This window comes from Ruditapes philippinarum, unplaced genomic scaffold, assembly GCF_026571515.1.
Source record: "Ruditapes philippinarum isolate M1 unplaced genomic scaffold, ASM2657151v2 ctg1481_1_1_1_1, whole genome shotgun sequence".
Lineage (NCBI taxonomy): Eukaryota > Metazoa > Mollusca > Bivalvia > Venerida > Veneridae > Ruditapes > Ruditapes philippinarum.
In genome coordinates, this window is record NW_026860578.1 from 1 (window position 1) to 252,964 (window position 252,964).

The 252,964-nt window shown below is 32.2% G+C and overlaps 3 protein-coding genes and 1 long non-coding RNA gene across 5 annotated transcripts; all 4 read left to right on the plus strand.

Annotated features, from left to right (window-relative positions):
* The first annotated feature begins 4,691 nt into the window (after nt 1-4,691).
* LOC132760666 (U-reduvitoxin-Pr11a-like) lies at nt 4,692-20,949 on the plus strand. The gene is made up of 3 exons (XM_060752696.1): nt 4,692-4,853; nt 20,146-20,277; nt 20,769-20,949. The coding sequence occupies exons 1-3, from the start codon at nt 4,808-4,810 to the stop codon at nt 20,909-20,911; spliced, it is 321 nt and encodes a 106-aa protein (XP_060608679.1). The 5' UTR covers nt 4,692-4,807; the 3' UTR covers nt 20,912-20,949.
* A 60,159-nt stretch (nt 20,950-81,108) lies between these two features.
* Nucleotides 81,109-88,871, plus strand: LOC132760665 (L-proline trans-4-hydroxylase-like). Its single transcript, XM_060752695.1, has 8 exons — nt 81,109-81,353; nt 83,696-83,777; nt 84,090-84,200; nt 84,848-84,939; nt 85,711-85,798; nt 86,449-86,578; nt 87,246-87,397; nt 88,134-88,871. The coding sequence occupies exons 1-8, from the start codon at nt 81,268-81,270 to the stop codon at nt 88,278-88,280; spliced, it is 888 nt and encodes a 295-aa protein (XP_060608678.1). The 5' UTR covers nt 81,109-81,267; the 3' UTR covers nt 88,281-88,871.
* A 13,984-nt stretch (nt 88,872-102,855) lies between these two features.
* LOC132760667 (potassium voltage-gated channel subfamily H member 2-like) lies at nt 102,856-225,569 on the plus strand. Of its 2 annotated transcripts, XM_060752697.1 has the most exons (7): nt 102,856-103,428; nt 156,420-156,650; nt 177,378-177,545; nt 197,317-197,673; nt 207,850-207,897; nt 211,697-211,914; nt 225,507-225,569. In XM_060752697.1, exons 1-7 carry the CDS (start codon nt 103,353-103,355, stop codon nt 225,552-225,554), a joined length of 1,146 nt encoding a protein of 381 aa, XP_060608680.1. In that variant the 5' UTR covers nt 102,856-103,352; the 3' UTR covers nt 225,555-225,569. The 2 variants fall into 2 exon arrangements, with proteins under 2 accessions (XP_060608680.1, XP_060608681.1); XM_060752698.1 differs by lacking the exon at nt 207,850-207,897 and having other exon boundaries at nt 102,860-103,428.
* A 19,210-nt stretch (nt 225,570-244,779) lies between these two features.
* LOC132760668 (uncharacterized) lies at nt 244,780-249,302 on the plus strand. Its single transcript, XR_009629868.1, has 4 exons — nt 244,780-245,549; nt 247,593-247,686; nt 248,373-248,560; nt 249,168-249,302. It is a non-coding gene; the product is annotated as an uncharacterized LOC132760668 (long non-coding RNA).
* The last annotated feature ends 3,662 nt before the right edge of the window (nt 249,303-252,964 follow it).

The window sequence follows — 252,964 nt, forward strand, 5'->3', positions numbered from 1 at the left end:
TTAATTCCAAAAATGCCTTTTAAAATAATCATAAGAGAGAAGCAATGAATTATATTCATATGATAAAATGAATACACTGGTACAAAATTATCTTTGAAAATTGTCAAAAAAGCTACCATTGGCTATTTTAAGGAAGCTTATAAAAATCTGACAATATTGCATCTGTAAAATAGATTTCGATCTTTTATTCAAAACAAACAAATATCCTCTATATCATCTAATAAAATATAATGTAATAAAATGGAAAATATGTGTCCAGAACATCCCTCAAGAATAAGATGTGTGGTACATATTAAGAATATGACAATCCTCTCGTAGAACCGTGATCTTGTGATGTAGAATAGGTTATTTGGTGCTAAGCGACTGCTAAATCGGCTTAAAATATTTAGTTGGCTCATTAGCTTTTTATCTTCTTATTTCGCCCATTTCATCATAAGCAGACGAATGAATCGGTCTTTTTTTCATAATTATTGTAACACTTCTGGTGCAATAATGCTTCACACTGCGTAAGAATAGAATTTTAATTTCTTCACATTTCGTTATAAACACTGCAGAGTAGAATCGTGTAAATAAAATTCCTTCTAGGGAAACAGTAAATTTTTAAATCATATGGTTATAAACAGGTGTACAAGTAAATGACCAGGAAGAAAATTTATCTTTGAAAATATTCATTGAAAATAAGTGTTCTCAGAAACAAATTCGTGAGCGTAAATATTGCTGATGTCAAATCATCATTCATTTCTAATATTTTATTATAGAGGTATATTTAAGACATATAGGTTTATTTACATGATGCCGACTTGCAAGGAATTGATTGCCGTTCCTATAAATGAATAGTGTGGCATGTGTACTGAAGACAATGAAGAACCGATGGTGCTCCTTAATGCTCTATAAATTGAAACAAGAGGGGCAAGATGGCCCTAGATCGCTCACCTTAGCCATCAACTCAGTTAATAAGACAAGCAACCTGACCAAGTTTGGTGACAATTGAGTAAAAAATGTTACCACTATAGTGTAAACAAGGTTTTCAATGTTTTGAGCAGTGTGATCTAGTTTTTGGCACCAGGTGACTCATAATTAAACTTGACCTAGAAATCATCTTAACAAACTTTAAGACCAATATCCAGGATATTTGGATCAATACAGTAGCCACCAGCGTGTTAACAAGATTTTTCTATTTTCAGCTTTTGTGACCTACTTTTTCATCCGAGATGACCCATGTTCAATCTCATCCTAATTTTACAATAGAAAATGGAGGGAAGCATTCACTGGCCTCAAATAAGAAATGTTTGTATATATATATATGTTCAATGCCTTTAAATCTTTCCGACGATTGTTTAAATTAAAATCGCACTATAACCTACTTATTTAGAAATAATACATTAACATCTCAACATAGGTACGCATCATTTATCGTTTAACAGAGTCATTTGTGTCGGAAATCAAGCTATAAATTTTTTTTCAGGTTTATTCAACATTAGCCAACAAGGTCAACTTACCTATAAAAACATTACAAACATATTAATGGCAATTTATAGCCATATCTTCATGTGACAAGCTCTGAGAGCTAAAACAATAACCACTGAACAAAGTAGTCACCGCGGGAAATAAGGCCATAGCAATATTGTTACATAAAAGGAAAGAATTTGAAAGTTTAACCTTGATTAGTTAATTTGTGGAAATTGTATTAATTGACTACTACATATATTTATAAATAGAAATAGCATTTTATAGCTATACTAATAGAAGTGGTTAATGACATCAATTGCATTTCAATCACGTTTTTTATTTGGTTGGAAACTTATTCTATAGCAAGGTATGCTATCGTACAATAATTGTAGCTTTTGCATTACAATATATCAATCATTTTTTTATAAATTACAAAGAACATTTTATCTTTGAGATACAATGTATTTTGTTTGTGAATAATAAAATCTGTCCCTGAATAGGATATTTTCACTCTTTTGATCACTATCAAGAGTAGGTCAGTCAAAATCACACATACTTTGTTTCACATTACTTTTGCTTTTCATTTTTTTTTGTCATTATGCAAAGTTTTAATCAATTTTATTGAAAATACATCTTGCTATGATTCAGTGGGAAAGCATATTGATTTTTCTTCAACAAAGGACATAACTTGAAGAATTTTCTATCCTTTGACATAAGCAAATAGAGAAATAAATTTGTCGCAGAGACCTTCAGGAAATTGCACAATCACAAAATTATTCAAACAAACACAAATTTGAAATCGAAGGAGGTAATGCTTGCTACAGTTTGAGTTACCTACTAGTGAAAATGACATAGGAGAGCGAAAAATTCCAGCGACAAATAGCTAAATAGTAGGGCAAAGTGACCCCAAGTGTTTTTCATCATTAAAATTTATTTCATTATGATTCTGTTTAATAAATGCAAAAATCCGGAAGAAGTTGTTGATCTCTCGGAAAGAATTGATCACAACAAAATTACATGAAAATTACAGACTCGGCTTGATTGAGTCTGTACTATGGAAAACGAATAAGTTGCAACGACCCTACACCCCCTCCCTACGGCTTAAGCGGTATTCAATTTTCAACACAAAGTTAAGGGCATTTTTTCGCTATCTTTGCCTTGAAAAAATTAATGCACTTTCGCCCTGAAAAAAGTCTTTATATTTATACTTAAACCGTTGAATGTGATGTAATCATGATCCGACGTATTGTTAACAGCATTAGAACATAATAACAATAACAGAACGCAATGCATATTATATCGTTATTTGGTTTATACTGGTATTCTATGTGCCGATTAAAACGATAAACATTTCTTCTCCCCGTTCCGCTCAATTTCGAATTATCTTAGCAGTTCATTTTCCTTGATAGTTGTCATCAAGTTTGTTTATATATACACGTGTCCCTGTAGACTAAAGTCCCTGTTAGAGCAATTTGTTATTTATAGCGCAATTCTGATTACTCTATATCTGACATATGTTTGCTGGGATGATGCCGTTGTTTTCTGGGTCTAGATTTGCTGAATTACTTCTGTCTGAATGATGGATCTTGAAATGTAGTTAAATCATATTGTTCATAGGCTGTATAGTATAAATAATTTTGTAGGTTTCATGTTTTAGATTTAATGTTTAATGTAAAACCGATTATTCAGTAATTGTCGATTGCACTCTGCTCTCTTTTGCTGTATCCATACTTTAGCTGCATTGCCTCCAGCTGAGCAAGAATATTTCAAGAAAATCAAACTGAACTTCCATACGAAATATCTTTTAAATCATTATAATTGTACTAATATTTTAAGGAAAGAAAAAAAATCAAGATTCAACGTAATAGTTTTCATGTTGTATGCAATTAATGACTTTTGACATAAGCAACTATACTAAGGGCTTGATTTATTTTTTTGGTGATTTGCGTGGACTGTAAATGCCGTTTTCAATGTGTAAACAAAATATTTGTTCACTGCTGATGTTATTTACTTTTAAATACATTACCGAAATTTTCATGAAAATTAAACATAAATTTCAAGGCATGTTTTATAAGTCATCCCTACTTCAGAATGAATTTGTAAGAATGGGGATTTGTCCAGCATTTTTAACTGTTCATTGTTAAGATAAGGGTTTTTGATGCAAAATAAATGCTAATTTAAATGCCCATTATGCTTTAAAATGATTTATTATTATTTTTTCTCAAAAGTATTTTTATATTCTGTTGTACTTCTTTAATTTCCAAAAAGTTACTTATTTGCCAATTATTTATACACTCCTTGTCCTCTGTTTACTTATTTGGCGATAAGTACTTATAGTATTTAATTGTATGGAAGTCAAACTACTATTTTACATTTTCTATTGACAAAATATTTCACAATTTAGCGCTACTGTTTTAGTAAAAAACCATCCTGAGATGCTATATATCATTATCTAAATGTCATTAATACTCATGTTTGCCCTTCTAAAGAAGTTAACAATAAAATAATAAAATATGCGTTTCTTAGAGGCCATAATGTGCCTGTAAACAGCCGACGGCAAATTTCCTCAGAAAGCATGGAATGTGTACATAAACAATATTTGTAGGTGAAGTAAAGTGCTTTTACTTAATGACTTATTTTGGCACTTTGTAAATGCTTATTTCATTTTGTTTCCCAAAATAAATGTAACTGTAAGAATAATGACCACTTTAGCAGAAGTACAATAATTGTAATGATTCATTTAATTTATCTTAAAAGTACGAAAACATTATAAATATTAGACAATAATTCAATCAGTGAAAGAGATGTTTGTGATCTTAGTAGTGGTGATGTTGTTGTTTTTGTTTAATGGGGCTATTTCGTGCTTAAACAATGGCGTCAAGTGAAACAACGCAGAAAAATCTTGTACCAACAGTTTTGTCTGAGTTGTCTTCCTTGCAGGATATAACAAGATACCAGATTGGTCTCGTGCGCGCTCGTTTTAATGGTGTAATTTGTTACTATCTTATATATTGTAATTATATTCATTAAACGTTGTAATCAGTTTATTTAAATAAAAAGCGGTACGATTTATTAATTTCCAACTGTGCGTTTCATTTTGTCACGCAAAAATATTTAAACAAAATAGTGAACATTATTTTGCAATCATTTTTTTGCCTCATTTGAATAAAAGAATCATTGCTGAGTTTCGTTTATAGTTTATATATAGCCTAAAAAAGTCACTGTTACCGACAGTTTGTAAGTGTACGTGTTAAACTTTAAAGAGATAAGAAAATAGAACATAAGGGGAAATAGATATCTACGTCAGAAATTAAACATTTATACTATACATATATAAAGAAGCGAGTTTTAAACAAATATGTTGAAACTATTGTCTCTTGTCTGTGTTTTGTATTCAGTAAGTGGTAAGTAAGTTTAGCTTATCTTCATACATTTGCAACAAAATTCTGTAAAAATCGATGTGATTTTAAAAAAACTTAACAATGTTACAATTGCAAAAATCTTTTCAACGTATTTATCCCCTAATTAGTGATTGAAAGCTAAGTAAGATGTGCTTTCGTATCATAAAGAAGTCAATTCTCCGCGTTCCTTTATAAGGCACGTTGACCGACTTTACGTAACTATGCGGTTCTATGAAGTACTATGAAAAATAGAAAAATGAACGGAATTCGATACAGTATCGACTTTTGTTCTTCTATGAAAATTAACACACACAATTTTTAAGAAATGCAGCGTTTTCATTGGATGACAAATAAAGCTGGACACTAAATGATAATAATGATTTTCGTGTCCTTTTTTAAGGTGTTACAAATAAATATTTCGGTGATGCCTTTTCATCATCTGTAAACATTTCTTTATTGCCTTACAGTGCCTATAAATTGATACGATTGTATGTCAATATATAAGGGAGACAATTCACACTTTCTTTGTTTTTGATTCCTGACTTATTTATTCCCCTTTGTTTAGAATATACGGGTAATGCAATCAGCATCACGTACATTTTTGGTAAAGCACAATAAAAACAAAATTATTTATCAATTTTATTTCTTTCTTTTTTTCAGACAGGAATTAAACATTATCTTGTTTGTGTTCATGTTATTGTCTATTATTTTTTATTTATTTATGTATATTTTCTTTTCAAACTATATTGTATGCACGGGAATATCCGCCAAAAGTATATGTATCTTGATAACATGTTTATATCTAAATATTAGTAACCAATGTATGTAGATTGCATTTTTCTTCATACATTCTATGTATATTGATTACATGCACAGGAATACATAATTTCAAATGTATGTATGGCATTGTAAGGACTAGTAATAAAGAATGTTAATGCAGAAAATGTATCATTGCTTTTGATTTAAGTCGTGTGCAAAATTTTCTTTGTGATGATTAAATTCCAATGCTTACTAAAACAACGGATCCCAAAGGAATACTCTTCTAAAAATATAAGGTGGAGGAATCGGAAACGTATAAGATGAATGGGAAAAGTAATAAAATATGATTGTGTTTCTTGTCGTTATAAAAGGCAAAAACACAACAATATATTAAGAGCTATATATTATCAAAGTTAACATAAAAGGCGGAAATCACAATACCTAACACGGATCTAAACGAAAAAATCAAATAAGCTGAAGTTATGTTCATTATGTGTATTTAATAATAATTATGTTTTTTTACTTTTATTTTTAGAAAAGATTTTAAGATATACTTAACATAATTGATAAACCTTTTGGCATGTATGACAGGTTGCCATTTTCCGGGGATTCTGTATGTTTAACAATCATGGCTTTATTAATATTTTTTTACTTTTAAGTCTATCGTTAAAATTTCTCGTGTCCGAAAATAAAAAAAATACACTTAACGTAAAAACACATATGCAATGCGTACAATTCAAATTAATTTTATTTAAGCTAGCTGTTCCGTTAAATATTTAACTATGTTCTGTATATGTTTCTGTATATGTATGTGGTTTTCCGTTTAATTTGATAGTTTGTATGTAGCTGTGTTCGTTTACTGTTTAACTATGTACTGTATCTGTTATGCCTGGCTGTTGATATATTTGCTGTTCTATTGTCTTTTCCGTTTTTTGTTGTTCTGAAATGTTGGTGCGTATTCCGTTAGTTCTTTTGTTATTGGTCATTGTTTTCTGTTCTATTTTTCTATTGTGTGTATTGATCCATATCTTTTGTATGTTCCGGAACGTGTCTTGTTTCATGATGTTTCAACTATCAAGTATTTACTTGTTCAAGTTTCTTGGTGTCTGCGAACAGATTCAGTTTTAAGTTTGTGTAATGTCCCGTTAGGTCTCTTGCTGGTACTCTTTTATCCGTCATAAGGACTCCCGAGCACTTGAACAGACAAGTAGTATTTTCCTGTCCTTTCTGTTATGTGTGTTGTTGTCACTTAGGTATTTGTTGTTGTCTGTTCTGTTATCGGTCCTCGTTTCCTGTTCAGTTTTTTTTCTATTGGCTGTTCAGTTAATTTAGTCTTCTCAATCGATGTGTCTTAATTCATTAATTCTCTTTTGTATATTCCGGTTCGTGTTTTGTTTCCTGATTAAGTTTGCGGAATCATCAGTCATTCTTATATTTTTGTGTTCTTTCTTTTTATGTGTCTGTTGTCACATTTTGTATGTTCCGTTAGGCTCTTGCCGTTATATCTCTTTTATCAGTCATTCTTATATTTTTGTGTTCTTTCTTTTTATGTGTCTGTTGTCACATTTTGTATGTTCCGTTAGGCTCTTGCCGTTATATCTCTTTTATCAGTCATTCTTGTTCTTTTTTTATGTGTCTGTTGTCACATTTTGTATGTTCCGTTAGGCTCTTGCCGTTATATCTCCTTTATAAGTCATTCTTATATTTTTTGTGTCCTTTCTTTTTATGTGTCTGTTGTCACATTTTGCATGTTCCGTTAAGGTTTTGTCAGTCATTCTTATATTTTTGTGTTCTTTCTTTTTATGTGTCTGTTGTCACATTTTGTATGTTCCGTTAGGCTCTTGGCGTTATATCTCTTTTATCAGTCATTCTTGTTCTTTTTTTATGTGTCTGTTGTCACATTTTGTATGTTCCGTTAGGCTCTTGCCGTTATATCTCCTTTATAAGTCATTCTTATATTTTTGTGTCCTTTCTTTTTATGTGTCTGTTGTCACATTTTGTATGTTCCGTTAAGGTTTTGTCAGTCATTCTTATACTTTTGTGTTCTTTCTTTTTATGTGTCTGTTGTCACATTTTGTATGTTCCGTTAGGCTCTTGCTGTTTTATCTCTGTCAGTCATTCTTATATTTTGTGTCCTTTCTTTTTATGTGTCTGTTGTCACATTTTGTTTGTTCCGTTAGACTCTTGCTGTTATATCTCTTTTGTCAGTCATTCTTATATTTTGTGTCCTTTCTTTTATGCGTCTGTTGTCACTAAGGTTGTTGTTGCTATTTCGTATGCCGTTAGTTCTTCTTTAATCGGTTCTCATTTCGTTTCCTATTTCGTTTCAGTCTTCTCTTGCCTGTACATCGTTGCAGTCCTTGTGTTTTAATCCATTAAGTGGTCGTTGTTTGTTCCGTTTCGTGTCTTGTCGTCTGTACCATTCATTGTCTTGCAGAATGCTCCGTTGTTGTTATCTGTCGGGTGACGTCCCTTTTTGTATGGCTTCTGCTGTCTGTTCCATTGTGTCTCTTTTTCTCTTTTCCGATAGGTCTTTTTAATTTATCCTGATCCGTTTAGTCTGTATCTGTATGTTTTTAACCTATTAGTCTCTGTTTGTAGGTTAAGTCTCATTAGTTCTATGTTCTTGTTTTGTCAGTCCCGTAGTCATTTCGTTTTTAGTGGAGTAGCGGGGGATCGAACTCACGACCCCTTGATTGGTAGGCAGACAGTGTTACCACTGCACCATAGCGCCCGCTCTGAATGAGATCTGTTTTGAAAGTCCTATATACATTATTACTACAATAGCTAACAAAAAAGGTATTGCAATTAAATTTTAACACCTTTATTTAGGCGGCCAACACATGTGACGTATCGTCAAATAGAATATTACTCGATTTAAGTAACATTTTTATGGATAACTTTGCCGTTACTATAAGATACCCAAGAAATTTAGTGAAGGGTACCCAAAATTCTAAGGTATATCAGATGGTGTGATAATTTTCGTGTAGCGATTTCCTAACACCGAGACTCAATTCGGAAATTTTCAAGAGTTGCTATGGTATCGCAGGCACGCTTACCAATCCCCCTGTTTAAGACATTTAAACAAATAAACTGGTTATTTAGCAAAATGGAATGTTTTTAGTTCCATTAGAAACTTATCATAAAATAAAAAAAAATTTAACACTTCAACATAGATCAAAGCGCTGAAAGCACTGAATACGACGGGTTGGCAAATTTACATTTCTAAACAGTCTTTCGGATGAAACAATAAATCTAGGTCCCATGCATTATTTGTATTATATTGTTGTATCATATGGGTTAAAGGAAACACAAACTACATAAATAATGTTTGTAAATTACAAAAATGAATGGCTACAATCATTTTACAGCAACCACAAAGATCTTCGTTATGGAGCAATTTGAATCTTTTAACTGGTTATCATTCCTTCATAGATGTAAGCACCATACGGTGGAACTTTTTTTAAACATTTAATAGCATGGCACAAAGTTTTATAACATAATTGATGACTCTATCAGACAACAAAATATACAATTTAAAATCTAGCTCATGAAAAGTTATTGTATTATGGGCAAGACCTGAAACTAAAATATATTTAATAATTGCATAAATATTTGAAACAGTTTACCTTTAAATATTCGCTAAAAAACAAGGAGAAGCTCCTGAAATTATGGGTACCTATTTGTATATGTATCTCCAAAATCTTAAATGACTAATATTCTTCTAAAGGGCTCGCCAATATTGGTAACTGGTAGCAAGTATTAATAAATAAATTCAAATACACACACACAGTCAAACACTGTAAATAATAATGATTATTCCTTTTTTACTCTTATATACATGTATAACATAACACATCTGTAACAATACTAGACATGAGCTAGATGTAATCGATAATTTATCAATAACACCTATACCAGGTTGTCAATTCACTAATTACTATGTATCTAAAGGGATCACGGATACCGGCTTTTTTCCGAATAGCATGTGATAACGTTTTACCTGTGACACCGTTTCAAGGGAGACGTCATTCACGTCATAGCGCCACCTGGTATCAAAATATGACTGACTGTATTCGTTTTCGTCCCATTTGTATAAGTAACATTGTGTCTGAAATGCTACTCTCAATAACAATTGGTTGCGGTATAAAAAAAAAAATCCTAATTTTGCGAAAATTTGTTGGGTTTTTTTTTTTATTGTTTTCAAGATAAGAAGTAGGAAAATATCAGTAGGAAGTTGCCATACCAATAGATTCATTACGTAGCTATATATAGTAATTTACACAAAGTCTGTTAAGTGAGAGGCAATGTGCATTTTAGTAATAGCAGACATGCAGTTGAAATAATGATTTTGTTGAAATTATGGAAATGTGCAATGAAGCAATGTCATCTATTCGCACTTGCAACGTTTTGATTCTGTTAAATAAAAAGCAATGTTCAAAGAAGCAGAGTAAACACACAGTTTGAAATATTCACATCAATGAATAAGAATGTTATCAACATACATGGGTTTGCAACATTCAGATTTAAACATTACATCAAGATACATATAATTATGGCGGACATTACCCTCCATAGTTTTGAATGTCACGATTTTCAAGCCGTGTTACAAGACAGGTGAAATAAATGACAGAAAAATAACAATTAATTTTTGTTTATATCATAATATATGCTATAAGCCTAACTGAATCAAAAACAAATTTTATGTTCTATATTAACTGTATATTTAATCTGGCGAAAAGTGGAGTTTATTCTATCATTTTATCAGTTTGAACCGCTAATGCTCTGCCTATGACCCCTATTGCATCTGTGAAGGTTTATAAATTGTTATCTATTCTATGTAGAACAAAGTCACCTATAATTTATTGCATGTAACTGAAAGAAAAATAACTAACCTTTACCATGGTAGACATCTTAAAAAGATTTGTTTATCTTTGTACCTTGACATAACCATTATATGTTTTTAGGGAAAATTTCAAAATCACCAACTGGCTGAATAACATAACAGTGCAGAGAAAGATCGGTCGACACAGATATGCCGTCTAATAATAGTCTGCTTTGGCCGCATGGATAAAATTAGTTGCTTAATAATAGTCTGCTTTGGTCGCATTGATAGAATTAGTTGCCTAACGATAGTCTGCTTTGGTCGCATTGATAGAATTAGTTGCCTAATGATAGTCTGCTTTGGTCGCATTGATAGAATTAGTTGCCTAATGATAGTCTGCTTCGGTCGCATGGATAAAATTAGTTGCCTAATAATAGTCTGCTTTGGTCGCATGGATAGAATTAGTTGCCGCTAGCAGGCTAAGACTTATATTGATGAACAATATAGCATGTATGAGCAGTATAGGGGCCGGTTTGGCCCCAAGACTGCGCATGCGCGGCGACTATTTTGTTTTCTATAATTAGTAACTCATTTGCATAGAAGAAATGACCTTACTACACATGCACGGCGGCCATTTTGTTTTCTATAATTAGTAACTCATTTGCATAGAAGAAATGACCTCACTACACATGCGTGGCGGCCGTGTTGAATAACAGACGCGGCGGCGGCCATTTTGGATTCTTTTTTAAGAATTACATCATTACGTTATAAATAGAAATAATATCTCCCGGAAGTATACGGAGCTGACTCGTATACACGATCTTAGGGCTTGAATCGCGGACATTGAAGGTCAGGTCCTCGGCCCTAGACGGAGAGATAATCACCATTTTATAACTACAGATAATCTTTGTATGAATACGTGCTTAACTACACATATTAATTAATAAAATCATTGTTCGAATCAAGTAGAATTTCTTTAAAAAATGCAAACGGCTTGATTACATTTTTAATTAGTAATAAAAACTGACTAAATATTAATATATTATTTTTAATGTGTTTTTCTATAAACATTCCAAATAAAAGAAAATACATTAGTAATAAGATATAATTGAAAACCGACTGACTACTTGACTCTCTATAATACTATAAATAAGACAATTAATTTATTACTTTAAATTTGTTTCTTTATAAAAATTTTAACATATAACAAAATATATGGAATTTATTTTCAATTTAATTCGATATTATGACTCTGTCAAATAATGTTTCTATATAAAATAATAATAAGGACATTTTATTGTACGCATGCGCAATAGTAATGGACGTTCAAAATTTTGTAACAAAGAAAAATTCGAAAAATTGAGGATATATAAGTGATAAATTTACATAAACTGTGTGAAAATATGCGGATTAAGAGGTTTTATATATGCTTAAAGTATATGAGTGATATGAGGTTTGACTTTTAGAGCTAAATGGGAAGAAAGAGAAAGAAAAGTAAAAGTTCACCACAGAACAATAACAAAGACAAAAGGTTAGCTATGGCGCATAATGTTCCCCCAATCGCACAAAGCCAGCAGATATTGCAACAAAACGGACAATATCAGTCAAATATAAATGGATATAATGGGTATAGTGGATTACAACAGGCAAGTCCAAACTTGTTAATCAAAACCAACAAACAGGGCAACCTATGTTTCAGTATTCACCTGTTAATTTGGGTCACAAACTGGGACGCAGTACATTCCACAGCCACAAACACCGACCTCCTCGGGAACAAGTGTGAGCAGTGATCAATTTTCTTTGCTTATCCAACGTCTTGACCGTATAGAATTAAAACTTGCCCAATTAGACTCTATACAATCTACCGTTAACGGTATTAATGTTCGTCTAAACTGTCTGGATCAAAAAGTTAACGTCTAGAGACAAAAATGTCGGACATTGAGATAAGCCGTAACCATGATGCGAGCTGCATTAATGATATAAGTAAAAAACAAAAAGAGCTCGATTCTTTAATGTCAAAATTCAAAAAGTTAGAAAATGAACAGTGTAAAAAGGGAGCAGGATATGAAGGCAGAATTATTGACCTGAAGGGGAGGAGCATGCCGCGATAATTTGCTCTTTTTTAGCATTGAGAAGAGAAAGGTTGAGAAGGACTCTGATTGTGTGCAGAAGGTTTTGATATTTTATCGAGGAAAAGTTAGGTCATGAAAATGCAACTACAGACGTCAAACTCCACCGTGCACACAGAATAGGAAAGTATAAGCCGACGGGCACTAGGCCTATTGTAGCAAAGTTTGCATATTTCCCTGATAGAGAAAAGGTGCGATTGGACGCTAGAAAATTAAGTAGGCCTTTTTGGCATCAGTCAGCAATTTCCGGTAGAAGTCATGGAACGCCGACGAAAACTAGTTCCGGTCATGCTCGACGCACGGAAGGGCCGGGAAGGAAGCGTATCTCGCAGCAGACAAGCTGTACATTGACGGACATTTTGTACAGGGAAGGGGCGACTTCCGGTTCCGGCTAGGATCGTCACAGAGCAGAGATACGGTGTGTTAGCGTGGAATATTGAAGGACTTTCTCAATTAAAGAAAAATAACACTGACTTTACAAACTTTATTGGTAATTATGACATCATATTTTAAGTGAAACCTGGACTAATAAAACATCGAAAATAGAACTAAATGGGTATAAACTTTTTCACTCTTATAGAAAATTTTCAGAATAAACGAGCCAGACGGAGCAGTGGGGGCATTTTAGCGTATGTAAAAAGGTCGATCATAAAAGGTGTTAAACTAGTCAGAAATGACATTGATTGTATTATGTGGTTGAAACTGGATAAATATTTTTTCCAGGTACAGAAGATATCTATCTATGTTCCATATATGTTGCCCCAGGAAAGTTCACCTGTTCATAATCTATATGATACTGATATATTTAGAAAATTAGAGAATGATATAAATTGCTACGGAAAATAAAGGAATGGTATTATGTGTGCGGAGATACAAACTCGAGAATTGGTTCAAAAATCTGACTGTATAAATTATGATATATTGTTATATGATCATGATTATTTGGCTATGGATACATTTATTCCGCGGACGACGACTGATCGTGGTACAAACCGGTTTGGGGAGCAATTACTTGATCTTTGTAAATCTACCGATATACGCATTGTAACGGACGGTTGGATAGCGACGCGAATCTCGGGAAACCTGCTTTTTATACGTTATAACGGGAATAGTGTAGTGGATTATTTTTGTTAACAAAAGCATGCAATTTTTGAAAATATTTCAGAGTTTCGTGTTCATGATTTGACCGCCCACCTCAAATCACGCCCCGATATTCATTTCGGTGAAAGTAAGGAACCGTGCCAGTCGTAACGAATCCGCGTAAACGCACGATTTATAAATGGAATCCAGAATATAGGACGGAATTTGTAAACGATATTTCGCGAGACATAGAAATGCTTTGCCAAAACTTAAATGAATCCAAGCAAAATAACCAGAATCCAGATGAAATGGTTAATATTTTTTACAACATATTTATCTGAAAGAGGTAATGCGTATTTTGAAACTTGTTGTAAGGCAACTGTTAACGCATGTTTCAACGATATAAAACGAATAAATGGTTCGATGAAAGCTGTAAACAAAAGTATACTGTATATAAAAATGCTGTATTAGAATTTAATGCTAACAAATCTGTAGAAAATAAGAATTATTATATTTTAAAAAAGAAGGATTATAAATATCATTGTAGAAAAGTAAAACGGAACTTTGACAGAAAACAAGCTGCAAAAAGAATGAATTGAGAGACAAAAAGCCAAAAGAATTTTGGAGGAATGTTTTTCGTCAAAGTAAATTCAACCGTGTCTGATGAAAACATAGATTTGGATGATTTTTTATAATCATTTTAAGAACTTAGCATCTGAATTTTCTGTTGCGGAAGATGACGAAATTGAAAATTTTTTACATATTTTTGATGAAAATGCAAATTTTAACTCTACTTTTGAGGAGCTTGATGTACCTTTTACGACTGATGAAATAAGAAAAGCTATCAAAAAAACTAGGAACAAATAAAGCTAGCTCTTTTGACCACATTATGTACGAGTATTTTAAAGAAGGTATAGATATTTTTAGACAAACCTTTAGAAATATTGTTCAATTATATTTTAGATACGGGTTGTTTTCCCAAATCATGGTCACAGGGAGTTGTTATACCTGTTTTTAAAAAAGGTGATTCTAGTGAACCTACTAATTATAGAGGTATAACATTAATCAGCTGTTTTGCAAAATTATTTACTGTTGTTATTAATGAGCGTTTAAAAAAGTGGCTGATATTAATGATATACTCACTGATGCACAATTTGGTTTTAAAATGTAACTATAGCACAGTAGACGCTATATTTCTCCTTCATGCTTTTTATAGAACGACAATTAAAACAAAAAAAAGAAATAATATTGCTGTTTTGTTGATCTTATGAAATGCTTTGATTCTATTTACAGAAATGCCTTATGGGTAAAAATTGATTTAAAATATGGTGTAAACGGACGCTTATTTTGTGTAATCAGGTCTCTGTATGAAGATGTTAAATTATGTGTACGTCATATGGATTCCTTGTCTGATTTTTTCAAATGTGATGTTGGATTATTGCAAGGGAGATAATTTCTCCGATACTTTTCTCATTTTTCGTAAATGATATTGAGTTGTTTTTACAAAAAGATGATAGTTCTTGTTTGACATTAGAGCAACTTTCTATATATATCTACTACTTTTTGCCGACGATGCAGTCATTTTCTCAGAGACGGCGCATGGGCTTCAAACTTCATTACATAATTTAAAAGACTATTGTAGTAAATGGCAATTAAAAGTAAATGTAATAAACGAAGCAGGTTCTTGTATTTAAAAAGGTGGAATGGCCAATTGTAAATGAACATATTTATTACGACGGGGAAGAATTGGAATTTGTTTCAAGTTTTAATTACTTAGGTATTGTGTTATCTAGTGGTGGATCTTTTAAGACAGCAACAAAAACATTAGCTGATAAAGCTCTTAAAGCTATGGGCTCATTATTTAGTATTACAAAATGCATTGAAGTTCCTGTAAAATATTATGTTAAATTTATTCGATCATATTTTGCATCTATATTGAATTATTCTTGTGAAGTATGGGGGTTTTGAAAAAAGCGGAAAATATTGAACGAATACATAGAAAATCATGAAATGATACTCAATGTTAAAATGTCTACTGCTAATTCTGCCATTATATGGTGAATTGGGTAGATATCCATTATATGTAGTTAGACAAGTTAGAATTGTTAAATATTTCCTAAAGTTGTATGTTGAAAAGGATTATAACTGTATTTTATCAAGCAAATGAACACTTTAAGATATGAAGCTGAAAATTGTAACTTTGTGAACTGGGCATCTAAAGTCCGAGATTTACTACAAAACACTGGTTTTCACGAAGTATGGATGTATCCTTCTTTCGGTAAATATTAATATGTTTGTTCCTTTTTTTCGTACTAGAATTATTGACATGTATATAAATAATTGGAGACAAGATATTTGTTCAAAGTCATCTTTTTTTTATTTAAAGAAATTAAAGCCAGATTTTGAAAGGTCCGAATATATAAATAAAATGAAATGTCGTAGTTTTAAGAAATATTTTAGCTAAAATACGTTTATCTTCACATGACCTACATATTGAAACTGGTAGACATAGAAATAAGATAGAAACGATAGAAAATGTACACTGTGCCAATGTAATGATATAGAAGACGAATACCATTTTTATTTTTAATATGTCCAATGCTATGCTTTACTTAGAAATCAGTATATTTCCTAGGTATTATCATAGACACCCGAGTATGCTCAAACTCACACAATTGTTTGAATTCTACAAATGTAAAGGTCTTAAACAAATTGGCTCTGTTTGCAGAAATGCTTTTAAATTAAGAACAAATGAATTAAATTCTTTGTTATGATCTGATGAAATATGTAAGTTGTTTTGCATGTTACTAAATATGATATTTACATTATTACTATGTGCATGTAAAATTTGTTGTATGTAACGATGAACTGTAAATGTTCAAGTTAGATTCAAATAAAATTTCTGTTCTGTTCTGTTCTGTTCTGTTCTGTAAAATAATTTAATAGATATCTGCGTAAAATACATACATACTATGTTGACTCCTCGGCGGTCCGAATCCAAATGACTCAAATCATCAGTGTATTATTTCTAAATGCTCTGATCACGAGTGTAAAGTCGCCACAATGTATGGCGTGTGTTTATTTTAGGGACGGAAACACTAACAATGGCCTATTGAAATGTTTAAAGTTAATCCTTTAAAGTAGCCACTTGGTCTGGCATATGTTTATTTAGGGACGGATATGCGGACAATGCTCCATTCAACTTGTCAAAGTTTATCCGTCTAAAGTAAAAGCGGGTAATTAATTATTTATTGAAGTGTCAGTTTACCACTGGGGCATAATTTTAAACTCATTTTGGAAAAGAAACGTTTTAAAACTGATCATCACGAATGTGCAAAATTATATATAAAAAAACAAACTATTATAACCGAACAAAAATACAACAGAAAAAGCGTTTTTCGTCTTTTGTGCAATCTCATTAAAATCAGATCATCGTTTTTGCTCCGTTACTACGAGCGTAGGGTAGTGAAGCGACAGTTAGGATATGATTTTAATGAGATTGTCTTTTGTGCAACATTTTACGATAAACATTTTGATTTGTTTCGCATCAAATGATAGACCTGACAAAATGCTCCAAAATAAACCCTAAGTTCTCGATTCGATTTTTAGCCGTTCTCGAGTTATGGCCAATTAGCGATTTTTAAACCATTTTTTTAAAGTTAATAAAACCCTTAAATTTATATGCCGTTTGAAAAATCTCTGCCAGTAGATACAGAAAATGTATTATTATATGGATCTATCTTTTACTATTTTTGAGATAGGAGATAGGCGGCGGCGGCGGCGGTGGTGGCGGTTGAGGAGCAAGAGATAAATAGAAGCAGATCCTGTTTCCAGTCATAAATGTTTATGAAATATATGCAGAAAAACATATTCTTTTTTATACATACGTATTAAAACCTGATTGGCTGCTACTTTTGGCAAGCCGTTTTCCATCTATTTATGTTATTAATAGTCACGTGACCAAAATCATTTGTCAAATAATCCTTCTGTCTGATTGGTTACATTCAGTCCGTAAGAAAAGAGAAACTGCTTTTAGATTGGACAATGTCATTTCTAAATTTAGATCAGCGCATGCGTATTATGTATCGCAGTGGTGACTTCAGTCATTTGGTGATTGGACGTTTTGGAGTTAACATCATTAACGCAGTAAGTTGAGTTTATATTTCAAGTACAGTATTTTCAATGAAGAGTGTTTAATAGAAATAGAGCGTTTATGCACTAGTGATTTTTAGTCAGTATTCATAAAGAGCGCCTTAAAACATTTCGTACAATACCAAACATGACCGGGTTATTTTGACTAATAAAGGTGTAAATCCACATTTTACGCTGGAGTGATTTTACTTCATTTCTCGGTTCCTATCCGAGTCAGCAATACAAAAGTATACATTTTCTGAATCTAGTGAGTAATACCTTTCGTTGGATACAGGTATTGATAAGATCGGTCTGTTGGTTGAGGAGAAAAAATGGATTTCACGCATGAGTGACTTGACATCCGATTTGATCGCGTGACTAAAATGTACTCGTCAAGACCTTCAATTTGATACCAAACACGACAATGTTTCGTTCATAAACGAAAAAGTTATACGCGTTTTTCCGCATGAGTGATTTTGTCTGCCATATTCAAACTCTCCTATCTCAGAAATAGTAAAAGATAGATCCATATAATAATACATTTTCTGTATCTACTGGCAGAGATTTTTCAAACGGCATATAAATTTAAGGGTTTTATTAATTTTAAAAAAAATGGTTTAAAAATCGCTAATTGGCCATAACTCGAAAACGGCTAAAAATCGAATCGAGAACTTAGGGTTTATTTTGAAGCATTTTGTCAGGTCTATCATTTGATGCGAAACAAATCAAAATGTTTATCGTAAAATGTTGCACAAAAGACGAAAAACGCTTTTTCTGTTGTATTTTTGTTCGGTTATAATAGTTTGTTTTTTTATATATAATTTGGCACATTCGTGATGATCAGTTTTAAAACGTTTCTTTTCCAAAATGAGTTTAAAATTATGCCCCAGTGGTAAACTGACACTTCAATAAATAATTAATTACCCGCTTTTACTTTAGACGGATAAACTTTGACAGTTGAATGGAGCATTGTCCGCATATCCGTCCCTAAATAAACATATGCCAGACCAAGTGGCTACTTTAAAGGGATTAACTTTAACATTTCAATAGGCCATTGTTAGTGTTTCCGTCCCTAAATAAACACACGCCATACATTGTGGCGACTTTACACTCGTGATCAGAGCATTTAGAAATAATACACTGATGATTTGAGTCATTTGGATTCGGACCGCCGAGGAGTCAACATAGTATGTATGTATTTTACGCAGATATTTATTAAATTATTTTACAGTAAATGTCCTTATTATTATTTTATATGGAAACATTATTTGACAGAGTCATAATATCTAATTAAATTGAAAATAAATTCCATATATTTTGTTATATGTTAAAATTTTTATAAAGAAACAAATTTAAAGTAATAAATTAATTGTCTTATTTATAGTATTATAGAGAGTCAAGTAGTCAGTCGGTTTTCAATTATATCTTATTACTAATGTATTTTCTTTTATTTGGAATGTTTATAGAAAAACACATTAAAAATAATATATTAATATTTAGTCAGTTTTTACGCAGATATTTATTAAATTATTTTACAGTAAATGTCCTTATTATTATTTAATATAGAAACATTATTTGACAGAGTCATAATATCGAATTAAATTGAAAATAAATTTCATATATTTTGTTATATGTTAAGAATTTTATAAAGAAACAAATTTAAAGTAATAAATTAATTGTCTTATTTATAGTATCATAGAGAGTCAATTAGTCAGTCGGTTTTCAATTATATCTTATTACTAATGTATTTTCTTTTATTTGGAATGTTTATAGAAGAACACATTAAAAATAATATATTAATATTTAGTCAGTTTTTATTACTAATTAAAAATGTAATCAAGCCGTTTGCATTTTTTAAAGAAATTCTACTTGATTCGAACAATGATTTTATTAATTAATATGTGTAGTTAAGCACGTATTCATACAAAGATTATCTGTAGTTATAAAATGGTGATTATCTCTCCGTCTAGGGCCGAGGACCTGACCTTCAATGTCCGCGATTCAAGCCCTAAGATCGTGTATACGAGTCAGCTCCGTATACTTCCGGGAGATATTATTTCTATTTATAACGTAATGATGTAATTCTTAAAAAAGAATCCAAAATGGCCGCCGCCGCGTCTGTTATTTAACCCGCGTCTGTTATTCAACACGGCCGCCACGCATGTGTAGTGAGGTCATTTCTTCTATGCAAATGAGTTACTAATTATAGAAAACAAAATGGCCGCCGTGCATGTGTAGTAAGGTCATTTCTTCTATGCAAATGAGTTACTAATTATAGAAAACAAAATAGTCGCCGCGCATGCGCAGTCTTGGGGCCAAACCGGCCCCTATACTACTTGTATGGATGAAAAAAAAATCTATCTCTTTGCAGCTCTACTGGACTGCGATTATGATGGGATAATTCGCAAAAGTGGTGATCATTTTCCCTCCAGTGATGGATGTAACAACTGTTTCTGCACTAACGGGGCCGTAGCATGTACACTAAGATTTTGTCTACCAAAAGGTAATTTCATAATCCGTAGCATTTACACTAAGATTTTGCCTACCATAAGGTATTTCATAATCCGTAGCATGTACGTACACTTAGATTTTGCAAATCATAATCCGTAGCATGTACACTAAGACTTTTTCTACCAAAAGGTAAATCATAATCCGTAGCATTTACACTAAGATTTTGTCTTCCAAAAGGTAAATCATAATCCGTAGCATGTACACTAAGATTTTGCCTACCTGTTAATCATAATCCATAAAACAGTATGTCATAAACTGTGCCATTTACACTAAGATTTAGCCTACAAAAGGTACATAAAAGTTTGTTCCACGACGACGACGGCAATACCGCAACGATCATAATAACTCGACGTTTTCTTCGAAACAGACGAGTTAAAATGATATTCTTTTTGTTAGAATCTGTTTATGGAAAGAAAATGTCATATTTTTTGTCTGTTGTCAAATATTAGTATGAATATAATATTGTTTTGCTTGTTGTTTAAGTAACGTGTACATACGGAAACGCCACATACAATGAAAATGATTCGTTCAAGGCACTGGATGGGTGTAACACGTGCTCCTGTCGAAGAGGTATGGTCGTTTGTACCGAGATGTTTTGTCTACCTTCTACAGATGTCCCTCTGTAAAATAAATAAACCAAAAATAAAGATAACATGAAAGCGTTCACTTTCTTTGGTCTTATTTTCACATCCATGGATGCAATATGGCAAACTATTTCTGATTTTTAGCCATTAAATCAGAGCAATGACTCACTAAATATGAAAGGACATTTCAGCGGACATGTTATAGATTATTTAAATACAGCCCCAATATTTCTAGATCGTACATAATTTTAAGATTCATAAAGCTTCAGAAATGCTATCATATATTTGTTCTCAAAAACATTTTATTTTTTGGTATTCAAAAGGATACTCATTGGCCATATACATGAACTATCTTAAAATTAGTCCTTTTTGACAATTTGAATAATTACTTTGTTTAAATTTTGCTACCTTAACGAGATATTATTGCATGTTCAATGATACTTTCTTCTATTGTTTAAGCTCTAAATCTATTATAAAAGTATCATTAAACATATATTTGACCTTTGTAAAGAATTAAAAAAATATTGATTTCTGAGATACGAAATGCTTTAAGGGTTCATTATCCTAAGAAATCTTTAAAACAGATATTTTCTTTTCTTTTTTATCAGCTTATTGGCAATAATTTCAGGTAATCTTTCTGTAATGCTTCCCGCCAAAAAATTCCAATATCGTGATAAATCGGTCATTTCCGGAACGTTATTATTCACAATCTTCGGTATTGGTTCATAACCTAAATTTAGTACAAAGCGATAAAGGATGATTGATTGTAAATAATCTAATGCCCAAGATTTTGAAAAATTAAAGTTCCGGAAGTAACCGATTTGCTACGATTTTTGCCGATGTTATAATGTTTTAGCGGGAAGCATTACAGCAAGAATACCTTTAGAATTATAAACCCTTATTTAAATTCTTCATTAAGATCAAATTGGTTTGCTTCTGATTTTTACCTTATAACTATAATGGAAGCCTGTGGTCAAAACAGTCCATTTTTAAAAAATACAAATTGTTTGATTTTTTGTTGTTTTTCTATGTATCCATGACTTTTGTACTGCATATCATAAAAAAGTGGAAGAACAATAACTTTAATATATTACATGTAAGAGTGTAATCAGTATTTACGTACCACAGACGTAAAAAACTATACATCAGAACAAAAAGACCTCGTCATAGACAAGTTGGGTGTTAATGTTTTTACAGCGTTTCGTTAGAAATTCTCATTTATCTTCTGCCGCAAATCCGGAACATATAATCTATCACCGAATCGCCTTTGCCATTAACTCGTGTCAAAGTGTCAAATAACTACTACGTGACCGTATTTTAACTTTTATATGACTTTGTTTTGAGATATCCACAAAGTAAAAACAGTGATAAGGCGATTGATGTTGAGAGTGATAAACGATAGCCTGAGAAATGTGTTATATATAGCAATTAAAGGTATCTTACTAAAATTTGGAAACATTTATTTGTATTTTGCTACTTTTAATCAGAAGAAATTTATTTAAAACAAGAGATATCAATGGACCCTATTCAGTAAATTACATTGCAAGTGATGAAGAGATTGTTTTATGTTATTATTTTAAGTCTAGGTTCAAGTGTGCCTACATACGGAATAATTCTGTGCTGATAAAAGATAATAGCAACGTGCATGTACATAGCTTATTAATAATTGAAGCATAAAAGTCAGTTATACAACATGGTGATGAATCCAAAAAATCCAAAATCTCTAAGAAAAAAACTCATTTAGATGTTTCTCATGATGATCTAAGGCAGCTTATTTTATATTGTTTAACACTGTTGTCAAGCTAATAATAGTTCTTGATTTTCTATCACGACAAAAATATAAAACATTGAAATATCTATAATTAAGCGAATTTTTCTTCGCCGAAAGTGAGTAAAATATTGCTTTTCACACCGAATAGTGATCGTTTACTAAAATATACTTTTCCCATTACCAAACTATGATGTTTGTCTTGGTTCTCAGTAAATCTGGGGCTTTTTTAATTAGTAGGAAAAGAAAGGAATACAGTAAAGCTGTACGGAATATGATTTATATCAAAATTAAAATGCATTTATTGTATAAGATTTTAGTACACGTAGGCCTGGTATCGGAAGCGCCCAGTGTGATCGTGAGAAATACTGATCTATTACTAAATAAGTATGTGATTACACTTCATCTTTGTTTAAATGCACAGTAATGAAATTAGTTAATATTGCAGTTAAAAAAAACAGGCTACACTCTTTAAAGACAGCGTGTGTTTCTTTTGGGTGGTATCAATGTAACGCGAGTAGAAAGTGTCACAAGACTATAAACAGTTTATATATGAAATAACAACACAACCAGCAATAACAGCAATGCATGGTTTTGTTTTGTTTTTGTCTAAAGTGTTCGTGGTTTTTTTATTCTTGGATAAAAACTGCGCATGCAGGTTTACACTGACGAAGGACGAAACAAGCATTCTTGTGGCTGTTGTTGCACAATTTGTAATATCCGAGACACAGGGCGCAATGTAAAATAGCTTAATGCAATGACGGCCCTGGTTGTTTTATTATCAAAACGTAAATGACGTAGCTTTAAAGCTGCCTTGCACGTTTTGTAATATGCAGGGCGCAATTTTAAAACAGCTTAATGGAATGACGGCACTAGCAATTTTATAATCAAAACATGACTGATATACATGTACCTTAAAGCAAGAGTACTACTCATGCCGTGCTTCTTTAGATAATAATGCGCAGAAAAAATGCATGAAACCTCTTTTATTCAATTCAATTATGGCTTAAAGTACATATTCTCTATAATTCATTCAAATATTCAGGAAGCAGTTTCATAAATAAAGAGTAGAAATATCCGAAGCAACAATAAATTATTAAGATAAGTCCACAATTAAGTTTCTTCACCGGAAGTATACATCAGTAATTCCTTTCATTAAAAGTAAACATGTCGACTTCTTTGAAGTGCCTTTTTAGCACAGCCAATGCTATTGATATATTCAATGCATAGCCATGGTTCAATGTACTTTGGAAATGTAAATATTCGCATAATTGATAGCAGTTCATTCAAAAATGTTTCCGATATTTTAAAAATATTTTCATTCAGTCCACGAAGAGCACTAGCTGAACCGCAGTCGATCGTTACAAATGATAATAAAAACAATTTATTTCGTTATAAGCCCTTTTTCACGATAAGATAATGGAAAGTAAATAATGAACGTTTGATAATTACTATTTAATAGTTTGCAATGACATATAATTCATAATAATTGTATTCTCTTATTATTAATATTACCGTTATCATTACGTCAACGGACGGCATTTTCCTGGCTGATCTAGGTGTGCACATGATCGGACGGCCTATTCCTGGCTGATCTTGGTGTGCATATAATCGGACGACCTTGTGTCTGCTGATCTAGCTGTGCATATAATCGGACGGCCTTGCCCGGCTGATCTAGGTGTGCATATAATCGGACAGCATTGTCCTGGCTGATCTAGGTGTGTATATAATCGGACGACCTTGTGTCGGCTGATCTAGCTGTGCATATAATCGGACGGCCTTGCCCGGCTGATCTAGGTGTGCATATTATCGGACAGCATTGTCCTGGCTGATCTAGGTGTGCATATAATCGGACGACCTTGTGTCGGCTGATCTAGCTATGCATATAATCGGACGGCCTTGCCCGGCTGATCTAGGTGTGCATATTATCGGACAGCATTGTTCTGGCTGATCTAGGTGTGCATATAATCGGACGACCTTGTGTCGGCTGATCCAGCTGTGCATATAATCGGACGGCCTTGCCCGGCTGATCTAGGTGTGCATATTATCGGACAGCATTGTCCTGGCTGATCTAGGTGTGTATATAATCAGATGTCACGGCTGATCTAGGTGTGCACATGATCGGACGGTCTTGTCTCGACTGATCTATGTTTGCATATAATCGGACAGTCTTGTCCCGGCTGATCTAAGTTTGCATATAATCGGACGGCCTTGTCCCGGCTGATCTAGGTGTGCATATTATCCGACAGCATTGTCCCGGCTGAGTTAGGTGTGTATATTATCGGACAGTCTTGTTCCGGCTCATCTAGGTGTGCATATAATTGGACGGCCTTGTCTCGGCTGATTTAGGTGTGCATATGATCGGACGGCCTTGTCTCGGCTGAGCTAGGTGTGCACATGATCGGACGGCTTTGTCCCGGCTGATCTGGATGCGGACTTATCGCATAGGTAGAATCAGTTACTGTCTCAAACCAAGACATTAGTTTCGTTGCATAAACAATTACATACAGAACATACGATTGTTAAAGTTACATAACATTCTTAGGAAAACTTAGGTTACCAGTAATACCCATACTAACAGAAGGTCTTATAAAATCAATATTTATTTAAAAAACAACATCGTGTTGAACAAATATTTCCTTAAACCAAGGATAGACAAAAGTTCTCTTTTCTGGAAAGTAATATTATGATTATTTTTCTGATATGTATATGAACATAAAAACATTGTGCTAAGAAATGGAAGTTTCAATTTAGAGACGATAACAAAACGCGCAATGTAATGGGCGTCTTAAAGTCATTCATGAACAATTTTTCATGCATTCCTGTGTAAGATTATTTCGATCATGCCAGTCGCAAAAAAATGCCAATTAAGTCAGTCCAATAAAACAATACATTCAATTGGTGAATTGAATTTAATCAGTCATAGATCAACTGATGTGTTAAGAAAATGTCATACAAGGAGTTGAAATAGAACCAACTTCCCACAATACTCAATAGTAAGATACTACGTCATTGCACACCTGCAAAATTCTCCCGGGTACGCGATGAAGTAGAAAAATGTGTCAGGTTAGATTGAATAAGCATCTTCATTAATTCGATGTTTTATTGCAATTGATAATCGATTAAAAAACGGCAATTTGAAAATAAATAGGCTCCTTATGAAAACAGTTGTATTTACAAAACTTTTAATGATAATATTAAATTTTGTATGATGATCTGTTTTGTAAAAGTCTGAATTTTAGGATTATGTCTTGTCGAATAAAATTGTTTTAATATCGTTTAGTTCAAGTTAACCCCGGTGATAACATGAACTACTAATGTAAAGTTTTGAAAAATACTGTGATAACCACTAGCACTTCCGTAAATCTAAAACTGACTACGATGATAACCCTCTAAAAGGCCGATAACCGTAGGTTGTGTAAGTTGTGTTACCTTTACTGTATTCCCCGAGGCTATCACTGTGGCTTTAATTGCAAAAGAAACCCTTTTAAAGGCCTGTCACCGTAGTTTTGTGTAAGCGTTACTTATTCTGAGAAGCTATGCGTTTTATTATTATAAGAAACCTCTTAAAGGCCTATCACCGTAGGTTGTACGAGCTTTACTGTATTACCTTAGGCTATCAACGTGGGTTTCATGTGTGATCTTTATTGCATTCCTTAAGGCCATCATCGTGGATTCTATTGCGATAAGGACCCCAAAAAGGCCTATCACCGTTGGTTCTGTGAGCTTTACTGCATTATTTGAGGCCATCACCGTGGGTTTTATTGCGATAAAAGAAACCCAAAAAGGCCTATCACCGCGGGTTGCGTAAGCTTTACTGCATTTTTAGGCCATCATCTTGGGTTCTATTGTGACAGCGCCTATGACCGTGGGTTATGTGAGATTTACTGCATTCCTTGAGACTATCAGCGTGGGTTTACTTGCAATAAAAACCTTACTCAAAGCACTTCACAGGGGGTTGTGTGATCTTTACTGCATTCCAACAGGCTGTCATCGGGGCTTATTTGCGATCAGAACTCTCTAAAATGCATATCACCGTTTGTTGTTTGAGCTTTATTGCATTCCTTGAGGCAAACACCTTCTCAATCTCAATGAGTTGTGTGAGCTTTACTTCATTCCTTGAGGCCTTTAACGGGGGTTCTATTGGGATAAGAACCCCTAAAAACAATAACCTTGAGTTGTGTGAACTTTTCTACATTCCTTAAGGCCATCAACGTGGGTTGTATTGAGATAGGAACCCAGAAAAAGCTCTATCAGCGTGAGTTGTGTGACCTTGACTGTATTCCATGGGGCCATCACCATGGCTTTAATGCGATAAGAACCGCAAGAAAACCGTATCACCGTGAGTTGTGTGAGCTTAACTGCATTTTTTGAGGCCATCAACTGAGACCATCACCGTGTGTGTTTTTGTGATAAGAACCTTCAAAAAGTTCCATCACAATGTGTTGTGCGAGCTTTACTTCATTTCTTGAGACCTTCACTTGGGGTTTTATTGCGATAAGACCCCTCTAAAATGGCCTTTAATCATGAGTTGTGTAAGATTTACTGCATTCTTTGAGGCCATCACCGGGAGTTCTATTGCGATAAGAACCCCCAAAATGCACTATCATCGTGGTTCATGTGAACTTTACTACAGTCCTTGATGCCATCACCGTGGGTTATATTGCGATAAGAACCCCCAAAAAGGTCTATCACCATGGGTTGTGAAAGCTTACTGCATTATTCGAGTCCATCATCGTGGATTAGTTTGGGGGGTCTCCCTTACATAGAATAAGGACCAAAGCCAAGCCAAGGAAATACAAGTACAAATGTTGCTGCAATGCAACAATTGAGAAGCTCCGCGCAAAAAAATGTGCTCATTACAGATACCTTACCAAATTATTCCTACGCACAGGTCATGTTATATTCAGATTAAGTACTATTGTAGATTTTTTCCGAATGATTTGTAAACCATTTTTTGCATAATTATACTTAATTAATTTTTAGGGAGATCAATATAATTATATATTTTTGTTGAATTGCTTTAAAACCATTCATAAAAAACATTACACTTCATGTTCAAACTGCAGATCAAAGTTTCTGTTGTTGTCATGATATCTATCTATAGCCTATGCTTTAGGTGATTCCGATTTGCCAGCCATGTTTGTTTTAACTAAAGTCTGTCCCAAGTGACAGTAGGCCAAAATTCATATAACAACAAAGCTCTTATTGTAAAATGATGAACCATTTGAAAATACACTTCCAGGTTTATATTTTAAGGACAATTATAAACAAAAATAAAAATGATAACAATAAGAATATTTACCTTGAATGTGCTACATTTCTGAAGACCAAAAACATTCTGTTGCAAAGTGCTATGCACATTACATGAATGGCAAAATCCTTTTAAAAGTTTGTTTTAGTGCCAACAAAAGCTATTTTTTTGCAGCAAATACAAAAATCTTTCAAAACTTAACTCCAAATAAATCAGTATCTCATGTCCTTCTAAGCACATGGCCTCCATTATTTTTTTGTAAAAAAGTAGTGCAAGAAAACAATCATCATTTATAGCCTTATGAACTACAATTAAAATGAAAACACAATCAAACTTTAAAATCTAACCTTTTTATGTGTAACAGTGAAGTGTGTCTGTTTGTCATGTACACAAGAAATAGGTAAATGATGTTTATTTTCATGGTACTACTTTTTTACACATGTCATGGAGGCCATGTTTTTTCAAGGTCAGATAAACTACTTTCCTAAGATTTATGGTTTTTTTTAAGTTTTTTGTATTTTCTGCAAAAAATAGCATTTGTTTGCACTAAAATAGATTTTAAACTGGATTTTGCCATTCATGAAATGTGCATAAAGATTTGCAACAGAATGTTTTTGGTCTTCAGAAATATAGCCCATTCAAGGTAAATTTCTTATTGTTATCATTTTTATTTTTGTGTAAAATAGTCTTTAAAACATAGAATTGGAAGTGTACTTGCAAATGGCTCATCATATAACAATGTGAGCTTTGTTGTTATATGAATTTTGGCCTACTTTCAATTTGCACAGACTTTGTGAAAACAAACTTGGCTGACAAAGCGGAATCACCTTAATGAGGGTCCATCCGCTCGTAATGCTACAAAAGGCAGCTTTCGCTGTCGAGTACGGACCCCCAAACATGTATACCATTATCACAAAGTGGTATGCTGTACCAATGACGCTAATGAAATGTAACTTTATATACAAAAGTTTAATTATTTCAAAACAACCAATATATCAACATGTTATTATTAAACATTTAATTTCATAAATATAAATTAAAAATGATTATCAAAAGCAAAATTGTTAAAATCTTTTGCCTTAAATCTTCTTTATATTGACAAATTCAATCACTAATAGTATACTTGATATGCTGTGTGTAAATGTATTTCAAAATGTAACAAATTATAATTTCATGTACTATTAAAAAGGGAAATAACAAATTTATAACCTAAGTGTCAAAAATCAAAACATGTAAAGCTATTTATAGCTTTCGAATTTATGTAACAGCAGAACTGTTTTCCGGTTCTCATTCATTAATATGACATGCTGCGAATCAACGACGGGGAAACCAATATAGAAATCGAAAGGAGTTCTTGAATGCGGATTTACTTTTAGCTGTTAATCGAAAGGATTTATTGCTCAAATCCGGGCCCATGGACAAAAAAAATAGTAAACACAAATAGCTCCGCGCCTGTGGGCGCGGAGCAATAAGCAGGATATTTCCGCATGGCGTGGTCCTTTTATGAACCAGCGATTTTTTTTCTCTTTATAACCGAAAATTGAAAATTTCGAAAGCAACAGAATCGAGACAAAACATGTCTGAAATTGAGATTTAGATTGCTCCCGACACTGTTGTCTTACAAATTCATAAAAAAATTAATTAATTGTTGTGTGGAAAAAACACGTTCAATGGCAATTGACGTTATCAACATTAAACCATTGCAAAATGAACGCTACGTACTAAATTTAAAAAAATGGTCTAGTTGATTGTTTTAGTCTACAGGATCTTTTTTCACAGAAGGCTCAGAGCTCTAACGGAAGGAAAATAATAGGAAAATTTCCGCGTGAAATGGTCGGTTTTGGACAAGCCATTAGTTCTTTGTATATAGTTAAGAGTACTTAAGAATCAATGGATTTGATACTTTACATAAAAGACATTATACTCCCTACTGTAAATATTCACAAATAAAACAAAAATGGTGATATTATTTAATATTATAGTTTTACAGGTTTTACAATCGATATTAATTCTTTACCTTTGTTAAATTGAAACAACAGTTACTAGACAACCTTTTGATAATGAGAGAATGTTTGATAAGATTATACGCAATTCACATAATAAAAGAGCGAAATTCACACTTAAAGCTTAAACTAAATAAATAGAATTTGACATACGAGTGTAATTGTCTCGTTTTGTTCGGTGAACACTTTTTTGTAAATCTGACGCTTTACTTTGTAAGAACAGTTAAATGAAGGTTTAATTTAAAAGAATCAGATTTTAAATTGATATCGCCGTTTATCAAAAGTCATGCATTATACTTATTCTTACTTATTCATATCTCAATAGTTTTTCTTTTATTTTGTTTTGTTTTGTACCTAGTTACAAGGCTCTGACTCAAACGTGGGAAACAGCATTAGAAAATTCTTAAATTGATAACAAACATTCTTCTAGCACGAATTAAACAACGGGAGAAGTTTTACCGTAATGTTTCCCTCAAGTTAATTAATTGAAAACATCCTAAAATGTTTCTTATTTCTTATTGACACATTTTTCTTCCGTGTTCATTGTTCTATATTGACATAAACTTTGAAAATTAATAATTTTACATGTAAGTGAATTAGATAACATAATAACCGTTGTCATGTCATGGTAGACACTTGTAACAAGGCCTGAACAACATTTCACAAGGTTAAAAGTCCTCTCTTGTTGTTAACAATTGTATTCCCTTAACACTAATTTAAAACAGTTAATCACATTTTATGTAATTAAGATTTAAATACAGAACAACCAAGGGAATTGCTTTACTTTTACATGAGGTAACCAGTTCATTGTAAACGCAAGGCAAGACTGAATGATCATACGACAGTTGTCAGTTCTTCCAAATTAGAAAACGTTATAGAAATTTTACAAGCACCGAAAAATGTAACATATAAAAAAATAAGTAACTAGAATTTTAATTTCAATTTTCTATGTTTTAAAACTTGAATTCTTCGTTTTATGTGAATTGATCATATTTTTTTTATAGTTTTTATTCATGTTTTTTTAAACACTTTTCCATTTATTCTAAATATCCGTCCTTTTTAAAACAAATTGATACCTCGTATATATGAAATATTGTAAACGAATTAAAAGTCATGTCTTTATCATTAGAAAAAAAAAATGAAAAAAAAAAAATTTCTTTCTAAATTGCAAATTTCAAATTCATGAAACTGATTTTGTAAAGTTCGTAACCGGAATCGGAGTGATAAGAAAAAGAATGTATTCTAATTTGTCTGAATAGGGCTGCGTATTTTATCATATAAATTTATAAAGTTCAAGTAACGAAGCGTTATCATACACTACAAAGAGCGTAGCAAAGTAAGAATACCTTCTTTGTGCCCAAATGCATCATTTTTTACAAAACGAATGTAAATAAGTGCATAAATTGTATAATGCACTTAACGCTTAAAGAATTCTCTTAATAACAATTCTATTTTTTGAGATTATGTATTACTAACCTTATAGGTTTGTAATTGTTTTCATAAAAGAAGTAAATTATGGACCATGACATTTATATACGATATGCAGATGAAATCTGGCTGTAATGTCATGCATTTAGATGGGTCTATATTACTGTTAGAACATTTAATGGAACTTCACACGAAACATGTCGATTTGTTGATCGTTACCCTTGAATAGGAGGATGTACGGAAATGGTAGCTTTGATGAGAACAATTAATCTTCTATTCTTGTGGAAGTCTTGTTTCCAAAAACAATGCCAATTGCCTTGTCAACTCTTTCAAGTAAGAAAACATTGCCCCTGGTTTGTTTAATTCATAGATGTTTTGTATCCACATTATTTACAGTTAGTATCTACATTTAGGTCTCATATGATAACAATTGTTTACAATTATAGTGAAGTTAAATTTAAAATTATAAGAATTTTAAAATAAAAGGAAGCATAAATAAGCAATGTACGCCAAAACAAAAACAACAAGAAAAACAATATAAGCATTACAATGACAGACTGCTCAAGCATGTTTATTGCAATAGTTTCCAAATAAAACAGTTGCAAAATATGCAGACAAATTTCTGTAAAAAGAAAACGCATAATAACAGATAAACACATCAATATCTCAAAGCTTGAAACCTTGATATGAAACAAGAAAGACGATTAATGTTTTATATTCTTTAAGATCAGAATTGCGTAATATCACCATTAAAATTTGCAATACGGTTGTTACATAATCCTTATAACAATCACATTAAGAATAAAAGCTGCATTAGTAGTTTATTCCAATCATCACTTCTTCTTATATAATTACAGCCTATTAGGAATTTAGTATTGTGTTTCCGTTTTTATCATGCCATAACTTCATGTTACGAATGAACAAAAAGTGATGGATCATACTGCAGTAATAAGATCAAATCGTTATACAATATTTAAGTTTTGCAAAACATTGAATTTTGCATTAATCGGCAAGGGCGGAAACAATATAAATTCACTATTAGGATTTCAAAGTAAGGAACATATCATTAATTTATTAAATAAATATAGAGATGCTATTTTCTTTTAAAGAATTTTAGATATAGAAATTACAAATAAACCAGCATCTAGATGCTTGAATTGTAATCAATTGATAAAAATTGTCTTCTGAAATACATTTTGAGTTATAATTGGCAATAAACTAAAACTTTTATTTGGACATCAGCTCATTGATACAGTATTAAACCATTATTTATTTGTTAAAGATTTTAACAGACTGGACGTCTTTTTCCCAAACATTATACATGTAGATATTACTATTGTATTTCATTTGCTGTCATAAAAGATACATTAAACTCTCATATACATATGATAACTGCAAAAACAGAAAAATTTAATTACTATGCATTAGATAATAAAACCACACGCACACACACGCGCGCTAGCGCGCGCACGCAAACACATACACACAGCAACAACAACAAAAAAAGACATCATTTATTAAAACAGCATGATTTGAAGGTTTCTATCTTTTCTCACAGTAAAACAGTACTTGTAGTGCATGACAAAAAGCTTATTTTAAATACATGATTCTTTCTAAAACCCTGCTCTTATCTATTTCAAGCTTTAATTATCTTAAACAATGAATAGTTGTTTTATTAATGATAGCACAGACACACCTTTCACCACAGGGACTATAAATTAAAGTAACATGTCAAAATTAGAAGATTTTTAATTTACCTGTAATAGAATATAGCAGTAAATAAATAGTAACTTCTAGGATAACAACTTGCCAGTAAGAATTTAAAATCGAGATGTTAATACGGGAATTATAGCTATAAAAACTTTTTCCATGAGTGTAAAATAACCTGACATTGCAACCCATAACAAATAAAGGTAGTTTCTATTTTTATAAATGTGTTTGTACTTTATCATATTTGCCTAATGATACAGATGGAAATACATTGCACATGCATATTTCATTCTTATATAATAGTGTCTCTATTTCCTTATTCTGTTGCATATGATTTATATCTGATATCAATTATCATATGTACTTGTATTTCAATATCAAATCTTTTTATATATTTTGGTGTGCGATTTTTTATATATTGTAAAACCGTTTTTAAATACCTTTTATTATTGAATTCATTTATCAACTTCATACTTCCGTGGTTAAAAATTAATAAAGTAAAATGCAAAAATACAAGTTTCGCTTGATTATTCGAAGTCTTTGACAAAGTAGAAACTAATAAAAGTCAAGACAAAGTAGAAATTAATAAAAGTCAAGACAAGAATAACCATGTGACTATTAGTCAAGTACTGCAATTATGACAAATGACGTTAATAGGTATTAACAGAAGGCTCATTGGCATGTATTTACATCTTTTATAATTACTGTAAGACAATTCCATGTGATGATACACGAACCATTTCCATTTATTTAATGTGAACATTTATTTTTATGATGTACGGAAATGATAAAAGCACAGCATATTTTATATTTGAAGAACTTTAGTAATGAAGCACGACGAAACATGCTACAAAAATAACGTATTTACCACAGTTTCTCCCTCCCTTTATACAAAGAGGAGAAATCTAATGGCACGAAAAATCATATTCACTGGGATCAATCAGTAGTAAGTATTCTGTCTGAAAAACATTTAAATAGCCTGCAATCAGAGTATTTTAGACAATACACTGTAATAAAAGTAATAGTCTGTTAAAGGTAGCTTTTAATTTGCCTAGGAAATCATAATCAGGTTGAACACGAACAAATTCAATGAGCTAACTATGGACGTTACAACAGAATGATGGGGTGCATTTATGATTATTATTATACCGTCTTTCATGATATTTGCCGTCTGTTTTGTATGTATTATTACCAATACAGTTAATAATTATTCATTTACACGGATTTATGGTATCTCAGCAAAATATCTATGCACAGTTAGTGTACCAGAGCTAAGGACGATCATGATTTGATCGTTTACAAGATACATGCATATTATAAAATATATAAGTAAATTGTAAGGGCAGATTCCATTGAATGTTGTAATGTTGTAATTTTATCTCTTTATCTTTCATTCGATATAATCATTTGTTTTACTTCACAATTTTATCCAATTATTCTGGACAGGCAACATAATTATACTGTTTTCAGAAAGAAAGAACAACATACTTCTCTTTGACAATCATCAAACAAGTTGGTATACATTGTACTCCTTAACGGACATCATTTTGAGAAATGAGCATTTTTAACATTTTATTATTTTCTTCTGATATTCAAAATCTGTCTTTAGGTAAATGTTTGTTACCATAAACAAAATCTATCCGTTGTTTTCTATACGTGCACACAATAGAATACAGCTGCATGGAGATTTTCAGTCATTGTCTGCTAAACTGACGGCACCATCTACTCGTAAATCAAGTTGATATATCCTAGAATAATTCAGGTTAACTGTAAACAGTTGGAAGCATTTTAAGAAAATTCATCTAAACAATGTACTATTGTCAAATCATATCGTATGGTAATAACAAATTTATTCTTGTTCTATATATATATTATTATCAATCACCCGTTGCTTTAATGTAGATCATTTCAAATGCTGGCTTTACAAATGAATGAATCTCTCTCTAATGGGTGATTAACTTATTTCGGAAGGTTCAGAATTGCTGACATTTGCAAAATTTCGATACTGATATGCCTGTTTCAAAATAAGTTTAAAAAAATGATATATTAATACGAAAATGAACTCTTTGTTTTATTTTGTTTCATTTCCTTTCTCTATAAATTACAACATATAAAAGAATATTATCCCTTCCCTTTTATATCCAGTCCAATTTGAAACAATGATTTTTACAAATTATAGACCGTTTTCTCACCTTTACTTTCTATCAAAAGTCATTGAAAAAATGCAGTTTTACTTGTCTTAAAACTTATGTTGATTTTCCAGTCTCTAACTGGAAAAAATTTTGAAACAAACATTTTAATACTTTCTGAGTCCGCTTTGTTTAGATTCGAAGACACGAATTGGAAATATTTCTACAAACATCTTGAAGAAGAGTTGTTTTAAACTTTCATTTTTGGTCATTGTTGTGACATTCAAATTTATTCTCAATTGTGTTTTGTTGGTCTGTTCCATTTATCAGCCATATAGTTTTTAAAAAATAACAAGAATGTCGAACGACACATATACCCCCCTTTCTAGCCATTGACTCACATAATTGGTAATTTTATTACAGAAACTTGCCAAAAATGGGTACATGGAAGTGTTCAATTATGGAAAAATCAACAGAAACCATTATGACATTTAAGGCCCATGTGACCAAATGACCCCTAAATCAATAGAGGTCATCTACTACTAATGACCAATAACTAGGTGAAATATGAAGACTTTGTGATGAATACTTTTCAAGATAATCAGCAGAAACACTTTTGACATTAAAGGCCCCTGTGACCTTGACCTTTGACCTACTGACCCCAAAATCAATAGGGGTCATCTACTAGTGATGACCATTTTGATATTTTAAGGTCCCTGTGACCTTGACCTTTGACCTAGTGACCCCAAAATCAATAGGGGTCATCTACTAGTGATGACCAATCACTATTTGAAGTATGAAGACTTTGTGATACATACTTTTCAAGATAATCAGCGGAAACCATTTTGACATTTAAGGCCCCTGTGACCTTGACCTTTGACCTAGTGATCCTAAAATCAATAGGGGTCATCTACTAGTAATGACAAATCACTGTGAGAAATATGTAGACTTTGTGATGAACACTTTTCAAGATAATCAGCAGAAACACTTTTGACATTAAAGGCCCCTGTGACCTTGACCTTTGACCTAGTGACCCCAAAATCAATAGGGGTCATCTACTAGTGATGACCATTTTGATATTTTAAGGTCCCTGTGACCTTGACCTTTGACCTAGTGACCCCAAAATCAATAGGGGTCATCTACTAGTGATGACCAATCACTATTTGAAGTATGAAGACTTTGTGATACATACTTTTCAAGATAATCAGCGGAAACCATTTTGAAATTTAAGGCCCCTGTGACCTTGACCTTTGACCTAGTGATCCTAAAATCAATAGGGGTCATCTACTAGTAATGACCAATCACTGTGTGAAATATGTAGACTTTGTGATACATACTTTTTAAGATAATCAGCGGAAACCATTTTGACATTAAAGGTCCCTGTGACCTTGACCTTTGACCTAGTGACCCCAAAATCAATAGGGGTCATCTACTAGTTATGACCAATCACTATGTGAAATATGAAGACTTTGTGATAAATACTTTTCAAGATAATCAGCGGAAACCATGTGGTCTACCGACGGACAGACCGACAGACCGACGGACCGACAGACAGACCGACAGACAGACCGACATTAGCAAAACAATATACCCCCTCTTCTTCGAAGGGGGGCATAAAAAGTAATAATTCGCAGTCCTCTATATTATAATGTTAATAATTAAGTGTTTTCATAATGGCCTTGTTTTTGGACTGAAGACTGTCATATTAGCCTGAGGCCGAAGGCAATTTTATTAATTTACTACACACAAACTCAAAATGTTAATAACTAAGTGAACAAAAATTAACTAATGTGAAATTCCGTTGTTGTGAGTTATTGCAAATAAGATTCATATTCTAAAATGTCTTGGAAACCTACCTTGCAGCAATTCAAAATGGCGATTTTTTCAATGAAAAAAGCAGATTCATAATGGCCGAGCAGGGGAGCCAATCAAAATTCATAATAGCCGAGTTTTCTCATTAAGGCCATACTTTTTGCATAATGGCCTTGTTTTATGTTCAAAATGCCGCGCTGAACTTCATATTAGCCTTACAATTGAAGTAAAACGTGCCCAATATTGAAAAGTTAATAAATGAAAGAACTTAATGAAAGCTTGTATCAAGAGTAAAAAGTATTCAATGCATTTCTCCAACATATATATGTTTTCTTTACCAGGTTTCCGGTTTAGTCTTAACCTCCCTTGTTGATACTACCTTTTATATTTTACATCATTCGACATTTAAAGAGACTTATAATCATACATTTCTTGAAATGTCACAGGTGACAGACATACAACTATAATTTAATACTAATAACTAATGATCTCATTAATTGAATCAATTTCAAGTTTCCTCTGAGTCTAGATATATTATTTTGGCAACGATAAGAAAGTGTATGTTACATGCGAAGTATGTGAATAATGTTTTTGATGTTAGTTTAGCGTTGAGGTGTTTGGTAACAAAATCTTAAGGCCTCAACAGACGGTAGGATTTTGAAGTACAACACCAATTAAAACTAAGATGTACAGACAAATCTTAATGTGTGAAGGCTACTATTTCTTGATTTCGGAAACCTTATGTCTAGATGTAAGGGATAGGACATGTTCTATTTTGAAAATCTTGTCGTACTGATTTTTATAGACCTCCCACAATGACAAGTAACAGATAACCAAATTATCTCCTGATAATGGGTGTAATGAATGAAATTCCAGTACAATTAGGGCTAAAAGGTAAACATAGTAGTAAGATGGGATAAAAATGATGTTGAAAAACTCTTCATGAGACCCAAAGTTGTGTTAAAATATGTTCGAATCCCAAATTATTCCGAAAATGATTATGTCACGGTATTGAATTGTTCTCTAATTAGGGGAGGGGAGGTAGTTTGTAGGCGGCCAGATAGCTTAGTCAGTTGAGTCGTAGTACGGTAATTCGAGGGTCCCAGGTTTGAGTCTCGGTCATGCCTCACATTAAAAAAATGTATATATATTTTTTTAATGGAGGTGTTTCAATCATTACTCATGGCGAAAAAAAGTATTTAGTGAGTAAAGTATGTAAAGGATCAATGTAAAGGGATCCTTTATAGGGAAAGCCTCAGATGATTCTTACAGTGTAGAATTACCGTCTGAATGCAAGTGTTGTATAGCTTTGAAAATTGTACATCTTATCTCTAATTAGTGCTGTACAGCTAAATCCTACCGTCTGTTGAGGCCTTTATGGTGTACTAGTTAAATATATATTTACAAAGAGTTTTGAATAAAGCGAACGGTAAATAATTTAATAAAGATTACGCTTAAAAATCCGGCTTCAGAGAAATATTTTTTCATTTGTCCTATGCTTCTTTACATTATGTTTGTAATATATTCGTAGGTGGCCCCTTTGACATTATTTCATGTACGCATCCGAACGACAAACAGTGATGTTATCAAGCAATAAAATCATCGATTTGGATATATTATTTCGATTCTAACACGACATCAACAAATAAATGCTGCCGTACATGATAATTAGCTAAATTGCGTCTGATTTGTTTCCGTACTTATTGTCAGCGCGTCACATTTTTAGTGGTTACGTCACGTGTATAATGATTACGTCACATGTCTAAATATAGAACGTCAAACAGTGATTTTATTGCATAATAACACACACTTTCGGTTCTTCTATGTTCAATAGGGAAAAATTCGGGTCGTGTTAGAATAATGATTTACTACATTATTTAGAAAATGAATAAAGTATTAATAACCCAGAAATGAAAATCATCTGTGGAAACACTTAGTGGTATAGGTTAAATCAATTGCCTGAGATGAAAACAGCAACTTATTCTCAATTTCTAGAATACAAATAGCTAGCCGTCTTTTTTTTGTTAGCAACATAAATGAATATCTACGACCAACTCAACATCTTTTCACATTGAGTAAATCATATTATTAGTCTGCTCTTTGACGTATGCATTTTATGTGATGAATATCTTTTGAATATTTAATTTCCAATCATGGAAGTGTGCCGTTTAATTGAGTTTGTCTATATTACAAATATAAAGTTTCATTACTCACAGCCATATCTATTTTGTCAAGAAAATATGTCTGAAATGTGTGATCTTTCTGTAATAGTAAGTGGTATCAATGCCAAATTACAACAAAACTTTAGAACGTTGTATCGTTTATTACAAGTATTTTGATTGGTAAAATGATTCGAGTTCATGTTATGATAAAGATAAACCTGACAAGGTTGTGTGATAAAATCCATAATAAATAAATTGGTAAATTCTATTACAGGAGTCTCAACTATTTATTCAAACCGTAGTGTATTTATCATTATTCGGATTAAAAATTTGCTAGCAAATACAGATTGTCTAGTTTTTGTGAATGTAACCATTAAATTATATTGGTTTGTATGGGTAATCGTACAGAAGACAAATATTGAGTTAATAATTATTTTCAATATTGCATGAGCATAGATTTTGGAATGTTTTTTTCTACTATCATCGAGTTTAATGGTTGTGTTGACATTTCGATATAAACAGGAGCCGCGTCAAGGACAAATTTAGCTTTCAAATTCTAGATGCTTTTATATCTGCTTAGGACTTATTTTTCAAACCCTTTTTCAATTGAAAATACTTGAATTGACCAGTGCAATATATGAAGCATTTTGAAAGAAACGCTGAATAAATGCATCTGCTAATCCTATGAATCTGGTGTTAAGAACTGTAGCATCAAAACTACTAGATTAAAACAGGAGGAAACTTTTAAAAAATTAATGCCCAATGCATATCAAATTATCGTAGAATAGGCATCATGAAGCCATTTTGTCACTAATTATTTTTAATTAAACGTCTAAAAGCCTGAAAACACAATCAGCGTTATTTAAAATATTCTCCATTTCTTAACTAATTCAATAGAAAATAGTGATGTTGGTTCTTGGGCTTGTGAATGGAATTTTCTTTTTTCTTTTTCTTATTTGTATTTTTAAAAGCAGTAATCTTTAATTGTATACACTGATTTCTGTATGTATAGTTATGAGTTTGAAATTTATTTATTTGATTTTCTTGACGATTTAAAAATTTCTGGATGGTAAACATACAGCTACTCCCTTTTTATTGCAATAGGAAATAACATGCATGGATATGCTAATTACACAAAAAGTGTTACTTAATAAAATCATTTTGATTCAAACATAAATAAAATTAACCCTTTCATATAATTAAAATTTTATGTATCTTGACAATTAGAATCAGTTATTGCACCTACACGTTCGTATCGTTGCATAAACAGTTATATACAGAAAATGCATTTACGTAATGGAACATATGAAAACTTTAGTTATCTGTATTACCCAGATAAACAAAAAAATATCTTTAATCGTTGCATGTAAACAAAAATTAAGTATCAAATAATATATTCCAAATTATGCTACGCTATTGTTACAAATATACATATTAGTATATATATGCAAACATATTCGTTCTAAGAAATATTACTGTCAGATCAAAATACAATATCAAAATACAATGTGAAGAACAATTTTAAATCACTGATAACCAATTTTTCACTTACTCATTTGTCTGATTATTTTAATAATGTCAATCGCAAAATATTACTTAAATGTGCACTACAAAAACAACACGTTCAATTGGTGAATTGAATTTAATCAGTCATAGATTATATGATGCGTTAAGAAAACGCCATCCGAAGAATTGAAATAAGACTAACTTCACAAAACACTGCACAAATGAATGTTTTTTTAGGTCAATTTGAATAACTATCTTCAATAATTCGATGTTTTATTGATTATCGATTTAAAGAAAATTTTGAGATGAAAATAGGACATCTTCGTCTTCGCTTGAAAACCTTTGTATGAAATCGTGTTTAGTGTCCTTTTGTCTATAGCTCTTGGACAACGGTGTGACAAACTTTCAAAGAAGCCGAAAAGCTTATTATATTGACAGTTCCATTCTCTTGTCTTTTATTTGATGCACGGACTATCTAGTAATATCTCATATTTTGATCAGTCGCAGACTAAAGCATACATTTAAAGTTGAAACCGATGTAAAGATAATGTTAATGTAAACATAAAAACAGAAAAGCTATACACCAATTTTCGTACAACATTTTTTGGTATGCACTTATATGCAATAAAGTTTAAGATAAACAAATCAAAATCGGTTCCTATATTTTTCTACACTAAAAACTATAAACTATACATAAGAAGAGAATTCAATTTTGGTGCTAGATGTCTAGACAACTTTCCGGTTAACTACAGCTGTCATTCACAAGAATTTCTTAACTGAACAATTTTACGAATCTGTGTTTACTTGTATGGTTCCTCGGTGTTATGTAGTTTTACAGGAATTCTGTCAATGAATTGTATCGGTTTCCATTCTGCAAATGTTGTTTTCTTTAAGTGAAGGCTAACTTTATACAGACAGAATCTCGAAAAAGCGCGAGCCTTGCCTTTATATTCCATCAAGATGTTTGCATTAACTGGCACCAGGAAAATATGTTTTATTCTTAAATGATGCTTTAAAGTAATAATTGCAAAACATTCCATCCGGCAAAATTGTAGCCTATCCATTCTAAAAAAAAGTATAACTACTTAAAGGTAATAGTCAATATTTCTATACTTTTATTTCTTATGGATATTTAAATCATTTAAATAATGCTAATATAAAAGAGTTGACTAAATTAAATTGTTAAATTTATTTGGTGGCGATGGCGATCGCACGAAACCAATTAAAAGTCTTACAATGAATGATTAAAAGTCTTACAAGTTTTGATCTTGATCACAAGTCAAACAAGAAGCCGTGATTTCATCTGATATGATTATACGACTTTTTCTATCGGTTTTAATTTTCTTACTGTATTTATTGACACAAAGGTCAGATGTAATATAAATGGAAATCTCGGAAGCAAAAATTAAAGATTTACTTGCATAAGCAACTCTTGACAAAGATCAATATAGACGTCTACAATTTGTGTATGTCTTACTGATGAAAAAGTGAAGTTGGATAACACATATATGTTTCTAGTGTGTTTTTTTATATGTTTCTAGTGTGATTTTTAAATGATTGTTATCAAATATGTCTCCTTGTCAAAGAATATTGACACAACTATGGATAACCAGGCAAAATATTACAATCATAGCTTCTTGTGCAACTGCAAAAGCAGGATATTTCCGCATGGCGTGGTCCTTTTATGAACCAGCGATTTTTTTTCTCTTTATAACCGAAGATTGAAAATTTCGAAAGCAACAGAATCGAGACAAAACATGTCTGAAATTGAGATTTAGATTGCTCCCGACACTGTTGTCTTACAAATTTATAAAAAAAAATTAATTAATTGTTGTGTGGAAAAAACACGTTCAATGGCAATTGACGTTATCAACATTAAACCATTGCAAAATGAACGCTACGTACTAAATTAAAAAAATGGTCCAGTTGATTGTTTTAGTCTACAGGATCTTTTTTCACAGAAGGCTCAGAGCTCTAACGGAAGGAAAATAATAGGAAAATTTCCGCGTGAAATGGTCGGTTTTGGACAAGCCATTAGTTCTTTGTATATAGTTAAGAGTACTTAAGAATCAATGGATTTGATACTTTACATACAGACATTATTCTCCCTACTGTAAATATTCACAAATAAAACAAAAATGGTGATATTATTTAATATTATAGTTTTACAGGTTTAACAATCGATATTAATTCTTTACCTTTGTTAAATTGAAACAACAGTTACTAGACAACCTTTTGATAATGAGAGACTGTTTGATAAGATTATACACAATTCACATAATAAAAGAGCGGAATTCACACTTAAAGCTTAAACTAAATAAATAGAATTTGACATACGAGTGTAATTGTCTCGTTTTGTTCGGTGAACACTTTTTTGTAAATCTGACGCTTTACTTTGTAAGAACAGTTAAAAGAATCAGAATTTAAATTGATATCGCCGTTTATCAAAAGTCATGCATTATACTTATTCTTACTTATTCATATCTCAATAGTTTTTTCTTTTATTTTGTTTTGTTTTGTACCTATTTACAAGGCTCTGACTCAAACGTGGGAAAACAGCATTAGAAAATTCTTAAATTGATAACAAACATTCTTCTAGCACGAACTAAACAACGGGAGAAGTTTTACCGTAGTGTTTCCCTCAAGTTAATTAATTGAAAACATCCTAAAATGTTTCTTATTTCTTATTGACACATTTTCTTCCGTGTTCATTTTTCTATATTGACATAAACTTTTTAAATTAATAATTTTACATGTAAGTGAATTAGATAACATAATAACCGTTGTCATGTCATGGTAGACACTTGTAACAAGGCCTGAACAACATTTCAACAAGGTTAAAAGTCCTCTCTTGTTGTTAACAATTGTATTCCCTTAACACTAATTTAAAACAGTTAATCACATTTTTATGTAATTAAGATTTAAATACAGAAACAACCAAGGGAATTGCTTTACTTTTACATGAGGTAACCAGTTCATTGTAAACGCAAGGCAAGACTGAAATGATCATACGACAGTTGTCAGTTCTTCCAAATTAGAGAAAACGTTATAGAAATTTTACAAGCACCGAAAAATGTAACATATAAAAGAATAAGTAACTAGAATTTTAATTTCAATTTTCTATGTTTTAAAACTTGAATTCTTCGTTTTATGTGAATTGATCATAATTTTTTATAGTTTTTATTCATGTTTTTTTAAACACTTTTCCATTTATTCTAAATATCCGTCCTTTTTAAAACAAATTGATACCTCGTATATATGAAATATTGTAAACGAATTAAAAGTCATGTCTTTATCATTAGGGAAAAAAAAAGAAAGAAAAAGATTTCTTCCTAAATTGCAAATTTCAAATTCATCAAACTGATTTTGTAAAGTTCGTAACCGGAATCGGAGTGATAAGAAAAAGAATGTATTCTAATTTGTCTGAATAGGGCTGCGTATTTTATCATATAAATTTATAAAGTTCAAGTAACGAAGCGTTATCATACACTACAAAGAGCGTAGCAAAGTAAGAATACCTTCTTTGTGCCCAAATGCATCATTTTTTACAAAACGAATGTAAATGAGTGCATGAATTGTATAATGCACTTAACGCTTAAAGAATTATCTTAATAACAATTCTATTATTTGAGATTATGTATTACTAACCTTATAGGTTTGTAATTGTTTTCATAAAAGAAGTAAATTATGGACCATGACATTTATATACGATATGCAGATGAAATCTGGCTGTAATGTCATGCATTTAGATGGGTCTATATTACTGTTAGAACATTTAATGGAACTTCACACGAAAACATGTCGATTTGTTGATCGTTACCCTTGAATAGGAGGATGTACGGAAATGGTAGCTTTGATGAGAACAATTAATCTTCTATTCTTGTGGAAGTCTTGTTTCCAAAAACAATGCCAATTGCCTTGTCAACTCTTTCAAGTAAGAAAACATTGCCCCTGGTTTGTTTAATTCATAGATGTTTTGTATCCACATTATTTACAGTTAGTATCTACATTTAGGTCTCATATGATAACAATTGTTTACAATTATAGTGAAGTTAAATTTAAAATTATAAGAATTTTAAAATAAAAGGAAGCATAAATAAGCAATGTACGCCAAAACAAAAACAACAAGAAAAACAATATAAGCATTACAATGACAGACTGCTCAAGCATGTTTATTGCAATAGTTTCCAAATAAAAACAGTTGCAAAATATGCAGACAAATTTATGTAAAAAGAAAACGCATAATAACAGATAAACACATCAATATCTCAAAGCTTGAAACCTTGATATGAAACAAGAAAGACGATTAATGTTTTATATTCTTTAAGATCAGAATTGCGTAATATCACCATTAAAATTTGCAATACGGTTGTTACATAATCCTTATAACAATCACATTAAGAATAAAAGCTGCATTAGTAGTTTATTCCAATCATCACTTCTTCTTATATAATTACAGCCTATTAGGAATTTAGTATTGTGTTTCCGTTTTTATCATGCCATAACTTCATGTTACGAATGAACAAAAAGTGATGGATCATACTGCAGTAATAAGTTCAAATCGTTATACAATATTTAAGTTTTGCAAAACATTGAATTTTTGCATTAATCGGCAAGGGCGGAAACAATATAAATTCACTATTAGGATTTCAAAGTAAGGAACATATCATTAATTTATTAAATAAATATAGAGATGCTATTTTCTTTTAAAAGAATTTTAGATATAGAAATTACAATATAAACCAGCATCTAGATGCTTGAATTGTAATCAATTGGTAAAAATTGTCTTCTGAAATACATTTTGAGTTATAATTGGCAATTAACTAAAACTTTTATTTGGACATCAGCTCATTGATACAGTATTAAACCATTATTTATTTGTTAAAGATTTTAACAGACTGGACGTCTTTTTCCCAAACATTATAGATATTACTATTGTATTTTATTTGCTGTCATAAAAGATACATTAAACTCTCATATACATATGATAACTGCAAAAACAGAAAAATTTAATTACTATGCATTAGATAATAAAACCACACGCACACACACGCGCGCTAGCGCGCGCACGCAAACACATACACACAGCAACAACAACAAAAAAAGACATCATTTATTAAAACAGCATGATTTGAAGGTTTCTATCTTTTCTCACAGTAAAAACAGTACTTGTAGTGCATGACAAAAGCTTATTTTAAATACATGATTCTTTCTAAAACCCTGCTCTTATCTATTTCAAGCTTTAATTATCTTAAACAATGAATAGTTGTTTTATTAATGATAGCACAGACACACCTTTCACCACAGGGACTATAAATTAAAGTAACATGTCAAAATTAGAAGATTTTTAATTTACCTGTAATAGAATATAGCAGTAAATAAATAGTAACTTCTAGGATAACAACTTGCCAGTAAGAATTTAAAATCGAGATGTTAATACGGGAATTATAGCTATAAAAACTTTTTCCATGAGTGTAAAATAACCTGACATTGCAACCCATAACAAATAAAGGTAGTTTCTATTTTTATAAATGTGTTTGTACTTTATCATATTTGCCTAATGATACAGATGGAAATACATTGCACATGCATATTTCATTCTTATATAATAGTGTCTCTATTTCCTTATTCTGTTGCATATGATTTATATCTGATATCTATTATCATATGTACTTGTATTTCAAAATCAAATCTTTTTATATATTTTGGTGTGCGATTTTTTATATAGTGTAAAACCGTTTTTAAATACCTTTTATTATTGAATTCATTTATCAACTTCATACTTCCGTGGTTAAAAATTAATAAAGTAAAATGCAAAAATACAAGTTTCGCTTGATTATCCGAAGTCTATGACAAAGTAGAAACTAATAAAAGTCAAGACAAAGTAGAAATTAATAAAAGTCAAGACAAGAATAACCATGTGACTTTTAGTCAAGTACTGCAATTATGACAAATGACGTTAATAGGTATTAACAGAAGGCTCATTGGCATGTATTTACATCTTTTATAATTTCTGTAAGACAATTCCATGTGATGATACACGAACCATTTCCATTTATTTAATGTGAACATTTATTTTTATGATGTACGGAAATGATAAAAGCACAGCATATTTTATGTTTGAAGAACTTTAGTAATGAAGCACGACGAAACATGCTACAAAAATAACGTATTTACCACAGTTTCTCCCTCCCTTTATACAAAGAGGAGAAATCTAATGGCACGAAAAATCATATTCACTGGGATCAATCAGTAGTAAGTATTCTGTCTGAAAAACATTTAAATAGCCTGCAATCAGAGTATTTTAGACAATACACTGTAATAAAAGTAATAGTCTGTTAAAGGTAGCTTTTAATTTGCCTAGGAAATCATAATCAGGTTGAACACGAACAAATTCAATGAGCTAACTATGGACGTTACAGCAGAATGATGGGGTGCATTTATGATTATTATTATACCTTCTTTCGTGATATTTGCCGTCTGTTTTGTATGTATTATTACCAATTTCGATCGTTCACTGTTTATAGAACAAAACAACATTGACTGACTTGTTACAGTAATAAAGTATTGAAGTACTGTATGGAAATACAGTTAATAATTATTCATTTACATGGATTTATGGTATCTCAGCAAAATATCTATGCACAGTTAGGTGTGCCAGAGCTAAGCAAGATCATGATTTGATCGTTTACAAGATACATGCATATTATAAAATATACAAGTAAATAGTTAGGGCAGTTTCCATTAAATGTTGTAATTTTATCTCTTTATCTTTCATTCGATATAATCATTTGTTTTACTTCACAATTTTATACAATTATTCTGGACAGGCAACATAATTATACTGTTTTCAGAAAGAACAACACACTTCTCTTTGACAATCATCAAACAAGTTGGTAAACATTGTACTCCTTAACGGACATCATTTTGAGAAATGAGCATTTTTAACATTTTATTATTTTCTTCTGATATTCAAAATCTGTCTTTAGGTAAATGTTTGTTACCATAAACAAAATCTATCCGTTGTTTTCTATACGTGCACACAATAGAATACAGCTGCATGGAGATTTTCAGTCATTGTCTGCTAAACTGACGGCACCATCTACTCGTAAATCAAGTTGATATATCCTAGAATAATTCAAGTTAACTGTAAACAGTTGGAAGCATTTTAAGAAAATTCATCTAAACAATGTACTATTGTCAAATCATATCGTATGGTAATAACAAATTTATTCTTGTTCTTTATATATATATAATCAATCACCCGTTGCTTTAATGTAGATCATTTCAAATGCTGGCTTTACAAATGAATGAATCTCTCTCTAATGGGTGATTAACTTATTTCGGAAGGTTCAGAATTGCTGACATTTGCAAAATTTCGATACTGATATGCCTGTTTCAAAATAAGTTTAAAAAAATGATATATTAATACGAAAATGAACTCTTTGTTTTATTTTGTTTCATTTCCTTTCTCTATAAATTACAACATATAAAAGAATATTATCCCTTCCCTTTTATATCCACTCCAATTTGAAACAATGATTTTTACAAATTATAGACCGTTTTCTCACCTTTACTTTCTATCAAAAGTCATTGAAAAATCAGTATTACTTGTCATAAAACTTATGTTGATTTTCCAGTCTCTAACTGGAAGAAATTTTGAAACAAACATTTTAATACTTTCTGAGTCCGCTTTGTTTAGATTCGAAGACACGAATTGGAAATATTTCTACAAACATCTTGAAGAAGAGTTGTTTTAAGCTTTCATTTTTGGTCATTGTTGTGACATTCAAATTTATTCTCAATTGTGTTTTGTTGGTCTGTTCCATTTATCAGCCATATAGTTTTTAAAAAATAAAAAGTAATAATTCGCAGTCCTCTATATTATAATGTTAATAATTAAGTGTTTTCATAATGGCCTTGTTTTTGGACTTAAGACTGTCATATTAGCCTGAGGCAAAACGAAGGCAATTTTATTAATTCACTACACACAAACTAAAAAAGTAAATAACTAAGTGAACAAAAATTAACTAATGTGAAATTCCGTTGTTGTGAGTTATTGCAAATAAGATTCATATTTTAAAATGTCTTGGAAACCTACCTTGCAGCAATTCAAAATGGCGACTTTTTCAATGAAAAAAGCAGATTCATAATGGCCGAGCAGGGGAGCCAATCAAAATTCATAAAAGCCGAGTTTTCTCATTAAGGCCATACTTTTTGCATAATGGCCTTGTTTTATGTTTAAAATGCCGCGCTGAACTTCATATTAGCCTTACAATTGAAGTAAAATGTGCCCAATATTGAAAAGTTAATAAATGAAAGAACTTAATGAAAGCTTGTATCAAGAGTATTAAGTATTCAATGCATTTCTCCAACATATATATGTTTTCTTTACCAGGTTTCCGGTTTAGTCTTAACCTCCCTTGTTGATACTGTTGTAGTTTTAGCATGGCACCTGGTTAAGGTTTGATTTAATGATTGAGTTTGTATGAGAATTGAGACCTCATTTGTTGTCATTATTTATTACTATAAATCTGTTGGGGCTAGACTGTGCATCAGTCTGTGAGATTTTAGTGTGGTAACTCTGTCAACAGGTACCTGCATAAATTATGGACAAGAGGCCTGCAATTGTTGTGTTTAGGGAACTCAATCATTGGTTATCATCATAAATATTCCAGGAATCAGTCTGTTTGTTTCTGGTACAGTTACTTGATCAACACTTGTCGTCATAAATATAGAAGGCTTAGATTTGTCAATTAACACTAAGGTAACCTCCAAATATGGAGAGACTAGGTATTTCATATAAATACTGGGACACGATTTTCTAGGGGCATTCTAGATTGAAGGTTGAAGAATAAGATTCAAAATGCAAGAGTGAGATTGTAAGAGCTAGAGTCGGGATAGGGATTTTTGAGAGTTAATTATCAGTGACTTATCAACCATGTGTGAGGAAGAAAAACTCTGTAACTTTAAATATTAATTGTAGATTAGAAATTTAGGACACTTTCAAATAAATAAATGGTGAAATGAAACGGAAAACAGTTATTGTTTATTTTATGCAAATATGTGAAATTATGGAAGTAGTAGAAATTATAAATTACAAGAGAGAAGAATTTATAACAATACTACCTTTTATATTTTACATCATTCGACATTTAAAGAGACTTATAATCATACATTTGTTGAAATGTCACAGGTGACAGACATACAACTATAATTTAATTACTAATAACTAATCAGAGAGTGATCTCATTAATTGAATCAATTTCAAGGTTCCTCTGAGTCTAGATATATTATTTTGGCAACGATAAGAAAGTGTATGTTACATGCGAAGTATGTGAATAATGTTTTTGATGTTAGTTAAGCGTTGAGGTGTTTGGTAACAAAATCTTATGGTGTACTAGTTAAATATATATTTACAAAGAGTTTTGAATAAAGCGAACGGTAAATAATTTAATAAAGATTACGCTTAAAAATCCGGCTTCAGAGAAATATTTTTTCATTTGTCCTATGCTTCTTTACATTATGTTTGTAATATATTCGTAGGTGGCCCCTTTGAACATTATTTCATGTACTTTAATAATGATTTACTACATTATTTAGAAAATGAATAAAGTATTAATAACCCAGAAATAAAAATCATTTGTGGAAACACTTAGTGGTATAGGTTAAATCAATTGCCTGAGATGAAAACAGCAACTTATTCTCAATTTCTAGAATACGAATAGCTAGCCGGTTTTTTTTGTTAGCAACATAAATGAATATCTACCACCAACTCAACATCTTTTCACATTGAGTAAATCATATTATTAGTCTGCTCTTTGACGTATGCATTTTATGTGATGAATATCTTTTGAATATTTAATTTCCAATTATGGAATTGTGCCGTTTAATTGAGTTTGTCTATATTACAAATATAAAGTTTCATTACTCACAGCCATATCTATTTTGTGAAGAAAATATGTCTGAAATGTGTGATCTTTCAGTAATAGTAAGTGGTATCGAGGACAAATTACAACAAAACTTTAGAATTTTAGAAAGTTGAATCATTTATTACAAGTTTTTTGATTGGTAAAATGATTCGAGTTCATGTTATGATAAAGATAAACCTGACAAGGTTGTGTGATAAAATCCATTATAAATAAATTGGTAAATTCTATTACAGGAGTCTCAACTATTTATTCAAACCGTAGTGTATTTATCATTATTCGGATTAAAAATTTGCTAGCAAATACAGATTGTCTAGTTATTGTGAATGTAACCATTAAATTATATTGGTTTGCATGGGTAATCGTACAGAAGACAAATATTGAGTTAATAATTATTTTCAATATTGCATGAGCATAGATTTTGGAATGTTTTTTTCTACTATCATCGAGTTTAATGGTTGCGTTGACGTTTTGATATAAACAGTAGCCGCGTCAAGGACAAATTTAGCTTTCAAATTCTAGATGCTTTTATATCTGCTTAGGACTTATTTTTCAAACCCTTTTTAAATTGAAAATACTTGAATTGACCAGTGCAATATATGAAGCATTTTGAAAGAAACGCTGAATAAATGCATCTGCTAATCCTATGAATCTGGTGTTAAGAACTGTAGCATCAAAACTACTAGATTAAAACAGGAGGAAACTTTTAAAAAATTTGCCCAATGCAAATCAAATTATCGTAGAATAGGCATCATGAAGCCATTTTGTCACTAATTATTTTTAATTAAACGTCTAAAAGCCTGAAAACACAATCAGCGTTATTTAAAATATTCTCCATTTCTTAACTAATTCAATAGAAAATAGTGATGTTGGTTCTTTGGCTTGTGAATGGAAGTTTCTTTTTTCTTTTTCTTATTTGTATTTTTAAAAGCAGTAATCTTTAATTGTATACACTGATTTCTGTATGTATAGTTATGAGTTTGAAATTCATTTATTTGATTTTCTTGACGATTTAAAAATTTCTGGATGGTAAACATACAGCTGCTCTCTTTTTATTGCAATAGGAAATAACATGCATGGATATGCTAATTACACAAAAAGTGTTACTTAATAAAATCATTTTGATTCAAACATAAATAAAATTTACCCTTTCATATAATTAAAATTTTATGTATCTTGACAATTAGAATCAGTTATTGCACCTACACGTTCGTATCGTTGCATAAACAGTTATATACAGAAAATGCATTTAATTAACGGAACATAGGAAAACTTTAGTTATCTGTATTACCCAGATAAACAAAAAATATCTTTAATCGTTGCATGTAAACAAAAATTAAGTATCAAATAATATATTCCAAATTATGCTACGCTATTGTTACAAATATACATATTAGTATATATATGCAAACATATTCGTTCTAAGAAATATTACTGTCAGATTAAAATATAATATCAAAATACAATGTGAAGAACAATTTTAAAATACTGATAACCAATTTTTCACTTACTCATTTGTCTGATTATTTTAATAATGTCAATCGCAAAATATTACTTAAATGTGCACTACAAAAACAACACGTTCAATTGGTGAATTGAATTTAATCAGTCATAGATTATATGATGCGTTAAGAAAACGCCATCCGAAGAATTGAAATAAGACTAACTTCACAAAACACTGCACAAATGAATGTTTTTAGGTCAATTTGAATAACTATCTTCAATAATTCGATGTTTTATTGATTATCGATTTAAAGAAAATTTTGAGATGAAAATAGGACATCTTCGTCTTCGCTTAAAAAACCTTTGTATGAAATCGTGTTTAGTGTCCTTTTGTCTATAGCTCTTGGACAACGGTGTGACAAACTTTCAAAGAAGCCGAAAAGCTTATTATATTGACAGTTCCATTCTCTTGTCTTTTATTTGATGCACGGACTATCTAGTAATATCTCATCTTTGATCAGTCGCAGACTAAAGCATACATTTAAAGTTGAAACCGATGTAAAGATAATGTTAATGTAAACATAAAAACAGAAAAGCTATACACCAATTTTCGTACAACATTTTTGGTATGCACTTATATGCAATAAAGTTTAAGATAAACAAATCAAAATCGGTTCCTATATTTTTCTACACTAAAAACTATAAACTATACATAAGACGAGAATTCAATTTTGGTGCTAGATGTCTAGACAACTTTCCGGTTAACTACAGCTGTCATTCACAAGAATTTCTTAACTGAACAATTTTACGAATCTGTGTTTACTTGTATGGTTCCTCGGTGTTATGTAGTTTTACAGGAATTATGTCAATGAATTGTATCGGCTTCCATTCTGCAAATGTTGTTTTCTTTAAGTGAAGGCTAACTTTATACAGACAGAATCTCGAAAAAGCGCGAGCCTTGCCTTTATATTCCATCAAGATGTTTGCATTAACTGGCACCAGGAAAATATGTTTTATTCTTAAATGATGCTTTAAAGTAGTAATTGCAAAACATTCCATCCGGCAAAATTGTAACCTATCCATTCTAAAAAAAATGTATAACTACTTAAAGGTAATAGTCAATATTTCTATACTATTATTTCTTATGGATATTTAAATCATTTAAATAATGCTAATATAAAGGAGTTGACTAAATTAAATTGTTAAATTTATTTTGTGGCGATGGCGATCGCACGAAACCAATTAAAAGTCTTACAATGAATGATTAAAAGTCTTACAAGTTTTGATCTTGATCACAAGTCAAACAAGAAGCCGTGATTTCATCTGATATGATTATACGACTTTTTCTATCGGTTTTAATTTTCTTACTGTATTTATTGACACAAAGGTCAGATGTAATATAAATGGAAATCTCGGAAGCAAAAATTAAAGATTTACTTGCATAAGCAACTCTTGACAAAGATCAATAAAGACGTCTACAATTTGTGTATGTCTTACTGATGAAAAAGTGAAGTTGGATAACACATATATGTTTCTAGTGTGGTTTTTTATATGTTTCTAGTGTGATTTTTAAATGATTGTTATCAAACATGTCTCTTTGTCAAAGAATATTGACACAACCATGGATAACCAGGCAAAATACTACAAGCTTAGCTTCTTGTGCAACTGCACAGCCTTTGGAACAAAATCCTTCAGTTTCAAAAGTACAAAAAGGCTACGAATGTCTAAATATTTCACAAGGTTCTGTTACATGAGAACTATTAATTTTAAGTAGAACCATCAGGCATAATCAGAATAATGAAAAACATTTTAAACACAGTACGGTTTGAATAATCACCTAAGACTCATACAAATTGCAATATCTGTTACAAGATCTTTAGTAGACTTTTCACTCAACCTTGTGAGGTTTATCTTTTATCATGCCATGGACACGAACCATTTTACCTATCAGAATATTTGTAGTAAACGATTCCAACGTTTTGTTGTAATTTTCCCTCGATATCAGTTTCTTGTACTTAAAGACCACACATTTCAGACGGGTTTACTTGACAAAAAAGATATCGCTGTAAGTAATGAAATTCTATATTTGTAACACAGACAAATTGAGTTAAACATCCGCTATTGGAAATTAAATATTTAAAAGATTTTCATCACAATAAATTCATACGTCAAAGAGCAGACATACAATATGATTTACTCAATGTGAAAAGATGTTGAGTTGGTCGTAAATATTCATTTATGTTGCTAACAAAAATAAATTAAGACTAGCTATTTGTATTCTTGAAATTGAGAATAAGTTGCCATTTTCATCTCAGGCAATTGATTTTACCTATACCATTCAGTGTTTTATACACAGGATCTTAAATTGTTTACTTTATTCATTTTCTAATCAACGTAGTATAGCATTATAAATGTACATGAAATAATTTTCACCTACGAATATATTACGAACATAATGAAAAGAAGTACAGGACAGACTAGTAAATATTTCTCTAAAGCAGACGTTTTAAGCATAAAATTTCAATGGAAAAAAGATTTACAAGAATCGAAATCCTCCTGATATCAGTAATTTAAAGCTTGTGAATTGATCATACCTTCTGTTTGTGTTTGATATTTATATAATCAGTATCTTTACAAATGACCTTTTAACTGATGAAACAAATTACGAAAAATATGTTACATAACTGTGTAGTATTATTTGTTTGTTTGTTTGTTTGATAAAGAACTCTAAAGAGCACTGCAATATAATTTATCCCGCTAGCACAAAAGAAATTTATTTGTATTTTATTTTATCTTAAATTTAATTCAAATGTTAAATGTGTACGAGAAAGAATGGAAACAAAAAGATTCATCTGTTACTCATACAATCTATTTATTTAACGCTTCTTTGCATCGAATTTGCAAATGTCAGATTTTGATCTCGAATAACATGATTTATTATGTTAAAAAAAAGAATTGATCTATACATAAAGCAACAGTGATTTGAATATATATGGAACAAGATAATTTTAAATCCATTCCAGATGATACATATACTTTGTATAGATGAATTACTCAATATCTCATTAAGTAACCTGCATATTCAGATTAATAATTGAATACGAGTAATTTTAAATGATATTGTCTGTAATTTGTATGGTAATTGTGAAAGGGAGGAATATTGTTTTTTCTTTCTGAAAACAATATAATTATGTTGCTTATCCAAAATAATTGGATAAAATTGTGAATTAAAAAGAAAGATTATATCGTATGAAAGAGATAAAATTACAACATTCAATGGAATCTGTCCTAACAATTTACTTGCATATTTTATAATGAGAATGTATATAATTTAACGATTAAATCATGATCTTGTTCTAGTTCTGGTACACCAACTGTGCATAGATATTTTGCTGAAATAACATATAAATTCAGGTTAATGAATGGTAATTAACTATTTTCATACAGTACTACAATACTTTATTACTGTTACAAGTCAGTCTGTGTTGTTTTGAACGATCGAAATTCGTAATAATACATACAAAACAGACAGTAAATATCATGAAAAACGATAATGATAATAATCATAAATGCACCCTATCATTCTGTTATAAGTCTATAGTTTGCTCATTGGATTTGTTCGTGTTCAACCTGATTACGATTTCCTAGGCAAATTAAAAGTTGCCTGAAACAGACTATTGCTTTTATTACAGCGTATTGTCTTCTATTTAAATGTTTTCAGACAGAATACTTACTACTAATTGATAAAAAATAATAGCTTGAACAAAACATAGCAGGAAGTAGCGCCGAGATATCTTTAATTACTAAATTTCTTTAAATATAAAAATGCTCTATTTTCATCTTTTCCGAACATCATGTAATTTAAGGTTCACATTAAATAAATGGAAATGGTTCGTGTACCTTCACATGGTATAGTCTTATATTAGTTATATAAAAATTAAAATACACGCCAATACGTCGTCTGTAAATACACACTTTCGTCATTTATAATAAATGCAGTACTGGTGAGCAAAAATCATATTGTTATTGTTTTCTCGACCTTAATTAGTTTCAACTTTCAAATTGTCAATGACGTTTGATGATCAAACGATACATGTATTTCTATATTTTACTATTAATTAGAAACCACGGAAATATGAGGTTGTAATAAATCGGCTCGCCTCCAGATTTCTGTTAATTTTCATGATTTTATTTTTTGTAATAACTTTATCTAAAATGCTTATATAAGAAAATATATAAAATAATATCTTTGACTGCATTGATCAAATTACATAAATGATAAATTTCTAACTTTGAAATCCTAATATTGAATTAATATTGTTTCCGCCCTAATCGATTATTGTAAAATACAATGTATTGCAAAACTTTGATATGATTAAGCATTTGTTACATGACATTCGGACATAGTAAATATCTATTAACATTAAAGAGAGTATTTGCATTTTTCGGGAATTTTGTCTTTATCATTTCCATATAAAATTAAATGAACATATTTCTACAGTATGTAACTTGACTTTTTATTCATTCGTAAAATGAAGTTATAGCATGATAAAATTGAAAGACAATACTTTATTCCTTAAGTTGTGCATCAAGTAAAAATAGGCTGTAATTATATAAAAAGAAGTGTTGATAGGGAAACGAAACAACTTCTTTACCTATAGTGATTGTTATATGGATAATGTAACACCCATATTGCAAACTTTAATAGCGATATAACGCAGTTCTGATCATAATGAATATTAAACATTAATCATTTTTCTTATTTTCCATATCATGCTTTCAAGCTTTGAGACATTAGTGTGTTTATCTTTCATTTTATGCATTTTCCTTGTACAGACAACTGTTTGCATATTTTGTAATTGTTCTTTTTGAAAACTACGGCAATGAACATGCTTGAGCAGTCTGTAATTGCAATGTTGATGTTGTCTTTTTTTTCTTTTTTTTCATGTTGTCATCTTATGTTAACTTTTTAACAAATTTCAAATAAACACAAGTAGAGATTTTGATGCTAAAGCATCAAGTCGCCGGATAGAAATATGATTGTATTATCATAAATAAAAGAAAATATCAGTTTAATGGTTCGAGTATAAAGAAAAGAGGAACAATAAGTTGAGTAATGTTTATTCATAAACACGTTTTCATTTACTTGCCACAATTATATCTTTCTTGCTGAGAGTTTTATGCAATAAATTTATGTTATGTTATAATAAAACATCATATTTGAAGCAAACTTGCTTAGCAATTTTGTCAAGAAACTGTTATCATTATTAAATAAGCAAGTATTGTTTGGCAATATTTACCCGAGACTCAATAATTTTCGGGAGCTGTTTCGTTTGCTTACATAACTTATTATGATTAATGTTAACGATTTTATTGTAAGTATAATTACATGTATAATTATATCAATTAATACTGCTCGATGGCCTAGTGGTAAGTATGACGAAGTTGTAACCTGCAAGTTCGAATCTCGGACAAATCCTGTGTGTAGTTTTCGTAAATTGATTTTTATTATATCTTTTAACTTTATGAAACATAAATTGATAAATCGAATGTTTCATTCTAGCACTTTTTTATTTCATAATTTTGATAAACGGTCAAGTTTTGCAAAATACAAAAAGTATTATAAAAGAAAACAATAAAAAATCACTTTATCGAACCTACAGTCTTCAATTTGAAACTAACTTAAAATCTAACACCTTGTCATCGAGGCTTGTAAAGCAAGTGATATGATTATAATTCTACTTGTAATACCGTTGTACCATACACTTGAACTCCTTATGGTTTTCTTCAGCATCCGATAATTACCGACATATTATTACCGATCATCGAATATTTGCAAAGTGACTATGAAAATATATATGCTTAATTATTGCATAAAACTATGCAATTCTACTGTAAAAGTGGTGTCTGCATAAAATATTATTCCTGTTGTTACATACGATATAGTTAACGTTTAATTGCCTTTCAGTGCGATAAACTATCAACACAAAGATACTTTATTAGTTTTCTCTTTGTATCCAATACGATTCCGGCCCGAGATTTTTCATACAAAATTACTTTGATTTGCACTTTATCAGCTGCCAACCATTCACAAGTTACCTGCAGCCATTTGTTACTATTAATAGATTTTATAACAATAACATACAACGTGTAGTCACGTGATTCTGGGAGAAACTGTTTATAATAAATAAGATAAAAAAAATAATAGAATAGGTCTCATAAGATACAAACAACCAGATAATTTAAAAGTGTCATTTCAAATATCATGCATGATTTATTTATCATAAAATAGCAACGCTTGACACTTTAAAAAAAAGTAAAGCATCCCAATTCAATGACTGGTCCATAGGGATACGTCATTAATTCATTTTATAAAAAGTGTAATGTTGCTTTTTACGATGTCAATATTTGAATATTTCATTTCATTGAGCAACATTAATATTATTGTATGTTTGAATTTTTGAGATTACTGAAAACAATTGTAGTCTTTAATTGTTCAGTAATTGATACGCTTTTATTTACAGACATTAATGCCTTCTCCTACCATAGGTATAATATTAAACTGTCCATACTGGTTAAAGTTCATCGATTAAATTCTGCTCTAATTGTTTATTATTCAGTTGGGTGTAACAATTATATCAGATTCTATTGCTTTAAGATAATATCAATTTGTGTAAAACAATGTACAAAGCATTAATATTTGCTAACTAGGCAAATTTCTTAGGGAATAAAAATAAAATGGAAAATCAGAAATAAAAAGAAATGTCATCAATAAAATGCCGATAAACACTTGAAACATTGAATAACTTTAAATACTTAAAACATCTAATATCACTGAAATGTTATTTATGTTTGTCTGTATTGTACACATATATTTGGTTGAATCTCGGCGGTATGTCTAACTAGCCGGCATTGCTGGATAACTAACCATTAATTACCAATTCCGCTTTCTGCAACAAACTGATCATAAGAGTCCCACATAATTTCTGAATTTGCGGAGAGCCAATCTAAATTTTAATGTTTCTGACCAAATGAGACGGATAAATTTCGTACCCAAGTGTATGTGACTTGACTAGTGTACATTTGTTCGTGAATAAAACTTTTATACGTAAATTGACCGTATGTCAAAAAAAACATTTATAAAAAAGTGCTATACAGTGAGTTTTTCTTTTGCTTTTCCATAAAAAAATGAAAAATATTAACCATTCTATAGGTGGAAATCGTTCTACTCATTTGGGACCTACATATAGACACTAATTGTAAATAACTTGGAAACAAAACATCTATGAATTAACCAAACAAGGCGCAATAATCTTTTACTTTAAAGAGTTGACGGAGCAATTGACATTGTTTGTGGAAACAAGACTTCCGCAAGAATAGAAGATTTAATGTTCTCATCCAAGTAACCATTTCCGTACATCCTCCTATTCAAGGGTAACGATCAACAAATCGACATGTTTCGTGTGCAGTTCCATAAAATGTTCTAACAGTACTGTTGAACCATCTAAATGCATGCCATTACAGCCAGACTTCATCTGCATATCGTATATAATTGTCATGGTCCATAAGTATACTTCTTTTATGAAATTAATTACAAGCATATAAGGTTTTATAATCCCACAGTAAATAGAATGATTATTAAGAGAATTCTATAAGCGTTAGCTACAGTACTAAATTTATGCAAATATTTTCATTCGTTCTCTAAAAATGAAACATTTGGGCGCAAAGAAGTTTTTCTAACTTTGCTTCACAGATTTTGCTATGCTCTTTGTTATGAGTGTATGGTGTCGATTCGTTTCTTAAATGAACTTTATTTATTCATTATGATCCTTGTGATAATACACAACACTTTTCAGACAAAATAGAATTAATTTGTTATTCCGGTATCGAATTATACAAAATCAGTTTCATTAATATAAGATTTTAACTTTAGGAAGAATTCCCTTTTCAGTTTTATCACTAATAATAAAGACATGCCTGTTAATTCATTTAGAATATTTAAAAAATACGAGTAATGAACAGGATGGAAATTAAGAATAACGTTATGATTAATGATGGCAATGCAAAAGTGCTTAAAAATACGAAAAAACTAATACACAAAATGAAGAATGCAAGTTTTAAAATTTTGAAAGTTATAATTAATATTCATGTGTCTACTTTTTTAATGTTATTTTTTTCTGTGCATGTCAAGTTTCTATAAAGTTTTCTAATTTGAAAGAATTGACAACTGTCGTATGATCATTTGGTCTTGTCTTGCGTCTATAATGAATTGATGACCTTATATATAAGTAAAGCAATTCCATTGGTTGTTCTGTATCTAGATTTCAATTACATAAAATGTGATTTACTGTTTTAAATAAGTGTTAAGAGAATACTGTTGTTAACAACAGGAGTGGGTTTTTTTTTATTTTTTACCTTGTGAAATGTTTTTCAGACCATGCGACAAGTGTCTTCCATAACATGAGTACGGTTATTATGTAATTCATTTACATGTAAAATTATTAATTTACAAGGTTTATGTCAATATAGAACAATGAATACGGAAGAAAAATGTCTCACGAAGATATATAAAGTTGCGAAAAAAGAACAATATTATGCTGTTTTCAATTAATTCAACTAAATTGAGGGACACATTAGGTTAAAAATCTCCTGTGGTTTCATTCCTGCAAGAAAGTTGTATGTTACAAATTGAAGTATTTTTTCTAATGACGTTTCCAATGCTGTAATGTGAACCTTGTACAAGGTACACAATTAAAAAGAAATACTATACTTATGTCTCTTTAATACATTAATTTGAAATACGAATGATTGAACGGATTACCGTCCTTATAATTATTGAGTTTGAAAGTTGTTTTATTGTCCTTATAGTTATTGAGTTTAAAATTTATTTATTTAATTTTCTTGACGATTTAAAAATGTCTGGATAGTAAACATAAGACTGCTCCCTTTAATTATATGTAAATATATTACATGCATGGATATGCTTAAAACATAAGACTTCTCTTTTCAAAATTTATCTCTTTTAGATTATTAAAATTTAATGTATTATGACAATTACAATCGGTTATTACCATAAGGTTTAAATCACACTACCACGTTCTCATCGTTGCATGGATAGTTATATACAGAAAATGTATTTTATTAACCTAGTATCATGAAAACATGAAAGGAAAACTTAAGTTACCTGTATTACCCAGATAAACAACAATCTTTCAATCATTGCATGTAAACAAAACTTAATTATCAAATAATATATTCCAAATTCTGTTATGCTATTGATATTAATTAACATATGCAAACACCTTCATTCTAAACAATATGATTTTCAGATAAAAAATAATAACAAAATACAATATGAAGGACGATTTAAAATCATTTATTCGCTCGTGTCATTTTACAGATTATTTCAATGATATTAATTAAATGTTTAAAATAAAAACAATACATGAAATTGGCGAATTTAATCAGTCATAGATTAAGTTATGCGTTATTTTTTCAGGTCAATTTAAATAAACATCTTCACTTGTTCGATATGTTTATTGTATCATTTTATAAAAGAAAAGTTCAGATGAAAAAGGCTACAATCTCCGCTTGAAAACCTTTGTATAAATTCGTGTTTAATATCATTTTGTCTATAGCTCTTGGCCAACAGTGTGACAAACATTAAAAGAAGCGATAAAACTGCCGATGGTATTTTCATCAACAAATGGTGTTCTTCTTTTATCTTTATATTGGCAGGTCCATTGACTTGTCTTTTATTTTATGCACGGACTTTTCTATAAGTCTCAGTTTATTCAGGAGCATTTTATATTCATAAATAAGTATGTGTAACTTAATAATTTTGTTAACTTTGTTGATTGTTTTACTTCTTTTGAAATCATTTGGAATCTTTAAGTTAGTCGCATCTTTGTCTTAAACTGATATCTCATTATTTTCATCAGTGACAGACTAAAGCAAAAACAGTTGAAAGGGTTGTCACATAATGTTGGTGAAAACATGAAAACAGAAAAGGTACACGCCCATTTGCGTACAACATTTTTCGATATGCAATCATATGCAACCATGTCGTTTATTTTAATTTTCGAAAAAGAATGAAGAAAACAAATCAAAATCGGTTCCAATATATTTCAACACTAAAATTCTACTTGCCAAAAATAAACAATAAGTTTTATCCATACGAAGAAAATTCAATTTGACAGCTTTCCAGTCAGCTATAACTGTCATTCATAAGAATTTTTTAACTGAACAAATTTACGAATCTGTGTTTATTTGTATGGCTCCTCGGTGTTATGTAGTTTAACAAGAATTCTGTCAAAGAATCGGTTACCATTCTGCAAATGTTGTTTGTTTTGTTTGGTTTTTTGTGGGTTTTTTATCCTCCTTAATGAAGGCTTACTATATACAAACATAATATAGGTAAAGCTTGAGCTGTGTCTTTATTTTCCACCATGTTGTAAGTACATAGAGGAAAATATGTTGTTTTTTTCTCGAATGATGCTTTAGATTATAATTGTGAAAAATTATAATCTATCAATTCCAACAAAAATTGTATAACTACTTAAAGGTGACAGTCATTTACATTATATTACTTCTTATAGCTATCTTACATATTTCTGTCATTCAAATAATGATAAAATAAAGTTATTGATAAAATTAAATTTTTAGATTTATTTTGAGGCGATCACACGAAACCTGATTCAAAAACTTTAAGTAATGGGGCTATCTTGATCACAAGACAAACAAGAAGCCAGGATTTCATCTGATATAATTATATGACATTTTCCATCGGTTTTAATTTACCTACTATAATTCTTGACATTGAGGTCAGATGTAATATAAATGGAAATCTCGGAAGCAAAAATTAAAGATTTACTTGCATAATCAACTCGTGACAAAGATCAATATAAACGTCTACGATCTTAAATATGTGTGTATGTATTAGTGATGAAATAGTGAAGTTGGATAACAAAAGTATATATATATATATTCATATAATGTTTCAAGTGTGATTTGTTTAAATGATTGTTATCAAACGTGGAAGAAGAATTGAACTCTTTGTCAAAGAATATTATCACAACCACGGATGACAAGGCAAACAAATACCAGCTTAGCTTAAAGTAAAGCTGATTTTGGAACAAAATCCTTCAGTTTCAGAAGTACAAAAAGAGTATGAATATACAAAATTTAACAACGTACTGCCCAATTAAATCAATCAATTTCAAAAAAGAATCAGCAGCTTTGCACTAACAAAATGGTCTAAAGAACAAGCATACTACCATCTTAAACAAGTAGAAACGAATATAGAAAAAAGTCTAAAATGTTTGCTCATGCAATACTAGTATTGAAAATGACTTTTGGTTCAACCAAGTTTGCTGTATTATTACCAAAGTCATTTAATTTTTATGGTCACAAAAAATAATTCTTAATTAACAAGCAAATCTTTAATATGAATCATGATAATTTTCATACGGTACGGTTTGAATAAACACCTGAGAATCATTTAATAGATAATGATTGTAACAAGATTTAGTTTATCTTTTTGTTATGGATTTCATAACTCAACCATGTGAGGTTTATCTTTTATCATGACATGGATACGAATCATTTTACTTATCAAAATACTTGTAATAAACGACAGAACTTTCATTCTAAAGTTTTGTTGTAATTTGGCCTCGATATAATTTTCTATTGCAGAAAGACCACATTATAGATTTTATCACTCAACCTTGTGAGGTTTATCTTTATCAGGACATGGACATGAATCATTTTACAAATCAAAATGCTTGTAATAAACAAAACAACTTTCAGTTTGAAGTTGTGTTGTAATTTGTCCTCTATACCAGTTTCTATTATAGAAAGACCACATATTTCAGACAATATAGATACGGCTGTGAGTAATGAAAATTTATATTTGTAGTAAAGACAAATTGAATTAAAACCTCACAATACTATTATTGGAAATTAAATATTTAAAAGATTTCCATCACACAAAATCCATACATCAAACCGCAGACAAATAATATGATTGAATCAATGTGAACAGATGTTGAGTTGGTCTTAAATATTCATTTATGTTGCAAAACAAATACGGCTAGCTAATTATATTCTAGAAATTGAGAGTAAGTTGCTATTTTTATCTCAGGCAAATGACTCTACCTATACCACTAAGTGTTTCCAAATATGATTTTTATTTAAGGAACTTGAAGCCTTGGCTATTTATACTTTATTCATTTGCTAATTAACGTAATATATCATTATGAATGTACATGAATATATCACAAACATAATGTAAAGATATACAGAACAAACTATTAGATATTTCTCTAAACTGAATTTTTAAGCATGAACTTCAAATTATTTACTAATTATTAAACTCGTACACAATAAGATTCTGTTGTTGAAAACTAATCTCGACGCTAACCTTCCTTCAAGATCATTATTAACATACTTTGCTTCTGACATGTACCTTCTTATCGTAACCAAGTTCGAGAATCAGAGAGAATCTTGATTGATTCAATTAATGAGTCAATGAGATCACTCTCTGATTTGTTATGAGTTATTCAATTATATTTATCTGTCTGTCACTTGTGGCAATTCAAGACATTTATGATTTTAAGTCTCTAAATGTATGAAAGGTAATATCAACAATGGAGGATGAAGTCCACTAAACGCGGTCCTAAACAACACCCAGCTAGACAGGAGAACTAGTAAAGAAAAACAGTATACATGTTGGGCAATGCAATGTATACATATTGCTCTAAATACAAGCTTTAATTAATTCCTTATCAACAGTGACTGCGAATTGTTACGTTTGATTTACCTGACCGAAATGAAAATTTGAAACAACTCTCCTTCAGGTTGCTTGTGTCCAATCAAAACTAGAAATAATTCCAATTTGTTGTCTACCGGACTCAGAAGTCCTTGTGTCAATATTTATTTTCAGTTAAAGATTTTAACGTCAATACAAGTTTTGAGACAGAATTGAACTGCATTTCAATGACTTTTTGTAGAAAGTAAGGGTGACTGAACGATCTATCATTTCCAAAATTCAGTTCAAGTTCTACCTTCTTTCAAAGAGTATATTGGAAACGAATGTAGAGAAAAGACAAATTAAGAAGAAAAAAACGTTCCATGACTGTATTATTTGTTTGACTGTTTCATTAAAGATGAGAGGTAAAAAATTGAATATCTTAATTTCGCTGCCAAAGCTAAGGGTTATTTGTATGTTTAATTTTTTTATTATTATTTCGAATAAAATTGGATATTTGAGTATTTTATATACAACGGAATAGAAGCAAAACACCCAAAGAATTCATTTTCCATATTTATTTATCATGTTTAACTTATTTCAAACAGGCATATCTTAAGTATCGAAATTTTGCAAATGTCAGCAATTTTGGATCTCCCGAAATAAGTCTAGTATCCATTAGAGAGTTATTTATGCATTTGTAAAGACAGCAATATGAATTTATCTACATTAAACAACAGGTGGTTGACAATTATATATAGAACAAGAATAAATTTCTAATTACCAAACGATATGATTTGACAATAATACTTTGTCTAGAATGAAATACTTACAATGGTTCCCATTGTTTACAGTTAACTTGAATTATTCTTTGATTTATCAACTTGATTTACGAGTAGATGTTTCAGTCAGATTCGCAGACAATGAATGAAAAAAACTTCATGCAACTGTTGTGTGCACGTGAAGAAAACAAAAGTATTGACTTGTATGATAATTGTCAAAGGAAAGTAAATTGTTGTTTTTCTGAAAACAGTAAAATTTTGTACAATTATGTTGCTTGTCCAAATAATTTGATACGATTGTGAATTAAAAAAAAAGAGTATATCGTATGAAAGATAAAGAGATTAAATTACAACATTCAATGGAACCTGCCCTCACAATTTACTTGCATATTTTATAATGTGAATGTATATTGTTTAACGATCAAATCTTGATATTGTTCTAGTTCTGGTACACCAACTGTGCAAAGATATTTTGCTGAAATAACATATAAATTCAGGTTAATGAATGGTGATTAACTATTTTCATACAGTACTACAATACTTTATTACTGTTACAAGTCAGTCTGTGTTGTTTTGAACGATCGAAATTCGTAATAATACATACAAAACAGACAGTAAATATCATGAAAAACGATAATGATAATAATCATTAATGCACCCTATCATTCTGTTATAAGTCCATAGTTTGCTCATTGGATTTGTTCGTGTTCAACCTGATTACGATTTCCTAGGCAAATTAAAGCTACCTTTAACAGACTATTGCTTTTATTACAGCGTATTGTCTTCTGTTTTAATGTTTTCAGACAGAATACTTACTACTAATTGATAAAAGATAATAGCTTTAACATAACATAGCAGGGCGGACAACTAGAAGTAGCGCCGCGATATCTTTAATAACTAAATTTCTTTAAATATAAAAATGCTCTGTTTTCATCTTTTCCGAACATCATGTAATTTAAGGTTCACACTAAATAAATGGAAATGGTACCGTAACATGGAATAGTCTTATATTAGTTATAAAAAGATTTAAATACATGCCAGTACGTCGTCTGTAAATACATATCATTTATCATAAATGCAGTACTGGAATGCAAAACTCATATGGTTATTGTTTTCTCGACCTAAATTAGTTTCTACTTTCAAATTGTCAATGATGTTTACATGTATTTTTGTATTTTATTATTAATAAGTAACCACAGAAATATGAAGTTGTAATAAATCGGTTTAAAGCAACACGCCTCCAGATTTCTTTTAATTTTCATGGACATTTTGAAAATGTACTAAAAAGAAAACTAAAGTGAAGTGAACAAAGAAAATACTTTATATATAGCAAACGGAACTAATGACTCATGCAAATTACCAAAAATAAGTAAAAATATGCAAAAATAGTTCTTACTGCGGTAGTAACGCAGTAGAAATATGGTGATAAATACTGTCAAATCAGTCATTAATTGTACATAGCATAAAAGTTTTTACTTAATTCTTGAATTATTTTATATTTCTTTAAATTATATTTCATTTTTCTCAAGTTTGATTTTCTTGAAATATTTTGGTTCATCTGGAGGCATGCAGCTTAATTTTTTTTGTGTTTTATACTATAAGTTATTTAAAAACGGTAATTTAAAACATATAAAAACGCACATAAAAATATATAAAATGGTTTGAAATTAAAATTCTAGAATATATGATGTTAAATATATTTCCTATATATTCAATACAATACGGAAATAGAGAAATATATAAGAATGAAATATGCATGTATTTCTTTCCATATAAAATGCACAATAACCTCGATAAATATAATAAAGTACAAACACATTTCAAAATAGTAACTACATTTATTTTTTATGGATTGCAGTGGTGTCAGATTGTAAAACAAGGGAAATGTTTATATGACTATAAAATGCCCGTATTAACATCTCGATTTTAAATTCAAACTTAATAAGTTGTTATCTGATAACTTACTATTATTATATGCTATAACAGGTAAATTAGAACTCTTTAGATTTTTGCCGTGTTACTGGTAAAGGTGTGTCTGTGCTATCATTAATAACACACACAGTCATTGTTTCAGATAATTTAAGCTACAGATTGTACAAAGTTAATACATAGCGTACATTAAAATAGATAAGAACAGGTATTTTAGAAAGAATCATGTATTTAAAATAAGCTATTGCTAATACAAGACAATACTGTCTTATGTGATAAAAGTATGAGGAAACCTTCAAAATTTGTTGTTTTAATAATTGTTGTCTTTTTGTTGTTTTGTTACAATAGAAAATAAGAGACCTTCAAATTATGTTGTTTTAATGTATGTTTTTGTTTAGTTTTTCTTTTGTAATTTTGTTACAGAAAGTCATAGTTTGAAAATCAACAATGACTATGGTTTTATGCTCAAAATTCATTGTAATTAAGTATTTCTGTCTCTTTTTTGCAGTTATAATTTCTGTTTTTAAGAGTTTAAGGTACTTTTATAAAAAAAATAAATGTCATACAGGGAAATCAATTTTTTTTCTAAAAAAATGTCCTTTATTTCTATAGTTATGTTTTGTTTTCTTTTTTTATGTTTTGATGTACGTTTTTATTTATATGTATTTCATTTCGTATTTGAAAGCCAACTTAATAAAGATGAGCGACCGTTTTTTTTTAATCATTTAAATAGCTTTTTATTTTTTTCGAATTCTTGACTTTGAAATCCTCATATTTTAATTATTTTGTTGCCATTATATTCGATAAATGCAAAATATAGTGGTTTTTTTTATAAACTTAAGGTATTGCATAATGTTTGTAACATGACATTGGGACATAGTTAAAATTTATATACATTAAAGAGGGTATTTGAGTGTTTCAAGAAGTTTTGGCATTTATGGTATGATTTGAACAAAAATACAAGACCTGATTCTCTAAGCTTTGCTTCGAGTGAATACGCTGTAATTATATAAAATGATGTTGGGAATAAAATACTACAGCAGTTTTCTTACTTAATGTGATTGTTATAAGGATTATGAAACACCCCTATCGTAAACTTTAATAGCGATATTACTCAATTCTGATCTTTAAGAATATAAAACATAAATCATTTTTCTTATTTTATATCAAGGTTGCAAGCTTTCAGGCGTTGATGTGTTTATCTTTCATTTTTATGCGTTTTCCTTTTACAGAAAACTGTCTACATATTTTGGAACTGTTTTATTCATAACTATTGCAATAAACATGCTTGAGCAGTCTGTGATTGCAATGCTTTTATTGTTTTTTTATCATGTTGTCCTCTTATGTTAAAAATTGTTTCATTTTCAAATTAACTTATAAAACACTCTTATTATAACTAAATTCGCATAATTATCTAAAAAGACAAATTTATCATGTGAATGTCCTGTACATGACAGTTGCGCCATAAAAAAATAGTACATGCCATACTTGTATAAGTTCATCGATTAAATTCTGCTCAAATTGTTTATTATTCAGCTGGGCATAACAATGATATCTATTGTTTTTAGAAAAGAAAATCAATTTGTGTAGATCAATATACAAAGCATAATTATTGGCTAACGAGGCAATACTTTTAGGGAATAAAAATAAAATGAAAAATCATAAATAAAAAGAAATGCTATCGACAAACCGCCGATAAATAATTGAAATATTGAATGATTTAACATGCTGAATACGATGTAAATTAAAAATCTTATATCACTTAAATGTTATTTGTTTGTCAGTTTTGTACCAATATTTTTGGTTGAATCCCGACGTTCAGTATAACTAACCGGCCTTGCTGGATAACTAAGCAGTAATTACCAATTCCTCTGTCTGCAAGAACCTGATCATACCAGGCCCACATGGTTTCTGAATTTGCGAAGAGACAAATGAAATTCTAATGTCTGTGACCAAATGAGACGGATAAATTTCGTACCCGGTTTGATGTGACTAGTGTACATTTGTTCGTGAGTAAAACTTTTATACATTAATTGACCGTATTCCAAAAAACAATTATAAAGATAAGTGCTATACAGTGAGTTTTTCTTTTGCTTTTCCATAAAAAAATGAAAATATTACCCATTCTATAGGTGGCAATCGTTCCACTCATTTGAGACCTACATATAGACACTAATTGTAAATAACTTGGAAACAAAACATCTATGAATTAAAAAAAACCCAGGGGCAATGTTTTCTTACTTTCAAGAGAGATGACGGAGCAGTTGGCATTGTTTATGGAAACAAGACTTCCTCAAGAATAGAAGATTTAATGTTCTCATCAAAGTAACCATTTCCGTACATCCTCCTATTCAAGGGTAACGATCAACAAATCGACATTTTTCGTGTGCAGTTCCATTAAATGTTCTAACATTTTTGTTGAACAATCTAAATGCATGCCATTACATTCAGACTTCATCTGTATATCGTATTTAAATGTGATGGTCAATAAGAATACTTCTTTTATGAAATAAATTACAAGCGTATTATGTTTTATAATTTCAAAATAAATAGAATAATTATTAAAAGAAAATTAATGCAAATATTTTCATTCGTTCTCTAAAAATGAAACATTTGGGCGCAAAGAAGTTTTTCTAACTTTGCTTCACAGATTTTGCTACGCTTTTTGTAATGAGTGTATGATGTCCATTCGTTTCTTCAATGAACTTTATTTATTCTTTATGATCCTTATGATAATACACAGCACTTTTCAGACAAAATAGAATTAATTTGTTCTTATCACTGTGATTCCGGTATCGAATTATACAAAATCAATTTCATTAATTTAAGACTTCAACTTTACGAACACTTCCCTTTTCAGTTTTATCACTAATAATAAAGACATGCCTGTTAATTCATTTAGAATATTTCAAAAAAAAGGTTTAATTTGAAATAAACAGGACGGATATTTAGAATAATGATATGCATGATGACATTGCAAAAGTGCTTAAAAATATGGAAAAAAACTAATACACAAAATGAAGAATGAAGTTTTAAAATTTAGAAAATTATAATTAATATTCATGTGTCTACTTTGAATCTGTTATTTTTTCTGTGCATGTCAAATTTCTATAACGTTTCCTAATTTGGAAGAACTGTCGTATGATCAATCAGTCTTGCCTTGGGTTTATAATGAACTGATGACCTTATATATAAGTAAAGCAATTCCCTTGGTTGTTCTGTATTTAGACATTAATTGCATGAAATGGTATTAACTGTTTTAAATTAGTGTTAAGAGAATACTGTTGTAAACAACAGGAGTGGTGTTTGGTTTTTACCTTGTGAATGTTGTTCAGATCTTGTTACAAGTGTCTTCCATAACATGACCATGGTTATTATTTTACTCATTTACATGTAAAATTATTTATGTCAGTATAGAACATTGAATACGAAAGAAAAATGTCTCGAAAAGATATCTAATGTTAAGAAATAAGAAACATTTTTATGCTGTTTTCAATAATTCAACTAAAATGAGAGACACATTAGGTTAAAACTTCTCCCGTGGTTTTCATTCGTGCTAGAATGATGTTTGTAATCAATTTCCAATGACGTTTTCCACGTTAGAATGAGAGCCTTGTAGCTAGGTACAAAATAAATAAAATATACTACTGGTTTTAGTTATGCTTCTAAAACATTAATATTTAATACAAATGATCATCCGAATAATTTTACATTTTGAGAAGCATATTTACAGGATTATTTACCTATTATTGCTATGTCAACTTTCTTTTCCCAAACACATGGATATGTTAAATACATACATATTTATTTCCTTCGAGTCATTTCTTTATAAATCCAATAAGTGAGGATTTTTTCAGTACTATTTCCGTCAACTGAAGCATCCATCTTATATATATATATAACCTTCAAGATTATTGAATAAAACATACAAGCTTATAGCCTTATATTTCTGTGAAAAAGATCCTGTAGACTAAAACAATCAACAGCATCATTTTTATTAATTTTTTTTAAGAACATAGCGTTAATTTTGCAATGTTGATAAGGTCAATTGCCCTTGAGCGTGTTTTTTATAATTTTCCAACAACACTTAATTACATTTTTATAAATTTGTAAGACAACAGCTTCGTGATCGATTGAAATTACTATGTTAATCTCAATTTTAGAAAAGATTTGTCTCCTGGACATATTTCTTCAGGCCTTATTTCATGTAAGGAAGACCTTTCAAACTTGTACAAAATCGAACCTGCTGGTGTTGTTTAAACGATTGGCTCGAGAATATGGTACTTTTTCGAAAATTTATACACTTTAGATTCAGAAAAAACAAATCGTCGGTCATGAAAACGATCATGCAATGCGGAAATCTCCTGGACATATTTCTTGGGTTAGGGATTTGGGCCTTATATTATGTCAGAAAGACCCTCCACACTTGTATAGTATTATATCTGGAAATGAATCAAACAAATGGTCTTTAACGGTTCGCACTAGAATATTAGATTTTTTTACTTACATTTCTTAGCCCTATACATGTACTTAACATGATTGTGGGAAACTAACATAAGCAAAATGGATTACTCAGCAGCTTGTGATTTAGCAGTATAACACATTTAAGGGATTAGGAAAAAGACATGCATTTTGATATCTTATGGAATACATCACAGAATAGGCTTAGAATTATATATTAGCCGGTATATAAGACAAGCAAAAAAACTAATGTTCTATAAATATTTTAATAAACGTGATTCAAAATAAAATTCTTTCTTCAGTCCCTGTCATTGATAACGTTCGTGGAATCAAACCGCTTGTTTGAACATCAATGCATTGACTGACTATGAAAAAACATTATGTAAATACTTATACTTGCATCAATATAAGGAGCTACCTGTACTTTAAAAAAAAATTAGATACTGATCACTTCCTCTGTTTCAATTTTAACTACCTTGGCATCGTATCATTTAAAAGTGTGCTATTTTGCCATTTTGTGTGTGTGTAGCAATAATGATACTGGTTGATCTTGGTGTATAATAAGTGGTTAAAAGTTAAGTTAATAATATAGCTTAAATTGTGTTTGTTTCTATGAGCGTCATTTCCGAATTTATCTAACGTTATTATCGGTGGATGATCTCCAGTGCCTGGAAAGAGGCCTTGACCTTTCATACGATAGATCTGGATTGCTTCATCTTAAAGGAGGACTCGACAGACAGCAATTACAATAATAAGATAATAACTTTTATATCTTATAATATAAACAATAACTAAAAATAAATCGTTTATTATGATTTCTTTACTAAACAACATATTTCCCAAGAACCAGTCGTCTTCATACTTTTGTATATCAGTATCAAAGAAATAACGTATGTTCAGTGTTTATAAATACTTGAAGCACATTTTGGTGATATCACCGTTTACACATTATATCGGGAATGTAACCGGAAAAACACAATATAATATGTTTACATCATTTCGTTGATATGATGTTATTTACGTTATTATTTAAACCATAATGGTACATGTGAGATTTGGACATAGACGACAATATAAAAAAAACATTGTGCAATGATCTCTTTTCATTCCGAATATGATATACAACTTTCATAACCGAACGAAAGATAGGAGTATAAGAGTGACAACATGTCAAAACACAAAAACAGATACCGAACCAACGAAAACAACTGAAAGAAAGGAAATTTACTTGACGAAGACAACCGTCGGAATATTCAAGTTGCTTACCAGTCAAGACAAAAAGTATCAATATGTCAGAGGGACTTAAAGTTGTTTTCATGTTAGTAACAAAACACGTCCAAGAGCAAAGTATTATTCTAGAAAGGACCTCATAATAAGAGTTAGAAGTAACATGTAGTAGTGTACATACATAACAAACCTGAGTTCGTCAGAGCCATGTCTTAAAAGCCAACAGTTGATACTGGGAAAGGATTATGATAAAATATAAATCTACCTAAAATTTAAAAAGACTGCCCCCTCTCTTTTTATAAATTAAACGTTACGGGTAAATTCAGATGGATATTTACAGAAATTTAATCGGGCAACATATTAAGTTATTTATCCTTCCTGGGGAGTAATTTATCAAATTTAAAGGAACTATGACAAAATCTAGGCTTATTTTGACATTTAATTGTTAACTCACTATATATCTTTAGATGGGCATAGTGACACTTTAAATAATAAAACTAAATGGAATTACATATAAAAGTTTACAAGAAAAAACTTACTATATACACGACCACATATGCTTTGCGATACAAATAAACTGTTTGATGTATTATCAACAAAAAAACAAATCCTAACACAAATATAAGGGACCACTTGAGATTTAGATACTAATTTAATTTCTAATAACTTTCATATTATATATTAAAGAATACTATTTTTCCAAATTTTTATAAATGTACATGTGTGACGACTGGTTCCGAGGAAATACGTTGTTCAAAAAATCATAATAAAAGGAGGGAATATTAAAATTGGTTGATCTTGGTTTTAATAAAAAGTAAAATTATGAGTTAACACAATTAATTTTTAAATTGTTTTTGTTGCTTTAATAAAACCCATCTAACGACGATATCGATGAATGAACTTTAGTACTTGCATAGAGGCCTTGTCCGTTCAAAGTACTTGGATTGCTGGATTCTACTGTACGCAGCAATTATAATTAAGTAATAATTACTGGTACATTGTATAATATAAAAAAAATTCTGAAAAACATATTATTGAATTTTATCATTTTAGCATATAGCAAATTTCCATCGGCACCAACTATCTTCATACGTGTCTATGTTACATCGTGATCTAAGCCTAGGATTATAAGTTTATGCTTTTAAGTGTCTTGTTTATAAATACTTGAAGCAATGCTTGATAATATCACCATTTATATATTAAATGGATTATGTAACAAGGAAGAAAATTTGCAATTTTTCTCAATTTTGTCGGTTTGATGTTATATGGGTTAAAACAAGAGCTGTCCGTAAGACAGCGCGCTCGACTTTTTTATTGCTTGCCAATAAAAAAAGTTTTTGCAGTAAAAGGCAATACAAGAATCTCTGTATTTTTAAAGTGAACTAGTTGTTTGATACCCTTGAATATTACAGCAATGTTTATATGACATAATTTATGGTAAAGTGAACAAGTGGATAGGAATGAATTTTTTTAGATTTTTTAAGTTTTTTAGTGCTTGCCTATAATACAAAACATTGACAGTTAAGGGCCATAATTCAAATAAAATCTTTGACAGAATTACCTTCTCCTGGACATGTTTGGGAATCATGATTGTAAACAAGTATTCCAACTTTCAAATTAATATCTCAAACAGTTCAGTCAAAAAGTGGACTGGTACTAAAAACTTAACCAAGATTCTAAGTCGATAAAAGGCCTTAATTTTTAAAACAAATCCTTGACAGAGTTACCTTCTCTTGCGTACAGATGGGGGTAATGATGTGAAATAGCATTAAAAGTTTCAAAGCAATATCTCAAAGGGTTAAGGCAATAAGTGGATTTTACCCATATTCAATGTATTTTCTAAGTCAAAAAGGGGCATAATTCTGTCAAAAACCTTGACAGAGTTATGTCCTCTTGTCTGTTGATGAAGGTCGTGATGGTAAACAAGTATGGTCAGTTTCAAAGCAATACCTCCAATGGTTTTGAAATAAAGTGAGGTGGTACAAAAAACTTAACCAAGCTCAATACACTTTCTAAGTCAAAAAAGGGCCATAATTCTGTCAAAAACCTTGACAGAGTTATGTACTCTTGTCTGTAGATGGAGGTTATGATGGTGAACAAGTATGGTAAGTTTCAAAGCCATACTTGTAATACTTCTGAAATAAAGTGGGGTGGTACGAAAAACTTAACCAAGGTGTGACGCCAACGCCGACGCCGACGCCGACGCCGACGCCGGGGCGAGTAGGATAGCTCCCCTTTTCATAGAAAAGTCGAGCTAAAAATGTAATTAATTTAATACTGGTGTATATCATGAAATATTACTAATGTAACACAGAAACAATTTCATGGAACACCTTGCACATTAATTCATGGTTAAATAAATTCATTCACTTCATTACAATTATTTTTTTATTAAAACTTTTAAACCATATGCAAAATATCTGTTAAGAACTATTTGATCAAGCTATATGATGAATGCAATTTAATGAAATTTAACATAGCTTATAGCAAATAATGCATAAACAATCTTAGTAAGATAGTCTACTCAAAGTACATCTTTGAACAATTCCAATGCTCCATATCGTATAACCTTTATGTTGACCATGCCTTTATTGTTTCCTTTTTCAGAGTTTGTAACTTGGCCAAAATCTTAATCATTTTTGTATCCAATGTAACCTTGATCTTTTTAAACACACTGAAGTTTCCTTATCCAGTCAATTTCTATTCTCTTCTTTTTGAACCTTTCTATGTACTCCATTAAGCTGACCTTTCGACTACCTTTCCCCAGTTCTATTGACGGAAATGTACTGTTACATCTATCAATATTGTTAATGAATAACATATTTGTGTGACTTGTAATACCAATAAGTTATAAATCATAAACACGTCAGGAGTAGGTTACCTTTAGCTATATAAGACTTGCATGCTTTTAAGAAACATATTAATGAAAGCATTATTTCATTCATTGTATCTATAATAAGATCTTCACATGAACATTTTTATATGTTATTATCTCTAAGTATTACGTACATTTGCTAAAAATATCATAATAAGTAATAAGATTAAAAAAAACGACATTATTTATAGAATTAAAGATGATATTTCTAATAAAATACAAGAACCAATATAATAGGAGACTTAAACCCAGGTTTTGAACTGCTAAGTTGCCAAACATACGGACGAAGCTGTCATGAGGCCGAGTATCGACTATTAAGCTCCGAACTTACGCTACTGGTATTTTCGGAGGGAGAATTCCAAGAAACTGGTTGCCAAGCAGACGAGAAATTATAATATATTAGAAGGCCAGATTCTAGGCTTCTGGAATGCCAAAACCATAATGGTCAAAAGACAACCATATATCCGTGTGCCAATTAGTATTAACATTGCCATAACAATGTATTCAATAATGATACAGTTAATGTAGAAACGGGAAAATTTGCACGTGATTATGATTTGATGAGACTGATTTTATACTCCAAATAAAATATTATCGAACCAAACGAAAATATTGGAAAACGAGCTTCAGACACATGGATACACCCACTGAGGTTCATGTCAAGATATTCAACACACGCACTGACCTCCATGTCAAGGAATTCAATACACCCACTGACCTTCATTTCAAGACATTTAATACACCCAATGACCTTCATTTCAATATATTCAATACACCCACTGACCTTCATTTCAAGATATTTAATGCACCCACTAACCCTTATGTCAAGACATTTTATACATCCACTAACTTAATTTCAAATATTTATTTCAGCAGCTGACCTTCAACCAATGACCTTCATTTCAAGAATTTAATACACACGCTGACCTTCATATCAAGGAAGTTTGATACACTCACTGACCTATATTCTACGTCAATGAATTCAATATATACATGTATACATATATCAGTTTAATAGTACAGACGATGATAACATTATGTAATATGAATGAAATATTTCAGTTACAAAACCTACTAAATCATACATTTGATAACTCTCGTTTAAAACACACGTGTATTGTTTAGTTTTGATGCCGAGCTTAATCTTTGAAACAAGATAAAAAATATGAATTCAGTACAAATAGGTCTTTATTTGTTAAATGAAGCCACGAGGAGCAATAGGATTCATATTGAACTATGTTAATGGCTCAACAGGGGTTTATATTCAGTTCAAATTAAATAAAAGTGGTATTAAATTATTTATAATTTACGAAATAAAGTTTATCGTACATTTTAAAGTAGTCTATCAGATATATACTAAGAAAATATTATTCCCAAAAAGTTATGATTATAGATTTTATCATATGAACAGCAAATTGTCTTGAAAACAAACTGTGTCAGACAAAAAACATAGTTCACGCACTCACGTGTAATATTAAACCAAACGGCACAGTTTTTCGCAAAACTTATGGGCTCCTTGCCGCTGGTTCATGTTGCTGGGTCGTGTGGGGTTGCGTTCATTGAACGCCGCCTTTCCTTGTTAATCTTGTTTATCATTTTTTAATAATGATTTTATTTTATTTAAAAATTGTAAATCAAATTTCTTGGTGCCGGTGCTAAGGGACGTGAGGGATGCTGCAGTATTTCATTATCCCTCATGTACAGACCCAATCAAACCGAGTCTGCAATTTTCATATAATTTTGCTGATTTTAATAATTCCTAGCTATAACTTTTTTCCGGATATTTATTTTTTGTGACGTTTAACTAGTGATCAACTAATTTCAAGTAATCGAAAAGTGTAACGCTATAAGTACACACTTTAATTTGCTTACAAGATCATCAGTTGCTGTCAAAAGTTGCGGTTGAATATATTAGTTATACAAGCAAGGAATTTACCCAAAATGTTGTTTAAATGTTAATAATACCCCAGAAATGTACTTTTTTTCTCAAAAGCTTTAAAATTCTGATGTCCTGTTACATTTCTAAAAAAGTTAGTTATTGTCCATTAACTCAATTCATCCTTTGTGTAGCTTACCCTTTGGCAATTAGTACAGTTATAGTGATGAAATATTTTGTATGGAAGTCAAAATACGACTTAATTTACATTCTACTACTTTCATGGCAATCAAATACACATTCATCACTACTTTCTACATGTTGTAAGCATCCAACATTCTCTTAAACAATTATTCAAATGTCATAAAATTCATGTTTGCCCTTTCTAAAGAAGGATAAAATTATTCATTTCTGAGGCATAATGTTGTCCTTAATTTCTATAAGAACGACAACCGAATGATCATGTGTTATTAGTACCCCTTGTCATCTAAAACTTCCTAAGCACAGATAATAATCATTTTATTTCCATGAAAGACCAGCCCAAATATCACTCTGGTTTTCAATTTAAAAAAATGTTTGACAAATATGGATTGATATTCCTTTAATTTGGAAAATATTTGACAAATATGAATGAGACATTCCTATATTTGACAAATATGATATCTCAAATCGTGATAGACCTGAAGTTTGAGTTCTTTCTTGTCAATTTGATCTGTATTACTAAAATAGGCTAAACTTTGAGATATTCATATGTTAATTATATTAGAAAATTGATTTGAAAAAGGGAAATTTCAAAAGTCTTACTTTAAAGGTGTATGCCTCAGGATGAGCGAAAATATTTCAAGAATATAAAACTTGATAATAAAATGTACTAATATTTTAAGAATGTAAAGATATCCACAATTCAAGAAAATATATATATGTCGTATGCAAATAATGACTGGTTTTTGCAGTACATATGTATATATCACCATATTTCTACAGTAAGTGCTAGCTTTGCAAATTCTTACCTATTTTTTTTTTTTTTTTTTTTTTTTTTTTTTTGGTAATTTTCGCATAGATCTAATTTAAGTACCGTTTTCAATGTGTAAATTACTTTTTTGCTCAATCGACAATGAATTTACTTGTTAAAACATTTTTTTTAATGCAAGATAGTAAGCATGAATCTGGAGGCATGCTGCTTTAAAAAAAATTTCCTAAATATGGTGGCAGACACTACATATACTCATAGAAATGTGTCCTACACAATCACATCTCATTCATATACATATAGAAATGTGTCCTACGCAATCATATATCTCATTCATACTAGGAAGTATTTCATTAAAGTATGCTATAAGCAAAAAAGAACTAAAAATGTAAAAATATTTCAATAGTTTAAAATTTTAAAATTAAAATTTCTTGCTTCGGCACTTTTAATTAATGAATTCATACATATATATAACATATAATATAACAAGAAATTTTAATTTTAATAAATGGTGAAAACCATGATATTGCTAATTTGCCTTGATATATAAACCGGTCGTAAATATATTAAAATATGTATAAGAATTATATAAGGAAGTTGTTGGCAAGTGTAATTTACATGATCCGATATTACAGATATTCATATAGCAGATAATAAAGTGTGTCTAGAACAAATAAGTATTATTCGTCAGGTAAAGGGCCATTCCATTCTTAATAGCTTACTTACTTTATTATCTTCTTTTTCAAGCAGCATCTTATGAGAATATCCAAATGATACATTTCTATTGTTGTTTTTTTTTTTTTTTGGGGGGGGGGGGGGGTGTTTTTTTTTTTTATCAATATTTGAAATACTAATGTAAAATGTGCCCCTTGTACATAGACCTATCCACTTAAATGTCAGTTATTTGAAGAAAAAAACTAAATATAAATAACTAACAACGTATTTGTTTAAAAAATTTATTTTTATTTATTTATCCCCCTTGTTTTAGTATGTCACATTGACATATCCAGCATGTTTTGTGGCTACCAGTAAAAGTTAAGATAGAAGCGGACAACTCACACAGTATGGCTTACCGACACGCAGCTGTCAAAATGAATTGCTGTCTTGAAAAAATAAATGAGGGCTAATACAAGTCGAGATTGTTAAATTACCCAATGTCAAGCTGTACTCCTTATAAAAAGATAAATTACATTATCTAAGATTGCTACAATGTTTTTCGGATTATTCTTTGGAATAAATCCAAACTCGAAGGATAATCGTTTGTTCAGACATATTAACTGGAACATATGTTCCAATTTTCTACCATTAACATTTCACGATCTCTTAAAAATCCAATTTTCTTATCAAGCACCAGTCTCTAATCTTAATCTGATATTTATAAGACTTCAGATAATTTCTTACTTCGTGAGGAGAAATGAGAAAAATGGGAAAACTCGAGAAAAATGTATTTACTTTTGTCTTCTGACAATTTTTAAAGGTTAGGCGGTGCAGTAGGGGCGCGCCATGGTCGGTTTCCGGCGGTATATATTCCGTACGTACTACATTATCTAATAATATATATTCCGTACATACTACATTATCTATTATTTGATTATTTACAGTACAGTGGGTAACCGACGATGGGGGGCAAGGGCAGGCAAATGCTTCGTAATATTTTAAAGAATTTGAACATTATGAATATGAATTCTGATTGAGTTATTATTCGGAAATCATTGTTGATACCCAATCTATTTCAATATATCAGTGTTTTACTGCCCCTAAATATATATAGTTCGTCTTGCCATCATCACATAAACGCGCCAAACGAAACAACATGTTTCAAATAAGTAATTATGGAGAAAATACTCCATGACGTTAAATATTTCCATTTTGAACCTTGAAGGCACGAAAACTGACGGATATTAAAGTTTGTAAAGTTTATGAGGTGGGTAAATAAAAAATTTGGTTTTTGGTGGTTTTTTTTTTTTTTTTGGTATAGTTGTTTGGGGATTTTTTTTGTACGGTGAAAAAGGGACAGGGGTGGTTGCAACTAATTTGAAAAGGTTTTGCCTTTTTTTTTTTTTTCAGTTTTTCGGTTTTTCTTTTTTTTGGGCGGACGTATCATTCAGTGACGCTACATAAACGGAGTAGAAACATACATAACTGAATGTAGCTGCACCTCCGCAGCTGTATGTCTTGGTGAAAATCGACTTTCCATTAAGTTAATGATAACATTATGCCCATGTTAATTTTATCTCATATTTGTGTGAATTTCGTATCATGACAAGACCCGTATGTGATAAACTTTTAAAATTATACAATGTCATTGTTATATGTTATCGTATGTAAACATTGTGTGTGTTAGAGCAGGTAAACACTCAAATCTTTGAAGTTTCAAGCGTTTAAAATGGAGGTTGTTTATGATGAGGAGGATTATGATGTGACAACGGAAATGAAAAATGCATTCTTAAAGCAAGGATATATCATTGTAAGGTAACTCAAAACTGTTTGTTAAGCCCGATGATGTTATTTCACGTAACAGATAATGTCATTTGAAAATGCAGATTTGTCAATAAATGAAATGAATTAATGTGCATTACAAACCTAGTGATTTATCTTAACCAGGAAGATAATAACACACACTTACTTTTAACATTTTAAGTAGGTTACAAACATTATGTGATTATCTAAAGTTTAAAAAAAAACGTCGCCGCAATTTATATGCTTCATACTATCTGAACGTCTGAAGGTTATTTAAGACGGATAAATTTAAAAACTGATTTTTCATTTACTTTTACAGTTATTGTGAACGCTATTAGTTTAATATATAGTGAACGCTATTAGTTTAAGTTAATTATAGTCAACGTTATTAGTTGACCGTTATAAGTTGTTATTAAATTATAATGAACGTGATTAATAAGTTATAGTGAACGCTATTAGTTTAAGTTATAGTGAATGTTATTAGTTGAACGTTATTAGTTTAAGTTATAGTGAACGATATTAGTTTAAGTTATGATAAAAGTTAAAAGCTTAAGTTAAAGTGAACGTTATAAGTTGCACGCTATTAGTTTAAGTTATAGTGAACGCTATTAGTTTAAGTTATAGTGAACGATATTAGTTTAAGTTAACGTGAACATTATTAGTTTAAGTTATGCTGAACATTATAAGTTTAAGTTAAAGTTAACATTTTTAGTTTTATTTATAGTGAACGCTATAAGTTTAAGTTATAGTGAACGCTATTAGCTTAAGTTGTAGTGAACGCTAATAGTTTAATTTATACTGAACGTTATTGGTTTAAGTTATAGTAAACGCTATTAGTTTAAGATATAGTAAACGTTATTAGTTTAAGTTATAGTGAACGCTATTAGTTAAGTTATAGTAAACGCTTTTACTTGTGGTTTAAGTTATAGTGAACGTTTTAAGTTTAAGTTATAGTGAACATTATTAGTTTAAACATATTTTATTCAGCAAATTTACAAGCATGTATTATTTTACATCACAATATATACGCATTGAAACACGTATTATAGATAAATCCTTTCCATGGTGAACGTGATTCAGTTAGGAATAGTACTAACATTCTTTTAGTGAAAGGGTCACTAGCAGCTAATTAATGCCTTAAGCCTCGGTCTCACTTACTCACGGCAGAGCCCAGGACCATCAGGGACGATCCGGGATGAAATTATTGTTGCGGTCACACTTACCCCGGCAGCACTACGGTAGTTCCCTACTAACCACCCAGGATGCGCTCCGGATCATCCAGGCAGAGCCCAGGTGAAGCTACGGTTCATGCCGGTGCTTCCCCGGCCGTTCCCGGATGACGCCGGAAGAGCCCCGGTTGACCCAGGCAGAGTCCCGGTCGATCCAGGCAGAGCCCCGGCAGAGCCCAAGACGATCCAGGCAGAGCCCCGGTAGAACACCGGTGGATTGAAAACGCCCGAAAATGATAACATTGATACATAATTTTTATTTAATATGATATCTATTGTTTCAGAATAGTAATTTATGATGATTTTCTGAAAAATCCTTATGCCATACTGGATAGAAGGGAAATGGGAAGGCTTTTAATACAAACAAGTGCAATCATCGCAAATTGTCGTTATTCTTTTGAAATGATCCGGGCTTTGCCGGGGCTCTACCGGGATCAACCGTAGCTCTACCTTTATCCTCCGGGGCTCTCCGGGGTCGAATGATCATCCAGGACGTTGCCGGCAGAGTTACGGATGTACCCCGGTTGTTCCCGGTCGTACCCCGGTCGTTCCCGGATCACCCCGGACGTCTACCGGGGCTCTGCCGGGGCTCTGCCGGGATGTAAGTGAGACTGTAGCTTAAGTATTCAGAAACCATGGAATCATCATTAATAGAGACAATTCGAAAATTCGAAATGATTATTGTTTACGGGCAGTTATAATGACAAAAAATTAAATGCATATATGTATGTACAAAAGTATGTGGAAAAAGTTTTCGGCATCGTGTAATAAAACCTATTGTTCAAGGTGTAGCAGCATTTTATTCACATGTTTTGAATTTTGTTAAGGGACACGAGTATTTCATGATATTTTTACAAGTTACATGTACAAGAAAATTCTTTGTTTTTTTTTCTACGAAAAACATCTCATATAGGCTTGTTTATCTGTCAATCTGGACAAAACCGGTCATTTTCAGTGGAAAATTCGAAGTTAATATAGACTGAATAACAAACAGTGTAGAGGGTTAGGGTAAGCTACCATTAGACGGCACCTACCGGCATGTCCGTCTGATCGTGTCTAGACTGGTTACAACACTAATACATGTATCACTTGCCGACATCCTACTAAAGCTTATCTTTTTTCCAGAAAATTATTTCGATCAGAAGAGATACAACAGATGATCAGAAACTATGAAGAAGGAAAGGCTTATCACCAATATGAATTCTTTGTAAGTACAACCTGCCTCATACAAATTGAATGTTGAATCGAACTTTTAACAGATAACATTGATTGCTTGGAGATAATATAGAAAGCTGTTCAAATGTTTTGATTTAACCGGCGTCGCCAATAATTTAATTTCAATGTTTACAAAATGGGTATTTTCATAGCTACAAGAAATAATCAGTATGTCATTGTTATGCAAGTATTGCTAACATTTCTTTTTTTGTACTGAAAACTTAGAAATAACATAATTTTGAATGTTAATCAATTTTGCTTCGGCCGAGTATCTTTTTTAAAGATTTTCTTGTTTACAATAAAGGTGAAAGATTGTGATGACAAATCAACCATTCAGACCACGTGGAACTATCCAGGAAATGACGTTTTTGGTATGGCGGCAAAAACGCAGAAAATGGTGGAAACCTGTTCACAGGTGCAAAATATATGCAATAAATAGACAGTATTTTTTTAAAGCCTTTAAATTAAAAACAGTAAAAAAGAGTAATTAATATTTTTCAAGGATATTTTCCTTTCGAATAACTTTAACTAGAATAACTTTTAAAAATTATTTTCAACTTCAACGCCACTGCAATAAAATATAATGAATCTTGTTTTGGGTATCATTTTTGTTTTTGAAACATTTTGATGTTATAATTATTTGTTTATTGTAATCTTGTCAAGAAGGACTGTTAAGGACTTAAAGGGAGTGATAATCATATGAAATGTTGTTCTTTCATATATGTGTTTTCCGTTTAGTTTTAATTTTTTTTAAAAAATGCTCTTTTACTTTGTTTTGTTGGAGTCCACGTAACACCGTCACTATAAGAATGACACGTGGCGATGTTCCAGACTTACTTTTTGAAGAAGACCAAAGGTGGCTTTCCGATGCATTACTTCGGACACTGTATGTCGTCTGACCGTAAGCTTGCTGGATAGCTTTGTTACACAATGTACATAGCGGTGTTCGATCCAAAAGGTGTGAGGAGCAAGTGGTTTTAAGCCAACGAATTTAATAGATAGCCTATGGCTACAAACTAAATGAAAATTAAGATGGTCCAAGAATGACTTTGTATATTCTAGCTTCTGGGCGGCGAAGTGTACCACTATCATTCAAAGATTGTTATTAAACCTCCAAAAACAGGCGGACAGAGATGTTGGCACCAAGATTATGGGTACGAAAATATGCTTATTTGAAGAAACGTTTGCATATAGAAATATGGGCACTGAAATGTACAATCAAGTGAAAGACAATTCTTAGCTATGACAGTTGATCAAAGTACATTTAAATTTTGTTTGAATATTTCTCTCTCATATTAAAAATAGATATTTTAAGGATTGTAATTGAATGTACAAACAAATAAATTTAAGTTTCATCCAATTTTTGAGGGTGTAAATAATTAAACGCTTTTTGGAAAGCTAATGTCAGAAGTTCAGAAGTTCAGAATCAGTATGTATGTAATGTTAGGATTCAGCATGCAGGTGTTAGAAAAATGGGCGTTAATGAAGATAGATATGCATACCATATACGTAGAATTTTGTGTAACATTTCTTATACGTACAAATCAATGCTATTAATTTCATTTAAGAAGAATGTAGAATGTTATAATCAACGCTTCGGCTAATCTTATAAAACAACGGTACGTAAAACATAACAAGTAATCGAATTTCACTTTCTATTAACTAGTTTCACAATGCATATATACAATACATATTAGGATATTGAATGAGCGCAGCTTCAATATTGAATTTATTGAACAAATTAAATAAATTCATTTATGAAGTCACGTCAAATGTATGGTCGTGCCATATTGTTTTCACCGAGTCGGTATGTTATAAAAATGATAAGTATATGCTACTTTGTGAATGAAAGATGCAGTACTTTTAATAAATCTCATTCCGTGATTTGCATAATAAGATAATAATTTTGGCAATGTGGTTTTCAGAAGCTGGTACAACTTTGTCCCTTTTCCTGAATTGATTACAGCCTTCATTGCAATTGATCCAGTCAATAAAGAAAATGGATGTCTGCAGGTAGTGTTTGAAATTTTGTGATTTATTTTAGATACGTAATATATAATATAGATTAATTATACATGAAATTGCTTATTATCAAGTGACTGAACATATTCTAGAAGATATACTAATAGTATGTAAAAATAATAATAATGGTAATAATGATAATAATAATAATAATCATAATGGTAATAATAATAATAATAATAATAATGGTAATAATAATAAATAATACATGTAATAATAATGAACGGTATTGTCCAGCATAGAAACGGCGTTAACAAAAAGATGAATTAAGTTATATGTTTAAGAACAAGTTAACAACAGGGCATTTCTAATTCACTTCTTTATAGAAACAGAAACACAATCATATCTAAATCACTCTTCTTATAAGTTACATCTTCAATTCATTGACACAGCTGTAGATATTCTAAGAAACAAAAAAGTCTCTATGTCGATTTTCAAAAAAGAAAAAATGCTACCTACATATTCCAACTACATGTAACAAAAAAGGTGTATGTAGGTTTTCAAAATTATTATGCTTTTATTCAATTTTGGTAACCGACGGACTTTCATTCTACAGTATCATCAGGTGAAAATAATTGTTAATTTCATAAAGCTTATTGGTAAAGATTGTATTGTTTGAACTAGTGTACATACTATTTTAGGTTTTAGAAGGTTCACAAACTGCTGGAAAAATTGAACATACACTTACCGGAGGTGAAATTGGGGCTGATATAAATCTAGTGCAAGAATTACACAATTTTTGCCCGCTTAAATACATAGAACAAGAACCCGGTAAGAAAATTTAATAAAAAAGTTAAGTAAAAGTTCGAGTATGAAGACAGTTAAAATTACCCTGAACTGTTTACCTAAACAGCTATTTTGAAGGATAATGCATCACAGTCTAGATTCCAGTTGGCCCAACAATTTGTACGCCAGGGCTTTTTATTCCGTATATATGACGGTCGCTAAAGACGGACAATTGTGTTATATCAGTTTATAAAATCAGTCGGTCTTCCATCGAAATGTTGGGACTAGATTCGAGAAGGACTTCAAAACAGTCTCCCTAGACAAGCGCATTCACTAGAAGACCACCCCGTCTCTTATTGATTGATATCTTCAGTTTTCATCTTGTACACAATTAAATCAAATTGAATTTTATTACGCTTCTTTGTCAGAACATAAGTTTTAGGAAAAGCTTTATTATTTTGGACAAAATGGTTTCCAGCACTTTTAAGTGTTGAAAATGGAGTACCGCTCAAGCCGGTGTCAGGGGACGTGAAGAATTACTCACTTTTTCATTATCCCTTAAGTAAAGACTCAATCAAACCGAGTCTGCAATTTTAAAGTAATTTTCTTGTTCTTATGCTTCCGAGGGACCACCCTTTTTCCAAATTTTCATATGTCATATAATACTACTATTTGTAAATTTTATAATTGCTTTGTTTACATGTTATTACAGGTGATGTTATTTTCTTACATTGTAATACTCTATATAAAAGTGACGTCAATACCAGTGACGAAAGAAGAATGGCATTCCTTCCTGTTTATAACCGGAAGAGCAACAGTCCTGTCAAAGAAGGGATACATCCGGGTTACTCACCATTGGATGTTGTAAGTATATATCTATCAGTGCAGGATCTTTCAAAGACGCTGATCTGTGCAGATCACAACTGACTTATTTTGTAGTAATATATTACATCATATATTGCCAACAAACACTTCAAATAATTATGTAAATAAACCAAACTATACAGAGACTATAAGGAACTGCAATTTATGGGGAAAAAACGTTATTAGTCTTAAGTTATTTCTTGCATGTAATGTGTAGCATTTATTATGAGCTGATTTTAATCAGACTGCGTTGTCACCTAGAGGTAGAATGACGTCATAATTGACAATGGGGAAGACAGACACAACATGCTGATATGTTTGTTTTCTCAACAACAACAAAAACCTGAAACAATGTCTTTTTTCAGAATTTATTCCTTTCTCGTTTTTTACATTGATTTTTACACAATTTAGAACATTTCTCGGCGGTCGAACCACCTAACCTTCTATTCTGGATAACTAACCAGTTGTTACCAATTTCTTCGCAAATAACCGGCTACTTATTCAACATGATTTCTGAATCAACTGTGAAAAATGGCCATAAGCTTCAATGTCCGTTATCATTTGTCACGAAGGAATTTCGCCCCGCCCGTGGATCGAACCAGCGATCCGACCCCCTTCCAATTAAGCTTAGCTGGCAGATTCCTCAGAATCTAAAAGGCGTGGCTTATCAATGAGCTTATTCGAATGCATTCTTACTTGTATCTAAACAATAATCATTATTGTTTACTAATTCCAGGTATATAATGACGCCGTCTTAGATTGTGAAAACTTCACCGACCTCGATGGTAAAGGATTTATTGACACAAGTGATCCGGAATGTCTGAAAACTATTGTAAATCTGGACTCCTCAGACGCTCTGAAGGACACTGTTTACAATACCTGATGTCATAAGAATTTGGATGAAGATTTCTCATCGAAAACTAAATAAGTTGTGTTCTGTTTTAAGAATGATATAAGTGCAGATTTTAAATGAATTGGTACCTTCATTTAATCTTGTTACTTCATTTAATCTTGTTCAGTGTCAGCTTCAACCCAATTTTATGAAAAAAAATGCTCAAGTCCGGTTATTCTTTGTTATTCATCTGACGTTTTATACATTTTATCGTCCATCTGCATTTGAAGTAATTATAAATTATCAAATAATTACAAATAAGCCGTATGTTATAATAATGTATGTACACTCAAACCTGTGATTAAAGTCCATTTATAGGAGGGACAAAGAATGGTCTATTTACAAAAGTGGTCTTTATTAAGAGGTCACTCTGTTCTACTAAATCAGTAAAGGTTTGTCATAGTGTGGTCTTTATTCACATGGTGATCTTTATTCGGAGGTGGTCTTAAACACATGTTTTACTGTATAGCTTTTGTAAGCAGAGAGGACCACCATGAGCTATTGCAGCTCTCGCTCCTTATTGCTTTAATATATTCATTATGTGCGAGTTTGTCTTAAATAAAAATATATACCAAATTCCTACAGGTGTTTAAAAATTTGCTTTTTCACTCCATCAGAGACAACAAGATGGCTTTTACAGTAAATAGGTTCTATCTGATCTTTTGAAAATTCAACCCAAATATATATTAGTATCATTAGTGTTCAGTAAGTTGTTAATTGCTTCAAATTTGTTTGAGGATTCAGCAATGGAAATATCAGTTATGTTACTATCATTCAAGTGGCATTTTGCATCATACAGAATGGTATTGATTTGTTAAATGTTATTAAAGTTACAAAAAATATATATATATTTTTGGCAATTGGTACTAAAAAAACATTTTAACAATTTGTAGAATAAGAAATGATTATAAAGTTCTAAATATATAAGTGTAAATTTCATACATATATATAACATTAAGTAGGGTTTATTGTCTTAAAAGTCACAGATGAAAAATTACTCCATAAAAAAGAATAACTTTTGAATACCACTTTTTAATCTCTTCAATATTGTCAGTCCGGTTTTCATTTAAGAAACCTATTTAGACCGAGGAAGCTTAAACTGGTGAAAATAAACGATGTTGCATAAACTGTATGCACATATGCAAAACACGCATTATCTTCTATACTCTGCACAAATATGCTTGTGAAAAGCATACACACATTATTTGAATTCGGTTTAATTAACTGAACCGATTGCAAAATACTCCTATGTAATACTTATATCTCTTAGTGTAACTCATTAACATACAAATAATTTTCCTTGCAGGAAGACAATTATTTACTAAACAAACACCTGTGGAAAAAAATAAAAAGTAATACCGTTCACCTTTGCTATTAAATATATGAGATATTTAACAGAGTTAAGCTCTTCAGATGCTTTTGCGAAATAGTCTGTACATTTATAGATGTAAGCCGTACAATATTTACATTGTAGAAGATGAGTGAAACTCACACGCAATAAAGATTAAGCATTTCAAAATATATGTATATCATTTCAACATAGAAATCAGTTTCAAGTATTTTGAAATTTATTCATTTTTCAATATCTGAGAAGACGGATATCTGTTTCACCAGAAAATACTATAATCATTTGTATGTAATTGTGCTTCCATAGTAACACGAGCTATCCATGAAAGACTTTTTACGTCTTAATACAGTTGAGTGATACTTACAATATCTTGGATTTGTTTTCTTTATATTCTTAATTTCTAACTTGTAAACATTTTACATGGTACAAAAATATGTTATGGCCATTGCAGTCCATTCATTTTATTTTTCATTTCCGCAAAATTAGGTGATAAAGTATGAAGTTGTTAACCTATCAAAATTTTAATTCCTCCATTATGAACCAAGTTCTGAAAATCTATAGAAACATATTTTAAGAAAGCTTTCTGAATTACAACGGTTCATTTATGGAAACATGAGTACCGAAGAAGTAAGTACAGATCTAACCTTCTTTAAGTAGATTGTATAGAGGCCAATAAACGCCATGTCGTATGATCGCAGTTTGCTTATTTTATTATTCCTTCACTTTTTCCGTCTCAAAATGCAGAAATGTACTAGTGAAAACACAAAGGTATGGCAAAATTTGACTTTGTCATATAAAGATATGACCAATTTTGACTTTGTCGTATCTTCATGTTTTCACATTTTCGTGGCGAAAAAGCAAATATACGACATGGCAAAAACAACCACCATAAGACTGAGAGACACATGCATTTCTCGACCCTCTCCGTCAAACTTTTGCTAAGGAGTAAAATAGTTATAACATGCCATAAGGAAAAGCCGAATCCTTTTAGATACATACTTAATTCGTGAATTGACAACCTGTCCTAGGTTTCATTGATAAACTATCGATTACATCTAGCTCATGTCTAGTATTGTCACATATGGTTATGTTATACATGTATATAAGAGTGAAAAGGGGGAAATAATTACAATTTTAGTCTTGTACAGTATACTACAATGTGTGTCTGTGTGTGCATTTGAATTTATACTTGCTACCGGTTGTCCATATTGGCGAGTCCTTCAAAATAATATTTATTAGTCATTTAAGATTTTGGAGAATAGTGCAAGATATGGATACAGAAACTTTTATTTATAGAAGGTAACACATTAAGAAAATACAACAGCTATCATATATATCTTATTTCCAATAAGGCCTTCTGAAATAGAAAAACAACAACAATAGAAACAAAGTCCTCGGAAAATTGGTTCTAGACGACAAACGTTTTTTTTAGTATATCTAATTACTTAGTATATTGTCTGAAAAATGATAACAATTAAACACATTTACATGAACTTAAAATAACAAAAACTCTGTTTAGGTATAGATCCTTGATAACATAATCATTTCCACTCTTGAAGTTTGTTAATCTATAGCTTTAGACATATTTCAATCGTTTTTGTTTAACTCAATATACCGGTCATTATATAGGCATAATCTAAAGAATCTATCGGTTTTTTTCCTTTAAGTAGGACAAGTATCAACTCAAATAAAGTTTCATCCGTGTCCCTATACATGTAATGTTCCGGACCGAATTCTGGGTAACCCCCCCCCCCACACACACACACACACGCACACACACACTTTCATCTCCTTTTAGAAGAGCATTATTTTCAGATTCGTTGTTATTCATTACAAGACTAGAGTTATCGTTCTTCAATTAGATAAATCGTCCCGGCTCGTAAATATGACATCTTAAATTTGATTTGTCATTAAATGCATTGAATAAATTATAATTAATAGAACACACTAGTCATTATCCAACGTATACACGTATTGTATGTACATGTCTTGGATTTTAATCATCACACATAACATATTATATTAACGAAATATACAAGCAGTTTTCACTTTGCTTACAGTATGTCATAAAGACATAAACGACAAATAATTTGACATTTTATCATGCAACTGCTATGGTAACTGCCCGATAACACTTGCCTGATAATTATTTTTGATATCACGTCAGTAACCTGATATCAAAAATTAGCCCCGCCCATTTTAACGGACTTTTTTCAATTGCTTATATTCGAGCATTTTCATCAGCATGTGAATTCTACAATGTAATCTCATACCCTTACAAGTCTTGAATCTATACGAAATTTATTTATTTATTATTTCGATTTCAATTACGAATAAATTAGATAGCGAATAGTTTTAGCATCAACTAAATGAAGTGACGTCATAATTTATATTGCAAATGACATCATCGATGTTCACGTCATACTATACATGTAATCATAACAAACAGGCTGACGATTTTCTTTGAGAACTTGTAAATGTTTACTTTATTTCGCCGGATTATTATTTAATAAGTGAACAAATTGTTTCGTTTAAAAAATAAGACGCATGTTTGTGTAGCTTGTGTTTGATTGCCGATTTGACTTTTCTTTGATTGAAATTATCGTGAACTTTTGAATTTGACAATTCAAGACAAAAATTGCAGTAAAGTTTAGTTTATGTGATTCTAAGCGGATTTTTGGATCGATGTTTAAATTAAAGGTAAGAATGTTATCGTATTAGGCCTACATTCTGTTGTATCTTTTATCCGAGTCGAAAGAAAAAATGGCCGCCAATTACAAATTCTAAGTGTCAGGGGCGGAGGAATTTGTTTTCAAGAATTATTTCTTTGAACAAAAATTCCCCTTTTTTAACGAAATTCGCTATTTAAAAGTAGACTATTTTGTTATTTTGACAGTTATTATGTGTTACATGATAAATAGAAAAACATGCTACTGTCTTTTGATATCAATTTTATCAGGCTCGGCTGATATGGGCAGAAAGGGCTCGGCAAGCCTCGCCCTTTCTAGCCCATATCAGCCTCGCCTGATAAAATTGATATCAAAAGACAGTAGCATGTTATTCTCTATATATTACATTATTGCACAGATGTACAAGACACTAATTAAATATAATGGCATGTCGCTTTCTTTTACTTTTAATTTGTGTTTTGACAGCCTCTAAGTTTAGCAGTGCTTTCAGCGCTTTGATCTATATTTCATATTATTTTCTTTTATCATCAAATCGAATTCAATGACAAGTTTCTCATGGAACTTAGAACGTTTCATGAAGGAAATAGGCCGTTTATTTACTTTAAATGTCTGAAATCGGGAGAATGGTGTGCTTGCGATACCATAGCAGGTCTTTAGGAAAATTCTACAAGAAGATAATCGCACCTTCTGGTATATCTAAGAATTCCGGGTACCATTCACTAAATTCCAGGATATCTTAAAGTAACAGCAAATTTATCTTAAACTATCTATATATTATTTAAATCGAGCAATATTCTATTTGACTATATATAAAAACTCGCGTGGGTTAGCGAGCTAAATAGAGGTGTTAAAATTTAATTACAATACATTTTTGTTAGCCATTTAAGTAATAATGTATATAGGACTTTCAAAAACAGTTATTATTCAGAGCGGGCGCTATGGTGCAGTGGTAACACTGTCTGTTTACCAATCAAGGGGTCGTGAGTTCGATCCCCCGCTACTCCACTGAAAAAATGAAATGACTACAAGACTGACAAAACCACAACGTAGAACGAATAGAACATACAAACAGAGACTATACGGCTTATTATACAGATATAGACTCAACTGACCATAATTCAATTCAAAAGACGCAACGGAAAAAGAGGAAAAGATACAGAACAGACAGCAAAAGACATACAACGTCACCCGGCAGATAATAACAATAGTTAACGGAGCACTGCAGGCACGTACAGGAGCAGACCGAAACGGAATAGATAACGCGGAGATGAAATAACGGCATACGCATCAACAGAATACAAACAACAAATACAGACAGCAAAAGACATAACGGAACATACAAGACACCAAGTCTTCACAAATACAGACACGAGAAGACCAAAAATGACTAAAAGACTAACAGCATATGTAAACAATTACGTCAGCAAAAGACTAAGCGGAATGTACAATACCACCTCCGTAACACAGCGAGGGAACATACATCACTCCAAACAGTCCACAAAAACACGCTACAAAACGCGTAACAGAAAACATAAAACAGTATCAGAGATGAAGCTAAAACAGAAAAAGCAGAATAAATAACAACAATTAGAGAAATAAAAACACATAACGGTCAGTAACAAACCTAACAGGAACCCAGTTACACTGCATGAAACACAGAACGACAACAAGAAAAACAGAGAACAGTGGAACATACAAGAAGACATACAATAGAACAAGACAGGACTTCACAGAAAAACAGAATAATATTAGCTCAAGGTCGGTACACAGGACAGAAATACCCAGGACAGACACAACAAAGGAAAAAGTAACAAAAGGTTAACAGAAAAAAAGTTTAAAAGGTAATGCTAAAACTGAATAAGCGACAAAGGAAAACAATCTAAATATAGACACATAACTGAAAAGAATTCGATGAAATTGCAAGAAAAGTAAAAGGGCCCAGTAACACTGAAGAGTCTACAAAATAGCAACCAAATGTATCTTCAGAATAACAGATAACAAACAAGAGACTGTAACATCAGTAAACAAAATACGGCAAGGGAACAAAACGACAAGAAAAAAAGAACAAGACACAGAAAATAGAACTTGGAATTAACAGGACATACGACAAAGGAAAATACAACAAGAAGTTAACAAAACAGCACATACAGGCAACAAAATAACTGACAGCTAAATCATTCTCGTCTTGGTAATTTGATAAATAAAGAGAAACAAAATCTGGCGCAAACCGTAGAAATAATAATTATCCAAGTGCATAAACAGCTCCGAAAAAAAGAATGATCGAACTGAAGAGAAATATAACATATAAATAACAGACAAAAGCACAAGATTATAATATAAATTCGAGGACAAAATTATACATAAAAACGATACTCGTAACGAATTACGAAAAAACCGAATATCGACCCCCTGACACAACCATTACATTCTTCAAAATTATGAAGATTACCATGGATATCAGGCAGTCATTATGCATTATGCAAATTTAAACGATATCAACATCATGCTTTAAAAACAATTAGATCTATTTGAAGACATTAAAAGTCTTAATAAAAATATATTGGAGTGTATCGGTATACTTTGCTTGTTTATTGCAAAATAACTGTTAAATAAATGTTGTTTTTTTTAAAAAGATCTATCCTAATTTGAGGACAATAAAAGAAGAAAATTGTTTAGGTATTGTTTTAGAAATCAGGTGAAAAGAGTATTTTGCGGAAATGAAACAACATTACACTGAAAAGTTCAAGGAAAAGCAATCTGTGATTTCAAACTATAAAAGATTTATACATGTATAGTTCAAAAACAAGTATAACAAGATTAACATCAACATTTTATAGTTTATAGTCGAAAGGATTGGCTGTCCTTGTTTCGAAATAAATTGTCTATTAATAAGTTTTAAAACATATATTAATCTTAAAGCAGCACGCCTCCAGATTCATGTTAATTTTCATGAAAATTTCAGAAATGTTTTTTGAAAGTAAAATATTGTGAAGTGAACAAAAATAGTAATTAAAATATTGCAATCGGCACTAACAATACAAACAAATTCAAAAACGTGGTCAACACAATAGATATATGGTAATAAAATACTGCAAAAACAGTCTTAAACCGCACATAACATGTAAAATATAACTTGAATCTTAAATGTTTTTACCTTTATTAAAATTTTAGTACATTTTTCTCAATATTGATTATCTTGAGCTATTTTGGCTCATTTGGAGGTGTGCAGCTTTAAAGAAAATAACAATTACGATAAGGTAATTAAACTTAAGGAAAATAACAATTTTGTATAGTTATGATCAAAATGTTAAGTTAAAAATATCTGAATATTTGAAGATGAAAAAATAACAAGAAGCAAATGTAAGATATTTAGCAATCTGAAAGTAAATCTATTTAAGGGAGGAACTTAATCCATATTACTATATTTTGAAAATAAAATAAGTGAACTCGACATTGAAAAAAAAAGTCATTTGACGACTATTCTACCATTCTAGTTTTTAGTAATAGATGAAAATTTAAACAAAAGTCCCTTCCAACGATCATCATATGAAAGAAATAAACGATCCTTGGTAGATTTGAACACAAAAGGGGGACAGAAAATAATGCAATCTACGACATTGACCAATCAGCTTCAAAGGCACACACAGTGCATGTATTGGGGAAATTGTCCAAGTAATGTCTGGACTGGTAATTCTCGTGAAATGATTTGTAACCGTTCATATAAGTGCAATTAAGCGAAAAAGTCACATATTTTATAAAAAAAATCAGTAACACAATCGCTTTTAGAGCTAAACAGTATTCATGTATTTCTGCAGAGAAAATTGGATGCATTTCAACTTCATCGAACACATTCGAAGTCTATACAGGTAAATTTATAATGAATGCAAGTCTAAGTATTACAAGCATATGTTTTATGTCATCGGATTGCAGAGCTGACAAAACGAAAGTGTAATTTAACTGAAGATAAATATCTTATTGTATTTATATCTTTCTCTTTGTGCTTTATGATAAGTTAGAACTATGCCTTCAATCTTATATTTGATAAGCTATTTTCCGTTATTAATGCCCATGTTAATGCAGGAAAAGGAATATGTTGCCTTACTGAATGATCGTTGTGATTAAATTAATTTACGATCATGCAATAATAAAGTAGTGGAAATTTGAGCGGACATATTTTGTTTTGAATTTTTAAAAGTATTTTCCTTCACAACCATACACCAACATTCTCCAAAATAGTTTTGTCTACCAATTCTAAGTTAAATTGACCGGAGCCTGAAAATGCCCTTAGATATAAGACTGGTATGAAAATCGAACCGAGAAATCGTCTTGGTGTTTGCAGCTTTAATGATTATTCCAAGTGTAAATATCAGAAGAAGTAGTCTAAGTTTCTGAACTGGTGACATGTAAACAATCTTTCATTTTCTCCTTATATTCCTTATACATGTATACTGAAGCTATAGAATGGAACTATATATTCTATATTAAGCTTTGTGCGTGTTCATTAAAATAGATTATTGACTGAATTGATTACAGCCTTCATTGCAATTGATCCAGTCAATGAAGAAAATGGATGTCTGCAGGTAGTGTTTGAAATTTTGTGATTTATTTTAGATACGTAATATATAATTTAGATTAATTATACATGAAATTGCATTATTATCAAGTGACTGAACTTATTCTAAAAGATATATTATATAAAAATAATAAAAATAGTAATAATGAACGGTTTTGTCTGTCCAGCGTTAACAAAAAGAAGAATTAAGTTATATGTTTAAGAACAAGTTGACAACAGGGCATTTCTAATTCACTTCTTTATAGATACAGATATAGATCTTTACACAATCATTTCTAAATCACTCTTCCTTTAAGATACTTCTTCAATTAATTGACACATCTGTAGATATTCTAAGTAACAAAAAGGTCTCTATGTCGATTTTCAAAAAGAAAAAATTGCTACATATTCCAACTAACAAAAAAGTTTGTATGTAGGTTCTCAAAATTGTTATGCTTTTATTCAATTTTGGTAACCGACGGACTTTCATTCTACAGTATCATCAGGTGAAAATTATTTTCAATTTCATAAAGCTTATTGGTAAATATTGAATAGTTTGAACTAGTGTAATATAATTTAAGGTTTTAGAAGGTTCACACACTGCTGAAAGAATTGAACACTCACTTACCGGAGATGAAATTGGGGCTGATATAAATCGAGTGCAAGAATCACAGAATGTATGCCCGCTTAAATACATAACAAGAACCCGGTAAGATTTTTTTAAAGTTAAGTAAAATTTCGAGTATGAAGAAAGCTAAAATTACCCTGAACTCTTTACATAAACAACTGTTTTGAAGAATAATGCATCACAGTCAAGATTCCAGTGGGACTTCAAACAAGTATCTCTAGAACAATCAGAACAATCACATCCTCTAGAAGAACACCCGTCTCATATTGATTGATATCTTCAGTTTTCGTCTGTTACAAAATTAAATCAAATTGAATTTTAGTACGCTTCTTTGTCAGGAAAAGTTTTATTATTGGGACAAAATTGTTTCCAGCACTTTTAAGTGTTGAAAATGGAGTATCGCTCAAGCCGGTGCTAGGGGGCGTGAAGAATGACGCACTTTTTCATTATCCCTCATGTACCGACTCAAATAAACCGAGTCTGCAATTTTCATGTTATTTTGTTGTGCTTCCGAGGAATGACCCTTTTGTGACAGATAACACTACTCTATTTGTTAAATTTTATAAGTGTTTGTTTACAGGTGATGTTTTATTCTTACATTGTAATACTCTATATAAAAGTGACGTCAATACCAGTGACGAAAGAACAATAGCTTTCCTTCCTGTTTATAACCGAAGGAGCAACAGTCCTGTCAAAGAAGGGATGCATCCGGGTTATTCGCCATTGGATGTTGTAAGTATATATCTATCAGCGCAAATAATGTCATTTACATATGGACAAAATTCTGATCATAATGACTTATTCCGTAGTAATATTAAGAGGATTTTTTTGTTACAGTGAAATATGGAATATATTTTCACGAAACATGATAAAATGCCACATATTTTCACGAACTTCTTTACCAATTTCGTCGCAAGTAATCGGATACTAATCCCACATAATTTCTGAATCAGCGGTCAGAGACAAATGGCCATAAGCTTCAATGTCCGATATAAATTGTCACGAAGGAATTTTGCCCCGCCCGTGGATCAAACCAGCGACCGTTGAATTACGAAACCCTATTGAGCTAAGCGGGAAGATTTCTCAAATTTTAACAGGCGTGGCTTATTAATAGGTTTATTCGGATGCATTCTTACTTGTATCTAAATAATAAACATCATTATTACTTAATATTTCAGGTATATAATGACGCCGTCTTAGATTGTGAAAACTACACCGACCTCGATGGTAAAGGATTTATTGACACAAGTGATCCGGAATGTCTGAAAACTATTCTAAATCTAGACTCACCAGACGCTCAAAAGAACACTCGTAACGATACCTGACGTCATAAGATTTTGTATTAAGATTTCTCATATCACAAACTACCTAAGCTTTGTTCTGTTTTAAGAATGATATAAGTAAAGATTTCAATGAATTGGTACCTTCATTTAATCTTGTAACTTCAATGCTCAGTGTCAGCTTCAACCCAATATTATAAAAAAATATGCTCAAGTCCGGTTACTCTTTGTTATTCATCTGACGTTTTATACATTTTATCGTCCATCTGCATTTGTAGTAATCATAAATTAACAAATTATTACAAATAAGCCGTATGTTATAATTATGTGTGTTTACTCAATTGCAAACCTGTGAACAAAGTTCATCCATAGGAGGGACAGAAATGGTCTGAATATATATTTGGTCTTCGTGAAGAGGTTAATCTGTTCTATGTAATTAATAAAGGTTTATCAAAGTGTGGTCTTTATTCACATGATGATCTTCATACGGAGGTGGTCTTAAACACATGTTTAACTGTAAAGCTTTCATTAAGAGACAGAACTACCATGAGCTATTGCAGCTCTTGCTCCTTATTGCTTTAATATATTTATTATGTACGAGTATATCTTTAATAAGGATGCACCAATAAAAAGATACGTTATATTTCTATCAATCAAGCGGTATTGTGCATCATACATGTTCGCATTGATTTGTTAAATGTCATTAAAATTATAGAGATTTTATTTTTGGCAATTGGTGGTCTTAACATAAGATGTTGCATTTACTGTCTGCGCGTGTGCAAACACACATATCTTCTATACTTGTAGGGAAAAAAAATAACATTTTTTTTTGAAATCGGTATAATTAATTGAACCGATTGCAAAATACAACTATGTAATACTCATATCTCTTAGTGTGACTCATTACCATACAAATAAGTTTCCCTGCAGGCGGACAATCATTTTCTAAACAAACACCTGTGAAAGAAGTAATACCATTCACCTTTGTTATTATATATATATGTGTGTGATACTTAACAGAGTTAAGCTCTTCAGATGCTATTGCTAAATATTCTGTACTTTTATAGATGTAAGCCGTACAATATTTACATTGTAGAAGATGAGTGAAACTCACACGCAATAAAAATTCAGCATTTCAAAATATATCATTTCAACATACACAAACATGCACTTTTACAACATCCCTAATGTACAGACTCAAACAGTGTCTGCAATTTTCATGTAATTGTTTCAAGGGGATCACTTTTTTCCAGATATTTATACAGTTCAGTGATAGTTACAAAATCTTAAATTTGTTATCTTTATATAGTTTTACTTAATTTCTGACCTGTAAACGTTATACATTATACAAAAATATGTAATGACCATTGCATTCACTTTATTTTTCATTTCCGCAAAATTGAGTAATAAAAAATGAAGTTAACAAAATTTGTCAAAAATTATTAATTCCTTCATTATGAATCAAGTTCTAGAAAGTGCATAATATAGTCCAAATTCCAGAAATTTCTCCCGGTTTTTTTGCGTTCTTACTGTAATAATAATATAATAATAATAATACGAGGACAAAATGATACATAAAAACGATATTCGTAACAATAACGAAAAACGAATATCGACCGCATGACACAACCATGTACATTGTTTAAAATTATAAAGATTACCATGGATATCGGGCAGTCATTATGCATAATGCAAATTTAAACGATATCAACATCATGCTTAAAAACAATTAGATCTATTTAAAGACATTAAAAATCAAATTAAAATTTATTGGAGTGTCTCGGTATACTTTGCTTGTTTATAGCAAAATGATGTTTATAGCAAAATAACATTGATGTTTATAGCAAAATAACATTGATTTTACTTCATATTTTTGATGTTGTTCAGGTATTGTTTTAGAAATCAGGTGAAAAGAGTATTTAGCGGAAGTGAAACAACATTACACTGAAATGTCCAAGGAAAAGCAATCTGTGATTTCAAACAATATCAACAATTTTTAGTTCACATATTCGCTAACGCTCTCTTGCACTTACTTTGTATGTATCTACTATATGAACCATTTACCTTTTTGCAACTTGTCACAGCTTGTATAACAAGATTAACATCAACATTTTATAGTTTATAGCCGAAAGGATTGGCTGTCCTTGTTTCGAAATAAATTGTCTATTGACAAAGTTTTAAACATACACAAATCTTAAAGAAAATAACAATTATGTATAGATAATTAAACTCAAGGAAAATAAAAAATTTGTATAGGTATGTTCAAAATGTTAAGTTAAAAATATCTGAACATTTGAAGATGAAAAAAACAAGAAGCAAATGAAAGATATTTAGCAATCTGAAAGTAAATATATTTAAGGGAGGAACTTTATCCATATTACTATATTTTGAAAAATAAGTGAACTCGACATTGAAAAAGAAACTCATTTGACGACAATTCTACCATTCTAGCTTTAAGTAATAGGTGAAGATTTAAACAATAGTCCTTTCCAACGATCATCATATGAAAGAAATAAACGATCCTTGGTAGATTTGAACACAAAAGGGGGACAGAAAATAATACAATCTACGACCTTAAGCTTGACCAATCAGCTTCAAAGGCACACATTGAACGTACTTGGCGAACTGTCCAATAATGTCTGGACTAGTAATTCTCGCGAAATGACTTGTTACCGTTCATATACGCGTAAGTGCAATTAAGCGAAAAAATAATATATTTTATACAAATTCAGTATCACAATCGCTTTAAGAGATAAACAGTATTCATGTATTTCTGCAGAGAAAATTGGATGCATTTCAACTTCATCGAACACATTCGAAGTCTATACAGGTATATTTATCATGAATGCAAGTCTAAGTATTACAAACATATGTTTTATGTCATCTGATTGCAGAGCTGACAAAACGAAAGTGCAATTTAACTGATAAAACTACGAGAGAGATAAATATCTTATTGCATTTATATCTTTCTCTTTGTGCTTTATGATAAGTTAGAACTGTGCCTTCAATCTAATTTTCGATAAGCTATTTCCAGTAATTAATGCCCATGTTAATGCAAGAAATGGAATATGTTGCCTTACTGAATGATCGCTGTGAATAAATTAATTTACGATCATTCAATAATAAAGTAGTGGAAATTTGAGCGGACGGGTTTATAATACATATTTTGTTTTGAATTTTTAAAAGTATTTTCCTTCACAACCATACGCCGACAACATTCTCTAAAACAATTTTGTCTACCAACGCTAAGTTAAATTGACCGAGCCTGAAAATGCCCTAAGACATAAAACTGGTATGAAAATCGAACCTGGAAATCGTCTTGGTGTTTGCAGTTTTAATGATTATTCCAAATATAAACATCAGAAGAAGTAGTCTAAGTTTCTGAAATGGTGACATGTAAACAATCTTTCATTTACTCCTTATATTCCTTATACCTGTATACTGAAGCTATAGAATGGAACTATATATTCTATATTAAGCTTTGTGTGGGTTCATTAAAATAGATTATTGACTTTTGAAGCAAATTCAGGAATATTGTTCATATAAAGTAGAGAGAAAAACATCAGCTAGGAGTTGCAATATATTACCTGAATACATTAACAAAACATTATTTGAAAATAATCTTCAAAAAATCTAAATGCTTTGTATTCATGCTGCCGAAGAAGTTGATAAAATGCATGCGACTAAATCAAGATAAATTAATTCGCCCATTAATATTCTTAATCTAATTGGAACAACGCAAGTGTTACGTTTAGAAATTATTACAGTATTATTATTGGATTCACCTAAAATAATAAATGTTATAAATATTGATATTCTCAATTGGGAACCTACAGCTCTGGTTGAATAAATTTCCAGTTTGTTACTAGATTTTCTATTTCCAATAACTTCTTATTTGTTTAAATAGATTATTAGTAGATCTACCAGTAAACTCGTTAATTAAAAATTAAAGAGTATTCGTTGTAATCAACTTGACACTTTCAAAAAAATAAATTGAAATACAGAATACAGAGCATCTTTCTACGGGTGATATTTCAAAATATAAGTTTTTGTCCAACAGGTCGTGTAAATGCGTTCAATAAAGATGTCGAAATAACTTAAGATGACGGCTGTCATGTCATAACTGATTGCCATCTAATTGCAGACTAGACAATTATTACAAAAATGATTAGAAATCTTGTGTATTTAGCGAAGAACCAATTATTGGGAACTGGTGTTGACCAATCAAGCACGCCAGTATCTGTTATTGGCGGGAAACTGTGGCATACTGTATCAGCAGCCGAAGGTATTGATTTTCCGCGAAGAGCCTTAGCACTACATGTTGTGCCTGTGTGTAACATTAAATCCAATAGTATTCTATAAGTCAACATCGTGGATAGAAAATACGTTTCCTGTGTGTGTACACATTGGATTTTACAAAATACAACGATTTCATAATGCATTGTGTTAATATTTGTTCTCCACTGTTAATTGAAAGAAAGCAGGTGCTTGGAATACAGAATTTGTGATCGTTCGTGCAATAATATTTTTTTCTTTGAGGAATACTTTTACAATTTTAATCTACGATGCCAGTAAGAAGGGGTCACGTTGCGCCACCAAATATCTTTATTGATACAATAATTCGGAAATTTGATGGTCAAAGTAAGTATTTTGAATTAAATCGTCTACCATGCAAGATACTCAAAGGAGTGAGATATTTTCAATATATTTTTGTTTGATTTCTACTATCAGAGACACGCCAGTAGACAGTGGTATAGTCTCAATTGTTTTTTTCCCTGATTAATAGGTCAGTACATTGATTGGGGGATAGATAAGTTAGGAATTATTCTCATGTTTACAGCGATAATTTGCAGAAATCACATTATTCTTATCTTTCCTGGAAACCTAATATAAGCAGAGATATAAAAACAATGCCTACAGAGAAAAGAAAAAATCAAAGCTACACATCATACCGTTGATGCAAGTACATATTTATAAATATGATAAGCTCAGAGATAATATTAAGTGTTATTTTATAGGGAAGTAAAACCAAAAGTTTAAGTAAACAAAGAGATAGTAAAAAAGATCATACTGTTCATTTCAGAAGAGACTACAAAACATTACTTTGAAATTTGAATATGTATACAATGTCATGCACATTAACATTTAGTAAAGTCAGCATCATTTTAATGTTGAACAAACAAAATGCACAAAAAAAAAACACAATTTTAAAACTTCATTCTACTGGTTTATAAAAACAACAAGAGGCTGGTCAACATCTGTTGGGCTGTTTAAGGGCATTGATTGTCATCACTATAATTCAGCTTAAGGACATGGTTTTATAGATAAATGCACTGATTACATAGAGGTTGAACATTGACATCTGTTTGTTTTGTCACCTTTCCTAAACTGAGTGTGTAATTATATTGTTCCAGTATAAAATATAGTTTCTTGTTATATAAATAATACTTATTATTTAATTAGTATCGATCTGATATGATTTGACACAGAATTGTTATACTTTTAATTATATGATAACATTAAAGATAAGAAATAAATATTTTGAAGTAATTTAACTTGTATAGGGTACAAGTATATCTTTCAAACATGGGTTTATTTAAAAGAAATTGAGTCTTCCTGTACAAGAAATTGACAAGAATGATCAGGGCCAAAACACCATTTTTGGGGAAGGGGCCTCAGCCTTTTTCTTGGGGGAAAATATGCGTGATTTTGGCATACTTCCAGAAAAAGGGTCTCAAATTAAACACAAACTTTTAACAAGTTCTTCAAAAGAGAAAAGCAAAAAGCACTGGGAAATACTAATAAGGCAGTAAAAGACCTTAATTCAACACCATCATTTAATTTTGTTCTTAATTCTATGGGAAATGTCAAAAGACTGGGGAATTTTGAGGACCAAACTGGGGGAAAAAAGAGGCTAGTTTGGTTGGGGAAGCAGCCTATATTCGGCCTCTACAAAGAAGGGTTTTTTGGCCCTGATGATGCATTTATGATTATTATAATTATATACAGGACATAGTCTATTTTATAAAAATTAGTCTTATAGTAATAGTCAATTACATATATTAAAATATATAGTCTATTTGCTATGATAAATATGCTGCCTTCATATGTTTATAGTCAGTTCTTCAATAAGTGGTTGCATGAAACATGTATGTTTGACATTGGTTTAAACTTATTTATTCAGTATAACATTTAACAATTGTGAACAATATTTAAAAAATACATTTTTGGATTGGGCAGAAAGCTATAGAGCTTAATATGAGTGTCCTCAGCCTGTTTGACATTGAAAGACATTGAAATTTGAAGAGATTCATTTGATCTTGCTTTGTAGAATACATTTTCCATATTAAATGATTGTTGTAAATTAAATGAAATTTGAAGTGAAAGCTTTTAAATAATCATCAAAATTGTATGTACTTTACTTCACATTTCTGTGTTTAAGTGTATTAATTACCAGCAATTTGGAATGATATACCATCATGCTGATATAACTTGACAACTAATTCAGTAGTTTGACTTGGTTATGCTTGAAAAAATATATGTTAATAATTACAATTGGCTACAGAAATGGTCATGACATTTTTGTGAGTTGAATATCTGTATGAAATCTTAGCAAGTTGTAAACATTGAACTTTTAAAAGGGTCAGTGTACAACAGGGTAGTATAGATTAGTATAAAGACTTTGAACTGTATAGTAAATTTCTCTTTAAACTTTTTAAGTACTATTTTACTGTCCTGAATTAGTATAAATGAATGCTAACAAGATTATATTACTTAAAAGTAACATTTAAAGGAAGGAACTCCAATGAGGTCCAAAAGCCTGAAAACATAAAATATTAATTTCTTATAAAGATCAACTGGTGCTGCGATTAATGAAAGAAAGTTATGCAAAAGATTATTAAGAACTAAACTGAGATATAAATTGAAAATCGTATATTTGTGCTATTGTTAGTGCGATTGTGTGATGTTAGCCCGATTTGTGTGAAAGTCAGTGCAACACTTCTTAATTTTAGTAATTTTTTCAAAAATAGAACTTAGGAGAGTAAGTTATATTTTTGAAAAAGGGAGCTAGCAAATGATTTTAAATTTTGCATGCAAGTTGGTGGTCTAGACCTACGTCAAGTAGAAAAGTTCTATTCTAGCCCCGTCATGTCAAAAAAACGCAGTGGAGTCCCTTTAAGGTGATAGTTCAAAACATGTATATGATCTGTATGCCTAACCATAAGACAATTGCATGCTTTAGGTGTAGACATGTTGTCAAAACTGCCCCTATAAAAACGCAATAGATAATGAATTGGTAATTTTAGTTTTACAGTAACCTTTATTGTATATACACATATCTTACAATCTTCTCAATTGTTTCTTTGATGTTTTAGCAATTAGTATTATACATGCAGCCATAAACATTTGAAACTCCGCATAAACTAAAATATAATCGTTTTTTGATGAGCCTATAATGTATACTGATAATGTATATATATGATAATGTAGTGGTAATTGCAGAATTTTCAGTCACATCATTCATCACAATTTGAGCCGTGTCACGACAAAACCAACATAGTGGGTTTGCGACCAGCATGGATCCAGACCAGCCTGCGCATCCACGCAGTCTGATATCAGGATCCATGCTGTTCGCTATCAGTTTCTCTACTTGTCATAGAGTTTGTAAGCAAACAGCATGGATCCTGATCAGACTGCGCAGATGCGCAGGCTGGTCTGGATCCATGCTGGTCGCAAAACCACTATGTTGGTTTTGTCGTGACGTGGCTCATTTTATACCCACCATTAGATCAGAGTAGAGCAGGCAGCTGTTGCTGCTGTATGACATAATCTCTCTGTTTACAGTGTTAAATATATACAACACATAACACCTTGTGGGTGTTTGTAATACAGAATGAGAATTTAAGCTTTTTATGTATGGTTTTTGTTAACATATTTATGTATTTCAACATTTATAACACAGAGTTTGTAAATTTTACAGGACATCTTGCTGTGAATTCACCCAAATAAATGAGATTTTTTAATGGAAGTCATATAAACTTGAAATTAGGTTCAGGATTCATTAATATCATTTGGATTGTTTTCACACCATTTTAGACATATAGGCAAACTTAATTAAAAATTTATTTAGTTAATATAGCACATTGTATATCACAAAGCACTTGAAATATTAATCCTTTATGCTTATTATATGGCATATGCAATGAATTTGAAAACATGTTGGAGTAACTTATGTATAAACAGCAGAAGTCATGACTTCTTGCTATATTATGAATTCAACATCAAATACTTAATGATTTGTAATGATTTTATAACATTAAACATAACTTTACATCAAATACTAACTGCTTTGTATTTACAATATGAATACAATATGAAATCTTATATTAATAAATCATTAAATGTATATTATTGACATGACAGTAAGTGTAACAATATAATTTTAAGAAAATATGTGTACATGTAATTGCACAGGTGCTAAAAATTTTGATTGCAATTTTTTTGAAGCTAAAATTTAAGTTTAATACTCTGATTTGGATTAGTTAAAAATCATGCTAAAACAATTTACATGTAAACATGGATTATTAAATTGTTTATTTGAAACGCAATTAAAATCAATTTTTCTCAGACCTGTACTAAACTTAGGTTCACTCAATTTTATGAAATGTCTGATTATAACAGTGTTGTAATTTTTCACATATGTCTGTTTACCATTCACTAATTAAAGTATTTTTTGTGCAAATTTAAGAGTTCAATAATGCTGTATTGTAACTGAGAATAATCTATTAATATTGCTAAATGTTTTTGTTGTACAGAATGCAATATTTATTTAAAGTATAGATTATTGCATTCCTCTTTATATTAATGACATTGCAAGATAAAAGACATTAAAAGTAGGGTGTACAAAACTTCCTCCCCAGTAGAGAGTAGGAAAAAGTATTATTGCTGATTTGGGGAAAATATATACCAATATTGGTAACTTCAAAGATAGTGCACTTGAGTGTAAATGCTGTTTGTTTGTTTGTTCAAATATAAATGCTTTTTTGGAGCAATAGTTCTGTCATACCAAAGACAAGTTTACGGGGACTCTTAACTTTTTCAACTTGTCCTGAATGACTTCCAATAAATAGCTCAACTTCCCCACAAATCACTGACCATTAATAAATCTTTTTCAACAAAGTAATTATTTAAAAGCCCCAGTAATTCACAAGGTGTATTCCATGCTCAGAGCTTGGGCTATGCTAAATATCAAAAGGTAAAGTTGAAAGATTTCATGATCAATCACAAATTGGCCTGCACTGTTGAATCAATTTGCCCAATTCACAGTCCAACACTACCTTACGGTGTTCCGTTTGGACACGTTTGGACAATCGTGACATTTTATTTATTCTGTACCCGCGATGCACGATGGTACGATGGTGAAACCGCGATGGCACGATGGTACGATGGTGAAAACACGATGGTACGATGGTGAAATCGCGATGGTACGATGGTGAAAACACGATAGCACGATGGTGCGATGGTACGATGGTGAAAACGCGATGTAACATCGCGTTTTCACCATCGTACCATCGCACCATCGTGATTTCACCATCGTACCATCGTGATTTCACCATCGTACCATCGCGTTTTCACCATCGTACCATCGCGTTTTCACCATCGTACCATCGTGCATCGCATCGCGTTTTCACCATCGTACCATCGTGCATCGCGGGTACAGAATAAATTAAATGTCACGATTGTCCAAACGGAACACCGTACTACCTTAATTGAGCTAAATGAACATTTTGTAATACCTGCTACTGCCCATGCCCTATATACATGTATCTCTATACCACCAACTAAACAAAGAAGTTTTGGATGGTATATATGATAACTTTTGAAACAATATGCAGATGTGTTCATACGGCGGAACACATGGAATATTCCATGTAACACTGTTGAATCATTTTATGAAAACCCAGTATGGTTCCAAGGGAAAAAAGGAGTGTGAAAATAATGGGAGGAATGTTGGAAATAAACTTAAGAGGTTATGAATTCAAGTCAAATTTGTTCATAATTTTTGTTTTGCTTACATCTTAGGTAAACTAACACTGTTAGGTAAAAATATATATTGCAATTTTCCAGCTTTTTTTGCTGGTGTCCCTCTGTGCATTATTTCAGGCACAAGCAGGCACCTGGATAGAACCAGTAACCATTCCTAAGCTATCTGGATAGCTTTTTTATATGGAGAATCCAAAATCACTGCTGAAATTTAAACTCACAAAGTTGGAGGGCCAGTGGTTGAAGTAAGTGACCTTAACTACTCAGCCACAGAGGAAACATTTGTTTATAAGTTGGATAAGCACACAAGATAGTTAACCTCAATTTTTTCAGCTTTTCAAAGTCAGGAAAATTTGTTCAAATCAATAAAAATGAAAAAGCATATCAAATGAAAGTAAGATACTAAGATAAATAGACTTAAGGTACAATATGCCATTAAGTTACTGGTCAAAAAACAATGCTGTCACAAATAATAAGGTCACCAGAAATTTAACATCTTAATATTGCAATTGCACCAAAGTACAGTTTATCAAGTTTAATAGAATTAAATGTTTTAAAATATCTTGTTGATCTATGAAATCATAAAATGAAAGAATCAAGCTCTCATTCCCTGTGGGACTGATTGTTTTGCCTGAAATTATAAGCTTTTGTCAATTAAATAAAGATTTTTTTTTTCAAATTAAATCTGAAATCATTTTTGAACTTTTAACAAATTGTTAGCTAAATTTACCCCGAAGACCAAATAAAGCTTTTGTTGTAAAGAAGTGATAACTGTTCCTCATTATTGGAATCAATACAGATGCTTCCACACTCTTCAATGTTACAGCATATTGTAAATTAATTGTTGAGTTACATATTCCCTGTAGGCACAGAGTCTATCATAGATTGATGATTATACTGTCACTCCTTCCAGTTCCTCCTCTGACAGTTCTAAAGTAGGCAAACTTTGTAGGAACTCTAATTTGGAAATTTTTGAAAACAAGCATACATACAATGCATTATTACACCATTTAATTAAACTTCAGCTATCAGGATTGTCTCTTTTTGTCCCCCGCCTTTTCGAAGAAAAAAGGGGGATATAGAAATAGGCTCCGTCCGTCTGTTCGTCCGTCTGTCCGTCCGTCCGTCTGTCCGTCCGTCCGTCACACTTTCGTGTCCGGTCCATAACTTTGTCATTTATAAAAGGAATTTGAAATAACTTGGCACAAATGTTTATTATAATAAGACGATGTGTCATGCGCAACAACCAGACCCCTACCTCCAGGGTCAAGGTCGCACTTGCTCATTCAAGGTCAACATTGTCTATTTGAGGGTATATGTCGTGTCCGGTCCATAACTTTCTTATCTATGAAGGAATTTTGTAAATACTTGCCATAATTGTTCACAATAATCAGACGATGTGTCATGCGCAAAAACCGGTCACCTACCTCCAAGGTCAAGGTCACACTTGGAGGTCAAATACTTACATAGTCTGTTACAGGGTATATTTTGTGTCCGGTCCATAACTTTTTCATTTATCAAAGGAATTTGAAATAACTTGGCACAAATGTTTGTTATAATAAGAGGATGTGTCATGCGCAACAACCAGATCCGTACCTTCAGGGTCAAGGTCGTACTTGCTCATTCAAGGTTAACATTGTCTATTTGAGGGTATATGTCGTGTCCGGTCCATAACTTTCTTATCTATGAAGGAATTTTGTAAATACTTGCCATAATTGTTCACAATAATCAGACGATGTGTCATGCGCAAAAACCGGTCACCTACCTCCAAGGTCAAGGTCACACTTGGAGGTCAAATACTTACATAGTCTGTTACAGGGTATATTTTGTGTCCGGTCCATAACTTTTTCATAGATCAAAGGATTTTGAAAATACTATGCACAAAAAGTCACTATAATAAGAGGATGTGTCATGCGCAACACCTGCATCCCTACCTCCAAGGTCAAGGTCACACTTAGAGGTCAAAAATTAACATAGTCTGTTATAGGGTATATTTTGTGTCAAATCTAGAACTTTTTCATAGTTCAAGGAATTTTAAAATAACTTGGCACAAATAGTCACCATAATAAGACAATATGTAAGGTACAACACCTGCACCCCTACATCCAAGGTCAAGGTCACACTTAGAGGTCAAAGGTTAACAGAGTCTGTTATTTGGTATATTTTTTGTCCCGTCCATTACTTCTTCATAGATTAAGGGATTTTGAAAATACTTGGGACAAATAGTCACAATGATTAGATGATATGTCATGCGTAACATCTGTGTCCCTACCTCCAAGGTCAAGGTCACACTTAGAGATCAAAGATTTACATAGTCTGTTATTATAAGGGTATATTTTGTGTCCAATCTATAACTTCTTCATAGTTCAAGGGATTTTGAAAATACTTGGCACAAATAATAAGACGTTATGTCATGCACAACACCTGCTCCCCTACCTCCAAGGTCAAGGTCACACTAAGAGGTCAAATCTTAACATGATAGATTTTTAAATTCCGTGTTTCATTTTAATTTTTTAACAAATTTATTGTTACATTTGCAGATCTAGCATTGATCATAATTTTGGAGTAAATGTCCTGAGATCCATTATAACCTCAATCTTTTGAAATAGCACAATTTTATGCTTCATTTAAAATTTCCTGAGGCGGGGGACGTTGGTAACTCTGTTACAAATTCTTGTGTTTGATACCAAAACACTTGCCTCTCACTGCTGGTACTTTGCATGGATTCTTTCATGGGTCGAAGCTATACAGCTAGATTTAAATGCCGAACATCATTGATTCTACTCAGGTGCCTGTTTGTGCCTGAAATAATTCATGAAGGGGCTCCACACGTAAAGCTGGAAAATCGCCATATATGACCTTTACAGTGTTGTTGCCATGTAAAACCACATAAAAATATTCAGGACATGTATGATTTGCATGTTATTGAAATATTGCTTGAATTGGGACACAAAGCATCATAGTTACAGTAGTGGTGTGACTTAAAATGCAATCAAAAAGTCTGATTATATGAATATATTACTTTATTAAATGCATTCAGTTATGATTCCTTTATAATGAATGTTTGTTATGAATTTTGTAATATTCATTCAAGTCTAAAAGCATGACATTTAAAGAAAAAAATATTATATACTTTATGCAAGGAAATAAATGGTTCTTTATTTAACAAGAAAAGATTGACCAGCTGAAATTAATGTGATTTTTACATTTAAAGAAAAAAATATTATATACTTTATGCAAGGAAATAAATGGTTCTTTATTTAACAAGAAAAGATTGACCAGCTGAAATTAATGTGATTTTTACATGAGAAAAGCCAGATATTGTTTTGATACCTTACACATTATCACAGTATTTAGTCTCTTCCAGCCACCTGAAGTGCCTTTATAACAAAGTAGTTAGCAGAGAGGAAAAAATACCAAACACTTGTTATACTATTGCTGCCAATTATCATTTTATCATGGAGTTAATTAATCTTGTATAAATAAATACTGCCCTATAGGTGGAACACTTGCTAGCAGTAATAGGCTTAATGTCAGATATCAATGATTGATGAGTTTGTAGTGATCTTGAACCGGACTGAACCACCTCATCAGATCACTCACTGCTACTTAATCCAAGGCCAATAATCAGTTTTTCAACTTTCCCTGAAGAATTAATAAATCTCAGGGTTCATTATAAATTCAAAATGAATTGTTAATATGGCTTTTGAGATGTGTTAAAAGATGAGTCTGTTTGTTGTTTAGTCATAGTGCCTCCAGTCTAGTGTTTGCTTAATCATTGGGCCACAAGTTTGCTGTTTGACTAGTCAGTTTAAAGCGTTAAATCTGCTGGTTTCATGGTCTTTGGGCCTCCAAAACAAATCTCTAGGGTAGAATCTAAAGATTGATCAGAATTTCCATCTCTGTAAAAATTTTGTAAAATAATGTGCATCTGTTACTGTTCTGTTGAGTCATAAATGTAAAGAAGTTGTCAAATATTTGTGGAGAAGCCTTATAATTGATAAAATAACACAGTGAAAGGAGGATCTATATATATGATAGACAGGTACTGCCTACATTATACGTATTTGTGAGACAATTGGGCTTCTTGCTGGTTGTGTTGCTTGATTTTTTTTTTTTAAATTTTTTTTTGAGGGGGGGGGGTTGGGTGGGGGGATTGCGTTCATTGAATTCAACCCTTTGTTGTTGATCTTTGTTTTTCATATAATTTATATTATAATATATTTCCAAAATTTCTTACTTTGAGATGACATTTTGTTTTTCTTTATATGCTCATATGTGTTTGCTCATTTATGTCCTCACTGCCATTGGCCTATATTCTAGTATCTGATGATACATTTCCTTTATGTGCAACCAAGTATAAAAATAATCAAGCTTTCGAGAACATCCTATTATTTTGAGTAATTTTGTCAGCATCTAAAGCTGTTACAAGGTTTACAATCTTATTTGCTTTAGATAAGTTTCACAAGTTCTCTGTACAAAATGGTATAGATTTACAGAACATATAATGTTTGAGTAAAAGTAATACTTTTAATTGTCGACTAATCAATATTGTGTTCAAACAAACAAAACTTCTCATTAAATATTGATCATTAAATTTGTGAAATTCATGAAATGATAACTCTATCTTAACTCATTCTCCATTGAATTAGTTTAATGGAAGTAGCTGCTTTGAGTTTGGAACTGTCAATTTTAAATTTCAGGCATTTCTAAATTACATTAAAGTGCTTGTTATACCCCCAAAAACGAAGTTTGGGGGGTATATAGGAGTCACCCGGTGGTCGGTCGGTTGGTCGGTCGGTCCAGACGTCCGTTGCATTTTCCTTGTCCGGAGTATAACTTGAAGACTAATGGTTTGAATTCAATATAACTACATACAATGGTCAAGCACATTGAGAGGAAGTGCAGTGCACAAGAACCAGAACTCTATCTTGACTAATTACAGAGTTATTGCCCTTTGTTACTTTTCCTTGTCCGGGGCATAACTTGAAAACAACTGGTTGGAATTCAAAACAACTTCATACAATTGTCAAACACAATAAGGGGAAGTGCAGTGCACAAGAACCATAACTCTATCTAAAGTAATTACAGAGTTATTGCCCTTTGTTGCTTTTCCATTGCTTTATTTTTGTCCGGACCATAACTTGAAGACTAATTGTTTGAATTCAATATAACTACATACAATGGTCAAGCACATTGAGAGGAAGTGCAGTGCATAAGAACCATAACTCTATCTTGACTAATTACAGAGTTATTGCCCTTTGTTACTTTTCCTTGTCCAGGGCATAACTTGAAGACTAATGGTTGGAATTCAATATAACTTCATACAATGGTCAAGCACATTGATAGGAAGTGCAGTGCACAAGAACCATAACTCCATCTTGACTAATTTCAGAGTTATTGTCCTTTGTTACTTTTCCTTGTCCAGAGCATAACTTGAAAACTACTGTTTGGAATTAAATACAACTTCATACAGTTGTCAAGGACATTAAACGGAAGTGCAGTGCACAAGAGCCATAACTCCATTTTGACAAAATACAGAGTTACTGCCCTTTGATACTTTTCCTTGTCAGGAGCATAACTTAAAACGTACTGGTTGGAATTCAAAACAACTTCATACAATGGTCAAGCACAATAAGAGGAAGTGCAGTGCACAAGAACTATAACTCTATCTTCAGTATTTATAGAGTTATTACCCTGTGTTCCTTTTCTTTGTCTTTCTGGACTTATTACAGAGTAATTCAATTTAACTCCATCAATGGCCAACCACATTGAAAGGAAATGCAACATTGAAAGGAAATGCAACATATAAGAACCACAACTATCTTTAATTGCCCACAACCATAACTCTATATTTCAATTCTTTTACAAGGTATTCTGTTACTAGTAACATCCTCATTTCCGAAGCAGTCTTGTGGGGGTATTAATCACATTTAGTGATAGTTTCTAGTTATTTATGCCTAAGTGGTCCAGGTTACTTACTGATTCATGCTCTTCAAATCTTTCCAAAAAAGTTGAATTCTTTCATGTATGGAATTTGTAGTGAAGATCAACAATTCAACTTGTGTGTCAATGGTTGTCACCTCCCTTGTACAAATACACATAGATCCCTACATGACCCTGATCTGTGTCATTCAAACTATCAGATTAGTGGTTAACAGAAAAATACATCACAAGGTATTTGTTAATGTACCTTTTCCAGTAGTTTAGTGGATTGGTTCGAGATGATATGATGTTGTGACTGCCGGATACATATCCAGGTGACATTATTTATTAAAACTTTGCATTTTTATAGACAAATTGTAATATACTCTATTAATCTGATTTTTGTGTGTGTGTAAATGTTAAAATCCGATCCAAATCTGAACTATCAATTACTTGTTTTTAATGTTTTATCAATAGAGTTGGCCTTATTTACAAGGGTAACATCTGCCATGGTTCAATATCTAATTTCTGCTATTTGAATTTGCATAATAACAATTTTGATATATAATTTTGTCCTGTATCTTGACAGTCTCACAAAATTGTAAACAGGATGTTTTGTTGTTTCCAAGGTGACCTATCTTCAATGATAAACATTATCTTAATCTTTTATGACTTTGTTAAATGAACTGGTCCTGATTCCATTTTTGGTAGTGGAGGGAATCCTCAAAAATATGTGTGAATCCCCCCATCCCCCTTCCTAGGATAGACACTGAATGCAGCATAGTTAAATGTGTTTCTATGTTATATAATTTGAATATCAAGATTTAATAGTGTTAGAATGAAGCAAAAACATCCCTCTATATCGGGAACAGCCCATAGCCCACTATGACAAGAGCTGACTTGGACAGAAGACTGTTTCTAAATTTGACAGGAAGGACAATTGACCACTGCTTTACCAAAAACAGTTCAAAAACTAAATTTGAACACTTTCATGAGAATGTGCCTTGGCTGTCCTCTTGTAGCGAAATTAAGATCTACAAAAGTCTTTGTTTGTAACAGTTGAGCTTAGCAAAAAGCATCTTTCCTCCGTGTCAGGGCCATATGACCAAAAGGTTGGTGCACTGTTAACCAACAAAACAAACACAAATCTGAAAAACATTTGCAGGATGTCATTTGATACTGATTGCTCCTGTTTTTCTTTGTTCTGTTTGAGCAAGGTCATGTTGAGAAACGAAATAGGAGAACAAAGAGGACAAATATTATGCTGGAAAGGTTTTTGAATCAATTTTGTTCAAAGAAATATGATTGACAGGCTATGAAAGGAAATTGGTATCAAAGATGTACTTTAGAAATTATTTAAAAAATACAGGGACTTGGTACATTGTGAAAAATAAAGAAGTTATGATCATAAGTAAAATAGTAATGACTCCCCTTTTGTTTGTAAAATAATTAAAATAGTTTATCATGTTTTGCGGCTTTGAAAAACAATATGTCATGGGCATATATATATTTTGAAAATACATCTTATGCATTAAGAAGTCATGCTAAATGTGTAACAGTGACAGGGCATCAATAAAAACATGAGTCTTTTCTTTTAATATATATTTCCATATGTGTTAATAATTAGTAATATTTGTATAGCTGTATATTGAACCCTAAAATTGGAATAATTTCACACTTTGCCATTGGTCTTCCATTAGGAGGAAATCTTGCAATATGGAAAGAGAGAATAGGCATGCTTTATTAATTAGTGGAAAACACTTGATGGGTTTATAATAGACCAAAAAAATGTAGTTATAATTACTACCAGAGAAAAAAACACTGAGGAAACCTTTTATCAAGGAACAATGTGTGCCAGGTGTCTGAGGTTTAGATATGTGAGGTTATGACCTTTTTAACATCTTGATTGACAAGATAAATAGAAGATACCTTTAAAACTTTCTGACTGTTCTGACACTGTTCTGACAGTAGGGTAAAAAACAAGTTCAATTGAAGGATAATGGCTATGGGTTACATTAAACATCATTTCTGAAATTTCTCAGCAAATAATCTGGTCATAATACACTTGACAGTTTATTGCCATGGCAATTATTGCCGTAGCAGGTATAAATATGCCACTTGTCAAAACAAAAACACAATCAAAATGGAAATGCAATTTTGAAATAATAATCATAATGATAATTGCTATGAATAAATTAAGTGCAAAATGTAATAACTTATGTATGCAGCACTAATGGAAGCAGGAAAGCTGGGAATTGTGTTTTAATGCATCTGACATATAATAATACAGTCTAACTTGCCCATGCGACCACGTGTATTAAGCGACTTTTGTCTTAAACGACCACTTTAAATTCCCCCCGATTATTTTCTCTCTATATCTTTAATGCATTAAGCGACTTTTGCTCAACGCGACCAGCGACCGCTAATAAGTCATCTTATTGACATCAATCTTTTCATTAAACGACCACTTTTACCTGTCAAGTAATTGTGTTTATAGAGAACGCCACCTCGTTATGTCACAAGTGTCAACAATCAAAACACAACAATAAACGTGTGAAAAACTCTATTTCCCATACCGTTTTAGCGTTTGCAAATGAAGTTTAGTATACGCGTGACGTGTATTATCCAATAATATCGGATAAACAATGCAACGCTCCGCCCATACTGAGATGGTGTATACGCTTCGCTTGTTGACATTTAGACTGCATTGAATTGACCTTGAACTTGATCAGCCATTAAATTAATCGTAACAAATAGATGTAGTTTGTTTATTTCAAATGAAAAAATGCACAACAGAAAACATCTTCACTAATAGGGTTTTCGTGTTGGAGACAAGGAAAAACAACGGAGATGTTAAAAAATTCTGGAAAAAATGTCAAACATGTACGTAATGGATCTTGAAACTGTTTTGTCAATAAATATCAGAAAGTTATTTTTTACATTTGCATCCATTGAGATTATCGGAGCGTACTTTTTTTCAACAAAGATATAAAAATTAAGTTGAAAAACAATCCCACCGAATAAAAAAGATGTCATTTTTTAATTTTTGACTTTTATATCATGCTGACTGTCTTAAGAGACCGTTTCATTAAGCGACCGTTTTGGGTGTTTCCCTTGCCCGGTCGCTTAATACACGTTTGACTGTACATGTATATTATGTTTCTGAGCTCATACACAGAAAAATCTGGAACCTTTTGTTTTAGTTTTTAGCTTGACTATTCGCAGAATAATCAAGCTTATGCAGTCACCCATTTGTCGGGGTCGACGTCCCTGTGGTTAAGTTTTTGCGTGAAAAAAGCTAGTATCTTCATAACTATTGAAGGGATTGGATTGAAACTTCACAAACTTGTTCTCTATGATTATCTAACATGATTGGCACAAGTCCCATAACTCTGATTTGCTTTTTTGCATAATTATGCCCCTTTTTTGACTTACAAATTCTTTGTTATTAGTTTTGCTTGTATGCTGGTATCTCCATAACTACTGAAGGGTTTGTGCCTTTTTTTGTGACAATTTTATGCATTCATAATAATCAAGCAGTGATTTACTTTAACATTAGCTTTGCACCTTTTCCGACAATTTTATGTATTCTTATAGGTAGCATTATGGTACTCAATGAAACACTCTTGTGACAACTTTTTCAATTTATCGAGCGTGGCTGTCCTCCGACATTTCTTGTTTGATAATCTTCTTCCTGAATGACCTCCCAAAACTTTCTGTGTTAACTTCTCAATAAGCAACATTTTGATAAAATGTTTTCAACACGCGTACAGGCAAGTTTGTGTTTGTTTTAAATTTTATATTTATGTTATGTACAATTGCTTAGCCTTCATAGTGTAATGAATTTTCACATAAATGTTAAGCCTTATTAACTTTATTATGGAACTGTAAAGAATTTCATGAGGCCAGACTGCACATCAAATGGTGTCTGACCTGGCACTGTTGGTTTATAGTTACTCTTGATATCTCCAAAACAGTGCCAATAATTTAAGCTCTAGAGTACAGTAAAAGAGGTAAATCTCTTACTAATACAAGTTATATTGATTGGAGAAAAGATTTCAGATTGTAATGTACCCAGTGTTAAAAAAACAACATAATCTAATTGTAACACCTGTTACCTACTGTTTCATGTTCAAAATCACTGCTCTATTTCACTTCATTAACTTTTATTGTTTCTATCAAATTTATTGTTGTGTATGGTGTTTTCTCAAAGAGATTTCTACAATATTTTCCACATTAAACAAGGATTATCTTCCTGTTTGAAAATGTGCTTTGGTGATTTTGTTGTTGTTTTGTTTGATGGTTATCAAACTTAGGTTCTAATAGCTTAGGTGTTTGAGGATAGGGCTATTAAAGATGTAGATTATGTGTGGGAGGTTTTATTTCTTCCTGGTGACATCTGGTGCTAATTTTATTGTAACTAGTGCAAATAGTGATGATTGAATTTGTTGCTTTGAACAAAATTTTTATTTGATTTTCTTGCATAAAACTATGCACTCAGGTAAACAACAAACAGATTCTATGTATTATACAAAATACAAATAACGAAAAATTGAAATAACAGATTTGGTCATATATACATGTACTTTTATACAAGAATAGCTTTAAAGCACTTTTTTGCGTATTATTAACTTCTGCAGAAGCACTCAGACTTATTAAATCCCTCCCCCAGCTATCTTGGACTTCTGCAGATGTAAGTGCACGGAATAAGACACATTAACTCTCTATTTTTATACACAATATTTTGTAACCAATCAAATGATCTTTGAAGAATTTTATACCTTGTGTTTTAAATATTAGTGATTTTTGAAGAATGTTCAGAACAACCTGTGGCTTTCTGAAGGGAAAATTTTTGTGATTTATACTCAATATATGTATATCAAAAAGGGAAAAAGTTTGAAATAAAAACACCAACATCAATCAACTGATAATGGAAATTAGCCATAGATTTAATCAGTTTTCAATTAAGCTGCAATTTTAGCATGATTTGACATTTGTAAATAGATGTTTAAGTATGTATATTGTTCTACTTTTCCTCATCTAGCAATATCATTGTACCTTTATGTGTATCTGCTTTGAAAAAGATTTGTCAAAATTTAACTCTATGATAGCCACAACAGTTAAACTACAATTTCTGGAAAACGTTAACCTTTAAGTTAATAGAACTGTACATCCATATTCAAATTAGAACTTAAACATTACACAAAAAATGTTTAAATATTCTGTCAGAAACAAAACTCATAATTAGGCCACAGAAAATTAATTTTTAGACTCTCATCCTCGCCCGCCCGTATCAAAATCTTTCCGCCCCAAAATGATTTATTTTCATAAAAAAAATTGTTCATTTCCAGGGTTCCCTCTGGGTCAAAATTAGTTTCATCTTCACATGTTCCCGAAGTGTCACACAATTGATGACATAATTGATTAAACGGTACCCGATTATACAGTTTGATAAACAAACTAATAGTGCGTGACCTTTCACATTTGGGCTGCTTATGTAATTGACGCGGCCGCTTATGACATTTAAGTGTACTAGTTGTCGGATGCTTTTATCTTACGTTGGCGCCAGTTAAATTCGCAAATTAAAGATTTTATGCGTCAGAATTAATATTTTGTCGCATTTGGCGCCATTGGCGAGCGACAGCGGGAACCCTGCATTTCGCAGACGTCTGCGGACGAAAATTCGTCCGAAAATCGTGGTTGAATAATCGCGGGACGAACACATAAAAATCAGACTGAGGTTTACAGCGTCTAGTGATCAAGATTTTAAATACGTTCGTTTTCGATCAGTAAAATTGTCAAAATGTTCGTCATATGTGAAATATATGATGCAGTAAACAAGAAAACTGTTTGTGATTGGTTTGGGTTTAGTTTTGATCAAAATCTGGGTGGAAATGATGCGACGTTCATCAATATATTCATACATTTCTGTTTTTTCAGGTCTTAAAAGTGATGGATAAAATAAATTATAAATTATAAATTCCACCCACCCGCCCCAATTATTTCTTGAAACCTGGATGAGAGTCTAAAGATTAATTTTCTATGGCCTTATGCAGGGCAATTTCATCACCTGAAATAAGTACTCCCATTCCCAATCCACAATAGTCTCTGTTTTTACAAATTAAAAAAAAAATCTGCATACACTGTAAGTAAACAGTTCACAACTGGACATACTCCCCTGCCATATTGAAATTCGTACTCAAACTTCTAGGGGTTTTAGATCAGTGTGAATTAAACTCTGAGCTATCATGCAGTTATGGTTCCCTTTTGGGGGCCAAATGTCACAGGATGAGAAAAATATGCAGCCTGACTGGGACTCGAACCCATGGAATACCATCCTGCAACTCTGCCTACTGAGCTATCTGGCTGCTTACACACTATCTCCCCTTATTAGTGGAACAGTTCAATTCTGTGACATATGCCAGGGGCCTTTTACCAAAACGACTGGAAGAGGCCCTTTTGTGGGAAGCATATGAATTAACACTGATTATTATATTCTCACGAAAATTTCTGAGTCTCAAAAACATTGTTTTTTAAACATCTAGAGAAGTTAATTGTAGAACGTAGCAGACATTTGTTTACATTTCTATGTCTGAACCGCCGAACAGAATTTTTTTTGTTTCTGGATTTCATCCAAGGAATAATATGTTTGTAACTAAGTTATCTCGGATGATGTAATTTATCTTTTAATATGAAAAGATTACACTTTATTACTCCCCCATTAATAAACAATAAATCTAAACAGCCTCTGATGAAACAATTTATCCAGACAAGACAGCAGGTCCCCAGGGGAACATGAATAGAACTACTTTATAGTAATTGTTTACATCATTATACATTTTTAATGTAGTCAGTTAACTATAGTTCGTTCAACTGCAACAGGAGTCTGTAATAATCTTTTGTAAATGACTGAGACTAAAATAAAAGCATTATGATATTCTGTTAATACTGCTTACCCAGTTCTTTTTCCGTCCTGATCTAAATTATTTATAATAGTGATCAGATAGTGATCTCTATTCTGGTATGTGTGCAGTTAAAAAAATTTTTGTAACTGTCTACTATTTTTACTGTGAAGAAAAAGTCAAGGTAGTATGATCATTGTCATAGTGAAAATACTTCAATGTTGCCAATTATTCAAACATTTTAAAAGTCATCCACATGAAACTTGGAAAACTTGCTTACCTTGACAAGGTGCAGTTGTTAGACAAAGGGGGGCATACTTCTGTAAGCTATATTTTTGGAGTTATGCCCCCTTAAAACATATATCCTCGATTGATGTATATTCGCGGTATTAGGCACATTTGTGAGAAATAATGTGGAAAAAAGATAAATAATAAATTATACACCTAATGTTTGCTAACTATTGCCTTTTTCAATTTCAAGTCTAATTTCAAGTCTGTTCAAGTTTCACCAACTTACACTCGTATTTGTCAGTGGTAACTTTAAATAATAAGCGTCTGTCATGACGGCCGCCATATTGGAACTGTATGTAAATTCGCGGACGACTTCAAATACGTCATTGTAGGTCAAATCAGTTCGTATGACAAAAATTCCAGCCACTTTAAAACTGAGAAAATATCAATTTTTCAGAACAATGTTTGATTTTGTATATCTATTTCTTATTTGCAGTTTTTATTTTGTAAACATGTAAGTAGTAAAAAAAACAAAAACAGCCGATAAATTCGATTTTCACCTCCCCATATGACCCTCATTTCCGGCAAAAGATTTAAGTAGGTCAAGTGCTTGCACATTGTAATCTAAACCTGTGATTACATCTTAAAGTTTGATGATGACATAAAAGTTATTCTGTCAATTTTATTTTGGTCAAATAGGCTTAAAGTTAGACCTAATTAATTTTTAAATGAAGGAAATGACACTTTTTGCGTTAGCTGATATGGGTATCCAAAATCGGTCAGTAAATTTATTCATAGCCTCGGTTTGGGAAAAAAAGCATGGCCGACTGACCTTCACATCTTGAAGAAATTTCCGGAACTGGGAATTGTTCGACAAACTTTGTTAAGTAAATAAAAATGGATTACTTATAAGGTAGATATTTGGGCATAAGTAAAATCATGTTTTTTTATACTTATTAGAAAATAAACAATAAACTGCCCATTTTTGTGTGATTTGTGATGGTTTGATACACGAAACATATGTAGACACATTTTGCGAGAAATATTACGTCATTGTCGGGCAGGTGCGACGAGATTTTACGAGATTATCCAAGTGTAAACAAAATCCGCGAATTTATATACACCGCGATTTTACATACATCGACGATAGCATTTTTGTCAAAAGTGGTTATTTTAAGAGATGAGTGTTAACACTGTATGCAATGCTCATGTTCAGCCAAAATATTAATATCATGAAAGCAACAGTTATTATATATTATAATGCCAGGGCATTTTTTGTCAAAATTGTGAATGGGCCTGAACCTGTTCATTTTGTGAAAAAAAAGCATGATTTGTTATAAAATTGTGAAAAATTTTACATAGTATTTGGCATTTAGCGACATTATGAAACCAGAAAATCTGCTTCATGTCGATATTTTAACCTGCTTAACATGTGCTAAAACCGTTAAACTTGATTTAAACTATAACCGTGTTCTTGAGATTAGCGTAAATCATGTTTTACTGGAAGAGGTAATCAATGTATTTCAAAGACAAATGCCCAATATTTTGTGAAATTTCTTTTGAAATTGTGAATTTTTTTCCGCCATTTTGTGAAAAAAAAGTGCAATTTTGAATTGTGAAGGGGCCTTATATCGGCCCCTGTTATAGAAGGAAAAAAAGCCCTGAATGCTTAAGATTATAAATGAATGCCATTGAAGTAAACCAGGAAAAAAAACTTAAAAAAGTATACACAAAGAAATTTTTGAAAAACATTGTTTTTGCTATTATACAAGACAATTCCCCATTTATATTCATTTTATTTATTTTAAATGTGTGTAAATCATTTTCTAATCGGAGAATAAATATTTGCAGTAGTAACTCACCCTGATAATTAAGTAGCAAAATTTACTTCCTCTGATAAATAATACTTCCCCTGATCAATAGGTAGCATTTATATAAGTTACTTCCCCTGATCAATATGAAGCATAAGTTACTTCCCCTGATCAAAAAGTAGCATTAGTTACTTCCCCTGATCAACAAGTAACACTGATCAATAAATAGCATAATGTGACTTAGTTACTATTGTGGGGAGGATGCAGAACAGAGAATACAGAATTTTTTTTGTAATTTCTTCACTCTAGACTTTTTTTCCGGCCTCAGGAGTGAGACCTTAAATGTTTTTATAAGTTATAATTAAAACTTCTTAGAAACTTTCCATTGATCAGTACTTTAAGTCCTTTGATTCTGATAGGTGTTTTGGTGTTTTCTAGCAAAGAAGGATGAATACAACTTGTGAATGAAATTTGTAGTTGTGACCTTTACATTAAATATCCAGATTAATATAACAGTTGCAGTATTTTATGGATAGTCAAGTGTTTCTTTATGATGCAGTTACAACTTTATTAAAGATGAAGCAATTTGTTCTAAGAATATAAAACCAACAGTAGCAGTAAATTGAGTAATGAAAATTTATTTGGCTCCAATACATGTTCAACAGGTGAGCATTGTTAGGTAAATCCTTCAACAATGAATCAAACAGAGCTAGTTGTAGTTGGCACTAGAATATCAGATGCTTTTAAATGCTGGTAATAATAACTATGATCATTACTTTAATGACAGTTGACAAGGCATGACTTTAAAGACACATAAAGCCTCAGAATAAATAAATCTTCCCTTCTGAAGAAAGGGCAATATTATAATAAATGATTAAAAACATGTAAAATGCCTCTCACATGGAGAAAAATAGTGCTGAATAATTTGTGGTAGAGGTTTTTAAAAATGTAAACAAAGTGGGTTTTGACTTCCATAATAAATATTAAATCCATAAAACTGTACTTAAATTTCCAGAACAAGATGACTCTGCTTTATTAGTCCCCTACCGGTTTAACCGGAGGGGACTTTAGGTTTACCCTCCGTCCGTCTGTCCGTCCGTGTGTCTGTCAGTCCGTCAGTCTGTCCGTCCACAAAACTGGATCCCGCGATAACGCAAAAAGTACTGAAAATATTTTTATGAAACTTGATATATGGATAGATGGCAGTATGGGGATTATGCACGTCTTTTTTTTTTATTCCTATGTTGAAAATTCTGGTCTTTTTTTTTATTCCTATGTTGAAAATTCTGGTTGCTATGGCAACAAATAGTCTGAAAATATGGCAAATTTAACACATAAACTGGATCCAGTGATAACTCAAAAAGTACTGAAAATATTTTTATGAAACTTTAAATATGGGTAGATGGCAGTCTGGAGATTATGCACATCTTTTTCTTTTTCTTTTCTTCCTATGTTGAAAATTCTGGTTGCTATGGCAACAAATAGCCTGAATTTCAAGATTTCTGATTTAAATTTTTCAGCTTTTTCACTATAAGTTCTTTATTTCTTAAGGTGTTTACTTCAAACTTTAAATACATGTTTCTGGTCATCAACCACATCATATGTGACAAGGTTTACAACTCTAGCACAAAAATTATCAGTATTACCTCCCTTGAACTTAAAAAATTTTTATGAAAAAAAAAATGTTGTCTTTCTTAAATGACTTCTTTATTTCCTAATGTATTTACTTCAAACTTCATATATGATGTTTCTTATTATCACTCAACATTTTTGAGAAGGTTAAATACTCTAGCAAGACTAGAACTTAGATTTTTTTTCAAGAAATTGGTATTTTTCACTCCAACTTCTTCATTCCTTATAGGATTTACTTTAAAATCCCACATAGTAATAATATGACAAGGTTGTATAAACATAATTTCCTTACTAGGCATGGATAAAACACATTACTGTGATATAGACAAACTTAGAACTCAAAAGATTTAAGTTCATTCATGTCATTCATTCACTGGTAAAATTGAATGGCCAATGGCCCATCAGAATGTTGCTGGGGTTCTAACCGGTAGGGGACTAATGGATTGCTTGCAATACTATGATAATTGCTTGTGCTTTCAAAAATTTTAATAGAATTGTTATGTTCTTGCTACAAAAGTTTTTTTTCAGATTTCTATTTGACCAGGACATAAATCATCTCCTGACACCTCCATGACATGTGCTTTGTTTTCACGGGAGGGCTTTTGTCTACTTTGTTATTTTCATGGGAGGGCTTTTGTCTGCCCTGCCATTTTCACTGAAGGACTTTTGTCCACCTTGTCATTTTTGGATGGGAGGGCTTTTGTCCGGAAGGGCTTTTGTCCGTTTCCCCTTCGTGATAGTCACCTGATATCTGGGACAGTCCCGGATGTCCAGGATGTTATGGCATGTAATGACCGTCATTTCACTAACATTTTATGTGTCAGTTAAAATGAAATTATACAAAGTAAAAGCTGCATTTGCAATAATTATTCTTTATACTGGACTTTTTTTACATGTATATTCAATGTAATTATGAGTAACTGGATTAGACATTTATTTTAGTTGAGTGGCATAATTTTAAATGTGTGAAATAAATATTGCTTTTTGCTTAAAATTAAGCTTTAGATATTAATTCCCTTTTAAATTGTTGCACATTTGTCCATAAATATTTAATGAGGTTTTTGATATGGAAATGTAATCAAGTTTTTCATTTGTCTTCCTGACATGATGGAAATAAAAAATATGTGAAGGGCAAAATCCAAAGGAATATAGGGTTATCACTATATATAAAATAGATGAATCAGAGATCTTTAAAACAATTGGCTTTATTGCGATAAAAAAAGGAAATAATTAGTACATTAAATATTTTTAATGCATTATTCTTCCTCTCATAGTAGTCTATGTTATTATCTGCATTGCTTCCACAAATTTATCTTGAATTAAAGGGTCACTACTAAGTTTTTGGAAAAGACAGAACCGAAAATTCTTTTGAGGTTTTTTAAACCATTAAATTTATTTCTATACCAATAACTGTTTCTCTGGTTCTCCAGAATAATATTTTTATTGTGCAAAAAAGAACTATAAATGCCCAGAACTCTGCTAAGAATCAAACTAAATGTCAATTTCCAATTTGATATTTTGAGTATACTTTTCCATATTTTTTCTGTATTAAGTGCCCTACTGAGTTAATCTTTGTAAGATTTTTAAATTTTCAGATTTAGGCTGTTGGATCTCATTGTGATTTTAGGCCGTAATGGAGCTCAGTGATTGTAGACTTTTGAACCTCAGATGATTTTAGGCATTGGACGTCACATTATTTTATGCTTTTAGACCTCAGTTGATTTTAGGCTTTTGGACCTCAGATGATTTTATGCCTTGGAATCTCAGATGATTTTAGGCTTTTGAGCCTCAGATGTTTTTAGAGCTTTTGGACCTGTATTATGAATTTACTATAAAGACTTTTGACAGGTTTTATTCACATGAATGAAATGAATTTTTGCTATATTACACTTCCTAGGGTAAATAAGCTTACAAACAGTTATACCATGCCAAAATTTGTCAAAAATCTTTCAAGTATTAATGCACTTAAAAAGAAAAAACCCCAGCTAAACTGCAGGTAAGTTAGAGCATCATATGAACAGCTTGATATTCATGTTACCTTGTTCTTATATTAAGACACACCTGCAGGTATTTTTATGGAAAGCAATTAGGACTGTGGTGTTTAAAAGTGAGCTGCACTTACATACTATACTGAGGATTTGATCCACAATCATACATCATGGGCTTGAGCAGCTGTACTTATTGAACCTTTACATCTTCCTCTTTTCTCATGAATAAAGGAATATGGCAAGTATAGCTTGCCATTAATAAGAGTAACATTTTTTAAATAAATAATGTTTTACCATACAATTTTGTGCATTTTGGAAGTCTTTTAAATAGAAATAGACTGTATTGTACTTTTACTATTATTTTTTTTTATTAAGTCCTCATTAGGGTAAAAAAGTGCATTACAGAGGTGCTATTTAAATTAGACGATCCCAACTGTCTATTGAATGTAAACAATGGCTATATGTATTGATGTTCTTGGAGTATTAGACATTTATGGAGGTTTATTATGTGAATATCACATGATGAAAACACCTTTTTCACTATAAATGATTGATTATGAGGGCTGCCTCCAAGATTTACAATAAATACAAAAATATTGATAGTTTATGGGCGTAAAGATTTATATATCTTTATAAAGACAAACTGTATGGATTTATGAAGTTCTTGTAGTTGGGAAGAACTCCAGTGAAATCATCTGATCTTTAATATAAAACATTATGTTGCTAAGCTGTGTTTAGATGATAAAAAGCTTGATGATGATTGTGACTTGATGTGAGAAGAAAATAGTCATATAAAGTCACAGGTATAACAATGAATGGCCCATGCCATCAATAGGCTAGCCAAGCCTGAGCAAGCTGGGCTTCCAAACAGAATAATTTAATGCCAAACTTGTTGACAATTTTTATAGACATAAAAGGGAAGCATTTTATTAGAAATCCAGGGTAAAATATAAAACATGTTGTTACCACAGTTGCTGACTTAAAAAATTCAATTTTGATTTGTGATTTGATCTCTTGCAGAGAAATTTGTAATTCTGGTAAGTTATCCAGGAAAGCAGGTTGGGTGGAACGACCTCCAAGATATGACGAAAAATTTTCTGAGGGGGTTTATCTATTGAGGGGCTTTTTGTATTGGGTTGACCGTTGTGCATATATAAAATGTCCATATTTTAACACGATTGTCGCCAAATATTAGAAAATATATAAATTTATAAATTTTTAGTTCTCCTACCAGTACAAGTTTTCCCCTGGCACAGTCACTTCATCAATGTGGCACTGCATTGGTCATTCACCTAAAGTCATTCATAAATTGTTCAGTAATATCATTATTTATCCATTTACATTTATATTGAGACACACGGCTTCAATGACAGTTAATTGAGTTTAGATCGCTATTGTATTGACCTGTTTTCTCTTACCAGTAATTAATAACAATTGATCATATTTTTTGTAATTAAAGCCCATGTACAGACCAACCAGGGGAAATCATTTAAGTGCTTTCCCTTTTCATTAACAGAGTCAATAAAACAAAGTCCAGATAGAGTTGGTGAATGGCAACATGACAGAAGGCACATTTAACTTGGCAATAGCAACAATCCATTAATATTTATCAATTGAGCAATGGAAATTAAAGTTTTGGAATTTTTGTCTGGTTATGAATGTATGTCACCACGAAATGTAATAGTAATCAAGTAATATTATACCTAAATGTTTTATACTATGAGAACTCAATATATCAAGCATTAAGACAGAATTCAGAAACTGCATGCTGCACAGAATATGATAAAGGTCATGGGGCACCTTTCTTTGCATTATTTTAGGACAAAAGTTGGTACCTTTATCGAACACTGACCTTCTGTAAGCTTGCTGACAAACTTATTTACTGCTTTTGCAGCCTCAGCCTCTAAATATCCTGTCTTTTGTCTATAGCCTTTGTATATCATAATTTGTGACAGACAGTTCTAATTGAGATGTAGCTTTCTATAAGAGCATCATTAAATAGATACAGCCTGTGTGTTTTATGGTTGTTTAATTGATGTAATTAAGATGCTTAATTTCCCTGAAAGTCATTAATTACACTGGAATTCTACTTGGGAGAATTCTGCCAAAATTCAATCTCAGAAAAACATTGAACATTGAGTTTTAAACAATCTGGTACTAGTTGAATAAAACTTTGATTTCTTGTAACTGATTTTCTTGTCTGATAATTTTTACAAGTTTCTGGACTTCATTGGGACAAGTTTTCCAGCATTTGCTTCCAGTCCAGGTTGTTTTTACACCTCTGAAAGCCAATTATTTCAATTAAAATAATTCTTACTTTAGAGTTTTCATGTTTTCTGACATTTTGATCATGCACCGACATGAAATGAGACTTCAACAGTTAAACATGTATGTAATTGTCTGTTTATGACAATTTTTTAGCTCAACTATTCGAAGAAAAGGTAGAACTAAAGAACTAATCACAATGTTGGTGTCTGTTTTGGTGTTGGCCCTAAGTTATTGCTAAAACTACTGAAGGGAATGGGTTGAAACCTCACACACTTGTTCTCTGTGATTATTTGACATGATGGGCACAGGTCCCATAACTCTTAGCTACCTTAACAGAGTTATTCTCCTTTTCTTACTGTCAAATTCTGAGAATAGTCGGACAGACTGTCTTACGGGCAGCTTGTTCTTATTTCTAATACAACAGTACTACCATCACATACTAATTCTAAAGTAAAAATAGTGCTAAGAATTTAATTTAAAAAACCCAAAAGGATTTTAGTAACAGAGTAATTGTTAACTTATTTCTATTGCTGAATGTCATATTTTGCCCTCAATGCAAGAGGAAAAAAAGGAGATCCATCAAAAAGCAATGACAACAACAAAAATACATGAAAATTGCAGACTTGCTTTGATTGAGTCTCTATAGGAAAGCATTGTTTAAATTGAAACATCTCTTTCACCCTTTAATACTAGCTTATGCAGTATTCAATCATAATAATTCTTCAACATTCAGTGTGCTGGCATCATTGATCTGGAAGGACCAAGAAAAAAATATTGAAAACAAAACAACAAAGACTGAAATGAACATATTTTACATTTCTCACAGCAAGCCTTCTCAAACTATCTCCCCAGATATATTAAGGGAGAGAATTGGCTTTGTAAATCCAAGGGTTGGCTTTGTATATCCAAGGGGTCGAGTCGCTGGTTGGATCCTTGGGCTAGGCCCAACTTTTGTGTGACAATTGGTCTCTTGCATTGAGTCTATTGATCATTTGTCTGTGAAAGCACACTGATTGAGAAATCATGTTGGATTAGTAGTCAGTCACTTGCAGAAATATTAAAAATTATTGATGAAGTAATAATTCATGAAAACCACCAAGATATGACTAAAAAAGTGTTAAAATTGGCATAAAAACCAAACAAACAACTTCAATTGTCTAGCAGAATGTATAAAAGCATTGTCTGACAGCCATGTTCTTTGAATGGCACTAATATAATGCCAGTCCACTGCTTCTAGTCTCCTGCAGTCAGTCAATACTCTTTACCAGAGTACAGTGCCAATATGCCAGCCTACAATCTTATTAGTGTCCTGCCATCAGTATTATAAGAGCCAAGACAGTTGTGTGACCATGTAATGTTATATCATCTGTCCAGTTTTTGCATTTTCATTTCAAATCCCATGCATAAATAATAAAAGTTTTAATTCAAGCAAAAATGAATGCATCAAACAAATACAGTACCGATGTTAATATTAAGGGTTAAAATACTTTCCATACAGAATTTCTCTCGTTTCTTTTATCTAAAAGCCTTTGTGATGCAAATCTTAATTCATCTTAATGTATTATTGTCATATAAGAGTGACAGTATGTTGTTCTAATCTAACAACCATCTAGCACTGTATTGTTCAATCTTCTAATATCATAAAAGCAATTTACATAAATTATTCATTTTTCTGTGCCTGTCAGTGCTCAGAATGTGCGAGGGTTTCAGGTTTATTAAACCATCGAGCTTATTTGCATGCTTATCACATAATCAAAAGACGATGTCGTGAATATAATGAATAATCAAATATTAGAATGTATACATACAGATATAGCTGGCAGGAATAGTTACATTTTTGTTTCATTGTAGAATTTTACACAATCATTGATTCACAGACTGCCATCTACATGAATCATCTGTTGAATAAATTATATTTCATTGTGTGTGTGTTTAGAAATTGTTTTGTGGCCTGAGAGGGTATGATGCTTTCATCAAATCACTTGCCTCTGTCTGCTGTGAGTTTGAATCTCATCAAGGACTTTGGATTCTTTTATGTTAGGAAACTTTTCAGCTAGCTTATAGAAGGCTGGTGGTTCTACTAGGATGTCCATTTGTGCCTGAAATAATGCATGCATGGAAGGGACACCACACTAAGGCTTGAAATTCCGAGACCATAATATGACCTGTAACTGTGTTGGTGAACTACTTAAAATCAAAACAAGATGAACAAAACATGACTCAGTGTATGGTTAGCATGTATTATGGTTGTAAAGATGTTGAACCTAATTATTCTTGTAGTGATGGTTTCCTTTTAATTGTCTCTAGGAGTGTTCATATGTTGAAATTTCTTGTTAGGATTAATTGTTACAATAATTGATGAGATATTATGATATAAATTTCATGCATTACTGTTATGTGTTAAGTTGTTGCAATTTTTGCATTGCTTTCTTTGCAGTTATAAAAATTAGATGATTTCAAAGAGTTGATATGATGTTATTTTTTTTTGCAGTGGCCCCCTGTTGTGTTAATTTCGTGTTATTTCTGTTATATACATTATAAGTATGCATTGCTTTCTTGTTTCATGTTGTATTCAAGTCAGTCTCATCTAGACTTTCATCAGAATGTTTGATTGCATCAATGATATACTTACGTATGCTTCTGATTCCAAACATAGAATGTATCTATTAAAGGTAGAGGGAATGACCTGAGTGTTGTGTAGATCTCAATTATTGTGAAATTAAATGGAGCTAGAGACAAATTTATTATCAATACAAAGAAAGCATGATTCCTCGGGATTATTCAATCAATAGTCTGCTGATACAGATGCTTGTATTAGGGGTTCAATCCATCACTGTTGATAAACTCAGTGAACTTGTAGAATATAAGTTAAAACAATGTCACATTTAAGGATGATATAATATATAGTCAACCAAATTTCACCTTTAAAGTCTGTTTAATATACTTCTTTATAAGATGCATGAACACATGCTTGATACAGTTGGAATTTAAATAAATTTTTGTCCTCAATCTCTTGGTTTAAACATATTTATTTCTAAGCTCCATTGCAAAAGTTCTTGCAACTTATATATATCAATTTCGAGTCTGCTTTCTGGATCCAACCAGTACTGGTGTCATATGAAGATACATGGTTGTGACACGATTAGAGCTCGAACCCATGATCCCCTAAGGTTGCAAGGCAGACAACTTAACCACTAGGCCACCGCTCCCTGCAATTACTTAGCTTATAGATTTGCTCTTTTCTGTCCATTCCAATGGTATCCATTCTAACTGACTTCATTACATTAGAAGCATGTTATAAAATTGACTGTCAAAGTGGTTTAGGATGTCTCTCAACCCAGCAATAGTAGAATGGTGTGTGTCACAACCAAGTTTTCCGGGCGGTATCTAGAATTAACAAGTAATAAGAGATTTACATGTTTCACAAATGAGCCTACATACATATAATATGTTGGAGCAGTGAATTGCATGAAGAGGCACATCAGGTCTTCGGCCAACAGTAAAAGTTGGAATGTAGCCATTTGAATAGCCGTTTGAATGACGTAAAACAATAATAACAAGAAAAAAAATGTCCCAAATAAGGCGGAACTGATTAACCATTGATATTTTATATAGGACAAGCACATATGTGATAAACAGATGTGAATATTCCTGTATCTTTTCAATTGAGGTCTTTTTAAAATAGTGGCAATATTAAACCAGATGAAATCTGGGGCAGCAAGCTAGCAATTTAGGCTTGTCTAAATCAGGTTATTCACCATATAATCTAATATAAAAAAGAAATTTGTGTAATTATGTTTATATTTGTTCAAGGAGCTTTCAGTGTCTATTTGATGTGAAATGATAATTGAAGAACCCTCTAATGTTTGAACAAATTAGGCTTGTTATTGACAAAGTTATCCTTAATTGAGCTAATTCAATAAATTTGATTTTTTTCAAGATGTCCTTAGTTTTCGTTTTGGAGAGTTTTTTTTGTTTGCATTGGGTGAACACATGATTACATTTTTGATTAATGAACATACAAAAATTTGAAAAAAGAAGATCATTCTGTTAGTGGGTTTTGTGTTTGAAATGTCAACAGAGAGTAAAGCTTTTGTCTGATTGGAAACTGAGGTAAAACATGATTACTGGCTCTTGGCACAAACTATAAAAATTATGTTTTTAGTTTCCAAATGTTTGTTGTCCTTTTGCCCATTTGTTCCCTCTTTTTTCAGTGTATGTTACTGCATGCAATGTATGCAAAAGAACAACTTCCAAACCATAAGACCACTAGAAATCATTTTGTTTCATAGTGATATGATGATTGAAATTAAAGTATCATAAAGTTATTCAAATGAATGCTTTTGAATTATTTGCATTAATTTTGATTAACTATGGTTTACCCAGTCTGTGCTTTAAGCTCAAAAGGGGGAACATTAGAGTTTTAATCTAGGGACTGATGTGTTTGATCCTTAAGTCAGACGAAATTCTCTCTGAAGATTGGTCTGGAACATTGAGTCCAATGGTCATTTGTCTTGTAATACAGATTCAGAAATGTCTGATAAGAAGTTGACCACTTGCAGAGAAATTTGGTATTTACCTGTTAGTTATCAAGGAAAGGCAAGATAAGACTAAAGTGTGTAAACATTGGCATAAAAATCAGAATTTGATGAACAACTTTGCTGCTTATTCATAAGGACTTGACCTGCTTTGAATTTGCAGTTTTCCATTAGTTAACCATATGGGAATTTTAGAATTTATTTGGCATTTTATTAATTGTTATTATTTGTTTTTGTAAGAAGAATAGAATCTGGTTATAAAAGGACTACACAGATATGAGGCAGGTCAATGACTCTCTTGTGATAGAAAAATTGTCTTTGAATATATCTGCTTGTAATTCTCTGATGTAAATTCAATTCAGACAGAGATGCCTGTATTCAGTTGTAGATTTTTTTCTTTGATTAATAATTAAACAAAAAATTTAATAATGATGGAGACTCTTTGTTATAGAACACAGAATGTCTTAATGGAAAAAAATGACTACAAAATCACAAATTTTAGACTCACACATGAATACCAAACAATTATCCATGAGTTACATCTTAACAATTGACCAATTATTCCTGGAAATTTTCAGATACACCATTATGGTCGAAATTCTCTTAGTTTACATATGGTGGCTATTTTATGCCATCATAAAGAATAATGTACCCTGCAAACTGTTTTGCCCTGACCAGCTGCTGTTAACCTGAACTTTGTAATATATATTTTAACTGTAGATATAAACAGTTAGCTTGTGGAAGTATATTGATTGGCAGGAATGTTTCAGTTGGACACTCTTCTGTTGGTTTGGTTCTCTAAAAGATACTTAAGAAATAACATCGGCCTGTGAGGTGTATATCGGCTATTTAACACCGGTTTGAAGTTTTCATGCGTAGGAATTGAACACGAAGGCCGTAGGCCTAAGTGGTTAATTTTCTCACATCAAAACAAATATTTAAACCGGTGTTAAATAGCCGATATACACCTCTCAGGCCGATGTTATTTCGATTCTTACACGATAAAATAAGGAAGATCACTAATGTTATTTTTTCGTATAACGCTGTTTGATTTTGCACCCTACTGTTGCAAAGATATAGAAATTATTAAACAAAAGAAATAATAAGAAAAAACATTATTTTATCAAGTTTTCATAAAAAAAAAACTTGCGTCGTATTGTGTTTACATCAGTGCCCCATTTATCATTCTTGTATGTATGAAATAACGTCAGCTTGTTTATGAATTAGTTGTTTACTTAGGATGACGTCATTACACTGCTTACAGATTGGCACCGTTTTGTCAAAATATTTATTAACTGATATGAATCAAATAATTATGTGGCGTTAGTGTATGTGAGATATTATTTCGGTATTGTATGAAAAGAAAACATTGTAAGAACTGAAAATATAAATAAAAATGCTTTTTATTGTTGCATTAAAAGGCCTTGTAAACTATATAATCGAGGGTGAAAACATAACAGCCGCATGTACAAGTAGTCCGCAACCAGTGTTTATTGGCAGTTTAACACTGGTTTTTTAACTTCTTTGTCTTTAGTGACAAATCACGTGGAGTGTTAGAATAGTCATTTTATGTAAAGAGGCTATTCATCTACACTTATATACTGTAAACTGTAAAATTACTACCGGCCTCTCTGTTTCAATGTTTATTATAGTTACTTTTTAGCACCTGTCACAAAGTGACAGGGTGAGCTTTTGTGATCGCTTTTCGTCCGGCGTCCGTCCATCCTTCCGTAAACTTTTACTTTAAATGACATCTCCTCATAAACCACTAAGCCAATTTCATCCAAACTTCACAGGAATTTTCCTTTGGTGGTCACCTTTAAAAATTGTTCAAAGAATTTAATTCCATGCAGAACTCTGGTTGCCATGGCAACCGAAAGAAAAAACTTTAAATATCTTCTTTTAAAAAACCCAATGAGCTAGAGCTAAGATATTTAGCATGAAACATCTTCTAGTGAGTGTCTACCAAGTTTGTTCAAATAAAAGCCCTGGGGTCAAAATTGGCCCCGCCCCAGGGGATCATTGATTTTCCCTATATGCATATAGTAAAAACTTATAAAATCTTCTTTTAAAGAACCCAAAAGCAGGGTTCCCACGCTGTCCGGGAAAACGGGAAATGTCCGTGAATTTGAAAACAGGAGCTCCCGGCCTTGAAAAGTCCGGGAATTAGTGTTGATACATAAAAAAGTCCGGGAAGGTACAGGAATTAGTCTGGAAAAGGGGATGTAAATCAAACAACCAAAATGACGGTCTTAGCACAGTATCTTGAATGTTGATGATTTTTCAATTTACAAGTGTTTTGGGAGGCCAAGTTTGACATTTATGAGATTTAACATTTATTTTCTGGTTACTATGGCGGTTTTGTTTGGAAAATCTAATAAGACAGTCACAAATCGACCACAAGTTGGCTTGATTGGCCCGTGCTAAGAAACATGAAAGCTCACAGGTCTGGTTGTTTCCTTGGGCAAATTTTTTTATCCTAATTGCTCACAACCATGATTAATGCCAAAAGTAAATCAATATTAAATAAACAATAGTATTACATACATGAACTATTGTCAAGACAGAGCACAGCCAATTGGCCACACCATAATTTGGTAGCAAGAAATACCCAAAATTTATATAGCCAAAATACACTAAAAATAAATGTGTTATACTAAAAAAAGTGCTGTTTTAATAATGAATTCAATATACACTTTCACTAAGATGTAATCAAACACCAAATATACATTTTTGAACCAAAATATACCCAAATACAGTAAACTCCATTAAAGCTATCAAATAAAAAAAATAATACGAACAAACTTGTATGAAATTTCAACAAAATTATACCCTACCAATTTAAATGTAGACAATAAATATCATATCTTGCAAGTACATTTGTCTCTTCATTAATGAACCTAACAGTTAGAAAAGCAAATGTCACATTTTTTTTTCTTACAACATCTGAACTGCCAATTTCAATGGAATGAATGAAAGTAATAGTTGGCTAAGTCATATTATTTTAAAAATATCATTTTCTCATAAAAATCTATATTGTATACAAACCAAAATGAATATTGCTATAATTGAGTGTGTTTGGGTATTTCGTCCTGCAGCCATATTTTGTAGAACCCGTAGCACTGGCTTAAGCAGAATACAACATTTAAACATGAAAGTTGTGAAATTTTGAATGTAGAAACACCTGCAGGCAGTTTTCATATACCCTTCAGTGTGACATGCTTTTGCCATTCTATGCACCTTAGTGGACTGAGGTCAAATGTGAGGTTAAAATATTAAAGTACTATGAATATCTTGTAAAAAAAAAGTGATCCATTAAAAACAGCAAAATTACATGAAAATTGCAGACAATTAACCTGCAAAAACAGTTGTTGTTGCAAGTACATTTCATTATTTATAGACACTGAATGTATTTCTTAGATAGATAGAGTTAGATTTATGTCATGAACTACATACATGTATTATATTGGTGTTATTAGATGTTGTTTTAAACATTACCATGTAAATATTCATAGGACAAAAAAATCGAATAGCTTGAAATTTAATCTTCTAAAAAGTCCTTAAAAAATCAAAAAAGGTCCTTGATAAGTCCTGGAAAAGTCCTTAAATTTTCAAAATATCTAAGAGTGGGAACCCTGCAAAAGGCAAGAGCTAAGATATTTAGCATGAAACATCTTCTTATGAGTGTCTACCAAGTTTGTTCAAATAAAAGCCCTGGGGTCAAAATTGGCCCTGCCCCAGGGGGTTATTGATTTTCCCTATATGCATATAGTAAAAACTAAAAAAAATCTTCTTTTAAAGAACCCAAAGAGCTAGAGCTAAGATATTAAGCATGAAACATCTTCTAGTGGGTGTCTACAAAGTTTGATCAGATAAAAGCCCTGGGGTCAAAATTGGCCCCGCCCCGGGGGTCATTGATTTTCCTTAAATGTGTATAGCAAAAACTTAAAAATCTTCTTTGAAAAAACCCAAATAGCTAGAGTTTAGATATTAAGCATGAAACATCTTGTAGTAAGTGTCTACAAAGTTTGTTCAAATAAAAGCCCTGGGGTCAAAACTGGTCCCGCCCCAGAGGTGTCATTGTTTTTAACTATATGTGTACAGTAAAAACTTAAAAAATCTTCTTTTAAAAAACCCAATGAGCTAGACCTTAGATGTTTAGCATGAAACATTATACTTCTTTTGAGTGTCTACCAAGTTTGTTCAAATAAAAGCCCTTGGGTTAAAATTTGGGGGGGTGGAATCATTGTTTTTCATTATATGTGTGTAGTAAAAACTTAACATTATGAAACATCTTCTAATGGGTGTCTTCCAAGTTTGTTAAAATAAAAGCCGTGGGGTTTAAACTGGCCCCGCTCCAAGTGGGCCTATATACAGGTGAGCGACCTCAGGGCCATCATGGCCCTCTTGTTAAAACAGAAGCTACACTGGAACAATTACTCATGTATTTTGTGCATTTTGAAATCTCTTTCCCCATTGTGACATGGCAGGAATTATCCACCATACCTTTGTGCCAAATTGTGACACGGCAGAAATCTTCCATCATACAATGCAAAACATGTCCTCAGACATTGTGATGTGGCAGTAATCAGCCCCTAAGCAGTGCTAGACATGTTGCAATTTTTCTTCAGACATTGCAACATGGCAGGAATCATCCACCATCCTGTTCAACATGATTTTGATTTTTTGCTCCCAGACATTGTAACATGGCAGGAATCATCCACCATACTGTAAAAACCTAAATGTTAGGTTTTTTTCCAACCCAGACATCAAGACATGGCAAAAATCATCCACCATACTAATCTCCGCCATTTTGAAGAGTCACAAGGGAAAATGATTGGAGTTGATTTGATCAGTGAGAATTCTCTCTGATTTGTTACAAAGTTATCAAATTATCAGTCCCTGTCTGCTTGTACTGACGTTTCCTAGAACTGAACATAACGAGAAATTGAATCCGAACATTTTATTTGATAAAGTAAAGAATTGATTCATCAATTTTATTTAAAAAGAGAACTATAAAAAAAAAGACATATGAAAAAAAAGACATTGAATGAAAATATACATTAATTTTCAACGACTGAAGTTTTTATATTGATGATAATTCCTTGAAATTGCTTTATATATGATATCTTTAAAGTATACAGGTTATATATAGGAAATCTCTAAAGTAACTGAATAGAATCAGAGTGAATGAATATAGAATCAATCAAACCACCTGTTACAGCAGAATTAAGCCATTCAATTGCCAAAATCTCTGCACTTTTTGGTTGATCAAATTGAATATTTTGATTAGCGTACCTAATTTATAATACGCCATTAACAATTCAAAGAAAAAGACAATTTATTGTATTTTATAAGGGTGAAACAAGTTTTATTTGTTGACAGAATGCCCAATTAATATCAGCTGTGGGCTACGCTTTCTTTAACTTGGGGACCATATATGCCACTTTTCATGGAATGAACAAAATTGTCACATTGAAGGTTTTATGATAACCACCTTATCAACACATATGCGGATGTTTCTATATTCAAAATTTCACTATTTTCATGTTTAAATGTTGAGTTCTGCAGAAGCCGGTGGTAGGGAGCGTGGACTGTAACTTGCAATTTCCAGTACCATCTATGAGTATGAAGAGGCTTAATCAAACCGAGCCCTTAATGTTGTTGTTTTGAGCGTTCTTTAGGGATCCCGTTTTCTCTATTTTAATCATGCAGTAATATTGACTAAACTGTCTAATTGAAGAGACATTTCAGCTTTCACACCATAAACAAGACCTTAAAATAGCTTATGTTCTATGCAGTATTAATCCTGAAATATATTTAAAATTAGTAACAGACTCTGAAATTTCCAATTCTAAATAGGGGCAAGTCCATTAGCAAACTTAGCAAAGGTTTAAGGTTTAAAATCAAACTGACATGTTACATGTTGAGTCTTAAAATGCCAAGGTGATCCAAAACAGTCTTGTAAACAAAGTAGTTTAATTCTGTCTGAACAACAAGAGTGGAAATTGAATAACCCAGCTTTCCAATAGGTGTATGAATGAATTAAAGACTGGAAGCCACTTTCATCTACATTCCAGACAGATTTGATAATGAAACATGTGTTGGTGCTACGATTATGAGACAGTATGTGTCAGTCTCAATTTAGAGCTCCCTCCGTGAAATAGATGAAAACTTTGCTTAGGAAAAACCAGACTCCCAAACATGCTAAGAAACTGCTTTTTTTGTCTGTGCATTCTGAAATTAGATTGAAACACTGTTAATTTTAAAACATGAGAACATTTATTTGAGATAGAATTGACTCTTTAAACCACTTGCCCCTCTTTGCTCTTGGTTCGGATCCTAACAGGGACTAAAGGATTCTTTGATGTGAGGAAGCTATCTAACTAGCAAAACAATTAAAAGCTGGTTTGAATAAGGATTTTCAGATAATTTGATTTAATGTAACAAGATAAAATTTATATGTGATATAATTGAGATCTTTATTGAATATAGTATAATGAAGGTGTTAATATATACTTTCAGATCGTCTTTCCCATTTTTCAATTTGATGCTTTCTACACTTTATATATCATGATATCTGGTGATGAAATTATGTAAAATACAAAATCACAAAATGGAAAAAAGGATGCAGTGTCTTATATGTGTCTCTGTATGCAGCTTAGTAAGCCCGAAATAAGAAATAAGATCTGGAATGTGAGCAGATCACCATAAATACATCAGACAGGGAACAGCAATACTCGTAGTAAATATCTCCGACTGCAGACGGCACTGTAGAGATAGTGCTAGGGGAAAGACAAGAAAACAAGGACTTGAAATCCCAATCACTTTGCGTCTCTTTCAGATTAAGTGTCTGTAGGTCGGTTGGAATCAACAATAGAATCCAATTATGAGAAACAGAATTGAATGAACTGTTATCAATACCCCATGTCTGGACTCATAAGCCAGTTTTTGTTTTTTTTTCTGCCTCTAAAACTAATAAAATAATAAGCAATCTGACATTACAATATTTATAGACGAACAATAAAATGTTTATGCTTTACATGTAAATGTTCATACCGGCTTCTCGAGTCTCTTCTTTGTAATGTTGGATTCAATATCACCATGGACTTTGAAATCTTTTATCAAATGTTGACTGTTCTACTTAGGTGCATGTTTGCGCCAGAGGCTCACCTGAGGTCTTTTTAGGAATGTCAACATTTAGCTATTACTTCTATCAATATGACATAAAAAACTCAACCCAAAAATAAAAACTGACCATCAAGTAGTGGATAATAATTAAAACAATAATTCCTGATATTTGATTTGAAAGAAGCACTAGCTTGATAAAACTATGCTCGGTCTCAGAGCTACCTGAGGTCCAGTTCTCCATCAAATAGAAGCTTGATAGTCACCAAAGTCCTTCTTTGTCAAAGTGGCATTGTATCCAATGAAAAACATATGTACAATACATTTATTTAAATTTAACATTTAATAAAAGACCTTTAATATTGAAAACAGATAAAAGTCTCTTACAATGTGGTTGTCATATGGAACAGTCCATAATCTAAAGTGTAAGGAATTTCAATATTAAAATGAAAAAAACAAAATGAACAACCGTCAATGGTCTCACAAGTCTTGTAATTTTTGGTTTGTCTTCTGACTTACCACAAGTATGTATTATTCATCCCCAGATTGCACATCCAGGCAGCCTACCAAGTCCATTAAGTACTGTGTCCCAGCTTCTCAATGCCAGGCAGTTTGTATCAAATCTGTTGTAAAAATGACTTAAAATTTTAGAATTCAAAGCAGGGGAAGTCTGTTAAAAAAACCTAAATGATAAAATTTAATTTACTCAAGCTAATCTGTCTTAAGCTGAAACAAAAACAGTGAAAGAAAAAACTTCTTCCAAAATTTTATAATACATTAAGTTGCAATGAAAAATGACAAACATTTCTTGCAAATTATTTCCTTAATTTAAACAATTATTAGTAATGATAGCATTTCAGAGTTTCCCCTCGCACTTTACGAAAAAGGCATATTTCAAAATGAAAAATGGAATATTTCTTTGAACAATTTGTTTATATAACACTTGGAGTAATAATCACAGTACTGAGTATTGCCTCCTCAATTTATTTTCTATCTAAAATAGCATGCTTGAAGATTGAAATCTGGCTGATTAATTCTTTCCATGAATATATCAGTAGAAAATACAGCGGGCTGCCTATAATTCAGAAGATTCTTCTAATGTTTTCAGTAATCTAAAATCGTTGAGGTCTGATTGAATTGATTGTGGACAGATAGTTAAATCGCAACATGGAAATATTCCGCACTCTCAATTTCTGTCTAAAATTTGTATTATTTTTTGGGACTTTTTAATAGACAGATTAATTTTAGTCCCGTTCTGTGTGATCTTGCTGCTTGATGTAAATTGAAATCAAAATTTCATACCTATTCAGACAAGAATTTAGGAGAATTATGGATAAGCTGTATTGATATTGTTCCAGTGCATTTTGTTTGACATTGACATTGAAAGTGACTGGCATTATACTTGTATTTTTGTGATCCATAAAAGAGAGCCTACAACAACCACCTTGTCTTTCCTTTTGTCTGTCCATGTATTTTTGTGCTCCACAAAAGGGAGCCTACAATTGCCTTATCTTTCTTTCTGTCCGTCCATGTATTTTTGTGCTCCACAAAAGGGAGCCTACAATTGCCTTATCTTTCTTTCTGTCCGTCCATGTATTTTTGTGCTCCACAAAATAGAGCCTACAATTGCCTTATCTTTCTTTCTGTCCATCCATGTATTTTTATGCTCCACAAAAGGGAGCCTACAATTGCCTTATCTTTCTTTCTGTCTGTCCATGTATTTTTATGCTCCACAAAAGGGAGCCTACAATTGCCTTATCTTTCTTTCTGTTCATCCATGTATTTTTGTGCTCCACAAAATAGAGCCTACAATTGCCTTATCTTTCTTTCTGTCCGTCCATGTATTTTTGTGCTCCACAAAAGGGAGCCTACAATTGCCTTATCTTTCTTTCTGTCCGTCCATGTATTTTTGTGCTCAACAAAAGGGAGCCTACAATTGCCTTTTCTTTCTTTCTGTCCGTCCCCGTATTTTTGTGCTCAACAAAAGAGAGCTTAGACAATCACCTTATCTGTCTTTTTGTCTGTCCATGTTTTTTGTGCTCCACAAAAGGAAAGGGAACCTTGTCTTTCTTTCCGTCTGTTCATCACACTAAATGTCTTGAGCACAACCTCTGTAGAACAACAACCTTTGGGGGACAAAGATTTTGGTTGCTACTGAGAGGTGTTACTGTAGAGAGGTTGAATTAATTTTGAAGTCTTACTTAGGGAAGAATTTAAACTGTTGTTGTAAAGAGGTAATTGCTGTATAAAGGGGCCACTCTGTGGAAGTGCAGTAAGAACCATAACTCTACCTTGCATAGTGTATTTACTTAGCTCCCTTAAGTTAATCATGCTTGTCAGAAGTCAATGATATCTCATTGAAACTTGACAGAGTTAAAGAGATGAGTTAAAGAAAATGCAGTGATAAAGAGCTATAACTCTACATTGTTTATTTTTTTAAATTATCTCCCTTTATAATACTTTATAAGGCTTGTCTGGAGAATAACATGTTAGCGTGGAAAATGTGGGACTGTTATAAGGTAAACTCTGATTAAAGCTAATTTCTCCGGTATGCCTGGATTTCCCCTGGGTGGCAGATCCAAGGTTGCAATTGGCAGTGCATCAATCTTATGCAACAACCTATTTCATCCAGACCAATTTGTAGCGAGATATGTCATTTACAGATGTAAACATATTCTGTAATGATGTATATAATGACATCATAACAAAGTTTCCCTGTCACTTGCAGTCCACCAATATCTTTGTGTTTCTAACAGTACCCACCTGGTGTTGACATTTAGTCCCTTTCTGAAAACACGTAAGAGATGCCTGACATTGTCATATAATTTGTAGGTGTATTTTGTATTAATATACAGTCAACTATCGTTATCTCGACATCGCTTTTCTCGATATTTCGTTATCTCGATGAAATTTTGAAAGTCCCGATTTTCTTCCTTCTTTATCTATATTGGAAATATTTGTTTATCTCGATATTTCTATTTCGATATTTTCAGTATCTCGATGTAAAATTTCAGCCCCAACAGTTATTTTCACACTATTATCCTTTGTTTATCTCGACTTATAGTTTTCTTTCATCTGTTCCCTTCAGACGTGTGAAAAACACAATCTAGACGATAATTGCTCAATTAATAGCGCGTGTCATAATGACAATTATGTTTGTAACAAGTTTAGCTGTTTTAATAAAAGTTAATCTATTTAGCGTGTTGATTGACTTATGTCCAAAATGACTGAATTTTACATTCTTTTTAAATATTCGAACACTGTATCAATTCATTATGACTTTAAATGTAAATGAAATAGTGAAAGTATAGAAACGCTATCGTTGCAATATTGTTTCACAACATCACCACCAAATCAATCAGCGGTCGAACAATCTCGAGAAAGACCCGATAAATAATCCGGGAGGATATCCGAATCAACCATATCCGATATCCGATTCACTATATTGGTGTATTACTGAGTAAACCTCACTATGTGTTTTTATCACAGACACCCGTATTTCCGCTGGTAAACATCCGCTAATGTTACTTTGTCAAATATTGACTAGGCCTACGAAAACAAGACATAGGGATATTATAGTTTATTTGACATAAAGTATGCACATGTCTTTTGTAAAAATCAGTTTCGCTTTGTTCTAACCTTAATATGTTTATCTCGACATTTCGTTATCTCGATATTTTTTGGACGGTCCCAATGACTTCGAGATAACGAGAGTCGACTGTACTTATAAATGAATTGAGAATATTGATGAAATAAAATGCATATTTTCATTTTCCATATTTTCCATATTTTCACTTTAATTTTTAGCGCGACTTTTTTTTTTTTTTTTAAAAAAAAAAAAAAGTAGAGGTATTGTTATAGTCGCGGCGGCGGCGTCGCCGATGTCGTAGCCGTTGCCGTCCGCAAACTTGTACCTGGATCATAACTTTTTTATTTCTTGGTGTATTGTCTTCATACTTGGCCACAACAACCCTTGGGACAAGACCTTTCAGTACACCACACTAACCTTGACCTTCATCCATAAATGACCTTGAACTTCAAGGTTAAAAGTCCAAATTTTGCTTGTTCATGCTGTTATTGGCTGTAACTTTGTTATTTTTGAATGGATTGTCTTCAAACTTGAACATAATAATCTTCAAGGATAACCCTTAAAAATAACCCGACAGACCTTGACCTTCACTCATGAATGACCTTGACTTTGTTTTGGCTGTAACTGGCTGTTACTTTGCTATTATTGAAGGGATCAACTTCATATTATAACAGAACATACTTAAAGACAAGACCTTGTTGTTTATCGTGACTTCACCACGTGACTCCACCACGTGACTCCACCATGTGACTTCACAACATGACTCCACCACGTGACTACACGAAGTGACTTCACTATCTGACACCACCACGTGACTCCACCACGTGACACCACCACGTGACTCCACCACGTGACTCCACATGTGACACCACCACGTGAAACCACCACGTGACACCACCACGTGACTACCACATGACTTCCACGTGACACCACCATGTGACACCACCACGAGACTTCACCACGCGACACCACCATGTGACTTCGAATTGGGTGACTCTATTTACATATATATAAATTATAAAATTTATATATATATAAAATATATAGACAAAACGAGTGTGACAATACAGAATGATTAATTTTATAAAAAAAGAAACGTTAATATTTTGTTCAAACATTTCTTTGTTTGCTTTTAGAGAAAGTAAAAAGTCGAGCGTTGCCCCCGCCCGGCGGTGGCTCTTGTTTTTATCACTGATGTGAAACATATTTACCATATTTGCACTGGTGTCTTGCTGTACTACTTTCTTCTTAATTTAGTCAATACACAAACGTAAAGGAGAAGTCTTATAAATTGTTGGGTAAAAAAAAAAGAAAAAATATATATAATAAACAGAAACTTCAAGTTTTTTTTTTATTTTCATCTTGTTGTTTTTCCTAACAAAAGAAACAGAATGAATGATCAACAAATTTTAAGGTCTTTGTTATTTCCAACTTTCTCTTAAAAAGTTAGGATTATAGATGAAATGTCAATGGGACAAAAAAAGTAATAGTGGGTCTTTAAGAAAAAAAAAATCGGTTACATATTATTAGGTATGTCTGCACACACAGAATTGCAGACAGTGCTTGATGAAAAACTGACTGTTGTTTATTCCAAAGTAAACATTTCAACAATTACATTGATCTGTTGAAAGAATTGCCTTGAAAACATACAGAATTCATATGGTGTTACTCAAGATATATTCATATGATACATGTATAACTTAAAAAGATGTGAAGATGGTAGTTTCATTCTTATGAGGTTTATAATAGCTTTATTTGATTATATACTCTGATTTTCTGTTGGACTTTCTGCTGGAAATTAGCAATCAGTAAAAGCCAAAGTAAAAAGTTGGAAGATTTCTGTTGACATGTATGTACATGATTGTACAGTTGACTCTCAATATGTCAAAATCGCCTTACTCAAAATTCGGCGTTAGCCGAAGAATTTCTAAAGTTCCCTCAAATTTCCTTCTTTATCAAAATTGTACTTAAACTCCGCTAAGGTCAAATTTTGACTTATTTAGACTCCTGTTTATAGTAAAAAGGAATGTTTGTCCTGTCAAATAACCTCCACAATTAGTGGAAGTGCGAATAAAGGTCATTTCAACCGTTCAATATTGCAGTAAACCACTAAGTACTACTTTGGGCATTCAATCAGGCACATGTATGTACATGTACGAATGTAAATGTAATGGCGGCAGATCTACTGTACTTGAATTTCGTTTCTCTCGTAAGTGAAATGCCCAGTCCCTTAAAATTCGAGTTACCGAGAGTCGACTATATATTGTGGTACCGGCCCCCAATTATGAATATGTATTGATACAAATATATGAAATAGATAAAATTAATGGAGAGCATAATAAACAACCAAAATTGAGTGTCATTGTTCATAAAATTAATGGCTGATGAAAATGTAATTAGTATTGTGTAATACCTTAATAACACTGCGCTTCTGTTACAAAAATCGATATGTTAACTAGTCTTACATTGGTCGAAAAAGTTCGAGACTTTCATTGGTGGAAAAATTTATACATTACATTCACTGAATATATTCTACAATGGTGATTAGTACTGTTCATTTTAAGATGATTATTAATGCCAAATACACCTTTATATTTTCAGTTTTATAAAACAGAAGCCAAGCATTTACCGGTATATGTTTTAGTGAACAATGCAGATCAAGATCAGACAGCATGGATTTGCCAGCTGATTTTGATCTGCACTAGTCTTAATTGTTATACCCCGGTCACATATTCACGGAAACCGCTCACGGAAGAGCCACGGATTAATTCCGGCATCGTCCGTAGTTACCCGTACTGGTCAGTAGCTCTCCGTATTGTAACCGTGATCAATCGCAGTAGTCCTTGTATATCCGTAGCGATCCTTGACAATTTTTGAACATGCACAAAAATTTGCTACGGAAAAATCAACCGTAGCGTATCCCTATTAGTCCGTATTAAACCGTACTGATACGTACTGGTCCGTATGAAAATCGTACTAGTCCGTACTGATTCGTAGGCCCCAACTTGTCCACGATTTGGTACGGAGAACTACGTATTTGTACGGTAACCCTACGTATTAGCTACGGTTTTAATACGGATTAATACGGCATTATCACGGAAAGCCACGATCGTAATACGCTGTACTACGGAGAGGCAGGGATTAGCACGGTATTTTACGGTTTATTGCGTGGCATCACGAAACGGTACGGAATGGTACGGTCCACCACTGTTTAGTACGGATAAATTAAGTATCATGTACTTTTTCAAGGGTATAAATACCAACTGCTAGTTAAAAGATATTTGTGTGAACATTCAATAAATGATAATTGCCATTTACTAGCTGCAAATGTATATTGATATGGCTCAGAATGCGGAGGCAGTGGTCGAGCTGTTTGATGACATGCATAGAGGTAAAAAAAAATTGTTAATATCGTACAACAATGCATAAGTAATATAATAACATTTTAATGTTACATATTTTACAAAACATTGAATTGGGAAATTGGAGTAAATATGTACATAAAACGAAGTGTCTCATAAGCCTCGAACGCTGGCCCTTGAGTGATACTGATTAAGAGTAATTAACACAAGCATTTTACATATTCTTAAAACATAAACATTCACGATAATTAATGTAATTGTAAAATGAACAGCACATTTTAAATTCAAAAGAGAAGCAGTATTGATCAACATTTTGCATTAATGATAACTAGTCCATATCTTACCCGGTAAGAGAAGACAGAGGTGATGGTTGACTAGAGATGGGCTTTTACGAAGACCCCTTCCTGTTTAGTACATGTATGAGGCTCTCATGGTCGAACTTGTTGAGGATCCGGCGTCCTTCAAGAAATTCACACTAATCGGACCTGGTATGTCTCGGGGGTCGGACGCGATGAGGCCGAATCATTTCCGCCAAAATCATTGAACTCTGCAATTCGTTCTAGGTGTTCTTTTCTTGTGAGACATTGAGCATGCAAGAGGTTGTGGACGGATATAATAGGTCCATATAGATCCGTGGCAATTCGTTCTTCTCCGTATTAATTCGTTCTTCTCCGTATCAGACCGTACTTATTCGTACTAACCCGTGCTTATACCGTAGCAGACCGTAGTGTATCCGTAGTACGTCCGTCCTGATTCGTGTCGCTCCGTATCAAACCGTGTCGATCCGTAACAATCCGTGTCTCTCCCGGGGCTTTTGGAGGTAAATCCGTCAAACTCCGTACTCATACCGTTGTGTGTCCGTACTGGAACCGTAGGGGACTACGGAATTTCACATTTCCGTAGTAATCCGTGAACAATTAGACCGTAGCTCTTCCGTGGCATTATCCGTGAATATGTGACCGGGGCTTTACATGGGAAGATTCAGCTTACTACAGAAGTTTTACTATTTGTTCTTAGTCTTGTGCAAAATTCACATTGCAATGCAAATGTACTGAAGTTCAAAATATGGAATACTCAGGTACCATGTATATTATAATTGTGTTAAGTCTATTTACAGAGTATGCTGGTGCTTGCTCTGTCTTTATATCAACTCTCTGTAGCATTTCAATTTGCATTTATTACAGTGAAAATTTATATCAATTTCAAATATATATTATTTGTATTTCCCTTACCTGCTTGCGCACTTTCAACTTAAAAAATATTTGGCCTTTACTTGTGGCATAATAAATAAAATTTATTTGAGGGCTTGTCTCCAGTAGGAATTAAGCAGGTTTAAATTCTATAGATATTTAGTAGTTTCTATAGAAACATATCGTCACCTTAGTGCAGTTATGGTTTAACTCCGACTAAATTTAATAGGAGTTAATCAGTGTTACTGAACTAAGGTGAAGATATATATGTATATCTACAAAGGGCACGGTCTTTTCTTTGTTTCAGTATATATTGATTACATTGCACTAAACTGTTCATTTATCGCCAGATATAGAAGTGATGAGTGGAATTCTCGCATTAGAACAGGTCCCCATAGTTCTCGCACTAATCTATGATAGCACCTATGGGAAAACTTAAAAGAAAACAGATCTTACATAAACGTCTTAACTAGTTAAGGTTTGATGTGAGCAATTTGGCCAAATTTATGTTATTTCGCCTTTTAAGTGTTAACCATTTAGGTTAAACATATTGATATATTTGTCTTATATATATAGCATGATAGAAATGGTCTGTTTTCCATTAAACTGAAGAAAAAGTCAACCAGAAATTATGGTCATGGCTGCAGTATGAGACTGAATTTTTCTGCAATAAAAGTTAGACCATGCAGTGATTAATATTTTATGATAATGATGATTTTTGTAGGAATTTTAGAAAGATATTATTATTAAATTAAACTAATATGTGACAAGGCCATCAAGATTATCTTTGAAAATTTCCAGTATTTTTACCCCTATTTTAATGACTTACAGAACCCTATATATTATACACTTTCATATATCCATATATTTTTCGAAGTGATTGCGGGTTTGAAGATTTCAGTCCTAAAACAGTAGGTGAATTTCTGATGAATTTAGTAGCGTTAAAGTCGACTTTATGCCAAATTTGGTAATTACATTAACGAGATAATGTGGAATTGTTCGCATGTTACTAAAACATTATCAGCTGAAAATAGCCCATCATCATTATTACAGGTCACTTGAAATTTATTAATGGGCTCTAAATTTTAGACATGAAAAAAAGGAGGACAAAGACCAACAATTCAGAATGTTGATGTAGTAATGCCTAATGGTTGACAACTGAATTTCAGGGGTTATTTTTACTAGGAACATTAACAGAACAATCATTGTCAAACAAAAGATTTTAGGATTCTGATTATAGTTATGTTGCATATGATTATTTTTTGTCATAATTATAAGATACACCAAACATCTGTTATATGATAAATATTTTTTTTGTCACACATACAAAACATCTGCCAAAATTTCATGAAGAGTCTAAGTATGATTTATTGTCTGTTACAAAGGAAGCATGGATTTTCTGACAGGCTGCCCTGATTGAATGCAATCAGGTTGCATGGATTTTCAGGCTAATTGACAATCTCCATGAATTTCAGGCTTGCACACAAAAGTAATTTTCATAATTACATGAAATGGTACATAAATGTACCCTTATGTATTTAGCAAGACAAGTCAATAGATTTCTTTTAATTTAATAGCAAGATAGTTTTTGCTGAATCTGACACACTTCCAGGGTTCAAAGCACTCTAATTATTGATAGGATATTCAGACAATATAAATTTACATGATTTCAGTTGTCTGTCCCCTAAAGATAGGCACAACCTAATACTGACATCCTAGCCAAGGTAGAAATGTAATTAAGTATAAACAAATCAAACACATTTGGGAATATATATACAAATACATATATTTTTTGTTATATAACTAGTGCTACTAAAATATTACACAGAATGATTTATTTGACAGTAAATACCAATATTGACTTATTCAAGTGTTGGACAGTGGGGAAGTTATCAATTATTGATGTACTTATTGCCTCCCACTCAGAAATATGTAAGACGAAGGAGCCCCTCTATCTCTGCTGTCAGAACTGATATATTTGTAGCAGACAGTGTAATTGACAAGTTTCACAACCAGTTCAGTCACAAGATCTTATTAGTCTGACAAGTTTTTGTTAAAAAAAATGAAGAGCATGTAATTTGTGCACATAATATCTGTATAAAGGTGCTCTGGTAATAAGATGGTTTGTTAGGACACAAGAGAAACATAAGGTGGTTTGCATAGGTCAAATATTTGATGGTTTGTTGATGGTTTGCACAAGTCTTATTTGGTGGTTTGTATAGGTATATTTGATGCCTTGTGTAGTCTTATTTGATTTGATGGAATGTACAGGTCTTATTTGATGGTTTGTATAGGTCTTAATTTATGGAATGTACAGGTCTTATTTGATGGTTTGTATAGGTCTTACTTTATGGAATGTACAGGTCTTATTTGATGGTTTGTATAGGTCTTACTTTATGGAATGTACAGGTCTTATTTGATGGTTTGTATAGGTCTTACTTTATGGAATGTACAGGTCTTATTTGATGGTTTGTATAGGTCTTAATTGATGGTTTTATAGGTCTTGTTTGATGGTTTATTTGATAGTTTGTATAGGTCTAATTTGATGGTTTGTCATAATAGATCTTACCTGGTGGTTCGTACAGGTCAAGCTTGATGGTTTGTATCAGTCTTCTTACATGGTTTGTATAGGTATGAGACTTTAAAGAACACTTGAAAACTTTCGAGGCTCAGTTTGATTTAAAGACTGTTCATGAACGTAAGTGGTAAAAGCAAGATACCAATGTTTTTACGAATCTTTTTAATAATCATTGCAATGCCAACCTAAATATATAATAATCATTGCAACCTAAATATGACAAATATGTAACCGGTATTTAGACGAAAAATATGTTGTAAGTTATATGGACTAAATTATACAAATGGCATGTCTATGTCTCTTGTCTTGCGGTAGTCATAGGTACATATTTTAAGAGCCTTTGATTATAGCTGGCTCCAACTTTAGGGTAAAACAAAGTTTGCATGTCCCCCAGATTTTTTTTATGATGAAGTATCCCAGCTGAGCATCATTATTATCCAAATCTAAATTTGGCATTTAAAGGAAATTTTTGAGACAAATAGCTTTGTTACACATGTCAAAGGAACAGCAAACAAGAGATTTTTAACAAGCATGTCTAGACAAGAAATTCAATTTAAAAGTCAAGTAAAATAGTTTATTGAATTCTTAGACAATATTGCATTACGGAAGACAGACTGAGGCATTGTGGGAGTTGAATAATTTCATTGAATGTAAAAATTGTACATAAATTTGAAAGATCATATTTAATAAACCAACAGTGTATTAGATTATCTTTTAAGAAGAATAAAGCATAGGGATGTAAAGTGTTTTAAATTTGTAAGAAATGATGGATGTATGTTTCTTTGTCATCAGTCACTCTAATATTTAAGTCTTACCCTTACCATACTATATGAGCCGCGCCATGACAAAACCAACGTAGTGTGTTTGCGACCAGCATGGATCCAGACCAGCCTGCGCTTCCGCGCAGTCTGATCAGGATCCATGCTGTTCGCTATCAGTTTCTCTACTTGTAATAGGGTTGGTAAGCGAACAGCATATGGATCCTGATCTGTCTGCGCGGATGCGCAGGCTGGTCTGGATCCATGCTGGTCGCAAACCCATTATGTTGGTTTTGTCATGGCATGGCTCATCTTAAATGGACTTGTCTGTCTTAAAATCTTGACAAGACCATTTCATCATTTTAGGGACAATTTTAAAGGGACACCACAAAGGGTTTTTGACATGAAGGGACTGGAAATAATTTTTCAAGATTAATATTTGATTTGATTTAGATCTAGACCAATAACTATAGTGTGCAAAATTTCAGACTCAGTTTTTCTAGAATAATTAATTCTTATTGTGAAAAATGACCTGAATTTTAAAACCATTCCAACCCTTTTCACACAAATCAGGCTATTAAAGAAGAGTACAAATATACATTTTTTTTATTTATTTCTGAGTTTATTTCTTAATTACTGTTTGTATTATCTTTGTCTTATTAGTGTTCAAGTTAATCCATGTAAGCAATAAAAATTTTATGTTTCTAGGCTTTTGGACCTCAGTTGAGTTTCTTTAAAATACACACTGACTGAATAGGGAATAGTGCAGACTGCATGCGTAGAACCAGTTTCCATTAGCAGGCTAAATTGTTAAAAGCTATTAAATTTCTTTATTATATTCCCTTGTATTGTATACATATTTGTGCTGTATTTTGAAGCAGATTCTCACAACTTATAAGTAATCCATTTTGTGGGCATTGGCGACACATGAAGAAATCGAATTCATGAGTGATGACTCTTGTTTTGATCAAACCAAAGACTGGCTGATAGAAAGGCTGCAACTGACATAATAGCAAAACCACTGCTTGCCTTTATGCCCCATATATTTTGTTTTCTAAACAATGCTACTCTCTTTATTAACGTACATGACAAAAACATAATATTCATTTAAGGTTAGAATTAATTATCTGATTTACCTTACTGCATTCCAGTTTTAACCATGGATCTTGTTTGTTGCGAAATATAGAAGCTGACCTTTTTATTAAAGTTGGTTGGAACAATTTTAATTATAAAAGAATTGTAATTAGTCATTCAATACAAGTTCTGGAATTACAGACACTTTGTATTTTATTTATGTGCATGCATGTTATTATTTCAAGATGAAAATGAGCCATAAAACCATTTTTAGACTAAAACAAGATTAGGTCTGTAGGTCTTAGCTTCCTAATCAATCTTGTAAAAATGTGATATAAAGTATAGAACGGATGTTTTGCTGCTGAAGACATTGTTTGTATATGAGAGCTGATAGATTGATATTTATCGGCAGATTAATTCGCCACTATAAACTGTCATGTTTCTTGCTGAAGCACCCTTCACTGACCACTAAACATTGCCTATATTGATGTTATATAGAAGTGCAAGAAGTTGGTATCTTATCAGCTTGTAACAATGCGATATATAGAGGATATTGAATGAGTGTAGGTTATATTCTGAATTTATTGAACAAGTTGAATAAAATCATATTTTGTGAGCCTCTGGCGAGCATAACATTGTTTTATTCAATGAGTTCAATAAATTTAGTATTAAATCTACACGAAAACAATATTCTTTTTATCATATAACTATTTAAAGAAGGGTTTACAGGTAAAAAAAGTCATTTTTCATTGGCTCGCCTATAGTGTGATGCTAACTTAAGCCGCTTTAATGCTATGTTTGTATATAATGCAAAAGACGTCACATCAAAGTACAGTTGACTCTCGGTAACTCGAAATCCAAGGGACTGGGCATTTTACTTCGAGAGAAACGGAATTCGAGTAAGGTGGATCTGCCGCCATTTCGTTGACATTCGTACATGTATATACATGTGCCTGATTGAATGTACAAAGAAGTAGGTTTATTATTGTTGATAGCGGCAATGCTACAATATTTAACCGTTGAAATGACGGTAAATCACTTTCAACTACAAATTATGAACAAAAATGTATAATTTAATACATGTATATTAATAGTGAAACATAAACACAAACATTCGTAGAAATGACATAAATGCAAGTTTGTCTGTATTCATCAGTAAAGCACACGTTAATAATAAACACTCATGACATATCATTACAATAAAAGCACAATAACTCTTTTATTTCAACACCAATTTATCTAATATTTGAAGTGAATTGATCATCGGACGAAAAACGAAAGTAGCAACTATCGTGAACCGGAAGTACATATTAATGTATGCAATATGACGGAACATTAATTATACAAATGTCATTTACGTTGATAACACACATCAATACCTAGGCTGTCTTTTTACTTACACCTGTCAGACTGGCACGAGTCTTAATTTTGTTATCTAACTGTCAAAACCAATTAAGTCTTGAAACCAATTAAAGCCACTTTTACGACGTGTTAATAATACATGATGACCGACAATTAAAATTTCTATGGAACGTGTGAATCACAAGAGACAACATCTCACCTTGATGTTGCCGACCTTTTATCAGTCTGCTGTTTTCACAATTCGACTAATTGAATTGAAATTATGTTGGACTTTAATTGACGGGACCAAATTTTCTTTTCGACTAAACAGGAGTCTCGGTAAGTCAAAATTTGACCTAAGCGGAGTTAAAATACAAAGATAAAGAAGGAATTTTGACGGGACTTTAGAAATACTTCGACTTACGCGGAATTTTGAGTAAAGCGATTTTGACTTATTGAGAGTCAACTGTACTATATTACACTAGTGCAATATTGTTTTTATTAAATGGCTTTATTACACTCTTGTACTGTAGTTTATAATTATGATAAATTTAGTTATTTCATCGATAAGGATAAGATTATGATTCTGGTCTTGCTATGGATTTAGAAGTCTTTTGTAAAGAGAAAGGCGAGACCAATTTGTTTCTTCTCAGACAAATTTTAGAAAATTTGCATATTGTTCTTTTTGCTGTCTTCCCCGCCATTCTTTTCAGACCTGTACAGGGAGACATTTGATGTGTCAGTTGAGTTATTTGTTAGTCCCTAAACCACTCTGATATGTTATCGGAGTTTAAATAGTGGTAGTTTTCTTTGAATTATTTTGCTTTGCATCACCCTTGTTTTCACCGTCAAGCACTGCCAACCTATTAAATGCATTAAATTGAATTTTTATCCTCGGCATTGTTAATTCTTCAAGAAAGGTATGGGTCATAGCAATTCAGCGGGTTTATGCACAAAGTTGTCTTTGAGTAATGTAGCGCTGTCAAGATCACAAGTGTAAAGTGCATATATTAATATAGTTTGTTTTTATAGGTAACCAGTAAGTTTTAATTTTTTATTGCTCTTTGATATTATATGATCTTTATTATGTAAACTTGGAAATATTTTATTTGGAGGAGGGGGGGGGGAATGTTTATAGTCACTGGTTACTGACCTGGCTTATTAATGCCCAGTACATCTGCGATCAAGTTTTGGGATATTTAATGTGTTGATGTAAGTTAACACAAAAAAGTATATATTATGATAAAATATTTTTATTTATTTATATTTTCAGATAGGAAATTTGTGATAGCCAATGCTCAAATCGAGACAAATCCAGTAATATTTTGTAATGATGGATTTTGTGAACTCAGTGGTTATTCGCGTGCCGAGGTCATGCAAAAAACATGTGTTTGTGACTTTATGCATGGACCTCTCACAAGCTCAACAGCAATGCTTCAAATTAAAGATGCGTTATTGGGCTCAGAAGAAAAACAGGTGGAAATATTATATTACAAGAAAGATGGTAAGTTGTTTCTACTTATAACAAATCCATAGAAAATAAAAAGGTGTATAAATTCAGGTCTACCAGTCCCCTAAATAGTGAACAGTTCTGAACAGTGACATGATGAAAGATAGATATTGTTCTTGGAGGTAAAGGTGGTGTGAAGACATGTCATATAATCAAACCAAGGTACAAGCCTCATGAAAAAATAATAATGTCTGCAGATAAATAAGACCAGACTGAACCATTTATATCATGATTACAACTAAGTAACCATTGTGTAGTCTTGCTTAAATTGCATATAGAACAACATTCTTTAGGTAGGGGAGTCTCACTTAAGATTAAGTTTGATAGAAATTGTCCATTTCTTTTTTAGCTCACCTGTCCGTCGTCCGTCCGTAAACTTTTACTTTAAATGACATCTCCTCATAAACCACTAAGCCAATTTCATCCAAACTTCACAGGAATGTTCCTTTGGTGATCACCTTTAAAAATTGTTCAAAGAATTTAATTCCATGCAGAACTCTGGTTGCCATGGCAACCGAAAGAAAAAACTTTAAATATCTTCTTTTAAAAAACCATAAGAGCTAGAGCTTAGATATTTGGCATGAAACATCTTCTAGTGAGTGTCTACCAAGTTTGTACAAATAAAAGCCCTGGGGTCAAAATTGGCCCCGCCCCAGGGGGTCATTGATTTTCCCTATATGCATATAGTAAAAATTTAAAAAATCTTCTTTTAAAGAACCCAAAGAGCTAGAGCTAAGATATTTAGCATGAAACATGTTCTAATGGGTGTCTACCAAGTTTGTTCAAATAAAAGCCCTGGGGTCAAAATTGGCCCCGCCCCGGGGGGTCATTGATTTTCCCTATATGCATATAGTAAAAACTTAAAAAATCTTCTTTTAAAGAACTCAAAGAGCTATGGCTAAGATATTTAGCATCAAACATGTTCTAATAGGTGTCTACCAAGTTTGTTCAAATAAAAGCCCTGGGGTCAAAATTGGCACCGCCCCGGGGGTCATTGATTTTCCTTATGTGTGTATAGCAAAAACTTAAAAAATCTTCTTTGAAAAAACCCAAATAGCTAGAGTTAAGATATTAAGCATGAAAGATCTTTTAATGAGTGTCTACAAAGTTTGTTCAAATAAAAGACCTGGGGTCAAAATTGGCCCCGCCTCGGGGGTCATTGATTTTCTTTATATGTGTATAGCAAAAACTTAAAATCTTCTTTGAAAAAACCCAAATAGCTAGAGTTTAGATATTAAGCAGTAAGTGTCTACAAAATTTGTTCAAATAAAAGCCCTGGCGTCAAAACTGGCCCGGCCCCAGGGGTGTCATTGTTTTTAACTATATGTGTATAGTAAAAACTTTAAAAAAAATCTTCTTTTAAAAGCCCAATGAGCTAGAGCTTATATGTTTAGCATGAAACATCTTCTGATGGGTGTCTACCAAGTTTGTGCAAATAAAAGCCTTGGGTTAAATTGGCCCTGCAACGTTGGGGGGGGGGGGGCCTATATACAGGTGAGCGACCTCAGGGCCATCATGGCCCTCTTGTTTACTTTTTGCACTGTATCATACAGAGCTTTATTGTATTAACCATACCATACAGTGCCATAGGATGTGTACAATACCACACAGTGCCATATGATGTGTTCCATACTGTACAGTGCTGTATGATGTTCCATACCGTACGGTGCTATATGATGTGTTCCATTCCGTATGGTGCCGTATGATGTGTACCATAACATACTGTGCCGTATTATGTGTTCCATACTGTATAGTGCCATATTATGTGTTCCATACCCTACAGTGCCGTATGATGTGTACCATTCCGTACGGTGCCGTATGATGTGTACCATAACATACTGTGCCTTATGATGTATTCCATACTGTATATTGCCGTATGATGTGTTCCATACAGTACAGTGCCCTATGATGTGTTCCATACCCTACAGTGCCGTATGATGTGTACCATACAGTAAAGTGCTGTATGATGTGTTCCATACCTTACAGTGCCGTATGACTTGTTCCATACCATACAGTGTAGTCTATGGCCCTATACACTTGCAATATGATTAATCATTTAACAACAATAATTCTGCTATTCATAGACTAGCTTGATTGTGTCAAGGAAGTTTTCATGTTCTCTGCTATATTAATGCAACTCTAAAGCAATCTAGCCTTAAGGATGATTAACCTCATCTTAACTCAGATTTTTATTTTATTTTAAAGAAAAAAAAATTACAAAAAGTTCCAGAAACATGCTGAGAAATCGTTTTTTTCACTTTCACGCAAATTTAATTTAATTTGATAACTCGGAAAGAGGTGGAGAGAAAGTAGAAATATTTTTAGAGGGATTCTTTGCATGGAATTGTGCAATTGCTTTGAGAAAAGTATGAAAAATCTCACGATTTCTAATCGATTTTAAATTTCTTTGTGAAGAGGAAGTAAAGGGTTTGTTGAGTTGTGTTGTATGACAGATAAATTTCTTACTGATTGCTACAACTGAAATTAGATTATTCTGTCAAATGTGGATTGAAATTGGCTTTGCAAGGCAACATTACAACACATTTACTGTCAATCAAGTCTAACTCAACTAAAACTTTTGATGCGTAAATGCCTGTTTTCATCAGCTGATCATATTTCATTTCTGGAAGGAACTAAATCTCAATTTTACTTTAGTAGTTCCAATCCATTAAGTTCAATATTTTAAAATGTTTCTAACATGGTTTAATAGATGTCAAAAATTTATATCTAGACAAGTATTTTAATTGCAATTTAAATGATTATTAGGGGTGTCTGTGGCTGAGTGGTTAAGGTTGTTTGCTTCGAACCACTTTTCACTTGTCGCTGTAGGCTCATATTTTACCAGGGAGTTTTGTTTCATTCATGTGCAGATGCTATCCAGCTAGGTAATGGTTTAAACTCAAGTGCCCGCTGAAATAATGCACAGAGGGGTACATGAGGTCTTCCTCCACTGATAAAGCTGGAAAGTTGCCATATGACCTGACCGCCTCCGTGGTTGAGGGGACCTCTTTGGAATGGGCTAGATCCCCGGGAGATGATTTGGTAGTTTAAGGTGGAGGAAGGTAGTCTAGTACTGGTGTAACTCTCCAGGAATGATGGTTAGGAAATTACCTGCCTATATGACTGAAATACTGTTGGGAAAAGGCGTAAAATGAAACAAATAAACAAACAATCAAAACAAAGCCATATGACCTTCACAGTGTTGGAATCTCATTCAATTAAACTTATATAAATGTATATAAACATGTAACACCTTATTGACACCAGTTGTAACAGGTTCACGCTAGAAAAAGGTATCTGAGAGACCAAGTCTGGAGAAATGCTGTAATATATTCTCTCTAACTTTATATTTGTCATAATTGAATCAGTGTAACACAGAATGTTTGATGTTCTGAATTGTACTGTCAGGAATAAGTTCTGCAGAAAGAAGCAGTTTTAATATGAATTACTTGGCAGGAAAAATCTCTGTGTCTGTCAAGGAAACACTATATGGAGAGTAAGAAGATTTGAGATGTTTTATATTGAATGGTCATGCATTTTAGATTTGTGCATTTTGTTGTTAATTTTTCAACCCAGAAAATATAGTTATGTCTTCTTTATATTGATTTAGTATTGTAGAATGTTCCATTCCTGATTTATTTGTGTTATGTGAGATGTTTAAACAGTATTTCTGCCAAATTCTACATCCACAAAAAGGACTCAATTTACAGGTTTTTATTTGCAGAGGATTGTTTTACTGGTCTGAACCTACTGAGCGAACTGTGTTTTCCTAACAAATTCCAGATTCCTTATAACTTCATAAATAAATCATTGCAATAAGTATTAAACATGTAATTGTTTTAAACAGATGGTAACGTAACATAATAATTTGTAAATTCTGTAATTAATGCCAACAAAGTGGAAGCAACCATTTGGATAGCTAAATAGGTAGACTGTTTGACTGTTATCCTGATGACCTTGCTTGGATTCCTGGATGGTGTGGATCACTTTCCTAGTGATTGATCATGAATTCCTTTCTACTGTCATTTGCAATGTACCTTTGCTTGTGCATTATAATGCAGAAGTTATCAATTCCTTCAGAAAGTGAAGACAACTTGTTCTGGTAAACTGCTTTACAGCCTGCCAAGGAACGATGCAGTGGCTGAACTGTGCTCTGGTGAATTCAAAGTGGCTTTCTTTTGTGACCTGTAGGGTAAATTACCATCAACACAATCACCACCAATGCCAGCATAGTTAAGTTAATGTTACATCAGTTAATTTTGGAATCAGGTTACCATTGATTACTCAGAATTGTCAACAGAGGAGTAAAGGAATTGCAATAATAAGAAGTAAATAAAGTAATATCAATAAAGAAGAGTTTAGCTATATTATTTCAAGTAATTTTAGAAAGTGTCAAAGAAACTGTAGTATTGTCAATATAGTTTACTTCAACAAAATCAATAAAGATATCTTAATTAACTGTTACCCAGTGCTGGAACTGAAAATTATTCAGCCTTTGCTACCAGTATTCAGTCGAGCTTTGCAATACTGTTTGGTAGTTCAAGTTTTTGTATTTTCATACTGAAATCCCTAAAACTTAAAATGGACTGATCCAAATTCTAAGCAGGACTAATTCTTTTCAAATATTCAGGTTAAGTAAGATCAATAAAATGAAATATAGTAATGCGAGTAATCTCTTTACAATATGATATATTAATCAGAAAGATTAAAAAATATCTCTGCACTGGAACAATCTCACAATAAAAAGGTTTTTCCTTTAGTTATTGACATGATTCTGTATTAAAGTGGGGAAAAAATGTTGAATAGAAAAGGGTTTTTTTGGAAGTTGGATTGACACCATCAATTTCAAGATGCATGATGGAGCTTTCAATGAAACTGCCTGATTTGTTCCAGGGTGACAGTCATCTCTGGACAGGTTTTTAATTCGGAGATGTTTTCAAGCGCAATTTCACTCACAAAATAAATGACATCATGCAGGAATTAAACAAAAAACCATCCACTGCTAGAAAGTCAAATCCCATTTGAATTCATGATACACTCATAGGGTCATCATTGCCAAAATTGTAAATTAATATATATTATGATATTAAATAATGAGCATAATTTTAAAAGATAATACATTAATGTTGGTATCCGAAAATGCAATGTATATATTTAATCTTACATCGCTTATACATCTTAAGTTAACTCTCATCCAATTTTCAATCCCTCATCTTTAGGGAAAGTTAAGTTACCTTTGGATTTAGGCTTGGGCTTTAAATAAATCTTAAGCCTTTTTTTTGTCATCATAGTTTGTTTCGGACTTGAGTAAAATTACATTTACCAAGGATGATACTTTGCAGTATATATATTTTTCAAACATATTTATAATTAGGGGTGTCATCGATTCAATCGATATCGGTGTATCAACGATCTTTGTTATCCGATTCGATATCGATTCCATTTTTTAAATATCGGATATCGAATGCACATATATTTCTAGCTAAAGAGACTTCAGCGAACAGGTTTTATAGAACTGATAGACCTGTTTACTGTCGCAAAACGTCAAAATAAAAGCGACATATAATGTTATGGAAGCCAGAAACATTTTTTTTCTAAAATGAAAACGGAAATCAATGCCAAAGTTACCTCCCAGTGTCTCTAACGAATGCTGCCTAATTTCGTTGTAATCTCGCATGTCTGCTAAGTGGATGTCAATTCAGATTTTAACAAGAAAAGCATTGATGCAAAGCATCAAAGGGCGTCCAAACAAGAAATGCAGCAGGTGCAGATGAACTAGTAGATATATGATGACAAGATATTCTTATAAACTGTTCAATGGTTCATTGGTTTTTACCAGAATTGTATATCACTTATGAATGAACGAACGAAAGACATTGTTCATTATTTATAACTTTGATTGGCATGCTAGAAATTAGAATATTACTTGTTATTTCTTAATGATCATGGTTATTAATAGCAATGGATATACATGTATACAATCATTTATAATCCATATGAGTAACGCATATTCAACACCACACTTGTGTAATTGTCCCTTATTATGTTATCGCTATTAGTGAAGACCCCCTTTTAATCTGTTCACACTTAGTAACAATATGACACTAGTTATATTACCATGTTGATCATGTTGAGCATAAATGTTTATTATACACTAATTGTAATATATTTTTTTATAAAAAAATACAGATTTTATGAATATTGTTTTCTTTTCTTTTTTGTGTTTTACGCACTATTTTAATACTGAGTTTTTACGTTTACTATTATTTTAAGAATTCAATTGTCATAATGACCGACGATTATAAGTCAAAACTTAACTGGAAAAAGTCAGTAAATTATGATTAATCTTTCAATATATAATATTGTTAATTCTTAAACCATATACATGTACATTTGTATTTTTCTTTATCATTTTTTAAATTATCAATCAATTGAATAATTCATAAAATCTGATTTGTAACTTTGAATAATTCCTCGGCATCTTTACTAAACACGAATAACAAATTAAATAAATTGTTTCAAAGTTGATAGTGTCATATTAATGCCATAAAAATGTACATTTTTCTCAATTATTGTACACATTATTGTTTTTATCTCATATAGATAAAATAAAACATGCGATTTGTGTTGTTGGTTTTATTTTTCGAATTGTATGTTTATGCATAATAATAATAATCAATAAATTTGAGAGTTGATCAGTGTTTATTAATCATTGTAACCAAACTAAGTGACAAACATTCATTTTGAAAAAAGCTTATCTATCTGTAATATATTAATAATTTTTTCTGTTCTGTAACGATATCAAACATCTACTCCATAACCGGGAGAGACCGGACAATAAACATGTGGTACTAATCGCCGGTCGACAAAATAGACCAGGAGAGACCGGGAATTACCGACAGGAGTACATCCCTCTATAAATAGATTTTCGGAATATTTAGGTCATCAACTCATCATTCTATTTATAGCTTTCGGAATTACATACCATAATTACCCACTGTGTACTACAAAATGATAAATAAAAATACTCTGAATAGCGCGATTTATTGACGGAAAAGGTTATTATTTAATTTGAAAATGTTTGCATTGCGAAATTCTCCAGTTCGCTATTCATTATACATATCGCGACTAATTAATAATCAAGCACTTTCATACCGATCGGAATGATCGGCTTTTATTATGAACAACTATAAAAGACTCGAGAAGTTGCTGTCGCCCTTTCACAAAATCTGATTTCATTACATAAAAGGCGCCGCGTTTCGGCGCGGACGCCAAAAAGGGAAAATGCCAAGAAAAATTTGTCAGTGTTTCTTTGTAAAAATTATGATTACAAAATGTTAAACTTTAATAAATATTCAGGTTCTAAACACTATAATTTGCCAATTAAACTCGGCTTAATTGGAACGGCAAGGACGGGATTTAGCATGATCAGTAACTACGTAATAGCAACAACAACAACAAAAGTAAAATGGAAAAGGCTTTAAACTTTATAGTTACTAGTCATTAGTTTTCATTTATAGCTATATGATAAAAAAAGAAACAAATTATTCGGTTTTCATAGTTTATCTTTTTTGCATTTGTCTTAATATAACTGCTTTGTCAGTGTCCTTAGGAAACATTAATTTAAAAAGACTTGAAAGCTAAAATTTAGCCTGGCAATCGATATATCGCTGTATCGCCGATAATTCATTACCGATATATCGATACAAAAATCCTTATCGATGACACCTCTATTTATAATCATTATATCATTTAAGAATAATACACAGTGAAAGCACAATTAAGATAACATGTCTTTCAACAGTCTTCATGTCTTTTTAGGGTTTTTTTTGCAGTATTTTTGTTGTTTTTTTACAGACTTGTGACATCATCCTTTATCAGCCAATCAGAACGGCCCTTATATAAATGGTTTACAATAATATTGTAACTTAATGCAAAAGTAGCACATTTTATCCTCTGTATTATAGCAGTGAGACATAAACACTTAATGCAAAGTTCATTCCTGATGTAAATGACCAGAATATTTGTTTACAGGCAATAATAGGTGATTGAGAGGTGCAGTTTATATATAATAGATGAATTAAGGCTGTTATCACAGTAATCAATGTTGAATTGTTGGCTCATCCTCAATTATAACAATATTATCAGCTCTTTATATAGAAGGTGTTTACCCTTGTCATGACAGGTCACATTCTGATAGAAATGCTAATAGTCTTTTTAAAAGGAAACAATATAATTATGGTTACATGCGTACTCACAATATATAAACAAGTCAACTTCCTGTTGTTGAAAGAAAGGTTCAAGTTAAAGGCTCCTATTAGTAAGGTACAGTGATCAGAAATAGTATGTGGTTGTAGCTGCAAGACATGGTACAAATCAAATTGCATTGGCTCACAAGACAGGGTACATTGATTTCGTTTATCTACTGTGATAATGAATGATATACAAGAGTAATCTGATCCTTTCATGGGAATCCAGCATGTTGAGTAGTCTACTAAATATGGTGCATAATTTAGAATCTAGGCATCCAAAGAAAAAAAGTGGCAATTAGATTAGGGTATGGTGGCAGGCAGCTTGGCTGCGTAGGGTTGGGAAGACAAAACCAGTACCAACTACATTTCTCAAGGGATTTTAACCAACCTTTCACAGCACTATTTTCACCATGTTATAATCCTGGTGTTGAGTTCTGTGATTTGATCATTTTTGGCAGAATTATTGTCCTTGTTGATTTTATTCACATAATGTATATAACATTGGCAGAATACCAGGTTTTGTGACAATAACCTGTCACTGTGGCAATGTTAATTATGATAGACATAATTATATGTATATAAATGGTGTTGTTTCATAAGAAGCCATACAATATCATATGCCTTAAAAGTTGAGCTTTAGTCGGAGAAAATCTCTACAATTTTGTGGAATTTTCTATATTAATTCACTAGGAATTGTTTACAGTTTTGTCAATTATAAAAAAGCCTATAATTTTGGCCTAATATTTTAAGGGCAAATGTTTACGAGCACTATCTGATCATTAGTTAGATCTGTTTCTTAATAACGTATGACATATAAATGTGCAGCCAGGTCTTTGATTAATTCTTGATGTTATTGATTGAGAAATCTCGTTTGTGTCGTCTTCACCGCTATAAGCAGCTTAATGAATCAACTTGAGGACGCTAAAAGGAGTTATATTTTCTTCCTGGATATATATATTAGTACAGTTGCTGGCATACGGTTGTCCTTAATTGGCATGATTGAAGCAGACTTTATTGTAATGATGGAACAGTGGCTCTTGAATTGCCATTAACAAAAAGAAGCTTACATGTAAAATTTTGTTTTTATCATGTCCTCACTTTGGCAGATTTTAAGAAGCCGAAAAGAATTCTAGGATATTTTTAATACTACATCAAATTGTAAAAACTGAAACATAATTGTTCATTTCACTTAATGGACTTTTGCAAAACTATTTACAAAATATAGAAAAACATTTTAAATGGTAATGATAAAAATATAATTTATACATAAGTAAAATATAGTTTTAAAGCATTTCTAGAAAATTAAAAATATCCTTTGTTAATGTAGACCACTAAATTATAAAGTTATTGCTAAGAGCACATACACAAGCGTTTGTATAGAGTCAAAGGTCCACTAAATTATTCTAGTATTGGTCTTAACTACCTTATAACTACCTATAAATGGTCTTCTAACTACTCTATGATTTGCCTTATAAGACTTATTCTATATATGGAGTTCTAACAATTTTCTAAATGGTCTTATTACAAACTGAACTAGTAGTCTTATAAATATTGTGTATGATGGTCTTATGACTAGCATACCTGTAGATCATAACAAATATTTTATAAGAGGTCTTATAACTACATGAACTATTCCATAATTGTCTCATAAGCTATTCTATAAATGGTGTTCTTAGACTAACAATTTTCTAAATGGTCTTATAACAAACTAAATTAGTAGTCTTATAAATACTGTGTATGATGGTCTTATAACTAATATAACTGTAGACCATAATAACCATAGTAGGTTTTAATTAGTCTTCTAACTATTCTATAATTCGTCTTTGTAAGATACTCTAAAAATGGTCAATAAATTTAGTATTAAACCTACACTTATTCAATATCCTCTTTGTTTGGTGGTCTTTCATTACTTTTCAACTGTCTTGTAGCTTTTCTTTAAGTGGTCTTTTAAGTATTTTATCAATGATATCATAATAGTTTTATTAATAGCGGTATAGCGTCATATTTCCTCAACTGATTTTTGTGCACTTTTATCTGCACATTAAAGGGATATTCAGGCAAAATAATGACAAAAATATTAAAATGATCTGATGTACTCAAATCAGGCTAAAATGACTTTTCTTAAAGTTTCAGCATGAATTTCTGTTTAAATTCTATATATTTTGGGTTTGAAGCGTAAATATATCTATATATGTTGAACAAAATTTAGAGGCCGATGGAATCACCAAATAGTTTTATAACAAGTCAGGTGACTTGAACAAACCCTTTAAGTTACAACAACAGATATTGTGGATATTGTATGATTGAAACAAGATTTAAAGTCATTCATTTGACATGTTTTTTAACGTTTCCAGAGTTCACCTTGACAACTATTATGAAATGCTAGCGCTCTAACCTGACCCACGCGGGTCAAGTTAGGAAACTACCATTTTATTCTTCATATGGAGAAAAGTTTTGTTCCTTTGATTGTCAAATATATTCATTTTGAGGGCATTTACAGAATAATGAATGAAAAATTCAAAACTAAGAAATGAAAATTTTGCCTGTGTCTCCCTTTAATATGTTTTGATATCATTCATTTTTCTGTTGAATTTGCTGAATCAAGCATTGCAGATTTATGCATTATTCTGCTTTTGGTAAATGTGATGTGCCTGTATGGATGGAAGTATATTTACAGGATATTGTAGGAGTTATTGTTAATGTATTGGCAATTTGTCCTAACCCTAATGTATTGCTTGGCAGCATCCCTTTGTTTTCTTTCGTTTGTTGTTCAGTTTTTCCAGCAGAAGTTTACTAGAAATAGTAGCATGTTTCAAACATATGTTCTATAAAATGGTTTTATATAACTTTGACCGATATCCTAGGATAACTTATGATAACCTTGATTGTTTTGCACATATTATTGAATATTCTGATCAACCATTTCTTAGATAAGACAGAATCAAATGAGGGTATTGAATTTTGAATAAACAACAACATATGCTATGTGTCTGCAATTTTATATGTACCATCGCTTTCTGTGTCATCAATGCTTTGCCTATTTTTTGTACACCCTGAAGGGAGAGGATGTAGTTGCTGCCTTGTCGTCCTTCAGTCCGTCATATTTTTCTGGAGAGAAACTTGAAAGTATTGACAGAATTTGATAAAAACAAAAAGACATAAATAAAGGCTAGTATAAGGCAATGCATTCCCTAAGTCCTCAGACTGGCCAATATTATAATGATACGACTGTTAGATTAGGAGCGTTTATTACAGGTTTTACGGTATATGCTTCCCCTGATGCCAGACTGGCCAATATTGTGATCAAACAACTGTTGATGTTAGATAAGCAGTGTTTACTACAGGTTTTATGGTAACTGTTTCCCCTGATTCCAGGCTGGCCAATATTGTAACAATACAACTGTTAGATTAGCAGCGTTTGTAACGGGTTTTAGGGTATATGCTTCCCCTGATGCCAGGGTGGCAATATTGTAATCATACAAGTGCTAGATTAGCAGCATTTATTACAAGTTTTATGGTTAATGCTTCCCCTGATGCCAAGGTGGCCAATATTGTAATCATACAAGTGCTAGATTAGGAGCGTTTATTACAGGTTTTATGGTAAATGCTTTCCCTGATGCCTGAGTGGCCAATATTGTAACAATACAACTATTAGATTAGCAGCATTTATTACAAGTTTTACGGTAAATGCTTCCACTGATGCCAGACTGGCCCAATATTGCAATCATACAACTGTTACATTATCAGCGTTTATTACAGGTTTTACAGTACATGCTTCCCCTGATGCCAGGCTGGCTAATATTGTAATCATACAAGTGCTAGATTAGCAGCGTTTATTACAGGTTTTACGGTACATGCTTCCCCTGATGCCAGGCTGGCCAATATTGTAATCATACAAGTGCTAGATAAGCAGCGTTTATTACAGGTTTTATGGTATATGCTTCCCCTGATGCCAGGCTGGCCAATATTGTAATCATACAACTTCTCCTTCAGCTCCTTCAATCAATGAGGACTGTGAAAAACCTAATTATATTTCTGTCAGTTTATTAGAGCTGCTCCACTGTAAGACATCATAAGAGAATATTTTTGTTATTTTAAGAGAGAGAACATACTATATCACTGGAGCCTCCGGCCAAGTGAAATAAAGCATGCTTTCATTTCATCATATTTTCAATCTAAATCAAGTAGTTTTCAAAGAATATTAGACACACATTGATGGTGTTTGATAATAGTTTATAAACTGCTGTAGTGTAATTTATTGTTGTTTATAAGCTTTTTACCCACCAGAATGGTTTGTGTTTATTAACGCCAAATTGATACTTTTGGTCATCATGTGTCATGTCTGTGTGAAGTCTGTTGGTTTATGTCATCATTTGTCATATGTATGTGAAGTCTCCAACTTTATGTCATCATGTGTCATGTCTGTGTGAAGTCTGTTGATTTATGTCATTATTTGTCATATGTTTGTGAAGTCTATAACTTTATGTCATCATGTGTCATGTCTGTGTGAAGTCTGTTGGTTTTACAGTTCTGGTTTCATGTCATTATTCGTCATATGTGAAATATCCTAACTTTCTGTCATCATGTGTCATATATGATCTCTGACTTTTTTTTCATCATGTGTCATGTCTGTGTGAAGTCTGTTGGTTTTACAGTTCTGGTTTCATGTCATCATTCGTCATATGTGAAATATTCTAACATTCTGTCATCATGTGTCATATGTGATATTCTCTGACTTTGTTTCCATCATGTGCCACGTCTGTGTGAAGTATTTAACCTATGTTATCATGTATCATGATTGTGTAAAGTCACTAGATTTATGTCATGTCTGTGTGAAGTCTCTTACTTTATGTCATCTCGTGTCATATATGAAGTCTTGACTTTTTTTCATCATGTGTCATGATTATGACTTGTGAAGTCTCTAACTTTATGTCATCCTGTATTAAGTGTGTGAAGTATCCTAACTTTATGTCACAATGTGTCATATATATATGAAGTCTTTGACTTTTTCCATCGTGTGTCATGTAAATGTATATTGTTTTGTTTTCATATAATGTCATGTCTATGGAAACTGTTGAACACCCTGTCATCCTATGTCATTTCTTTGTGATGCTAATTTCCATGTCTGTTAAGAGAATGTTTCTTTTAATAACCTGTGTGATGTTTTAATTAAGATTTTAATATCATGTCTTAAACTTCATTACATGATGTGTTTTAAAAAGATAATGCAATCTTTAATATGATGCAGTCACTGTTGTATCCCTGTGCAGTTTTCAGTCACCTCAATTGATGCCTCGGGTATCTGGATAACTTATATAACACGGGTGCACAGCATGAATTTTATAAACGGGCCAAGTTGGATAGATAGATTCTGAATTTCACTTAGATTCTGAATTTCACTTGAAATCTAAGACATAAACTATAACAGCTCATCGATCATTCCAGTTGCCAGGGTTTTATTTTAAAACTTTATTGAAAACAAATTGTTCAATGGAAAAGTATGGAAGCTGTAAATTACTGGTTTGAGAAATAATATCTCAAAATATCTGTCTATAGATTTGCACAATTTTTACATTCATCAGTTTAGTAGGGCATAATTTTGCAGTCTACTTTTGAGTATTTATGACTTGTGTGTCCTGGACCTATCAATAATCTATGCGATTTTACACTTTCTCTCAAATATTATGAGCCATCATTCAGAGGGAATGATTGAATCAGCGGGTTCTTTTACATGCTCGGAATATTAAATTCTTCTCTTCCAGGCAGTCAATGTAAACACTTATATCGAATGTAAATACTTTTTGTTACTTTTGTTACAGGAATTTTTTTTGTCCGAATCAGTGTGAGATATTTTTTTCCGTTATTATATTTTATGGCAGTAGTGGGTGTGATCAGCATGCTTTATTCAGTCCATAGTTTTTCTGGTTCGTGAAATGCTTTTTCTCTTGTATCATTTGTCAGGTTTGTTATTTATAAGGTGTCTTGTCATTATGGATATTCACGATCCTTAAGGTGAGGTATCCCTGATAAGGGCTGTTGTTGCAAGCAAAGGATGCCACCTTTCAAGCCGTCTCAAGGTACAAGGGAATCATGCACCCTATTCCCTTCCTTCTTGTTCCTACCCACTTTGTGGAGCCATTCTCCTTGGCTTCTGTCAGGACATCAGCAATTAATTATGTCTCCCCCACCTCGGGGGGAGACATATTGTTTTTGCCCTGTCCGTCCGTCCGTCAGTTCGTCCATCCGTCCGTCCATTCTTCGTTTCCGGACGATAACTAGAGTTCCTTTTGACCTACAGCTCTCAAACTTCATAGGATGAATGGTCTTATTGAGCAGATGATCCCTATTGTTTTTGGGGTCAGTAGTTCAAAGGTCAAGGTCACAGTGACCGTTGGTCAATTTCTCGTTTCCGGATGATAACTAGAGTTCCTTTTGACCTACAGCCCTCAAACTTCATAGGATGATTGGTCTTATAGAGCTGATGATCCCTATTGTTTTTGGGGTCAGTAGGTCAAAGGTCAAGGTCACACTGACCGTTGGTCAATTTCTCGTTTCCGGATGATAACTAGAGTTTCCTTTAGACCTACAGACCTCAAACTTCATAGGATGATTGGTCTTATTGAGCAGATGATCCCTATTGTTTTTGGGGTCAGTAGTTCAAAGGTCAAGGTCACAGTGACCGTTGGTCAATTTCTCGTTTCCGGATGATAACTAGAGTTCCTTTTGACCTACAGCCCTCAAACTTCATAGGATGATTGGTCTTATAGAGCAGATGATCCCTATTGTTTTTGGGGTCAGTAGGTCAAAGGTCAAGGTCACAGTGACCGTTGGTCAATTTCTCATTTCCGGATGATAACTAGAGTTCCTTTTGACCTACAGCCCTCAAACTTCATAGGATGATTGGTCTTATTAATCAAATGATCCCTATTGTTTTAATGGCCAGTAGGTCAAAGGTCAAGGTCACAGCGACCGTTGGTTAATTTCTCCTTTCAGGATGATAACTAGAGTTCCTTTAGACCTACAACCCTCAAACTTCATAGGATGATTGGTCTTATTGAGCAGATGATCCCTCTTGTTTATGGGGTCAGTAGGTCAAAGGTTAAGGTCACAGTGACCATTGGTCATTTTCTCATTTCCGGATGATAACTAGAGTTATTTAATTTCATTTGTGAAACTATATATGATATGACCATCAAGTGCAATTTCGTTTGACGCCCGCCTGCCATACGCTGATTGAATAACCAGGATTTTCAAAATTGAATACCTGGTTAAAAACAAACAGTTTAGGAAGCATCTTCTCATACAACCTTAACAATAGAAACCATCCATAGACAGCCTTCATTGAAGTGACTACCGGGTATTTACATTATCTTATCTCCATTTCCATTCCTGTTTCCATTCACAGTTATTCTCAGCAGTGGGGGAGACATGCGCTTTTTTACAAAAGCATCCTCTAGTTTCAATTAATATAAGTTGTGCTGCCTGAAACCTAAATCCCGAGTCGCCAAACTGAATGCAAACTTAGAGTGTCATACATGTAGCAATGGATCTTTAGCAACATGCACATACTGTGGGGATGAGAGTTCTTGTGATTTGTAGACTAAATTCTCTTTAACCAGTTCTACCTTGGTAATTTGATCAACTTTGCTTCTGTTTGCACATAAAACTCCCCCACCAATATCTTTGAATTCTAATATATTACCAGTACAGGTTGAAATATATATGGGAGAATGTACAGAACATATAGGCTAAGTGTCATAACTCCGCATTGCATATTGATGAAGTTATGCCACTTTTGAGAATGTCAATCCTTAGATTGTCAATTGAGCTTAGCATAATTGACTAACTTAGTATCAGACAGCATTTACTTAGTATAAATAAGACTGCATATTGTACGACAGTAATACCCTGAAGGAATGTAAGATATGACAATCTTGTGAAAAATTGTAACTTTTGAGGGCATAATTCGTTCACCCAGGCTGGATCCACATGAGAATCTGGGAAGGTTGGTTTGAACCAGTTTGAGCCATTTCCCTGAACGTTAGTTATTAGACAGGACATACTGTATTTTGAAAAATAATCTACAATATATTGCAAAGGATGGTATTCAAGAACAACACAATAAATTTGCAAGTCATCTAATTGTCATAGTCTGTATATCATCATCATTTAAAGTAATTACCTACCTGCTTTACAGTAACTGTCATGTTAAATGCCAAGTTAATTAGTACAAATTCATAGCTATGTATTTACAGTTAACTCAGCTAATAACAATATTCAGGGCACACTGCCAAATTTATACTGTTATTTTAGGATTTTGTTGTATCTTAGAGAAACACAAAAGTCGGGACTGCAGCAGCAGCATCGTTATTAGCAGTATATTTTTGTTATAAGCTATATTGTTATAAGCAAAGTTTACTACACAAGTATTTACCGTCTCCTACATGGTATCAAAATATATTTTAAATGAACCCATTTAGACAATTAACAACAGAAAAAAGGGCTGTCAGACACTGACAAAGAATGTAGAAGCAAGATTTTCATCATTATGGCAGCTTCTGTGTCCAGCACATGGTTAGTGTTGGAGATTTGAAATCTCCATAGTTGTTTTGAATCCCTCCAGAGATGCTCTTAACACATCATCATAACTTATATTGGGCATCCATGGCTGAGTAGTTAAGGTCATTGATTGCCCTTTACTGCTGTGGGTTCAAATCCCAATAGGTACTTTGGATTCTTTCTTGTGAGAAAGCTATCCAGGTGGCCTCCTTTAATGTGGATGGTTTCAACTCTGGTGCTCATTAAATGTGCCTGAAACAACTTGGTACAAAAAAGGGTGCAGAGTACCAGTATCTCAATATCTAGACAGGTACCATATTTCTTAACAGTCATCCTGAATTTTATTGTGATTTTTAAGAAAATCAAACAAATTGTTAATGAATTCAATAAAAAAAGAACTATATTTCTATTGAACAATTACAATTATTTGTACAAAACGAGCTTTTTATTAAAATCTTAGATTAAATAACATGGAATTTTGTCAATTTATGTTTTATTATGCTGTAGCAATTTTAACATCTTTGGCTTTGATTTAATGATTGGCCTATTGGAAAGATGCTGACATATTGGATGCTATAACATGACAAGCAATGTACAAAATTATCCCTCTGTTGAAAAGTGTCCTGAAATAATGAAATATCCTGCCATTTATACAGAGTTTTGCCAATAAAATCAAATTTTCATCAACATCAGATTCAGACCTCTGAGCAATGCTTCGAATTATGAGGAAAATATAGTTTTTTTCCTAAATACGCTAAGAGGGAAAAAAAATTTTCATCTTCATTGAGCTTATGGTTTTGTTGAGAAACAGGTGTGATGGCGCGTTTGGCAGCCCATGTTTGTAGCTTGTAGCATAAGTATTACTTCTGTTCAAAAAGCTAATAATTGAAAAAAAGATTGACCAAATTTCTATAGTGTTTTAAGTACTCCCTGACACTGCAACAGCTAGTGTCTCGTCTTGCATTTCTCTCATGATACGGACATCCTCTCAAAATTTAGAACTGGCACATCAAATTTGAATTAACAAATGAGATAAAAAAAAAGAGAAAAAATTACGTGACTATAGTATTTTACAATGGCAAGATAACTCACAAACTAGCAAGAACTTAAATAATTTTTCAGTCAGAATCTTTTGGACTCTCACATTTTTCTGTAAATATTCCGAGTATATTTGTCTTGTTTAGAGAATATATTGTATATCGTGTAAGACATTTTATATTTGTTAATTAATAAGTTAACATATTGGTCTGTCATATTTGCATCTTATACTGACTATCTCACAAGATGGAGGATAGAAAACAGGCGTATATTGGTAGTAGAAGTCAATCTGTGATGTACGCTGATCTTATTTATTGGACATTTCTGACAGCTATTAAATCCCTTCGTCTCAGTTACCATTTCATGGTCATTCCTTACACATACGGCAGACATGACGTGACTGCCTAATGCTAGCAAAACAGTATTGTCATCTAAACTCGGAACAAGACTGTGTCATGTGCGGCTGGAAAATTTCCCTCCTACTACATTGTATAATGATATGGTAGTCTTAATTTTAAAGTTCAAAATGAATACTTTGTCGGATAGAAACTGAATTAATAAAGGCTCCATAGGTCTCTGATTTGCATTAAAGTGAGTTAAACATTATAACAGGGTGTGGTAAAATGGGTTGGCAATAACCATGGCTTAGTGTTCCTGCTTGCTCCATATGGATGTCTGGAAAGCATATATTATTAATATACCCATGCCTTTAACAGATATCTAATGTTGTGCAATATCTTCCTCTATATTGCTTGGATATAGAGTACAGTTCAGCATAAATATCCTATACCATAGAGTACAGAGTTGTTTTAGTTCTCGCTGCAATCCTGGTACAGTTCTAAGACACCATTCATAATAATGGAAATAAAGCAGTGTTTCTAGGAGAGTATGATGATTATCCATGATAAAACAATGAAAAATAAAAGAATTTTGTTGTCTAAGTTCACCCTGCAATTCTGTTAGCTAGTGCATATTACATGCTATCCTTCATTTAAAGACACATTATGCCTCAGAAAATCCATATTTTTTTAATTCTTTAGAAATCTCTAACATGTGTTTATTAACATTTCAATAATGAATTTAGAGTATGTTAGAAGTTTAACAACTGAAAAAAGTAGGCTGAACATGCAGTAATGTGTTATTAAGTTAGCAATTTATTTATTTATTTATTTTATTTTAGCAACAACATAGATCACAGTTACATAATAAGATATATATATATAAATAAATATATATAAAATAACAGTTTATCCAAATTAAAATATCATTTCATATTAATAATAAATAAAACAAATTTAGTTAATGACTGAGATCAGATGAGGCATTGGATAAATGTATTTAAAAAAAGAAGCAAATACATAAATTAATAAAATCACATTTCAGGTTAAGACTACAACAGTCAGAATTATAATTATCACAGAATATTGTTTAAAGTTACTGATAAACATGATATAAAAGAAATAAAAGAATTTCAATAAAATTTCAATACAAAGGTTTTGTTAAATAGTGATCTATGGTTACAAGCAAAATGTAAACTAAATAGTATTTTGACTTCCATACAAAATACTAATTCACTATAGTTATACCAATTGCAAACAGAACAAAAGAAACAAAAGTGAGTTCATCTATGTGGCAAATGAGATTTATACTTTTGTTTTGAAACTGTAAAACAAATTACCACAACTTAAAAGATTTTAAGAAACAAAAATGAAAGCTTCTGTGGCATGATGGGCCTTTAAGATTATTGCTGAATGTCTATTGCCATATAGAGTCTGGTTCATATGGCAGACTTTTAATTTTATATTACAGAAAGAAGAATTGTTATTACTTAAAAGATGTTGTCATGTTTTTATTGGTTCAGTGCCATGAATAATTTGATGAAACATTGGGGGTAAAAACAGATCTTCTCGTCAAGTCTTTATTGAGATGTTTGCAAGTGGTTTTTTTTTTACGTTCAGCCATTTCAAACACCAAAGACATGACAAATTTTAGGAATAGCTAACTGCCTTAATTGGTGTGATGTATAAAAAGTGTTTGCCAGCAAATTAAACAAATTTCTCTGATTTTGGGTAATGGGTTTTTGACATGGCTTCCCACCAACATGGCAGGCCATCCATTGCGTATTCCAGTGATTACTCAATTCAAGTAGTTAAAATCGTTGAAAGTCCAAGGACAGTAATTACTATGACAAGTTTCTAGATCAGATCACTGGGAAAGTAAAAAAAAAATAGTAAAAAAAATCATTCCATTTTAAAAGTAAACTTGTTGATTATTTGTAACAAGGTGAGAAAAATACGTAGCTAAACAGACTCATTGTTGGACCCTTTGAATACTTAACTTATTTGACGTTTTTTTTATATGTCAATCAATGAAAATTATTTATGGTAAATAATGTGGTTTCTAAATGTAAATAATGTAAGAAAAATGGAAAGTTTGTTTTGGATAATACTAAGCTCTCCTCAGCCCTACGAGTGAGCCACAAAACTACTTAAATTATAATAATCAGAGCTATTCCACAACAAATTAATTCTTGCAGACAAATATTGACATTATTTTCCAGAATATGAGGCAATTTGTTTCTGTAACACTAACTGTTTTGTCTTCTTCAAATTTTAAACATCCCTTAATTTAGTTCATATTAGCAGATAATTGATTTCAAGATATAGGAATGTGATACTAAGTCCCAGAAGGTGAATAAATCGTTTCATGGTAACAAAATCTTTCCTAGAAAGTAGATCAGTGTTTACGATATTGACATTTTTCACACTGTTGAGTTTAATTTCTGTAAGGCAATGCTATTGGCAGCTGTAATTGTCAGGGCTTTTACTGACATTAGGTATTAATCACAAAATATTTGTTTTCTCATTTTCAGGAGAAAAATTTCTATGCAGCGTCCTGATAGCTCCGGTAAAGAACGAGCACGGGGAGATAATTCTGTTCATCATAAACTACGAAGATATTACAGACGCTCCAAACAAAGTCCCAGTTCTACCTGAAATACGCAACTTAAGAAATAGCAAGTTGGATAACTTCAGAAATAGTAAGCTTTATATGTATAATTTTACACATCTCTCAGTAACAAATAAGGTTTGCGTTTGCTCCAATCATCTTTCATGTTTCGGTGCCATATAACCTAAACTGTGTAGATGCGCCATAAAACCAAACAAAACAAACAAAATTAATTCATTTGTTGAAATGAATAGGGCTGTTGACTTGAATGTTGTGAACAAAGGTTTCGACTTGTCAGCCTTGAATTATTCTAAGCTTTTTAGACATCTTTACATTATCTGATGTTATTTATAAACACAAGACATCCTTTTCCTTATCTGACATTAGTTTAAACATTTTGCAAAAGAATTAGAGCAATTTGATTATTGCAGTTAAGAAAATGACAAATTGATGGAATATGCACCAGAAGCTAAAGCTAAAGGTCAAGGTAAAATTTTGAAAGTCAAAAGGTCAAATATCTAGTCAATTTTGTGTCTGCTCTATAAATCCAATGAAGTATTTGCTTCAAACTTGGCTTAATTGTTCATCTTAACAAGGGCAATGTGCAGGTCACCATGCCACAGCTGAACCTGCTCAAGGTGAAAATTTTCTTTGAAGGTCAAGGTCAAATATCTGACAATGCCATGTCTGCTCTATAAATCTTATACCTCTTGCCAATAGCATCACAGTGCTGACTCAAGGTCAAGGTCACCTTTATAGGGTACTAGTATCAGATGAATTTGTGCATAGATTAATTGATACATAATCAAATATCAATAAGCTTTGGAATTTTAATGATCCTATAACTGGTAAAATGTTTTATGTTGGCACCAGCCAACTGTAAGTTGTACATTGACAGTTCCTTCACAGGAACATGATAAGGGAGAGACAAAACATGGTCTTTAAAGACAGGTGGTTTTTATTTGAAGGTTTCTATATTCAAATTTATCAATAATGGGTTATCAAAAGTGTGACCTTTATTTACTGGGTTATTTTCATTCAGCCGTGGTCTTTTACACATGTTTGACTGTATATATATAATTGTTTCTTTTAATTAATGATATACTGCATGATTTTGGCAGGAAACTGTAAATGAATTTTGTAAGATTTGTCTCTTCAGTATGGAATGACCTCCACCCTAAGTCTTGTAATTATTGCATGCAAGAACCTATAATTGACAGGTTAGTCTCCAGTGTAATTATTAAATGTCAAGTTAGTTAATTGGAAAATGTAGTATTTATTTGTTAAAGAATTAGAATGTCTTTAATTATTCAAGAGGTTTTATGTTATTTATGTTGACATTTGTATTTCAAATTGATTAAAAGCGCAGAGATCAATGGATAGTATGGTATAACAATGATTAGAAAGCAGGCAGACAAATAAAGATATCACTTTCCAATTCAATATTTATACAAAAATGTGTATGAATATTTATAAGGAAAAGTAGACCTTAAAATTTCTCTGGATGCAAGGTTTATTTTAGATCTTATGTCGGACTGTTAAAGTATTTATATTTATAACAGGACGTAACATGTGTAAGTCTGTATTGAGATAGGCCACCTGGTAGATCTATTCCATTTAATAACCAGCTTAAAAAGCAGGCCACACAAGGTACAAAGTAGCATAATTATGTATCTTCAAAAATATGATGGACAGAAAATAGGAAAGTAACTACTGGGGAGGGGAATGATGGGAAATAAATTTGCTGGCCCTTCCTATGGAGGTAAAAAATATTCAGGAAAACTAGTTGCTGATCAACAATCGTAAAAGGAAGTTACTCCAAAAGACATCCTTTTCCTAAAATGGGACACTTAAGTTCAGTATAAAATGATGTAATGAAATCGGGTCTGTAAATCACATTAAAGCAGCATTGCGGCCAGATGAGCCAAAATGCAACTTGAGAAAAATGTTACAGCTTTCAATACAATCAAACTAAAATAAATTTGTATAAACTAAACTTTTCATGTAAATTAGCATGAATCCAGAGACGTGCTGCTTTAATTTTTAGTCTTAAAAGTCTGCATTTTTAATGAACTTGCAAAATGAAAAATTACTCTGAACTTTAGAAATTAAATTTAAGGGTTTCAAATTTTAGCTAGCATTGTTCATGGACTTGCTTGCAACACATGCAAAAATAAATGCATAACCATAAATGACAGCTAGTGTGAGTTTATATTACAAAAAATTACAATTTTGCCAGTCATCTGTACTGCTATTAATACACAAGTAATTTGATCAATACCAAATGTTGAATGATACAGATCCCTATCTTTATAACTATTTCTTCACTCCAAAATTACTGTATTTTCATCAGAAAACATATAGATATGTAATATAAGCCTTGATCTATTATCACTGTAAGGCTTCTCAGTGTTAGATTATTAGAATTCCACCAAAGAATGTATAGCCCTAGAAGAAGTTTCAGGCAAAAATCACTAGGGACTGAGTTAATTGAGAGATGATGCTCCATTCATATAAATCACTCTATATTCGACTATTCCATAATCACAGTGTTGCTATCTTATTGTATTTCTATTATCAACTCCTGCTACAGTCGTGTCTTACTTCTGGAGAAAAATAATGATTAAAAAATAGAAATTGCCCCAGGGGATTTTTTATTGTTTCATTTGCCTTGATACTGATTGTTTATATTTTTGGGGTTGCACTATGAAATAGACTTACCGTGGAATTAAAAATATTTGGGTTTTTCCCAGGTTATCCATCCTTAGGTACATTTAACAAACATTTACAGTTACAGCTTCAAAATAAGTGCAACAGGTTGACTAATCTATTGTGATGGGAAGTGCATCATGAAGATTTAATAGTAAAAGTTTGTTTGAACCTTTAGTGATGGATTAGCTGGGAAAGACCCGCTTTTGCCGAGTTCCGGATAACATCTATTGTATCAAACTGACAATATATAAGATTCCCACCAGCAAGGCAAAGCAATGGGCATTGGCAATAAAATTGAACATTGGCTTTGTATGGCTTAGGTTTGACTATCAGGAATATATTATTCCAAACATTGCTTTTTTCCAAATCACAGATGACTTTGAAAAGATTTGAAAAAAAATAGACAAAATACCCATTCTTATATTTTGAAGGAGATATCTCATTCATATGCCGTTGTTTCAAATTGCATTGGCCCTAAATCAACCATATCCATTGCATAAGCATAATAATATAGTTTGATACTTAAAGTAAGTAAAATCAGAACAAAAATCTTAAGAAATAAAATTTTTAATATACAATAAATTTATTGAATGTTGCTTCATAGAAATATTAAAGATAAGAGAATTTTATGAGAACTTACTGCAACATAGGTTGCAGTTGTTTTAAGCAGGTACAATTCCTTTGTCTTCTGTTCACAGCAGTCACCTCCCCTATTCAGCACAAAAGTGTATAATGGCAAAGGTTAGTTGAATCAAGACACTTTATTGAAGAATTTCATTCTGACCCCCTAAAAATAGTTGCTCAACACTATATCATTTGCCTTTTGTCAATATTTTTAAGTACTTTGATTTAGGGGAAGTTGTAGTTTTTCTTGTAACAGATGTCAAGTAAAACAGACACCAGTATTTGAAAGAGTCTAACTTCCTTAAATCAATGCACAAATTTTGACCACTTCCTCTTTAAAGGTATTCTTTTGATGAAACTAGTCACATGGTCACTTTGGCAGGTTAGACTGTATTTCAATGTCTCAACACTATACAGTCAGATGGAAGTATATGCATCAAAGTTTATTACATTCAGTATTCTAAAGTTGGAGGAAAGATTTAAGATGAACAGATCTATCAAATTAAATTGACATATTTGTTTAGGCAAATCCCATTTTCTGAGCTTATTTGTATATTAGCAATCCGTGGAAAATACTCTCTGGAAAATTAGGATATTTCTACTGTAACAGTAAAGCTGCCCCCAGCATTTGTCATGGCAAATGCTATATAGATGACAGGTCTGTGAGTAGTGGAAAAGCATTTTGTTCTCAGAATTATTTTACTGTACTTGAACTTGGTAAAAACACAATTTGTTATGAAGAAATAAATTTTTTTTTATCAAATCTGCATGAAAGTTCAGCTGTCCACTTTTATCAGGGCCTTGCCATGAAAAAAATTATAGATTGCAATAAAAACATAACAATGTCCCCAAGAACATGTCATAGGATAAGTTTTAGAATGTTTTGTGAATTTTAAAAAAAAATTGCCATGGCAAATGTAGAGAAAATCTTGCCATGACAAATACCAAAATGCCATGGCAAAACCTGTTTGCCATGGCAAATGTAAACTTAAAATGCATTTTTACAAAAAAATTAGTAAAGATAGAAAAACAAAATATATTAACTTTAAAACCTTTAGTAAATACAACAATTTAAGATTTTCATTTTTATAAAGCGCTTAAAAAACTTAAAGAGGTTGAATTTGCAAAAAAAACTGCAAAAAATATACCTCTAGACCCTCAGCGAATTTGGTTGTTTTAGTGTACACATCTGTGAGTGTGACCTCAGATAAAAAATAAAATAACCTGCAATTATGTTGATATTTTCCCAAACTATAATGAATGTTTTAATTATAAATTATATTCATTTAAAAGAAAACACAAGAAATTTTAAGAATAGTATTTATAATAATGATGAACGGATGGATGGTTTTCCCAGAAGAAAAGATGAGCAAATCTTAAGTGGGATAATGGATAAAGATAATGAAGCTGAAGTGTATCAAGGTTATCTATTAATATGACTGTGTTGATGCCTCATTTGTGTATTGAACACAGTTTTCCATGTTTCTTAAGCTTTAATAAGGCATCGAATTTCAGGATTACATTCCATGAAACAAATTTTTTAAAGATCAGAAATTGTTGTCTTAGTTTCATACAAAATTCTGTCATATATCTTTCATTTCCTGTTATATTGACCAATGGCTGAAGGCAATTACATCACAACAAGTATCCGGTTTCCAATAATGATTGTTATTAAAGAAGGCTGAGCGTATAAGGTGCATGATTAAATAAACAATACTGAAAGGACAGTGCCACCAGGTCAACCAGTCCAAGTTTAGCAATAGGATAACCTGTCAGTCAGTTTGCATGTAATGGAAAACACTGGAATGACCATTCCCATCCAATGTAGTTTTACATCTAAGAAGTCTTGACAGAAAACTTTTATATCTTGTTATCTTTGTTTCAAAGGCTAGAAACAATTTGCAGCAGTTACTTCCCCTAACAATTGGGGCAGCATTATAAGTGTGACATAGTGGAATTAGGAAGACCTTCATCTCACCTTGGTGAAATTAATTGTTTTCTTAAACTTTTTTCTTAACATAAACTTTGTTCCTGACATGTTAAAATTTTGCATTACTGGTATGGTATTGATTGTCCACGTCAATACTTTGTTCCATATTTATTGAATGCACAGGGGGTGGGGGGGGGGGGGATTTTTGGGTTTGAAAAACAAAAGGAGTGGGATTGTTTGACTTGTTACAATAAGGGAAGGGAAATTGTTTGGGTTACCAAAAGTAAATGGGAGTGCCATTGGCTGGGAATTCAACACATGATATATCCCTACTGAAAAATTGACTGTGGAATTTCAATTGGGATCCCAGTGGGACCCACTTGGAAAATTGGTTGGGATCCACTAGGATCCCACCCTTATTCCAGTGGGATCCAGACCAAATTTCCCAGTGGGATCCAACCCTCATCTCAGTGGGATCCCAGCACTATCCCAGTGGGATCTCAACCAAATTTCCCAGTGGCATCCAACACTGTCCCAGTGGGATCTGGACCAAATTTCCCAGTGGGATCCTAACCAAATTTCCCAGTGGGATCCCACCCTCAACACAGTGGGATTCCAACACTATCCCAGTGGGATACATGTCCAAGTAGAGCACAGATACACAGACTAAATTCTGTTTAAAGACTAAAGTGAAACACTGATTTGGGGATCAACATCTCTTTCTACCTATTTATGTAAGATTGTTGAGAAAGCTTTTGTCAGCTAACATTAATTTTCTCTTGATGATTGCATCCTGGGGTCCTGTCATATATATTATTTAACAGTTTAAGTGATCGTCGAAGCCCAGCCAAATTTCAAAGCTGACTGCTCGAATCTGGAAGAAAAAGATTGGCCACCTAGTTGATTTGGATGAAGAAGTTCCATGTGTCTTACTTTGCCTATCTATTCAAGTGAAAGCAATGTTTTTTGAATTTGTTTTCAAACAAATTATGCTGTATTTATATAAGTGTGACTTCAGGCTTCTGAATGTTCTCTAGAGGTATAACAATGTTCTTTCGGTCAACCGGAATGACATGTCCTTATGAAGTGGATCATTTTAAAAGCAAATTTGAATAGAAAATAACTCAGTATCCAATGTTGCCAAATCTGAAATAATATTAATTTTGTTACTTTACCAAAATCTGATGATTTCCTGTATCTAAAGAGAGATTTATTTACAATGCTCTTGCCAATAATTAAACATGTGTACTCTGTTGTAAAAAAGGTATAAGATTTTTAGATTATCTGTACATGTTTAGCTTACATGCAATAAGAAACCCCCAAGATAGATTTTTGATACTCTTGAATTTAATAAATTTAATGAATACTTGTTTCGAAATTGATCTTAAAGTATAATTATTGACGAGTACATATTGGCATGAAAGAATATCAAGATCCCCCTCATGCTTACATAACCCATATTGCATGTTTTACATCCATTATAATGCAAAGACAATGTTTAAACCAGAAATTAAAAGAAAATAATATTTGATATTGGTTACTGCAAGACATCAAATATCGGCCATATATTACTTTAATCTTACTAGTTCTTATCCTTGCCATATATCAGACAATGATAGCATTTTTTCAACTTGAATATTGTTAAGGCTATTTTTATGCCCCCACCATGTAATGGTCGGGGCATATAGTGTTACCCTGTTCCGTCATTCCGTCCTTCCGTCCTTCCATCCTTCCGTCCTTCCGTCCTTCCGTCATTCTGTCATTCCGTCATCATCAGTTTCCGTTCATTATCTTAAGAACGGTTTGACATATTCAACTCAAATTTGACATATGGATATGTCATGAGAAAATACAGGTCAAGTTCGAATTTGGTCATGGTTCGATGATTTTTGGCAGAGTTATGCCCCTTTTACTTTGAAAATAATATGAAATTTCAGTTTCCGTTCATTATCTTAAGAACAGTTGGACACATTCAATTCAAACTTGACATATGGATATGTCATGAGAAAATACAGGTCAAGTTCGAATTTGGTTATGGTTCGATAATTTTTGGCAGAGTTATGCCCCTTTTACTTTGAAAAAAATATGAAATTTTCAGTTTCCGTTCATTATCTCCCCAATGGTACAACACAATCAACTCAAACTTGACATATCGATATGTCATGAAAAAATACAGGTCAAGTTCGAATTTGGTCATGGTTCGATGATTTTTGGGAGAGTTATGCCCCTTTTACTTTGAAAATAATATGAAATTTTCAGTTTCCGTTCATTATCTCCCTCAAGGTACAACACATTCAACTCAAATTTGACATATGGATATGTTTTTGGAATGCCCAGGTCAAGTTCAAATTTGGTCATGGTTCAATGATTTTTGGTAGAGTAATGCCCCTTTCACTTTGAAAATAATATGAAATTTACAGTTTCTGTTCCTTATCTACCCAACAGTGTCACATATTGAACTTTAATTTGACATATGGATATGTCAAAGGAATGGGCAGGTCAAGTTGGAATTTGGTCATGGTTTGATGATTTTTTGGCAGAGTTATGTCTCTTTCACTTTGAAAATAATATAGATACATCTTAGGAATAAGCAGTTTAAGTTTGAATTTGGTTGTGGTTCAATGACTTTAGACAAACTTATCTTTCCTGAATGTTGGAAAAATTTTGAACTTTCAGTTTCACCACTCATTCTTTTAGCCATTATTTTGGCTACAAATATGCAATATGCTATTTCTAAAAGGTTAAGACTGAATAATTTCAGTGCTTTGAACATTGTATGGAAATGGTTTGCGTTAACATTGAAAAGTTTTAAGGGCTTTGAACTTAAAATGAAAAAAATAATTAATGCACCATCTGAAATTTTGGCTGCATGCGGGGGCATCCGTGGCATGATGACACATTTCTAGTTTTGTTTATTTGTAGATTAAATTTTGCACTTTAAATCTGATACTAAAAAATTGCTTAATTTTTATATTGGGCACGTCCTATTTTGAATTTCTAATCTGTCCATAAGGGTTTAAAAGGCCTGGGAACAAGTATAAAAGGCAGACAAGCAGAAAAATGGCCACTGCTGTTGAACTCTGTATGCTGTCTGCTAGCATAATCAGAGAGAGATAGAAAAATGAAATTTCAAAATTTAGAGAGACATACCTCATATTATTTGCTATAAATTGGCACATCACTTCTTTATCATGTAAGCAACATTCCTTGAAAGTTACAGATCTCTGTGATACTTAGAAGTACTACTTTAAAAAAATCTTTTTTTGAAAACAGTTAAAAATTCAAATTTCCCTGTATATTTGATTGACAGTTGTACAGAGGTTATGACCTTTCTCTCAGCCAACTACATCTCTCTAGGTATAAACATTCTCACAGTAGAGTTTGACAGATGGCGGGGAAATAAATACTAGGGCAATAAATACTACTATGCAAGCAATGAACTTGAATTTTTATTTATTGATTGTGTTATATTCCATCCCTACAATCATGAATTTATTTACTTGAAATGCCATCACTATAAGTTAATTGTTGATATATTGATTGTTCTGTAAAAGAAACATTCAAATTTATGTATCACCCAAATGTGCATCACTGTCTATTCCCACAAGTGGCCCATGTATGGTTCACCAACTGGATTCGGGAACCACTCCCTCACAATGTTTAAAACACATTTTGGTATAATATCACGCCTGTGCCACACATATTTTCTAAATCGCCTGTCCCCTTGTAGAGCAGCAGTTTTTGCTTTACTTTTCATAACCATAATTTAGTTCACCAGAATTCATAAAAAAATAAGTTTTGTTTCCCAAAAAAATAAAAGAGTCAAGTGGACAAACAGATAATGTAAGTTACATTTTTTTCTATATACAAGGCATTTCTAAACAATTAGTATTTACTGTTTGTATATACTGACTATCACCGATTTCATAAATTATACTCTTCATTGTAAAAATATGTAATTGCAATATACATCCTGACAGCACTGCTATTACCTTTTCATCAAATTGCAAAATCATTACCCCCCAATAAATACACAACTTCTTTATCTCTCCTGAATGCTGAACTCTCCTATACTATTGCAGACCACATGTTTATATTTACAAGCATGCTGACCTCAGGTCATGATAATAAAACCCCGCCTCTTGTACCTAATATGCTTAATGGCCATCCGTATGGATATCTGAGTTCACATTCCCCGGCCTTTAACAAGTTGAAAACTTATGGAGCCAACATGGTGGCAATCAAGTTACTCTGGAATTAAATTTTTTTTTTTCCCCAGTTAATCTGGGGTTACGAACAAATTTTTACAGTAGTCACTTTGAAAATAAGTGCAACAGGTTGATTAATCTATTGCAACCAGTACTGAACTCTGAAGCTATAACAGTACAAGTTTGTACTGGGGGATAAGCTTGAAAAAACCCATATTTTCCGAGGTTGCATTTTTCCTAGGTAATACAGGGGTACAAACAAACTTACAGTTACAGCTTTGACAATAAGCACAACAGGTTGACTAATCTATTGTGACTGGAAGTGCACTGTTTAACAATAAAAGTTTGATTAGCGTAGAAAAACTCACATTCTGGATAAGATCTATTTGGTCTTTTAATATCATAGGGACTATAGCTTTTTTAAGGATGAAATTTCAACAATTTTAGCACACAATCATTACTTTGTTTTTTTGTTAAAATCCATTACTTGTTCAGAGATTTTCCCATTTGAGAATTTATAGCATACTTTTGGTAATGATAAAAACTTCTTTCCTTCTTGTTCCTTGGGGGATAATGCATAAATTTTTTAAGATTACTATATTATGTTAAATTTCTTATGTCCTTCAAAAAACTGAAATTTACATTACTTGTTCTTCGTAAAAGATTTGATGTTTAAGAATCCGTTCCAATTTTTTGGTTGAAATTTAAGAATAAATGTTTAAATAAGATGCTGATTTCCAAACAGGTGTTTTATTTACCTACATATTCTGCAGACAGGTGTTCATTTATCTAAATTACATACAGATGAAATTTTATTGGCCGATTAGCATAGGTAAAGCAAAGCTCAAAGCACAACATTTATCATGTTGTAAAATAAGGTGAATTCATCTACTTCAAGTGCTTCTAAGTTTAATGTGAGTGCCTTTGCACCTTTTATGGACCACCAAGCTAAAGATATTGAAAACATTAGAACAACACTTTGATCTTATCAACCTTCTGATTTTTCAACATCAAACATAGCTTGCTTTTATATTTGAATGAAGATTGGAAAAAAGTCATTGCAAAATGCCTTTTCAGTATTATGCAGTTAAAAGTTTTCTTGGTGATAATTTGCAGGACCATTGTAAGTTGGATGTACAGAAAGTAACAAAAAACTCTGTTGGCTTTAAAAGCTGTGAATGAGAACTTGAATCTTTACTTGTTTGGTGAGTTTTGACTGGAGACAATACTCAAAGAAAGATTTTGCTTTAATACTGTTATAAAAGGACCTGAGTTATTATGGTCCCTGCTTTTGAATTTAAATGATTTGTTTACCAATATAGAAGCTGGCCAATCTGCTTATCGGCACAGTTTGATCCACAGCTATATAGTGTGTCAAAGATAATTTTTGCATTTGGACATCAAACCTTGAATAACAATGGAGAGTTTTTATGTTTTTGCTAAGGCTATTATACTGATTCATACATTACGTGATCGTATTGCAGGGCCCTCGATCAACCAAATCTGCGGCCGATGTCCAAGATAATCGGCCGCAGTCCCCCACCAAAATAGTATGTTTTTTTCCCCCTTACAGATGTAAAAATTCCCCCTCAAAACATTTGAAGTGTTTAAGAAAAACAAATGAGAACTCGTGTTTTTTTTAAAAGAAAATCCATCTATTTGACGGCTATTTTATAAGCGGAATATTGTATACAGTACATGTCCGCACGTTTCCGTTTGTTTTTTCCCCAAAAATCTACCGTCACATATTGGCCTTTAATCCTGTAAAAATGCTAAAATTTCAACAGAAATATGCAGAAAAATCACAATTTTTCATCAACAATTTGATTTTAAATTGTTTATTCATGAAATCATTTTTTTTGTCTTCAAAATGTTACACAAACCACGGTAAATTTTGCCGTAAATTACAAACTTGTAAGTTTTGTTTTCATGATACTTGATGAAATAACTGATGGAAAACAATCTTATAATAAACAATAAATCTAATTTTATATAATTGACATCAGCAACAACTAGAATTGTGGATGTGTAAACAGAAAACAGACAAATTTTCATTTGTCACATATTTTCGCGATGCCGATTTTTATGATAGTTTTACAAAGTCAAGAAAAGGAAGCTTTGTTTTATTAAAAGGTGTGTTATAACACTAGAAATGACATTATTATACCCCCACAAACGAAGTTTAGGGGGGGTATATAGGAGTCAGCTTGTCGGTCGGTCGGTCCGTCGGTCGGTCCACATCATGGTTTCCAGACGATAACTAGAGTTTGGAGTGAGGTATTGTAATCAAACTTGGTATATAGCAGCCTTATGTGGAAACCCCGGTTGGTATTGCATCTGGACCCCCTGGGGCCAAGGTCAAGGTCACTGTTACTAAAAATAGAAAAATGGTTTCCGGACAATAACTAAAGTTAGGAATGAGATATTGTAATCAAATTTGGTATATAGCAAGCTTATATGAAGACCCCTGTTGGTATTGCATCTGGACCCCCTGGGGCCAAGGTCAAGGTCACCGTTACTAAAAATAGAAAAATGGTTTCCGGACTATAACTAAAGTTAGGAATGAGATATTGTAATCAAACTTGGTATATAGCAAGCTTATATGAAGACCCCGGTTGGTATTGCATCTGGACCCCCTAGGGCCAAGGTCAAGGTCACCGTTACTAAAAATAGAAAAATGGTTTCCGGACAATAACTAAAGTTAGGAATCATATATTGTAATCAAACTTGGTGTTTAGAAAGCTTACATGAAGACCGCACTTGGTATTGCATTTGGACTCCCTGGGTTCAAGGTCACAGTTACTAAAAGTAGAAAAATGGTTTCCAGACAATTACTAGGGTTAGGAATGAGATATTGTTATCAAACTTGGTGTTTAGCAAGCTTATATCAAGATCAAGATAGTTGGGATTTGCAATAAATTGAAATAATTCTTTGTACACAGTGCTGATGGTACTTTATTTACTGTAGGTTTATTTCAAATTTTTCTTCAGACAACTAAGTCTTATTGTTCAAGAGTCAAAGTTGCTGGTGGGGGTATTAATCACCTTCAGTGATAGGTCTAGTTTTTAGAATTTACTTTAGGTCCATGTATTGTTCATATTAGTGGAAATGGAGATATTTGTCTGAATGTGTTTCTCAATGCTTATTTTAGGGGGGGGGGGGGGGGGGGAATGGGTGAATCATAAAGAAAGCTAAGCAGCATAAAGGTCTGATGGTGTAAGGTGTTAAAAACTTTTCTTCAAATCTTATCAATCACTTCTGAACAGTTTAATTAGTGTTACCTATTTGGGATTTTTTTTAAAAATAATATGCATGTAAATAAAAAACAGCTAATATTTAAGTAAGTTAATTTGATATTTGATCATAAAAGAAAAGAGGAAAATTCCCCACATACACTAAAATTCCCCCTGCTGAGGGTAGCGACCCGCTTCCCCCAAATTGGATTGAGGGCCCTGGTATTGTTTTATTTTTATGCCCCCCTTCGAAGAAGAGGGGGTATATTGTTTTGCTAATGTCGGTCTGTCGTTCTGTCGGTCTGTCCGTCGGTAGACCACGTGGTTTCCGCTGATTATCTTGAAAAGTATTAATCACAAAGTCTTCATATTTCACATGTTGATTGGTCATAACTAGTAGATGACCCCTATTGATTTTGGGGTCACTAGGTCAAAGGTCAAGGTCACAGGGGCCTAAAATGTCAAAATGGTTTCCGCTGTTTATCTTGAAAAGTATGTATCACAAAGTCTTCATATTTCACACAGTGATTGGTCATAACTAGTAGATGACCCCTATTGATTTTGGGGTTACTAGGTCAAAGGTCTAGGTCACAGGGGCCTTAAATGTCAAAATGGTTTCCGCTGTTTATCTTGAAAGTATGTATCACAAAGTCTTCATATTTCACACAGTGATTGGTCATAACTAGTAGATGACCCCTATTGATTTTGGGGTCGTTAGGTCAAAGGTCTAGGTCACAGGGACTTTAAATGTCAAAAGGGTTTCCGCTGATTATCTTGAAAAGTATGTATCACAAAGTCTTCATATTTCACACAGTGATTGGTCATAACTAGTAGATGACCCCTATTGATTTTGGGGTCGTTAGGTCAAAGGTCTAGGTCACAGGGACCTTAAATGTCAAAATGGTTTCCGCTGATTATCTTGAAAAGTATGTATCACAAAGTCTTCATATTTCACACAGTGATTGGTCATAACTAGTAGATGACCCCTATTGATTTTGGGGTTACTAGGTCAAAGGTCTAGGTCACAGGGGCCTTAAATGTCAAAATGGTTTCCGCTGTTTATCTTGAAAGTATGTATCACAAAGTCTTCATATTTCACACAGTGATTGGTCATAACTAGTAGATGACCCCTATTGATTTTGGGGTCGTTAGGTCAAAGGTCTAGGTCACAGGGACTTTAAATGTCAAAAGGGTTTCCGCTGATTATCTTGAAAAGTATGTATCACAAAGTCTTCATATTTCACACAGTGATTGGTCATAACTAGTAGATGACCCCTATTGATTTTGGGGTCGTTAGGTCAAAGGTCTAGGTCACAGGGACCTTAAATGTCAAAATGGTTTCCGCTGATTATCTTGAAAAGTATGTATCACAAAGTCTTCATATTTCACACAGTGATTGGTCATAACTAGTAGATGACCCCTATTGATTTTGGGGTCACTAGGTCAAAGGTCAAGGTCACAGGGGCTTTAAATGTCAAAATGGTTTCCGCTGATTATCTTGAAAAGTATGTATCACAAAGTCTTCATATTTTACATAGTGATTGGTCATCACTAGTAGATGACCCCTATTGATTTTTGGGTCAAAGGTCAAGGTCACAGGGGCCTTAAATGTCAAAAGGGTTTCCGCTGATTATCTTGAAAAGTATTCATCACATAAAGTCTTCATATTTCACATAGTTATTGGTCATAAGTAGTAGATGACCTCTATTGATTTAGGGGTCATTAGGTCAAAGGTCAATGTCACATGGGCCTTAAATGTTAAAATGGGTTTCGTTGATTTTTCCATGATTGAACACTTCCATGTACCCTTTTTTGGCAATTTTTTGTAATAAAATTACCAATTATGTGAGTCAATGGCTAGAAAGGGGGGTATATGTGTCGTTCGACATTCTTGTTTATTTTTATGCTACCCGAAAAATTTCGGGTGAGCATATAGTCGTCAGTTCATCATTCCGTACGAACCCAGAGGTACTTGTGTGACTTGGAGTACAATGGGTAACAGTAATTTCTCTTTGATCCTATTCATTCTGTTTTTACTTGTGTGTCTTATTTTAAGCCTTGTGTGACTAAAAATGGCCAAAAAAGATCAAAGGAAAAGTCACATAAGTACCTTATTTAAGTATTTTGTGAGTACATCCGTCAGTCCGTCTGTACGTACGTCCCGAATTCGTGTCCGGCCCATAACTTTGTTATTTGAAGTTGGATTTTAAAACTATTTCTCAGAAATGATCACCATATTGAGATGACGTGTCGCGCGTAACATTTGGGTCACTACCTTGAAGGTCAAGGTCACAGCATAACCTTGTGGCAAAATCGTGTCCGGTCCATAACTTCATTTTTAAAACTATTTCACAGAAATGATCAGCATATTGAGACGATGTGTCCCGCACAACATTTGGGTTGCTACCTTGAAGGCCAAGGTCACAGCATGACCTTGCAGCAAAATCATGTCCGGCCCATAACTTTGTTATAATATTTGAAGTCGTATTTTAAATCTATTTTAAAGACATGATCACCATATTGAGATGACGTGTCACGCGCAACATTTGGGTCGCTACTTTGAAGGTCAAGGTCACAACATGACCTTGCAGCAAAATCGTGTCCAGCCTTTATCTTTGTTATTTGAAGTTGGATTTTAAAACTATTTCACAGAAATGATCACTATATTAAGACGACATGTGGCGAGCAACATTTGGGTGTGAATTAAAAGGTGTGAAAGTCGTTTAAATCAGACAAAACATTGCATTGGGACCAAACATTTAGGGTCGCTTGTCACATATGACAGGGAGTCGTTTAATTCAGACCATTTGTATAGGAAAATACGTTGGGAGTACTGAAACAAGGTCGGATAAGACAGGGAGTCGTTGAAATCAGGGGGCCGCTAAGGCAGTCTCGACTGTACACAGAAATGATCACCATATTGAGACAACGTGTCACACGCAAATTGGGTCGCTACCTTGAAGGTCAAGGTCACAGCATGACCTTGCAGCAAAATCTTGTCTGGCCCATAACTTTGTTACTTGAAGTCGGATATAACAACTATTTCACAGAGATGATCACCATATTGAATCGACGTGTCACATGCAACATTTGTGGTGCTTCCTTGAAGGTCAAGGTCACAGCATGACCTTGCAGCAAAATTGTGTCTGGCCCATAAATTCGTTATTTGAAGTAGGATTTTACAACTTTTTCACAGAAATGATCACCATATTGAGACAATGTGTCATGCACAGCATTTGGGTTGTTTTTACACTTTGAACTTTGTCAGTGACATAACTCTGACACTACAAGAGATATACCTTCCTGTAAGCAAAACCTAGGGGAGCATCACCCGCTTCAACCGGCTCTTGTTGCATTTGGACAGTTGCAATGGACAGTTTTCATGCTTTATGAAGCACCACTTATACAAAAATTTAGCACAGTATAAGGATTAAAAGAAAAAATGATAAATTATGGCTAATGTGTCATATGGGAAAATCTGTTACATCAGTAATGGACACAGAAACAGATACTATTAATGGGGATATAGGAGAAACCAGGACAGTGTCTTTATTACACAGTATATGACATCAAATACTTGCAGATATTTGATCTAGTCTTGCAGACTGACCCGTTAGTGTAATTAGAGAATAGTAATTGGCTTTTTAGACATGTAATGACACTTGATATATTGTAACACAGTGTTGTCTGTAGCTGATAGGGTTGCATGATATTGAACAATACATCAAACAATTTACTGATTGCCTGCCAATGGTTTTGATGTAATGTAGGAACCCTGTAGGTATTGCTGTATACATATATTATACAAACACTTAAATTAGGTTCTTGCATACTCTGCATTTGGGAGATCAGTCTACTGAAAAACAATGAAACAATGGATTTTTATTTTACTAAAGAGAAATAAATTAACAAGAACACATCATAGGTCTTTGAGGTGAAGAGTTTCTCGATGAAATTATGTTAAAAGTAAGGACAGAAATTGATGCACATAAAAGCATGTAGGAGTTTTTTTATGGGTGTCTGCTTTTCTGACATTTATGTTGACTGGGAAATCACGCAAGGCGTATGCTTTAACATTAGATCAGAATTCCTGATAACTTCTTTATGAGCTCTTTCAGTTATATAAGGCAGGGTTAAGAACTTATTTTAGTAGAACTAAAGCATTGCATAAGCATTTTAAGGACAGGGAACAATAGCAAAATACTAAGCAGCCTAGGGCTCAAATTAAATCCTAGCAAACTCACAAAATGCAAGAAAAAAATGCAAGTTGCTTTTCCTTTAATTAAACTAACTGGTCTAGTGAAGTAAACAGGAATTCAAAAAATAATAATGTCCTAAGCAATTGTATTTTACCTTTTCAAAAAGCAATTTGGTATTGCCAATTTGTTGGGCTGTAGCCATTTGAAGCCAATCAGAGTAGGGCTTTTACAGGACTGGTGCACAAATCGTTAAACCATCAGTATTAATTTCATGGGTCTTTTGAGATATGTGCTTTGTCGATAAAACTTTCTTTTGGCCAATTTCACTATTGTAGGTAGGACATAGGCCAATAGAAAAAATGCATTTTGTCAATTGTTTTAGGTCATTTACTTGCATTATGCATACATTTGTCCTTTCAGTGTAAACCAAAAATTTCAAAAGTTCATTTTGGTTTTGTGAGTGGAAATTTCTCTTACTTTTGCAGATATGTAAATGCAGTACATGATAGTCCTGGTACTAGCTTTATAATCTTAGTCAGATTACATAAATGGCCAAACTTTAATATTCTAAAAAATAAGACTGCGTGATGACCATGGCAGATATTGAAGGGTAAAGAATGTTTTATGGAAGGGTAAGGCACGCTTTATTGATAATAAAAGGCATCAGAAATTGTGTAGTTGAGGAAATTTGTATTTTACTTTGGCCGTTATGTAATCTTTAATCATAATGCTATCTTTCTAGTGAAGAACTTAATATAATTTCCAGTCGGTATGATATTTATCATAAAATTCAATACTTCATGAGCTGTTTTTGGCATGCAAGAAAACAGATTTGTTTTTACCATAGAATAACACACATGCTATATTCTAATGATTAAATTATACAAGACAAGTATACAAATCAGTCCAATATTTAAGCCGGGCTCCAAATGGATTTCAGACAGAATTGTGAAGCAAAATTTCAGTTTTGTGTAAATATATTAAATGGATATCAAGGAAGCATTGTAACTCCTATGAATGAATACAGGTTGCCTCTACATTGTTAAAAGTGCAGAAAGAATAGATTGTAATCTGGTTGCTGCCCATTTATTGCTGCCCACTAAATACCATGGTTTATACAGAATTTATTTAAGTTTGTGTAGGAAGCTATAAGCTTATAGACACACTTTTGAATCCGTTCCTGGAATTAACCAGTACTGAGCAATGTGTGTAAAGTTTCTTGCTCAAGAAAACAACAACTTGCCCTTGACAGGGTTTGAACCCATGCGTCTAGCCATCACTAGATCACTAGTCCGACGCTTTAACACTCGGCCATGTTGCCACTTAAATATCTTAAATGGACTTTCTTTCAATCCAGATAAGATTTTAGTAACCTTGGGTCAAAACTTAATCACAATGTCAAATACATAAAAAAAAACAATGCAAACCTTCTAGAAGTCTCTGTTTTATTTGGATTTTATCAATTTTTGTTAGAATGATTTTTTTTTTGAATTTATAAACTTGATAAGTTAGACTCAGGTGAGAGAATAAAAGTCATCATGGCCCTCTTATTATAATTACCATATTAGTTTTTTAATGCCATCTTATAAAGATTTCTATTCTTTTTGTTGATAATTGTAAAATATCATACAAAAGTTTTTCTACCATAAATTTCAATTGCAGGTGTAAGCATAGCCTTGTTTATTCTGAGAAGTCTGTTACTGTATTAAATGTAGGCATCAAATATGAACCTTTTCACAACTCCTTGACACCAAGTAACTACTTCCATTGCCCAATTTTAATCATTAAAGAATTGCACTGGTTGCTGTAAGCTACATCAGCCACTTCCCTCGTTCAATTCTGGTTTGTTCTTCTATGTTAGGCATTCTCAGTATTTTGCAAGAAATTTATTCTCTTATTTTACATGTTGGTTTTTATCACATTTACTGTTACTTCCGAGCATACTGTATTTTATTGCATTGATTTTGTAGGAAGATTTAAATTCTACATGTTCTGTAGTTATAACATAGCATCTATTTTATAGAGAAAATTCTACTTGTTTTTCTGTATCTAAATTACTTTAAAATATCAGCAATTTTCTTTTATTACTTGTATTTAGATTGGATTAAATTGGTTTAAATACTATAAGGAGATCCACTTTATGTAAAGTAATAAAATTCAGCACTACTTTTGCACAATTTCTACATTAATTATTTCACATTCCTTTGTAATGGCATATATAGTGATATTAAGGGCCACCAGAGCTAAATTTAGATCTTTCTTCAAGTGACTTTTTTTCATTTGTTAACAGATGGATGGTAACAAAACTTAGTATAAAGACCCTACTTAACAATATTCATTGAAATTTGCTTTTGGCTCTTGGGGACCATGAGCCCATTTTATGCTCAACTTTTCAGAATGGGGCAAGCTTTTGAGCTCTCATCGTTGTTCGGGCATCACACTTTGGTTAAGTTTTTGCATGCAAAACTACCGAAGGGAATGGGTTGAAACTTCACACACTTGTTTGAAAGCATAGTTGGAGGTCAGTGTCCAAGGTCCATTACTCTATTATGGATTTTGACAGAATTATATTCCTTTTTGAAAATTTACATTATCAGAGACTTGTTGAGCATAGTGTCCTACCAACAGATCTTGTATAAATCTACATTTTTTCCTGGTGACTGGTGGGCGGTTAGTGGTTAGTCCGTCAATTGTTTATATCCAGCATCTTATGTTGAAATTGGCCATTGTGATATACTGCTGGGGGCAAGTTGAAATTAACTCACATTGTTCTAAGGTAATTTAATCTTGTACAACTGGCAGTTAAACAACTTTCTGACATGCGGAATTGCTCTCTTTCTCTCTCTCCTGACATGGCATTTAATTTGTATTCATTTACCTGTCCAGGGGGCAAATTAACTGTCAATGCTGATTCTGGAGATTGATAGAAATTTTTTTTCTGTATATCTTCTACAGATCGTCACAGAAGTTTCAAGCTCAAGTTACCGTCTCTACGGAAAGAACTGAAGTATAAAACGAAAAATGTTGACCAATCACCGGATCCAGAGAACCCGCCCATTCCGGAAGAAGCGGTTCCCCTCAACCAGATCTGCGGCTCAAATGATACAATCCCTCAGTCTAACTCTATTCATGCATCAACGAACATGATAACTCACATGGATCAGTCAGAGACTCGAACCTGTGATATTTCCGTTCAGAATGAGAACAGTTTGCTGGCACCAAATGTGCCGTCATCATTACGACGGGCATCTTCGTTAGAGGGCTTTGACATGCCAAAATCTCAAGATCGATATGATAAGCTTGGGGAATCAGGTCAGTATCGAATGAAAAATTATGACTTTATATTTTTTTGTTTGTTCTGTTGTTAGCAAGTATAGACCCAGATATAGACATATTTTTGGTTTAAACAAATATTCTTTGTGCTTTGATTTGAATAGTTTCAAGAAGTGTTTTGCTTCCCTTTTTACAGTCAACTTTTTCTTTCAGTTTGTATAAATAGATAAATTAGATTTGCTTAAAGAGTCACAGATCTTTATAACCCCTTATATAGGTAACAAAATTAAATCTTTCTCTAAAAACATTTTTTTACGCAAATTAATAAATTTCTCACTTTTCTGTAAAATAAGGTGAATTTACCATAATAATGATTTTCCAGATTCCATATAAAATGTGATCAAAATTAATGGATAATAAAAGAGGACCTTGCAGACTTGATCTTAAATTATCCTTAAGTTTCCATTTCACCTTTATATTTGCAGTAAGATCAAATTAAAAAGAAAATGATAAAAAAATAAGCCCACTGGAGACTTGTCAACCTTTACATGCTACTGACTTAATGAAATACCTTTCAAGACCATAATAGATGCAATCTGCTAATACTGCAATATCGTTAATTAGAACATTCCTGTGCAGTTCATTAGCGTTCTAATAATCGATACGAGAGTATATATATGTGACATGATGGTAATAACAGACTGGCTGGTGAAAAACTATTTATAAATAATGTATCTTATATCATACATAAGTAAATGTGCAGGATTTAATGGCAGATCAAAATAGAAAAAAAACAAAATTGGTTATAATCAAAAAGCAAATATCACCCTTTCATCATTATATACTAAGACAGAAAATCAAAGGGTAAATTCAGAAGTGTATTCAATGATTATGGTACTCCAGACACTGGCCTAACATTATATTCTACAGTTATATTTTGATCTAATTTAACCATTAAGAGTAGACAGAACATTATATAGGCCTTTAATTTAGTACTGGTTTAAGTGCATTATTACTAAACTACATCTTTTATGGTCATTTATTCTTGTAGCTTGGCTGAGTTGTATACGGCCAAATGCATATCCTGAGTTATTTTGTTTATTACTAAAATATATCTTTTATGTTAAAAGGTGGTCATTTATTCTAGCAGTTAATGGTTATTAATACATTGCTGAATGTGCATCTAGTGAAGTAATAAGTTATAATGAATCTTGGCAAGCTTTATCTGATAGGCATACAGAATGATGCTCTTGAAGTGTTATAGAAGAAATTTAAGGCTGTGATTTTTCAGATATTCACAGATATTAAAGTTGATACGTTTCTGACAGCTTTTGAAATTTGTGAATGAGATTTCAGTGAGTTCTAAGGTGTTGGATTTTCAGAGACTGTCATGAGGTTTCAGAGACTTTCAAGGTCATGAGAAGTTCATGGTCATGACGTCTTAGAAATTGTCAAGGTCATGAGAATTTCAAGGTCATTAGGTTTAAGAGATTTTGAAGGTCATGAGAATTTCAAGGTCATGAGGTTTTAAGGATTTTCAAGGTTATGAGAGTTTCAAGGTTTAGACTAGAGTTTTAAGAGATTTTCAAGGTCATGAGAATTTCAAGGTCATAAGGTTTTAGGGATTTTCAAGGTCATGAAAGTTTCAAGATTTAGACTAGAGTTTCAAGAGTTTTAAGAGAGTTTTAAGCCTTTATTGACTGATGTCTTTCATATTTGGTAGGTGGATAACTCATGTGGGTTATCCACTAACTTTTGTGTGAAGTTGGGGATCATTCGGGTCAAGGTCGCTGCATGGTGCTGGGATAGAATTTTATACGTTTGCTCTTATAGGATTTATGGACTAATATCAATGTAATGCTGGAAGTATTGTAATGACGTTCAAAGCCAAAGTTATCATGATTTACTCCCTCTTGATTATACTAAAAAGTTTAATTATTTTCATGGCTTCTCCTCAATATTTTATCTCTTTATTAGATTTTGAAGTTTCCTCATTTTCATGACTTCTTCTTTATCTATATCTCTATAAAGACACAGCCTGACTTTGGCTTCATAAAATGATTCTACAAATTGATAGTTGTTAAATAAAAAGGCTCTTAAACTTAATCTATCTGCAAATACATTGCATAGATACTACTGATATATCAACAAATTCCTATGGTAGACACTGCTATTCATTCTGTAATTCCGAGTCTTGCCCCTGTTTTAATTAAAACATATACCATACATGTATATGAAATTGACGTCAGACACCATTGTACGTGTTCAAGAGCCTTTACCATTCACATTTTCTTCGCATATTGCATTGCTCATTGTCAAATATTTAAACAAAAATACATTAATTGTGAAAATCAAAATCAGATATTATATGCGTAAATATTTCCATCAACACAAAAGCTGGGTGGAGGTTGGTGCGCCTAAAGGCTTGATACACATCACAGTCCTTGACAGGTCTCCTAAAAGAGTGAACAATACAGAGTCCATTAGTCAATTAAAATGTTTATACAGATCATGATTCCTTGCCTGTCACCATGCCAGATTCATTGTTAACTTATACAATAAACTCTTTAAGATATTTGATTTTATGTGAGAGATTGTAAAAAATACACAGTTCATATTATCCAAAATGGTGTTGAATGGAATTATGGGGATTGAGTAAAAATATATGATTCTCATATTGGCCCTCTCTTATTACTGTTATGAATTAGCTGTTAATAAAAAAGTTTGTTTTATTCAACTTTAATAATTATGCCCTTTTGAAAAACTTCTTATCACCCACATCTCCACCTAAAGCTTTTGTGACGGCGTATTTTGTGGCTTGTCACCCTTGTTTACAGAATTTTAAACATTTTAAAGATTCTTTGTCTTAACAAAGATGTCATTAAGTTATACTCGCGTAAATGAGTTATAATAAAGCAATGATAACTAGGTGATAACATGATATATTCTTCAGATGTTTAGTGTATTTTGCATTTGTTTAGTGCAATTTCTAATGAAGTCAGTTTTTGCTTTGGATTTGTTACCTTGAGGAACAATTATGTCCCTTTACTAGTGTGTGCTTCTTGTTTCAGCTCAAAGTGACATTACGTCAGGGGAACTAAATTTATCTAACAAGCTTTCATGAGGTTTGCGTTCAATGCCATTTTGTGTCTGAAAAAATACAGTTTAGGTGCTGACCAAACAAATTATTTAAAAATCAAACGTAGGAAAAGTATTATTCATAATTCATATAATTTTTATAGAAATTCAATTTCCCGGTGAAACTATGAATGTTTTAATTTCTAAAACCAACTTTTTATCCTTTTCAAAAATGAGTTAAGGGATATTTCTGCATATTTTGACAAGATATTTGTAACATATATTATGAAGACATTTAAGTTCCTTTAGCTTAAGATTGAAAACATTTTTTACTTTAAGTTTGAAATTTTCATAAAGATTTTGATGCAAAATCTGAGTGGTGCAGTAATAAAGCCAACTAAAAAGAAAAAAGAAAAATTACAAAATACATCCCAGAATCTCTGGTACATTTTTATATTAGTCTGATTGGCTGCCTGATACATTTTTCATCTCATTTAGGTAATAAATTCTATATACCATGACATAATTCCCTAGTGTAGATGGTTAGTTATTTTGGTTGTCTGTGGCATAATTGGTTATAAATCATTGATTTAAGTAAATGTTTACAGATTTAACAAGATGTTGGTAGTATGATGTAAGAGGGGGGTCGAGATTCTCTCAGAGTCATTGATCTAGTTGCTGCAAGTTTATTTATATATAGAGTCTCGTAGAAGTGTGTCAATGTTATGTACTGGTCACAAAAATTACACCATTATGAAAGAAAGATCTATTTATCGTTTTGATAAATGTTCAGACGATGTATCTGAGATTGGATTCCCATAATAAAGGAAGCGCTCCAATGATTAAATGTCCGGTAAATGCTGGTTTATTGTCGTAACACATATACATACACAGTTAATAATTACTTTGCTGTTCTTTCGGAAAAGTGGCGATTTAATGTTTTCGCATGTTTGTCCATCTGCTGATCTGTTTGCTTAGATGGTGAAATTAGTCTTAAGATGTTCAGTCGCTGACTTAATAAATAAATCATTATATGTTCTGAGAATTATCTTCATTATTGAAATTGGTATAGAAATTAGATTGCTAATACATGTATTGTGAATTCACTTAATTTCATGCAAATTTCATGATTTTGTCACAAAGAACATTTTTGTGGGTACATCTTCAATTTTGGGCTTCTTTATTTTTCAAAAAAGGTAAAATGTAAATAATGTAATGCAAAATAACAGCAAATGAAATGAAATTTGATAGATCTTAAATTTTTGGATTGACCTATCCACAAAAACTACGAAAATTGGTGCCCTCCAAATAATGATTTTGCAGTATTATATTATGACATAATTATATAAAGGTACTTTACGGTAGCTTTAATTGAAAAGATTTTTGAATACTTCCTTTAAGTTTTCTTTAACTTTTGCTAAAGTCATTATAATGTCCATAAAATAGGGTATATTTGTAAACATTTGATACTTTTGCTCTTGAAGCTCAACCATAACTGTTTTGGACGACAAATATCTTTAAAAGAAATTCATCCCCTAACCTAATAGAAATTCATCCCCTAACCTTAATTCAAGCTGAGCAGTTGGTCTTAATTTATGGCAAAACATAATAGAATGATACTGATTCAGAAATAAGGAGCATCAGTTTAGGTACATACATGCTAATGTAGGGCTGATATATTCTTTAAACAAAACAAGCACTATTTAAAATCCACACGCAAACTGTTAATGGGTGCAAAAAAGGTGGCATTGATGTATTCTGTAACATTAATGTAAGAATGGTATTCATTTCGCACTTGACAGCTTCCTGCTGGAGATGGGAATGCAATGCAACGTTTTCAAAGACATTGTGATTGTTGCTGAAATTTTGTATCATTATTTCCCCGCACATTAATGGAGTGAGCTTTAGTCTTTCCTCAAGATTAACATTTCCACAGGAGAACTGTGCTGGTATTCCGTGGACAAGAGGAAAGTTTCATTGGTGTCATCAATTCTAGATCAGAATCTATGAATACTGATAGGACTATGAAGAAATCATTGTTTTCCTACTGTAACTTGTTGGCATGATGCATTATTAAGTGGTGCAAACAGTTACTTTACTTAACTTAGTTGCTGAACTCTTTGACATTTTTACAGCAAGAGTTATGGAAAGTCACTTGCATATTCACGCAGTCTTTCTTATTTTGTATGAATAATCTTTAATGTCCCAATTTAGGAATTGGTGGGGGATAGATTTGCCATTGTCCATCCATAATGCTGTCCTACTGTTTTATTGTCAATCCATAGATTGACAAAATAAATGTGGGAGCATCAGAACAGATTTATAGTTATTAAAAGACATTTAATTAATTAATTTAATTTGCTATCATGTTTTAATGGCTTAAAAGCAGTTTATTGTGGCCATAATTTAAGCAAATGTCCAGCTTTTACTGATGGAGGATTTTGTTGACCCCATAACTCAGAGTCTCCACTGTACATTATTTTAAAACTTTGGCAGTCACCTGCACAGTAGCCTCTCCGGGGTTGTATTAAATGCATATTACCTAATCAAGTCTTTAATTGTGTAAAAAGGTTAGTTGACTTTAAAAATATGATACAAATCTGTTGAATAAAGTGTAAAACAGTCTTGATGCTTATGAATAAACACAATTTCACAAAAGATAATTTGTTATACTATAGCATGTTAAAGGATATTAGCAATTGTCAGAAATAAGTTTTATATCTAAGGGAGAAAACTCTTAACTCACTGCTCAAAATAGTATCATCAGAGTAACCTTTCCTGATTATGTGGTAAATGGAATAAATGTGTACGATATATTCTATTTTACAGTTGGATATGTAATTGTTTCTTTATAGCATGTTCTATTCAAAGTTTGATATGTAATGGAAGATTTATTTGTTTCAAAATAAAACAATATAAATATTGTTGTTTTTTTTGTAATTTTTTTTCCTTAATCAAACTGAAATCAAATCAGCACAAAGTAGTAAAACTTTACTATCTATGATAAATGAACAATCATTTGTATTTTACTTTAATGGCACAGGAGCAAAAATTAGCAGTTTTAAGGGTTACAGAGTTTCAGTTATTTGCAGATGTCTATTTTTCCAACTGTCATGTGTTGTTTTCCAGAGTTCTGGCTGCATAATCATTAGAGTTTTTGCGTCTTTAAAAGCAACATGTCATTGTGTCTGTTGTTTGTTTTTTTGTTGCATTATGGTTTAATGTTGCTGCAAAATTTTCAGATTAGTTTGCCTCATAATCAGATCATTATTGTTAATCAATGAATGCTGGGATTTTTAGTCCGAAAACAGAAGTTCCATTTGTGAAATATTTTTTCTTGTTTTAAAGGCATATTTTTCAGTTTGGTTAATTACGAGGAAGCATTGATATAACAGACTGTGTTTTTAGCCGCACAATATTTTTGAAATTTCAGCTAAATTGCCCATCATGGATATTTTTATGCCACCGCAGCATCTGCGATGCGGTGGCATATAGCGATTCACCAGTGTGTGTGTGCGTGTGTTTGTGTGTGTGTTTGTGTGTGTGTTATATAGATTATATAGTGAACTTAAAAAATCTTCTTGTGAAAAACCACTAGTCCAATTTCAACCAAACTTGGCAGGATTGTTCCTTGGGTGAAGGGCTTCCAAAGTTGTTCAAAGAATTTCATTCCATGCAGAAATCTGGTTGCCATGGCAACCAAAAGGAATTATAAGAATAAATTTAAAAAATCTTCTTGTAAAGACCCAAAAGGCCTAGAGCTTAGATATTTTGCATAAGGCATTGTCTGGTAGACCTCTAACAAGATTGTTCAAATTATAGCCCTGGGGTCAAAATTGGCCCCGCCCCGGGGGTCATTGATTTTCACTATGTACATATAGTAAAAACTTAAAACACCTTCTTGTAAAGACCCAAAAGGCCTAGAGCTTATATATTTTGCATAAGGCATTGTCTGGTAGACCTCTACCGAGATTGTTCAAATTATAGCCCTGGGGTCAAAATTGGCCCCGCCCCGGGGATCATTGGTTTTCCTTATATGTACATAGTAAAAACTTATAGTAAAAACTTCAAAAAAATTCTTCTAGCAATTGACAAATGCTAGAGGTTAGATATTTTGCATGAAACATTGTGTAGTAAACCTCTAGCAAGATTGTTCAAATTATAGCCCTGGGTCAAAATTGCCCCCGCCCTTGGGGTCATTGATTTCAATATATACATATAGTAAAAAATAAATAAATCTTATTGGCTGAAGGTACAAGGCTTAGAGCTTTAATTTTTGTTAAATAATATCATCTAAAGGTACTCTACAAAAGTTATTCAAATTTTGCCTCTTGTGTCAAAATTAGCCCCGCCCCCGGTGGCCATAGGTTTTCCTTATATGTATTTAGTAAAAACTTAAAAATTCATCTTCTCTAAATTTACAAAGGCTAGAGTTAAGATATTTTGCATGAAACATTGTGTAGTGAACCTCTTGCAAGATTGTTCAAATTATAGCCCTGGGGTCAAAATTGGTTCCGCCCCGGGGTCATTGATTTTCATTATGTACATATAGTGAAAAAATAAAAAATATTTTTGTCTGAAGGTACAAGGCATAGAGCTTTGATGTTTGATATATAATATCATTTATAGGTCCTCTACCAAAGTTGTTCAAAATTTTCCCCTGGTGTCAAAATTGGCCCTGCCCGGGGGCAGTGATTCTCATTATGTACACATAGTAAAAACAGAAAATAAAACAAATGTTTTCTGAATGGGAGAAAGCTATAGCTTAGATATTTGACTTGAAATGTTGTTTGGTGGACCTGTATCAAAATTGTTTTGAATTAAACCCTTGGGTCAAAATTATGCCTTGCCCAAGGGGACAGTGACCTTCTTTCTTGTCCTTTGATGTACAGCAATGACATTTTGACCATGTGCACAGTTTTAGTTGTAAAATTGAACTTTGATATCAGGTGACCTAGATTTTGATGATGTGACCTACTTTCTTGTCCTTTGATGTACAGCTATGAAATTTGAACCATGCGGTGGCATAGCATTTTTCTCAAATGCAATCTTGTTCATTATTCACGCCAACAAGATATTTGTTGTGTATTTTTCTGCTTTTTTGACAGTAATGGAATGCAAACTGTTCCCTTAGAATTCTTGGTTATTGAATGTCACAGTTGCATTAAATGAGTTAAAAAGGCATTAGTATTAGTTTAAAAAATATTATAATTCAATCAAACATATAAACGCAATATAATTAAGAGTCAAATGAAACAAAATAAACAGTGGCAACTGTTTGGCATGCAACCAGTGAAGACCAAAATCAGCCAACACAGTTTGGTGCTGACTTATCGTGGTCTGCACTGTTCACTATTACATCAGTGAATACTTTTCCCATAAGAATGATGAATATTTCTATCCATATTGAAAGATAAACACATTTGATAGCAAGGTAGAGGTTAAATCCAAGAATTATTAGAAATATCTATGCTGCAGCCAACTCTTGAATAATAATGAAAATAGGTTAACCAATAGATTCAATTTTCTGTATAAAAAATTTGAATATCCATTTCAACCTTTAGTAAATTGTTGATAAGACATTATGTCAATTATGTAACTTAATTTAGTGACTCTTTATAAGTTTAAAAAGGTATAACAGTTTTCTATTGCCTTGGACCGGTGTGAGAGAAACAATGATTGTTTATAATAATAATTTCAATAAAAATGTTTTATAGGTTTTGTTATTTTAGCTAGTAGTGTACCTTTCTAGTTGATGTACTGGTGAAGTCTATTCCACAGTGACCTGTCCATCAAGAGTTATATCTATATTAGCTATAAGCCATGTATCACATTAGGGTAGTTTGTATATTGATGGTTCATGGCAACAATTGTCCTTACTTAGGGTTCAAGTCAAGGTCACTACAGTGTTGCTTTGACAGCTTCCTTTTGTATGTTTAAGGGCTATTATAGTGTTGTCTTGAACACTCAGTATGTAGAAGGGTCTATAGTGTTGCCTTGAACATTGTATATTAAAAGGAGCAACACTGAAGTGTATTAAAAGGAGCAACACTGAACAGTGCTACCTTGAACACACTGTATGTAAAGGAGCTATAGTTTTGCCTTGAACACCCTGTATATAAAAGGAGCAATACTGAACAGTGCTACCTTGAACACACCGTATGTAAAGGAGCTATAGTTTTGCCTTGAACACTCTGTATATAAAAGGAGCAATACTGAACAGTGCTACCTTGAACACACTGTATGTAAAGGAGCTATAGTGTTGCCTTGAACACCATGCATATAAAAAGGGGCAACAGTGCAGCCTGGAACACACTGTATGTAAAGGTCTATAGTGTTGCCTTGAACACTGTATGTAAAACAGCCCAGAGTGCTACCTTGTAAAGAAGCTATTTTGTTGCCTTGAACACTATGTATGTAGAAGGGTCTATAGTGTTGCCTTGAACACCATGCGTATAAAAGGGGCAACAGTGCAACCTAGAACACACTGTATGTAAAGGGTCTATAGTGTTGCCTTGAACACTCTGTATGTAAAACGGCCTATAGTGCTACCTTGTAAAGGAGCTATTTTGTTGCCTTGAAGGCTCTGTACTATGTAGGAGGGTCAGTATTTTAATTGATCAAGTTAAGACAAAATGTTGGTTTATGATTATAATGAGCTATTTGGAAACTTAGCACTGTTACTAATGCATTCTGTCAGAAAACCATTTTCTTAATTAACTCCTAAATGGGAAAATTACATGGCTGAAATGTTGCCTTGAACACTTTGGAATGGACTTTGTCATGCATTTTTTGTGTCTGTTATTTTGCAAGTGACAATGATACACAGAATTGGTTACATGTTTGATGGTGTGATAGTTATATGAAAAATATGTACCTTTATTAAGTGGTACAATATTTATATTTATTGTTCAATGGAGTGGTAGTACTGTACAATATGTATATTTATTGTTTATGGATTGGTAGTACTGTACAATATGTATTTTTATTGTTCAATGGAGTGGTAGAACTGTACAATATGTATATTTATTGTTTAATAGAGTGTTAGTAATGTACAATATGTATATTTATTGTTTAATAGAGTGTTAGTACTGTACAATATGTATATTTATTGTATGATGGTGTGTTGTATTTCAGATTTATATGATAGGTATATACGCCCCAGATCTTATACTCTAAGTACATGTGAGTAGAGCATTCATGCACCCACCTATATATCCTTATTGAATGGTTTATATAAGTGGTTTTTATATGAGATAGATTTGCTAACATTTTATTTCACATATATTTTTGCATCATGTTATATCCTAGTTTTTTTCTTGGCATGCTCAAAATCAATTAATTGAAGGTCTTGTTAGTGGTGGGATTTTTTAAAGAATTTTATTATCTCTATGACACAAATTGTAAAAATTAATAAACTTAGGGATGTTTTATTTGTATTAACTTTTTTGGCACTTCTGGATTTTTCTCGGCCTTAGCTAAGTCTCTCTTGTTTTAGCTCACTGAGGATTATTGGATATCATAAGCCTGAAATCGTCATTTGTACAATTATTTCAGAAATCTTGAATGCTGTATATGTGCCATAGATCTAGAATGCTGCATACGTTTCATAGATCTTGAATGCTGTACATGTTCCATAGATCTTGAATGCTTAACATGTTCCATAGATCTTGAATGCTGTATATGATCCATAGATTTTGAATGCTGTACATGTTTCATAGATCTTGAATGCTTTACATGTTCCGTAGATCTTGAATGCTGTATACATGTTCCATAAATCTCTAATGCTGTACATGTTCCGTAGATCTTGAATGCTGTACATGTTCCGTAGATCTTGAATGCTGAACATGTTCCATAGATCTTGAATGCTGAACATGTTCCGTAGATCTTGAATGCTGAACATGCTCCATAGATCTTGAATGCTGTACTTGTTCTGTGGATCTTGAATGCTGTACATGTTCCGTAGATCTTGAATGCTGAACATGTTCCATAGATCTTGAATGCTGTACATGTTCCGTAGATCTTGAATGCTGAACATGCTCCATAGATCTTGAATGCTGTACTTGTTCTGTGGATCTTGAATGCTGTACATTTTCCATAGATCTTGAATGCTGTATATGTTCCATAGATCTTGAATGCTGTACATGTTGAATGCTGTACATGTTCCTTAGATCTTGAATGTTGTACATGTTCCAAAGATCTTGAATACTGTATTGTTTTTTTACATGTAATTAATTAAAAACTATGATTGTGCCAATCAAGTAAATGTAGAGATAGATTTTAATTGCATCATTATCATTATAGTGCATTACCTTTAACAAGCTAATTGTTTTTCTAATTACACTAATTGAAACAACAAATTGTGTCTTTACAAACAACTAAGGTATCAGTTACATAAACATAGAAAGTAAATGCACAACACTCTCTTATCACTTGTTAATAGATAGCATGCAACATAAGAAAGTGGGCAATGTATTTCTTTCTCAGTTTTGTAATTTTCAATTTTTCTTCCAATTTTATCTTATTTTCTCCATCTTTAAAGCAATCAAAAAAAAGTTCTTCAGAAAGATGAGTAACTCTTGAATGACTGTCTTATAATTTTTATTCTGAATTGCTTCCCTTACAAAGAGAGTAATGGAGAATAACTTTTGTAAGATGGTATTAAAAAAGCATTCTGAATTACTTCCCTTGGTGGTAGAATATCTGAATTCTGTAGGTCTCTCATAAGTTATACTTCTATAATACAGCACATGTAATCTTGTTACTTTTGATGGTTAATAGTTCAGTTTAAGATGTTTGTTACATCTAAAACAAAACTAACTACTGAAATCTTTTTATAGAATAAATGGGCAGGTTATGCTTATGGTATTGGTTTTGCTATAACTGTATGCTATTCTAACATCGTTAGATAAATAGTGATTGATATTTTAGGCTTTTAATTCAAGCAAACAAAACAGTGCAAGGACTTACCTATGTCACCAATTTAGGTCAAGGCCCGAGTCTGCATATAAATTAAATGCACACTGACCATATACTGTTGACTGTTGAACCTGCTGAATTTGTGAAATGGATTTGTCCAGCTTTTAATTGGAGCAGTCTATTCAAAGTTATAGGGATCTCATTGTTAAAAATATACGATTTTTAGCTAACAAATAGTATAGAGTCTGGTCATAATGGGGGAATGTGCAGGCTGGCTTGACTCAATACTGATAGTAAAATCTGGTCCCTAGATTCCATGAGGCTAAGGGTAAGGTTCTAGAATATTGAAATCAGCAGACATTTTCACAAAAAATCTTACGACAATTTTTTGTCGTAAGAGAAATCTTACGATAAATCTCCTTTTCACAAAAAATCTTAAAAAAATCTTTAGTGCAAAATCTGTCGTAACTTTACGATAGGTCTTCCCCGTTCGTAAGTGTAATTTTTTCTCTCTTAAGGGTAAAATATCATGTATCTCTTACCTAAATTGAATAAAAACAAACAAAAAGTTGGAGGACAACTAAATATTAAGCAAACAGTATGCTATAAATAACATAAAGTGAGGTATAATTATTTTTCAACATATACATTTGTGACGTCATGACTTGATGACGTCACGATGGAGAGGGTTATGAATAGTTTAAAATAATGTGAACTATACCTGTAGACTTAGTATTATTGAAAAACTTATAATTTGTACAATTGGTGAGTTCGATTCCATTGCCAGCATGTACTAGTTGGTACCTTTTTATTTATTAATAACATAGTAGACCTTCTTTCTGAAATCTTTTAGATATATATTAATTATCTTCAATCAAGATATAAATTATATCAGTTTGAATCATTTTTTTTGTTCTTAATGAAATTTGATTGTGTTTCAATAGATATTTCAAGCTCCTTGATTACTTGATTTTAAAACCGGAATCAAAATATAGAGCATGCACATCACTATCAAATGAACGTTGCTAGGGATGTTTTTGTCGTAAGATTTATCGTAAGTGAATTTTTTATCTTAAGATAAAATTTTAACTTACGAGTGGCTTTGTGAAAATGACTTAAGATTTAACTTACGATTATCGTAAGTGAAAAACTTACGATAAATCGTAAGATTTTTTGTGAAAATGTCTGCTGGTCCCTAGATTCCATGAGGCTAATGGTAAGGTTCTAGAATATTGAAATCTGGTCCCTAGATTCCATGAGGCTAATGGTAAGGTTCTAGAATATTGAAATCTGGTCCCTAGATTCCATGAGGCTAATGGTAAGGTTCTAGAATATTGATTTTTTTTTAGTTCTAAACAGTTATCAAAGGACTGTTCAAATTTATAGCATGCCATATTTTAGTATAAAATTTTTAGCATGGTGAGAGTTAATTGACTAATTAATTAATGGTTAATTGATTGAACTTTTGCATGTCCCCTATCTAAAGCTAAACTTACTGTTTAATTCAGGTTTATTGTATAAAATTATTTCAAATTCAAAGTTTAGAAGTTATTTCCCAAGTGTTTTTATTTAACTTATTAAAAATTTTGCAGCAATTAAGTTATAGTTGACTACCCACGGCCGAACCATTAACATTTATCATGTTGAGTCAACAGTGGGTATCCAATGATACAATTAGGTGTGTATTATGATAAAGACCTTACTGATTCTTGCATGTCATCTATTCCACCAATGGTACAAGTCATAATAATGTCAACTCTCCTGATGATCATCATTGTTATGATCTAAACTAGTAAACATTAATGAATTATTGATACCTAAGGTGGTGATGTTACTCTTCATTATTTCCTGACTTTAAATAGGTAGGGGAAAATAAAAAGGAAAATTGCTGTTTGAATTGGTTACATATTTCTAGTGTAAAAATTTAGCTAAAATGATTTAGATTGGTCGTGTGAAATTGGTCATATGAAATCTGCATATTCATTGTAGACCAATTAATCAGCAATTATATCACGAAAATTTAAAAGGGTTACGATTTATTGTTACGGTGAATTTTATATTTCAGCTGTGATGGGGAACCATGTAAAATCTGTTCAGATGAATCAAGCATCTAGTGATTCAGAGTTGACAAAGTTCCGAACGAGGACGTTACAGGACAGCCAGATCGATCTATCGGAGGCGGAGAAACTGAAAGCTCTTGACGGACTTAGTCAGAACGCTAAGGGCTTGTTTTTACCAGGTGTACAGAACATGAAACACAATGTATCGGAGAAAGTAGCTCAGGTAATTCTTTAATTACATCGTAACTGTTTAGAAAAAGACAACCTGGTCATTTTGAAAAGGGACTATACTTGTTAATTTGGAGGCAAACATATCTAGCAATTTTATTGTGTCGCCTTGAAAAGGTGACATATAGGGGTTACTTTTGTCGGCGGCGTCTGTGTCGGCGTTGTCGGCGTCCCCTAAAGCTTGTCCGGAGCATAACTCAGTCACTATAAGTCTGATTGACTTCAAACTTGGTATGCATGCTTCTTTCAATAACCCGAAGTGCAGTGGACAAGGACCGGTACTCTGCAGTTCTTATTTTTTGAGTTATTGCCCTTTGTTAATTTTCATACTTTAATTTTGTCCGGGCCATTTTTCTTCAACTAAAAAAGCTATGGACTTGAAACTTCATAGGATGATAGGTCTCATTAAGAAGAAGTGCAGTGCACAAGAACAGGTACTCTGCATTTCTTATTTTTTGAGTTATTGCCCTTTGTTTATTTTCATACTTTAATTTTGTCTGGCCATTTCTCCTTAAGTATAAAAGCTATGGACTTGAAACTTCATAGGATGATAGGTCTCATTAAGAAGAAGTGCAGTGCACAAGAACAGGTACTCTGCATTTCTTAATTTTTGAGTTATGGCCCTTTGTTAATTTTCATACTTAATTTTTGTCCAGGCCATTTCTCCGAAAGTATAAAAGTTATGGACTTGAAACTTCATAGGATGATAGATCTCATTAAGAAGAAGTGCAGTGCACAAGAACAGGTACTCTGCATTTCTTATTTTTTGAGTTATTGCCCTTTGTTTATTTTCATACTTTAATTTTGTCTGGCCATTTCTCCTTAAGTATAAAAGCTATGGACTTGAAACTTCATAGGATGATAGGTCTCATTAAGAAGAAGTGCAGTGCACAAGAACAGGTACTCTGCATTTCTTAATTTTTGAGTTATGGCCCTTTGTTAATTTTCATACTTAATTTTTGTCCAGGCCATTTCTCCGAAAGTATAAAAGTTATGGACTTGAAACTTCATAGGATGATAGATCTCATTAAGAAAAAGTGCAGTGCATAAGAACTGATACTCTGCATTTCTTATTTTTTGAGTTATTGCCCTTTGTTGATTTTCTTACTTTATTTTTGTCCTGGTCATTTCTCCTCAAGTATGAAAGCTATGGACTTGAAACATCATAGAATGATAGATCTTATTGATAAGAAGTGCAGTGCACAGAAACTGCTGCTCTGCACTTATTATTTTTTTAGTTATTGCCCTTTGTTATTTTCATATTTCATTTTTGTCCTGGCCATTTCTCCTAAACTACATTGTTCACAAGGCGACACATCCGACTCGCGGAGTTCTAGTTACTATATGGTATTAGTAAGTAAATTATCTTCAATTTCAGAAGCAATTTTCTTTAGTTCTACGTAAGCAAGAACAATAAAGAGAGTGGTGGCATGGCTGAGTGGTTGACACATTAAATAGTTATCTAAGGATTTCTGTGTCCCAGGGTTCAAACCCCATTGGGGGCAAGATATTTTCGTTAGCAAGAAACATTACACTCATTGCTTAGCACTGGTTGGTTCTAAGGAATAGATTCGAGAGTGTTTCAATAAGCTTACAGCTTTCAACACAATCAAACTAAAATAAGTTCGTATAAACTAACTATAAAAAAACAAAACAACAGAGCATTAAGCTGGAATAGATTTCTGGATGCAGTCTGAGTAAGCACAATAAGTTGAAAATTACATAATCATATGCAAAAGTAGCCAAGTAATTAATTAAAATGATAAGATGAATCGCAGTTTCATTGTTTGAAGAAATTTTATATATTTCATATATATTTTTCTTTTTCTTTTTCTTTTATAGAATTATGTATTAAGCATGCTTGTTCTAAGATGTAGCTACAGAGATAGTAAATGACTGTTAAATATCCATATCACCAAATCAAATTGGTTATAACTTATATGTTTGTGTTACAATTATAATGATTTTGTGAGATAAAAAGCTAACTCTTATAAGCTTATTAAGACAAGTTGTTAAGTTCATGAGTTCAAACTCTGTATGTTGTATAGTTTTATCCTATATTAAACTTCTGGTTGACAATATTATATGGCCATAACTTCTCCCCATGCAGTAATAATTATAGTTATTAATATGGGGAAATTTCTAAATAAATTACCAATAATATGTCAACACTGCTGAGAATCTGAAATGTACTTGTGAGGTTATTATAATACTGTATAAAATAGTATGAGCTCCAGAAATAAATATGACTGAAGAATATAACAGTCATATGATAAAAAAAGTTTGCGTGTAATAATCCTAATTGATGTTCTTTTCAAAAGATGATCAATCGGCAAAATATAATTGGCAATATTTTGCCAATTTATAACAAATATGATATATAAATTTACATGTATTATCAAAACTTTATTGAGTTTACTAGGCATACTAAGAAATTGCAATGTATCATTAGGTAACCTGATATATACAGAGAAAAAATTCAAAGCCATATTTGAACCTTAATCTGGGACTCGTGTTCAGCTGAAGTTGATTTTGTTTGAAGATTCATGCACCACTTGTGTGGTCTTTGCTTAGTAAATCACTTGTGTTTACAGCTGTGGGTTCAAATCCCGCAAGGAACTATGAAGGAAGTTATCCAGCTAGCGGATTTAAGGTCTGTGGTTCTACGTAGGTGCACACTTATGTCTGAAATACTGCATAGAGGCTGGGAAACTGAACCTTTTCTCCTCTTATAAAACTAGAAATATGCCATATGACCTGGAATTAAAGTTACTGCAAAACCCTTACAATGTCATTGCAACTTAAATAACAACCAAAAAGAAATAAAGTCCACTTAAAAATATGAAATACAAGTCCTGGATCAACAGAATCTTATTTAAACTCTAGACTACTTACTTTGTGAGGAAGGCTTCTTAACCCTCCAGAAAGTTGTTCTGTTTCTGTCATTTAAAGAGAGGCTTTTAAGCATTATATATCTTGCCTATATAACAATATGCCAAATCATGACATGTTCATTTTGTAAAGCTATAGGAATGACAATAAAGAGACAGGTCGTATATCAGAGAAAATCACAGAGACCTAATGCTAGACTATCATTAGATATCTGCCATTGTAGAGATAAACAAATGACTTACTTGTATTATTTTAGTGCCTTACATTATATTAATGCAGCTGCTCTGATGAAATTTCCATTTGGTTATATAATTTGAAAATTTTTGTAGTTTTTAATAGGTGAAATATTTATTGAAATACAAGATTTTCACAAATAGAATACTTTGCGTATTGATGCAGTATTATGATACAGTCATTAATAAGAATCAAATTTTCTGTAATTTCACATGTCTGTGTTTAGGTTTGTTTATGATAATAATAATAATAATAATAATAATAAAGACTTTATTTAAAGAGGCAACATAGTTATAGGCATGGTCTTCCCATCAAATATACAATGTACATAGTATAAACATTTACAACAAAAGGTATGATAACAACAGAAGTAACATTGTTACAAATAGTTAAGAAACATATAAAATGATAGCTAGAAGAAAAAGAGAAAAAAAAAACATTAAAAAAGAATATAGACAATGAAAGTAAAATATACATTTATTATTTTATAATACAACTTTCAGATGGGATTTAAAATTCCCTCCAGAGAACCATCATTTCAGATAATTATTTTTGAATGACTGTAAATTTGTAGAGTTTCTTATATCTAAAACCCCAGTCACACTAGAGCTTACGATTACTTGCGACCACCGGCGACTTGTAAAACTGACGATCATCAGCGATTGTCTGCGACTTAAACCATTTTTAGCTCGACTTTTTTTTTTTTGAAAAAAAAAGTAGAGGTATTGTTATAGTCAGGTCGGCGTTGCCGTCTCCGTTGCCGTTGCCGTCCGAAAACTTGTACCTGGATCATAACTTTTTTATTTCTTGGTGTATTGTCTTCATACTTGGCCACAACAACCCTTGGGACAAGACCTTTCAGTAGACCACACTAACCTTGACCTTCATCCATAAATGACCTTGACCTTCAAGGTTAAAAGTCCAATTTTTGCTTGTTCATGCTGTTATTGGCTGTTACTTTGTTATTTTTGAATGGATTGTCTTCAAACTTGAACATAATAATCTTCAAGGATATCCCTTAAAAATAACCAGTCAGACCTTGACATTCACTCATCAATGACCTTGACTTTGAAGGTCAAATTATTGAAATTTTCATTTTTTTGGCTATTATTGGCTGTAACTTTGTTATTTTTGAATGGATTGTCTTCAAACTTGAACATAATAATCTTCCAAGATAACTGTTAAAAATATACCGAAAGACCTTGACCTTCACTCATTAATGACATTGCCTTTGAAGGTCAAATTATTGAAATTTTCATTGTTTTGGCAGTAACTGACTGTAACTTTGCTATTTTTGAAGGGATAAACTTCATATTATAACAGAACATTCTTAAGGACCAGACCTTGTTGTTTATCAAACCCAAATTTGCTTGGGCTCTTTAATGACCTTGACCTTGAAGGTTATATTACTGAATTTTCTCAGATTGTGCATTTATTGGTGTGTGTGTGTGTGTATGTATAGTATATGCAGGGATCATTCTGGTCAGGATTTTTAGTGAGAGATTTTCTCTCATTTGAGAAATTTTAATGAGAGAAATTAGATTTTCTTGAGAGATTTAATTTTCATGATGGGCGAGGTTAAAAATATAGAAATTTCTAACTTTTTAAAATCACTGTACATATAAACATTGTTTATCTAATGAGGATATAAGAAGATGTAGCTCTGTTTATTACAGTGATTTTTGTTTTCACTTTTTTAACACATCCTATGCCTTTTCTTTTGTGAATTTTTAAACATAATAAAATTCTAGTTGTGAAAAATAAATATAACACTTTTATTCTGAAATATAAAAGAATTATACATGGATATCTACTACAACTATTATTTGCAGCCAATGTTCCTAATGGACAACACTGTACTGTACAGAAGTGATTGTTGAGATTTGAAGAATATTTTTTATAACCTTACATTTTGTTTTCTTTATGATTCTCTTCACACACCTCCCTCCTTTAAAAAAATATTCATTGAATATGTGACCTGAACACATAATGACAAATATCTCCATATCCACAAATATAAACAATACCTAAAGTAATTTTTATTCATAAACATCATTTTCAGTGTTATAAAACACCTTTAAATAACACTCAGCTTCCTTTTAGTATTTTTTTTTAATCACGACATCGCGAAAATATGTGACAATTGAATATTTGTCTGTTTTCCGCTGAAACATTCACAATTCTAGCTGTTGCTGATTGCAATAATATAAAATTAAATATTTTTGTTCAATAAAAGAATATTTATTATCGGCTATTTCATCAGGAATCGTAAAACAAATTTTTTTAATTTGTTCTTTACGGCAAAATTTACCGTGGTTGATGTGACATTTAGAAGACAAATTTTACCGGTATTTGTTTTTTACATGTCCATTTTTATGTTAGTCTGTGTCTAACAATTTTTATTAAAATCAATTAAAAGTGTTTTATGTAAATTCTCGACTTACAGATAGATAAAGGTTAGCCATCATACCGTACGGTGAATTTGCGGTCTCCGATCGGCAATTATTTTAGGCTAAATAATTCAAAGTGTTGGACTACTTTTTGGAGTTTTTTTACACCGATTTTATTAATAAACAATTTGAAATTAAATTCTTGATGGGAATTGTGAATTTTTCATCATATTTTTGTGTAACTGTAGCATTTTTTTTATTGTGATTAGACATTTTCGGGCTCAAATTGCTGTGCGAGATTTTCTCTCATTTCACAAATTTCTCTGAGATTTTGGTGATTTTTTTTGCGAGAAATCGCGGAAATCGCCCCCTAGAATGATCCCTGTATATGTATTATATATATATATATATATATATAAATGTGTGTGTGTATATATATACATATATGCAGGTATATATATATATATAAATATAATACATATATATGCATGTATATATATATATATATACATATATAGATATATATATATATATATATATCAAATATATATATATATATCAAATATATATATATGTATATATATATATACATGTATATAATTGTGTCATGTTTTTCTATTTTTAGAAATTGTGTCATTTTTTCTATTTTTAGAAATTGCGTCATTGTTGCTATTTTTAGAATTTGCGTCATTTTTTTTCTATTTTTAGAAATTGGGTCATTGTTGCTATTTTTAGAAATTGCGTCATTTTTTTCTATTTTTAGAAATTATGTCAGTTTTGTTCTATTTTTAGAAATTGCGTCATTGTTTCTATTTTTAGAAATTGCGTCATTTTTTTCTATTTTTAGCTCGACTTTTCTATGAAAAGGGGAGCTATCCTACTCGCCCCGGCGTCGGCGTCGGCGTTGGCGTCACACCTTGGTTAAGTTTTTCGTACCACCCCACTTTATTTCAGAAGTATTACAAGTATGGCTTTGAAACTTACCATACTTGTTCACCATCATAACCTCCATCTACAGACAAGAGTACATAACTCTGTCAAGGTTTTTGACAGAATTATGGCCCTTTTTTGACTTAGAAAGTGTATTGAGCTTGGTTAAGTTTTTTGTACCACCTCACTTTATTTCAAAACCATTGGAGGTATTGCTTTGAAACTGACCATACTTGTTTACCATCACGACCTTCATCAACAGACAAGAGGACATAACTCTGTCAAGGTTTTTGACAGAATTATGCCCCTTTTTGACTTAGAAAATACATTGAATATGGGTAAAATCCACTTATTGCCTTAACCCTTTGAGATATTGCTTTGAAACTTTTAATGCTATTTCACATCATAACCCCCATCTGTACGCAAGAGAAGGTAACTCTGTCAAGGATTTGTTTTAAAAATTAAGGCCTTTTATCGACTTAGAATCTTGGTTAAGTTTTTAGTACCAGTCCACTTTTTGACTGAACTGTTTGAGATATTAATTTGAAAGTTGGAATACTTGTTTACAATCATGATTCCCAAACATGTCCAGGAGAAGGTAATTCTGTCAAAGATTTTATTTGAATTATGGCCCTTAACTGTCAATGTTTTGTATTATAGGCAAGCACTAAAAAACTTAAAAAATCTAAAAAAATTCATTCCTATCCACTGAACCTGCAGTGTTCAAGGGTATCACACAATTCAGTAAAATAATTCTTCACTAAATATCTTAATGCTCATGGCCATTGTTCACTTTAAAAATACAGAGATTCTTGTATTGCCTTTTACTGCAAAAACTTTTTTTATTGGCAAGCAATAAAAAAGTCGAGCGCGCTGTCTTACGGACAGCTCTTGTTAGAAATTGTGTCAGTTTTGTTCTATTTTTAGAAATTGCGTCATTGTTTCTATTTTTAGAAATTGCGTCATTTTTTTCTATTTTTAGAAATTGCGTCATGTTTTATATTTTTAGAAATTGCGTCATTTTTTGTCTATTTTTAGAAATTGCATCATGTTTTTCTATTTTTAGAAATTGCGTCATTTTTTCTATTTTTAGAAATTGCTTCATTTTTTTTCTATTTTTAGAAATTGCGTCATGTTTTTCTATTTTTAGAAATTGCGTCATGTTTTTCTATTTTTAGAAATTGCGTCATTTTTTGTCTATTTTTAGAAATTGCATCATGTTTTTCTATTTTTAGAAATTGCGTCATTTTTTTCTATTTTTAGAAATTGCGTCATTTTTTCTATTTTTAGAAATTGCTTCATTTTTTTTCTATTTTTAGAAATTGCGTCATGTTTTTCTATTTTTAGAAATTGCGTCATTTTTTCTATTTTTAGAAATTGCGTCATTGTTGCTATTTTTAGAATTTGTGTCATTTTTTTTTCTATTTTTAGAAATTGCGTCATTGTTGCTATTTTTAGAAATTGCGTCATTTTTTTCTATTTTTAGAAATTGCGTCATTTTTTTCTATTTTTAGAAATTGCGTCATTGTTTCTATTTTAGAAATTGCGTCATTTTTTCTATTTTTAGAAATTGCGTCATGTTTTTCTATTTTTAGAAATTGCGTCATTTTTTCTATTTTTAGAAATTGTGTCATTGTTGCTATTTTTAGAAATTGCGTCATTTTTTTCTATTTTTAGAAATTGCGTCATTTTTTCTATTTTTAGAAATTGCGTCAGTGTTGCTATTTTTAGTAATTGCGTCATTTTTTTCTATTTTTAGAAATTGCGTCATTGTTTCTATTTTTAGAAATTGCGTCATTGTTGCTATTTTTAGAAATTGCGTACTGTTGCTATTTTTAGAAATATGCTTAATGTTTCTATTCATATATATACAAAATATATAAACAAAACTAATGTGACAAGACAGACCAACTAAATTTATAAAAAGGAAACATCAATATATGTTCAAACCTTTTATGTTTGCGTTTAGAAAAAGTAAAAAGTCGAGCGTTGCCCCCGCCCGGCGGTGGCTCTTGTTGCACAAATAAATTTACTTTTGCTAGTATGGTAAGACAAGTCATCATTGACAATCGCACGACAGGTCATAAGTAAGCGTACGATGGTCTCAAGATTGCCTGGGATTACGTACGACTACCCGTTACATAACATGCGATCACCTACAACTTGTCGTACGACCATCACACGATTACTAAAGACTACTTAAGATTATCAGTGACTATTGGAAATTTGTAAAGACTGTCGTAAGATTGTCGCACTTCCGAACGACCATCGTGCGACAGCCTTAAGACCTTATAAGATCACTAGCGACCTGTTTGATCGCAAGGAGGTTTTTGTGCAAGCTCAAAAACCTGTCTACGACTGAAATTGGTCGTGGGACCTAAATAAGATAACCTGCGACTGTCAAAGATCACCGATGACCGTCGTAAGACGTTTTAAAGATTGTCCGCGACCAGAGGTCACTGGTGATCGTGAACTGGTCTTCACTTGTCGTAAGCTCTAATGTGACTGGGGCTTAAGGAAAGAGAATTCCAAAGTTTTGAGCCTGAATATGATAAAGATTTTCTGCAGAACTTAAGTCTAGGTTTACCCTTGCAGAATTATTACCATGTATTTTACAACTTTCAACTTTTACATCGAGTCCAAGAAGTCCATATCAAATCCATATCACACCCCATATGGACTTGTTTCATTTGCACAGTCCATAAGGTTCATATTTCATATTGCACAGACAAGTCATTATCATGGCTGGTGTTCAAAATGTTAAATTTAAACACAAGAACACTCCATGGTTAAGTGGTTTAATTGGGTCATTGTATTAATATCATTTGCCTCTGACCTTTCGACCTGTCTGTGGGTTTTGAGTACTTCCAGAAAACTTCATAACGGGGTTCTACCTGGGCTCTGCCTGTATCAACTGGGGCTCTGCCTGGGTCAACCGGGGCTCTTCAGGCGCCATTCAGGAACGACCAGGGAAGCACTGGCATGAACCGTAGCTTCACCTGGGCTATGCCTTGATGGTCTGGAAGGCATCCTGGATGGTTAGTTTGGAATTACCGTAGTGCTGCCTGGGTAAGTGTGACTGCAACAATAATTTCAACCCGAATCATCCCCGTAACTTACGTGGGTGGTCCTGGGCTCTGCCGGGAGTAAGTGAGACCGCAGCTTAATGCAGCTGAAAAAGCTTACAAAAGGTTGGTGGTTCTACTAATGATGTAACTTAAAGCACAACGTAACATAGCCAGCCCTGTCTCCCGCCCCCTCTCGAACAATTATCTAACCATAAAAAAATTATGCAAATTTTCATTTTTCTTAAACATTATTCATAACAATAACTCAATGGCACACATTTGGGAAAAAAATATTACCCTATAATCATATAAGATTGTTGATGTTTTCCTCTCAATTTTATGCAAATACCCTCAATCAGTTGACATTAGAGACAATGGGAAATATATGTATATATTCTTACAAGTACTCATTACTGACGGGCTACTTAATGAAGCCTTAAAACATCCCTATCTCTTATACTGTCTCCAACAAAATGACAGTTGACTCTTTCATTCGGTAAATTATTTTTTCTTCTTAAAGCTCTGTATAAAAAATGTGAAATCACCAGGCTTAATCATAGCTTCTATATTATTCATGTTCAAGAAAATGACAGATTCTCAATCTCCTTTGAAGACGGGGAGAGTTATAGAATTTTTAATTTCTCCTTCCAAGCTGACTGTAAAAATTCTCTTGAGTTTTAGACGTTTTAATGAGTATTAAGCTATTATTGTTGCTGCCTGCAGTTTTACACAATTTTTGTTTTTGAATTTTGAAAAAAAGAGCTCTTCCAAAATGCCTGTTACAACCTACACTGTGTTGGTGTGCCGTGAAATCAAACAAATGAAACAATCAAAGAAAATGATATAAGAACTTTTCAAATCCTGACTTTCGTGAATTAATTCATACAAATCATTTTGCTGTTAAAAAACTTGTAATTGTATAATGTTTACCTTATATTGGCTTTGAATAATAATTAATTAGTAATAAATGACAAACATTTAAATAAAAAAAAAGAAACATGCCTGTCAATTTCTTTTCTGTTCACATGCGATACTGTTTATGAAATGATGAATGCTGATTGGATAATATTTCTGCAGGCGCTCTTGATTGACAGCTGGTGCCTTGATGTACCGAACCAAAATTTCAACTTATAAATCAGTTAATCCATGGGAAACAGTTTATTCATATGAGCCATGTTACGACAAAACCAACGTAATGCGTTTGTGACCAGCATGGATCTAGACCAGTCTGCGCATCCGCACAGTCTGATCAGGATCCATGCTGTTCGTTACCTACCCTATTACAAGTAGAGAAACTGATAGTGAACAGCATGGATCCTGATCAGACTGCGCGGATGCGCAGGCTGGTCTGGATCCATGCTGGTCGCAAACGCATTACATTGGTTTTGTCGTGACGCGGCTCATATATATTCAAACTTTGGTGAATCGTTGCACCCCGTTAAATAAGAGTTAAAAAAACGTTATCAAAATGTTTGGGTCAGGTGAGCGCTTTGTGACTGTCTTAGCTTTCTTGTTGTAATATGAAACTTTTGGATTGAAAGTTCACATTAGTTATTATAGAAGCTGACATGAAGTTTTAACTTGTAATCAATATGTATACCAATAAACCTCTCTTTAAACTATAATAAACTAAATTGTATTTCTGTCTGTTTGACAAGACTTTATATCGAAACACCATAATTTCCATCACAATATAGTAGTCATTTGATAATTTCAGTGGTTTGATTAAGTTATGGTTTAACGGCAGGTCATGTGAAGTAATTATTCTATGCTATTTTGATTAATAGAGACTGCTATGACCAATTAGTTAAGGTTGCTGAGCTTGAATCACTGACCCTCATAACTAAGGGTTTGAATTCTGCTGAGGGTTTGAATTCAGACAGATTTTTAATTCTTGTAAAATAACCTTAGCAGAAGGTTGGCATTTTTACGCAGGAAGCAATCACTTGTACATGCAATGATGCATGGAAGGACAGCATGAAGTGGTGTTATTATACTGAGTATAATTCGAAGGTAATGCCATATACTGTCTTAAACATATATTGTTTAGTATTTTGTATACTTTTACTGCTGTTCTTATTTCTGTCTCCATCAATGAACGTGAATATTGAGGGACTTATAGCTTTACGACAAAACAAAGGCAGATCAAATGTTTTTTATATTAGCTAAATTCAAAGTTTGCAATGTTGCCAGTGTGAGATATTTGTCGTGGATTATGGAAATCCTTAAGTTATTAACTCGGCAAACAAATTGGAATTGATTGAATGGAAAAATGCACGAGTTTCCATGCATCATGGCAGTAAATCTTTGAAATTATCGTCACATGAAAGCAATAAATCATGCTAGTTATCAGCTACCCTGGGATACACATTGTCAGAAATGGGTCAAAATGTTCTGTCATTGTCAACGGGGAGAAAATAAAATCTGACAACAGTTTGACAGATTCTTAATTTTCTTTATTGGCAGTACCAACAGTATCAAATAAACACTGTGACAGAAAATCAAATTTAATACACAGATAATTGCTAGAATAATATTTGAAAGATTTTACACAGGAAACCGGCAAGCTGTATTTTCCGTCTAGGACAATGTCAGTTGACATCATTGTTACCATAGCGATAGGCGACGCTGAGCTATTTTAAATCATGATAAACAATTTTTCCTTGTAGTCGTGATACCATGTCTTTTATCACGATTCGAATTGACTGCTTTCATCTGTCTTAAGGTATCAAATATGATTCTTTACAAAAGTCACGATAGTACAATGTTATTGAAAATACAGTTGTCATGGATATATTTAGGAGAAGAAAAAACAACTTTGGATGAGATATTAGACTCTGATTTGAAAGATAATTCAGCGAGAGGCAGCCGTCCAATAATTACCATTCCATAACTGAGAAAATATTTGTATGTCAATAATATACAAACAGTCTGAATGAGCGAGTCTTTGTTCAAACAATTCTGTTTAAAATGCTTTATAGGATTTTTTAAAAAAGTTATAACTAATTAATTATTAAAGATGCTTGTTGATAGAAGTGGTAATTGGCATTTGTGAAAGATTTTCAACTTGGTTTCTGTAAAAGAATTATACTTGGTTTCGTAAAACGTTTATTCTTGGTTTTTGTAAAAATAAAAGATACGATTGTAGAATGACAATTTTAAGGCCAGGTTGGAAATATTCAGGAAAAGGATATTCATGTACTGAAAAGGTAAGCAACAAATTAAATATGATGTGAGAAAAATTATTCTGCATCAAATTAATTGAAATGCTATGTTTTGTTTTAGAAGATAATTATTGATAAGGACTAATTGATAAGGACTAGTTTTTATCTAAAAATGTATAAAACATTCTTCAGTTAACCAATGTAAATCATTTCAGAAGTTATAAGCAATTATAAGATTGACATTTTATTTTCTCTGTAAGTAAATAAAATATTGCAGAGTGCATGATGTCAGTGTTTTAATTATGAGAGTTGTCAAATAATGAAATGATGCTTTATGTTAGCTTAAGACTTCACATTTTTGTGTTGAATTATTTTATACTGTATCTTTCCCTTAAAAATTATACTTTTAAAGGCACATTTAATTTATAAAGGTTTTAATGCAAACTAAAATATTAAGAGGGTAATATAATACTATGTACTTATGAAATTTTAACATTCTATAAAAATATAATTATGTGTCTATAACAGAATGTTTATTCAGATAAATATCAAACAATTTGAAAATATGTCATTTTGTTATTTTGCCATCAAATAAGCATTTTCACATTTTGTAATGAAAAGGTGTATGTGACCATATAGAATGCTTTGTAGCTTTAAAGGAATTATCATTTATTTTAGTAAACACAGTTAATAGACACAAAGTAATACCTCTTGCCTTGCAAATAATTACAGGCAACAGTTACTTTTTCTTTTCAGGTGCATATTAGGGACTCGTTTGTTTTCAGTATATTATTAATAAACAGGATAAAGATAACGTCCACAATTTCTGTTACGGATAACGCCTCAGTGATTTAATGTGGTATATAGTAATATGATATGATATTTTATATAGAACATATTTGTTTGCAGGAAAGATCAGTGAAAGAGGAAATTGAGAAATTGGTAAGAGCAAATTGATCACAAAAAAAACGTTTACTGCACAAATTCTACAGGCTACATTTCAGGATTTGTTTGTACACAATATATTTATTATTAACTTTTAATTAACACTTTAACATGCTAAATTTGCCCTGCTTTTGAATTTGGAATGGTCAGTTAGGAAGTTAAGGGGTTTTCGATATTGATATACAAATATATATATTCTAGAGCCGGTCATATGAGCTACAACAGTTGCTGAAATTGACCTGTCAACAGGGAGTTGAACTCTGCTTTGAGTTGGTGTAAATATTTATGCCATGCAGACTCTATCCTTATGCCATGCAGACTCTATCCTGACAGATTTAATTGGGACTTTTTTCCGACTCTCAAACTGTTACAAGCCCTGTTTTACAGTACTGGACACGCGAAACCCGCACAATTCGCGTATTCGCGGCGAACTCTCATGCTTTATAACGCGAGCGAATTCGCGGCAACTTGAGACAATCGCCGCGAATTCAACTCGCGGCGATTTTGCCGTGAACATTTGCCGCGATTCGCGGGGAATAATACATGTTCATTTGTATAATAAATGTAGATCTATTTATAAGTGTAGTCTGTGAACTTGAAACCAGATATACATGTACAAGTACGAAAATTAATTAGTAGATCTACATGAAGTTGTATCAAGAAAATCTTGTAATTTGCTAAAATGCCCTTTCTCTATTTATCTTTGATGCCAACAGCAAATATAAATAACCACGGCGAAATCAAATAACACCGTTAAAAACTTTCCGTGAATGGCGGAATCATGACCTCAATGTATAAATGCGACGCAGTACAAGTATGCGGCTCCATCTGCAGGTAAATAGTGTGCATGTACACGTGTAAAACTATTTTTAGGGGGGGGGGGGGGGTACATATTGAGTTTAAAGTAGAGATATAAATATAATATATGTGTAAAAAGATATTTAGTTACATAAAAAGATACATAATTGATACGACATTAACTTGTTCATTTCTAAATGTAGTGGATCACCGGGACATTTCGTTCTCTCGGGTGATCATTACTCAATTTATTACACGTTTGTAAAAAATAACACACGCAAGATTTGTCTGCTATAATTTCTGAATGGCGGATATTTGCACCCCTGTTTTTAAAATGTTAAAATATTTAATTGTTAGTTACCGAAAATTATCGCCGATTGTTGAAATTCCATAGCGCTAAAAGACACAAAAACACTCGCGCAAAAAGAAGCATCCATAAATAAAAGGAATATAATGTTTCCATTGTTAAATAATAAATACAAAATTTACACACGAAATGACCTCTGACAAATGACTGGTCGGCTCTTCTGAAGAATCTGTGAATCTTTGATGTTTACACACCTGTAGTTGTTGCCGAATCATCAAAGAAATGCCGACACTCGATTGACTTTCACCTCTTTTCTATATATCAGAAAAAAACTGTCATTTCTTTTTGTCAAGGAATGATTACACATGTTTAATTATTGCTCAAGTAAAAAAAATGTTGGATATTGATTGTGTCAATTATTGACATATCATTAATCGTAAGTGCATTTTGATTGTGATATTTTATTTACATTTTAATGATCTTGAAGATATTGTGCAATACTTGTGTCTGCTATCAAAACAATAATGCATATGAAAGGATATTTTTTTCGGTCAATTTTATGACCACGCTTCTACCAGAAATGTTTTATTGCATGGGCTTATAGTATTTAATCAGTGTCGTCAGTCATAAACAAACGAACATGTACCCCAAAGCACATTAAAATTACCACATGGTAAACTAGTGACCATATAAATGCTTTACAAATATTCATTAATTTGAAAAAAAAATTTTAATCCCGTTTCCACACCTTAATTTGATACGTGCTATTATTAGTTAATTCAACTTAATTGCCGCGCGCATGCAGTACTGCGTGACGTAAGGAAAATATCCTTCCCTGGTTGGTCGCTATTTATGTAAATACTTTAAATAGTAACACCCTAATTTTAAGCACAGAATGCCCTCATGAATGATCACTCGTTACTTTACATATTAAATGTGTGATTTAACTCCGATTTTATTTTTGTTTTCGAGGGAATTTTTTGGGTCAAATACCCTGGCTGATTTGGCGGGAATAAAAAAAAATCTGATTTGCATCTTGCTACTCATCACCTACTCATGCACCTGGCATTTTTTACTCGTGAAATTGAAGGTAAAGAATGTCAATTTAAGTGATAAAACTTTTACAATTTTCAACAATCATAATTAGCGTATTAGACGTAATAATTAGTTACACCTGTGAATCGGTGCTAAATGTCGCTTTGCATTGTTCTAAAAATAGAATATGTGCGAAAGTAAACAATGGATTTTAATTACATTTGTATTATTATCAAAATAACAATTGGACAATTTGTTATCGTGCGTTCTTTGATGTAGTACCAATTACCTTTTGTAATTTCAATCTCGTTTTATTGTTAACTAATTTTCACCAGCACCTGATTGCTTTGTTTTAATATACAAAATGTATACGCTGTACATGTTCAAATGCTAAATATTTATAAATATACAAGACGTTTACAAGATTTTTTTAAAGTTTTCAAAATTAAAGACCACGGGAATTAAGGACCAAGTAGTACTTTCTAATACAATTATTGCTGAAGATTCGCCGTAAATTACGGCGATACATCGCGGCGATTTTTCGTGACCCGCCACGAAATTCGGCGAACTTGCACGCGGCGATGTTTTACCGCGAAGTGTCCCGTCGCGACATAGACTACACTCGCGGCATAACGCGACTTTTGCGGGTTTCGCGTGTCCAGTACTGTAGCTATTAACGGTGAATGCGAATTCAAATTATGGAAAGCCCAAATAATTTTGGAAAGGGGTGTATAAATGAATGATTTAATTTTCAAAACTAAAAAAAAAAATTAAAAGAAGAGATTTGTCATTGAATAATACAGTCACACAATATCAATTTAAAGCATTATCAGTGAATAGTTGTACAAAACTTCCAAAAATAAATTCAACAATATTTAAAATCAGTAAATGCCCAAGAAAATTTAAAACTGCAGTGAAGAATAAGATTATGTAAGTTAAAAATGAAAATGAAGGATGACATTAAGCTGATATTTGAATAGAATTAAATTATAATAGCAGTCAATTATATAAATAAAATCAAAAACATGAAATAAAGGGTTCTGCAATAAGAATTAATTTTGTGACTGAAAAGTGAATTTTCAACAAAATTCTTTAACAATTTAATTAACAAAAAGGAATTATTGATGCAACTCAATACTATGAGAGTTATAGAAACAATCAAATTATTTACAGATACTTGGTCTTTTTATATAATTCAGGCTGCTTTTTTGATGTTTCCAAAAATACCAGGGGTAAGTTTTGAATTGCTGAAAGTTTTGCTGATGCTGTCTCCTTGCCCATCTTGTCCCTGAGATTGTAAAGTAACCACTGTCCTTCTTAATTGCTATTTACCATCCTGTCAAGAATTGCTATTTACCATCCTGTCAAGAATTGCTATTTACCATCCTGTCAAGAATTGCTATTTACCATTACCACTGTCAAGATGAAAAAGTGGACATTTCAGTGCTTGCGTCAAGATTTTTAAAAAACAACAACAAGCAACAACAAAAGTTTCAGTGTTTTAAATTTGTCAAGGTAACACCTGATATTTCAGTGCTTGAAATTCCTGTCAAGAATAAAACAGAAATATTCAGTGATTGTTATTTGAGTCTAGAACAAAATGGTACTTCAGTTAGTCAGATAGTTGTAACTTTAACTTGAATTTTTGTCAAAAGTTAACTTAATACAATTCTATATTAAGAGAAGAGCAGTCTATTTGTACCACAGGGATAAGTGGCATTTTTTTTCTGGATTAATTTCCTTTTAAGGTGTTTTATTTTTAGTTCTTGCATCTTGAATTCCCTTAAGTTGATAAAAGAATGTTCGATTTAAGTCTGTTATATAAAATAATTAAAGAAAATTCCTTCTTCTTCAAACTTGGTGGTCTTATGGTACCAAAGTCTTTGCGACCTGTTGTTGGATAACCAATCCATGGACAGAGATCTGCTCTAAAAAATTTAACTGATTTTGGGACTAAAGAAATTGTTTTTTAATGAAATAACTAACATTTTGAATTGATTGCAGTTGCTTTATTAACCAATCGTGACATTATTTTCTCTTATTTGCCTTGACAGATTTAAATCAACAGTATAGATTGCAAAACGTGTTTCTGCATTATTTCTTCACATAATGCTGTTTAAAAGTTTTGGCTTGAAAATCTGAGTTTTGCTAGCTACACTGTTAATTTTTTATCATGCTGTCGAATATTTTTTTTAACCAATCAGTGTAAAATGTTGAAAGCTTTGAATTATTAATTAGGCAATTTTCTTAAATTTTTTTCAACTGCTGTGAATGGAGATGTTTAAGAAGAATTTTGAATAATTAGGCAATATTTTCATCCTACAGTTTCTTTCCCATGTTGAATGGCAGATTTCCAGTCCCTGAGTTCAAGAAATTGTATCCAACAGCGTTGATTTTTTTGAAAAATTAAATTTAGAATTCGTAAAAAAAAAAATTTTGTGGGAATTAACACCATCCCTAATTTGTGCATTCCTGTTTGCTGTGATATGACAAAGTTTAAAGCATGCCCTTGACCTTTCTAAACTTAACTTGAGCTTGTGCACTAAAGTTAGAAAATATAAATAATGCTCAAAAAAGGACTTTTCTGATAAAAAAAATGACTTGTGATTCAACTATTTAAATAAACCAACAAATGTCTTGTGTATAATGAAAAAAAAAATTATGTTTTGTATTTATTTAATTAAAAAGAAATGTATAGTAAAATCCTGAAATATAGTCCTGTATTAGTTGATATATGATTTGATTATTTTTTTCAGCTTCTTGGAATGTTGAAACTATTATTTTGATTGGTGAAATACAATTTTTGGATTGAATTTTACATTATTTTTTTATAATTGCCTTTTTCTTAGATTTTCTTTTCAGGAATAAGAAGTTTTTTGCACAAAATTTCATGCACATATTTGTTGATTTCATTGCTTTATGTTCCTTATAATTATGATTTAGCACTTTTTTTCTTCAATTTTCTATTTTAACAATTTAATGTTACATAATTTGCTTAAGCTCAGTGCAAGGAAAAAAGGTCAGTCTCTTGGTAAGCTCATGAAATTTGTCACTCACTCACTAAGTCCATCAAATTCTACCAACTTGTTACCACCCTTTTTATATTGTTCAGTAAGTTCTGTGCTTAATAAGGCTTGTCATCAAAATTTAGACACCTAACCTTTACCCTGATGGAGCCTGAGAAGTAATAAGCCTTTCACCACCTGTATAGATGCAGAGCCCAAGAAATCTGATCTTGATGTAAATGCTTCAGAGTGTTACAAAGATAAAGGTCATATTTGAAGGTCCAAAAAGGAAAAAAAGGCAAAAAAAAACAAAGTGACATCCCAGGTGACACTGACAATTTATATTTGCATTTAACTATTCTTTTGAAATTTAGTTACAATGTCCTAAATGGGGAAATTCCACAAGAGCATGAAGTGTAATAGATCTAATTTCCAAAAGCATGAAGGGTGATTTCTCAAGAGCAATAATAAAGGAAAAATTACTCAAAAGCTATTAAGCGGATAAAGAAAATTCCTCAAGGACAAGAAAGGGGAAATTACACAAGAGAAAATTCCTTATGAGCAATTGAGGGATATTCCACAAGAGCAATTAGGTGATATTCCTCAACAGCAACAATGGTAATTAGAGAATATTCCTCAAAAGTAATTAGGGCATATTCCCCATGAGCAATTAGGTGATATTCTTCAAGAGCATTTAGGCAATATTCCTCAAGAGCAATTAGGTGATAGTCCTCAAGAGCAATTAGGTGATATTCTGCAAGAGCAATTAGGTGATATTCCACAAGAGCAATTAGGAAGGGGATATTCCACAAGATCAAGAGTAATTAGGTGATATTCCTGAAGAGCAATTAGGTGATATTCCTCATGTGCAATTACGGATATTCCTCAAAGGCAATTAGGGGATATTCCTCAATAGCAATGAGTGCAGGCTTAATTGTACCACAGACCTTTAATATCAGTTCTTTGTACTGTCAAGATTTTCAGTGGAACATTGTCTTGCTGGTTTGTCTTTTGTCACATGCTTCCTCATTGTGCCTTTTATTTATTGACCAAAATTTCTAAGATTTGTTTTTTTATGCCCCCACAGAGTGGGAGCATATAGCGTTGCACTTGTCCGTCCGAGTGTCAGTCCGTCAGTCCGTCAGTCCGACCGTACGTCCCGAAATCTTGTGAACGCAACTCCTCTTAAACCGGATGGCAGATTTTGCTTAAACTTACAGGGATGAACAACCTTAATGTGTAGATGGTAGTAAAGGAAGGAATTTTCGCTGCGACCAAATTTAACAGAATTATGGCCCTTTGTTGATTTTTTCACTAGATACTATGAAGAAATTTTGTGAACGCAACTCCTCTTAAACTGCATGGCAGATTTTGCTCAAACTTACAGGGATGAACAACCTTAATGTGTAGATGGTAGTAAAGGAAGGAATTTTTGCTGCGACCAAATTTAACAGAATTATGGCCCTTTGTTGATTTTTTCACTATATACTATGTAGAAATTTTGTGAATGCAACTCCTCTTAAACCGCATGGCAGATTTGCTTAAACTTACAGGGATGAACAACCTTAAGGTGAAGATGGTAGTAAAGGAAGGAATTTTTGCTGCGACCAAACTTTACAGAATTATGGCCCTTTGTTGATTTTTTCACTATATACTATATAGAAATTTTGTGAATGCAACTCCTCTTAAACCGGATGGCAGATTTTGCTTAAACTTCCAAGGATGAACAACCTTTATGTGTAGATGGCAGTAAAGGAAGGAATTTTCGCTGCAACCAAATTTAACAGAATTATGGCCCTTTGTTGTTTTTTTCATTATATACTATGTAAAAATTTTGTGATTGCAACTCCTCTTAAACCGGATGGCAGATTTCGCTTAAACTTCCAGGGATTAACAACCTTAATGTGTAGATGGTAGTAAAGGTAGGAATTTTTGCTGCGACCAAGTTTAACAGAATTATGGCCCTTTGTTGATTTTTAGTTTTCAACTTGTGGCACATGTAGTCCAAAAAATATTTGACCTAGAGTCATAAGATTGACAGAACAGTGGTGTGTGGGGGCATCCGTGTCCTATGGACACATTTCTAGTTTCTCGATATGTTGCATGGACCTATATGGTTGGATTTTAGGTTTAAGGTTGAATGGTCAAAGTCAGTTAAGGACAATTTTTCTATTCCCCCCCCCCCCATTTGACTGATTTGTAAGGTATTTTGTTATGCATGGACATTAACCCTTTGGTTAGGTTTTTAGTCAATAAGGTCAAGGTCAAGGTATACTTGTTTCAAATTAACAGAAAAAAAGATTATATATAGTGAATTAATGAATCAGTTTGAAAATGTAGTGAAGCTTTTTTTTCTGAGATGTTTAGCATTTTTAGATGTGTCTAGTTTTGTACAATTTAGGACCATATAATATTGACAATACTTTAGGATTTTTTTTCTAATTTTACTATTATTGATATTTTATCACTTGCACATTTTATGATTGAATTATTCTTACCATTATTTAGTATTTTGTCAGCTTATTTTTTGGCCTTGCAAGTTGTTTCAAGTAATTTTTCATTGCTTAGGATATAATATGACAGTTTTGTATTTATATAATTATGAGAGTGCATGAAATTTTGTGCACATAATTATGTTAATAATAAATGTAATATAGTTAATTTGATATCTTTCAGTCAAAATTATGATAATTAAATTAATATATTGAATTAGAACTGACATTTTGTATAGGTTATATAATGAAGTAATAATGAAGTCTTTTCATCATTTTGTATGTGCATTCTTACTTGAAATATTTATTTAAGTATTTGACCAATTTATGTTTAATATGTTCTATCCATGATTTTATGTTATAATGATAATAATATGCTATTGTTTTTCAGCTTTAAACTGCTTACTGCTTATATATTTTATTTGAAAAAAAATAAAACAACAACAACAATAGCATTTTATGAAATATTACACACTTGAAAGGCATATGTAGCCCATATACACTTACCAAACATCCAAAATGGGACATGCAGTGTTGTAACTGTTGTATACCACATAATTTATTATTTTAAAGGCACATTATGTCTCAGAAACCAATATGTTTTTCCTTTAGAAAAATCAATTTTTAACATAAGTTAAATAATATTTAAATAATCATTAAAGTGCATGTTGGGTGTTGTCACCTGAAGAGAGTAGTGACAAATGTGAAGTTATCAGTTATAAAAGTAGCAAATTGTAAACAATTTGTTTAGTGGTATTTTAACTTCCATACAAAATACTACAACACCATTAATAGTAATTGCCAAAAAGCAAGAGTTGTCAGGTGATTGGCCAATGAGTTACATTTTGGAGACAAAAAAAAAGGCATTTCTGGGGGATAATGGGCCTTTAACTTTCAGGTTTTCTTTGATCCTATACTTTGTTAAATGAGAATATGTCAATTGAACAAGGACTAAATGTGTATTGTTAGCAATGTCAAGCATATATGGTTATTTTGTTTATATGTACTTATTTTTAAAGCTTTTATGTCTAAGTGCAACATATTTGGAATTGTAGATTTGATTATCATTTCAGCTATCAACTCCATTTTGAAAGATGTCTCTTTGGAAATGATATGTTCACTGTCTGCTGAAAGCAAATTTCATTATCCGAACATATTAAAGCCCTTAGAATATGATATGAGCTAAATGTGATGTACAACAAATACATTGATATAATCATATTTTGAATCATTATCTAATTATTGATACTACTTAATTCCAAATAAAGAAACTCCGATGCCCTTTTTTACATTTTCCTTATTGCACATCTCTAGCATTGTCCACAGAAGTTTATCATTTTTTAGCGCCATGCTGTGATTTATTGTAAAGAAACTTGGCTGTTTTCTGATAAAAAATTAAATGGATTTTTCAATGAACCATATGATATGCTTCAGTCTAAGTGCTGTGCTCAATTATACTAAGGGAGAGCATTGGACTTGTAGTCCAGAGGTTACTGGTCCGATTCTAAAGCGAGGCGAAATTCCCGTGACAATGCGATCTTGGACATTGGGTCATTTGTCTCTCACCATTGATTTTAGAAATTGTGTGAGGTTAGTAGCCGGTCACTTGTAGAGAAATTGTAAATTACTGACAAGTTATCTAGGAAATCCACCAAAAGCAAACCAAAAATGAGTTTAAATCAGCGGAGAAAAAAAGGGAGACAATTCATATACAAATTAGCAAATAAGGAAATAAGGGAAGTAATATTTGTTTAAATAAGCAAGCAAGGGAGACAATTCATATACAAATTATTACCAAACAAGGAATCGAGGAAATGAATTTTTTTGTAAATAAGCAAACAAGGGAATAAACATATATGTATCAAACAAGGGGTGTTACTCTTGTATTACAGAAAAAAAACAAGTGAGGTAATTAATATGGAAATATGCAAACCAGGGACATAATTGTATGCAAAGAGGTAATAGTCCTGAGCAAACAAAGGTCTAAAAGCTAATAGAAAATTTTCAGAACCTAATTTACTTGATTCCGAAAGCTTCGAGAAATATATGTTGAAACAAATTAGATATATCAACTCGTCTGCAGGTTTTAATTTGGAGAAAATCAGGGACATATCTTTCTACTCTTATTTTACTTCTTGCAGACGGAATTTCTTCATCTAATTTGATATAAATACTTCTTTATGGTCACAAAATTTATGTAAATTTTTGTAAAGAGGCAATTTACTTCATGTCTACAACAGATAGCACCAAGCGTATGACATGTTTACACAAAATATCTGTGACTGCAATTTATTCTATGTCTAAAGCAGAGTGTACCAATTGCGAGTGTAATATGGCATTAAACTTTATTCCAAACAGTAATTCAGTATTTAGCTCTCAACAGTTAGAGAAATAGTATTGAAATTGCTATTTCGGCGTCAACCTATCTTTTGTTGCAAGTTATCTTTAAATTGTATAAAGCTATAAATCTTATGCATGAAGATTGAAGTGTACAAAATAATTGTATATGTTTTGAAATGAAAATATTCCAAAAAATACATTTGTATATTTTTATAAGCAGAAATAGGCTTGAAATAATTTCTTATGGTTAAAACCCCTCTTGAAATAGCAGAGTAATATTTTCTTCTTGAACATTTTATTCTGTTGAGGTGCAATAGTCATATTTGTTTTATGACAGAGATATTTTTAAATATTATCAAATCTTATAGAAAAGATTTTATTAGATATAGCTCATAACTTAACTATTATCAAATTTTATAAAACAATTTCATAAGATATAGCTTTTATACACATTTAGCTACAGATGTATTTAAATACATCTATATTGTATCTTGGACTGTATATGCCGAAAATATTCTTCCTATTATCAGTATACAAATTATATGTGAGATAAATCTTGGAATCTTGCTATATAGCCTGATTGACATGGCATATTATCTATGTCATGTTTTTATTTGTTACCCATGAAGTCATATATCTTAGATACCTGTTATTTTTCTTGATACTGGAGGCATCAAAAAATACATCTTTGACACAGAAAATTATAAATTATTAGATTTATCTGATTCCATACTTAGATACAACATGATTGTTAAAGTTGTTAGATAGGATTTTTTGTTACTAAATTTAGATTATTTTAGATAAGATTTTTGTTACTAAATTCAGATTATTTCTTCTTACGAATACAGTTCATTTGTTATTAATACTGTTACAATTTGCTAAAGTTTATTCCTTGAAAATGGTATGAAAATTGGATATAGTCAGATTTTTGAACAAAGGACATCTAAGGGAGAAACCAAACATATTGTCCTTTATAGACAAGGGGTTTTTATTTGGAGGTTATGTGAAGTTTTTTCTTTCATCAAGGAATGATTGCTGCAGAGAGACATTTTATCACAGGGTGATCTTTATTAAATGGTGGTCTTTAAACTTAGGTTTGACTGTATTGTACAATTTGTTTATTGAATTCAGTAATGACCCTAGTGTTTTCTATTTAGAATATTTGGGTGGCATGAGAATCTTGGACATACAAACTGTTAAAGCAGACAGAGGTCTTGCCAAACTGTCTACAATTTCTGAGAATCATAGCCATGAATAGTCTTATAGTCTTATTTTAGATTCCTTTTGGAAGTAATCCAGTTTTTAGAGGGAGAAAAAAAGAAAAGAAAACTGAAAAACTGTAAGGTGGCTGGTGAAGCTGGAGTATTTTTGTGGTATTTTGAAAACCAGTCTGAAAAATGCTACATTTTGATTGGTCAGTTTTTTGAAATTTCAAATTAAATGATGATTATAGCCACTTAAATTTAAACCCTAAGCCTGCTGGCATTGACTGAATCAACCTCATGCTTTCTGGTCAAAGTCAGTACCTCTCCCCCCTCCCCCCCCCCCCCCCCCCAAAAAAAAAAAAAGGAAAGAAGAAGATGAATCAGGGATGAAAGGTGGACATTTTAAGATCCTATTATGTTGCTATGGTGATGTTGTCGTCATTGTCTTGCAATAACTTTATTGTAGTCCATTGGAAGGTATCAACATGAAACTTTGAATACTACCCTATCATGACAAGGTGCTGTAGTTAGACAAGGGGTATGATTCTGAAAACTTTATTTTTGGAGTTATGCCCCATTGTTTACTTTGAACTTTAAACAGACAAGTATTATCACCACACGCAATGCTCTTGGTTTTTTCTTGTATGATGGAGAAATGTCTGATTTCATAATAACATCAAAGTTTCAGCACTCTATATTATTAGTTTATGTGAATTTCTTTATAAGCTGGCAGTGGAGAATGAGAAATGAGTTTTCTTCCGCATTTGTTCAGCAATTCAATTACAGTTATTGGTCACATATGGCCCTGACATCGTGCTGCGAAAGTTGACACTAATGTCTCACAACTGAATTACTTTTACGAGACTTCTGGCATTTCCTTTGATTCGGGGGAAGATATTCTATCTTAAGATTGTCATCTGCTAGCTGACAGGTACGAATTGCTGAAAATTATCCACGGAAGAAAGTCGGGAGCCATGTGTTATAAGGCAAGATGATATCATGTATCCTGTGCTTCGGAGGGCAAACTTAATTGTGTCTAAAATAAATAAGATATTTTTGCCTGTAATAATATATACTCAAAAACAAGTATTGTAAGCAAAATGCACATTTTAATCCAGTTAATAATTCATTTAAAACTAGTTTTCATATTGACATGCCTAATGTTCACAAAGAAAAGTTATGACATGCGTAATGTTCACAAAGAAAAGCAATGACATGCATGCCTAATGTTCACAAAGAAAAGTTATGACATGCCTAATGTTCACAAAGAAAGCTATGACATGCATGCCTAATGTTCACAAAGAAAAGCTATGACATGCCTAATGTTCACAAAGAAAAGCTATGACATGCATGCCTAATGTTCACAAAGAAAGGCTATGACATGCCTAATGTTCACAAAGAAAAGCTATGACATGCCTAATGTTCACAAAAAAAGCTATGACATGCATGCCTAATGTTCACAAAGAAAGGCTATGACATGCCTAATGTTCACAAAGAAAAGCTATGACATGCCTAATGTTCACAAAAAAAAGCTATGACATGCATGCCTAATGTTCACAAAGAAAGGCTATGACATGTCTAATGTTCACAAAGAAAAGCTATGACATGCCTAATGTTCACAAAGAAAAGTTTTGACATGCCTAATGTTCACTAAGAAAAGCTATCTAGATCAGAATTAATTTTGATTTCAATGCTGTTTGCAACTTAATCATATTAACCTTATTGCAAACATAGAAAATTACTGTTTGAATTGATACAAAGTTATTTCATTTGGTTTATATAATTTATGTAGGAGCAACAATTCAAATTATAATATAAACTGAAACGAAATAAGGATAAAATTTTAAATCAAGATCAAAATTTGAATCAGTGTTTAATTGGGCATATTTTAAATAATTATGAACTTTCTTTAAAATTTCATAACTTTATGGTCATTAAATGGAGAAATTTTGAAATACAAATTTTGATTTTAATCCTTTAATTTTTGCAAACAAGGAACCAGTATAATATCAGGCTGGTCTGCACAACTCTGATTACATTTTTTTTTTCAACTCAATTTTAGCTGCTTGCATGATTACGAAACCTCTCTAAGTTACAAAATGGACTGTTCCAAAAAATGCACAGCAGGGCTAGTCCATTATACAAACTAGCAGTGTTAGGGTAAAGACTGTTGGCAGAGCTATTTTGATGAAATTCTTTGAAACATTCCAGAAAAGTTTGAATCTATAATTAATTAAGAAAAGTTTCTTTACAGAAATGTTACTTTTACCTGAATTCTAAGCAAATTAGACTTTAGATATAAGCCAAGAGAAGATAGTTAATTCACAACATCATTAATGGGCTTTTGAAAATCTTTTGATGTATAATGGGATTTTTTCTTTACCTGTAATTAACTTTGGATGGAATATAAACACATATTGAAAGGGACAAATCTCCATTTGATTATCAAATAAACCCTATTTTAAAGATACTGTATCCATATTTTTTCATGATTTAGTTATATGTTATTTGTGCATAAATATTCAAATGCATTTAACGATATTTGAAACTTGCTTCTAAAAGTTAATACCAGTTACATTTAATATTTTGTTAATGTACAAACCAAGATTCATATGCCTGGTTTTTTTTGCCCCTCCTCTCGCCAACCACCACCCCCACCCCCACCAAAAAAAAAGAAAAGAAAATAAAGTGTATTTTGGTAGGATATTATAAAATAGATTTGAGTTAGTGAGATTTTTAAAAAAAATTTTTGCATTTGATGCATCATTGGTTACTTCGAATATTAAAAATCCACGTAAATAATGTTTCACAACATGAAATAACGGTTTTTATACTTACGTTAATACCATGTAGAGGTTTTTGTTGCTTTAATTAAATCAATGAATCTTATACCTCACTAAATATCTTAAATGGACTTGTTTAAGGGAATTTTTTTTTAAAACATGTACTTCTATAAAACATGTACATCTTGAAATCAAACAGAACAGAACCATGGCAAAAGCTGATTTTGGTCTATGGATCTTGTTTTTTACAAGGGAAACAACTCTAGGATGTTAATTTCTCATGAAAAGCGCCACAGGGGACAACCTGGTGTTAAATATTTTATCAACTATAAAACAAAAATTTTATCATGTTTAATAGCAATATTAACTTTGAGCACCTGCATATCAGATAATTAACTATAGAGATAACTGATTATCATATGAACATTTTTTGCTCCCCTATCTCTTGGCTTGTTTGCAATACATGTTCACAGTTTGGCATTGATGGTGATATGAAGTCCACATATCCTTTTTTTTTTCGTCTTGAAATTGAAACTCCTGAAATAAATTAAATTAACACTGCAGAAACTTGGCTTGATAGTCAGTTCAACTTAAAATGGTATAAAGTAATTTTGTTTTGTTGTTTCCCAAAGGATGGATTTTAGGTGAATGTCTGATAAGAATAAAGAAGTTTAACATAACATATTGAAATACCATCAAGATATTACAATTACACTTTGTCTTTCTAAATCTGCTGTTTTAACTCTCATAACTCCTAGCAATGTCATATGCAATCATTGTGGAGATATGCCACCAGTGTGGAGCTTATTATACCAACAGTATAGGGCCATATGCCACCAGTGTGGAGCTTATTATACCAACAGTATAGGGCCATATGCCACCAGTGTGGAGCTTATTATACCAACAGTATAGGGCCATATGCCACCAGTGTGGAGACATGCCACCAGTGTGGAGCTTATTATACCAACAGTATAGGGCCATATTCCACCAGTGTGGAGCTTATTATACCAACAGTATAGGGCCATATGCCACCAGTGTGGGAGCTTATTATAACCAACAGTATAGGGCCATATGCCACCAGAGTGGAGACATGCCACCAGTGTGGAGCTTATTATACCAACAGTATATGGGCCATATGCCACCAGTGTGGAGCTTATTATACCAACAGTATAGGGCCATATGCCACCAGTGTGGAGACATGCCACCAGTGTGGAGCTTATTATACCAACAGTATAGGGCCATATGCCACCAGAGTGGAGACATGCCACTAGTGTAGAGCTTATTATATACCAACAGTATAGGGCCATATGCCACCAGTGTGGAGCTTATTATACCAACAGTATAGGGCCATATTCCACCAATGTGGAGACATGCCAACAGTGTGGAGCTTATTATACCAACAGTATAGGGCCATATTCCACCAGAGTGGAGACATGCCACTAGTGTAGAGTCACATGCCACCAGACTGAGTGTGGAACATATGCCACTAGTGTAGAGCTTATTATACCAACAGTATAGGGCCATATTCCACCAGTGTGGAGACATGCCACTAGTGTAGAGTCGTATGCCATCAGTGTAGTCATATTCCACCCGTGTGGAGACATGCCACTAGTGTAGAGTCACATGCCACCAGACTGAGTGTGGAACATATGCCACCAGTGTGGGGACATGCCACCAGTTAGGAGTCAGATGGTACCATTGTGGAATCATATGCAAACAGTGTGGAGCATTTGCCACAAGACTGGTGTGGAGACATGCCACTGGTGAAGAGTCATATGCCACCAGTGTGTAGAAAGAACATCAAAACACTGGCAATCTGATTTATACATTGGGACTACGCCCCCTCGTACAATCAGATAGCCTCGTGTTTTCATGCTCCTTAATATTACTTATATACTGGTTCTAAGTCTGCTTTGAAATCTAAACTGTCAACAATCAATGTTTGAGGGATTGAATTATTAAATAAAAAGAAATTTGAACCCCTAACAGTAAATTTATTTAGACTTGCAGAGGCTCTGTACTGGGGACATAGCCGAGACAGTATTGTCACACTTGCGTATTCAAATTTCCAGTTGTCTGCCAGCAATTCACTTTAATATTTGAATGATCTGATATCAATAGAAAATTATGATACTTCAATCTGAAATTAGCTTGAAAAACTTTCCCCACATGATTAGAGCTACTAAGGTACCTAGTAATTAATTTCTTTTAAGTTGAGTGCATTTTTTTATCTGAAGGAACAATTGTTAATTTGGCGAAAGAAATTTGTGTTTTTCATGTCAATATTGATCAATATAAAAAGTCAGTGGAAAGTAGAAAGAAATAGGGCCAGCCTTAAAATTATCCTTGTTTTTAATGGGGTGACCCATGCCAGTTAGCATATTGAACAACTTTTTTTATCTGATTTATATGGATTGAAAAATCAGAAGTACAGACAGGCTGGCCATCTGAAAGTAGGGCATTAATGGAACTTTTTGCAAATGAGTATTCTGATTTTGATGATGTAAAGGTTGTCTTGGTAACGACAGCAAAGTAAACGTCACAATTTCACAAATTTGTTATTTATTATAGTGTGCGCTCTGACGAGTGCCAGCACCCCTTTTATCCCCTCCCCCACCTTCCCCCCAAAAAAGAAAAAGAAAAGAAATTTCTAAACACCTAAAGAATGGTCCGGCACAGACATTAAAAAGTACTCATATGGTTGCTGATTTGGTACACTTTGCGTGTTGCGATGTCGATAGCTACAACATAACCTAATAGTATATCATTATTTACCTTTTCGTCTTGTTGCTAGCGAAATGCGCCAAATGGCTCGCTGTCGTCTTGTCGCCCTGTCTCTAGCGAAGCACGCTGAACTGCTCATTGTAGCTTGGTTTATAAGCAAATCCTTCGATTTGAGCGAAGCAAAAATTTGACATCGCGACAACGCGCCGTTTGGCATGCATCATTGAGCGACAGGACGACAAGACGTAAGTCCAATAACAAGCCATTTGTCGCTTTGTCGTGCTGTTGCTAGCGACAACAGAATCCAAATCAGCCACCATATACTCATGTTTTCTAATTGTCAACTGATTCCAAATAAAGTTTATAACTATAGCTGACTGTAACAGATTTAATTTTACTAATTAAAGGCTTGTGCGCTGCATATGCCATCAATCAAGATTGAAAACCTGTACCAGAACCATTGTGTGTTGTAAGTGGTTTTGCTTGCACATTATTTGATTGAATTTTCCTGTGCTTGGATATATGCTTGCATTACATGTACATGCAAAAATTGTTAGGACATGTTGGGATTTTTAAAGATGTACTTGCAAAAATTTTCAGGACATGTTGGGGATTTCAAGATTGAAAAGTTGGAACATTTGAATTTTACTGTTACAAAAACATGTTTTAAATTGATGAACTCTCCATGAAAGAAGGCAAAGAAGTTTTTGAGATACTCATTAATATACTCTTCATGAACGGAGATAAAATAAGTTTTTGAAGCACAATATATATCGTTTATAGAGATAAAAAGTTTGAAGCAATATTCATTTAAAAGGACAAAAATGTTTTTGAGGCTATATATATAAAAAAGATAAAGGATACAAAAAAGTAATTGGAGCTCTAATCGCAGGATAGTTAAGAAATAAATAAGTTTTTTTAAGTACATGTATTTAAAAAAAAGAAAGTTTTTGAAAAACACTTTTCTTTAAAGGAAAAAAAACAAGCTGTTTTATAAATAGTCTTTTGAAAGGAGTCAGTTAAGAAAATAGTTGATTTGATTCAAAATGATTAAGCATGTTTTTATTGCAAGATGAATAACAATCTTGTTAAAAGTTTTATACATTTTTTGGAGGAATTATGTATTAAGCTTCAGCAGATTTAATCCCATGACGGTATATAGGTAAACTGGCAGATTTTGTTTTTTTCCTGCAGATCATGATTTCCACTGTAAAAAAATCGGACCAAAGTTTGCTTCTGTGATTATATACCTCTGTTCCAGTTCTTGTTTTTAATTGAGCTGTATAATGGAGTTAACAGTGAAGGCCATAGTGTGACAGAATTGACTACAATAGGAATAATCTATTCTGGAATATGTCAGGAAATAGCATAGGTTTTATGCAGGCAACTTTTAAATGGGCCATTGATTTAAAATCTTTTTAATGGTCAACGGATCTCTGCTTGATTGAGCAAAGATAGTTGAAAAAAAAAAAATTATTTAAATCTTTTAGTATGTGCTTGAAGTTAGAATGTTTAATGTTGACTTTGTGGAGTTATCCTATCAGAATGGGTTAAACTTGTGTCCAGTATAAGAGATTTCTTATGTTTTCAGTTTGTGATTTTTATATTTGAAATATTCAGGAAAACTATTGAATGGGATATATATGATTGTATTGTTACCCATGAGGGAAATCATTCCTGTACTGACAGAGTGCCTTTATCAGTACCAGGAGAGTGTTTTGTGCCTGTGTACAAGGTGGAATGTGACTTTAGGGGGTTAATATATCTAATAATCAAAATAATTCCATTTGAGAAGAAAATTTGTAGCTTCGATGACTATGATTCCTGTCAGTGTAATTTTCTTACAAAATTGGCCACATGATTTTTACGCTCCATTAATTATGTTAAAGGGAGTTAATTCTTTTACGTAAAAATAGGGACATGAATTAAAGCAGGCTTTTTTTTCGGGAAGAAATTCTAAATGGAATTTATAATTTTTCACGTAAACTTGAATATTTGATTATCAAATTGTCAATAAAACTTGCTGTTTGATTTCTACTGCTTGAAACAGTGTTACCCTATTCATAGAGATTTTATCTATTTACTCAAACTAGAAATGAAAGTGTTCGATCAATCAAATTTATGTTTATTTACCATATTCTATTACAATGCTATGAAACAATCTTCACAGAATTGTTGAAACTAAAGTTGCCATACTATGAACATCTGCAAAGATTTTTATCTTTTTAAAAAAAAAAAACAACAAAAACTTAAACAAGACGAAAAAATACCCAAAAAAATATGTTAAAAAAAATCATGGATATTTCTTGGATGGACTGGAACAAGTTATGTTGGAGTAGGTGGGTGGGGTAATCATTAATTTGTAGAATTTTAAACGGCTAAATGAATAAAACTCTTTAATTATTTACAGTATGTTAATTATCATGGCCTGTGTAAGGTGTTGTGGTTTTATTTTCTGGCGATTGTTGGGGAACTGATGCCAGCGTGAACCAATAAATTAATACACTAGCTTTGAATCAGTTTTTGGAAGGAAATTTTTTCAAAAAAAAATTTCCTTTCTATATTATCGGTCTGCCTATATCAAAAAGAACGAACAACACCTAATTGCATTCTGTTTAAGCTCAATAGAAAATAAGTAGTTAATGCGACCAAGAAAGTAGTGCAGCAGAACTATATGTATACTTTCAAACGTGGATGACTTTAAGAAAAAGCTGATGTTCAAAAAAACTTGAAATGATGATATTCAATGTTAGCTAACATCAATGGAACATAATCTTAAACGTGTACGAAAAAAAAACATCAGTATTATTACGCATTAGGCCACAGAAAAGTTTGTGTCCATGTACCTATGTACAATAAATTGAATATAAATAAGGTGTCATTTTGTAGCAGAGATGCTGAAAAATTCACATGTAAGTCAACCGAAGGGAAATGAAAGTATTTATTGTATATATTTAGCAATTTATTGAATAGCATTTTATGCCACCGCTGATTTTTTTTACGTCAATAACTCAAGAGGAAACAATGGATACAATATGTGGCCTTAAAAAAGCGTACTATTTTCGCAAAAAATGGTTCGCAAACTTTCATAGAATCAAAGCGTTTGAAACAAAAATATTATTATGTAAATAATAAAAAACAAGATAACACTACAAGTCTTTCAAAGGTATTCTGGAATTAACGGATGCAATTTGGTAAAACTTGGTTTTGACTAGTAGGGCACACCCGCCATTGTTCGGACCATCGACAGAATAACGTTCGTGTTTTTCAGATTTCTCCATCCAAGACATAGATTTGCTGATGAATAACATCGCAAAGGTTTGTGGAAATGCTTTTATTTCTTTGTTCAAAATCGTTTTGTGTTTGCAGATGTTAATTTGTTTAGACAAACGAAATTAGGTCAAGGATTGTTTTACATTATTGAATTTACAGGTAAACTCGGCCCTATACCAACTCGGGACAGGTCAACTCGGTCCTCTATTAAAACCATATAGCTTTATTAGGATATAGATTGTTTAGATTGTTTAGTTAATAAAATATTGTTTGAAATTATCTTTAAGATAAATAATTATCTTTAGAAGAGATATCAACACAATATATGTTTAAATATTAATCAATAAATAGAGTTTTTAGATTGAATTTTTGTGACAATGAATTTTATTGTATTTAATACTGTTTGTTTTTTAATATGGCAAATGCTTGTTTAACGATATTTTTTTACCAAAAAAATCTGGAGTAGCATAAAATGCGTTTAAATTGTAAATTCTTTCTTTCTCTACAATTTCACATACTTTTCAATATCCTTGAGTAGATGTCTGTTAGTGTGAAAATGTTAAACCATGACAGTTATGATGAAAACATATCAAAAAGTAAGAAAAGTAATCATTATCAGTAATTATGTAATTATGGGCCGAGTTGACCCATGCTGAGTTGGAATAGGGCCGAGCTGTCTCGAGGGCCAAATACGTTTGAGGGCCGATCTGACCCTGATTCGAATTTACAGTGTTGACTGTTGTGAAGGATTTGCTTTTTCATTTCTATTGTATATAGACTATCTATTAAGATAGAAATAAGTTTATAATATGTTATATTCAACTGTTGTGTACAATTGATATTCGATAACTGTATAAATATTTATCATGGCCCTCTTGATTTTTATTTGGCGAGGTCCGAGGACAGGCAGCCTTTCGCACAGACTGCAATTTGCATTTGGTATAGTAATTTTTAGTGTTTGATGATCAGAAGATTTTTTCCTTCTGAAAATCATGGACTTGAATAATTCAAATCTGTGTGAAAGCGCAAAGAGAAAAGAGACTGAAAATTAATTTATTATTTCTATGGACAATATTGATGTAATAAATTTGTAATAAAACATGTGGGTCAATTTCCAGCAGTAATTGAATCATGACAAAGTATTTTTAATAATTTTATTTAACTTGTGGCTACTTGAAAATTTCATGCTGGATGTTTGCTTACCATTACATTTTGCATAAGAGCTCTATGATTGACATTAAAGTCCACGGGCCAATTCATTTCTGATATATCTATAATCTTTCCGATATCTTGTTATAATATAAATGACTGAACATCATTGTAGAATTATAAGGAAAAAATATATATCAGTGATTTTTTTACCTTTGCATCCTGAGTCCAGAACTCAATGAATTTGCTATGGATGCAAAGTTTCAAATAATGTGCATCTTTTGGATGCATACTTTTTCTAAGTAGGGAGTCCTGTCTGACAGAAATTTGGTATTAAAATTAATACCAAATAGTGTTCAACTTATGTCAATCATATTCTAGGTCCAGCTAAGATATAATAATGTGCTATACTATAGGTAAGCTTAAAAATATTAAGGAAAATGAAGTTTTGATTAATATCAAACTAAATTAATGGAAAATAAACATATTAAATTTATTTGACAGTTTTGAATAATTTCAAGTATCAGAAGCATTGTAATTAATATAGAAATCAAATTCATTTTTTTCTCCATTCCATTGTTAATATACCTGTCATATCACTTAAGCAGTATTAAGATTTGTAACTTGGATTTGTCGGCTAAATTATGGGACTCATAGATTTATAAGCCCAGCAAGTACTAAGGACCCACACTGATGAGTTTTAAAAAATCACTGTATATATGTTCATTCTTTGTAAAAATGTTAGAAGACTTGCAAGTTACCGACTTTATTATTGCATTTATTTATTATTGAAAAAATGCTGAACAGCTAGTCTCAACAGTGTTTATAGGCTAGAATTTTCAGTTTGCATTAGGGCCAAAATTATTAAATATATTGTTAGTCATGATGGCTTTCCCATTGCTGTCATCAAAACTTTAACCTTGTTCATAACTTTTTCAGATCTTGGTGTATTGTCTTTCATACTTGGCCACAACAACCCTTCAAATAGACCAGACTAAACTAAATTAACTTGACCACCATATTAACATTCAAGGTAAATGTCTAAATTTTCTTGATTTTTGCTATTAGTGGCTATAATTTGTTATTTTTGAATGGATTGTCTTCAAACTTGAACAACAATGATGTCAATCTTTCAGGATAGGACCTGACTCACTCATAAATGTCCTTGAAGCTTTTGTGATCAGAAGTTGTACAGAATAATACAAACCCAGAGCAATTTCATTCACTTGGTTTTTTTGCAACTTCTGAGAAAATGGATTTTAAAGATAGTTGTTTTCTTGAAATTTTCAGGACAGTATAGTAGATAGTAAAGACATTTAATACATACTGTATATACACTATAATTACTATAGTATACTATAAAAATCTTTATGCTTGGACAATTTTGAACAAATTGTTTCTTAAACAGTGTAAGAAATTAGGATTTGAATCGACTAGGCTGGTCAGACTACTATATTGGAATATTCACTTGTCCAAAAGACATTTCACTAGCACGATTCATTTGTTCAAAACAGTTGTTTATATTGCCTCTGAAAATACAGTAGCCTGGTCAGGCCTGTTACTGTGAAAAGTTGCGTAGCCCGAGGAGAAATTTAGTAGTCAGACTCTCAGACTACTGCTAATTTCGAAACACTGCTTAAATTATTGATTTGATATTAACTAACATAATTATTGGGATACTATATGTATATCTAATAATAATTATATTTTATGTTTCAGAAGTTCGGCCTACATGTCAGATTTATGAATGTGAACAGCAGGATATCGATTTTAAGGATGCTTTAGGGTCAATGACAATGAAATCACGAGAGATAAAGGCTAAAATGTGAGACTGTCAATCTGACTAACCTTGAAGTGAACAAATGGAAAAAATGTCTCTTTCAATAGCATGGGCTTTTAAGGAAGAGGTACATGATTATTTAGAAGTATTTTGTATATGATATTTCTTAATTATTATATTCTAATAGCTTTTTTTTTCTTGACTTGTTTAAAGGCTGACACAGGACAGTTTATTTTAAGTCAGTGAGCTTCAGTCACTGGATAGACTATTGTCACAAAAAGCCAAATTTATAAAAAAGAATTACAGTGTATTTAAATATCTTATACAAGAAATTAGGAACAAAATTAATTGCAAGAACAATTGTGACATGTAACATGTATTTTAGGATTTCAGCTTTCTTTTCCTTTTTACCTCAGGACAATTCACATTAAAATATTGAATATTCACAGTAAGTAGTGTTAGCACTCCGACATATCTGACATATATGATCATCTTATCATCACTTAGCTGTCTATAGCTTATCAGAATCACTCACATTTATGAATTTAAATAATTTTTGAAAAAAATTGCTGCTTAGCAAATAGATAAAATACTTGGGGTGTCTGCGACTGATTGGTTTAGTTTTCTTCATTTTAAACCTTTAAGCCTTTCACTGCTGTAAGTTTGTTCTCGGCAAGGGTTTACAAGTGGAATTTTAATTTTGCAATTAACTTTTTCTAAAACAAATATTTCAGGAAACAGAGGCGCTTATATGATAGAACAGTAAAAGCAGGAGTGATAAGGAAAGATACATGTAGAATAAGATGTGTCTTCATGTCTGAAACACTAAAGAAATAGAAATATTGTGGTTTTATAAACTTTAAAAGAAATTGGAAATATCAGGAGACTGCCTGCCCTTTGGCAATGTTGGATAATGAGTTCTTAGATGTGATGTCGAAAGTCTCATGAATATAGTACCATGACTTAATCTAATTAGAAAAAGAAATGACATTGAGGAGAAAACTAGTCACCAGTCTTTCACCAAGAACTAGAGATAACTTTCCAATATTTGAAATATCATAATATGTATAGAACTTTATTGAGCCACCAGTTTTTCACCAGGAAAATAAGATTCACTTAAATATTTTTAGCTCACCTGTCACAAAGTGACAGGGTGAGCTTTTTTGATCGCTTTTCGTCTGGCGTCCACTTTAAAATGACATCTCCTCATAAACCACTAAGCCAATTTCATCCAAACTTCACAGGAATGTTTCTTTGGTGGTCACCTCTAAATATTGTTTCATAGACACTGGTTGCCATGGGCAACCAAAAGAAAAAAACTTAAAGTATCTTCTTTTAAAGAACCTAAAGAGCTAGAGCTTAGACAAAAGTATCTTCTTTTAAAGGTATGAAACATCTTCTAGTGAGTGTCTACCAAGTTTGTTCAAATAAAAGCCCTGGGGGTCAAAATTGGCCCCGCCCCAGGGCGTCATTGAATTCCCCTATATGCATATAGTAAAAACTTAAAAATCTTTTTTAAAGAACCAAAATAGCTAGAGTTTAGATATCAAGCATGAAACATCTTTTGTAAGTGTCTACAAAGTTTGTTCAAATAAAAGCCCTGGGGTCAAAATTGGCCCCTCCCGGGGGTCATTGATTTTCCTTATATGTGTTATAGCAAAAACTTAAAAACCTTCTTTGAAAAAACCTAAATAGCTAGAGTTTAGATATTAAAGCATGAAACATCTTCTGGTAAGTGTGTACAAGGCCCCACCCAAGGGGTTTCATTGTTTTTAGCTCGACTATACGAAGTATATGGAGAGCTGTCCTACTCGCCCCGGCGTCGGCGTCCGCGTCCAGATTTTAGATTAAAGTTTTGGTGCAGTAAAATATTTTTCACTATTAACTTTGTCATTTCTTAAGGTATCAACTTCAAACTTCAAATATATATGTTCCTTATCATCAACCACATCTTATGTGACAAGGTTCATAACTCTAGCACCAATATTTTCAGATTTATCTCCCCTTGAACCTAGAATTTTCCTTAAAAATACTATTTTTTACTGTTACTTCTTTATTTCTTAAGGGATCAACCTCATACTTCAAATGTATGTACCTTATCATCATCCCCATCTTATGTGACAAGGTTCATAACTCTAGCACCAATATTTTCAGATTTATCTCCCCTTGAACTTAGAATTTTCCTAAAAAAATGCTATTTCTTACTGTTTCTTTCTTTATTTCTTAAAGGATCATCCTCATACTTCAAATATATTTACGTTATCATCCTCCCCATCTTATGTGGCAAGGTTGATAACTCTAGCACCAATATTTTCAGATTTATCTCCCTTTGAACTTAGAATATTCCATAAAAAATATTATTTTTTACTGTTACTTATTTTATTTCTAAAGGGATCAACTTCATACTTCAAATATATTTACGTTATCATCATCCACATCTTATGTGACAAGGTTCATAACTCTAGCACCAATATTGCAAGAATTATCTCCCCATAAACTTAGATTTTTTACTAGAAAAATGTTATTTTTTATTATAACTTTTTTATTTTTAAAGGTATCTACCTCAAACTTCAAATACTTATTCCTAATCATCAATACATTTTATGTGACAATGTTCATAACTCTTGAAGCAATATTTACAGATTTATCTCTCTTTGAACTTAGGATTTTTCTTTAAGAAATATAATAACTTCTTACTTTTTTAAGGTATCTACTTCAAACTTCAAATATATATTTCTTATCATTACACAAATGTTGTGTGACAAGGTCCATAACTCTAGCATGACTATTTCTAGAATTATTCCCCTTGATCTTGGAATTAATGTTAACAAATGTTATTTTTTTACTATAACTTAACACATAATTATACATAATTGATTTTTCTTTCATAGTTTTGTCCTCCTTACTGCGTCCAGTATTTTATTAGTCGAGCTTCGCTGTCTCCTGTGACAGCTCTTGTTAACTATTTGTGTATAGTAAAAACTTAAAAAATTTTCTTTTAAAAAACCCAATGAGCTAGAGCCTAGATGTTTAGCATGAAACATCTTATGGTGTCGACCAAGTTTGTTCAAATTTAAGCCCTTGTATAAAAATTGGCCATGCCGGGGTGGGGGGTGGTGCAGAGGTCTTTTTGTTTTACATTATATGTGTGTAGTAAAAATTTAAAACATCATGAAACATCTTCTAACGGGTGTCTTACAAGTTTGGTCAAATAAAAAGCCCTGGTTTTAACCCATTACTTCATATACACGCCTTTTAACGCCTTTTTCACCCCCCCCTTTTTGTTGTCTCAAATGATGAAAAAAGCCTTATTTAGGCCCCAAACACTTGTTTTTGTTTGAGAAATGTTGTTAAAAAAAGTGACCCTTTTTTCGGCGCGGCCCCCCAACCAAAAGATACATCAGGGGGTTGCCAGAAGGGGGATGTGCCCCCTTCTGTTTGGGGGGTTTTGAAGGGGGGCGGAGTCCCCCTCATCGCCAAGAAAATTTTGGACTTGTGAGAGGCTGTAAATGACCCCAGATTGATCATAAGGTAACGTGTAACCAACGCTGAAAAGCATTTGACTCTATCTCAATCCATTGAGAAGTTGCAGCACTTTGAAATCAATTTTGATGGAAAAAATCAACGCAAAATAGTGATTTTTGGCAATTTTGAGATGTCCCCTCGTTGCCATGGTAACAGAAAATTTAAGCCTGAGCATGTTGTTGCAAGGACAATGGTCCAGTCAACATTTGTGCCAAGTTTGATTAGTGTTGAAGCAGTTTTTATAGTATTATAGCAATTTGAACTTGTAACGGGAGACTTTTCAATGAAAACAGCCATTTTTCACAAAATGCTCATGAAGCAATGGGTTAATGAAAAAAATGAAAAAATCTACAAAACAACAATTTTTCTTCAAATTTATATGACAGGCCATGTTTAAACATGAAAAAACGCGATTTAGGGTAATTTCAAGTATTTTCATCATTTTCTGTTAACCCATTACTTCATATACACGCCTTTTAACGCCTTTTTCACCCCCCCTTTTTGTTGTCTCAAATGATGAAAAAATGCCTTATTTAGGCCCCAAACACTTGTTTTTGTTTGAGAAATGTTGTTAAAAAAAGTGACCCTTTTTTCGGCGCGGCCCCCCAACCAAAAGATACATCAGGGGGTTGCCAGAAGGGGGATGTGCCCCCTTCTGTTTGGGGGGGTTTGAAGGGGGGCGGAGTCCCCCTCATCGCCAAGAAAATTTTGGACTTGTGAGAGGCTTGTAAATGACCCCAGATTGATCATAAGGTAACGTGTAACCAACGCTGAAAAGCATTTGACTCTATCTCAATCCATTTGAGAAGTTGCAGCACTTTGAAATCAATTTTGATGGAAAAAATCAACGCAAAATAGTGATTTTTGGCAATTTTGAGATGTCCCCTCGTTGCCATCGGTAACAGAAAAATTTAAGCCTGAGCATGTTGTTGCAAGGACAATGGTCCAGTCAACATTTTGTGCCAAGTTTGATTAGTGTTGAAGCAGTTTTTATAGCAAATTTGAA

Excerpts from the sequence above, each read along its gene's own strand:
- LOC132760666 (XM_060752696.1), top strand. The coding sequence starts at position 4,808 with ATGTTGAAACTATTGTCTCTTGTCTGTGTTTTGTATTCAGTAAGTG. Across the intron at positions 4,854-20,145 it reads TGTTTTGTATTCAGTAAGTG|CTCTACTGGACTGCGATTAT; the intron begins GTAAGTAAGTTT and ends ATCTCTTTGCAG. Across the intron at positions 20,278-20,768 it reads AAGATTTTGTCTACCAAAAG|TAACGTGTACATACGGAAAC; the intron begins GTAATTTCATAA and ends TTGTTGTTTAAG.
- LOC132760665 (XM_060752695.1), top strand. The coding sequence starts at position 81,268 with ATGGAGGTTGTTTATGATGAGGAGGATTATGATGTGACAACGGAAATG. Across the intron at positions 81,354-83,695 it reads CAAGGATATATCATTGTAAG|AAAATTATTTCGATCAGAAG; the intron begins GTAACTCAAAAC and ends TCTTTTTTCCAG. Across the intron at positions 84,940-85,710 it reads TGTTGGCACCAAGATTATGG|AAGCTGGTACAACTTTGTCC; the intron begins GTACGAAAATAT and ends TGTGGTTTTCAG.
- LOC132760667 (XM_060752697.1), top strand. The coding sequence starts at position 103,353 with ATGCCAGTAAGAAGGGGTCACGTTGCGCCACCAAATATCTTTATTGAT. Across the intron at positions 156,651-177,377 it reads ATTATATTACAAGAAAGATG|GAGAAAAATTTCTATGCAGC; the intron begins GTAAGTTGTTTC and ends TCTCATTTTCAG. Across the intron at positions 177,546-197,316 it reads GTTGGATAACTTCAGAAATA|ATCGTCACAGAAGTTTCAAG; the intron begins GTAAGCTTTATA and ends TATCTTCTACAG.